This window comes from Pan troglodytes, chromosome 5, assembly GCF_028858775.2.
Source record: "Pan troglodytes isolate AG18354 chromosome 5, NHGRI_mPanTro3-v2.0_pri, whole genome shotgun sequence".
Classification (NCBI taxonomy): domain Eukaryota; kingdom Metazoa; phylum Chordata; class Mammalia; order Primates; family Hominidae; genus Pan; species Pan troglodytes.
In genome coordinates, this window is record NC_072403.2 from 35,813,415 (window position 1) to 36,098,920 (window position 285,506).

A 285,506-nucleotide genomic window follows, 5' to 3' on the forward strand; every position below is an offset into this window, starting at 1 on the left:
CTCTGATAAAGGGCATCTATAAAAAACCCACAGCTAAAATCAAACTTAATGAAGAAAGACTGAAGACTGAATGCTTTTCTCCTAAGATGGGGATCAATGCAAGGATGTCCAATCCCACCACTTTTATTTAATATTATACTGGAGATTGTAGCCAGTGCAATAAGGCAGAAAATTAAAAATTAAAGGCATCCAGATAAAAAGGAAAACATACAATTCTATTCACAGATAACATGACCCTGTCTGTAGAATTCACAAGCAGATAAAAACTGGCTAGCACTAATAAATGAATCCAGAAGGGCCCATAGGATATCAAATCAATATAAAAATTAATTATTAACATATTTCTCTATAGAAGCAATGAAAATCTCAACTTTCCTATCACAGTAGTTACCAGAAGAGCGAAATAGGAATAAATTTAGGAAGACAGCAGTGTTTGTTCACTGAAAATAAAAAAACATTCCTCAGAGAAATTAAAGGTCTAAATAAATGGAGAGATGCGAGTTGGAAAGCTCGATAATACTGTTAAGATGGCAATTCTCCCCCAGTAGATCTATAGGTTCAACACAATCCCTATCAAAATCCCAGCAGGGATTTTATAGAAAATTGACAAAATAGGCCGGGCGCGGTGGCTCATGCCGGTAATCCCAGCACTTTGGGAGGCTGAGGCGGGCGGATCATGAGGTCAGGAGATCCAGACCATCCTGGCTAACACGGTGAAACCCCGTCTCTACTAAAAATACAAAAAATTAGCCGGGCGTGGTGGCAGGCTCCTCGGGAGGCTGAGGCAGAAAAATGGCATGAACCCGGTAGGCGGAGGTTGCAGTGAGCGGAGATCATGCCACTGCACTCCAGCCTGGGTGACAGAGCGAGACTCCGTCTCAAAAAAAAAAAAAAAGAAAAAAAGGAAAGAAAATTGACAAAATAATCCTAAAAATGTATATTAAAATGCAGAGGATGCAGAAGGGCCAACACAAATTTGAAAAAAAAATGGAATGTCATATGAAACTACAATAATCCAGACAGTGTGAAACTGAGAGACATAGAGATCAATGAACAGAAGTGAGAATCTAGAAAGACATTCTTACTTTTTTTGTCAATTGATTTTCAACGAAGTTGCATAGGTAACACAATGTTACATTTAACACTATATAAAATATCAGCTCAAACAAATTAGAGACCTAAACAGCTAAAATTTATGAGTTAAAACTATGAAATTTCTAAAAGAAAATACAGGAGAAAATTTTTGTTACTTTGGGTAGTTAGGCAAAAGATTCTTAGATAAAATACCAAAAGCATGATCCAAATAAAAAAAAGAGAGAGAGAAATTGGGCTTAGTTAAAATTTAAAACTTGAGTGCTCCAAAAGACATTGAGAGAATGAGAAGACAAGCCATAGACAGGGAGAAAATATTTCACAATTTATCACAAATTACATTTGTGTTGAAGAACATGTTTCCAGAATAATGTGGCAAGTTCTTAAACTCAATATGTAAGAAGATGAGCAATTCAACTGAAAATGAGCAAAACACACTAATATGCTCAACTGACATTTACAAAAGCACAAAAACAATTCAATGAAGGAAGGAGAGCTTTCCCAACAAACGGTGCTGGAGCAACTGGACAACCACAGTGGAAAAAAAATAAGCTGAGCCCAAACCTCACGCTTTATACAAAAAAAAAAAAAAAAAAAAAAACTCAAAATGAATCACAGGCTTTAATGTAAAACACACAGTTAAAATTACAAACATTGAGCCAGGTGTGGTGTCACAGGCCTGTACTCTCACCTACTCAGGAGACTGAGGTGGGAGGATCCCTTGAGCCCAGGAGTTCAAGGCCAGCCTAGGCAAGATTTTTTTTAAATAAATAACAAATACATTAAAAAATTAAAATTACAAATCTTTTAACAAAAAGCCATCAGAACTAAGACTAGACAAAGAGTTCTTACACATAACACCAAAAGAAAAAGTTACTAAACTGGATCTTATCAAAATTAAAACTGTTGCTCTGTGAGAGACCTATGAAGAGCATAAAAAGACAAGCTACAGAATGAGAGAAGATATTTGCAAACCACATTTTCAATAAAGACTTGCATTCACAATATATGAAGAAATGTAAAAACTCAACAGTAAAAATGAAATCCAAATAAACAATAGGCAATGAGCAAGACATAAACAGACGTTTCACTGAAGAGGATAAACACCAGGCTAACAAGCAGATGAAAAGACACTCAACATCACTATCCAGTAGGAAAATACAAATTAAAACTGCAGTGATGAGAATGGCTGAAATACAAAATAAATGTAGCAACAGATGCTGGCCAGTTTGCAGAGAAACTGGATCATTCATATTGCTAGTAGGAATGGATTTTAAAATGGTACAGCCACTCTGGAAGTGGATATTGCAGTTTTCTTCAAACTGAACATGCAATTTACCATATGACTAGCAATTGCCCTCCTAGGCACTTATTTCAAACAAGGTAAAACTTTATGTTCATGAAAAACCTGTATACAAATACTCTTGCAGCTTTATTCATAATACTCCTGGAAGTAATTATTCATAATTACTTCCATAAACTGGAAATAATGCAATTGTCTTTCAGTGGGTGAGGGGGATCTGCTGGTTGAACTCATAACTGAGTCTACACAAGTGCCCTTTCTCAAGACTACTATCCTGCTTCTCTGTGCAGTAAGTGTTTTAGGCATATCTCCCATTTTCTCACAAAGAATATTAAAGACATGTACTCAAGGATCAAAATTTAATGAACATAAATATTTTACTGCTCCATCAAAGGCATTCTTAAATGGGACTGCAGTTTGGAGCCACTGCCTTGATTCTGCTAAGGTGCTGGGTGTGTTACCGACCTTGGCATTTGCAGCATTAATGGAAAAGTCAACATAATGAAACAGGCAAATGGCATCTTGGTATTACTGTGAAAACAGGTTTCCCTCCAGGACTCTCTGAAGGCAGCTCAGGGGGCCATACTTTCAAAATGGCAGAGATCAATTATGGTTCCTAGTGATACCCAACCCCTAGCCTATTCAGATTCAGCACTCTCTCTCGCTCTTTTTTTTCCCTCATTCTTCCAACTTATAATTGTATATATTTTCAAATGTGCAAAGAAGCTGAAAGAATAGTGCAGTAAAATTCAAGTTATCACTCTGATATATCTGATTAATATCTCTTTTTATGCATGAAAGCAGCATGTGGAATGATAGACAATAGAGACCCAGAAGGGTAAGAGTGGTTGGCAGTGGGTGTATCATAGAGGAGTTTCTTGTTGGGGTCAATGTATCTGTCTCCAGTGCTGGATGCACTGAAGGCCCTGACTTTACCACAACTCAATATAGCAATGTAGCAAAACTGCACCTGTGCCCCATGAATATATACGAATTTAAAAATTTAAAAATAAAATAACATCTCTCTTTGTAGATACAGGTAGACATGTTTGCATAGCATGTGTGTGAATGTGTGTGTATGTGTGTATGTGTGTGTAGAGAGGCAGCAGGAATGAAGACATTAAGATTTTGTGACTGAGCCATTCTAAAGTAACAAACATAAAACACGCATGGATAAATGTCTATGTGACAACAAACCTGAATATAAACATGAAAGAATATGTCTATAAACATATCTCTGGCTAGATAACCTATGAAAGAATTCCGTACCCCAGCTCCCTTACTGGTTACCCTGTGAACACAGGCAGGGAACAGGACCCAACTAGGTTCCCTCATCCTCTTGCTTCCAGGCAGGTCCTGCATCCACTCCTGCTGCACAGAGGGCTCCCATCCCTGCCTTGGTCGGTTTCACAGGTGCTCCCCTAACTCTCTCTGCCACCACTGCCTTACCTGGGTGGAGCTGAGGCTGCCCTGACCAAGAACAGCACCACCCATCTGTGCCCCAAGACCAGGAAGTTAGGGGGAACCACACAACAGAGTCAATAACTATCCCACCTCCCCAGTCAGTCTGAACTGATGGCGGGAGATGCTGATGCTTGCTTATCCTCATTCCCCGTTTATTTATTCTTCATTAATCCGATCCAATCTCCCCAGCAGTCACTTTACCCAGGAAGCAGACTGACCTCTGCTCTTCATAATCAGGAAACCCCAAAGCACTCTCCATCACCTCCCTGATATCACCCTTCAGCTCTACATCATCACATGTGGGCTCTAACTCTGAAGGCAGGTGTCCTCCCACAGGGTCAACCCCTGAACATTGGCCCCAGATGTCTCCCCATCTCTTCCCAGCCCTTTCAGTACTGCTGTGAATCTGTCCCTCACTGAGAACTGGCGGGGCGATGTGGGGGAGGAGGGGAAATTTCTTTGTGCTGTGTCAATGCATCGAGACAGACCTCTCCTTCTCTCCTGAATCTCACGCTCTATCTCTTCCCAGACACTTGAAATAAAACGCAGACCAGAAATGTTTATTTAAGAGTCAGCACAATTTCTTTTTCTAGACAAGTTTCTCTTATTCTCAGGGCTCAGCCATGACTGTGGGTGACCAAACAACTATTCACAAAGGACAGAGCTTGCTTCAATGCCAGCTTATGAATCCACACCTTGCCACCTGCAGAGGTGGAAAAAGGCACCTAAATCCACGATCCAATAGTTCTTCCTGCCCTTAACTCCTCATACACATCTGGACACTTGGAGAGTGTGGAGGGCACCCAGGGTGCATGGTGGCAGTGGAGGCCTTGGGAAAACTGGCCAGGAAGCCAAGATATGCACCTCAGGTGACTAAATTTTTTTACTGTTCTGCACTTGCTGGAGAATGACCCCAAAAGATAAGATCAATTTATTGACTACCAACTTATTTGGCTGAGCCATGGACATGGAGCAGATGAGCATTGCCTTTACCTACGACATGCATGAGGATTCTGAGACCTACCTGCAGCAGTTAAGCCCCACACCCAGAGGGACACCCACTCTCCCACCTCCTTACTTTCTGTATCTTTTCACACTTTACATCCTCATCCTTCCCTCTGAGAGTCTTCCCTCTTTGGGTCTTCTAGTCCTATCCTACCCTCTATCCCCTTCCAGGTGGCACAGGGCTTGACCATCACATTTGTGTCAGGTGACAATAATGCCAGGATCCTCAGTATGGGCAGCATCGCTTTGAGGTCAGTGATAGTGAGCTGCCTGATGAGACAGACATCTCCTCCACAGTGAGTGCTGATGTCATGAAGCCCTTTAGGTCTTCCTAGTTCCTTAATATGTTTGTCTTCTATCCTGTCATGGGCACCTGATGCATAATGGACACTTGGCTGCTTCATGCACCCTGGTCTTTGATGCCGTGTTGGGATGTTTTTCTGACCGTTATGTGGGGTATCTGTTTTCTTTCATCATATTACATCTCTTCCCCCACTCCCAAGTCTGTCCTCTGAACCCACACAGTACACCAGCATCTGCATGTGTGCCGTGTGTTCCTGCCTCACTTTTTCCTTTTCATGCCTTATTCTCACCATGCCACATTTTCCCCTCAGTTGAACAGACACAGTAGGGGACTAGCCCATTCTGGCATGTGACCATGCTTCAGGAGGAGACTGCAGGTTGGGGGTGAAGGAGACTCTACTGACCCCACCCCTGACATCCTCTTCCCCCACCCCCTGGCTTCCGTCTTCTGCCTCAGCACCACTCCTGAACCCCCATTCCTGATTGTCAGAATTTTTAACACAACTAAAAATGAAACACAAGTGCATCTGCATTATGTGTGGGTGCTCTCTCCTTTTATTTTATTTGGGGTGAGGTTATTTTAGGGCATGGCCCAGGGTAAATTCCTGCAAGGCCTTGGTGCCCTGCTGTGAGGTCAAAGAGGGATGGGACTAAGACTGCAAAGCCCTGGCTCCCCCACTACCTGCCAATTGCCAGCCCCTTTGTGGAGTCTCTTCTGCTTTCTCTGGCCTGGGAGATGCTGGGGTGTTTCTGATCCTGGGGTTCCTGGGGGGTGGTGCACAATAGTTCCAGGCATGGAGGGTGCTGTGGGCACTGCTGGGAAGCTTGGGTGTCCCCTCCCAGGCTTTCTCAGTGCCTCCTCATCTGTTTCTTTAGCTTTTGGATCTTGAGCACCAGGGCCCGGGCCCCCACCCACTCCTTCCCTTCCAGGAGGGCCTGGTCCAGCTCCAGCTGCTGTGCAAGCAACTCCTCAGCTTGGGCCAGCTCAGCTGTGTGGGGGGCTCAGGGCCCTGGTCAGAGGGAGTGGAGGAGGGAGCATCAGCCAGGGTAGAGGGGTTGAGGCCCTTAGAACCTGTGTTGCAAGATCTCATGGTAAGTGAGGAATTCGACGTCGTTTTCTCTTTTTCCAGCCCATTAGCTTAAGTCCACCTGTACTGAGAATCCCAGGGAGCAACCTGTCTTGGGCATAGGCCTCTGGAGGGCAGATACAGATCCCTGGCTCAGGGGCTATATCTGGATGCCTTGAATGAGGATATGGGGTCACTGGAAAGAGACGACCAGGTGTCTGTCCCCACTAATAAATGATTAACTGTTAGATGAGGGGGAATTCCTGTTCAAGGACTCTGGACTGTGCTGCTCTGGGCAGAGGGAGGGCTGGAGAGAGGGAGCCCTGAGGGCTGGGCTGGGGTGGGGATGGAAGGAGCTGAGAGTTGGAAATAGGCAAAAAGCTGCAGAGGTGAGGGTAGTGCAGGGTGGGATTGAGAGAATTTCCCCCGACTACTGTACTGATCCCTTCATCTCCTCCACCGAGCACTTGGAGCCACATAGGGGGTAGCCTCATCTTCCCACTGTCCCAGAAGCTGTTCTGCCCTTCCATACTTGCCTTGGAGTTTTGGGAGCAGCATGTTTATGAGCCCTGGGGTGCCAGGGACCAGGAGGGCAGGAGGAGGTGAAGAAAACAGCACCGAGAGAGCCAGGGGAGTGGGAGGACTGTGGCAGGTGAGGCAAGGAGCTGTCTGAGCCACTCAGCAGCTTTCAGGAGGCTCTCTCCAGGCCTGTCTTCACTCCAGTGCCTGGCCCTACACAGGCCCCCACTCCCACTCTGCTCTCAACCTGGCCCCAGACAGGATCCCAAACAACTCCTGTTCCTAATGTGAAAAATGTTTCTGCCGCTTTAGGCAGAACTTGCTTTAGAGCACTGGCGCAGCCTTCCGCAGGTCTTGTGTCTGATTCTCTTGGCACTGTGCCTTTTTTCGCTTATTCTTCTGCAAGGAAGGAATTATATCACTGGTTGGGTGAGGCAACTGGCTCAGAGGGGTTCATTGAGCACTCACCCACTGGGCAAGTGTCTGTTGGGGCCAGCTATGGCCCAGAAGTGCCCAAGGCTCTATAGCTAGCTGGTGGAAAGGCCTGGAGGGTTCATATTCAAGTCCACCTGACTTGAAAACTCATATTGACTTTACCTAAGTACTGATTCCACCTTTATAATCCATGCCTTAAACTTCATTGTCTTATTTTAAGAAGTTGCCATAAGAGCCTTTAGCAACCATCCTCCTGATCAGCCAGCAGTCATCAACATTGAGGCAAGACCCTGCCCCAGCAAAAAGATTAAGATTAGCTGAAGCCTCAGATGATCCTTAGCAGTTTTGAGCAATAGAGTAATTTTAAATTAAGGTATGTACATAGTTCTTTTATACATAATGCTATCATACACTTAATAGGCTACAGTAGAGTGTGAATATAACTTTTCTATGCACTGGAAAAACAAAAATTTGTGTGACTTGTTTGTTGCCATGGTCTGAAACCAAATCTGCAGTGTCTCTGAGGTATGTCTGTAGTTTCCCTTTCCCTCTTCCTGCTGGCCCAGAATGACCTTGTTTCTTGCCCCTGTCTAGCCCTGCATGCTGCAGGGGTTTGCCTTCTCTGGTAGGTCTGGGAACTTTGCATCCTTGTAACCTTGGCTCCTGGCATATGACACTGGTACCAAGCTCTGTTGGACTAGTGAGCCTCCTCCCCACACACCTCCTGAACTAGAACCAAAGCTCTGTGCACGCACCATGCATGTGTGAGCCAATGACAAGATGTTGTCTTCCTGCGGGTGTTCTGAAGGAGTGTTCTGTTGTGACTGGAGGACACAGCCACGGGCCCCCCAGGCAGAGGTGGCTCAGAAGGGAGTGGATGGCCCTGGTTTTGATCATCTGGGGACAAGAAGGTCCTGAGATAAAAACCCATGTTTTGGAAAACAAAACTGCCCAAGACTGAAAAGTGGCTAACCAATTCGCTATCTGGGACATCACTGCACACTGGGAGGGAAGATGGCTTCTGCCATGGTGTAGGGTCCCGGACCTAGACAAAGAGGCCTTCCTATGGCTCAGTGCTTCTGAAGCACCTTTAAATGAGGCCAAAGACCTCATGTTCATGATTAGCTGACTTGTTCCCACTCAGTGGGAAAAAAAACCCAGAACTTTTGCAAAATTTTAGGAGAGAGGGATTTCCCTCTTGTCTCTTAGTGCTACGGTTATGCACGACTCATACTTGAATTGCAATGTGGACACAGCTTAAGGACTTATCTATTAGAATACAAGAGGCCCAAACTACTGTTGTTATAGATATGTAAAACTATATGGTATAAGGTTAAACAACGCACAACTAATTAACAGTGAAGATAAATTAACTACATTGCAAATTTAAAACAAGATTAGCAGCCCTTTAGAAAATAAACAAAACACATGGGAGGTTGCAAAGGCAATCTAAATGATACTCTAATAAAAATCCTTCATGAAAATGACATTTCAACCATCTGAGTTTCTGCTTTAAGTTATGAACTCCAAAATGGACTAACACCCAGTAATTTACAGTAGGGAGGTCTAAGCCACAAAGAAAGGTGTCAGGGCAGACCTGAAACCTGGAATGAACACGCCCCCTCTCTCAGGGTAATGAGTAAATCCTCTAAGACCCGTTCTATCTCAGACAGATCATCCACTCATAAGGAGGTCAAAAAAAAGTTCCACACAGCACTGAGACCCAACCACCTCATTGTCCTCACCTCCATGGACAGAGCCCAGGTGAGAGCCACCCCTGCTCCTCCTCCCTCATCTCCCACAGCCTCAGCACCATTGTCTGCACCAAGTCCACCAGGACTCAGCTCATCATGTCCTTTCCCTGTTTGTGGCAGTGACACTGGGTCCCCCACATAATCTGCACTCACATCCCCACAAGGCTCTGCACACCACTATTCTGTCTCCCCAACCTCCCGAACCACAGAAATCTTCCCAGTGCACCCCCTGGAATCTCAGTCCTTGATCAGCAAAACCTCCACACCCTCTCTCAGGATGTTCCTGCACCTCACAGCTCCAGCAGCAACCTGGTCTCCCTGAGGACATGACCCCCTCCGAAGTCCTCCCACATAGGGGAGTTTCCCCCATGGACTTGTACCCCTGGGTTCAGAGGTGAGGTGGGGTCCTTGCTCCTCACTGTGGTTCTCAGAACTTTCTGCCTCCCTCCTCCCAAAAACCCCTAAGCTGTCATCAGATTAGACCCCCATTCCCCTCATTGTAGCCATTCCCTGTGGGCCCCTGGCCTTTCCTCTCAATCCTGACTCTTGTAGCTCTTGGTTCACTGTCACCCTCTCCAGCAGTCTCCTTGACTGTTGGTGACTTCAACATGTGGTGGGCTGAGTAATGGTCCCGAAAGAGGTCCAGTCTTAGTCCTTGGAACCTGTGAACAGGTCGCATTACATGGCAAAAGGGACTTTACTCATGTAATGATGATTAAGGACCTTAAAATAGGGAGATTCTCCTGGACAATCTGTGTGGCCCCAGTCAAATCAAATGAGCCACTAAAAGCAGAGAACCTGCCCTGGCTGGAGTCAGATTCTGCAGAGGAGGAAGGCAGAGGAGACATAGAAGAGGGGAGGTCAGACGTTCCAAGCAGGAGGATTGGATGTGCCTTAGGCACCATGTGTGAGTAGCTGAAAGAAGATTCTAGGAGCTAAGGGTGGCTCTTAACAAGGAAGTGGAAACCTCTGTTCTATGTGCAAGAAAGTGAATTCAGACAAGAACCTGAATGAGCTTGGAAGTGGATTCTTCCCCAGAGTCTCCAGGAAGGAACACAGACCTGCCCATACCTTGACCTTAGCCCCATAAGACTGTGCAGACTTGCAACCTACAGGACTGTAACATGATAATTAGGTGCTGTTTAAAGCCAGTTGGTTTGTGGTAATTTTTATGGCAGCAATAGACACCTATACAGCAGAGAAGATGCCCTTGCTCCCTGGACTCTCAGATCCTGGAACTCCTCTCCTCCATGACCTTCTCCTCTCTCTGCCTGAATCTCGTGCCCCTGTCATCCCCTAGGCCTCATCATGCCCAAGAACCCCAGCCCTTCCATACTTTCAATTTCACACTTCCCACTCTCTGGCTATCTTTCCACTCATCTCATGCAAGGTGGCCACAGGCTCTGAGGACACAGACTCTATCATTTTATCATATGCTGTGAGGTAATATCAGTGACTACTCATTGCATATGTGCCTGCATTCCAGGCTTGAAGTCCACCCTTTAGCACATCAATTCCAACAATCCTTCGACCCCCACCCTGGGAATACCAATCCAGTGATTCTGCCATCTACTCACTGTCCCTCATCGTTGGTGTCTTCTCTAACTTCATGACCCAAACCACATGGGGAGCCCCCACCAGGGCCAGCAATCACCCTCTCCCTGCATGGCTCACCCTCAGGCTCCTCCTGGCCTAGGTGACCCTTACACACCTTCTCTCTGTGCTCACACGTCCAACCCTCCTTCCCCATTCTTATCTCAGCTGACAACCTTGGTTCCTACCTCACTGAGAAAACTGAACACATTAGAAGACAGATTCCATCACCATCTGCTCATGCATTTGCAGCTGCAACACATGTCAGGTGTTTTACCATGTCGGGGACTGTTGTGGGTAAACCATTCTGCTCCCAGCCAGAGCCAATCCCTCTTCTGGTGCCCCAAACGTCATCCCTTATCATCTACTTAAAGGTGTCAGCTCATCAATTAATACCATTTTTTCTCTTTATCATCAATCTTTTTCCTCTCTCCCCACTGGATCATTGTGGCAGTCATGAGAATGCACATCCCAGCCCCTCAGCTAGAGTAAGCAGAATTGATAGTGGCCTCAACTTTTGAATCCTGAAACCTATTGCCACGTTTGCTCTGAGACCACACCTGCCCCCTGTCTTTTCCTGCCAATGACTGAGGAAAGCAGGGCAGAAACTAAGGCAGGAACATTTCTTCTCTGAAGGCTGACTGAAGCTCTAGGGCTTCCTGCCACCCTTACTGAACTTCTGTTAGCCTGCACAGGGTCTAGGATGCTTCCAGCTGACCTTCCTGCACTGTTTACCTCACTGGGGCTCAGAGTTGCTTTGTGGTCTGATGACATTCCCAGCATTTTCCGTCTGTGTCCTGAATTTCTCTCATAACTATTTCCTCTAATAAATCCTTGCACATTGAATACTGTATTGGGGTCTGCTCCTCAGAGGACCCTAACTAACACAAGTAGTATGAAGGGTGATCCATGAAAACAGGCAAAAATGAGAATTTGAAAAAAGCTTGCCCACTGCCTGGCAGGCCAAGAGGATGCCACCAGGGTTGTGGGAGACACAGAAATTCCATAGCACAAGATGCAGCTGAGCTGCTATGGGTCTCACCAGTGCTGAGCTGAGAGGATGCCCTGGTTAGGGGAAGCTATGGCAGGTGGGGTGATAGAATGCCCTGCACAATAATGACGGGGTTAGGGGGAAACCTACAAAGACAGTGGAGTTGGCTGGTTACTGCTCAGCTGCAATGATGCCCTATGAAAGTATCATGAGAATCTGCAGATTGTTAACAGCTGTCACTGGCTATATGTGACAGCCTCTGCAGTGTCTCATGCAGAGGTCTTTATCTCTTGTAGCGAAAGGGCAGATACCGTGGAATGGTAGCTGAAGACATCATTATGAGGGCCACAGTGCTCCAGAGAGGTTTGACACTCAGCCAAGGCAGGCCTGTTAGAGGAAAGTCAGGACCCTGGTGGGTGAACCTGAGATTCTGCAAACAGGAACAGGGTTATCCGATGGGTGCCCTCCAGGATCCTCTGGGCATGCATAGGAGGCTCACCCTTCTCTAGTAATGGTTCCCACTTCCTATGCTGGAAGATGCTACAGAAGTCTCACCCCCATGATACAGCAGGAATCCCACTGAAGAGCTTTGCAGGAACTAGCTGGCACGTCCCCATAGGAGGCCGAGGAGCACTTCTGGGATTGGAATTTGAGGGTGTTTGATCAAGGAACCAGAATTTCAAGCTGGAAGAATAAAAATCCTTTGGCTTGGAGGCACTTTCTCAAGGCATGGGTTTATCAAACACCCCAGGACTTTGATAAGGGGGGGCCAAACCCACTGCTGGGGTGAATCCATATAGACTAGGAAAAATGATGCCCAACTCTCAACAAGGTAGACATGACTTAGTTGCCCTGGAACTTGCACAGGATGGAATAACAAGGCTGAGGGAAGTGGGCATGGTGAAGGCCCACCAGTACTATGCTCCACAAGAGGGTCCAAAGGAAACACCTTCCACCAGAGCCTCAGAAACGTGATGGTGAGAGGGACCTGCATCACTAAGAAGTGTCGGGGTGTTGTCCTCTGCAGGCTGGATGTGATGGTAGTAAAGATGACCCAGAGTTGCATTTATTAATATCCCTGGGGAGAGTGTGGCCCTGAAGAGACAAAGACCAAATGGTGGCAGTGACCTGAAAAAGCCAGAGGGCACAGTTACTATGGCAAACTAAAAGGAGTAGCCAATAGGACTCAAGCTGCAGGGAATGTGGGGAAGGATAGTAGAGGGTGGTGTCCCAGGATTAGGACAGGCAGCCAACAAGGGCGCTGCTTGATATCATGATAAGAAAGCAAGAATTGAGAAGCAGGAGAGTGAAGGTGTTTGACCCAATACAAAGTCATGATCCCATCCTCAATGCCTAGACCTCAGCCAAAGTTCAGATTCAGATCCCAGTGACAGAGGAGGAGTCCATATCCCTAGGAGGAATACCCTGCAACCCCGTGGAAGTAAATGCTGGCACAATTCCCTCAGTCCTTCAGCAAAGGAACCTATAGCCATTTGCTCAGGAGATTGTACACTGGGGAAAGGAAAGATGCAGAACTGGTCAGATTATTGACACTGAGTGAGAGCTGACATTGATGCCCAGATGCCCACAGCACTATCATGTCTCCCATCACAGTGGGGCTTACGGAGGTCAGGGAGTAAACCTGGACACATTACGGCCCACAGTGGAACTACTGGATCCATAGACCCAGCCCTGGTTATCTTCCAATTCCCTGAGTGCATAATTGACACTGATGCACTGTTAAGTGGAGTCACCCCCACACTGGGTCCCTAGTCTGTGGAGTCAGGACTCTCATTGTGCTGAAAGCCAAAGGGAAACCTCTGACGCTGCCCACATCCTGGCAAAAAAAAAAAAAAAAAATCATAGTGTGTCCCAGGGTGCATCTTGAGGAAGAAACTGAAAGTATCGTGGGGGTCACACCACCATTAGAGAGCTGAAGGATGTGGGATGGTGTTGGGGTTGTCTATTGTCTCTACGTAATCCAGCAACCTGTCCCTGAGGAAGCCTGATGAGGACTAAAGAATGAATGAGATTACTCCAGGTCTGGCCAAGCAGGAATTATAATTGCAGCTTTTATGTTGTCTGGATATCACTGCAGAGCAGAATAATAAAGCCTCGGGCACACAGCGTGCAGCTATGGATTTGGTGAGTGCATTTCTTTCCACTCCAATTAGAAAGGGGATATAGAGCGATTCCCATTCATGTGGGATCCACAACACGTTTATTTATAGTTTTTTCTCAGGGCTATTGTAACTCCCCTGCCCTATATAATATGGTCTAAAGACAATACTAGACATACTGGATATCCTATAGGATATTAAATCAGCTCATTTCATTGACAACTTCATGTTGACTGCGGTGAATGAGCAGCAGGTAGAAAGTGCACTGGAGTCGTTGGCAAAACACATGCACTCCAGTATGTGAAGATAAACCTTACAGAGCTTCAAGAGTGGCCGCTGAAGTGAAGTTTTATGGGTTAACAAGTGCCAAGTGTTTAGGGGAATGCAGGTGTGTTCCCTCCAAGGTAAAAGACAAACTGTTTCATCTTGCATCCTCACCAGAAGGAAGGAAGCACACTGCCTGATGAGCCTCTTTGAGTTCTGACAACACCACATTCCACATCTAGGTACGTGCTTTGGCAAACACTCTAGGTGACATAGGAGGAGGCCAGATTCAAGAAGGGCCTACACAGGAAAGGACCCTGCAGCAGATCCAGGCCATGGTGCGAGCAGCCAGCATCCCTCAGACCCCCTGGGGCTGGTGGTGCCAGTGGTGGGGAAAGATGCAGGATGGAGCTGAACCAAGCACCAGTGGGAGAGTCACAATGGAGGGCCTGGGATTCTGGAGTAAGATCATATCATCCACAGCAGAGACATATGCCCCCTGTTAGAAGCAACTTTTAATGTTCCTTGTCCTGATTTGATAGAATGCTTGACCACAGGACACCAAGCAACTATGTGGTTCCAAGTGGCTGTGTGACCCACAACATCATAAATTGCACAGGCCCAACAGCATTCATCATGAAGTGAAAATGGTCCACCTGGGTTGAGCTTGAATCCCATGTTTACACCCACAGAAAACACCCAAGTCTGATGTGGCACTGAACAACCAAACAGACAAATGGAAGTTAGCCAGCCTTCACCTTGGGTCAGCCCAGGCCTGGTAGGATGAGTGCATGAATGGAGCAACCACAGTGGCAGGCATGAGTGCCAGCAGCACTGACTTCCCCCTACCAAGGCAGATCCAGCTGCTGCCACCTCTGAATGTCCAACTCATCAGCATTTTAGGCCCATGATGTGCCCTAGTGGGGCACTATTTCTTTAGGTGACTAGTTATTAACTAAGAAGTTGACTACATTTACCTACTTCCATCCTGGAAGGACCAGAGGTTCATCTTCACAGGGTTAGGTACCTATTCTAGGGGGGTTTTTCTGTCCCGCTCTCAGACACAGCCAGTACCACTCTCTGGGTGCTGTTGACATTCCTGGTCTGCAGGCTAGGCAGTGCTCCTAGCCCATTATCTGCCTGAAGGATCCACTTGGCAAGGGAAAGATTCAGTGTTTCCATGGCTGTTCCTTCCACTAACCCTATCACCAGCTACTCTCCCCAGGGGCTGCCAGCCACAAGAAATGCCCCATATGTAGCCTCACACCTGCCACTGTGGTTGTTCCATTCATGTGCCCATCCTATCATGCATGGGCTGACCCATAGTGAAGGCTGGCTAACTTCCATTTGTCTGTTTTGTTGTTTAATGACATTTCAGACTTGGCTGTTTTCTGTGGGTGTCAACATGGGATTCAAGCTCAACCCAGGTGGACCATTTTCACCTCATGAATGCTGTTTGGCCTGTGCAATCTATGACTTTCTGGGTCACACAGGTGCTTGGAACCACATAGTTGCTTGGAGTCCCGTGATCTTCCACAGGCACAACTCAGTGCCAGCCTGGAGGAAGCACTCTGAGGGTTGCATGCCATCTTTCAGGACATGGTACGTTGTTTAAATCAGAGACGTCTCTACAGTTCTGTGTTCGCAAGAGGAAGAACATGTGGGTCCAGAAATCAAACGGTGGAAGCAGGTATGGCTCCATGTCTAATCTCTTAGATTCACCTAATGGGGTATTTGACATGTTTTATCTCAGAACACAGGGTTGTGCAGGGTACGAGGTCCTGGTTTGCAAAGGAGGGTACCCTTAAAAGGAGACAAAAGACAGCCCACTGAACTACACATTAAGTTCGTCACCAGAGAAGTGTGGACAGTATATGCCCAGAGACCACCTGGTGAGAAGAGGAGTCTCCTCCTCTCCAGGCCCAGGTAATAGATCCTCATCCCCAGGAGGAGGCATGGCTACTTTCACACAATGAAGGCAGAAGTGTGGAAACCAGAGATCCACCTGGGGGCCTTCTGTTTTCCCTCACCCCATTGCAAGTGTGAGTAGAATTATCCAGCAATTCAGCCTGAGAGGATTTGATTTTCAAGGGCCCAGACCCATCAGGGCAGAAGGTTTGAGTCACACTTCTGGGTAATCCTCCAAGGCCGTGCTCCTGTGCTCTGACATCCTCAGTGGCATTGGTGCTGAGGCCCTGCTTCCCATGGACTATTCCCAACCAGTGATGGGTCACACCAGTGACACTAAGGCAGGACATTCCTGGAAGACAGGGGACTCCTCTGATTGCCAGCTGTGGGTGGAGGACTCCTCCATGGCCTTGCTCAACTCTCCTTAGATTGCCTGTGGTCTAGGACATGTTAAGTAATCCTTCCTTCCTTCTTTCCATCACTGGGGGTCACACTTGCATCTTATTCTATTGCCTTTCCCAGGGTAACCTACCTCCCTCGCCATATCGTCTGACAGGTGTGTCCCCTAATAAAATGCTGTAACTTTAATCCCATGATGGCACTTGCTTTTTGGAGCATTTGGACTACAAAATCATTTTCGTCTGCACACCAGTGACCTCTTACTTATTCCAATGTGTAAAATCTTTTTGTTTATTCAACTTCTTCTACCTGCATTGGCTCCATTTTGCTGGCATTTGTATTATGTTTTTGAGTTCACCAATGTTTGTTGCTGTAAGTCACTAAATTTGGGGGTAGTTTTTTACACAGCAACAGATAACTAATGAAGCCTTCTTACATTTCCATTATTCTATAGAGGTTAACTACGTCTATTTTATTTCCTCCTATTTTGATAATATTAGCCACACAGAGGGTTTCCAGTTCCCAACGCCTATTCTTCTCTTTATTTTAGTTTCTTTTCTCCTTTGTTCCTTCTTTTTCTCTTTCCTTCTGTCCCTCCTTCCCTCTTTATTTCCATTCAATCTCTCGCCCTCCCTCCTCCTCCCTTCCTCCTTTCCGTCCTTTTTCTTCCCCTTCCCCTTCCTTCTTTTCTTCTTTCACTCCTTCCTCAATTCCTCCTTCTTTCTCTCCCTTCCTCCATTTTTTCCTTTTTATTATGAAATTTTCCTAACATATAAAATAACCCCTACACGATTGTGCTATCAGTAAGCATTTTCTGAATCTATATGTCAAAAATATAATACCATGGTATATGAGAAACAAGTAAACAACAGGAAGTTATTAACAGAGTGAATAAAAATGCCTGCTATAATTCTGCAGCCAAGACAGTGGCTTTTAACTCAATTCCTTCAACTAGGTGTTTTCAGAACACATGAGTTTAAGTTGACACAATCACCTTGGAAATCATATTATCATTATCTAGTATGATTAAAGTCCATACAACATATCATCCAACCCTCCCGCTCCTAACCATACACTCTAGGGGGCTTTCTTGCCTATGTGCCCAGGAGACAGGCACACTAATGTTTATGGCAAAAACTGGAATCAGCCACATATACATCAATAGGAAACTAGTGAAATTGTGGCATAAAATGTAAACCTTCAGCAGTGAAAATGAATGAATGACAGCCTCCCACACCACAGATAACTCCTGTACGTAATGTGCACCATGGAAAAATAAATGCAGTAGGAATTTGCTGTACAAGAAGCTTAAAAACCAGCAAAAGTAAATTATATATTATATATATACTTATTGTGCAAATCTTTAAAGAAATAAGGAATAAGGATCACAAGACTGAGGATGGAGTCTCTCTCTGGGGGATGTGACTGGGCAGCAGCCCAGGGGAGCTTTACAGGTTCATGTTTTACATCAATGCTGGGCTTCTTGGTAGTTACATGATTATAATTTGTTAAACAGAGTTTTCAAATTAAAATATACCTGGTATTTATAGAAATGAAAGAGAAAAGAATACCAAAGTTCATTGCAAGAATCCTTAACAAGAACTACTTACATTGAAAGAAAACCACAGAGAAATGTAAGCAGCCATGTGACAGAGAGGACCAGGATGCCATGAAAATGGCCTTGGTTAATAATAGGTCATTTGATCCTTGGCTCACTGGCATCTCTCTAGATTTTCAACTATACAGTGTTAAATCTGATGTGCAAGGTAATTCCTTCTTGCAAAGGATTTGGTGTTACATTTTACCACACATACAACTGAATTAAACTTTCACAGAATTGGAAATGCACATCACTGATCAAAATAAATGAAACAAGAAAAGAGTAGAAAGGAACAACCAGTGATGGAATAGCAAATATGAATGGAAAGCAAAATAAGACAGCTAAAAAAAAAAAAAAAAAGAAAACTTCAGAAGCACATAATAGCAGTGCTATTTAGAACTGTAGTAGTGTCCAAATCACTTCTACCACAACTCATGCAATACCACACCAAAAAATGTTAAGTTTACAATAGAATGCCCCTGAATAGCCGTTTTTGGAAAAAATTTGATTCTCAATTCGAGTTCAGCATTTTGGGCTACTGCATCAAACCAAAGTTACTGGCATTATGCTAAGCTAGATGTGTTGACTGAAGTATGAGATTCCCATTTTTGTAAATGAGAAGCGATCTGATTATGCAATTTTTTCTAAGTGAAAGCAAGTTTATTAGAGAAGTAAAGAAACAAAAGAATGGCTACTCCATAGACAGAGCAGTGTGTGTGTATTTTTTTTTAAGTGTAGGCAAATGTTTTCTGAAGATGATATGTCAATAAGAAAATTGGCACTTGGAGCATACTTCCACTAAATTTGAGACATCTTAGACAAAACAAAGACTTATTTTCAAGGCATGATTTTTATGGCACTGAAGTCTTGGAACTATTTGATCTAGTTACTCTATGTTCTCAACTGTGTTAACTTATTGAAGAACATTGTTATTAAAGGTATTTACAAGAAAAACTCAGAGATACTGTTGTTTTCCTTTCTCTGTCTCAAACTGTTTTTCCTGCAGCACCCAAGGCTTTGTCATGTCTCAAACATTTAATCATTAATTTAAAAAGAGAAGCTTATCACAGAATTAGAAAAAAATTTGAAAATTCATATGGATCCAAAAAAGAGGTTGTATAGCCAGGAGAATGCTAAGCAAAAAGAATAAAGCTGGAGGCATCAGGCTATCCTACTTCAAACTATACTATAAGGCTAAAGTAACCAAAACAGCATGGTACTGGTAGAAAAACAAGCATATAGACCAACAGAACAGAATAGAAAACTCAGAAATAAGACCTCACATCTACAACCATGTGATCTTCAACAAACCTGACAAAAACAAGCAATGGGGAAAGGAAATGCTATTTAATAAATTGTGCTGGGAAAACTCGCTAGCCATATGCAGAAAATTGAAACTGGACCCCTTCTTTACACCTTACACAAAAATTAACTCAAGATGGATTAAAGACTTAAATGTAAAACCCAAAACTAGAAAAACCCTGAAAGAAAATCTAGGCAATACCATTCAGGACATAGGCATGGGCAAAGATTTTATGATGAAATTGCCAAAAGCAACTGCCACAGAAGCAAAAATTGACAAATGGGATCTAATTAAACAAAAGAGCTTCTGCACAGGAAAAGAAACTATCATCAGAGCGAAAAGGAGACATCCTACAGAATGGGAGAAAATTTATGCAATCTATCGATCTGACAAAGGTCTAATATTCACAATCTAAAAAGAACTTAAGCAAATTTACATGAAAAAAACAACTTCATTAAGAAGTGGACAAAGCACATGAACAGACACTTCTCAAAAGAAGACATACAGGTGGCCAAAAAACATATTTTAAAAAGCTCAATATCACTGATCGTTAGAGAAATGCAAATCAAAACCACAATGAGATACCATCTCATGCCAGTCAGAATGGCAATTATTAAAAAGTTAAGAAACAACAGATTCTGGCAAGGTTGTAAAGAAATAGGAATGCTTTTACACTGTTGGTGGAAATGTAAATTGGTTCAACCAATGAGGAAGGCAGTGTGGTGATTCCTCAAAGATTTAGAACCAGAAATACCATTTGACCCGGCAATCCCATTGCAGGGTATATACCCAAAGGAATATAAATCATTCTATTATAAAGATATGTGCATGTGTTTGTTCATTGCAGCACAATTCACAACAGCAAAGACATGGAATCAACCCAAATGCCCACCAATGAGGGACTAGATAAAGAAAATATGGTACATATATGCCATGGAATATTATGCAGCCATAAAAAGGAACGAGATCAAATCCTTTGCAGGGATATGGATGAAGCTGGAAGCCATTATCCTCAGCAAACTAACACAGGAACAGAAAACCAAACACCGCACGTTCTCACTTATAATTGTGAGCTGAGCAATGAGAACACATGGACACGGGGAGAGGAACAACACACACTGGGGCCTGTTGGGGGAGGGCGGTGGTGGTGGGAGCATCAGGAAAAATGGCTAATGCATGCAGCGGTTAATACCTAGGTTATGGGTTGATTGGTGCAGCAAACTGCCATGGAACCCGTTTACCTGTGTAACAAAACTGCACATCCTGCATATGTACCCTGGAACTTAAAATTAAACTAAATTAAATTAAAGGACAAGATTAAAATGTTAAGGAAAAATAATTAGATTAAAAGCCTTTAACTTAAAAATCCTGAAACAATAGTTTGAATTTTGCTTTTAACATATATGCAAATCCTTTAATACTGCTCCCTTCCAGAGGTGCAGCTTAATTCCCTCTCTTGAGTGTAGCTTGGACTTAATGATGCACTTCTGATATGGCCTGGTTCTGTGTTCCCACCCAAATCTCATCTTCAATTGTCATGGGAATTGTAATCCCCAGTATTGAAGGAGGGACCTCATGGGAGGTGATTGGATCATGCTGTTCTAATGATAGTGAGTGAATTCACATGAGATCTGATGGTTTTATAAGGGGCTTTTCCCTGCTTCATTGTGCATTTCTCTTTCCTGCCACCATGTGAAGAAGGATGGGTTTTCTTCCACTTCTGCCATGATTGTAAGTTTCCTGGGGCGGCCTCCTCAGCCATGCAGAACTGGGAGTCAGTTAAACCTCTTTCCTTTATAAATTACCCAGTCTCAGGTATTTCTTTATAACAGTGTGAGAACAGACTAATACAACTTCTAACTGATAGAGCAATGCCGACATAACAGCTTGTGACTCTGGGTGTAGAACCTAAAACTCCCTGCGGCTTCCACCTTCTCTCTCTCTGTCTCTGGGATCATGAGCTCTGCGGAAAGTCAGCTGCTGTGCCATGAGCAGCCCTGCAGGAAGGTCCATCTGGCTAAGAACTGAGGCCTTCTGGGACTCAATTACAATGAACTAGGCCTTTTCCAACAGCTATGTGACTGATCCATGTTTCATGTGAATCCTCAGCCCCAGTGAAGCCCTCAGATGATGCAGGCCTAGACTGACAACTGGACTGCAACCTTGTGAGAGGCCCTTAGCAAGAAGCACTCAGGGAAACCTCTCCTGGATTCCTGACAATTGGAAACTGTGGGAGATGATCAATATTTGTTGTTTTGAAATGGTACATTTTACATAATTTGTTATGCAATAGTAAATAACTAATACATTTTCACAAGACAGGATGTATTATTACATGTTAATTTGCATTTGCTCTAAATTTATCATCATCATTATTATTATTTTTGAGACAGGGTCTCACTCTGTCACCCAGGCTGGAGTGCAGTGGCATGATCACCATGCACTGCAGTGTAGACCTCCTGGGCTCAAGGGACCCTCTGACCTCAGCCTCTTGAGTAGCTGGGAGTATAATCATGAACCACCATGCCTGGTTAATTTTCTAATTTTTTTGTAGAGATGGGGGTTTCACCATGTTGCCCAGGCTGATCTTGAACTTCTGGAGTCAACAAATCTGCCTTCCTCTGCCTTCCACAATGCTAGGATTGCAGGTGCGAGCCACCAAATCTGGACTAAATTAATTAAAAGATATAAATATGTAACTTAGTTTTAAAAGGTAAGGAGAATTTCCGTGGCTGAAAAGGATGTATTTTATTACCGTTCACAATGATTACTTTACTTGAACTTCAATTTGCAACTGTGTCCCAAGTGAACACAAAAAGAAGATCCAGCCCTTGCTAGGCTGATTCTATGATGGCCTCAACAACAAGCTCCTGGTCATTCACCTTCCCCCAGTTATTCAACCAACTCTAATACAGGTGCTGCTGTGAAGGGATTTAGCAGATATAATTAAGGGCCTCAATTAGTTGACTTTAGGCTGGGTTTATGCTGATTGTACTGTCCTAATCAGGTGAGTCCTTGAAAAGACTGGGTTCTTCCTGATCATAGAGACTCACAGTGTGAGAGGGATTCAGCATGAGGGGTTTCCTCCACTGTGGGCTTTGAAAATGAAGGGGCTGTACAGGGAAGAACGCTGGTGGGCATCAGGAATTGAGCACAGCCCTCCCTGTTCTCTACATTGACAGCCAGCAAGGAACGCGGACCTCAGTCTTACAACTGCAAGAAACTGCATTCTGCCACCTCTGTATAAGCCTGAAGGAGGATTCAAAATGAAAACACAGCTTTGGGAAGCCCGGAACAGAGATTCCATCCACATCATGCCCAGATTTCTGACTAAGGTACTATAAACAGATAAATGGGTGTTGTTTGGCCAGGCATGGTAATGCACACCTGCAATCCTAACATCTGAGGAGCTGACATAGGAGGATCACTTGCATCCAGGAGTTTGAGACCAGCCAAGATCAAACAGTGAGACACTCATCTCTACAATTTCTTTTTAATTAGCTGGGCGTGGTGGCACTTGTCTGCAGTCCTATCTATTCTGAAGACTGAGGCAGGAAGATCCCTTGAGCCCAGGAGTTTGAGGCTGCAGTGAGCCATGATCATGTGACTGCACTTCACCCTGGTTGACAGAGGGAGACTCTGTCTCTAAAAACAAATAAATCGACAATAATTGGGTGTTGTTTAAAGTCAATGTTTGTGATAATTTGTTATGCAATCTTATAAAATTCATACACAGGCTCAACAGACTCGGAATGAATTGATATGCACACTAGTTACATAAAATAAAATATTTCTTAATTTTTCAGTGTTTTACATTTTATAACTTTCTGTGATGCAATTTAATACATTCATATTTCATTCATTCAGTCAACAAAAATTAATTTAGTGCCTAAGATGAACCAGGTATGCCCTCATATGCTCACGTGCCTGACATTCTAGAAGCTTCACAAGACCGAGGTGGAGCCACTGGAGTGTTTTAGGTGAGGAAATGACACACTCTGACTCACAGGAGCAGGACCACTGTGGAGAGAACAGTCACGTAGCAGGTAATGGGACAATGCTAGAGCCACAATTTAGAAGTGACAGGGTGGTGGGGACTAAGGGGAGAGGAGGGCCTGGGGGATGAAAGGGACAGAGGGAAGGGCTGGAGAAGCAGGAGGTTAGGAAAACGAGCAGAGGGAAGGAATTGGAAAGCAGTAGAATTCTTAGGTTTAAACACATTGTTTTATAGATTTTTATTACATCCATCTACAGAGCCTCGCTCAGTGTTCTTTGCAGTTGGCCTTTAATACCTAATGTAGGACTGCCTAAAAACTAATGTTTTTTATGTTAATAAGGTTTAAAAAATACTTAGTGTTCCTTCTTTGCAGTTGGCCTTTAATACTATATTTGGGACTGCCTAGAAACTAATTTTTTTTAATTAATCAGGTTTTAAAAATACTAAGTGTTCCTATAAGATATACACACCACTTAGATGTGAATACTTCCTAAAAACAGGCAGCGCATGAGCACTGCTGAGGGGCATTGTGACTGCATTGAACACTTGCAACTGTGAGGTGAATAAAGTCTGTACTGGCTCCCGGTTGCAACATATAGTAACACAGTGTGCTACTTTATATTGAGGAGATGTCTTGGACTCACCCAGTAACTCAGGGCTGTGGAATGAAGGTAAATGTAAAAAACAAGCAGGAGTCACAGATACATTGTCTGCGAAAGTCAAACTTAGTAGCTTTGTGAGTCCTGTTGTAATGCTTTCAGACACATTTATACATCAAGGGGCCAAAGTTACATTTTTTACCGATTAGATTCCTGATCATTCAGGGGTTGCCAAGATTCTGCTACCCACTGTAGTTAATAAACAAAGAGAAAACTTGTCTCTATTCTATCTCATGCACTCAGGCACAACTTTTCCGGATTTAAAGAAAAAAAAAAACCTGTCTCTACGCCTCCATTCCCAGGGCGACCTCCCTCTCTGGCACCAAGCTCCCTGGGGTGAGTTTTTTTCTAGAAGAGTTCAGGGAAATAGGTAAGGAGTGGGAGGCAGGGAGTCCAGTTCTGGGACGGGGATTCCGGGATGAAAAGTGAAGAGGGACGGGGCCCATGACGAGGGTTTCTCCCTGGTTTCTCGGACAGCTCTTGGGCCAAGACTCAGGGAGACATTGAGACAGAGCGTTTGGCACAGGAGGAGCGGGGTCAGGGCGAAGTCCTATGGCCCCAGGCGTGGCTCTCAGGGTTTCAGGCCCCGAAGGCGATGTATTGATTGGGGAGGCCCAGCGTTGGGGATTCCCCATCTCCGCAGTTTCTCTTCTCCCTCTCCCAACCTATGTAGGGTCCTTCTTCCTGGACACTCAGGATGTGGACTCAGTTCTCACTCCCATTTGGTGTCGGGTTTCTAGCGAAGCCAATCGGCGTCGCTGGGGTCCCTGTTCCAGAAGTCCCCGCGAACCCATTGGGACTCAGATTCTCCCCAGACGCCGAGGATGGGGTCATGGCGTCCCGAACCCTCCTCCTGCTGCTCTTGGGGGCCCTGGCCCTGACCGAGACCTGGGCGGGTGAGTGCGGGATCCGGAGGGAAATGGCCTCTGCGGGGAGGAGCTAGGGGCCCGCGCACTGGGGCGCAGGACCCGGGGAGCCGCGCAAGGAGGAGGGTCGGACGGGTCTCAGCCCCTCCTCGCCCCCAGGTTCCCACTCCATAAGGTATTTCAGCACCGCCGTGTCCCGGCCGGGTCGCGGGGAGCCCCGGTACATCGCAGTGGGCTACGTGGACGACACGCAGTTCGTGCGCTTCGACAGCGACGCGGCGACTCCGAGGATGTAGCCGCAGGCGCCGTGGTTGGAGCAGGAGGGACCGGAGTATTGGGACCGGAGCACACGGAACATCAAGGCCCGCGCACAGACTGACAAGAGTGAACCTGCCCATCCCGCGCCTTTACTACCACCAGAGCTAGGCCGGTGAATGACCCCGGCCTGGGGCGAAGGTCACGACCCCTCCTCATACCCCGCGGACGCCCCGGGTCCCCCCCCCCGCGAGTCTCCGGCTCCGAGATCCACCCCGAGGCTGCGGGACCCGCCAGATCCTCGACCCAGGAGAGGCCCAGGCGCCTTTACCAGGTTTCATTTTCAGTTTAGGCCAAAATCCCCGCGGGTTGGTCGGGGCGGGGGCGGGGCTCGGTGGGCGGGGCTGACCGCGGGGGCGGGGCCAGGGTCTAACACCCTCCAGATAATGTATGGCTGCGACTTGGGGCTGGAAGGGCGCCTCCTCCGCGGGTATGAACAGCACGCCAACGATGGCAAGGATTACATAGCCCGGAACTAGGACCTGCGCTCCTGGACCGCGGCGGACATGGCGGCTCAGATCACCAAGCGCAAGAGGGAGGCAGAAGAATTTGCAGAGCAGATCAGGGCCTACCTGGAGGGCACGTGCGTGGAGAGGCTCGCAGACACCTGGAGAACGGGAAGGAGACGCTGCAGCTCACGGGTACCAGGGAACACAAGACGCCTCCCTGATCGCCTGTAGATCTCCTGGGCTGGCCTCCCACAAAGAGAGAAGGAAAATGGGACCAACACTAGAATGTCGTCCTCTCTCTGGTCCTGAGGGAGAGGAATCCTCCTGGGTTTCCAGATCCTGTACAAGAGAGTGACTCTGAGGGTCCGCCCTGCTCTCTGATACAATTAAGGGATGAAATCTCTGAGGAAATGAAGGGAAGACAATCCTTGGAATACTGATGAGGGGTTCCCTTTGACACCAGCAGCAGCCTTGGGCCCCGTTACTTTTCCTCTCAGGCCTTGTTCTCTGCTTCACACTCAATGTGTGTGGGGTTCTGAGTCCAGCTCTTCTGAGTCCCTCAGCCTCCACTCAGGTCAGGACCAGAAGTCACTGTTCCCTCCTCAGGGACTAGAATTTTCCACGGACAGGAGATTATCCCAGGTACCTGTGTCCAGGTTGGTGTCTGGGTTCTGTGCTCCCTTCCCCACCCCAGGTGTCCTGTCCATTCTCAGGATGGCCACATGCGTGCTGCTGGAGTGTCTCATGAGAGATGCAAAGTGCCTGAATTTTCTGACTCTTCCTGTTAGACCCCCCCCCCCAAGACACATATGATCCACCATTCCGTCTCTGACTATAAGGCCACCCTGAGGTGCTGGGCCCTGGGCTTCTACCCTGTGGAGATCACACTGACCTGGCAGCAGGATGGAGAGGACCAGACTCGGGACATGGAGCTTGTAGAGACCAGGCCTGCAGGGGATGGAACCTTCCAGAAGTGGGCAGCTGTGGTGGTGCCTTCTGGAGAAGAGCACAGATACACATGCCATGTGCAGCATGAGGGGTTGCCCAAGCCCCTCACCCTGAGATAGGGTAAGGCAGGAGATGAGTGGAGGTGGGGGGGTCATGTCACTTAGGGAAAGCAGGAGCCTCTCTGGAGAACTTCAGCAGGGTCGGTGCTGGGGGCTGAGGGTCAGGGACGCTCACCTTCCCCTTTTTTCCCAGAGCAGTCTTCTCAGCCCACCATCCCCATCGTGGGCATCGTTGCTGGCCTGGTTCTCCTTGGAGCTGTAGTCACTGGAGCTGTGGTTTCTGCTGTGATGTGCAGGAAGAAGAACTCAGGTAAGGAATGGATGAGGAGTGGGGTCTGAGATTTCTTGTCCCACTGAGGGTTTCAAGCCCCAGTTAGAAGTGTGTCCTGCCTAGTTACTGGGAAGCACCATCCACACTCATGGGCCTACCCAGCCTGGGCCCTGTGTGCCAGCACTTACTCTTTTGTAAAGCACCTGTGACAATGAAGGACAGATTTATCACCTTGATGATTATGATGATGGGGACCTGATCCCAGCAGTCACAAGTCACAAGGGAAGGTCCCTGCTGAGGACAGACCTCAGGAGGGCAGTTTGTCCAGGACCCACACCTGCTTTCCTCATGTTTCCTGATCCTGTCCTGGATCAGCAGTTACACTTTCAGGAAACTTCTCTGGGATCAAAGGCTAGGGGTTTTGTTTAGGGCCCTATGGCCCTGACTCCTTTCTGGCCTCTAATAGGACATTTTCTTCCCACAGATAGAGTGAGCTACTCTGAAGCTGTAAGTAAGTATGAAGTGGGCTGATCCCTGAGATCCTTGGGATATTGTGGTCGGGAGCCCATGGGGGAGCTCACCCAGCCCCAGATTCCTCCTCTAGCTGCATCTCCTCTGGGCTCTGACCAAGTCCTGTTTTTGTTCTATCCCAGGCAGCGACCATGCGCAGGGTTCTGATGTGTCTCTCACAGCTTGTAAAGGTGAGACGCTGGGGGACCTGATGTGTGGGGGGTGTTGGGGGCAATAGTGGACGCAGCTGTGCTATGGGGTTTCTTTGAATTTGATGTATTGAACATGTGATGGGCTGTTTAAAGTGTCATCCCTCACTGTGACGGATATGAATTTGTTCATGAATATTTTATTTTATAGTGTGAGACAGTTGCCTTGTATGGGACTGAGAGGCAAGATTTGTTCACGCCTTCCCTTTGTGACTTCAAAAACCCTGACTCTCTTTCTGCAAAGGCACCTGAATGTGCCTGTGTTCCTGTAGGCATAATATGAGGAGGTGGGGAGACCAACCCACCCCCATGTCCACCATGACCCTCTTCCCTCATGCTGACTTGTGTTCCCTCTCCAATAATTAATCATTCCTGCTCCATAGAGGTGAGGCTGAGATGTCTCCATCTCTGTCTCAACTTTATGTGCACTGAGCTGTAACTTCTTACTTCCCTATTAAAATTAGAATCTGAGTATAAATTTACTTTTTCAAATTCTTGCCATGAGAGGTTGATGGGTTAATTAAAGGAGAAGATTCCTAAAATTTGAGAGACAAAATAAATGGAAGACATGAGAACCTTCCAGAGTCCACGTGTTTCTTATGCTGATTTGTTGCATGAGAGGAGAGTAGATGGGGCTGTGCCCAGTGGGTGCTCAGGCCACCGTGCGCTTTATGTGGTCACTGCTCAGCTGGGTCATCTTTGCTGCTCCATTGTCCTTGGCTGTATGATCCAGCCCTACGGGGCTTAGCGGGTTTTCTCCCCGTGTGCGGAGATGAGAGATTGTAATAAATAAAAGCACAAGACAAAGAGATAAAGAGAAAACAGCTGGGCCCGGGGGACCACTACCATCAAGATGCGGAGACCGGTAGTGGCCCCGAACAGCTGGGCTCGCTGATATTTATTGCATACAAGACAAGGGGCAGGGTAAGGAAGGTGAATCTTCTAACTGATTGACAAGGTGAAGCAAGTCACGTGATTACAGGATAGGGGGCCCTTCCCTTTTAGGTAGCATATGTCACCATTTTCTTTTCTGCACTTAAGATCAAAGACTTTAAGACTTTCACTATTTCTTCTACCATTATCTACTATGAAATTCAAAGAGGAACCAGGAGTACAGGAGGAGCATGAAAGTGGACAAGGAGCATGACCACTGAAGCACAGCACCACAGGGAGGGGTTTAGGCCTCTGGATGACTGCGGGTAGCTCTGGATAATATCCAGCCTTCTACAAGAAGCTGGTGGAGCAGAGTGTTCCCCGACTCCTCCAAGAAAAGGAGACTCCCTTTCGTGGTCTGCTAAGTAACAGGTGCCTTCCCAGACATTGGCATTGCCACTTGACCAAGGAGCCCTCAAGCGGCCCTTATGCGGGCGTGACAGAAGGCTCAACTCTTGCCTTCTAGGTCACTTCTCACAATGTCCCTTCAGCACCTGACCCTATGCCCGCCGGTTATTCCTAGGTTATCTTAGTAATGCAACAAAGGGTAATATTAAAAGCTAATGATTAATAATGTTTATAATAATGATTGATAATTTTTCATGATCATCTCTATATCTAATTTGTATTATGACTATTCTTATTCTAACTATTTTCTGTATTATACTGAAACAGTTTGTGCCTTCAGTCTCTTGCCTCTGTACCTGAGTAATCCTCCACCCACACTTGGCCCTTCAGTAGAACCTTGTCCCACCTTGACCTGTGATCACAGGGACTTGGATGTCACCTACGGCAGTCCCTGCATACCAGGGTCCTTGTGGTATCAAGAGACAAATTTTCAGATCTTTCAAGCTCTTGCCCTCTTCCCAGGGCTCTTTCCTCATTGTATTTTCCATCTTTTCTGCAATCTTTTTAAAGGAACCAGATTCTGAAATTTGCCAAGAGGCAGGGTCCCATAGTTTCTCATCATAGGTAACTTTCTGTTGGAACTCCTCTTCTGCACTCCTACTCTTCTTCCTTTCCTGAGTTGTAGTAATCCTAGTGCTGGCTCCAATAGAAACTCATCAATTTATAAAGCAGAGTCTAGTTTAGATTCATATGTGGTTGGAAAATTGGACCCATAAGCCTAGGGTTATCTTTCCTGAAGAGAAAAATATGGTTGTGTGCTGCAGTGTGCAGGAGAGTTGGTGTTGGGGGAGGAAGGGAGGGAGGGAGGACACACAAGCAGCCCTGGTGAGAAAAGCTCTGGTGGCACTGATGTCAGTGTGGGATGATGTTGTTCTGTAGCTGCCACAAAAATAAAGCATTTGTCCTGAGGCTACATTAATAAAGATATTGCCTCTAGAATAGAGTGGTTCTCTATGATCATTCCTTCAACTGACATTTGTTTCTGCTAGGTATATAACTGTTTTTGCATTTAGAAAGCATCATTAAAGTAAAAACAGAAACATTTCGGGCCTTGTGGTGCATATGTTCTAGATGCAAGCTTGTCCAACCCGCGGCTCGTGGGCTGCATGTGGCCCAGGACAATTTTGAATGTGAGGACTTTTTTGCTTATCTGTGGTGCACCTGAGTCCCGGAGTGAGTGCACCCACCTCCCTCAGGGTCAGGAGTGAATGCTTTAGGAACCCTCCTTTTCAGTGACCTGAAAAAGATAGAGGGCACACTTACTGTGATAACCCAGAGTATCAGTCAAGGGGGCTTGACCTTCAAGGAGTTATGGGAAAGCTTAATAAAGGGTGGTGTCCCAGGGTCAGAAAAGATGGGCAGACAGCAGGAGCACTGCTTGATATCTATGATAAGCATGTAAGAATTGAGGAGCAAGCTTCATATTCAGAATCCGGTGGCTGAGGAAGTATCCATATCCCTAAGAGAAAGAACCTTGGGACACCATGACTGTTACATGCTGGGACAATTCCATCAGCCCTTCTGCAAAGGAGCCTATAGCCATTTAATCGGGAGATGGGATAAGTGTTAACATTGGATGTGAGCTAACATTGCTGCCCAGATTCCCACAGCACCATTATGTCCCTATCACAGTGGGGCTTACAGAGGCCAGGGAATAAACCTGGACAAATTATGCCCCACGGTGGAATTACTGGGTCCATAAATCCTGTCCTGGTTATCTCCCCATTCTCTGTAAAAACGATTCTCTGTAAAAAGATTACATCGCCCTAAACGAGGACCTGAGCTCTTGGACCGCGGCGGCCATGGCGGCTCAGATTACCCAGCGCAAGTGGGAGGCGGCCCATGAGGCGGAGCAGCAGAGAGCCTACCTGGAGGGCACGTGCGTGGAGTGGCTCCGCAGATACCTGGAGAACGGGAAGGAGACGCTGCAGCGCACTGGTGCCAGGGGCCACGGGGCGCCTCCCTGATCGCCTGTAGATCTCCCGGGCTGGCCTCCCACAAGGAGAGGAGACAGATGGGACCAACACTAGAATATCACCCTCCCTCTGGTCCTGAGGGAGAAGAATCCTCCTGGGTTTCCAGATCCTGTACCAGAGAGTGACTCTGAGGTTCCACCCTGCTCTCTGACACAATCAAGGGATAAAATCTCTGAGGCAATGACGGGAAGACGCAATTAAGGGATAAAATCTCTGAGGGAATGACGGGAAGACGATCCCTCATTTAGTGATCCCAAGTCACTAAATTTGGGGGTAGTTTGTTACACAGCAATGGATAACTAATGAAGCCCTCTTACATTTCCATTATTCTCTAGAGGTTAACTACATCTGTTTTATTTTCTCCTATTTTGATAATATTAGCCACACATAGGGTTTCTAGTTTCTCAACACCTATTCTTTTCTTTATTTTAGTTTCTTTTCTCCTTTGTTCCATCCTCTTTTTTTCTTTTTTTTTTTTTTTCTTTTGAGACAAAGTCTCGTTCCGTCGCCCAGGCTGGAGTGCAGTGGCTCGATCTCTGCTCACTGCAAGCTCCGCCTCCCAGGTTCATGCCATTCTCCTGCCTCAGCTTTCTAAGTAGCTGGGACTACAGGCACCTACCACCATGCCCGGCTAATTTTTTGTATTTTTAGTAGAGGCAGGGTTTCACCATGTTAGCCAGGATGGTCTCTATCTCCTGACCTCGTGATCTGCCTGCCTCGGCCTCCAAAAGACTGGGATTACAGGCATGAGCCACCACACCTGGCCTCTTCCTTCCCTTTCTCCTTCCTTCTAGCCCTCCCTCCATCTCTTTCTTCTCTATTTCCATTCAAACTATCGCCTTCCCTCCTTCTTTCTCCCTTTCCTTCCCCTTCCCCTTCCTTCTTTTCTTCTGTTGCTTTTTCCTCCATTCCTCCTTCTTTCTCTCTCTTCCTCCATTTTTTCCTTTTTATTATGAAATTTTCCTAATATATAAAATAACTCTATGTGATTGGGCTGTAAGTAAGCATTTTCTGAATCTATATGTCAAAAATATAATGTCATGTATATGAGAAACAAGTAAACAGGAAGTTATTAACAGAGTCTGAATAAAAATGCCCGCTATAATTCTACAGCCAAGACAGTGGCTTTTAACTCAATTCCTTCAACGCAGTGTTTTCAGAACACATCATCAACATCAAGTATTACGCATTTATTGTAAAAGTTTAAGTAGCCACAATCACTTTGGAATTTGTATTATCATTATCTAGTATGGTTAAAGTCCACACGACGTATCATCCAACCAACCCATTCCTAATCATCCACTCTGGGGGGCTTTCTTGCCTATGTGCACAGGAGACATGCACACTAATATTTATGGCAAAAACTGGAATCAGCCACATATACATCAGTAGGAAACTAGTGAAATTGTGGTATAACCATATGTAAGCCTTCAGCAGTAAAAATGAATGAATGACAGCCTCCCACACCACAGATAACTCCTACGCATAATGTGCATCATGGGAAAATAAATGCAGTAGGAACTTGCTGTACAGGAAGCTTAAAAACCAGCAAAACCAACTGATATTTGTTTTGGGGACATATATATATATACATACATATATATGTGTGTGTGTATATATACACATACATATACACATATATACACAAATATATATATATATATACTTATTGCACAAATCTTTGAAGAAATACAAAGGAATAAGTATCACAAGACTCAGCATGGAGTCTTCTGCTGAGACCAGCTCGGTCAGGAAGATCCTAACCCAGCGGTGCTAGAGGAATTAAAGACACACACACAGAAATATAGAGGTGTGAAGTGGGAAATCAGGGGTCTCACAGCCTTCAGAGCTGAGAGCCCCGAACAGAGATTTACCCACATATTTATTACAGTCATTAGCATTGTTTCTATAGATATTAAATTAGTTAAAATATCCCTTATGGGAAACGAAGGGATGGGCCAAATTAAAGGAATAGGATGGGCTAGTTAACTGCAGCAGGAACATGCCCTTAAGACACAGATCACTCATGCTATTGTTTGTGGCTTAAGAATGCCTTTAAGTGGTTTTCCACCCTGGGCAGGCCAGGTGTTCCTTGCCCTCATTCCCATAAACCCACAACCTTCCAGCTTGGGTGCTAAGCCCATTATGAACATGTTATGGTGCTGCAGAGATTTTGTTTGTGGCCAGTCTCAGGGCCAGTTTATGACCAGATTTGGGGGGACTTGCTCCCAACAGTCTCCTTCTGGTGGATGACTGGGTAGCAGCCCAGGGTAGTTTTACAGTTTCATGTTTTACACCAGTGCTGGGCACCCTGGTAGTTACTTGATTATAATTCCTTAAACAGAGTTTTCCAAATTAAAATATACCTGTTTTTTATAGAAATGAAAAAGAAAAGAATTTCAAAGTTCATTGCAAAGATTCTTAACAAGAACTACTTACATTGGAAGAAAACCACAGAGAATTGTAAGGAGCCATGTGACAGAGAGGACCAGGATGCCATAAAAACGGCCTTGGCTACATATAGGTCATTCGATCCTTGGCTCACTGGCCTCTCTCTAGATTTTCAATAATACAATGTTCAATATGCTGTGCAAGGTAATTTCATCTTGCAAAGATTCGATGTTACATTTTACCACACATACAACTGAATTAAACTTTTACAGAATTGGAAATGCACATCATTGATCAAAATAAATGAAACATGAAAAGAGTAGGAAGGAATACCCAGTGATGGAATAGCAAATATGAATGGAAACAGAATAGGACTGCTAAAAAGAAAAAAAAATTCAGAAGCACGTAATAGCAGTGTTATTTAGAATCATAGTGGTGTCCAAATCACTTCTATCACATCTCATTCAATACCACAACAAAAGATGTTAAGTTTGTTATAGAATGCCCATCGAATAGCCAGTTTTTGAAAATAACTTGTCTCTCAATTCTAGCTAACCATTTCGGGCTACAGCATCAAGCCAAAATTATTGGCATCATGCTAAGCTAGATGTGTTTACTGAAGTATGAGATTCACATTTTTGTAAATGAAAAGCAATCAGATTAGGCAACTTTTTTCTGCACAGCAAAAGAAACTATCATCAATCAGAGTGAACAGACATGCTACAGAATGGGAGAAAAATTTTGCCATCTATCCATCTGACCAAAGTCTAGTATTCAGAATCCACAAAGAACTTAAGCAAATTTACATGAAAAAAAACTTCATTAAAAAGTGGACAAAGAACATGAACAGACACTTCTAAAGAAGACATACATGTGGCCAACAAAAATATGAAAAAAAAGCTCACCATCACTGATCATTAGAGAAATGCAAATCAAAACGACAAATGAGATACCATCTTATGCCAGTCAGAATGGCAATTATTAAATAGTCAAGAAACAACAGATGCTGGCGAGGTTGCGGAGAAATAGGAATGCTTTTACACTGTTGGTGGAAAAGTAAATCGGTTAATCCATTGTGGAAGACAGTGACAGTTTGGCGATTCCTCAAAGATTTAGAACCAGAAATACCATTTGACCCAGCAATCCCATTACAGAGTATATACCCAAAAGAATGTAAATCATTCTATTATAAAGATATATGCATGTTTACATTCATGGCAGCACTATTCACAATAGCAAAGACATGGAATCAGCCCAAATGCCCATCAATGATGGTCTGGATAAAGAAAATATGGTACATATACACCATGGAATATTATGCAGCCATAAAAAGGAATGAGATCAAGTCCTTTGCAGGGATATGGATGAAGCTGGAAGCCATTATCCTCAGCAAACTCACACAGGAACAGAAAACCAAACACCACATGTTCTCATATATAATTGGGAACTGAGCAATGAGAACACATGGACACAGGGAGAGGAACAACACACACTGGGGCCTATTGGGGGAGGGTGGTGATGGGAGGAACATTAGCAAAAATAGCTAATGCATGCCAGGGTTAATACCTAGGTGATGAGTTGACAGGTGCAGCAAACCAACATGGCACACATTTACCTATGTAACAAACCTGCACATCCTACACATGTACCCTGGAACTTAAAAAAAAATTAAATTAAAAGACAAGCTTAAAGAGTTAATGAAAAATAATTAGATACAAGAAGACTTTGATTTTCAGAAACCTGAAACAATAGTTATAATTTTGCTTTTAACGTATATTCAAATCCTTTGATACTGTTCCTTTCTAGAGGTGCAGCTTAATTCCCTCTCTTGAGTGTGGCTTGGACTTAATGAGGCACTTCTGAAATGGCCTGGTTCTGTGTTCCCACCCAAATCTCATCTTGAATTGTTATGCAAATTCTAATCCCTACCTATTGGGGGAGGGACCTCATGGGAGGTGATTGGATCATGGGGACGGTGCCCCCATGCTGTTCTCCTGATGCTGAGGGAATTCTCATGAGATCTGATGGTTTTATAAGGGGCTTTTCCCTGCTTCATTGTGCATTTCTCTCTCCTGTCACCACGTGAAGAAGGACGGGTTTGCTTCCACTTCTGCCATGACTGTAAGTTTCCTGGGGCAGCCTCCTCAGTCATGCAGAACTGTGAGTCAATTAAATCTCTTTCCTTTATAAATTACCCAGTCTCATGTATTTCTTTATAGCAGTGTGAGAATGGACTAATACAACTTCTAACTTATAGAATAGTGCCAACATAACAGTTTGTGACTCTGGGTGTAGAACATAAAACTAACTGTGGCTTCCACCTTCTCTCTCTCTGAATCTGGGATCATGAGCTCTAGGGGAAGCCAGCCGCTGTGCCATAAGCAGCCCTGCAGGAAGGTCCACATGACTGAGAACTGAGGCCTTCTGGGAACAGACAACAGGGAACCAGGCCTTTTCCAACAGCCATGTGACTGATCCATGTTTCTTGTGAATTCCCAGCCCCAGCGAAGCCCTCAGATGCTGTGGCGCCTGGCTGACAACTGGAGTGCAACCTTGTGAGAGGCCCTGAGCAGGAAGCACTCAGGGAAACCTCTCCTGGATTCCTGACGATTGGAAACTGTGGGAGATGAGAAATATTTGTTGTTTCGAGCTAAGTTTTATGTAATTTGTTATGCAATAGTAAATAATACATTTTCACAAGAGAAGATGTATTATTACACATCAAATTGCATTTGCTCTAAATGTGTCATCATCATCATTATTATTTTTCAGACAAGGTCTTGCTCTGTCACCCAGGCTGGAATGCAGTGGCATGATCACCATGCACTGCAGTGTCGAACTCCTGGGGTCAAGGGACTCTCTGACCTCAGCCTCCTGAGTAGCTGGGACTACCATCATGAACTACCATGCCTGGCTAATTTTCTAATTTTTTGTAGAGATGGAGGTTTTGCCCAGGTTGATCTTGAACTTCTGGAGTCAACAAATCTCCCTTCCTCTGCCTTCCACAGTGCTAGGATGACAGGCGTGAGCCACCACACCTGGCCTAAATTAATTATAAGATATTAAACATGTAACTTAGTTTTAAAAGGTAAGGACAATTTCCATGGCTGAAGAGGATGTATTTTATGACCGTTCACAATGATCACTTTACTTGAACTTCACTTTCCAACTGTGTCCCAATTAAACACAAAAGGAAGATCCAACCCTTGCTAGGCTGATTCTATGACGGCCTCAACAAGCAGCTCCTGGTCATTCACCTTCCTCCAGTTATTCAACCAACTCTAATATAGGTGCTGCTGTGAAGGGATTTAGCAGATATAATTAAGGGTCTCAATTAGTTGACTTTATGCTGGGTTTATCCTGCTTGAACTGTCCTAATCAGGTGAGCCCTTGAAAGGACTGGGTTCTTCATGAGCATAGAGACTTACAGTGTGAGAGGGACTCAGCATGAGGGGTTTCCTCCACCATGGGCTTTGAAAAGGAAGGGGCTATGGGCCGGGCGCGGTGGCTCACGCCTGTAATCCTGACACTTTGGGAGGCCGAGGCGAGTGGATCATGAGGTCAGGAGGTTGAGACAATCCTGGCTAACAAGGTGAAACCCTGTCTCTACTAAGAAAAAAAAAAAAATTAGCAGAGCGTAGTGGTGGGCACCTGTAGTCCCAGCTACTTGGGACTGAGACAGGAGAATGGTGTGAACCCAGGAGGTGGAGCTTGTAGTGAGCAGAGATCATTGGGCCACTGTACCCCAGCCTGGGCTACAGAGCCAGACTCTGTCTCAAAAAAAAAAAAAAAAAAAAAAAAATTAAGGGGCTGTGTAGGAAAGAACGCTGGTGAGCACCGAGAATTGAGCCCCTCCCAGTTCTCTACACTGACAGCTAGCCAGGAACAGGGACCTCAGTCTTACAACTGCAAGAAACTGCATTCTGCCATCTCTGTATAAACCTGAAGGAGGATTCAAAATGAAAACACAGCTTTTGGAAGCCCAGAACAGAGATTCTATCCACATCTTGCCCAGATTTCTGACCAAGGAACTATAAGCAGATAAATGGGTGTTGTTTCGCCAGGCGTGGTAGTGTGCGAATGAATTGATGAATTGATATACACACTAGTTGCATAAAATAAAATCTTTCTGAACTTTTTCAGTGTTTTACACTTTATAATTATCTGTGATGCAATTTAATACACTCATATTTCATTCATTAAGTCAACAAAAATTAACTTAGTCCCTACAATGAACGAGGTATCCCCTCATATGCTCAAGTGCCTGACACTCCAGAAGCTTCACAAGACCGAGGTGGAGACACTGGAGTGTTTTAAGTGGAGAAAGGACACACTCCGACTCACAGGAGCAGGACCACTGTGAAAAAAACAGTTACGTAGCAGGTCATGGGACAGTGCTAGTGTCACAATTCATGAGTGACAGTGTGGTGGGGACTAAGGGGAGAGGAGGGCCTGAAGGATGAGAAGGACGGAGGGAAGGGCTGGAGAAGCAGGAGGTGAGGAAAAGGAGCAGAGGAAAGAATTTGAAAGCAGCAGAATTCTTAGGTTTAAATACATTGTTTTATGGATTTTAATACATCCATCTACAGAGCCTAGCAGGGTGTCCTTGGCAGTTGTCTTTTAATACCTCACGTGGGTCTGCCTAAAAACTAATTTTTTATGTTAATCAGGTTTAAAAATTACTAAGTGTTCCTATAAAATATACACAACACTTAGAAGTGGATACTTCCTAAAAACAGACAGTGCATGAGCACTAGTCAGGGGCATTGTGACTACATTGAACAGTTGCAACTTTGAGGTGAATAAAGCCTGTAATGGCTTCTGGTTGCAACATATAGGAACACAGTCGCTACTTTGTATTGAGGAGATGTCCTGGACTCACACAGAAACTCAGAGCTATGGAATGATGGTAAATTTAAAATACTACAAGCAGGAGTCACAGATACATTGTCTGGGAAAGTGCAACTTAGTAGCTTTGTGAGTCCTGTTGTAAGGCTTTTGGATACATTTATACATCAAGGGGCCAAAGTCACATTTTTTACCTATTAGATTCCTGATCATTCAGGGGTTACCAAGATTCTGCTACCCACTGTAGTTAATAAACAAAGAGCAAATTGGTCTCTATTCTGTCTCAAGCACTCAGGCGCAACTCTTCCCGATTAAAAACAAAAACAACAACAACAAAAATCTACACCTCCATTCCCAGAGCAAGCTTACTCTCTGGCACCAAACTCCATGGGATGATTTTTCTTCTAGAAGAGTCCAGGTGGACAGGTAAGGAGTGGGAGTCAGGGAGTCCAGTTCAGGGACAGAGATTACGGGATGAAAAGTGAAAGGAGAGGGACGGGGCCCATGCCGAGGGTTTCTCCCTTGTTTCTCAGACAGCTCTTGGGCCAAGACTCAGGGAGACATTGAGATAGAGCCCTTGGCACAGAAGCAGAGGGGTCAGGGCGAAGTCCCAGGGCCCCAGGCGTGGTTCTCAGGGTCTCAGGCCCCGAAGGCGGTGTATGGATTGGGGAGTCCCAGCCTTGGGGATTCCCCAACTCCGCAGTTTCTTTTCTCCCTCTCCCAACCTATGTGGGGTCCTTCTTCCTGGATACTCACGACGCGGACTCAGTTCTCACTGCCATTGGGTGTCGGGTTTCCAGAGAAGCCAATCAGTGTCGTCGCGGTCGCGGTTCTAAAGTCCGCACGCACCCACCGGGACTCAGATTCTCCCCAGACGCCGAGGATGGCCGTCATGGCGCCCCGAACCCTCGTCCTGCTACTCTCGGGGGCCCTGGCCCTGACCCAGACCTGGGCGGGTGAGTGCGGGGTCGGGAGGGAAACGGCCTCTGCGGGGAGAAGCAAGGGGCCCGCCTGGCGGGGGCGCAGGACCGGGGGAGCCGCGCAGGGAGGAGGGTCGGGCTGGTCTCAGCCCCTCCTCGCCCCCAGGCTCCCACTCCATGAGGTATTTCTCCACATCGGTGTCCCGGCCCGGCCGCGGGGAGCCCCGCTTCATCGCCGTGGGCTACGTGGACGACACGCAGTTCGTGCGGTTCGACAGCGACGCCGCGAGCCAGAGGATGGAGCCGCGGGCGCCGTGGATAGAGCAGGAGGGTCCGGAGTATTGGGACGAGGAGACACGGAGTGTGAAGGCCTCCGCACAGACTGACCGAGTGGACCTGGGGACCCTGCGCGGCTACTACAACCAGAGCGAGGACGGTGAGTGACCCCGGCCCGGGGCGCAGGTCACGACCCCTCATCCTCCACCGACGGGCCGGGTCGCCCACAGTCTCCGGGTCCGAGATCCACCCCGAAGCCGCGGGACCCCGAGACCCTTGCCCCGGGAGAGGCCCAGGCGCCTTAATCCGGTTTCATTTTTCAGTTTAGGCCAAAAATCCCCCCGGGTTGGTCGGGGCCGGGCGGGGCTCGGGGAACAGGGCTGACCGCGGGGTCGGGGCCAGGTTCTCACACCATCCAGTTAATGTTTGGCTGCGACGTGGGGTCGGACGGGCGCTTCCTCCGCGGGTACCGGCAGGACGCCTACGACGGCAAGGATTACATCGCCCTGAACGAGGACCTGCGCTCTTGGACCGCGGCGGACATGGCGGCTCAGATCACCCAGCGCAAGTGGGAGGCGGCCCATGCGGCGGAGCAGCTGAGAGCCTACCTGGAGGGCACGTGCGTGGAGTGGCTCCGCAGATACCTGGAGAACGGGAAGGAGACGCTGCAGCGCACTGGTACCAGGGGCCACGGGACGCCTCCCTGATCGCCTGTAGATCTCCCGGGCTGTCCTCCCACAAGGAGGGGAGACAATTGGGACCAACACTAGAATATCACCCTCCCTCTGCTCCTGAGGGAGAGGAATCCTCCTGGGTTTCCAGATCCTGTACCAGAGAGTGACTCTGAGGTTCCTCCCTGCTCTCTGACACAATTAAGGGATAAAATCTCTGAAGGAATGACGGGAAGACGATCCCTCGAATACTGATGAGTGGTTCCCTTTGACACACACCGGCAGCAGCCTTGGGCCCGTGACTTTTCCTCTCAGGCCTTGTTCTCTGCTTCACACTCAATGTGTGTGGGGGTCTGAGGCCAGCACTTCTGAGTCCCTCAGCCTCCACTCAGTTCAGGACCAGAAGTCGCTGTTCCCTCCTCAGGGAATAGAAAATTATCCCAGGTGTCTGTGTCCAGGCTGGTGTCTGGATTCTGTGCTCTCTTCCCCATCCCGGGTGTCCTGTCCATTCTCAAGATGGCCACATGCATGCTGGTGGAGTGTCCCATGACAGATGCAAAATGCCTGAATTTTCTGACTCTTCCCGTCAGACCCCCCCAAGACACATATGACCCACCACCCCATCTCCGACCGTGAGGCCACCCTGAGGTGCTGGGCCCTGGGCTTCTACCCTGCGGAGATCACACTGACCTGGCAGCGGGATGGGGAGGACCAGACCCAGGACACGGAGCTCGTGGAGACCAGGCCTGCAGGGGATGGAACCTTCCAGAAGTGGGCAGCTGTGGTGGTACCTTCTGGAGAGGAGCAGAGATACACCTGCCATGTGCAGCATGAGGGTCTGCCCAAGCCCCTCACCCTGAGATGGGGTAAGGAGGGAGATGGGGGTGTCATGTCTCTTAGGGAAAGCAGGAGCCTCTCTGGAGACATTTAGCAGGGTCAGGGTCCCTCACCTTCCCCTTTTTTCCCAGAGCCGTCTTCCCAGCCCACCATCCCCATCGTGGGCATCATTGCTGGCCTGGTTCTCCTTGGAGCTGTGATCACTGGAGCTGTGGTCGCTGCCGTGATGTGGAGGAGGAAGAGCTCAGGTGGAGAAGGGGTGAAGGGTGGGGTCTGAGATTTCTTGTCTCACTGAGGTTTCCAAGCCCCAGCTAGAAATGTGCCCTGTCTCATTACTGGGAAGCACCATCCACAATCATGGGCCGACCCAGCCTGGGCCCTGTGTGCTAGCACTTACTCTTTTGTAAAGCACCTGTGACAATGAAGGACAGATTTATCACCTTGATTATGGTGGTGATGGGACCTGATCCCAGCAGTCACAAGTCACAGGGGAAGGTCCCTGAGGACAGACCTCAGGAGGGCGATTGGTCCAGGACCCACATCTGCTTTCTTCATGTTTCCTGATCCTGCCCTGGGTCTGCAGTCACACATTTCTGGAAACTTCTCTGGGGTCCAAGACTAGGAGGTTCCTCTAGGACCTTAAGGCCCTGGCTCCTTTCTGGTATCTCACAGGACATTTTCTTCCCACAGATAGAAAAGGAGGGAGCTACTCTCAGGCTGCAAGTAAGTATGAAGGAGGCTGATGCCTGAGGTCCTTGGGATATTGTGTTTGGGAGCCCATGGGGGAGCTCACCCACCCCACAATTCCTCCTCCAGCCACATCTTCTGTGGGATCTGACCAGGTTCTGTTTTTGTTCTACCCCAGGCAGTGACAGTGCCCAGGGCTCTGATGTGTCTCTCACAGCTTGTAAAGGTGAGAGCTTGGAGGGCCTGATGTGTGTTGGGTGTTGGGTGGAACAGTGGACACAGCTGTGCTATGGGGTTTCTTTGCATTGGATGTATTGAGCATGCGATGGGCTGTTTAAAGTGTGACCCCTCACTGTGACAGATATGAATTTGTTCATGAATATTTTTTTCTATAGTGTGAGACAGCTGCCTTGTGTGGGACTGAGAGGCAAGAGTTGTTCCTGCCCTTCCCTTTGTGACTTGAAGAACCCTGACTTTGTTTCTGCAAAGGCACCTGCATGTGTCTGTGTTCTTGTAGGCATAATGTGAGGAGGTGGGGAGACCACCCCACCCCCATGTCCACCATGACCCTCTTCCCACGCTGACCTGTGCTCCCTCCCCAATCATCTTTCCTGTTCCAGAGAGGTGGGGCTGAGGTGTCTCCATCTCTGTCTCAACTTCATGGTGCACTGAGCTGTAACTTCTTCCTTCCCTATTAAAATTAGAACCTGAGTATAAATTTACTTTCTCAAATTCTTGCCATGAGAGGTTGATGAGTTAATTAAAGGAGAAGATTCCTAAAATTTGAGAGACAAAATAAATGGAACACATGAGAACCTTCCAGAGTCCACGTGTTGCTTATGCTGATTTGTTGCAGGGGAGGAGACTAGATGGGGCTGTGCCCAGTTTTTGTTCCGGCCACCATGGGCTTTATGTGGTCACTGCTTGGCTGGGTCATCTTTGCTGCTCCATTGTCCTTGGCCCTTCAGTAGAACCTTGTCCCACCAAGACCTGTGATCACAGGGAGTTGGATGTCACCTAGGGTGGTCCCTGCATACAAATCTCCTTGTGGTATCAAGAGACAAATGTTCAGACCTGTCCAGGTCTTGCCTTCCTCCCAGGGCTTTTTCCTCAATTGTATTTTCGATTTTTCTCCAATCTTTTTAAAGGAACCAGATTGTGACATTTGCAGAGAGGAGGGGTCCCATAGTTTCTCATCATGATTAACTTTCTGTTGGAACTCCTCTTCTGCCCTCCTACTCTTCTTCCTGCTCTGAGTTGTAGTAATCCTAGTGCTGGCTCCAATCCAAACTCTTAGATTTATAAAGCAGAGTCTAATTTAGATTCATATGTGGTTGGAAAATTGTACCCATAAGGCTAGGGTTATTGTTCCTGAAGAGAAATATATGGTTTTGTGCTGAAGTGTGCAGGAGGGTTGGTGTGGGAGGAGGGAGGACACACAAGCAGCCCTGGTGAGAAAAGCACTGGCGGCATGGATGTCCATGTGAACTTATGTTCTTTAGCTGCCACAAAACAGCATTTGCCCTGTGGCTACATTAATAAAGGTATGGGCTTTAGAATAGGGAGGTGCTCTACAGTGATCATTCATTCAACTGACATTTGTTGTCTGCTAGGGATATGACTGCTTTTGCATTTAGAAAGCATCCTTAAAGTAAAAACAGAAAAATTTCTGGGGTTATGGTGCATACGTTCTAGATGCAGGCTTGTCCAACCCGTGGCTCGTGGGCTGCATGTGGCCCAGGACAATTTTGAATGTGAGGACTTTTTTGCTTATCTGTGGTGAACCTGAGTCCTGGAGTGAGTGCACCCACCTCCCTCAGGGTCAGGAGTGAATGCTTCAGGAACCCTCCTTTTCAGTGACCTGCAAAAGATAAAGGGCACATTTACTGTGATAACCCAGAGTATCAGCCAAGGGGGCTTGACTTTCAAGGAGTTGTGGGGAAGGTTAATAAAGGGTGGTGTCCCAGGGTCAGAAAAGATGGTCAGACAGCAAGGGCACTTCTTGATATCTATGATAAGCATGTGGAATTGAGGAGCAAGCTTCAGATTCAGAATCCAGTGACTAAGGACACATCTATATCCCTAAGAGAAAGAACCTTGGGACACGATGATGGTTACATGCTGGGACAATTCCATCAGCCCTTCTGCAAAGGAGCCTATAGCCATTTAATCAGGAGATGGGATAAGTATTAACATTGGGTGTGAGCTGACATTGCTGCCCAGATTCCCACAGCACCATTATGTCCCCCATCACACTGGGGCTTACAGAGGCCGGGGAATAAACCTAGACACATTATGCCCCATGGTGGAATCACCGGTTCCATAAATTCTGTCCTGATTATCTCCCCATTCTCTTAGTGCATAATTGGCCTTGATGCACTGGCAACTGGAGTCACCCCACACTGTGTCCCTAGTCTGGAGAGTAAGGGATCTCATTGTGCTGAAGCCCAAAGGGAAACATCCCTCATCCAAGCCAAACCAGAAGCAATATTGTGCCCCAGGGTGGGTCTTGTGGAGGGTACTGCAGGTATTATAGGGGTGGCACTGCCATTACAGACCTGAACGATGCGGGGTGGTGTTGGGATTGCCTGTTATCTCCATATAACTCAGCAATCTGTACCTGCAGAAGCCTGATATGGCTAAAGAATGAATGGAATTACTCCAGACTTGACCAAGTAGGAGTCCTGATTGCAGCCGCCATGCTGGCTGGATATCACTGCCTGCGGAGATTAATAAGGCCTCAGGCACATGGCATGCAGCTGTGGATTTGGTGAGTGCATTCCCTCCCATTTCATTTAGAAGATGGATATGGAATGATTCACATTCACATGGGATTTATAATACATTTATTGATAGCTTGCATCAGGGCTACCTTAACTCCTCAACCTTCTATAAATATCACCTTAAGAGACCTGGACGAATCAGACATCTCACAGAATACTAAATCTCTTCATTTCATTGGCAATATCACATAAATTGGGAAGGATGAACAAGAGCAGGAAAGTACGCTGAATTCCCTGGCAAAACATGTGCACTATAGAAGGTGAAGATAAACCTTACAGAGCTTCAAGAGTGGCCACTGCAGTGAAGTGTTATGGGTCCAGTGGTTAGGGGCATGCAGAGCTCCCCCCTCCCCACCCCACCAAAGTAAAAGACAAACTTGCATCTTGCATCCTTACCAGAAGGAAGGAAGCACACTACTTGGTGAGCCTCTCTGGGTTCTGGCAACAGCACATTCCACATCTAAGTTTATTGCTTTGGCTGACACTCTGGGTGATATAGGAGGAGGCCAGCTTTGAGTGGGGCCTGGACTGGAAAGGACACTGCAGCAGACCCAGGCTGTGGTGCAGTCAGTCACCATCCCTCAGACCTCTGGTGCTGGAGGTGGCGGTCTGGGGAAAGAAGCAGGATGGAGCTGAACCAAGCATCAGTGGGAAAGTCAGAATGCAGGGCCTGGGATCAGGAGTAAGGCCATGGAGTCCACAGCAGAGAAACATGCTCCATGTTAGAAGCAACTTTTAGCATGTTACTGGCCCTGATAAGATAGAATGCTTGAGCATAGGACACCAAGCAACCATGTGATTCCAAGTGCCCGTGTGTATTGGCTTCTATGTGACCCATAGAGTCATTCACTGGACAGGCCCAGCGGCATCTATCATGAGACGAAAATGGTCCATGTCGGTTGAGCCTCAATTCCATGTTAACACCCACAGAAAACACCCAGTCCTGATGTGGCCCTGAATAACCAAACAAATTGAAGACAAATTGAAGTTAGCCAGTCTGCATCATGGATCAGCCCAGGCCTGATAGGAAGGACCCGTGAGTGGAGCAACCACAGTGGCAGGGATGAAGCTACAAATGAGTCCAGCAGCACTGTCTCTCCACTACCAAGGCCCACCCAGCTACTGCTTCCTCTGAATACTCTGCTCGTGAGCATTGCAGGCCAATGATAGGCACCGATAGGGCACTATTTCTTAAAGTAACTGACTAGCCCCTAAGTGACAAGTTGAATAGCTTGAACACCATCCATCCTGGAAGGGGCAGAAGTTCATCCTCACAGGGATAGGATCACAGGGATTCGATGTGGTGTGGTTTTCCTCTCTGCTCTCAGACCCTCAGTCAACAACACTATTGGCATTCCTGATCCACTGGCTCAGAATTTCAGTACATTATCTGCCTGGGGGACACACCTCTTGGGGAAGGGGATGAAGTGTGGGCCCTGACCATGGGATCCCCTGGTCATATCACCACCTGCGCCTCTCAAGTGCTGCCAGGCACACAGAGTCATGGACAGGACTCTACAGGCACAACTCAGTACCAGCTTGGATGAAACCCTCTGAGGAATGGGTGCCATCTTTCAGGATGTGATGCATGTATTGAATCAAAGACGTCTCTAAGGCACTGTTTTCAGAAGGAAGAATACGTGGGTCCAAAAACCAAGAAGTCAAAGCAGGTGTGTCTCATTCCTTATATTCACCCCCAGGGTGATTTACTTATAAGTAAATAAATAAATACATAAATAACATGAATACATAAATAAATTTATTTATGCATGTATGTATGCATGTATGTATGTATTTATTTATTTATTTATTTTATTCATTATATTCACCCCCAGGGTGATTTTGCTCTTCTTACTTCCAAAATCTGGACTCTGCAGGGTAGGAGGTCCTGGTTTCCCAAAGAGGGCACCCTGGCAAGGAGACAAATGAGAGTCCATGGAACTACACATTGTGGTTGCACCCATGGATATTTGAATAGTATGTGCCCAGAGACAAGCAGGTGAGAAGAGGAGGAGGCAGGGCTGCTATCACACAATGAGGGCAGGAGAAGTATGTGTGGAAACCAGGAATCCACTTGGGGACGTCCTGGTTTCCCTTGTCCGTTGTGTGAGCAGAATCATCCAGCAACCCAGCCTGAGAGGGTTTGATATTCAAGAGCCCAGAACCCTCAGGAAGGAAGGATTGAGTGATACTCCTAGGTAATGTCCCACGTCTCTGCTTCTGTGCTCGGACATCCTCAGCAGGATTAGTGCAGAAGCCCTGCTTCCATGAGTTGTTCCCAGCCAGTGACCGGTCACAGCAAGCACACTAAGGCAGGCCATTACTGGGAGACATGGGACTCCTCTGATGGCCAAATGTGGCTCCAGGACTCCTCCATGCCCTTCCTCAACTCTCCTTAGACTGCCTCTGCTCTAGGATGAGTCGAACAGACCTTGTCTCCTTCTTTCCAGCACTTGGGGTCACAACTGCATCATTGTCTGCCGCCTTTTCCAGGGATTTCTGGCTCGCTTCTCATGTTCGCTTACAGGTGTGTCCCCTCATAAGATGCCGTAGACTTTAAGCTCATCTTGGCATCTGCTCCTTGGAGGACTTGGACTAAAAAGCATTGCCATGTGCACACCAATAACTCTTACTTATTCCAACCTGTAAAATCCATCTCTTTATCCAACTTCTGCCACCCCCATAAAATCTATTTTGCGCGCGTTTGTAGTATCTCTTTGAATTAACAGTTATTTGTTGTATTAAGCCACTAAATTTTGAGGTAGTTTGTGACACAGCAGTTAATAACTATTAAGGCTTTCTTAAGTTTCTGTTATTCCATGGATGTTATCTACATGTTTTAATTCCCTGCATTTTAATAATATTAGCCACACTTGCTGTTTCCAATCCTTTCCTCCTATTCTTTTTTGAAAATGTTCATTTTGTCTTTCTCTGTCCTTCCATCTTTCTTTCCTCCTTTCCTCCCTCAGAGCTTTCTCCCTCCCTCCACTTTTTCACAAACTCTATGTGGTTAGGCTAAAAAGAAGCATTATTTGAATCTTATGCTTAAAGTATAATGCCATAATTTACAGGATAAAAGTAAAGAAAAGGAAGTTATTAATGGAATATGAAAAAATGCCTGGGGTGATTCTGTAGCCAAGACAGTGGTTTTTCACATGTAATCTCCACCTTCAACTGAGTGTTTTCAGAACACATGAGCAACATAAGTTCTTTCCCATTCTTGGTACAAGCACTTGGGAAATCAAATTAGCCTTATCTTGTATGATTAATGTCCATACACTGTATAATCCCACCACCTGCTCCTGATCATACACTCTGGGGATATTTTTGGCTATGTGTCCCAGAGACGTGTACACCAATGTTTATGGCAAAAAAACTGGAAACAATCACATATGCATCAATGGGAATTAACAAAATTGTGATATAATCATGAAAAGTAAAACTTCAGCAGTAAAAATGAATGAACAGCACCCTCCCACATCAGAGATAACTCTCCTACACATAACGCGCATCACAGAAGAATACATATAGTGTGAGTTCTCTGAACAGGGAAGTTAAAAAAACAGGTCAGACTGTGATTTGGGTATATATATTTATTGTAAAAATCTTTAGAGACAGTGCAAAGGACTAGTAAATACAAGACTCAAGATAGAGGTTCCTTTTGGTGGATAGGATTGGGCAACAGTCTAGGGTGGCTTCATAGGTTCTGTTTCTTATGCCAGGAGAGGATGTCCAGGTAATTAGTTACTTGATCATAAATCTTTATTTATTTATTTATTCATTTATTTTTGAGATGGAGTCTCACTCTTGTTGCCCAAGCGGGAGTGCAGTGGTGTGATCTCGTCTCACTGCAACCTCCACCTCCCATGTTCAAGCGATTCTCCTACCTCAGCCTCTGAGTAGCTAGGATTACAGGCACCTGCCTTGATGCCTGGCTAATTTTTGTATTTTTCATACAGACTGTGCTTCACCATGTTAGCCAGGCTGGTCTCTAACTCCTGATCTCAGGTGATCCACCCACTTCGGCCTCCCAAAATGCTGGGATTAGAAGCATGAGCCACCACTCCCGGCCCACAAATATTTATAGTGGCAATTTTCAAAATGCACCTTGTGTGCCATTCCTGATTATTTGGAAATGAAAGAGAAAAGAAAACACAAAAGTTCATTGCAAGGAAACTTAGCGATAACTACATGAGTTAAAACAAAGCCACAGCCAATTGTAAGGAGCCATGTGACAGAGAGTACCAGGATGCCATGAAAAAATAGCCTTGGCTAGAAATAGGTCATTTGATTCTTGGCTAATTGGCAACTCTCTACATTCTCTGGTGTACAATGTTCAATCTGATGTGCAAGGCAATTGTATCTCGCAAAGAATTTGAGAATTTGATATGTTGCTCAATTTTACCACAGACACAAGTGAATTAAACTTTTACAGAATAGAAAAAAAGCACTGTCGAGCAAAATAAATTAAATGAAAACACATAAAGGAATAACTAGTGAAGAAATAGCAATAAGAATGGAAAACATGAAAGAGCTTCTTTTACAGCAACATTAGAAGCACAAAATAACTGTATTTTTCAGAATCATACTGGAGTCCAAATCACTTCTACCACATCTAATTAAAAAACACAGCGAAAGATGTTAAACTGATCAATGGATGCCCACTGAATACCCAGTTATTGAAAAATCTTGTTCCTAGATTGGAGTTAACCATTTCCGCCTACCACATCAAACCAAATCGTTGTCGTGATGCTAAGCTAGCTGTACAGACAAAGACGTGAGACACATTTTCTCTAACTGCAAAGCACCCTGATTAGGCAAATATTTTTGTAGAAGCTTGAGTAAGAAAATTGACATTTTCGTCATTCTTAAACGGAATTAGTAGCTTCTGAGGAAAAAGAAAGATAGTTATGATTGTAAAGGCATTATTATACGGCACCAGTCTTGGGACTCTTTGATCTAGCTACTGTATTTTCTCAACTTTCTTGCAACTCATCAAAGAGAACATTAATATTAAAGGCATTTGCAAAAAAAATCTGAGATATTGTTATGTCTCCATTCTCTGTCTCAAAGTTTTATTCATTACTTTACAAAAGATAATTTTAAAGTATTAAAGAAAATTAGTCAGATACAAGAAGTATTTGATTTACAAAATCCTGAAACAATAATGTTAATTGTGGTGCCAGCTACTTGGGAGGCTGAAGGAGGAGCATGGATGGCATGAGCCCAGGAGGTTGAGGCTTCAGTGAGTCATGAGCATGCCACTGCATTCCAGCCAGGGCAACACAGTGATACGTTGTCTAAAAATAACTAACTAACTAACTAACTAACTAACTAACTAAATAAATAAATAAATAAATAATGGAGGCAGTGCACGAGCCCTGGTGAAGGGCACTTTGGCTGCATTGAGCACTTGCAGATTTGAGGTGATTACATTCTGTACGTTACTTAACATGCATACCGTACATACTTAACATGCATATAAATTATCTGATACTCCTCCTTGCAGAGGTGCAGCTTCATTCCCTTCCTGTGAGTGTGGCCTGAACTTAATGACTCGCTTACAGACTGATAGAGTAATGCTGAGTTAATAGTTTGTGACTCTGGGTGTAGATCATAAGACTCAGTAAGTCTAGGAGCAGTCGCTCGCGCCTGTAATCCCAACACTTTGGGAGGTCAAGAGGGCGGATCATGAAGTCAGAAGTTCGAGACCAGCCTGGCCAAGATGGTGAAACCCCGTCTCTACTAAAAATACAAAAATTAGCCAGGTGTGGTGGTGCATGCCTGTAATCCCAGTTGCTCAGGAGGCTGAGGCAGGAGAATCACTTGAACCTGGAAGTCGGAGGTTGCAGTGAGCCAAGATCCAGCCACTGCATTCCAGCCTGGGTGACAGGGTGAGATTCTGTCTCAAAAAACAAACAAACAAAAAAACTCACTGCAGCTTCTACTTTGGTTCTGGTTTTCTCTTTCTCTGGGATCATGAGCCTTGGGGGAAGCCAGCTGCTGTGTCATAAGCAGGCCTGTGGAAAGCTCCAAGTGACTAGGAAGTGAGGCCTCCTGGGGCCAGACAATAAGAAGATGAAGCCTCTTCCAACAGCCACGTGGGATATTCTTGTGACTTGTGAATCCCCAGCCCCATTTGAGCCCTCAGATGTTAAAGCCCTGGATGACAACTAGACCACAATTTTGTGAGTGGCCCTGAGCCAGAAGAACTTTGAGAAACCTTTCCTGGATTCCTGACCACTAGAAACTGTGAGACATGATAAATATTTGTTGATTTGAGTTGCTAAGTTTTAAGTGACTTGTTATGCATCAGTAGATAACTAACACACCTTCACAAGAGAGGATGAATCACTGAATTTTTCATTTGCTCTAAATTGATTATAAGATATTAAACATGTCATTTGCTTTTAATATTTAACAAGAATTTTCATTGTTATATAAGATATATTTTATTATCACTAACAATGATCTATTTTTTTTTACCTTCAATTTGTATGTTCTATTCAAACACAAAAGGAAGATCCAGGCTATGCTAGGGTGATTCTATGATGACACCCCAATAACCACCCTTGGTTACTCACATTACCCCAGTTACTCTGTTGACACTAATGTAGGTGCTGCTGTGAAGGGATTTTGCAGATGTATTCCAGGTCTCCTGTCAGTTGGCTTTAAGATGAGGATTATTCTGCTTAGACGGTCCTAATCAGGTAAGCTCTGAAAAGGACTGGGTTCTTCCTGAGAATAGAGACTCACAGTGTGAGAGGGATTCAGTGTGAGGGGCTTCCTCCACTGTGGGCTTTGAAAATGGTGGGATCATGGGGAAAGAACACTGGTGGCCAATAGGAATTAGAAGCCCTCCCCACTGTCTACTCTGATAGCCTGAAGGAAACAGGGACCTTAGTCCTACAATTACCAGAAACCGAATTCTGCCAACGAGCTCTATATAAGCTTGGGGGAGAATCCCAATCTTAAGATGAGGATACAGCTTTGCGAAACCCTGAACAAAGAATCTCTGACACTAGGCCTGGATTTCTGATGAAGGAAATGCAGAAAAATAAATGAGTGCTCTTTTAAGCCACTAAGTTTGTGGTAATTGGTTATGTACTAATAGAAAATTCATAAACAGATTCAACAGCTAAGCATATGACATTTTCTCCAATAGAATGAATTTATGAACTGATATGCATAGTAGTTGCATAAAACCAAATGTTTCCTAACTTGCTTTGCATTTTTCGTTTTGTGATTTTTGTGTGATACAATTTTTAACACAATCATATTTCATTCATTCAAGAAAATTAACTTAGTGCCTACTATGTGCCAGATATGCTTTTATATGCTGCAGACACAACTTTGATCAAAACAACCCAAAGTCCCTGTGCTCATGTGCCTTCCATTCTAGAGGCTTCTTGAGAGTGAGATGGAGTCATTGGAGTGTTTTAAGTGAAGAAATGACACAATCTGACTCACATTAGCAGGATTTCTGACCATTGTGGGGAGAACAGTCATGGGCAGCAGGCGAGGGGACAGAGCTAGGGCCACAATTCAGTAGTGACAGAGTAGTAGAGACTAAGGGGAAAGGAGGGCCTGATGGGTGACAGGGACAGAGAGAAGGGCTGGAGAAGCAGGAGGTGAGGTAAAGGAACAGAGACAAAGAATTCTAAAGCAATAGAATTCTCGGACTTAAACACATGGTTTTATAGATTTTTAATCCATTTATCCTCAGAGCCTGGCACAGTGTTATTTGCACCTTGGTCTTTAATACATTCTGTGGGGCTGTCTAATAACTAATTGCCTCATTATGATAAACAGGTTAGAAAAGAATACCAAGTGTCCCAATAAAATATGCACATAGCTTAGATGTGAATAATTCCTAAATATAGGCAGGTGCATGAGATGGCCATTGTGGCTCATGCCTGTAATACCAGCATTTTGGGAGGCTGAGGCAGGAGGATCACTTGAGCTCAGGAGTTCAAGACTAGCCAGAGCAACATAGGGAGACCTCATTTCTACAAATTTTTTTTTTTAGAAAAATTAGCCAGGAGTGGTGGTACAAGCCTGTGGTACCAGATACTTGGAGGCTGAAGGAGGAGCATTGATCGCATGAGCCCAGGAGTTCGAGGCTTCAGTGAGTCATGAGCGTGCCACAGCACTCCAGCTAGGGCAACAGAGTGATACTCGCTTTAAAAATAACTAACTAACTAAATAAATAAATAAATGAATAATAAATAAAGACGGTGCATGAGCACTGGTGAAGGGCACTTTGGCTGCATTGAGCACTTGCAAATTTGAGGTGATTAAATTCTGTACAGGCTCCTGGTTGCAATACACGGTAACACATTGTGCTTTGTATTGAGATGTCCTGGACTCGCGCACACAAACTCAGGGCTATAAGATACAGATAATTTAAAAATACAACAGACCAGAGTCACAGATACACAGTCTGGGAAAGTAAAACTTAACTTTGTGAGTCTAACTGCAATGCGTTTAGACACATTTATATATAATGGGGCCAAAAATCACCTCTTTTACAAATTAGATTGGTGATCATTCAGGGGTTACCAAGACTGTGCTACCCACTGTACTGCGCTACCCACTGTTACTAAGATTGTGCTACTCCGCTGCGGGACCAGCGGAGATCCTCCACCCAATAAAAGCCCCAGGCGCCTATACGGGATTCCATTTTCAGGTCAGGCCCAAATTCCCGGGGATTGGTCGAGGCTGAGGCGGGGCTCAGCGGCCTGGGCTGACCGCGGTCGCTGGGAATGGGTCTCACACCCTCCAATGGGTACACAGCTGCGACGTGGACTCGGACTGCAGCCTCCTCAGTGGGTATGAACATACCCTTTGACGGCGCCAGTTACCTCGTCCTAAACCAGGAACTGCGCTCTCTGACTGCAGCGGACAAGGCGGCTCAGATGCCCTGGCGGAGGAACAGGCAGAGCTGCTCAAAACCTACCTGCAGGGAAGGTGAGCGGAGTGGCTCAGCAAAGTCCTTAAGAATGGGAAGGAGACGCTGCAGTGCCCAGGTACCAGTGGCCACGGGGCGTCTCCCTGATCTCCTGCAGATCTCCTTGAGTCACATTCCAAAAGAAGGGAAGGAAAATGGGACCAACGCTAAAACATCCCTCTCCCTCTTGTGAGGAGGAAGAGTCCTCCCGGGTTTTCAGGTCCTATACTAGAGAGTGACTGAGGGCCTGCCCTGCACTCTGGGACAATTAAAGGATGAAGTCTCTGAGGGAAAGGAGGGGAAGACAATCCCTGGAATACTGATCCGCGGTCCCCTTTGTCCCCACAGCAGCCTTGGGCACCAGGAATTTTCCTCTCAGGCCTTGTTCTCTGCCTCACACTCAATGTGTATTTGTGGGTCTGATTCCAGCTTTTTTGACCTCGGCCTCCGCTCAGGTCAGGACCAGAAATCTCTGTTCCGGCCTCAGACACTAAAACTTTCTAAGGAATAGAAGATTGCCCCAGGTGCCTGTGTCTAGACTGGTGTCTGAGTTGCTCCCTTCCCCACTTCAGGTGTCCCGTCAATTTTCAGGATGGTCCCATGAGGTGGAATGTCCCATGAGGAATGCAAAGTGCCTGAATTTTCTGACTCTTCCCCTCAGAACCCCAAAAGACTCACATGACCCACCACCCCATCTCTGACCATGAGGCCACCCTGAGGTGCTGGGCTCTGGGCTTCTACCCTGTGGAGATCACACTGACCCAGTAGTGGGATGGACAGGACCAAATGTAGGATGCAGAGGTTGTGGAGACCACACTTGCAGGGTACAGAACCTTCCAGAAGTGGGCAGCTGTGGTGGTGTCTTCTGGAGAGGAGCAGAGATACACATGCCATGTGCAGCACGATGGGCTGCCAGAGCCCCTCACCCTGAGATGGGTAAGGAAGGGGATGAGGGGTCATGTCTCTTCTCACGGGAACTAGGAGCCCTTCTGGAGCCCTTCAGCAAGGTCAGGGTTTGAGGCCTGATGGTCAGGGCCCCTCACGTTCCCCTCCTTTCTTACAGCTGTCTTCCCAGCCCACCATCCCCATCATGGGCATCGTTACTGTCCTGGTTGTTCTTGGTGCTGTTTTCACCAGAGCTGTGGTCACTGCTGTGATGTGAAAGAATAAGAGCCCAGGTAGGAAAGGGGTGAGCTCCGAGTTTTCTTCTTCCATTGGTGGATTCCCAGCCCCAGATGGGAGTTGGCTTGTATCCTGCCTAGTCGTGAGGCACCATCTCTGTCTATCAACACTTACTCTTTTGTAAAGAACTTGTGAAAATGAAGGACAAATTTATCACCTTCATTGGAGTCATGGGAACCTGGCTCCCAGCAGTCACAGGTCAGGGGAAGGTACCCGCAGAGGACAGACCTCACTAGGACGATTAGTCCAGTTTCAACACATCCTCTTACCTAGGGTTTCCTGATTCTGACCTGGGTCTGCAGTCACAGTTCTGGAAACTCCTCTGGGATCTCATGACCCTGCTTCCTCCCTGGCCTTTCACAGTTTGTTTTCTTTCCACAGATGGAAAAGGAGGCAGCTATGCTCAGGCTTCATGTAAGTGTGGTAGGGGTGGGAAGAGTGATCCCTGAGATCCTTGGGATAGTGTAGACAGGAGCCCATGGGGGAGCTCACCACCCCACAATTCCTCCTTTAGTCACATCATCTGTGGGCTCTGACCAGATTTTGTTTTTGTTCCACCCGAAACAGGGACAGTACCCAGGGCTCTGATGTGTCTCTCAAGGCTTGTAAAATGACAACTTAGGGGGCCTGAAGGGAAGGAGGAGTTGGGGCATAGGGGACACAACTAGGCTCTGGAGATTCTTTGATTTGGAATTTTTCAGGGTGTGGTGGGCTGTTCAGTGTCACCACTTACTATGACTGATCTGAATTCGTTCATGACTATTTTTTTTCTAAGACTGCCTTGTGAGGGACTGAGATGCAAGATTTATTCATGCCTCCCCTTTGTGACTTCAAGGGCCTCTGTCTTCTCTTTCTGCCAAGGTGTCTGAATGTGTCTACATCCCTGGTATCATGTGAGAAGTGGGGAGACCAGCCCACCCTCATGTCCACCATGACCCCTGATATTGTTTGGATCTGTGTCTCCACCCAAATCTCATGTTCACTTGTAATCACTAAGGTTGGAGGTGGCACCTCAGGGAGGTGATTGGCTCATGAGGATGGATCCTTCATGAATAGTTTAGGACCATCTCTTTGGTGCTGTTCTTGTGATAGTTCTCACAACGTCTGGTGTTTAAAAGTGTGTGGTACCTCCCTGCTCTCTCTCCCTCCTACTCCAGGCTTGTAAGTCATGCCTACTTCCCCTTAACCTTCCAGCATGATTGAAAATTTCCTGAGGTCCTCTCATAAGTTGAGCAGATGCCGGAATCATACTTTCATATAGCCTGCAGAACCATGAGCCAATTTAAACCTTCTGTCTTTATAAATTACCCAGTCTCAGGTATTTCTTTATAACAGTGGAGAATGAATAATTCAGAAAATTGGTACCAGAAGTTGGGTACTGCAATAAACGTAGCTGAAAATGTGAAAATGTCTTTGGAACTGGGTAACAGGTAGAGGTTGGAAGAGTTTGGAGAGTTTAGAAGACAAGAAAATGGGGGAAAACTTGGAACTTCCTAGAGGTTTGTTAAATTGTTGTGACCAAAATGCTGATAGTGATATAGACAATAGAGCCCAGGCTGATGAGGTCTCAGATGGAGATGAGGAACTTACTGGGACCTAGAGAAAAGGTCACTTTTGTTATGCATTGGCAAAGAACTTGGAGGCATTCTGCCCCCTCCTTAGGGATCTGTGGAACTTTGAACATGAGGGTGATGATTAAGGGTATCTGATAGAAGAAATTTCTAAGCAGCATAGCATTCAAGATTTGGCTTCCTGTTGTAATAGTCTATGCACATATGTGTGAGCAAAAAAATGATCTGAAACTGGAACTGATATTTAAAGGGGAAATTTAATATCCAGGACAATTCCCAGTGGAGCTGCAGGAGCAGGACCCCTGCCAGGACTACTAAATGGTAGAGCCACTGGCAATGTGCAAGCTCAGCTTGGAAAATCCATAGGTATTCAATTTTCACCCATGAGAGCAGCTATATGGGTTATGTTCAGCAAAGCCAAGGATGTGGGGCTGGAAATGGCATTGTGAGCCCACCACTTGCACCAGTGTGCTCAGGATTCAAGATATAGAGTCATAGGAGATTATTTCAGAGCTTTAAGTTTTAACATCTTCCATGATGAGTTTCAGCTTTGTGAGGACACTGCATTCATTTCTTTTGGCCCATTTATTCCTTTTAGAATGGAAATGTATAAGAAATGTCTCTTCCACTCTTGTCTTAATATTTTAGAAGTAAATAACCTTTTTAAAACTTTACAGGCTCACAGCTATAGGGACTTACCTTGAGTCTCAGATGAGACTTTGGAATTTTGAGTTGATGCTGGAACAACCTAGCACATTTGGGACAATTGGGAAATTATCATATTTTGCAATGGGAGAAAAAACGAGCTCTGGCTGGCTAGGGACAGAATGCAATGATATAAATATTTACCCCCGATACCTCATGTTAAAATCTGACCCCCATTGTTGGACGTGGGGCCTAATGGGTGCTGTTTGGGTCATGGGGGCCAATCTTTTATGAATAAAGAGATCCTGTCCTCTCTCGGAAGTGAATGAATTGTTACTCTTTTAGTTTCCAAGAGAGCCAGTTGTTAAAAAGAGCCTGGCAACTTCCTAAGCTCTCTGTTCCTCTCTTACCGTGTGATCTCTGCACATACCAGCTCCCCTTTGCCTTCTGCCATGAGTGGGAGCAGCCTGAGGCCCTCACCAAATGCTCAAACATTTCCAGACATCAGAATCCCAAGCCACATGAACCTTGTTTATATAAATTAGTCAGTCTCTGACATTTCTTTATAGCAACACAAAATGGTATAAGACAGCGCTCTCATCACAGGTATGTGTCTCTGGCAGCCAGCCCCCATTCTCAAGATATCCAGGGTCTGCTCAGCCATGAGTCCTCTCATTAATATTCTAACTCTTATCACTGAAGAGATTCTAAGGTTTTTAGGAGAAACCAGGGACAAAGACTAAATGTTTTTGTTATACCTCAGATTACCAGCTTTTCTTTGACCACATATCTTTTATAGGAAAAGGATTATAAAAGTAAAGAGGTATTGGCGTATTATCAGAGTCTCATTCAGTCATTCAAAATTAGAACAGTTTACCATCCTCTTGTATGAATATGTCTCCAAGAATGAAGTCACTCAGGTTTGCAGACACCACTCAACCTTACCAGGCTCCAAAAACAAGAATGGTCTCAAGGACATATGGCTTCACTCTTTTAGGCGCCCAGTATAATTGACCTAAGAGACAATATCTTCTCTTGCTCACAGCACTTTTGAGGAGTTAAGCTAATATTGAATTTTCCTCATTATATAACCCTTTGATTTATTCACTTACCCTCAGCCACTATTCCTCCTTCTGTCCCTTTATATCAGTCTTTTCCAGTTTTAGAGGTGACATCAGGTTTGTCTGCTGTGCTGACCTAGACTGCAGGCAGCAATAGTATTCTAGCATGCCTTCCCTCGGTCTACTCTTGGTCATAGAGGGTAGGTTATGTAGGTAAGGAACTAGTGGGGGCCATCTGACCACCAGGCTATATAGCTCTATTTACTGTTAATCCTGACTTTGCCAGATGAAATGAAGGCATAGCACCATCTTTGAGATGCTTGGGAATTCTTATATAAAGATGTAAATATATAGTTATGGTTTTTGGCTTAAAGATAATTCCTGTTTCTGGCACTTTGATTTTCATCCCTATTCCTGGTACCACTGCATCACATATGAAAAAAGAAATTTGAGGTGAAGCGTAGTCATTATTCCAGCATCCTCTCCCCTTCAGAAGAATTGTATGTATAGTCATAACAGCATCGTCCTGATCCATCAGGTAAAAGAGAGGAAGCTATCTAGAGGAGTCACTCTTGCAGCCCCACCCATGTGGACAGTGAGCACATTCATGAAGATGTAAAAGCCAGTCCTTCATGTTTATATTGCCCAACAACTATATTGCCAGTTTTTAGACAAACAATGCTTCAACTGACCATTTCAATTTTCTATCAAAGTTTTCTTCTGAGGAGGACATCTCCCTGTGCATTGTTAGCCATTTGAGGCTGTAAAGTGTGTTTTCTTGCATAAAGAAATGGGACTCAGCAGTCCACATTGGTGCAATCTCTTTTTTTCTGGTGATTTCATAGCCCTTGAAGCATTGACCTCTTCCTCTGGTTGAGCATAGCCCAATCCAGAGTCAGTGACTTTCCTGTCAAGATCCCTTGGCAGCTCCTTTGGGGTTGCTGGCATCACTCTGGCTTGCCAGCCATGTATGATCAAAGCCTTCCCACTAGAGAATCACATAGCCATCTGCTGCCTCTGTCTGTTTTCTTGACCAACAGTCAAAACAGAGATGATAAGAAATGAGATAAATTACCAAAATTGTGAACAAAAGAGAGATTATCACTAGTGACCCTTTAGAAATTCAAAAGCATTATAAGTGAAGACTCTGAAAAACCTGAAGTCAATAAGTTAGACCACTTAGATAAAATGGACAGATTCATACAAAGATAGAAATTGCCAAAACTGACTCAAAAATAACTAGAAAACCTGAAATAAGGAAAAACAAAAATTAATAATGTATTGCTGTTTTATCTGGCCTAAAAAGCCCATTTGTCAGCCTTCAGTCCTTTGGCCTAAGTTTAGCTCAAATAAGGACTGTATATGCCAAGCTTTAATTCTCTATGTGAATGATAAAACCCCATCTTCACAAGAGGAGATGGGTTATGCTGTTTGTTGGATTAGTGAAGTGAGCCCCGTGTTCCCCGTTAAAGAGAAATAAAAAGAGCATAGTAAAGAGCCCTCACCCAGTGAAAAGCTCTGGGATCCCCTAACACGCTTGCCCTATACCCTATACATCTCACAAAGTAGAGGACAGGGAGATCAGGGGGCAAAAGGAAGGTCGGAGGAAAAGGATTTGGGAGGTCATGAAGGAGCTAAACCCAATGCTCCCTTAAATCCTTATCCAAACTTGAGGAAAGAATTAGAACAATGTAAGGAAGGACAAACCTGATAAAAACAAGCAATGGGGAAAGGATTCCCTATTTAATAAATGGTGTTGGGAAAACTGGCTAGCCATATGCAGAAAACTGAAACTGGACCCCCTCCTTACACCTTATACAAAAATCAACTCAAGATGGATTAAAGACTTAAACATAAGACCTAAAACTGTAAAAACCCTAGAAGAAAACCTAGGCAATACCATTCAGGACCTAGGCATGGGCAAAGACTTCATGACTAAAACACAAAAAGCAATGGCAACGAAAGCCAGAATTGACTAATGGGATCTAATTAAACTAAAGAGCTTCTGCACAGCAAAAGAAACTATCATCAGAGTGAACAGGCCACCTACGGAATGGGAGAAATATTTTGCAATCTGTCCATCTGACAAAGGGCTAATATCCAGAATCTACAAAGAACTTAATTTACATGAAAAAAACAAACAACTCCATCAAAAAGTGGGCAACGGATATGAAAAGACACTTCTCAAAAGAAGACATTTATGTAGTCAACAAACATATGAAAAAAGGCCCATAGTCACTTATCATTAGAGAAATGCAAATCAAAACCACAATGAGATACTATCTCACACCAATTAGAATGGCGATCATTAAAAAGTCAGGAAACAACAGATGCTGGAGAGGATGTGGAGAAATAGGAACGCTTTTACACTGTTGGTGGGAGTGTAAATTAGTTCAACCATCGTGGAAGATAATGTGGCAATTCCTCAAGGATCTAGAACCAGAAATACCATTTGACCCAGCAATCCCACTACTGGATATATACCCAAAGGATTATAAACATTTTACTATAAAGATACATACACACATATGTTTATTGCGGCACTGTTCACAATAGCAAAGACTTGGAACCAATCCAAATGCCCATCAATGATAGACTGAATAAAGAAAATGTGGCACATATACACCATGGAATACTATGCAGCCATAAAAAGGATGAGTTCATGTCCTTTGCAGGGACATGGATGAAGCTGGAAACCATCATTCTCAGGAAACCATCAGCTACGTGTTCTCTGGGTCTCTCAGAGAAAGACCCACAAGAACAGAAAACCAAACGCTGCATGTTCTCACTCAAATGGGAGTTGAACAATGAGAACACATGGACACAGGGAGGGGAACATCACACACTGGGGCCTGTCTGAGGGTAGGGGGCTAGGGGAGGCATAGCATTAGGAGAAATACCTAATGTAGACGATGGGTTGATGGGTGCAGCAAACCACCATGGCACATGTATACCTATGTAACAAACCTGCATGTTCTGCACGTGTATCCCAGAGTTTAAAGTATAATAATGATAATAATAATAAATTGGATTTGTAAGTGTGCCTTTAACAAGTACTGAGGTTAGGAATTTTAAAAAGGAAATGAGGCCACTCTCGGAAGATCCCCTCAGTTTAGCAGAACAGCTAGATCAATTTTTAGAACCTAATTTTTATACTTGGGCTGAGATAATTCAATCATGAATATTCTGTTTACTGGGAAAAAGACGGGAATAATTAGAAGGGCAGCCATAATCATTTGGGAGAGACAGCAGCATCCTCCTGGGTAAGGAGTCCTGTCAGCTAAGCAGAAATTCCCAAATGCAGATCTTGGATGGGATAATAATGACCCCAGGGATCGGGTCCAAATGCAAGACCTTAGGGAGCTAATAATTAGGGGGATTATGCAGTCCACTCATAGGACACAAAATGTCCCCAAAGCATTCAAGATACAACAACAAGAAGAGGAGACTCCCTCTGCATTTCTGCAGAGGCTCAGGGATCAAGTGAAAAAATATTCAGGATTAAATCCAGAGGACCCAGTAGGGCAAGGCCTTTTAAAGGTTAATTTTGTAACTAAAAGCTGATGTAATATTACTAAGAAACTGCAAAAGATTAATGGATGGAATAAAAAACCAATTAAGGAAATACTGAGGGAAGCTCAGAAAGTTTGTGTGTGTGTGAGAGAGAAAGAGAGAGTTAAGCTGCTATACCTGAAGGAAGAGAGAGCCAGCGGCACAGCTGTGTGTGGCAGCTGGCTTCTAAAAGCTGTTGATAAAGGTTACTGCTGAGTCATTTCCGCAGAGCTGCCTGTTTTTGCAGACAGACAAGGGGAGCCAGGGCACAGCACGGCTCGGCTCATGCCCAGAGAGAGAAAGAGGAAGAAGCTGAGTGTGAGACAGAAAGGAAACAGGGGATGACAGAGAGAGAATAGAAGAGGAAAATTAGCGAGAGAGACTAAAAGAGACAGAGATCAAAGAGAAACACAGAAGGTAAAACTGGGGAGACAAATAATGTAAAAGGAAAAAAGAGTACAAGACGAAGTGAGAGAATGCTGAGAGATTGGCAGGGCTGGGGGAAGTTTCTGGGGACTTAAGCAACAAGGAGGTGCAGGGGAAGGGTGCATGCAGTGCGTGGCCACTGAGGAACAACAAAGCCCGGGAACTGGGGGATGGATGCAAGTGAGAAAGGGATGTGGAGGAGAGTTTAGGATCAGGCTGCTTGAGGTGTAACGGGTTGCCTACAGCAAAAACTAGATGGCTGTTTATCAGGAGGTGGTCAAAAGGATTCAAGTTACGGAAGAGTAAATGAATAAGATAACATTAAGGTTTTGTTGTTGTTTTAGTGAGAGGCTGGAAGGCCATCAGGGGCAGTTAGCTGTCAGTAAGGCAGCAGAAGGGCTGGGGGCGCTACATAAGGAAAATCAGAACTAGGGTTGTAAACTCAAATGACTACAGGGCCAGCAAATAATAAAAAGGAGGGCTGCAGGGCTGGGTGGGAACCGTGGCGGCTGCTCAGCTGTTCTTACAGAGCTGGCACTGTGTTGCCAGATTGTCTGCTTTGTCAGAGGACAAAATTCTGACTTTTTATGTAAAATATAATTTTAAAATGCTGATAATCAGTTCAAATAACTTAAAAACCCAATACAGGCAAAAGAGGATGCCAGTTTGCAATCCCTGAAGTAGAGAGAGCTCGTGCTGGGGAAAAGTCTGCCAAAATGCTTTAAGGTGGAATGTGTAAAAGTTCTGTTTCCCAGAGTCGGGCTGGGCCAGGGGAGGATCCTTGCAGCCCAGGAGGAGGAAAAGCCACTAAGTCCCCTCCCAGGGCTGGACAAACTGGAGACCCTTTACAGTTGCTGGGTCACCAGTGGGGGTTGCATGAAACACAAACAGTGCACCTCTAGGCCTGCCAGGGAGAGGAACGGTGCCTTTGAAGCACAAAAAAAAAAAAAAAAAAAAAAACAGGAAGGGAGGGCGGAGCCAGAAATGCCTTTGCTAATGAGAGTACCCATCAGGGAAGGCTCCACAGGCTGGCAGCTCTTCAAACCAGCAGTTCTTGGCCCAAAGCCAAACCCAGCAGGGCCCGGCCAAGGGCACTCTGGGATGCCAGCTGGTCAGTCCCTTGCCTCCCCAAGTTCCTCCTGGGCTCAATGGGCCCTGGGGAGGTGCCTAAACTAACACCAGCCAGTTTCTTATGAAAAGGAGAGGAGAATAAGAAGGCGTCAGAGTATAACTGTTTAGATATCACAGAGTATCAAACTAAAGTTAGTACCAAACCTTAAAGGAACTCTACTACATAATGGGATGAGGTTGTTTATGAATGAGTCATCCTGAGTAATAAATGGTAAAAGACATGATGGCTGTGCTGTCATGAACAAAAACAAACAATCCTTATGTGAAAAAGTTAAATTACTCAATAACTGGTCAGCCCAAATCTGTAAATTATATGCTTTTAACCAGACCCTAAAGCTCCTAGAAGATCAAGAAGACACTATATATACTAATTCCAAATATGCCTATAAAGTAGTACACACCTTCGAAAAAATCTGGACAGAGCAGGGCCTAGAAAATAGCAGGGAAAAATAATTGGTACATGGGGAACAAGTTTTAGAAAGCCTCCTGTTTCCAGCAGAGACAGCCATAGTTCATGTAAATGGCCATCAGAAAAGAAACACTATAGAAGCTGTAGGGAACAGGCTTGTGGCTAAGTCTGCTAAGCAAGTCTCCCTGGAGGAAAAATTTAAACTGTTTAGCCCAGATATCTCTAAGGTGATATTAAAACCCCAATTTTCAAAAGAGGAGGAAAAGCTAGGCAAGATAGGAGCCACTTAAACTAAGAATGGAAGGTGAGTGCTCCCTGATGGGAGAGAAATAATAAACAAACCCATAATAAAAAATCTAATGTTGGCCGGGTGCAGTGGCTCATGCCTGTAATCCCAGCACTTTGGGAGGCGGAGGCGGGTGGATCACAAGGTCAGGAGATCAAAACCATCCTGGCTAACACAGTGAAACCCCGTCTCTACTAAAAATACAAAAAAGTAGCCGGGGCGTGGTGGTGGGTGCCTGTAGTTCCAGCTACTCGGGAGGCTGAGGCAGGAGAATGGCATGAACCCAAGAGGTGGAGCTTGCAGTGAGCCGAGATCGTGCCACTGCACTCCAGCCTGGGTAACAGAGCGAGATTCTGTCTAAAAAAAGAAAAAAAAAATCTAATGTCTATATTGCATAAGGGAAGTCATTGGGGTCCCCAGGACATGTGTGATGAAATACTAAAGAATTATGGGTGTATAGAAATGTATGCCCTGGCTAAACAAGTGTGTGGGAATTGTGTGAACTCCCAGGAAACAACTTAAGGTTAAAAGAACTTGTAACACAAACCCCACCCCTTGAGTTCACAGTTCACCACTTCCAGCCTGGCAACTCAGTGCTAATTAAGACTTGGAAAGAAGACAAGCTCCACCCAAGCTGGGAAGGTCCCTATCAAGTGAGGCAGCTGTACAAACAGCTGATCAGGGGTGGACACATTACACTCGGGTCAAGAAACTGGTTAAAAAAAAAAAACGGAAGGTAAATTGGAAGTGTATAGATCACCTAAGAAACCCTTTAAGCTAATTCTAAGGAAAACCTAAAAGTAAGCCATAAGCAGGCTCCATCACTGGGGGCTGATATGGTTAGAATTAATCCTAACACAAGGGGTGAAAGGAAACCTAAGTATTGTATAAGAACCACACGCCACCTAACTGTAAAAATTTAAAGTGCAATCCTATATTAATTACTATAAACAACCCAGCTACTCTAAACCAGAAACCTTGAAGGTATAAATTAAAAATAAATATCTCAGAAAGGAATCCCGTGGGACAGTTAGCTTTTAGGTTAGTCACCAACTCTACCCCAAGCCCACCCAGAATTACTAGAACTCCTGGTCCCATTAACTTCCTCTAACCCACCAAACAATAAACCTAAGAGAGTAAAAATAATTAAAGTAACTGACTTAAGGCAGACTTTAAAAATTAAAACAGGATATAGAGACATAAATGCCTGTGTTAAATGGGTGAAATTTTCAGCACAAGCCCTCGATAAAAGTAACTGTTATGCATGTGCTGCTGGTCAACCTCAGGCACAGGTGGCTCCATTTCCCCTTGGATGGGATACTAATCCCAAAGGAATGTGTTGCGTGTTGGCTGTATACCAAGACAAGGTTGCATGGGGAAATAAGACTTGTAAAAGTCTGTCATTGCTCTTTCCCACTTTGCAGAGATCAGATCCTAAAGCAATCCCCTCATTCTCTATAGGGAATATAAATCACTCCTGTTGTCTCTCTAGACAGAAGGTGAGGTTCGATAAACCTGTGGGAAAACTCGCAACCTGCACCCACATCCTAAATGTCACTGGTAACCCAGACTGTGGCAACCACTCAGCTCTCCATATACCCCAGGCAAATGTCTGGTGGTATTTCGGGAAAGGGAACCTCCGTAACTTGTTACCGTCCAATTGGACCGGGACTTGTGCTTTAGTACAGTTGGCCATTCCGTTCACCCTGTCATTCCATGAAACAGCTAAAAATACACATGGTCATCGAGATCAGAGTAATTTAGCAATTTATTTTAACCCATATATAATGTGTGTGTATATATATATATACACACACACACAAACATATACATATACATATATATATACACACACATATATATACACACACACACATATATATATACACACACACACATACACACAAGGCTTCTGGAACAGTGGATGAAAGCTTTGTATATCTATCTATCCATCTATCTATCTATCTAAACTCCATAGGAGTACCTAGAGGAGTGCCTAATAAATTTAAAGCACGAAACCAAATACCTGCTAGATTTGAGTCAGCACTTTTCTGGTGGTCAACTATTAACAAGAATGTAAATTAGATTAATTACATGTCTTATAATCAGCAAAGATTCATCAATTACACGCAAAATGCCCTTAAGGGAGTAGCCAGACAACTAAATGCCACTAGCTAAATGGCTTGGGAAAACAGAATTACACTGGACATAATATTAGCAGAGAAAGGTGATATATGTGATATGCTGGGTGGAAAATGTGACAGTTTCAATCACAACAATGCTGCCCCAGATGGAACCATCATAAAGGGACTGCAGGGACTAACAACTCTAGTCAACGAGCTGGCAGAAAACACAGGAGTAAATGACCTTTTTACTAACTGGTTAGAAGGTTGGCTTGAAAAACGGAAAGGAATGGTACCTTCAATTCTTACATCTCTTGTGATTATGGCTGGAGTCTTAACAGCCATAGGATGTTGTATCATACCTTGTGTGAAGGGTTTAACACAAAGGTTAATTAAAGCAGCTATTAGTAAACAAATGCCCCTAATGTCCCAACAGAATGACTTACTATTATTAAAAGCCAAACTAAACTTCTCCTCCTATAATGAAGAAAGTAAAAAACTTCCAGAACAGTTAATAAACAAAGATATCTAAGTGAAAATAAGACCAAAAAGGGTAAAAAGAAAAAGAGGAGGTAAGTGTAAAAAATAACCTACATGTGAAGGTTCATTTTCATAAGTGCCTTACAATATGTTTAAGCAGGCCACATGGAAACAAAGAGATAAAGAAGCAAAATATACTAAGCCACAATCCCCTCCTTCCTGCTTTCCCTTTGACCCAGTGTCCAGGAGCCTATTGGTCGGGGGCCCCTCAATGACCCCCCTCCCCACCTCACCAAAGAATTTAGTTTGGGCTAGCTTGCCATCACCTAAGTACAGCCACTAGGGCCATAAGTCAAATGCTCAGAGTCTTGAGACAGTCGCCATGCATTATGGGTGGCTGCAACAAAATGCAGCAAAAAATGCAGCAAAAAGACCCTAAAGAACATACTTGAAGTCTTAATACAACTACCAATAGGCGATGCCCAGGAAGACTATAACCCCGTAGTACTCAGCTAATGAGGAATTGGGGGAGGGACTTGCACACTAGGGAAGAAATAGTTTGTTGAAACTGTCCCAGATGTACCTGCACTCCAGACACCTGATCTTGCAAGACTGTCATTAAAAGTCTCTCTTTCGCTGTTCTCTGGGTCTCTGAGTCTATTCTTTGGGTTTGAATGGGTGAGTTTCTTTCTCACAGGGATCTAGATGGCAACGTGGCTCTCATTCCCCTCCCAAATACCCCAACTTTCATCGCCTGCTCCAGAAGCCTTGTCACCTACAAGCCTATCTGCACAGAAGGTATGAGGGGACCCTACAGCCCAGACAGGGACCCTCCCATCTCTAGCAACTGTCCCCTTTTCTCACCTGGACCCTCTGCACCTGATGTTGTCTTCTTCTTGCATCAAAGGACACAGAGAATAATAATACTACTAATAATACTGATGATGATGAAAACAGCAACAGCAGCAACATATGGAATGGCTGGTCATCAACTCTGAAGCACCAGGGCCATCCCTGAAAAAAAGGGCCTGTTACACACTGGGCACCCACAGCCACAGCCGTTCCTGCTGCCCCCACCCTGGCCTGATCCTCCTTATGTTGGAACCCTCAAGGGTGGTCCCAGGTTCACTAGAGGACACAGGGTGAGTGCTGTGATTCCTGCTGTATCCCATGGAGCAGATGACCCTCTGCTCCTCTCCTTGGGGAATCCTGCAGGCCACCTCTGTCTGGTAGGTCCCATCCCATTGGACAGAACACCCCAAGACTGCCGGGCATCCTGGCTCAAAGACGCCCCATCCTGTCACCAGGTCAGAGAGATATTCTGGAGATACAAGCCAGAGCCCAGCATATCAGGGTGATGTTGCCCTCCAGGGCCTCACTGCAGGCCACACTCATGGTAGAGGAGCGGGGGACTGGAGAAGAAAGGGCAGAGACAATGAGGCACATGGCCAAACCCTGCTCCCCTCTAATGGAGATGCAGGGAACAGGGCTGGTCCGCTCCACTGCTCCGACTCTGGCAGAAGTCCTCACGGACCCCAGACCTTCTGCAAGTCTGTCCTCACCCTGGGGACCAATTCCTCAAGGCTGGCAGAAGGATGGGCCTCGAGACTGTGTCTTTATGCTCTGGGATCCCTGCATTGATGCTGAGGAGGGGAATGTCAGGGGTGGGCTCCTGGTACATGGGGCCAGAGGGAACTCTTTGGGATGGGCAGGCTGGGAGGCAGATGGGGCAGCCTTGGCCCTGGGGGCTTCCTCTCCTGCCTGACACCCACCCAGGTTCAGGCTTCTGTCAGAGGGCCCACTGCTTCCCCAGATTGTGACACTGGACCCTTCAATCCCTGACCCACTGTCTTTTTCCAGTGGCTCTGACAGGAGAGAAAAATCAGGATATAACACACCAACAGAAAACACATGCATCCATAGCACAAGGAGGGTTTCCCTGGACAGAGTTGGGGGTAGGGGTGACTCTAGTGGAATAGGGGAGAGGAAAGCCCCTACCCAGGCCCAGTACCTGCTCTCCTGACACCCACACAGGATTCCAGATACTGCTGTAGTTTCTGCCTGCAATCTACCCATATAGGGTGAGAGTGTGTCTCGGCCGGCATAGCATCTTCCTTCTAGAAATTTGTGATGTTCATAGCAAAGGTCTGAGTTCTGGAGGACAGGGATACTGTCCATTCCTGAGTCTCCAGGTTGAGAGAGAGGAAGAGCTACCCATAAGAGTAGGAATGCCTAGAGCCCCTGGTGCTGCTGGCTTCCTGATCTCACAACCCCTAATCTCCTGGAGGGAATGCAAGGCTACCCCCACCCAGCAGTTCCAAGTGAGGAACTCAGACCAGAGGGGACCCCTCCCTGGCCCTCCTCCATGCCTTTCTGTGTGGGCTGAGTGCCAGGTTACCTCCCCGCCGAGCCCTGCTGACCCCCATTCCTCACCCCTACCCCCAGCCAGATCCAGTGGGGACAGACAGGTCCCTGCTCTCTGCCCCCAGCTCTCCTGGAAAAGGCCTCCCATCACTCTTGCCTGCTGCCAACTCTCACCTCCCTTCTGTCCCTTGATATATGCCAGGGCCCTTCTGAGGTCCTGCCCATTCTCTGTCAAGTCCTCAGTCTCTGTGTCCCAGGTCTCAGCTCCCAGAACTGCTTCTGCCCATTGTCCCCGGGACCCAGCCCTGCCTTTCTGCCTGTTGAAGAGCAGGAAGGGCTGACCATCCAGATGTCCCTCAGCAAGAAACCCTGACTGCACAGATCCATCCCGGGACAGCACCGTGAGGTTGTAATGAAGACTGTGGGGCCCTGGGGAACAAGAAACCACAGATGAAACTTCTTCCTGGGAGTAACTTCAAATTGATGTTTAACACACAGGTCTGCTGTCTCAACCTTTCTGAGGAGGCAGGAAATATACATATGCAAAGGGACAAGAATGAGGATTTCAGATACAAGGAAAACTGGGAGGGCAGGAGGATGGAGGAGCAGACTGAGGAACAGAAGAAGGGGGAATGGAGATGGCAAACATGTAGGCCAGGTGCCAAGGCAGGGTGGCCACAGGCCACCTAAGGGTATAGGGAGGAGGCCAAGGAGAGAGGCTGCCCTGCAGTGGTGAGGGAGGAGCACGAAGGCAGTGGTGGAAGGAAGGTCTTGCCAGAGGGGAGGGTGGAAATGGGAAGGGACCCAGGCTCAGAGGGACCCATGACCAGCATGGCTGTGCTACACAGGTGAGGGTGAGATGGAGTCGCGGGCCGCTGCTTTTGAGGAAGGCTCATCATGTACAAGATGGGAGTAAGGGAGGATCAGTGCATCTTTTCAAGAAACAGTGCCAGGAAAACGACATTCACATGCAAAAAGAAATGAAGTTGGACTCCTGACTTACACCACATATACAAGTTAACTCTAAATAAATCAAAGACCTACACTCAGGAACTAAAACTGAAAAATTCTTAGAATGAAACATTGGGAATAATCTTCATGACATAGGTTTTGACAACACTTTTATGGATATAACACCAAAGCACAGACAACAAAGAAAAAATTGATAACTTGGACTCATCAAAATAAAAAAAATTGAGCATTAAAAAACACAATCTGCAGAGTGAAAAAGCAACCATTAGAATGGAAGAAAATATTTGCAAATCATTTATCTAATAAAAGATTAATATCCAGAATACATAAAGAATTCCTGTAACACAAACATAAGACTCAAAAAAACTATGTAGGCAAAGAATTTGAATAGCCAATTCTCTGAAGAAGACATACAAATGGCCAATAGACACATGAAAAGATGCTCAACATCAGTAGTTATTAGGGAAATGCAAATCAAAACTGCAATGGGCTACTACTTCACACCAATAAGGATGGCTATAATCAAACACACACACACACACACGCACAGAGAGAGAGAGAGAGAGAGAGAGAGAGAGAAAGCAAGTTTGGCAAAGAGGTAGAAAAACTGGAACGTTTGTGTAGTACATTGGGAAAGACAAAGTGGGGCACCTGCTATGGAAATCAGTGTGTTGCTTCCTCCAAAAACTAAAAAATTAATTACTATGTAATCCAGAAATTCTACATCTTGGTATTTACCCAAAAGAAATGAAAGCAGGAACATTAAAAATATATTTGAACACTCATGTTCATAGCAGCATAATTCCCAATAGCCAAATTCATAGAGACAGAAAGTAGAACCAGTGGTTCCAGGGGCCAGGGGGAAGGAGGAATGGGGAGCTACTGTTTAGTAGGCACAGAGTTTCAGGATGCACAAAAATGTGAATGTACTTAATGCCACTGAACTGTACACTTTTAAATGGTGAAAATAGTGAACTTTATATGTATATTTTACCACAATTAAACAACAAAAAAGAAATTGTCACAGTGTACCAAACAATAATACAGAATTAGAAAGAGGCTGGGGTCCTGGTCAGAGAGAAAAAAACCAAAGCAGAGGTGAGATTCACGCCTGAGGAAGGGCCTTCAGAGAGGAGTGGTGCTGGAGGCGGAGCAGTCACACTCCAAAAGAGGGTTCAGGTTAGAAAACCCTCACAGGAGGAAGGTGGTGCTGAGAGAAGGCCCAGAGGAGGGGATGACCACAGCCCACTATGTGGTAAGTGAAGATTTTGGATATGAAGTCTAGGAACTGACAGCCCACCGGGGTCAAGGAACCAAAAGAGGATGAGGGTCAAGGAGCCATTGGACTAGAGCCTGTGTTGGGTCTGGGTGGGGGTGAGGAGATGGGCAGGGCAAGGACTAAAGGGTGGCATGAGAAGGAAGGGGGGGTGACCCTGGGAGAACTTGGGGTAAAGTGAGAACAGGAAGGGAGGGGTTGTCTGGGGGAGGGTGGGGTTTGGGGAAGGTGAGAACTTGGTGAGGGCCCAAGGCAGCTGGTCAAGAGGTGGGAACAGCACAAGGTCCCAAGGCAGAGAGGGGCAGAGGGACCAGGGAGGGATGGTCCAGCACCTGAGGGTTTCAGGGTGGGGTCCTCAAGAGGGTGAGGCTGAGGATGAAGGAGTGGGGAACGGGTCACCTGAGGCAGGGCCCAGAGCAGGCATCTGCACTGGAGGGGAGGGAGCATCTGCGTTGCCCTGCACCCTGCCTAAGGCCCAACTTTCATTAGCACCAGGGCTCCCTTTAAGTGGCCTGGAGGGGAGTGGGATGGAGGGAAGACTCCCCCAACAAAAGGCAGCACCAGAAAGTTAGGGTCAGGGACAGCTGGGAATGGAGAGGCATAGGGGCAGCACTGGGTGAAGGCTGCTTGTAGGAAAGGCCCATAAGGGAGGCAGGAGGGACCTGCGGTGGTGGGAGCAGGGGATGAGGGCAGAGGACACCCTACAAATGGATCAGAGAACTGCAGATAGAAAGGGGTAGCAGGGAGCAGGGAGCAGGGAGGGCAACAGGACCCAGGGGGCCATGAGAAAGGAAGCTGAGGAAGTAGGAGGGAACTTGGTGTCCTTAGATCACTGGAGTCCACAGTAGCTGGGAGGGTTGACAGAGAGGAAAGAACCCTGGGAACGGGAGGCGAAGGGAGAATGAGCTGGGGATGGGAGCAGTCGCAGGAAGAATCCTCTGCCTGGAGCCGGCAGACTCCAACCCCCCAGCTTGAGAGTCAGGACCCCCATAGTCCCCACAGCAATAAGAAGCACCAGCTCCTGGTCCCGAAAAAAGGAGGACCCCAACTCCAGGGACTGCGGCCCGCCCTGGAGCTGAGAACACGCGGACTCCAGGGAGAGGACAGGGCTTCAGGGACCCGAGAGCCGCTCTGAGCATCGGGGGATGTGGCTGCCTCAGCGGCAGAGCTGGAAGGGCCCTCGAATGCCATTCACAGGAACAGCCCAGGAACCCAGGGACTTCAGAAGGGCTGGTTTGTCCGAAAAGTGAGAGGAGGCGGAGGAGAGGTGAGGAGAGCAAGTGCAAGAAGAGACCAGAAAGTGCAGTGGGGGTGCGGTGATGCGCGATCCCGAGGAGGACTGAAAAGAGACTGAAAAGCAGGGCTGAGGAGTGGCGGCAACCGGCAGCGTCCAGCTCCCGCACCTCGCTGCACATCGCACCTGAGCCCCGCCGCGACCACATCGCGCTCGCTGCGACCCATTCGGACCCCCCAGAAACGCCAAGCCGCTCCCGCTCTAGCCGAGGGCTAGAACAATCCTGCCACCTCAGCCTCCTGAGTAGTTGGGACTACAAGCGAGTGCCACCACGTCCAGCTGTCATTTACCATCTGGTACCAACCCCCATTAGACAATGAACCATCCATGATCACGAACTGTGTCCCTTCCATCTTCGTCAGCTTTACGAGCATTTTTTTTTTCCAATGGAACTCTACCTGTGATTACTAACCATTCCCCAGGACCACTAGCCTACACTTTTCTGTAGATGAAAATGTCATACACCACAGAGTTTTAACAATTACTTAGTTTTCCCATCCACATTCACTGATTATTTATTTCGAGCATTATCATTTATTGAGCACAACAGGGACTGGGGTCTTGTCCCCACCTTAGAGGGATTATTTACACTGCTAAAGGTCACAAGGGTAGTGAGGGGCAGAGAGGAAGATGGACCCAGCTCTCCTGACACTGGTCCCAAGCTCTTCCCTCCACAGTGTCTACACTCTCTCGAGGACTTTTTCTCCCTGTGCCAGTTCCAGCAAAGGATCTCATTCAGCTCACCCCCAAGAAGACTTTTAATACTTCAATGACGATGATACTAATAATAATAATATGCAAAGTTTGTTCCAACGCATTTAGAGGTGATCGCGACAAGACATGAAGCCAATCCCTCCCTTTCTGGGGTAGGGGAGGCAGTGATGATCTTGGACTTTGGATGAGTCGCTCCCTAGGGTCTAGGCCTGGCTGCCCCTCCCCAACCAAATCTCCCAGGTCTTTTCTGTCCAAAGCCCTCCCCCTCTACCCTACCTCCAGCCCCTTCTGCTCTGAGCCATCAACTACGTTTTCTCCCTCAGCACTCGCCTTAGATTCCTGGACTTACCAGCACAAATGTGATTTTCTCCTCGCAGACTGCAGGCGCCACTGCTGGGTCCGGAAAAGAAAGAGAAAAGGCCCAGCGCGGTCGCGTGTGTAACTCAGGACGCGGCTGCGCTGGGCGCCCGAGCGCGTTCTCAGGACTGCGGCCCGGAGTTCACTGCGAGGACTGGGATCACCCATCATCCCGCCCTGGTCTACGGAAAATGACAAGTGTTTACTGATATAGAAACAGAATAACGGCGCTGTGGGCTGGGGAGGGCTGAGCTGCCTTCAGGCTTCTGGTCTCCAGCTGCGGGGCACTCACACCTGCCGCTGTGAAAATGCAGACCCGCGGGGCAGGAATTCCGAGTCCGGGCTGGAGCGCGATCTGGAATCTGACTCGCTTGAAACAGCACCGCGGTGGATTCGGAGCCGGGTGAGTAGGGAAAGGCGCCTCAGCCCCTCCCACCGGCCGCCCACTGATTCCAGGATCCGAAAACGCTTCCAGCTGCTCCGTCACCCCTGGAAGGCAGCGCCGGCCTCTGGGCGGTTCTGGTGGAAACCGGCTCCGCCGCCCGCAGGAAAACTCACAACTAAGGGACCAGGAAAACGCCTTTCAGGGTCCCGCGCCTTCAGTGAGGATCCTAATTTACACCCCGAGTGTGGCCCCGTCAAAGACTAGAGCGAAGGTCACTGAAATGACACAAGATCAGCGAGTCCCAGGGCGCTGCCGCTCACAGAATGCGGAGACCAGGCTGCCTCGCGTCCCTTCCCTGACCTGCCCCAGGCGGACGCGGTGACGTGTGTTTGCCTCGAGGCTGGAATACATGGGGATCAAATGCAGAGAATGGAGAAAGGAGGGAAGGATGGGGGGACATTTCGAGGAAAGGAAAGGAGAGGGAGAAAAGGGGAGAGAAAAGGTGAAGGTGAGAATAATATCTGAAAGATGTAGTTTTATTATTTCTAATTTTATTTTTGCCCTTTATCTAGTTTTGTTATTTATGAACATTTTTACCAAAGCTTTTTTTTCTCTGTGTATGAATCTGTAAATATACGGCTTATTATTCTTATTTCAGAGCCTGCGAGGTCAAGCTGCAGAGAACATGAGCTTCTACCTCCAGATGTGCCAGGGTGCATCTCGTGGGTGCAAGAACAAGGGTTTTGTTTTGTTTTACAAAATCAAAGTACAAATCTCAAATAGAATAATATTTCTAAACCATTATTGGGACATGCTTTGCATAAATCAGTGTATCTATTTGAAATGTACAGCTCATTGAGTTGTACTGCTTGGCTGTTTTACACACCCACATATCCACTACCACAATGAAGATAAAGAAATAACATTTCCATAGTCCCCTAAAGAATAGCCACGCGATAAAATTCCATGCAGTCCTTAAAAAGAGGAGGATAAATTTTTAAGTATTGTTATGAGAAGATCTGTGCCCAGCCTACTTTTATCCATTTTTAAAAGGACGAGGATATATGGAATTATAATACCAGTAATACCACTTACATAATATATATTTTAAGTAGGGGAAAACATGGAGGATTATTCCCCAAAATTTTGACAGGGACCCCAGGGACTGGGATAACGTTGTGACTTTCACCTTCTCTGAAATGTTGGAATTTTATATTACAGAATAAACTTGGATTTTGGCCAGGCGCGGCGGCTCAGGCCTGTAATCCCAGCTCTGGAAGCTGAAGGATAGCTTGAGCCCAGGAGTTCGAGGCTGCAGTGAGCTATGATCTCACCACTACACTCCAGCCTGGGTGACAGCAAGAGATCTTGTCTCAGAAATAAATAAATAAAATTTAAAAATAAAAATAATAAACTTGGATTTGTGTGGTGGTTAAGAAAAAATATTTGTTTGAAAATATTATAAAGATAAGCCACACACCCAAATAGTTACAGGATTTTAAAAACCAAAGTGTTAATTAAAACCCAACTCCAGAAACTCTCTTTTAAGGGGACTTCATATTTTCATGTCATTAAATCTTTCTCAAAGTATCTTTGATAGAGCCGTTTTTAGTGCAGTAGAGAGATGTGTAACAATTTTACAAAAGGGGCGGGCTGTAATAAAAAGGGAAAGGCAAAATCCAGTGTGGACACACTGTCCCATTTATTTTCAAAGCACGTTTGAAAACTGCGCTGCTATAGCGTCTTTGGGTTGAGACAAAGTCAAGGAAAATCTTGTTCCTGGAGTACTGATTTCCTTTTTCCAAGGGCCAAAGTCTTTCGAAGCAAGTCTAAAAACTCAGGCTGACTTTCGGATCTGAAGAAATCTCAAGAATATTTGTGTGGAAGAACATTCCATGCTCATGGGTAGGAAGAATCAATATCGTGAAAATGGCCATACTGCCCAAGCTAATTTATAGATTCAATGCCATCCCCATCAAGCTACCAATGACTTTCTTCACAGAAATGGAAAAAAATACTTTAAAGTTCATATGGAACCAAAACAGAGCCTGCATCACCAAGTCAATCCTAAGCCAAAAGAACAAAGCTGGAGGCATCACGTTACCTGACTTCAAACTATACTACAAGGCCACAATAACCAAAACAACATGGTACTGGTACCAAAACAGAGATATAGATCAATGGAACAGAACAGAGCCCTCAGAAATAACACCGCATATCTACAACTATCTGATCTTTGACAAACCTGAGAAAAACAAGCAATGGGGAAAGGATTTCCTATTTAATAAATGGTGCTGGGAAAACTGGCTAGCCATGTGTAGAAAGCTGAAACTGGATCTCTTCCTTACACCTTATACAAAAATTAATTCAAGATGGATTAAAGACTTAAACGTCAGACCTAAAACCATAAAAACCCTAGAAGAAAACCTAGGCATTACCATTCAGGACATAGGCATGGGCAAGGACTTCATGTCTAAAACACCAAAAGCAATGGCAACAAAAGCCAAATTTGACAAATGGATCTAATTAAACTCAAGCGCTTCTGCACAGCAAAAGAAAATACCATCAGAGTGAACAGGCAACCTACAAAATGGGAGACAATTTTCACAACCTACTCATCTGACAAAGGGCTAATATCCAGAATCTACAATGAACTCCAGCAAATTTACAAGAAAAAAACAAACAACCCCATCAAAAAGTGGGCAAAGGACATGAACAGACGCTTCTCAAAAGAAGACATTTATGCAGCCAAAAAACACATGAAAAAATGCTCATGATCACTGGCCATCAGAGAAATGCAAATCAAAACCACAATGAGATACCATCTCACACCAGTTAGAATGGCCATCATTAAAAAGTCGGGAAACAACCGGTGCTGGAAAGGATGTGGAGAAATAGGAACACTTTTACACTGTTGATTGGACTGTAAACTAGTTCAACCATTGTGGAAGTCAGTGTGGCGATTCCTCAGGGATCTAGAACTAGAAATACCACTTGACCCAGCCATCCCATTACTGGGTATATACCCAAAGGACTATAAATCATGCTGCTATAAAGACACATGCACACGTATGTTTATTGCGGCACTATTCACAATAGCAAAGACTTGAAACCAACCCAAATGTCCAACAATGATAGACTGGATTAAGAAAATGTGGCACATATACACCATGGAATACTATGCAGCCATAAAAAATGATGAGTTCACGTCCTTTGTAGGGACATGGATGAAACTGGAAATCATCATTCTCAGTAAACTATCGCAAGGGCAAAAAACCAAACACCACATGTTCTCACTCATAGATGGGAACTGAACAATGAGAACACATGGACACAGGAAGGGGAACATCACACTCTGGGGCCTGTTGTGGGGTGGGGGGAGGGGGGAGGGATAGCATTAGGAGATATACCTAATGCTAAATGACCAGTTAATGGGTGCAGCACACCATCATGGCACATGTATACATATGTAACTAACCTGCACATTGTGCACATGTACCCTAAAACTTAAAGTATAATAATAATAATAATAATAATAATAAAGACCGAAAAAAAAAAAGAATGTTTGTGCGGACAGCTACGCTCTAAGAATCCAGCTCTCTTGGGCTCCAAGCTCAAGATCTCTGGGGCTTCACCCAGTGACAATGGCCGGAAGGACAGGACACAGTGAAATGGCACCAGTGAGTCAGAGGCCAAAGGAGGATTTCTGGCCCCAGCGCGCAGGATGTGCTTTGTCATAGTGGGGTTGGGATAGCGGAGCGGAGGCAAGGACACTCTGGGAATAAATGGCGAGAAAAAGCGCACTAGGGAGGATCCAAAGCCTTCAGACTTCTTCCTTTCCTTCCTGTTGGGTGGGAGGGGACCAACATGGTCCCTGGTGGGGAGGTCCGTGGAATGCAGAGAATGGGGTCGCTGCAAAGGGGCGTTGCGCGCCCCACGCAAGGCTTCTGGCACCCTTCTCCTAGCTACTACTGATGAGTTCAAACTAGCAGGAGACTAAGACGTGTCCTTTGCAATGTAGACTCCATATCTTGCACTTCGGCTGGTTTACTAAATCCATCTTAATAAAACACAAAAACAAAGAACCAAATTCTGTGTGTGATATTTCTGACCTCTAGAAGGTCCTCCCTCTCCCCATTCCTCGTGGGCTCCCTTCTTGCCCCGCCCCCTCCGCTTTGTCTCCACTTCTCCATCCCTGTCCATCTCTGGACCCCGCTCCTGAGTATCTCCCCCCTTCTTCAGAGGACTTCCCCTCATGGAGTACAGACTCCTCAACCTCCAGGAAAAAGAGACAAAGTCCACTGAGAAGGAACTGAGAGACTCCTTTTACTCCACCCCTGAAGTCAGCCTGTCCCACAATGCTCACTCAGGCTGCATGTGTGTGTGTGTGTGTGCCTGTGTGTGTGAATCTGTGTGTGAGTGTGTCTAAATATGTGTGTGAAGGTGTGTGCGACTGTGTGTGCCTGTGTGTATCAGTTAGCGTGTGTATCTGTATGTGAGAGAGAGAGAGTGTGTGTATGCGTGTGTGTGTGTGTGTGAATGAGAGTCAAAGTGCTAAACCTGGCATCCAGGAAACCTCCCCACCTTGGCACTGCATGCAGGAGTCAGTGTTATGTGCACCTGTGCTTTTATTTCAGGAGCTGGGACAATTGTATTAATCAGATGTGCAGAGAGCCAAGGGCCCCACACTGGAAAGCATCAGAGAGGAGGGTGAGATTGGAGGAGCCCCTGACTCCAAGTCTCTTGATCACTCTTACACACAGGGATCTTGAAAAAAAAGTGCAGGACACTCCGTTCTCTCCTGGGAGCAACAGGGAAGCCAGAGCCACCATGCGTGTCAAATTCCATCAAAGAAAAACCATTATAGCAAAACTTCCATGTCACAGTTTTAAGCCTGCACAATGACTCAAATAGAACCAATATCAAAAAAAACAAATTCCTAGCTCAGGTGAGGTCAGTGAAGTTGGCTGTCAGGTGTAAAGGAAACTGCAGGTATAAAGAAGGACACCTGTAGGTAGGGCTGCAGCCCAGTCGCCCCTGCATCTTAGGGCGCCTGGAAAGGACCGTCTCCATTCAATAGTGCAGGGTGAGGACATTTTGGGGGAGAAATATAGACTGTCCTTAGACCCCTGGGGTTTGTACATTTACTTTCTGACTTTTTAGCTGTTGACTTCATTTTTGAACAAATTACAGTTACATAAACTTGCTTTGACTTTAAGTGTAAAATAGGAAAATATTCCTGAAACAGGAAACAAGGGCCAAGTGACCTGCACTGTCACCCCCCTCTGTGGCTCCCTGATGCAACACATTTGTGAGCCAACAAATCCATGGCTAGGGAAACAGTCAACTCAATTTCTGCAAATGTTTCAGATGTTCCTTCTTGCTGAGTAATGTTCTAGCTTTACCCCAGCCTTAATATTTTAAGTCTATATTTTACCAGCGGTTTTTTGTTTGTTTGTTTGTTTTTTTGAGAAGGAGTCTCGTTCTGTCACCCAGGCTGGAGTGCACTGGCACAATCTCGGCTCACTGCAACCTCCGCCTCTCGGGTTCAAGCGATTCTCCTGCCTCAGCCTCCCCAGTAGCTGGGATTACAGGGGCCCGCCACCACACCTGGCTAATTTCTGTATTTTTAGTAGAGATGGGGTTTCACCGTGTTGGCCAGGATGGTCTCAATCTCCTGACCTCGTGATCTGCCCGCCTCGGCCTCCCAAAGTGCTGGGATTACAAGCATGAATCACTGCGCCGGGCCTTGTTGGTTTTTAAATAATGCATGTATATTTATTATTTGGTTTGTTGTAGTAAGCCATCTGGAATCAACTGTGGAAATAAATGAATGGTTCTCTATTAAATAACTGCTGAGACCATCTGAAAAATGTATTAACCCCAAAACCAATCACTTCACACTCGTCTACTGCCTCCTCCCCAGAGCCATTCTCTCTAGGATAGTAAATCCGACGGGCCTTCCAGCTGGGCTGCCTGCTGCATCTCATGCAGCTGTCCATCACCCACACAACAGGCAAAGTGAACCTTTCGAATGGGAATTAGAGCCCATCCTCACCACCACATCCCAGAGACACTCCAGCCTCTTCCCTTCCTCTCTCCATTTCCTATCAGCCCCTCAACACGGGGCCCCTCTGGCCATTCTGGCCTCATCTCACCACTCTCAGCCCAGCTCACTCATCTGCACTCGCACCAGTCTCTTGTCACTGCTCAATCCTGTCTCTGCCACCGGCCCCTGCTGGTACTCCCACATGCACTTGCTCCCCAGGGATCCACATGGCTCACTCCTCATGCCATTCAGTTCTCTGCTCAAATGTCCCTTAGTCAAGTTCTCAGGAACCTCTTATCCAACAAAATATATCTCCTGCCATCCTCACCACCACCAATCTTCTAACCCAAGTATATTTTCTCCATAACAATTATCACTGATATTAGAATAAATTTGAAAGTTGTCGTCTGTACCACTAAAACATATTCTTTGAGGCCAGGACCTTGTCCAGCCACCACTTGTATCCCTAGCATCTAGAACATACCAGTACAGAGGAGGGGCTTAACAAATAAGAGGTGAATGATGGGTGAATATAATTGGTATGCTGCTTTTGATAAGCAATTTTATAACATGTGTGTCCGAGGCGGGTGGATCACCTGAGGTCAGGAGTTCGAGACCAGCCTGACCAACATGGTAAAACCCCGTCTTTTCTAAAAATAAAAAAATTAGCCAGGTGTGGTGGTGCACGCCAGTAATCCTAGCTACTCGGGAGGCTGAGACACAAGAATGACTTGACCCTGGGAGGTGGAGGTTGCAGTGAACCGAGATTGTGCCACTGCACTCCAGCCTCAGTGACAGAGTGAGACTCCATCTCAAAAACAAAACAAAAAAAGTTCATGCAGTTTGACCAAATAATTTATATTTGAGAAATCTATAATTCTACAATGAAATGCAAAATATAGAAGAATCTTTAGGTATAAGGATATTAATCAGATATTATTTACAATAAGGAAGAAGAACTTGTAAAAGAAGAGTAGCTGGGTCATTTTTTGGAAATAGTATACAGCCAGGAAAAGTACTGTTTAAGAAGAGTTTATGATAACATATAAAGTTGCTTATTGATAATAATAAAGTTTGAAAAGCAAGATTCAAAATAACTCATACAGTGTGACTGCACTAAGTCATCCTGCACAGACACCACATGAACAGAAACCAGGGGTGGAAACTCAGGGGGCAGCTGCAAAGCACAGCTCCAGGGCCCCTTTTCACTGACGTCTCTGAGGCTCTGCCAGGCAGAGGTTCATCCAGATCCTCCCAGTGGGGACACAGGTGTTTTCCATCTTTCTGCTTCACTACATTTTTTATATTTTCTGTAATTGAGCAGATTCTACTTTCTAAAAGGGTAAAATGCTGATTATGAAGTTTTACAACATTTGAAATACAATTTTAATGAAAAAGTCCAAATGTCCTATCCCAACTCAGGTCACTTTCTCTTTTTTTAGAGATAGGGACTTGCTCTCTCACCTAGGTTGTAGTACAGTGAGTTGATCATAGTTCACTGCCGCCTTGAGCTCCTGGGTTCAAGTGATCCTGCTGCCTCAGTCTCCAGAGTAGCCAAGACTACAGGAAAGCCCCAAAATGACCATCTAATTTAAAAAAAAAAAATTGAACAGAATACATCTCACTGCTTCCCAGGCTGGTCTTGAACTCCTGGGCTCAAGTGATCCTCCTGCCTTAGCCTCCCCAGTGTTCTAGGATGACATGGGTGAGCCACTGTGCTCAGTCCTAACTTAGCTTGAAGCAAAGTCTCCTCTCCATGTCATAGGGCAAAAACTCCAGCTGATGGAGCCTTCAGAAAGAAGAAATAAACTCTTCCTCCACAATGCCTCATCCATCCCTGGGTTATAGGCGTCGGCTGAATGATAAAGTCAACATTGAGAATATGATCATTTTAGATTACTGATTATCATTTAATTTTAATTCCACCACACCTGAGAGAGTGGGATGGATTCTTTCTTTTATTATGATTTGAGCATCTGAGTCCCTTCCATCCTGAACATCTGACATGGGTGCTTCAAAAATGTAGGTCTTGAGACTTAAAGGGCACTTGGTCTCCTGAGCAGGCCCCCTGCATGCGCCACACCCACTAAGGCTCCATAACAGTGGGAAGAGCAGCCACAGTCAGAGCCCAGGTGGGTTCACACTGAGGGACCATCCACATCCAGGGTACACTGAGGAGGGGCTGAGGTGAGAATCCAGCCCCTGCCTAGGCTCTGGGTGAGAGGTGGGCAGGACAGTCAGCTACTGAGTATTACTGGAGCTTATTGCCTTTTTTCTCCTGAAGACCCCACCCCTGCACACACCAAAACTTTACATTCTTTGTGGAGCAATTTTCTTTTTAGAAATGTAAACACCCCCTAATCTTAAAGCCACCCAGTATCACTCATAGTGACACCGCAGTAGGATAAGCTCTTAACTCCCACCAAATTAGCCTCAGAGTTGTAGTTTTTGTTTGTTAGACATGGGATCTTACTCTGTCATCCAGGCTAGAATGCAGTGGCATGATCACGGCTTACTGCAGCCTTGAACTCCTCGGCCCCAGAGATCCTCCCACCTCAGACTCCTGAATAGCTGGCACTAGAGGTGAACGCCACAAGCCCCAGCTAATGTTTTGTGTTTTTTGTAGAGATGGGGTTGTGCCATGTTGCCCAGGCTGGTCTCTAAGGCCTGGGCTCAAGTGATCTGCTGCCCCGGCCTCCCAAAGTGCTAGGATTAGCATGAAGCCCCACACCAGGCCTGCAGCTGAGTATTTGGAGCTAAGGCAGGAAGTTGCTGTGGAGTTTGTACCCAGCTAATTTGAAAGGTGGTCCTGAAAGGTAAAGTGCGATTAGGTGGACCTTGGTGGGGAAGCATAGATGTTTCTGATGAGAAGAGCACAAGATAGATGGGAAGCTTCTAAAAGTGAACATCAGTGGGCCTTGTGCTCACACAGCACTGGGATTTGGAAGAACTTTTCCCACCCACTTTTGGCTTGTGAGCTTTTATTCCACCTTCTTGTCTCCTAGGTCATTGCAGGAAATCCCTTCATTTGGTAAACATTTATCAAACACCTACCATGTGCTAGGCATTGTGTTAAAGGAGCTGGGGCTGAGGTAAGAGGAACCAAACCCCCCTTGCCTTCAAGGTTAAGCCGTCTTGCTCAGGCAGAGATCAGTAAGGAAACTCTTTATTTATTTATTTATTTATTTATTCATTTATTTTTTTAGACAGAGTCTCACTCTGTTGCCAGTAAGGAAATTCTTACACAAATGGTTGGCAGAACATGCAACTTGCTTTGCGGATGCACATGTAGACCATCTGCTCTGACCAAGGAGTCACAGAAGCTTCATAAGACACAACATTTGAGCTGCGTTTTGAGGTATAAATAGGAGTCTGACAGGCATCCAGGACAGGAGAGCATTGCTCAGAACCCAGGACATGAATTTTTCTCCCCTAGGCCAGGCCAGGACTCAGACTAAGCTGACTGAGGAGCCAGGTGCTTCCTGGCAAGGAAGTGTGTCCCATATATGACTATCCAGAAGTCATAGCTGCTCAATATTGAGTCTTGAGACAGAGAGAGAGAGGCCTGATTTGAAATGCAGAATTCTGCTGGGGGCCTGTTAAAATGCAGTTTCTGATTCAGTAGGTCTGAGGCAGGGCCTGAAAATTGTATTTCTAACAAGTCCTCAGGTGATGCCAATGCTACTTGTCCCAGGAACACACTTTGAGAATCACCACCCTAAGGCAATCCATATTGATTTCTAATATCAGAAGAGGGCTGACAGGCAGAGGTATAGGATAAACTAGACCATGCATGGGCCATCTTGGAGAGCACCCCACCCAAGTCTGCAGCATTTGATTTCCTTGGGATCCCAGGAATGGCAGACACCCAGGAAGGAATCAAATGTGGGGTTACAGGGAAATCCAGAGGCTGAGCTTCACATAGCATCTGGGGTTCCCACTACTTCACAAGTGGCCCCCACACCCCCAATCCTTCCCACCCCTTATGAAACTGACCTACGGGTCTTGCTCTGCTGTCCTGGGCTGTTTGGGCCTGGGATGTGAGCTCTGACTATACCTTCTGATCCAAATACAGGGTGACCTCATATGACACATACTTAGAATGGGCTCATAATGAGAACCTTCCAAATTCAGCAAATGGATTCAATCGTGTGTTTTCCAAGAGAATTACCAAGTGTTCTCTTTTCTAAATATCACATACTTGAGCTCATATGGACAGTAGAGGAAGTTCTGAGCCCGCTGAAGCCACAATTGGTACATTGGACCCCGTAGAATTCCTTGTAGATTGGGCTTCACCATTTACATCAGGATTTGGTCAAAATTTCCTTCACCAAACCGGTTGCATTTGTTAAGTAACCATGCTCTCATTTTGACTTTTAATGAATGAAAGACAGACACACACATAAAGAAAGATAGTGCAATGAAAAAGAAAACAACATACTGAATTAAAGTGACAGGAAACATCCTTGTTTAAGGAGTGATATAATTTTTAGACAGTTTTTTTTTTAATTAAGGAAGGTAACAGAATTAATTCTGTTAGGCTCTTTTTTTAAGTTTTTTATTTTGAAGGATTTGATTTTGTTTGTTTTGTCTGCCTTGGAATTATCTTTTATTTTATGTTTTGACTTGGCTCAAAACTCAAAAAGTTAAAAGTCTCTCTCTTATGCTACCCCATCTTGACAGGCAGCTATTTATATCAGTTTCTTGCTTATTCTTTCAAAGGCATTTTATGCATATGCAAGTCAATCTAAATGTATATGTATATAATCTTTCTCCCATTTCACACAAATTTTAGCAAACTACATATGCTTTCCTGCACCTTGCCTTTTCCCTTCACATTGTATCACAAAGACCATCACATGAAGAAATACCAAGAGCTTAGCTACATCTTTGTTTGAAATTTTCATGATACACCATTGTATACATATGCAATATTTAAAAAAAAAATAGAGATTGCTTCTTTTGAGTGCGGTGCTTTTTAATCAGCCCCCTCTTGATAGGCATTTGGATTATTTCTTTCAGAGAACAATTTTGCATCATGTAACATCATATGGAAAAGCTGTAGTGACCCCACTCCTATATGCATATTCTAGGGAAACTCACATATCTCTGAGAGCAGGAGGCAATGTCCCAGGATGTTCATTGCAGTGAGGTCTACAATAGAGAAAACCTAAAGGTCAATGAAGAGGGAAAGAGAAAAATTGTAGTATATTCCTCCCATGGAATACTATCCACCAATGAAAGCAAATGAACTATTTGTATGAACATAGATTCATGTCATAGAACATGTTAACTGAAAAAGCAAGCAAATGAATGATAAAATTAGCAAGAAACAATTTATAAGAAGTCTAAAAGCAAAGCCAGGCAAGGTGGTGTACACTTGTAATCCTAGCACTTTGGGAGGTCATGGTGGGTGGATCGCTTGAGTTCAGGAGTTCAAGACCAGCCTGGGAAACATGGCAAAAACCCTCTCTCCAAGAAATACAAAAATTAGCCCAGCATGGTGGAGCATAGCTATACCCCCAGCTACTTGGGTGGCTGAGGTAGGTGTATCGCTTGAGCCTGGGAGGTTGAGGTACAGTGAGCTGTGTTTGTGCCACTGCACTCAAGCCTGGGTGACGGAGTGAGACCTGTTCTAAAAAAACAAGTCTAAAAGACTTCAAAGAGATTTCCTAAAACTTAGTAAAAATATAAAGGCACACACTAAATTCAAGTCACACATCCTCTTGGAATTCTTGATTTGCTCAGTACAGTACTGACTGAAACGTGCATATCAGAGCTGTGAAAAATCAAGGCTATCTACATATATTTCTATTATTTTTCTATGTATACTACATATAGCCAATAATATTAAAATGTCGCCAATTGACAAACCTGGGTGGTGCCTTCACAAAGATTTTTTATAATTTTCTATTCTTTCTTCCAGCTGGAACTACTTTGAATTAATGTTTGTGAAGTGAATCCACAGGAACTGAGCAAAATAAGAAAAGAGTTATTGAGTGTGAGGAAAGCTGCACAGAGGTACAGACAGATGGAGAGATGACAATACTGAGCATGTCAGTGACCTTCACAGTAACAGACTTCCTGGAGGAGTGTGAGCTTGAGCCAGAATGAAGAGGATAAAATATAAAAGAGGGATGAAGGAGTGGGGACTTTAGGGGGCAAATATGGGATTGATAGGCCAGACTGGGAAGTGTGGATGGATTCTAAACATTCCGCTTTAGGTCTAGCACTTAGAGAAAGAGAAATCATGTTTATTTAGCTCCTTCCACAATCTTTAGAGAAATCTTCTGAAACATTACAAAAAAGACACATGAATGGCCAATAGTCATCAGGGAAAAATGCAAAGTAAAACCACAGCGAGAAACCACTAAGCACTTATTAGAATGGCTGAAATTTAAGTGATTAATAAATATAAATGTTGTCAAGGATGTGAAACAGTCTCATCCACTGCCTATAAGAATATAAAACAGACACTCTGAAAATCACTTTTATATCATCTAATAAAGTTAAACAAGCTAGTACTCTATGGCTAGCATTTCCACTCCTAGGTATTTACTCAAGTGAAATAAAGATTATGTCCAAGAATCCCTGTACAATAATATCCATAGTTCCTTTATTTGTAACAATAAAAAACCGTGAATACCCCCACAATGTACAAAAAAATTGTGACTCAGTGATACAATGCAATACTACCAGCATTAAAAATGAATGAATTACTGATACATGCAACAAGCTGGGCAGACCACATAGATATTACACCAAGTGCAAAAAGCTAGGCACAAGGGAGGCCATATGGGATGAATGGATACGTATGAAGTTTTGAAACAGGAAGAGCTACTCTATCATGATAGTCATCAGATCAATGGCTGCTGGGGAAAGGGGGCTAATTTGAAGGCAGAAAAATAGAGAACTTTGTGTATCTTCATAGTGGCATGGGTGCTACGACTGTATTTGTCAAACTTCATTGATGAATTTGATACAGATCTGATCATTTCAGTATATGAAAATTTTACAAGTTTAAAATGCTTACAATAAAAATTTAAATGTTAGTAATAAAAAATAGTAATTGAAAATATTAGCAACAAAATCCAACAACAGATCAAAACAATACACCATAATCACGTGAGTTTTATACCCAGGATGCAAGGATTGTTTGACATATGTGAATCAAAATATGTCATATACTGCATCAACAGAATGAAGGACATAAACCATATTATCATCACAATAGATGCAGAAAAAGCATTTGGTGAAACTAAACATTGCTTCTTAATGAGAACTCTCAAAGGAGTTCCTCTGACAAAGGAGCCAAGAATATACAATGGGGAAAGAACAGTCTCTTAAATAAATGGTGCTGGGAAAATGCTACCAGATGCAGAAGAATGTAACCAGACCCCTGTCTCTCACCATATACAAAAAATCAACTCAAAAGGGATTGTAGACTTAAACGTAAGACCCAATACTGTAAAACTACTAGAAGAAAACTTATGGGAAACATTACAGGACATGAGTCTAGGCAAAGATTTTATGGCTAAGACCTCAAAAGCACAGGCAAAAAAAGTAAAAATAGACAAATGAGACTATATTAAGCTAAAAACTTCTGCACAGCAAAGGAAACATCCAGCAGAATGAAGCAATAACCTGTTGAATCGTGAAAATATTTACTAAGTATTCATCCAACCAGTATATTCATCCAATTAGTATATTCTAGACTAATATCTAGAATATACAAGGAACTTAAAAACTTGGCAGTAAAAAATACAAATAACCCAATTAAAAAGTGGACAAAGGATCTGAATAGACATTCCCCAAGAGGAGGCATATAAGTGGCCAGCAGGTGTGTGAAAAACACCCAACATCACTAAATACCAGGAAAATGAAAATCAAACTACAATGAGATATATCTTACCCTAACCCTAGTTAAGATGGCTATTATTAAAAAATAAAAAATAATAGATGTTGGTGAGCACGTGGAGAAAGGGGAACTGTTATACACTGTTGGTGGTCATGTAAATAAGTGCAGCCATTATGGGAAACAGTAGAGTGATTTCTCAAAAAAACTGAAACTATTAATAGAACTACTATCTGATGCAACAATTCTACTTCTGAGTATTTATCCAAAGGAAATGAAGTCAATATATCAAAAGAGTACCTGCACACCCATGTTTATTGAAGCACTATTCACAATAGCAAAGATGTGAAATCAATGGGTGAATTTATCAATGGGTGAATGAATAAAGTAACTGTAGTATATACACAATGGAATGCAATTCAGCCATAAAAAAAGAATGAAATCCTGTCAGTTGCAGCAACATGGATGGAACCAGAGGTCATGTTAGGTGAAATGAGCCAGGCAAGGAAACACAAATATCACATGTTGTCACTCATATGTGTGAGCTAAAGACATTAATCTCATGGAGGTAGAGAGTAGAATGAAAATTACCAGAGGTTGGGAAGAATGTAGGGGTGGGAAGATGTAGAGAGGTAGATTAATGGGTACAAATGTACAGTTATATAAAAAAAAAGTTTTAATGTTCTATAGCACAGCAGGCCAACTAAAGCTAACAATTATGTATATTTAAAACAGCTAGAAGAGTGGATTTTAAATGTTCCCAACACAAGGAAATGATACATGCTTGAGGTGATGGATTCCCTAAACACCCTGACTTGATTATTCCACATTCTGTGCATGTATCAAATGATCACATGTGCCCCATAAACATATAAAATGTTATGTATTACCTTTAAAAAATATTTTTAAAATAAACTCAACACAATATGGGACATTTTAAAAAGTACAAAAATATGACCATGATAAAAATTGGCAAATATTTCCTTTTTATTAAGATCCACTTTGTAAGTTCAAGCAGAATGAAGCCCATACAGCATCAGAAGAGGTGGCTCTCCTGAGAGAATCTTCTCCCCAGTTAGAAAGGCAGAAACAGAATTCCTGGAGAAAGTAAGACTCTGGAGAACTGCACAGCCCCTCTTCTTGGGGTCTGGGGTTACCCAGATGTAGGGAGGGTTCACCTTCTGGGAAAAACTAAACGTTGGTTCTTGTTCTTTTTTTTCTTATTGCAAGACCAAAAATTGAGAAAACCAAGAGAAAGCACCAAGCCAAAGGGGTATACTCTCTTTTATTTTTTAGAATATCCACTACCAAGGATGATCCACACTGTTATGAGATGAATTGTGTCCCTCCCCAACCGAAATTCATATGTTGAAGTCCTATGTTGAGAAGACAGAAGTGGCCATCTACAAGCCAAGGGGAGAGGCCTCAGGAAAAAGCAACCCTGCAGCACCTTGACCTGCACCTGTAGCCTCCAGAACTGTGAGACAATACATATTTATTATTTTACTCACCCAGCATGTGGTACTTTGTTATGGTAGCCCTAGCAAATTAAAACAGAAATATTACCTTTTCTACTCTGTCCTATGTATGAACATGAGACTTTTTAAGAATATGAATTACCTGGGATTCCAAAACACAGAGTGAGTCAATGGAAAATAGATGATACAGGGTCATTTCCAAGCCTTTGTGGGTCTCCTGGCCACCACACAAACATGTATGTGTTCCCATTTCTTTTCAGTTTCACACAGTGCAAAAGTTGTGGACATAGAATCACAAACTGTGTTTGATTTATTTGAGACATTGAGTGAGCTAGTTTTGCCCTAATTTTATAGAAAGATGAGGAACAATCATAATTACTAAACCAAAGAGGCTTTTTGGCAGGGGATGGCAGGTACTATGTTTTCTCCTCCTTTTAAAGTGCATTTTCCTAAAGAGTCTTGTCTAGGAGTAAATGTCATCACTTTGCTTTTTTCCTCCACATTGATCACTTGGTCCTCCCTGCATTTCAGTAAGGTTGCTAGAATGGAGGCATTTGTCCATGATTCACAGATGAATCAGAGGCCCTATGAGTAGAGAGCTTCTCCTGAAGTCACACAGCTCGTGAGTGGTGGAGCAATGACAGGCACATGACTCTCCAGGTCCCTAGTCCAGTTTTCTGGGTGCCATGAGAATTACAGCCTTTGGTTCCTTTTACATGTAGTTCATTTCTGAACCTGAGGAGAATGCACCTCAGGTGACTAACAGTTTTTGCTGTTCTGTACTTGTCTGAGAATGGCCCCAAAAGATTTTTAAAGGCCAATTCTTTGGCTACCAACCCTATTTTGCCCAGGCATGGACATGGAGCAGGTGAACACTGCCTTTACCTATGACATGCCTGAAGATTCTGAGACCTACGTGAATCAGGTAAGCTCCACACGCAGAGGGACACCCACTCTCCCACCCACTTATTTTCCGTATCTTTTCACACTTCACTTCTTCATTCCTCCCTCTGGCTGTCTTCCCTCTTTGGGGTCTTCTAGTCCTAACCTCTGTCTCCTTCCAGGTGACTAGAGCAGGCTGGTTTGGAACAGGGCTTGTGTCGGATGAGAATTGTGCCAGGATCCTCAGTGATGGGCAGCATCACTTTAAGTTCAGTGTTAGGAGCTACCTGCTGAGACAGACATCTCCTCCACAGTGAGTGCTGATTTCATGAAACCCTTAGTTCCTCCCTATTCCTTACTGTGTCTTCAATCCCATCATGTAGGTCATGGGCACTTAACGCATAATGAACAATTGACTGGTTCATGCCCCCTGGCCTTTGATGCTGTTTTGGGACATTTTGCTGCCGTCTATGTGGGGTCTCTGCCTTTTCTCATATTACATCTCTTCCACCACGCCCAAGTCCATCCTCTGAACCCAGGCAGTACACCAGCATCTGCATGTGTGCTGTGTGTTCCTGCCTTGCTTTGTCCTTTCATGCCTTATTCTCACTGTGCCATGTCTCCTTCTCAGTTGAACAGATGCAGTAGGAGACTCGCTCATTCTGGAATGTGACCATCTGCCCTTCAGGAGAGGACAGCAGGGTGTGGGTGAAGGAGACCCTGCTGCCCCCACACCTGACAGCCTCCACCACCCCCTGGCTTTCCTCTTCTGCATCAGCACCACTCCTGAACCATCATTCCTGATCGTCAGAATTTTTAATGTAACTAAACATGAAACACAAGTGCATCTGCATTATGTGTGGGTGCTCTCTCCCTTTATTGTATTTGGGGTAAGATTATTTTAGGGCATGGTCCAGGGTAAATTCCTGTAAGGCTTGGGTGCCCTGCTGTGAGGTCAAAGGGGGACGGACTGCAGAGCCCTGGCTCCCCAACTACCTGCCAATTTCCTGCCCTTTGTTGGGGTCTCTTCTGCTTTATCTGGCCTGACAGAGGCTGGGATGTTTCTGATCCTGGGGCTCCTGGTGGATGGTGCGCAGTATTTCCAGGGATGGAGCGTGCTGTGGGCACTGGTGGGAAGCTTGAGTGTCTCCACCCAGGCTTTCTTGGTGCCTCCTCATTTATCCCTTCAAATTCTAGACCTTGAGCACCAGGGCCTGGGCCCCTGACCCCCTCCTGCCCTTCCAGCAGGGCCTGGTCCAGCTCCAGCAACTCCTCAGCTTGCGCCAGCTCAGCTGTGTTGGGGGCTCATTGCCCTGGGGAGGGGGAGTGGTGGAGGGAGCATCAGCCAGGGCAGGGGGCTGAGGCCCTTGGAACCTGTATTGCAGGGTCTGGCTGTAAATGAGGAATTCTACCTCCCTTTCCCTTTTTCTAGCCCATTAGCTTAAGGCCCCCTGTAATGAGAAGCCCAGGGAGCCCCTTGTCTTGGGCATAGGCCTCTGGGGGGCAAATAGAGATCCCCGGCTCAGGGAGTATAACTGGATACCTTGAACAAGGATATGGGGTCACTGGAAAGAGAGGACTGGCTGTCCCTCTCCGCTAAGAAATAATTAACTGTTAGATGAGGGGGAATTTCTGTTCAAGGGCTCTGTGGACTGTGCTGCTCTGGAGGGGGTGGGGAGAGAGAGCCCTGAGGTCTGAGCTGGGGTGTGGTTGGGAAGGAGCTGAGAGCTGAGAGCTGGAACTACGCAAGGAGCTGCAGGGGTGAGGGTGGTGCAGGGTGGGATTTAGAGGATTTCCCCTGACTCCTGTGCTGATCCCCTTCACATCCTCCACCCCCACCCTTGGTGTCCGTCAACATGCGGGGGTGCCCTCATCTTCCCACTGCCCCTGGAGCTGTTCTGCTCTTCCACGCTTGCCTTGAGGTTTTCAGAGCAGCATCTTTGTGAGTCCTGGAGAGCTAGGGACCAGGAGGGCCGGAGGAGGTGAAGACAACAGCACCGAGAGATCCTGGAGAGAAAGGACCATGGTAGCTGAGGCAGGGAGCAGTCTGAGTTGCTTAGAAGACACCAAGAGTTCGCTCCCTCCAGGCCTTGGCTTTGCTTCAGCACCTGGCTCTGCATAGGCCCCACCCCTGCCCTGCTCTGCTGCCTCCACCTCCCTCTCAGCCTGGTCCCAGACAGAATCCAGACCAATTCCTGTTTCTGATGTGAAAAATGATCCTGCCAGTTTAGGCAGAGCTTGCTTTAGAGCACTGGTGCCCAGCCTTCCACAGGTCTTGTGTCTGTTTTTCTTGGCACTGGGTTTCTTCTCACTTATTCTTCTGAATTGGCAAGGCAGGAATTACATCACCAGTTTGCAGATGAGGAAACTGACTCATATGGGTTCATTCAGCACTCACTCACTGGGCAAGTGTCTGTCAGGGCCAACTGTGGGCCAGATGTGCCCAGGGCTCTACAGCTAGCTGGTGGAAAGGCCTGGAGGGTTCATATTCAGGTCCACCTGACTTGAAAACTCATATTGACCTTACTTAAGTACTGATTTCCGATTTACAATCCATGCCACAAACTTTACTGTCATATCTAAAGAAGTTGCCACAGCAGTCTTTAGCAACCACCCTCCTGATCAGCCAATAGTCAACACTGAGGCAAGACCCTCCCCCAGCAAAAAGATTAGCAAAACCTCCACACCCTCTCTCAGGATGTTCCTGCACCTCACAGCTCCAGCAGCAACCTGGTCTCCCTGAGGACATGACCCCCTCCAAAGTCCTCCCACATGGGGGAGTTTTCCCAGGGACTTGTACCCCTGGGTTCAGAGGTGAGGTGGGGTCCTTGCTCCTCGCTGTGGTTCTCACACCTTTCTCCCTCCCTCCTCCCTAAACCCCTAAGCTGTCAGCAGATTAGGGCCCCATTCCCCATATTGTAGCCATTCCCTTTGTGCCCCAAGCCATTCCTCTTAATCCTGACCCTTGTAGCTCCTGGTTCACTGTCACCCTCTCCAGCAGTGCTGTCTCCTTGACTCTTGGTGACTTCAACATACGCAGATGTGGTGGGCTGAGTAATGGTCCCCAAAGATGTCCAGGCTTAAGCCTTGGAACATGTGAATAGGTTGCATTGCATGGCAAAAGGGACATTAATCATGTAATGAAGATTAAGGACCTTAAAATAGGGAGAGTATCCTGGACTATCTGTGTGGGCCCAATCAAATCACATGAGCCATTAAAAGCAGAGAAACTGCCCTGGCTGGAGTCAGATTCTGCAGAAGAGGAAACAGAGGAGAAGCTGGAGAGAGGAGGTCAGACGTTCCAAGCAGGAGGACTGGATGTGCCTTAGGCGCCATGTGTGAGTACCTGAGAGAAAACTCTAGGAGCTAAGGGTGGCTCTTAACAAGGAAGTGGAAATCTCTGTTCTATCTGCAAGGAAGTGAATTCAGACAAGAACTTGAATGAGCTTGGAAGTGGATTCTTCCCCAGAGTCTCCAGGAAGGAATGCAGGCCTTCCCATACATTGATCTTAGCCTTATGAGACTGTGTGGACTTGCAACCCACATGACTGTGACATGATAATTAGGTGCTGTTTAAAGCCACTTGGTTTGTATTAATTTTTATGGCAGCAATAGACACCTATACAGCAGAGAAGATGCTCTTGCTCCCTGGACTCTCAGATCCTGGAACTCCTCTCCTCCATGACCTTCTCCTGTCTCTGCCTGAATCTCATGCCCTTGTCATCCCCTAGGCCTCATCACGGCCAAGAACCCCAGCCCTTCCATACTCTCAATCTCACACTTCCCCCTCTCTGGCCATCTTTCCACTCATCCCCTTGCAAGGTGGCCACAGGCTCTGAGGACACAGACACTATCATTTTATCATATGCTGTGATGTAATATCAGTGAACCACTCATTTCCTATGTGCCTGCATTCCAGGCTTGGAGTCCACCCTGTGGTACATCAATTCCAACAATCCTTCCAGCCCACTGGGATTCCCAATTGAGTGATCCTGCCATCTACTCCCTGTCACTCACCCTTGGTGTCCTCTCCTCCCTCTTCTCCCATTTTGAATTCTACAGTAAATAATTTCAATCCCTCCCTTGCCTCTCCCTTGCATTGTCATACTCACCTGGCAAAACTACACAGCTGGTGGGTTCCACCTCTGTCTATGCTGCACCTGCCCCATGAGCTGCAGGAGGCTGGACAGCAGCACACAACATGCTGACTGGTCTCTTTAAGATTCCAAACCTCATGGGGAGCCCCTACCATTGACATGGCCGGCAATCACCCTCTCCCTACGTGGTTCACCCTCAGCCTCCTCTTGGCCTGGGTGACTCCTAGACACCTTCTCTCTGTGCTCACACATCCAACCCTTCTTCCCCATTCTTACCTCAGCTGACAACCTTGCCTCCTACCTCACTGAGAAAACTGAACACATTAGAAGACAACTTCCCAGAGTCCACCACTGTCTGCTCATGCATTTGCAGCTGCACCATATGTCAGGCATTTTACCACGTGAGGGATTGCTGGGGGTTAACAATTCTGCTCCCAGTCAGAGCCAGTCCCTCTTCTGGTGCCCCAAACATCATCCCTTCTCATCTACTTAAAGTTGTCAGTTCATCAACTAGTATCTTTTTTTATCTTTATCATCAACTTTTTCCCTCTCTCCCCACTGGATCATTGTGGCAGTCATGAGAATGCACATCCCAGCCCCTCAGCTACAGGAAGCAGAATCGATGATGACCCCAGCTCTTGAAGCTTGAAATCTATTGCCACATTTGCTCTGATCCCACACCTGCCCCCTGATCTTTTCCAGCCAATGATTGAGGAAAGCAGGGCAGAAACTAAGGCAGGAATATTTCTCCTCTGAAGGCTGACTGCAGCCCCAGGGCTCCCTGCCTCCTTTACTAAATTTCCCTTAGCCTGCACAGGGTCTAGGATGCTTCCAGCTGAACTTCCTGCCCTCTCTCCTTCACTGGGGCTCAGAGTTGCAGTGTGGTCTGATGGCTCTCCCAGTGTTTTCTGTCTCTCTCCTGAATTTCTCTCACAAGTATTTCCCTGAATAAATCCTTGCACATTTACTACTGTATTGGGGTCTGCTCCTCAGGGGACCCTAACTAACCCAAGCGGTATGAAGGGTGACCCATGAAAACAGGCAAAAATGGGAATTTGAAATAATCTTGCCCACTGCCTGGCAGGCCAAGAGGATGCCACCCGGGTTGGTGGGGGACACAGAAAGTCCATGGCATAAGGTGCAGCTGAGGTGCTGTGGTCTCCTCAGTGCTGAGCTGAGAAGATGCCCTGGTTAGGGGAAGCTATGGCAGGTGAGGTGATAGAATGCCCTACACAATAATGATGAGGTTGGGGGAAACCTACAAAGACAGAGGAGTTGGGTGGTTACTGCTTGGCTGCGTTGATGCCCTATAAAAGGATCATGAGAATCTGCGGGTTGTTAACAGCTGTCACTGGCTACAGGTGACAGCCTCTGCAGTGTCTCATGGAGAGGTCTTTATCTCTTGTAGCGAAAGGGCAGATAGCGTGGAATGGCAGCTGAAGACATCATTATGAGGGCCACAGTGCTCCAGACATGTCTGACACTCAGTCAAAGCAGGCCTGTTACAGGAAAGTCAGGGTCCTGGTGGGGAAACCTGAGATTCTGGAAACTGGAACCGGGTTATCCGATGGGTGCCCTCCAGGACCCTCTGGGAATGCAGAGGAGGCTCACCATTATCTAATAATGGTTCCCACTTCCTACGCTGGAAGATGCTGCAAAAGCCTCACCCTCGTGATTCTGCGGGAATCCCACTCAGCAGCTTTGCAGGAATTAGCCGCCATTTCCCCACAGGAGCCCAAGGAGCACTCCTGGGATTGGAATTTGAGGGCGTTTGATCAAGAAACCAGAATTTCAGGCTGGATGAATACAAATCCTTTGGCTTGGAGGCACTTTCTCAAGGCATGGGTTTGTCAAACACCCCAGGACTTTGATAAGTGGAGCTAAACCCACCGCTGGGGTGAATCCATATAGATTGGAAAAGAAGATGCCCAACTCTCAACAAGGTAGACATGTCTTAGTTGCCCTGGAACATGTAAAGGAAGGAATAACGAGGCTGAGGGAAGTGGGCATGGTGAAGGCCCACCAGGGCCATGCTCCACAAGAGGGCCCAGAGGACACAACCTTCCACCAGAGCCTCAGGAACATGATGGTGAAAGGGACCTGCATCACTAAGTATAGGGGTGTTGTCCTCTGCAGGCTGCGGGTGATGGTAATAAAGATGGTCCCAGAGTTGCATTTATCCATATCCCTGGGGAGAGTGTGGCCCTGAAGAGACAGAGAAGAAGTGGTGGCAGTGACCTGAAAAAGCAGAGGGCATGGTTACTATGGCAACTTCAGAGTAGCAGCCAGGAGAACTCAAGTTGCAGGGAATGTGGGGAAGGTTAATAGAGGGTGGTGTCCCAGGGTTAGGACAGGCAGCCAACAAGGGCGCTGCTTGATATCTATGATAGGAATGAAAGAATTGAGGAGCAGGAGGGTGAAGGTGTTTGACCCAATACAAAGTCATGATCCCATCCTCAATGCCTAGACCTCAGCCAAGATTCAGATTCAGATCTCAGTGACAGAGAAGGAGTCCATATCCCTAGGAGGAAGACCCTGCAACCCTGTGGAAGTATATGCTGGCACAATTCCCTCAATCATTTGGCAAAGGAACCTATAGACATTTACTTGGGTGGTTGTACACTGGGGAAAGGAAACACGCAGAACTGGAGGGATTATTGACACTGGGTGTGAGCTGACATTGATGCCCAGATGCCCACAGCACTCATGTCTCCCATCACAGTGGGGCTTATGGAGGCCAGGGAGTAAACCTGGACAAATTATGGCCCACAATGGGACCACTGGGCCAACAGACCCAACGCTGGATATCTTTCAATTCCCTGAGTGCATAATTGACACTGCTGCACTGCTAAGTGGAGTCACCCCCACACTGGGTCCCTAGTCTGTGGAGTAAGGACTCTCATTGTGCTGAAAGCCAAAGGGAAACCTCTGACACTGCCCACATCCTGGCCAAATCAAAAATCATAGTGTGTCCCAGGGTGGGTCTTGTGGAAGACACTGAAAGTATTATGGGGTCGCACCAACATTAGAGAGCTGAAGGATGTGGGGTGGTGTTGGGGCTGTCTATTGTCTCTATGTAATCCAGCAACCTGTCCCTGAGGGAAAGTGGTAAGGCCTAAAGAATGAATGAGATTACTCCAGGTCTGGCCAAGTAGGAGTTATAATTGCAGCTTTTATGTTGTCTGGTTATCACTGGTAGAGCAGGTTAATAAAGCCCAGGGCACACAGTGTGCTGCTGTGGATTTGGTGAGTGCATTCCTTTCCACTCCAATTAGAAAGTGGATATGGGCTGGGCGCGGTAGCTCATGCCTGTAATCCCACCTTTGGGAGGCCGAGGCCGGTGGATCACCTGAGGTCAGGAGTTCTAGACCATCCTGGCCAACATGGCAAAACCCCATCTCTATTGAAAATACAAAAATTAGCCAGGCGTCATGTCAGGTGCCTGTAATCCCAGCTACTCGGGGGGCCAAGGCAGGAGAATCACTTGAACACAGAAGGCAGAGGTTGCAGTGAGCCGAGATCACGCCATTGCACTCCAGCCTAGGGGACAAGAGCAAGACTTTGTCAAAAAAGAAAGGAAGGAAGGAAGGAAGGAAGGAAGAGGATATGGAGTGATTCACATTCATGTGGAATCAACGACACATTTATTTATTGTTTGCCTCAGGGCTATTGTAACACCTGTGCCCTCTATAGTATAGGCTTAAGACTGTACTGGACATACTGCATATCCTTTAGGATATTAAATCAGCACATTTCATTGACAACTTCATGTTGACTGGAGTAGATGAGCAGCAGGAAGAAAGTGCACTGTAGCCCTTTGCAAAACACACGCACCCCACAAGGTGAAGATAAACCTTATACAGTTTCAAAGGTGGGCACTGAAGTGAAGTTTTATGGGTGAACAAGTGCCAAGTGTTTAGGGAAATGCAGGTGTGTCCCCTCCAAGGTAAAAGAAAAACTGTTGCATCTTGCACCCTCACCAGAAGCAAGGAAGCACGCTGCTTGGTGAGCCTCTTTGAATTATAACAACACCACATTCCACATCTAGACATTTTGCTTTGGCCCACAGTCTAGGTGACATAGGAGGATGCCAGCTTCAAGTGGGGCCTACACAGGAAAGGACCCTGCAGCAGATCCAGGCCATGGTACAAGCAGCCACCATCCCTCAGACCCCCTGGGGCTGGTGGTGCCAGTGGTGGGGAAAGACACAGGATGGAGCTGAACCAAGCACCAGTGGGAGAGTCACAGTGGAGGGCCTGGGATTCTGGAGTACGATCATGTCATCCACAGTAGAGACACATGCCCCCTGTTAGAAGCAACTTTTAGTGTTCCTTGTCCTGATTCAATAGAATGCTTGACCACGGGATACCAAGCAACTACGGGGTTCCAAGTGCCTGTGTGACCCACAAAGTCATAGATGGTACAGGCCCAACAGCATTCATCATCAGGTGAAAACAGTCCACCTGGGTTGAGCTTGAATCCCTTGCTGACACCCACAGAAAACACCAAGTCTGAAGTGGCACTGAACTACCAAACAGACAAATGGCAGTTAGCCAGCCTTCACCATGGGTCAGCCCAGGCCTGGTAGGATGAGTGCATGAATGGAGCAACCACAGTGGCAGGCATGAGGCTCCGTAAGGGGCCAGCAGCACTGACTTCCCCACACCAAGGCAGATCCAGCTGCTGCCACCTCTGAATGTCCAACTCATCAGCAATTGAGGCCCATGATGTGCCCTAGTGGGGCACTATTTCTTTACATGACTACCCACTAAGTAACAAGTTGACTACATTTAGCTACTTCCAACCTGGAAGGGCCAGAGTTTCATCTTCACAGGGTTAGGTACCGATTCTATGGGTGGGTTTTCCTGTCCTGCTCTCAGACACAGCCAGCACCACTCTCTGGGTGCTGTTGACATTCCTGGTCTGCAGGCTAGGCAGTGCTCCTAGCCCATTATCTGCCTGAAGGACCCACTTTGCAGGGAAAGTTTCAGTGTTTCCACGGCTGTGGGTTCCACTAATCCTATCACCATCTGCACTACCCAGGAGCTGCCAGCCACAAGGAAGGCTGGACAGGTCTTCTACAGGCACAACTCAGTGCCAGCCTGGAGGAAGCACTCTGAGGGGTGGGTGCCGTCTTTCAGGACACAGCGCATTGTTTGAATCAGAGACGTCTCTAGAGTTCTGTGTTATCAATAGGAAGAACATGTGTGTCCAGAAATCAAAAGGCGGAAGCAGGTTTGGCTCCATGTCCAATCTCCTAGATTCACTCAATGGGGTATTTCGCATATTTTATCTCCCAACACTGGGCTGTGCAGGATACGAGGTTCTGGTTTCCAAAGGAGTGTACCCCTAAAAGGAGACAAAAGACAGCCCACTGAACTACACATTACTTTAGTCACCAGAGAAGTTTGGACAGTGTGTGCCCAGAGACCACTTGGTGAGAAGAAGATTCTCCTCCTCTCCAGGCCCAGGTAATAAATAGATCCTCATCCCCAGGAGAAGGCATGGCTGTTTCACACAAGGGTAGAAGTGTGTGTGGAAACCAGAGATCCACCTGGGAGCCTTCTGGTTTCCCTTGCCCCATTGTAAGTGTGAGCAGAATCATCCAGCAAATCAGCCTGAGAGGATTTGATTTCCAAGGGCCCAGACCCGCCAGGGCAGAAGGTTTGAGTCACACTCGTGGGTAATCTCCCAAGGCCCTGCTCTTGTGCTCTGACATCCTCAGTACATTGGTGCTGAGGCCCTGCTTCCCATGGGCTGTTCCCAACGACTGATGGGTCATACCAGTGACACTAAGGCAGGACATTCCTAGGAGACAGGGGACTCCTCTGATGGCCAATTGTAGCTCGAGGACTCCTCTATGGCCTTGCTCAGTGAAGCCCTCAGATGATGCAGGCCTAGGCTGACAACTGGACTGCAACCTTGTGAGAGGCCCTGAGCCAGAAGCACTCAGGGAAACCTCTCCTGGATTTCTGATCATTGGAAACTGTGGGAGATGAGGAATATTTGTTGTTTTGAGCTGCTAAGTTTTACATAATTTGTTATGCAATAGTAAATAATTAATACATTTTCACAAGACAGGATGCATTATTACAGTTAATTTGCATTTGCTCTAAATTTATCATCATCATCATTATTATTTTTGAGACAGGGTCTCACTCTGTCACCCAGGCTGGAGTGCAGTGGCATGATCACCATGCACTGCAGTGTCGACCTCCTGGGCTCAAGGGATCCTCTGACCTCAGCCTCCTGAGTAGCTGGGACTATAGTCATGAACCACCATGCCAGGCTAATTTTCTAGTTTTTTTGTAGAGATGAGAGTTTCACCATGTTGCCCAGGCTGATCTTGAACTTCTGGAGTCAACAAGTCTGCCTTCCTCTGCCTTCCGCAGTGCTAGGATGGCAGGCGTGAGCCACCACCCCTGCCTAACTTAATTATAAGACATTAAACATGTAACTTAGTTTTAAAAGGAAAGGAGAAGTTCCATGGCTGAAGACGATGTATTTTATTATCGTTCACAATGATCACTTTACTTGCACTTCAATTTCCAACTGTGTCCCAATTAAACACAAAAGGAAGATTCATCCCTTGCTAGAGTGATTCTATGATGGCCCCAACAACCACCTCCTGGTCATTCACCTTCCCCCAGTTATTCGACCAACTCTAATGTAGGTGCTGCTGTGAAGGAATTTAGCAGACATAATAAAGGGGCTCAATTAGTTGACTTTAGGCTGGGTTTATGCTGCTTGGACTGTCCTAATCAGGAAAGTCCTTGAAAGGACTGGGTTCTTCCTGAGCATAGAGATTCACAGTGTGAGAGGGACTCAGCATGAGGGGTTTCCTCCACTGTGGGCTTTGAAAATGAAGGGGCTGTGTAGGAAACAACACTGGTGGGCACCAGGAATTGAGTACAGCCCTCCCTGTTCTCTACATTGACAGCCAGCAAGGAACAGGGACCTCAGTCTTAAAACTGCAAGAAAGCGCATTCTGCCACCTCTGTATAAGCCTAAAGGAGGATTCAAAATGAAGACTCAGATTTGGGAAGCCTGGAACAGAGATTCCATCTACATCATGCCCAGATTTCTGACTAAGGTACTATAAACAGATAAATGGGTGTTGTTTGGCCAGGCGTGGTGGTGCACTCCTGTAATCCTAACATTTGAGGAGCTGACACAGGAGGATCACTTGCAGCCAGGAGTGTGAGACCAGCCCAGGTAATACAGTGAGACACTCGTCTCTACACTTTTTTTTAAAATTAGCTAGGTGTGGTGGCACTTGTCTGCAGTCCTAGCTACTCTGAAGACTGAGGCAGGAGGATTCCTTGAGCCCAGGAGTTTGAGGCTGCAGTGAGCCATGATCATGTGACTGCACTTCACCCTGGATGACAGTTTTTAGAGACTCTGTCTCTAAAAACAAATGAATACAATAAATAAAAACAAATAAATAAATACAATAAATGGATGTTGTTTAAAGCCAATGTTTGTGATAATTTGTTACACAGTCTTATAAAATTCATACACAGGCTCAACAGACTAATGGAATGAACTGGTGAATTGATATATACACTAGTTACATAAAATAAAATCTTTCTGAACTTTTTCAGTGTTTTACATTTTATAATTATCTGTGATGCAATTTAATACACTCATATTTCATTCATTCAGTCAACAAAAATTAATTTAGTCCCTACAATGAACCCGGTATCCCCTCATATGCTCACGAGCCTGACATTCTAGAAGCTTCACAAGACCAAGGTGGAGCCACTGGAGTGTTTTAGGTGGAGAAATGACACACTTTGACTCACATTAGCAGGACCAGTCACGTAGCAGGTAATGGAAGAGTGCCAGTGTCACAATTCAGGAGTGACAGTGTGATGGGGACTAAGGGGAGAGGAGGGGCTGAGTGATAAGAGGGATGGAGGGAAGGGCTGGAGAAGCAGTAGGTGAGGAAAAGGAGCAGAGGAATAGAATTCAAAAGCAGCACAACTCTTAGGTTTGAACACTTTTTTTAATGGTATTTCAATAGATCCATCTACAGAGCCTCGCAGGGTGTTACTTGCAGTTGGCCTTTAATACCTTAAGTGGGTCTGCTTAAAAACTAATTGTTTTTATGTTAATCAGGTTTTAAAAATACTAAGTGTTCCTAAGAAATATACACACCACTTAGATGTGGATACTTCCTAAAAACAGGCAGTGCATGAGCACTGGTGATGGGCATTGTGACTGCATCGAGCGCTTGCAACTTTGAGGTGAATAAAGTCTGTACTGACTCCTGGTTGCAACACATAGGAACACAGTGGCTACTTTGTATTGAGGAGATGTCCTGGACTCACAGAAACTCAGGGCTATGGAATAAAGATAAATTTAAAATACCACAAGCGGGAGTCACAGATACCTTGTTTGCAAAAGTGAAACTTAGGAGCTTTGTGAGTCCTGTTGTAATGCTTTTAGACACTTTATATATCAAGGGGCCAAAGTCACATGTTTTTACCGATTAGATTCCTGATCATTCAGGGGTTACCAAGATTCTGCTACCCACTGTAGTTAATACACAAAAAGCAAACTGGTCTCTATACTATCTCATGCACCCAGGCACAACTTTTCCAGATTTAAAGAAAAAGAAAAAAGAAATAAAAGAAAAAAAGCTCTGTCTCTACACCTCCATTCCCAGGGAGAGCTCCCTCTCTGGCACCAAGCTCCCTGGGGTGAGTTTTCTTCTAGAAGAGTCCAGGGGAACAGGTAAGCAGTGGGGAAGCAGGGAGTCCATTTCAGGGACAGGAATTCCCGGATGAAAAGTGAAGGGAGAGGGACGGGGCCCATGACGAGGGTTTCTTCCTGGTTTCTCGGACAGCTCCTGGACCAAGACTCAGGGAACATTGAGACAGAGCGTTTGTCACAGGAGGAGCGGGGTCAGGGCGAAGTCCCAGAGCCCCAGGCATGGCTCTCAGGGTCTCAGGCCCCGAAGGCGGTGCATGGGCTGGGGAGGTGCAGCGTTGGGGATTCCCCATCTCCGCAGAGTTTCTCTTCTCCCTCTCCCAGCCTGCGACGGGTCCTTCTTCCTGGACACTCACGACGCGGACCCAGTTCTCTCTCCCACTGAGTGTCGGGTTTCTAGGGAAGCCAATCAGCGTCGCGCGGCCCCGGTTCTAAAGTCCCCACGCACCCACCGGGACTCGGAGTCTCCCCAGACGCCGACGATGGGGTCATGGCGCCCCGAACCCTCCTCCTGCTGCTCTCGGGGACCCTGGCCCTGGCCGAGACCTGGGCGGGTGAGTGCGGGGTCAGGAGGGAAACGGCTTCTGCCGTGAGGAGCGACAGGTCCGTCTGGCTGGGGCGCAGGACCCGGGGAGCCGCGCCGGGAGGAGGGTCGGGCGGGTCTCAGCCCCTCCTCGCCCCCAGGCTCCCACTCCATGAGGTATTTCAGCACCGCCGTTTCCCGGCCCGGCCGCGGGGAGCCCCGCTTCATTGCCGTGGGCTACGTGGACGACACGCAGTTCGTGCGGGTCGACAGTGACGCCGTGAGTCTGAAGATGAAGACGCGGGCGCGGTGGGTGGAGCAGGAGGGGCCGGAGTATTGGGACCTACAGACACTGGGCGCCAAGGCCCAGGCACAGACTGACCGAGTGAACCTGCGGACCCTGCTCCGCTACTACAACCAGGGCGAGGCGGGTGAGTGACCCCGGCCCGGGGCGCAGATCACTTACTCCCCGCTCCATGCCTCACGGACGGCCCTGGTCCCGAGTCTCCGGGTCCAAGATCGACCCCGAGGCTGCGGGACCTGCAGAGATCCTCGACCCGGGAGAGCCCCAGGCGCCTTTACCTGGTTTCATCTTCAGTTGAGGCCAAAATCTCCGCAGGTTGCTAGGGGCCGGGCCGGGGCTCGGTGGGCGGGGCTGACCGCGGGAACTGAGCCAGCGTATCACATCCTCCAGGGAATGTTTGGCTGTGACCTGGGGCCCGACGGGCGTCTCCTCCGCGGGTATGAGCAGTATGCCTACGACGGCAAGGATTACATCGCCCTGAACGAGGACCTGCGCTCCTGGACCGCCGCGGATACCGCGGCTCAGATCACCCAGCGCAAGTTATGAGGCGGCTAATGTGGCTGAGCAAAGGAGAGCCTACCTGGAGGGCACCTGCATGGAGTGGCTCCGCAGACACCTGGAGAACGGGAAGGAGACGCTGCAGCGCGCGGGTACCAGGGGCCATGGGGAGCCTGCTCGATCTCCTGTAGATCTCCCGGGCTCGCCTCGCACAAGGAGGGGAAGAAAATGGAAACACCACCAGAATATCGCCCTCCCTCCTGTCCTGACGGAGAGGAATCCTCCTGGGTTTCCAGATCCTGTATCAGAGATTGACTCTGAGGGCCCACCCTGCTCTTCCTGGGACAATTAAGGGATGAAGTCTCTGAGGGAGTGGAGGGGAAGACAATCCCTGGAAGACTGATCCGCGGTCCCCTTTCACCGCACAGCAACCTTGGGCACCTGGACTTTTCCTCTCGGGCCTTGTTCTCTGCCTCACACTCAATGTGTCGGAGTCTGACTCCAGCTCCTCTGAGTCCCTTGGCCTCCACTCAGATCAGGACCAGAAGTCCCTGCTACCCCGCTCAGAGACTAGAACTTTCAAAGGAATAGGAGATTATCCCAGGCGCCTGTGTCCAGGCTGGTGTCTGGGTTCTGTGCTCCCTTCCCCACCCCAGGTGTCCTATTCATCAGGATGGTCACATGGGCGCTGCTGGGGTGTCCCATGAGGAATGCAAAGTGCCTGAGTTTTCTGACTCTTCCTTTCAGACCCCCCCCCCCCCAGACACACGTGACCCACCACCCTGTCTCTGAACATGAGGCATAATGAGGTGCTGGGTTCTGGGCTTCTACCCTGCGGAGATCACATTGACCTGGCAGTGGAATGGGGAGGACCAGACCCAGGCCATGGAGCTCGTGGAGACCAGGCCCGCAGGGGATGGAACCTTCCAGAAGTGGGCGGTTGTGGTAGTGCCTTCTGGAGAGGAACAGAGATACACATGCCATGTGCAGCACAAGGGGCTGCCCAAGCCCCTCATCCTGAGATGGGGTAAGGAGAGAGATGGGGGCGGTCATGTCTCTTAGGGAAAGCAGGAGCCCCTCTGGAGACCTTTAGCAGGGTCGGGGCTGGGTCCTGGAGGTCAGAACCCTCACATTCCCCTCCTTTCCCAGAGCCCTCTCCCCAGCCCACCATCCCCATTGTGGGTATCATTGCTGGCCTGGTTCTCCTTGGAGCTGTGGTCACTGCTGTGATGTGGAGGAAGAAGAGCTCAGGTGGGGAAGGGGTGAGGAGTGGGGTTTGAGTTTTCTTGTCCCACTGGGGGTTTCAAGCTCCAGGCAGAAATGTGTTCTGCCTGGTTACCGGGAAGCACCATCCACACTCATGGGCCTACCCAGCCTTGGCCCTGTGTGCCAGCACTTACTCTTTTGTAAGCACCTGTGACAATGAAGGACACATTTATCACCTTGATGATTGTAGTGATGGGGATCTGACCCCAGTAATCACAGGTGAGGGGAAGGTCCCTGCTGAGGACAGACCTTAGGAGGGCAGTTGGTCCAGGACCCACATCTGCTTTCCTTGTTTTTCCTGATCCTGCCCTTGGTTTGCAGTCACACATTTCTGGAAACTTCTCGAGGGTCCAAGACTAGGAGGTTCCTCTAGGACCTCATGGCTCTGCTACCCTCCTGGCCTCTCACAGGACGTTTTCTTCCCGCAGATAGAAAAGGACGGAGCTACTCTCAGGCTGCAAGTAAGTATGAAGGAGGCTGATCCCTGAGACCCTTGGGATATTGTGTTTGGGAGCCCATGGGGGAGCTCACCCACCCCACAATTCCTCCTCTAGCCACATCTCCTGTGGGATCTGACCAGGTTCTGTTTTTGTTCTACCCCAGGCAGCCAAAGTGCCCAGGGCTCTGATGTGTCTCTCACGGCTTGTAAAGGTGAGACCCTGGGGAGGCTGATGTGTGTGGGTTGTTGGGGTAACAGTGGATATAGCTGTGCTATGGGGTTTCTTTGACTTGGATGTATTCAGCACATGATGGGCTGTTTAAGGTGTGACCCCTCACTGTGAGTGATATGAATTTGTTCATGAATATTTTTTCTATAGTGTGAGACAGCTGCCTTGTGTGGGACTGAGAGGCAAGATTTGTTCATGCCTTCCCTTTGTGACTTCAAGAACCCTGACTTCTCTTTCTGCAAAGGCATCGGAATGTGTCTGTGTCCCTATAGGCATAATGTGAGGTGGTGGGGAGACCAGCCCACACCCGTGTCCACCATGACCCTCTTCCCCACACTGACCTACATTCCTTCCCCAATCACCTTTCCTGTTCCAGAGAAGTGGTGCTGGGATGTCTCCATCTCTGTCTCAACTTCATGGTGCACTGAGCTGTAACTTCTTACTTCCCTATTAAAATTAGAATCTGAGTATAAATTTACTTTTTTCAAATTATTTCCATGACAGGTTGATGGGTTAATTAAAGGAGAAGATTCCTAAAATTTGAGAGACAAAATAAATTGAAGACATGAGAACCTTCCAGAGTCCACGTGTTTCTTGTGCTGATTTGTTGCAGGGGAGGAGAGTAGATGGGGCTGTGCCCAGTGTGTGCTCAGGCCACCATGGGCTTTATGTGGTCACAGCTCACCTGGGTCATCTTTGCTGCTCCATTGTCCTTGGCCCTTCAGTAGAACCTTGTCCCACCAGCACCTGTGATCACAGGGACTTGGATATCACCTAGGGTGGTCCCTACACATCGAAGTCCTTCCGGTATCAAGAGACAAATTTTCAGACCCCTGTATCTTTTGCCCTCCTTCCAGGTCTCTTTCCTGGATTGTATTTTCCATCTTTTTCCCCAACCTCCTTAAAGGAAGCAGATTCTGAAATTTGCAGAGAGGAAGGGTCCCATAGTTTCTCATTGTAGGTAACTTTCTGTTGGAACTCCTCTTCTGCTCCCCTACTCTTCTTCCTGCCTGAGTTGTAGTAATCCCAGTGCTGGCTCCAATCCAAACTCATGCATTTATAAAGCAGAGTCTAATTTAGATTTATATGGGGTTGGAAAATTGGACCCACAAGGCTAGGATTATCTTTCCTGAACAGAAAAATATGGCTGTGTGCTGCAGTGTGCAGGAGGGTTGGTGTGGGAGGAGGTGGGAAGGACACACAAGCAGCCCTGGTGAGAAAAGCACTGGCAGCACTGATGTTGGTGTGAGATGATGTTGTTCTTTCGCTACATTAATAAAGATATTGCCTTTAGAATACAGAGGTGCTCTACAGTGATCATGAGGTATATGACTGTTTTTGCATTTAGAAAACATAATTAAAGTAAAAACAGAAAAATTTCTGGCCTTGTGGTGTATACGTTCTAGATGCAAGCTTGTCCAACCCGCAGCTCTCGGGCTGCATGTGGCCCAGGACAGCTTTGAATGTAAGAAGTTTTTTTGCTTATCTGTGGTAGCAAATATCATGAAAATTATGCACGCACATTTTTTTCTTTTTTCTATTCTTTCTGCTCATCAGCTGTCATTAGTGTATTTTATGTGTGGCTCAAGACAATGCTTATTCTTCCCAAGTGGCCCAGGGAAGCCAAAAAATTGGACACCTCTGTAGGCAGATGATAGATATAGTATAAGCAGAGTAGGAACAGAAAATGCTTGAGTTAGAAGGTGGCAAGTGCTGTGTGGCAGGTGATCCAGAGGGTGGGCTGTGGGGACAGGAAGGTGGCTGTTGTGCTGGGTGGTCAGCATGGGCCTTGTTGCAAATGTGACCTTGGAGTAAAGATTTGAGGGATGTGAGGAGTTGTCTACAAGGATGTCTGGGAAAGTTCTTTTCAGGCAGGGGAACCTTCAGTGCAGATGCACTAGGGCAGGAAATTGTCTGTGTTCCTGGAAGGAGGAAGAGGCCAGAAGGGCTGGACACAGAGAAACTGAAGTGAGGTCAAAGGTGTGGCTAGAGCAGGTAGCCCTGAAGGGTGTGGGAAGGGTGTTGACTTTTGCTCTGAATGACATGGGGAGGACAGTTTTGAAAAGTGGGACATGGTAGGGCTCATCCTTTGAAAGCTTCTTTCTGGCTGCTGTGCTGAGAACAGAATTGAGAGGTGGGGAACCAGTGATGCAGTGGGGAAAATGGTGGGAAAGGAGTACAGTATTCTAGGATGGACACGTTGCTTACCTTGACTAGGGTGTGAGCAGAGGAAATAGTGAGAAGTGAAGGGATTCTGGATGAATTTGAAGATGGACTCACAGCACTTGCTAATGGATGTGAGAAGAAGAATCAAGGACACCCACAGTATTGGACTGAGTGAGCAGAAGGGTGGAGCTGCTGTCAGTGGAGATGGGGAGACTCTGGCAGGAGCATACAGAGGAGAGGGCATCGCAGGCATTCAATGGAGGAGACATCTATGAGGAATGCAGGTGAGGGGCCCAGATGCCTCTGCAGCTACAGATTCATCATCCAATCACTCTCCTACTCCCACCACCCCTGTGTCTCAGAGCCAGAGCACTGATTCTCCCCTGGGCTGTGTGCACAGGTAGGTGAAAGTCAGGGAAGTTATGGTCTGCTATTGGTTATAATAAGTCACAGATCATTATGCTTTCTCAGATAATTAAAGAAATAATAAGAGAATGTGTAATTAGGACACTTAGAAGACTACAATAATGCAAAGGTTTTTATTCATCTAAAGAAGGTAACACAAGAAAAACAGTTGAGCAAGAAAGAGATAATATTAAAAGGCAGCAAATGACAATGGACAGACTTAAACCCAATGAGGTCAATAATTACATTAAACATAATGGACTCAGACACTCCAATTACAAGACAAATAGTGCAGGGGGGTAAAAATAAATAACTAAATAAATAATCATGGGCTGTTTACAAAAGACATAATTTCAGTAGAAGGTAAAGAAAAGTTGAAAGTAAAAGGATAGAGAATAAATACCAGACAAACATTCATGAAAGACCACATGGAGATGCCATTTAGAAAAATTACAGGATATGAGTCTCCTGAGACATAGAGTACATGTAGACAGCTCACAAGGTCTTTTTCCCTTTTTTCAGAGACAGGGTCTGTTGCCCAGGTTGAAATGCAATGGTGATATCATACCTTACTGTAACCTCAAACTCCTGGGCTGGAGCAATTCTCCTGCCTCAGCCTTCCGAGTAGCTAGGACGAGAAGCCTGTGCCACCACACCTGGCTATAATGTCTCATTTTCTCATTTGCTGTGGTGTGAACAAGGAAACAATACCATGCCATGTATTTGACTTGCAGCAGGTACACAACAAATGTCAGGTGAATGAAGAAATAAAACCACTTAGTAATCCAAGCCATATCCACATTTACATCTTACAGATGAGGAGCAACATCCCAGACAAGTAAAGTAAAATAAATTGATTTACATCATCCAGAGCAGAATCGAGAACACATTCCCTGTGCTAAAGGAATCAGAGCTCTACTAGGGGTCATAGCAGATATCATGCAAGTCAGACATGCTAATTACTAGAACTGGAATTGATACATTTCAAGATATACTAAACAAAGGGTTTGGAAGGATTAACTGAATGCAGAAATAGAGGAAGAAAATGGATTTGTTTAAAAGATGGTTAGAGGTCTCCCTCTCCCTCTCCCGTCTCCCTCTCCCTCTCCCGTCTCCCTCTCCCTCTCCCGTCTCCCTCTCCCTCTCCCATCTCCCTCTCCCTCTCCCGTCTCCCTCTCCCTCTCCCGTCTCCCTCTCCCTCTCCCTCTCCCTCTCCCGTCTCCCTCTCCCTCTCCTTTCCATGGTCTCCCTCTCATACCGGGCCAAAGGTGGACTGTACTGCTGCCATCTCGGCTCGCTGCAGCCTCCCTGCCTGATTCTCCTGCCTCAGCCTGCTGAGTGCCTGCGATTGCAGGCGCGTGCCGCCACGCCTGACTGGTTTTCGTGTTTTTTTGATGGGGACGGGGTTTCGCTGTGTTGGCCGGACTGGTCTCCAGCTCCTAGCTGCGAGTGATCCGCCAGCCTCGGCCTCCCGAGGTGCCGGGATTGCAGACGGAGTCTCATTCACTCAGTGCTCAATGGTGCCCAGGCTGCAGTGCAGTGGCGTGATCTCGGCTCACTACGGCCTCCACCTCCCAGCCGCCTGCCTTGGCCCCCCAGAGTGCCGAGATTGCAGCCTCTGCTCGGCCGCCACCCCGTCTGGGAAGTGAGGAGCGTCTCTGCCTGGCTGCCCATCGTCTGGGATGTGAGGAGCCCCTCTGCCTGGCTGCCCAGTCTGGAAAGTGAGGAGCGTCTCTGCCCGGCCGCCATCCCACCTAGGAAGTGAGGAGCGCCTCTTCCCGGCCGCCATCCCATCTAGGAAGTGAGGAGCGTCTCTGCCTGGCCGCCCATCGTCTGGGATGTGAGGAGCCCCTCTGCCTGGCTGCCCAGTCTGGAAAGTGAGGAGCGTCTCTGCCCGGCCGCCATCCCACCTAGGAAGTGAGGAGCGCCTCGTCCCGGCCGCCATCTCATCTAGGAAGTGAGGAGCGTCTCTGCCTGGCAGCCCATCGTCTGAGATGTGGGGAGCGCCTCTGCCCCGCCGCCCCGTCTGGGATGTGAGGAGCGCCTCGGCCCGGCCGCGACCCCGTCTGGGAGGTGAGGAGCGTCTCTGCCCGGCCACCCCGTCTGAGAAGTGAGGAGACCCTCCGCCTGGCAACCGCCCCGTCTGAGAAGTGAGGAGCCCCTCTGCCTGGCTGCCACCCAGTCTGGGAAGTGAGGAGCGTCTCCGCCCGGCAGCCACCCCGTCCGGGAGGGAGGTGGGGGTCAGCCCCCCGCCCGGCCAGCCGCCCCATCCGGGAGGGAGGTGGGGGGCTCAGCCCCCCGCCCGGCCAGCCGCCCCATCCGGGAGGTGAGGGGCGCCTCTGCCCGGCCGCCCCTACTGGGAAGTGAGGAGCCCCTCTGCCCAGCCAGGAGCCCCTCTGCCCAGCCAGCCACCCCGTCCGGGAGGGAGGTGGGGGAGTCAGCCCCCCACCCGGCCAGCCGTCCCGTCTGGGAGGGAGGTGGGGGGGTCAGTCCCCCGCCCGGCCAGCCGCTCCGTCCGGGAGGGAGGTGGGGGGGGTCAGCCCCCCGCCCGGCCAGCCGTCCCGTCCGGGAGGGAGGTGGGGGGCTCAGCCCCCCGCCCAGCCAGCCGCCCCATCTGGGAGGGAGATGGGGGGGTCAGCCCCCCGCCTGGCCAGCCACCGGGTCTGGGAGCTGAGGGGCACCTCTGCCCGGCCGCCCCTACTGGGAAGTGAGGAGCCCCTCTGCCCAGCCAGGAGCCCCTCTGCCCAGCCAGCCGCCCCGTCCGGGAGGGAGGTGGGGGGGTCAGCCCCCCGCCCGGCCAGCCGCCCCGTCCGGGAGGGAGGTGGGGGGCTCAGCCCCCCGCCCGGCCAGCCGCTCCGTCCGGGAGGGAGGTGGGGGGGGTCAGCGCCCCCTCCCGGCCAGCCGCCCCATCCGGGAGGGAGGTGGGGGGGTCAGCCCCACGCCCGGCCAGCCGCCCCGTCCGGGAGGGAGGTGGGGGCGTCAGCCCCACGCCCGGCCAGTCGCCCCGTCCGGGAGGGAGATGGGGGGGTCAGCCCCCTGCCTGGCCAGCCACCCGGTCCGGGAGCTGAGGGGCGCCTCTGCCCGGCCACCCCTACTGGGAAGTGAGGAGCCCCTCTGCCCGGCCACCACCCCGTCTGGGAGGTGTACCCAACAGCTCATTGAGAATGGGCCATGATGACGATGGCAGTTTTCTGGAGTAGAAAGGGGGGCAAGGTGGGGAAAAGATTGAGAAATCGGATGGTTGCCGTGTCTGTGTAGAAATAAGTAGACATGGGAGACTTTTCATTTTGTTCTGTACTAAGAAAAATTCTTCTGCCTTGGGATCCTGTTGATCTATGACCTTACCCCCAACCCTGTGCTCTCTGAAACATGTGCTGTGTCCACTCAGGGTTAAATGGATTAAGGGCGGTGCAAGATGTGCTTTGTTAAACAGATGCTTGAAGGCAGCATGCTCATTAAGAGTCATCACCACTCCCTAATCTCAAGTACCCAGGGACACAAACACTCTGCCTAGGAAAACCAGAGACCTTTGTTCACTTGTTTGTCTGCTGACCTTCCCTCCACTAGTGTCCTATGACCCTGCCAAATCCCCCTCTGTGAGAAACACCCAAGAATGATCAATAAAAATAAAATAAAATTAAAAAAAAAAAAAAAAAAGATGGTTAGAATCTTTAAAGAAACAACATTTTTTTAAAGTGGCCTTATGTTGACCAAAGCAGAGATGAACTCAAGTGTCAGGTGGGAAAATGCCTAAGTGCAGCTTCTAGACCCAAGGGAGACCTAAAAATCCTGGGACATTTTCGGTTGTCACATGGGGATTGGTGGGAGGGGGTGAATGGGGTGCTGCTGGCAAACCTCCCACAATGCACAGGACAGACCACTCCACAAGATTCTCTGTCCCAAATTGTTAATAGTGCTGCTGTTGAGAAACCTGCCCCAGAGGTAAATGCTGTAATGTCCTCACCATTTCACAGATTAAGAAACTGAGGCACCAGGGGGAGAAGTGTCAGTAAGACCTGAGCTGCAGGTTGAATCCAGGCCACTTGGCTGCAGGGTCTTGGCTCCCCTGGTTAAGTCAGGGACCCAGTAGCCGACCACAAACAATCCCAGCTGCACGGTGCCTTCATGGTCTGTGGGCGCCTTCATGGTCTGTGGCGCCCCCTGGTGTTGACACTGGGCCTGTGGCCAAATGAGGCTTGAGGGAAAAGGAAAAAACAGGTTTGGGTAGGGGGATACTCTTTCAGGCTCTCCAGATTTCCAGCCACGACTCACGCTCAGAAAAAATAATGTCCACCTTAATTATCTCTCCAACCCTGTTTTTCCCTGTCCCGGCTAGTTCCCTCCCTCGACTCCATCAACATCGGCACCTGCCAGACGCCCACCACCCACCATGTAAGGAGTGAAAAGGCCCCAGGACTAAATGACAAGACGAGGTTCCACCCCAGCCATCCCTCCCCTCCTAGAGCTCTAGCTCTGTGCCTTTAGTGCTTAGGCTCTTAACCTGGGGTCCAGGAACCCACTTTCCTATGACACTGCATGAAGAAGTGATGTTACACGCACACATGACTTCACTACAGGACATTGGATATTAATATTCATCAGATCAGCTAGAGGCCCAAGATACCACTCTTCTCCCAACAGTTTGTGATCCTCTGAATTAAAGAAAGGGTAGGGATTGAGGGAGGCCCTAACTCCAAATCTTCTACCACTTCTAGCGAAGTGCTGAGAAGAAGTGCAAGGTACTCAACCTGCTCTGGGGATACAGCAGGAAAGCAGTGTTTGCGGATTTCACATTCCATCAAAGAAAATCCATTTTGACAAAATATCCAAGTCACTTTTCTAAGCCCCAGGCAGCAGTTCAAACAAATAACATCAAAAAACCCAAAATCTTGGCCCAGGTGAAATCATTGAAGCTATAAAACTTTGTGAGACCTGTAGTTAGAGAGAAGGACAATTCAGTTTAGGGCTGCAGCAGAAAATTCCTATATCATATTGTGTTCTTCATCATGAAGGTCCCCTGAAGGGACCTTCTCCCTTCAGCAGTGCATAGTGAGGCCATTTCCGTGTAAAAAGATAGAATCTCCTGGGATTCCTGATGTTTACACTTACTACTCACTCCTTCACTTTGTAGATGCCAACTTCACATTAGACATCTTTCAGTTAATTTCCTTACTCTGTCTAAGCAGAATATTTAAACTTCTTTCTGAAGCAGAAAACCAGAGACTGGTTATGTGAGCTATCACCCCACTCTGTGGCTCTCTTAAGCAATAAGCATAAGAGATTGTGGGCCAACAAAATTTGTAGCAAGGTAAACATAACCCTTCATTTCAGCCTATGTTTCAGCTTGTCTAGTGATGTTCCAGTCTTGCTCCAGTCTTAACATTTTAAAATTTATAATTTTACTTGAATATGATTTTATAAGAAGTCATATATATTCATTTCTGTTGAGTCTGTCAGTGAAAGCCTTCTCAAAACAACTGTGAAGTAAAGACAGGTAAATAAATGCATGGTGCTCCCATGTATTAATGCTCACTGCATCTTACAAATGTGTCAGCCCCACTGCAACAGATGGTGCATCAACAAATGGTGCTGGAAACCTGGATATCCACATGCAAAAGAATGATGCTGGACAAAATTCATGTCCTTCCATTACACCCTTTTCAAAAATTAAGTCAGAATGACTCAAAGAACTAATCTTAAGAATTGAACCTGTAAAACCCTCAAGAAAATACTGAGGAAAATCTATGGACATTAGAATTGGTAGTGGTTTCTTGGCGGGTGACCAATAGTACAAGTAATATAAGAAAAATGACAAATTAGAATGCATCAAAATTTAAAAACTTTTTTGCATCAAAGGACACTATTAAGAGAGTCAAAAGAAAATGCACAGACTAGGAGGAAATATTTGCCAATCACATATCTGATAAAGAATTAATATCCAGAATATGTAAAGAACTACAATTCAACAATAGCAAAACAATCTCATTCAAAAATGAGTAAAAGACATGAATAGACAATTCTCCAAAGAAGATATACAATAAGGACATAAAAATAAGGAATGCTGGTCAGGCATGGTGGCTCATGCCTGTAATCCCAGTACTTTGGGAGGCCGAGGTGGGCGGATCACGAGGTCAAGAGATCAAGACCATCCTGGCCAACATGGTGAAACCCCGTCTGTACCAAAAAAATACAAATATTAGTTGGGCATGGTGGCAGGTACCTGTAGTCCCAGCTACTCAGGAGGCTGAGGTAGGAGAATCACTTGAACCTGGGAAGTGGAGGTTACAGCGAGCCGAGATTGTGCCACTGCACTCCAGCCTGGCAACAGAGCAAGACTCTGTCACACACACAAAAAAAAGGAATGCCAATAAGGACATAAAAATATGGTGAACTTCACTAGACCAAGTGTTGGTGAAGATATGGAGAAACTGGAACACTTGTACACTGCTGGTGAGAGTATACAGTGGTGCAGCCACCATGGAAAACAGAATAGTGATTCCTCAAGAAAGTAAAAATAGAATTACTATATGAGCCAACAATTCCACTTTTGGGCATACCCAAAAGAACTGAAAGCAGGAACTCACCCAGATATGTGTGCACTCAGGCCCATAGCAGCACTATACCCAATATCCAAAAGGTGGAAGCAACCGAGTGTCCATCAGAGGATGACTGGATAAACAACCCACGGTGCACATAAGCATGGAATATTATTCAGCCTTAAAAGTGAATGAAATTCTAATTGGATGAGCCTTGAAAACACTATAAGTGAAATAAGCCAGAAATAAAAACAAATATGATATTTTACTTATATAAAGTAGCTAGAATAAGCAAATTCATAGAAACAGAAAATAGAATAGAGATTACCAGGGGCTGGGGGTAGGGAGAATGGGCAGTTATGGTTTAATGGGTACAGTTTCTGTTTGGGATGATGAAAATGTTCTGGAAATGGATATTGGCGGTGGTTACACAACACTGTAAATGTGCTTAATGCCACCAAATTGTACACTGAAAAAATGGTTAGAAGGTAAATTATATAGTATGCATGTTTTACCACAATTTACAAAAAATATATCAACACTAAATCCAATCACAGCTCTCATCGAGTTTTTTTATACTGGTGTTTCAACAAGCACATTGCCGCTGTGGAGGGGAGGGGGTCCTTGGAGTTCTTATGCCACCATGTTCTTTGGTGTCACTTCTCAGCACAACTTTGGTGGTCAGAGCACAACTTGGTTTTATACATTTTAAGGGGACATGAGACAGTGATCAACATATGTAAGCTAAAGATTGATTCCGTCTGGAAAGGCGGGACAACTCGAAGCAAGGAGGGGGCTTCCAGGTCACAGATAGATGAGAGACAAATGGTTGCATTCTTTTGAGTTTCCAATTAGCCTTTCCAAATGAGGCAATCAGACATGTGTTTATCTCAGTGAGCAGAGGGGCGACTTTGAACAGATGGGAGGCCTACGCAGTTCCCAGCTTGACTTTTCCCTTTAGCTTAGTAATTTTGGGGCCCCAAGATTTTATTTTCCTTTTACAGAACCATCAATACTTACAGAAAAAAAAAACCCTGTATGTACACAAACCTCTATACCAAACTACCAATTTATAGAAAATACAGGTAATAGAAATACATTAAACCACACCTTGGCGTGCAATCCACAAAATGCAAACAATAGGAAACCTTACCATACAATATAAATTTCAAGGAGAAACCTATGGAACAAATGAGAACAAAAAACATATTTTTAAAGGTAAAACTAAACTATAATTTTGGATGATGAAAATATAAAGTCCAGCATAGGGAAGCAGTTCCTTTAGAATTTTAGTCACAATTAATGGAAGGGTACTGAAACCTGCTATTTCCCAGTTGAATAACAGGTCCTGGGGATATAGAAGGTCTTGCCACAAGTTGAATTGATAACTGCTGCTTTCCTGGTACCAGGGAGAACAGGTCTCCTATCAAGGACTGGGTAGGAGTGTTTGCCAGGCCTGTATCAGCTATTGCCCAAGTTTCCACTTTACAAAAGTGCCATGCATACATGCAACAACATAGTGCCTTCTCCATGCATCCCTTACGAGATGAACTGCATGCTATCTTAGGGCCAGTACATTATGAGTCCAGTGCTGCCCCTATTGTGGAGCCCTCACAGGAGATGTCTCCAATGGTACATGAAGGCATGGCCCTCATTCCTGATAATGCTTGGTACTTAGATGCATTGAGCCAAGGTAACCCTGTGTATGGACAGTAGTAGCTGCACAACCACAGACAGTATCTGGTTTGAGATGGGAATGCAACAGAGCAGTCAATGGGCAGAACTCCAAGCTGCATGGTTGGTTTGTACCCGTGAGCCACCACCTATAGTTCTCTGTACAGACAGTCTGGCAGTACTTAAGGGTCTTACAATTTGGCTTGCCCAAAGGGCCGGAGATGATTGGTATATAATTTAAAAATCCTTATGGGGAGCTGATATGTGGAAAGACATTTGGAAAAGTCTACAGGAACCCACTGTGGACCTAATTGCTTCAGCACACTGGTCAGATTCACCTCCCAGAAACATGGAGGCAGACATCCTAGCAAAAATTAGAATACTGAGCTAGTTGATTAGGTACATATCACAGTGGGGATTTCAGTGCATGAATGGGCTGCCAAATAGCAAAGGGAGCAGGATTGGCTCTCTGCTATGCAGATTTAGTGGTGGCGGTAGCAAACTGCTTAATTTGTTCCCGTCTGTACCTCTGCCACATCCCACATACACCTGGACATATACATAAGACAGCCACCCCTGTGACAGACTGGTAGATAGACTACATCAGACCCCTGCCAGTAATCTTGAGACGAAAGTATGCACTAACATGTGTATACACTGCCATGGGATTGTTGCAAGCTTTCCCTTGTAAGAGCAAACCAAACAGCCACCATCAGGGGCTTGGAGCAACTCAGTGTCATGTATGGATACCCTCCACATATTGATAGCAATCGAGGCATGCATTTCACCAGACATGGTGTCCAAGACTGGATGCATGAAAGGGACATAGATTGGGTATTTCACTTACTGTATACTCCCCCAAGCAACAGGGTTGATTGAAAGGAAAAATGGTATTTTGAAGGCACAGTTTTGAGCACTCTCAAAATCCAATATCTTTCATAGACAAAGATTTTGCCTCAAGCCATTAGAAACCTTAATTTAGTTGAGACAAATATGGTGTTGGCACCACACCAATGACTCAGGACCACCACAGAGATGGATCCATTAACCATAGTAGTAAAGAAAGTCCAACCAGATGCATCTCTGACCTGAGCAGATAAAAGGCCAATGGCAAAGGTTATTTAGAACTCCTCAAGATCTTGAGCCAGGGAGGAGACACTTGAATGGGGGTTGGACTAGCAACTTCCCCTATGTTGGATAGAGCATTTCTTTCCAGACAGCAAGGAATACCCTACCAACTAAAGTGGTCTCCATTGATCCTGCTGAAGTCTGGGCCAAAACACTCCACGTACCAATAAACTGGAACACAGCCCCTTTTAAGAAGCACCCTGGCTGGCCATTTGACATGGTCCTTTGCTGCCCCTGTAACCTTACACAAAATACCAGCGCCTTTGCCCCTCAGGCAACATGTTTGGTGTGTACTCCCAGCCCACAATCCTATGTTCCTAATCAACAGAGATGGAGCTACCAGTCATTCTGTTTAATGGGGAAGAACTGCCCCACCAAATACCTATTAAACATTTTTAATTCCACCCATAGTCTTCTGTTCCTATTGCTGTTCTGCTCTATATCTCTTGGTTTGGTTCCTGAATAAACATGGTAAAGGGCATTTTTAATTCTGTGTCTTACACCTGGCATACATATCATCGCCTGTTGTTTGTGTTGTTGCTGTGGCCCCTGCTTAACAAGTAGAAAACAAATTGATAAAATGTGTCACTCACACCATCAAAATGTCACCCACAGCCCCCTCTGAAGGCTCAGGGACTATGGGGGAAATGTGAGTCCATGAGATTGTAAGAGCTGGATTAGAGGGCTGGGATGTGGAGAGAAAAGTGACTCCCTCTTGGATGCTAATTCTCTTTGCTGACTTCTGATTAGCCCCAGTCCCAGGACTGACTCCTGATTCCTACTTTATTTACCATCCCTATTGTAAGAACATGTCAACCTTGATGTTATACAAATTCTAGGCTATGACACATTAGCATTCTTACCTGTTCTGGAAAGTAGTAGCCTTTGTCTTGCACAGAGCATGTATACTCTTTCCCTGTGGTATATAAGCCCTGGGTGTGGGGGTAATAAGTGCAGAAACCTACCTGTCTTGCTGCCATCCAAGACCACGCTTCTGTCTGTAAGTTCCCCAATAAAACACTCTTTACTGACAAACTAGATTTGTCTGTCTTGTTCCTTGGTTTATTGGCTCCTTTGGCATTTGGGGGGCACTTTGCATAGATGGCCCTTTCATGGAACAGAGGGTCTGTGTGGGGCTGGGAGCCCAAGTCAGCACTTGCAGTCAGAGCCTAGAACATGTGCTGAGGAGACAGAGCTAGACCTGTTAGCAGAGACAGACCTGTTAGTGGAGTGGATAGCTGGGCCAGCAGGTCTGAAGTAACGCTATGGAAGAGCAGGCCAGTAACAGCTGAAGAGCTTCAGAAACTCCCACTTCTAACAAGGTCACTTCCTCTAAGAGGGACTACTGTTGTATCATAGTACACAGCTGTCTCTGCCTGGCTGTCCTAGTAAATATGCAGCATTTGGGGGCATCCACACTACTGGAACAGTAGCCATGAGAAGAGTCCATTGTGCCAGCTTAATTGCACCCAACTGTACAATGAGAACATGGGGATCAGTGTGTTCTGCTACTTCTCTGCTTAGCATTCCTGATATACCTGCTTTACATAGGCACCATGTGGCACCGTGGTGTGTGCCTGTGCCGCTTTGAATCACATTTGGGTATCTATTGGAAGGCTTCTTTGGGACTGTTGTGACACCAACTACACTATGGACTGATCCCTGTCAGAAGGTAACAAAGGGGCAAGGGACAGCATTTCCAGTCTAAGCCCTGGAATGTGCGTGGCATCAAACTGTTTTGCATTTGTGAGCAGGAATACAACTGCTGGACAACAGATATTCCATCAGCCAACAGAAACTGTGACTGGCTTTAAAGAAAATGGGCTTCCCTTGGTCTTGGGAACACAAGACTCAGCAGTATAGAAACAGAAATGGTTGCAGGTGGAGGAAGCACTTTCACCGGAGTCAGGAAAGCATGAATAACACAAAATCTTCAGCTTTTCCTCCCTTCTCTCTCCTGAGCTTTCTGCACCTCTGCTGTAGCATGATGGCAGCAGTGTGGAGAACACAGCCTCAGGGAACAACCAAGGTCCAGGATCACTAGCAAAGGTTATGAGAAACTATGACTTCCTTTAGAAAAAAAAAAAAAAGGGAAATGAGAGTGCCCAAGGTCTTAGGAGAGGGCTGGTGCAGGCCTGGGGCATAGTAAATTCTTTAGCTTGTCTAGATTCACCATGCCAAGTGCGGAGGTTGCTTGGGTCAGACTATATTAAAGGACAGCATCTCCACCCTCCCCTAGAGGTCTCAGAATGTCCACTGACTGTGGCTTTAGTGGTCCTTGAACAGAAATTTGGTAACATGAAGAGTAGCAGATGCTGGCATGGTAAGATTACAAATGTGTATCAGAAGAATTATTTTGTGGGTAACAGAAAAAACAACATATAAAGAAACAAGTTAATACCATGAGAATGTCATTAGCCAAACTCAGAATGTGGATCATTCTACAGGACAAGTAATCTGGCTTTTTTGGGGAAACAGAAGCATAGGAGAGCCAGGGTGACACCATTTTAAAGTCAACTCCATCTTTCAACTAGCAAGGCATATTCCTTGCCAGTCACAACCCATGGTCATAAGAGGTTTACAGCTGATCAAACAACTTAATAATGCCTGCAAGAACAAACGCCTATGACAGACAACAGAATGTCCACATGTCCTGACGTCACATTATAATATATGCTTTTAAGATTATTATAGTCATGCTTTGATATACTAACTAAAATGCCAAGGATAACTTTCTTTAAATCAATAGGTCCTAAATTTTGTCATGCTGTCAGAGCACCCACACATAGACATTTAACTTAGCTTTTATGTAGATTAAACCCCTACATTAGAAGAGTTTACAACAAAGATGGTGCATTCTTCCTTTTGCTTTCTGAGGACACTTACTCTGTATCTGAGTAACTTTCAATAAACGATCTCCTTCTCACTGTACTCTGTGACTCACCTTTAATTCCTTCCTGTGCAAGATCCAAGAATACTCTTTTGGGGTCGGGATCGGGACCTGTTTTTCTGGTAACAGTTTCTCCAACAAATCAAAGCCTTGAGAAAAAAAAAATAGGTAGGGTGGGTGGTATGTTATAGAAGAACAGAGAATAAAGAGACATAAGAAGCAATTGCAATGTGTGGACCTTCTCTAGCTTCTGTTTCAGACAGACCAATTGAAAAAGACAAGACAGATATTTGAATATGCATTGAGTGTTTAGCAAAATTAGAGAACTGTTGTTAATTTTGTTAGTGTGAGAATAGCATGGCTTTATGTTTTTTAAAAACCCTATTCTGTGAAAGATGCATGCTGAACTATTTAACTGTGAAATTGTATGTAAAGGATTTGCTTTTACAATTCTCCAGAGATGAGTTTATAATGATATAAATGATGTGATAAATAAATCAATGGAGGAGAGGAGGCAAAATCTCCCCTGCAGAAGAACTCCAAATAAGGTAGGTAGATACTTTGTCCTTAAAGGAACAGCATTAACTCCCTCTTCTGGAAGTGTGAATTCTTGATATGATGTAATGAAAATGGTACCTCACTTGTGGCTTTCCTCCCCCCGAATCCATAACCTCTACTTATTAAGAAAAAAAAAAAAAAAAACACCGAATTCCAATAGAGGAACATTCTATAAAATACCTAACTAGTATTCCTCAATAACGTCTAGGTCATCAAAAACAAGGAAAATCTGAGGAATTGTCACAGCCAAGAGGAGCCTAAGGAGGCATGACAACCCCATGTAATAGGGTATCTTGAATGGGACCTTGGAGTAGAAAAATATTATTAGGTAAAACTCAAGGACACCTGAGTAATGTACGACTTTTGGTTAAAAATAATGCATCAATATTGGTTCAATAATTGTAAGAAATGAACCATACTAATGTTAGATGTTAATAACAGGAGAAACAACTTCTCAATTTTCCTGTAGTTAAAACTGTTCTAGAACTGAAGTCTATTTTTTAAAATTCTCCTGGAAAAAAGTGGAAACATATGAAATATGATGGACAAATGTTAATAATTATTGAATGTGATGATGGATAATGAGAATTCATTATATAATTCTGTTTTTGTGTATTTGAAGTTTTCTATAATGGAAAGTTTGAGGCTGGGCACAGTGGCTCAAACCTATAATCCCAGCACTTTGGGAGGCCAAGAGTTCAAGACCAGCCTGGGCAATGTAGTGAGACCCCATTTCTACCAAAAAACAGAAAAGTTAGCCAGGTGTGGTGGGCTTGCACCTGTAGTCCTAGCTACTCAGTAGGCTGAGGTGAGAGGATCACTTGAGCCCAGAAGGCCAAGGCTGCAGTGAGCCATGATGTCATTGTACTCCAGTCTAGGTGACAGAGTGAAACCTTGTCTCCAAAAATAAAAAATAAAAAAAGTTTGAACAAGAAATAAAGAAATATGGAGATAAGGATAAGAAGAAGCTATTTAAAGCATTAGAGTAGCTGCTTTTTTAAATTATGGTTAAAAATATATAATAAAATTTACCATTTTGCCATTTTTAAGTGTATAGTTCTATGACATTAAGTATATTCATGCTGTGTAACCATCACCACCCTCCATCTCCAGAACTTTTTCATGTTCCCAAACTAAATGCTAGGTCTATTAAGCAACATCTCCTCACTCTCTCCTCCTCCCAGCCCCTGATAACCTCCATTCTACATTCTGTCTATGAATCTTACTAAACTAGGTGAATCATGTAAGTGGATTCATACAAAATTTTTCCTTTTCAGTCTGATTTATTTAATCTAGCTTCATGTCTTCAAGGTTCATACATAATACAGGAAAATAATTTCCTTCCTTCTTCTGAAAAATATTCCACTGTATGGATCTACCACACTTTGTTCATCCATCGATGGATGTATACTCTGTTGCTTCTACCTTTTGGCAGTTGTGAATAATGTTGTTATAAACATGATGTACAAATATCTGCTTGGTCTCTGCTTTAACTTCTTTTGGGTCTGTACCCAGAAGAGGAATTGCTGGATCATATGTCAATTCTATGTTTAATTTTTTGAAGAACAAAAAGTGGCCGCTTCTACAAAACAGAAATTTTCAGATTAGGAGATGTGGGACAGGGAAAAATTCCTGTCTCTGAAAAGTTAAGAGTTTTCACTATAAGCTTTGTAGAACCATTTTTAAATAATATATGATAAAAATGAAGTAAAGTATGCAATAAAACTCATCTTGTGCTAGGTACTGGAGATACATGAAGGGAGCCCTCAGTCCTCTGGGGGAAGAACCTGGTTATAGAACAGTGTGATCACAGGTGCAACACAGAGAAGACTCCAGGGGCAAGCACAGAAAATAGCCATCAAGGGAGATTCTTTGCACGCCATGCAGAAGTGCCCTACAGGAGGTGACGTGGGAGTGAAGGAGGAAAATATGACATTCTGAGTTGGAGAATTGGAAGATTAAACTTGGAATGATGTCAGCACTGAGATTCTGGGATCATATTGTACAACTGGCCCCATCTCAGCACTAACACTGTGAAATCTTACCTTTCTTATGTCTTCAAATTGTGGCCCTATATTTAGCTTCTATATCTTTCTTTGACTAAATCTCAAAACTAAAATTGGTCCTGATCCCAGGGGAGGTGTTTCTCTGACTCCTCTCTTTTGAATCTCATAGCCTGACATTTTCTCTTCATCTTGAAGACCATATTCAGGAGGGACCCTAGGAACTCTGTATCTTAGCATGTGAGGCTTCAGGCCAAGGGGTGCTAATTTGATTCTGAAAGATCTTATCTGCCTCCAGCGCCATAAGGTCCTGATGAAATGTCCAGCATCTTTGTGGAAATTCAAGTGTCTCCATACAGCATTATATGTCTTGGAGATTATGTATATGAAAAGCTTTACAGATAGGTGTCTCTCAGTGATGCTGTGCAGAGTAACCTGTGGCCTAAGTCAAGTCAGAAACTGCTTTTGACTCTATATTTCTCAAAAACATAAGTCTTAAAATTTGGCTATGGATGGGAAAATATTACATAATTGAAAGGATAAATATAAGTATGCCAATCAGCCAAAAACACTGCAAACGTTTAATGCAGATTTAAGTTTTCCCTCAAAAACTGTTAATAAATTAATAGTGCAGCTTACAAATGATGAAAAGAGCTGAGACGTTTAAAAAAACTTTCCAAGTGTCAGGTCCTGGTACTTTACATTTATTCTACCTCCTAATCCTTATACTAGGTCAAAGCTCATTTTATGTCTTCAAGATTCAGATGTAACACTGGGAATGAGAAAGGTTAATATAAGTGATATGTCCAAGACTATACTTCTAGTAATTATAGCTCACTGATGGAGAGAACATTAAAATCTGTTGGGCCTTCATTTAAAAACAAATAATATTTGTGTTATAGAAGCAAGACCTTTTTAGTCACAAGTTAATAATTTTAAAGAAAAGATTCAACATGTAAATTTATCTGGAAAGGCCAGGGGTGAGGCTGGCTAGAGACATGATTAGATTCAGAGACACATTTGTCATCAGATCTCTCTGTACTTCTAAAGAAGATAGCCAATATCAGCTTATCAGCTCCAACTCCTCTCATATTATTCTACCTTAACAGCTTCAGCAGAAAAATAGACATCTTTCTCACAATGTTCATAAATAAAGAACCAGAGAAGATGACCTTTGGACCAATACCTGTTGTTATGGAGATGTGGTACAGTGTGGGAAACTCTGATTGGTCAGGGCTGGGTCATGTTATTTCCTCATCCCCTGGTCCATTATATTATTTCTTAAGTTATTTAAAGTCATGGCTACTATTTTTATTTATTTTAATTGACATAATTATACATATTGATATAGTACAGTGTGATATTTTGATGCATGTATACAATGTGTAATAAGCAAATCAGGGTATTTAGCCTATGCATCACATCAAACGTTTATCATTTCTTTGTGATGGAAACATTCAAAATCATATCAAAAAGATAATTCACCACAATCAAGTGGGTTTCATACCAGGGAAGAAGGGATGGTTGAACACACTCAAGTCAATAAATGTGACACACCACATAAACAGAATTAAAAACAAAAATCATATGATCATCTCAATAGATGCAAAAAAAACATTCAACAAAATCTGGCATCCTTTATGATTAAAGCTCTCAGCAAAATCGGCATACAAGGAACATACCTCAATGTAATCAAAGCCATCTATGAGAAACCCACAGCCAACATAATACTGAGTGGGGAAAAGTTGAAAGCATTCCCTCTGAGAACTGGAACAAGACAATGATGCCCATTCTCACCACTTCTCTTCAACACAGTCCTGAAAGTCCTAGCCAGAGCAATCAGACAAGGGAAAGAAATAAAGGTCATCCAATTCGGTAAAGAGGAAGCCAAACTGTCACTGTTTGCTGATACTGTCACTGCTGATATGATTGTATACCTAGGAAACTCTAAAGACTCCTCCAAAAAGCTCCTAAAACTGATACAAAAATTCTGCAATATTTCTGGATACAAAATTAATGTACACAAATCAGTAGCTCTCCTATACTCCAACAGTGACCAGGCTGAGAATCAAATCAAGAACTCAATCCCTTTTACGACAGCTGTAAAAAAAAAAAAAACAAACAAACTTAGAAATATACCTAGCCTAAGGAGGTGAAAGATCTCTACAAGGAAAACTACAAAACACTGCTGAAAGAAATCACAGATGACACAAGCAAATGGAAACACATCCCATGCTCACGGATGGGTAGAATCAATATTGTGAAAATTACCATACTACCAAAAGAAATCTATAAATTCAATGCAATTCTCATCAAAATACCACGAACATTCTTCACAGAACTAGAAAAAAAATCCTAAAATTCATATAAAACCCAAAAAAAGCCTGCATAGCAAAAGCGAGACTAAGCAAAAAGAACAAATCTTGAGGCATCACATTACCTGATTTCAAACTATACTATAAGGCCAAAGTCACCAAAACAGCATGGTACTGGTATGAAAATGGGCCCATAGACCAATGGAACAAAATAGAGAACCCAGAAATAAACCCAAATACTTACGGCCAATTGTTCTTCGACAAAGCAAACAAAAACATAAAGTGGGGAAAGGACACCTTATTGAACAAATGGTGCTGGGATAATTGGCTAGCCACATGTAGGAGAATGAAACTGGATCCTCAACTCTCACCTTATACAAAAATCAACCAAGATGGATCAAGCACTTAAAACTAAGACCTGAAACTATACAAATTCTAGAAGATAATATTGAAAAAAACCTCTTAGACATTGGCTTAGGCAAGGATTTCATGACCAAGAGCCCAAAAGCAAAATGCAACAAGAACAAAGATAAATAGCTGGGACCCAATGAAACTAAAGAGCATTTGCCCGGCAAAAGAACAGTCAGCAGAGTAAACAGACAACCCACAGAGTGGGAGAAAATCTTCACAATCTATGCATCTGACAAAGGACTAATATCCAGAATCTACAACAAACTCATACAAATTAGCAAGAAAAAGAACAAACAATCTCATCAAAAAGTGGGCTAAGGACATGAGTAGACAATTCTCAAAAGAAGATATACAGCTGGCCAACAAACATATGAAAAAATGCTCAACATCACTAATGATCAGGGAAACGTAAATCAAAACGCCAATGTGATACCACCTTATATCTGCAAGAATGGCCATAATCAAAAAATCAAAAAATAATAGATGTTGGCATGGATGTGGTGAACAGGGAACACTTCTTTTTTTTTTTTTTTTTTTTTTTTTTTTGAGACGGAGTCTGGCTCTGTAGCCCAGGCTGGAGTGCAGTGGCGCAATCTCGGCTCGCTGCAAGCTCCGCCTCCCGGGTTCACACCATTCTCCTGCCTCAGCCTCCCGAGTAGCTGGGACTACAGGCGTCACTGTGTTAGCCAGGATGGTCTCGATCTCCTGACCTCGTGATCCACCCTCCTCGGCCTCCCAAAGTGCTGGGATTACAGGCTGGAGCCACCGTGCCTGGCCTGAACAGAGAACACTTCTACACTGCTGATAGGAATGTAAACTGGAACAACCACTATGGAAAACAAGGTGGAGATTTTTTTAGAGAACTAAAAGTTGAACTACCATTTGATCCAGCAATCCCACAATCCCACAATGGGTATCTGCCCAGAGGAAAAGAAGTCATTATATGAAAAAGATACTTGCACACACGTTTATAGCAGCACAATTCACAATTGCAAAAATCTGGAACCAACCCAAATGCCCATCAATCAATGAGTGGATAAAGAAACTACTCAGCCACAAAAAGGAATGAATTAATGGCATTCACAGCAACCTGGATGAGACTGAAGATTATTATTCCAAGTGAAGTTAACTCAGGAATGGAAAACCAAACATCGTATGTTCTCACTCTTAAGTGGGAGCAAAACTATGAGGATACAAAGGCATAAGAATGACACAATGGACTCTGGGGACAAGAAGGTGAGGGACAAAAAGCTACAATTTGGGTGCAGTGTGTACTGCGTGGGTGATGGGTGCACATTTGCTCCTTTTAAAATACTATTATTATTATTTTGCTGTTGTTTGAGTTTCTTGTAAATTCTAGCTATTAATCCCTTATCAGATGAATACTTTGCAAATACTTTCATTCTCTAAGTTGCTGTTTTATCTCTGTTGATTGTTTTCATTGCTGTACAGGAAATTTTTAGTTTGATGTAGTCCCATTCATACATTTTTGCTTCTCTTGCCTGTGCTTTCAAGGTCTTAATCACAAAATCTTTGCTGCGTCCAACACTCTAAAGTGTTTTCTGTATGTTTTCTCCCAGTAGGTTCATAGTTTTGGGTCTTGCATTTAAGTCCTTAACTCATTTTCAGTTGATTTTTGTGAATGGTGAGAGATAGCAGTCTAGTTTCATACTTCCTAATATGGATATCCAGTTTCCCCAGCATCATTTATTGAAGAAACTGCCCTTTCCTCAGTATATGTTCTTGGTGATTTTGTTAAAAATAAATTGAGTGGCTGGGCGCGGTGGCTCACGCCTGTAATCCCAGCACTTTGGGAGGCTGAGGCAGACGGATCACGAGGTCAGGAGTTTGAGACCAGCCTGACCAACATGGTGAAACCCCGTCTCTACTAAAATACAAAAATTAGCCAGGCGTGATGGCACACGACTGTCATTCCAGGCTGAGGCAGGAGAATCGCCTGAACTCAGTAGGTGGAGGTTGCAGTGAGCCGAGATCGCACCACTGCACTCCAGCCTGGGTGACAGAGCGAGACTCCATCACAAATAAAAAAAAAGAAAGAAAGAAAAGAAAAAAGAAATTAACTGTAAATATATGGATTTATTTCGGGGTTCTCTATTCTGTCTCATTGGTTTATGTGTCCGTTTTTATGCCAATACCTTGCTTGCCATTTTGGTTACTATAGCTGTATATTTTGAAGTCAGGTACTGTGATACTTCCAGCTTTGTTCTTTTTGCTCAAGATTGTTTTAGCTATTCAGGGTCTTTTGTGGTTCCATACAAATTTTAAGATTTCTTTTTCTATTTCTATAAAGAATGACATTGGTATTTTGATAGGTATTGCATTGAATCTGTAGATTGGTTTGGGTAGTATGGTCACTTTAACAATATTAATTCTCCCAATCCATGATAATGGAATATCTTTCAATTTTTTGTGTCCTTTTCTATTTGTTTCATTAGTATTTTATAGTTTTCATTACATACTTGGTTAAATTTATTCCCATGCTTTTTTATAGTTACTGTGAAAGAGATTTCTTTCTTGATTTTTCATCATTTTGAGTTTGCCTCTATGGCCTTTATTGTGTTTAGGTACATTCCATCTATACCTAATTGGTTGGAAGTTTTTATCATGAAGTGATATTGAATTTTATCAAATGCTTTTTCTGCAGCTATAGAGATGATAATATTATTTTTGTCTTTCATTCCACTAATATGCTCTATCATGTTTATTGATTTGTATGGAAAGTCTACAGTTTTTTTATGTTGATTTTATATTCTGTAAATTTACTAAATTTGTTTATCAGTTCTGAGAGTTTTTTGATGGAGTCTTTAGGTTTGTGTATAAATAAGATTATGTCATCTGCAAACAGCAACAATTTGACTTCCTCTTTTCCAATTTGGATGCCTTTTATTTCCTTCTCTTGCCTAATTGCTCTGGGTCGGACCAGTACTATGTGTTTTTGTTGTTGTCATTGCTGTAATCTTTTAAAATTTTCTATCCATTTCCATAGGAATCAGTCTAGTACTATGTTAAATTTGGTAAAAGCAGGCATCCTTATCTTGTTCCAATTCTTAGAGGGAAATCTTTCAACTTTTTTTCCATTATGTATGTTATCAACTATCGAATTGTCATATGCAGCCTTTATTGTATTTAGGTACGTTTCATCTATACCTAGTTGGTTGAGAGTTTTTAATCATGAAGTGATGTTGAATTTTATCAAATGCTTTTTCTGCATCTAGAGATGATCATTTTATTTTTGTCCTTCATTCTGTTGATATGATCTATCACGTTTATTGATTTGCAGATATGTAACCATTCTTGCATCCCTGGAACAAATCCCATTTGATCATGGCATATAATCTTTTTGATGTGTTGTGGATTTAGTTTGCTACTATTTTGTTAATTTTTGCATCTGTGTTTATCAGCGTGTAGTTTTTTGTTGTTGTATCCTTCCCTGGTTTTGATAGCAAGGTAATGCTTGCTTCCTAGAATAAATTTGAAAGAACTCCTTCCCCCTTCAATTTTTTGGAATAGTTTCAGATGAATTGGTGTCAGTCTCTCTTTAAATGTTTGGTGGAACTGAACAATGAAGGCATCCAGTACTGGGCTTTTCTTTGTTGGGAGACTTTTTATTCCTGATTCAAGCTCATTACTCATTATTGGTATGCTCAGGTTTTTAATTTCTTCTTGGTTCATTCTTGGTATATTTTATGTGTCCAGGTTAAACTTCAGTTGCCTTTATAATCTAATGAGAGCTATGGACCAAAATTTTGGGTAAAGCACTTTCCGTGGCAGTTAGATTTTTTTAAAAAACTTCTTTCATTGCCCCCACCTTTTTTGTTGTTGTTGTTTCAAGTGAGTTATGGGTTTCTTTTTAACTGAATTGTATAAGCAAAATATCTCCAAGTAGCCTTGAATTAGTAACAAATCAATCTTTTGTTTACCAGTCTTGTTTGCTTAATTAGCAAATGTGGGCAGGGAAGAATTTTAGCTGTTTTTTTTTTCTTCACCTTTTTCTTTTTGGCTTTTGCATGGCACAAAAAACAAAATTTTTCTGTTGAACAGGGATACCTTATATTATTGCTCTGAGATCAAGATTTTGACCTATTTGGTCTGAGAGCCTAACTTTTATAAACATTTTTTTTTCTTTTATGTTACTAATTTTTCAATTAAGTGTTTCATTATTGTACACAGTTGTTAGGGAAACCTAAATTTATATTTATAAAAGGTGTCAGCCAGGTGCGGTGGCTCACGCCTGTAATCCCAGCACTTTGGGAGGCCGAGGCAGGCAGATCACAAGGTCAGGAGATTGAGACCATCCTGGCTAACACGGTGAAACCCCGTCTCTATCAAAAATACAAAAAATTAGCCGGGTGTGGTGGCGGGCACCTGTAGTCCCAGCTACTCAGGAAGCTGAGGCAGGAGAATGGCGTGAAGCCGGGAGGCGGAGCTTGCAGTGAGCCCAGATCAGGCCACTGTACTCCAGCCTGGGTGACAGAGTGAGACCCCATCTCAAAAAAAAAAAAAAAGGTGTCTAGGTGGTTGATTACCATGGAGCTATTGTAATCTGTAAAGCCATTAATTTCAAAGCCTTTAAGACTGTTTTCTTTCCTTGACTGAAATGCCATAAGCAGTGAGTTTTATCTCAACACCTGAAGAAATGTCATCATGTTCAAAGTAGGCAGAAAAAAAATGAGAGAGAGAGAGAACTTCTACATGTTAACTCTATAATTGCTGGTTTTTAAAAATAATGACCATTTCAGTTCTGAATTTTCCTTCATTTGGCCTATCTACTTATAAATGTGCACAAGAAAAGAAAGTTAACATTGATTTTGAACATTTCAAACCAATTAATACGTCATTGTATTTGTGTGACAACAAATTCCATACAGAAGCTCTTACAGCACTACTTTCAGATGAAAGCAAGTCTGGATTCATTGTAATAGATGGTAGTGGTGCACTTTTTGGCACCCTCCAAGGAAACACAAGAGAAGTCCTGCAAAAACTCACTGTGGATCTCCCAAAGAAACACGGTAAAGGTCAGTCAGCCTTGCGTTTGCCTGTTTAAGAATGGAAAAGTGACCTAACAATGTTCAGAAAGTAGCAGAGACTGCTGTGCAGCTGTTTATTTCTGGGGACAAAGGGAAGGTGGCTGGTCTAGTTTTAGCTGGATCCGCTGACTTTAAAACTGAACTAAGTCAATCTGATACGTTTGATCAGCGGTTACAATCGAAAGTTTTAAAATTAGTTGATAGGCCGGGCGCGGTGGCTCATGCCTGTAATCCCAGCACTTTGGGAGGCCAAGGCGGGCGGATCACGAGGTCAGGAGATCGAGACCATCCTGGCTAACACGGTGAAACCCTGTCTCTACTAAAAATACAAAAACAAAATTAGCTGGGCGTGGTGGCGGGTGCCTGTGGTCCCAGCTACTTGGGAGGCTGAGGCAGGAGAATGGCGTGAACCTGGGAGGCGGAGCTTGCAGCGAGCCGAGATCACACCACTGCACTCCCGCCTGGGCAACACAGCAAGACTCAGTCTCAAAAAAAAGAAATTAGTTGATATATCCTATGGTGGTGAAAATGGATTCAACCAAGCTGTTGGGTTATCTACTGAAGTCCTCTCCAAAGTGAAATTTATTCAAAAGAAGAAATTAATAGGGATACATTGATTAAATCAGCCAGGACACAGGCAGGTACTGTTTTGGTGTTGAAGATACACTAAAGGCTTTGGAAATGGGAGCTGTAGAAATTCTAATAGCCTATGAAAATCTGAATATAATGAGATATGTTCTTCATTGCCAAGGCACAAAAGAGGAGAAAATTTTCTAACTCCAGAGCAAGAAAAGGATAAATCTCATTTCACAGACAAAGAGACCAGGCAGGAACATGCGCTTATCAAGAGCATGCCCCTGTTGAAATGGTTTGCTAACAACTATAAAAAAGTCACAGCTACATTGGAAATTGTCACATATAAATCACAAGAAGGGTCTCAGTTTGTGAAAGGATTTGGTAGAATTGGAGGTCTCTTGCGGTACCAAGTGGATTTCCAAAGAATGGAATACCAAGGAGGAGACGATGAATTTTTTTACCTTGATGACTACTAGGTAGTCGACATGGGTCCGGCAAAACATGCCTCACTCTCCAGCATCCAACCCAAGGAGCATACTCATGATGGAATCCAAACAGATCCCTGCCTTACAATTGGAACATTTCCAGAACTTAATCCATGAGCACTGGATATTGAAAAGAAAACAGAAACAAAACCAGACTCAACCCTACACTTTGGTTTGTCATGGTGTCAGCGTAGCAGCCTACAACTAAGTTCCTAAATGCCACTTTGGACTAATTTAAAAAAGAATCCCAGTTTTTACTTTTACTCGATGGTGAAATTGGCTGCTCTTGTATTTTATTTAAAAAATGATTTTTTTAACCTTTATACAAATAAGCAAAAATACTTTAACTGCTGTAAACCTTCAAAAGTTAATAGAAGTGAGATCATACTGGTTTCTTATTTTGATTGGAGAGAAATTAAATTGCTACATTTTGCAGTGACCCATTTACATGGCATTCTCAGCTTAGACTGCATAAGAAGAAATATATGTGGTGAAATGTTGGAACCATTTCTCTCTTGGTCTCTGTTTAATGATGAAAGAGTGAGCTAATAGGAGGCAATTTTAACTTCACTCCCTCACGCTACCCCTTCCCCCTCCAGACTGGCCGTTTCAAGGATGAAAATTGCATTGCAAAATCAAACTGACTCATGAAGCATTTGGGCCAGTGCACTGTTTACTTCCATCTGTTTGCAGACACATTTGTGCCCGGTGTTTGGGAGCTCTTTGTATCAATGTTCCGACAAGGGTCCCAATAACCTTAACCTACTTGAAACCAGTTTGGGATGGATATGATGGGGCTTCTGTGCTATTGCTGGGATTGGGAGAAATAAAACATGCAATTTAAGTGGAAGCAAAACAATTAAAAATAAAATAAATAAATCCATTGCCTGATTCCATGTCTCCCTCCAATTACCGCCCCATTTCTCTGACACTCCTTATAGAATAATTCCTTAGTCAATTGTCTCATGATGTTTTTAATATATCAAATGGATTTATGGACAGTGTTTCAAAAGCCAAATACTTCTACAAGGCTTGTTATGAACACAGATGTCCCCGATCTTTCATGTACACCATTTCCTGAATCCTAGAGGCAATCTACTTTATTTATTCTGCCTAATTTTTTGATCGTTACATCTGTGCCTCCAAATAGTGTGTTATAGTGCCATTTTGTTTTTCACTCTTATGTATCATCCTTAGTGTATAGCTCCCTTTCATATACCCCTCTCCTCTCAATATAGTTATTTTATAATTTTGGTTAGCTGGGTGTTCACTATTTATATTATTATGACCACAGAAATGCTATTCACAGCTAGACTAGGAAATGCTATTCACAATTAGATTAGGAAATGCTGTTCACAATTAGATTAGGAAATGCTATTCACAAGGATTATTTTCCTTCCTTGAATTGACTTTTTAATTTCCCTGGAATTAATAAATGTTTTATCCCTTCATGTGCTTAATTTCTGTTGTACTCATTATAAAATCTCTTCCAAATTTCCCTCCAAGGCCTCTGCTATAGTTTGAATGTGTTCCCCAAAGTTCATGTGTTGGAAACTTGATCCCCAATGCAGTGATATTGGAAAGTAAGGCCTAATAGAAGCTGTCTGAGTCATGAGCGCAGAGCCCTCATGAACAAATTAATATCATTATTATGGGAGTGAGCCCATAATAACAATATTGTCCTCTCTCTTGCCCTTGACCCACTTGCCATGTGAAGACACAGCAAGAAGGCTCTTGCCAAATGCTGGTGGCTTGATCTTGGATTCCTAGCCTCACAACTGAGAAAACAAATTTCTGTTCTTCATAACTGACCCAGACTATGGCATTCTGTTATAGCAGCATTAATGAACTAAGACAGTCTCCATGAATATATTCAACCATGCCCCGTGTTCTACCAACCTCATCTTTGTGAAGACACTTCCCTTGGTCCTGCCACACGTGGACTGGTGCATGCACATCTGGGCTGATTTCCAAGATTGTCTTCACCTCATCCTGGGCATCCCTCTGCCTCTCTCTTATGCTGGCTCTCCTATTGCCTGGATCCCATGTGTCCCCTTTTTTGGTTTTCTCCATCATTTTTGTTTCTCATTTCATCCGTGTTCCTAAGGGAACATGGAAAGTAAAATCTGAAAGCCTAAGCTTCTGAAAATGTCTTCAGGCTACCCTAGCACTTATTCCAACCTGGACTTGGTATGGAATTCTGTATTGAAAACATTTTTCCTAGGAATTTCCATGACATTCCATCAACATTTTTTAGCTTCTAATGTTGTTTTTCTTGCCTTTTGATGTTTTTGGGATTTCTTCTTTTCCACCCACCTTCTAAAATTTCATTGTGATGTGTCTTGGTGTGGGTCTGTTTTCATCTACTATAGTAAGAACTTGGTTGGGGCCATTACAAGTTAAATTTTTGTCTGTAAACTTGGAGAAATTTTTTTATTTTAAATAATTTCTATCTTTCCATTCTTTTAGAATTTGTATTATTAAGTTGCTGGAAATCCTTGACTGATAGCCTAGTATTCGTATAGTTCTTCTGTCTTTCTTGACATTGTTTTTCCATTTTTAATATTTAGTGGTAGTACAAATTTACTCTTCCAAGTGATCTATTGAAATACTTATTTAAATGATCACTTTTTGATTTCCAAGAGTGCTTTTTGGTTCTCTGATTGTATATAATTTTATAAAATCCTATTCATCATTTATAAATGCCATATCTTATTATTTCTTTTAGGTATTATTGAGAATAGTGGTAGTGGACCTGTTAGATCTCCTGGTTATCTGCTTTCATGGTACCATGAACTTTTCTTCACCACACTTAGCTCAGCAGTAATTTTATATTTCTCTTTGTAAGTTCTGCTAAATGTGCATCTCCTTCATGACAGTGCAAACATCAAATTGCCAGCATCTTACTTTTGCTCTTCACTGTATCTTCAGGGTCTAGTAGATCACATAATTCATCAGAGGACTTGAAATACATGCTGAATGAGGAAATATAAGTGTGGTTAGGCAGGGAAGTCAGACTTCCTTGATCAATTGCCCCTTGATGTTCTCCTGAGCACTGTATCTCATGACCTCCTGTCATAGAACATTCAGGGACATTGAAAGAGTTCACTGGCATGGGATACAGCGTCATATCCACCACCAGATGGACAGGGAATCAGTGAAAGATGATTCCATTAAGAGAAAATTCCCTGGGTCCACTCCACCCCCACCACCTGCTTAACCTCTCTGAGTCTCCCTTTCCCTGTCTATACAAAGATATCACATATTGGGCTTCTCATGGGTTTGCACTGAAGATCAAATTTGACTCTCTCAGTAAAACACATGGTATTATATCTTGAGGTATATTAAGTGTTCTGCTACTCATAGCTACTATCCCTATATTGATTACAGCATTTGGATTGTTTCCATCATTTTGCTTTTATAAACCAAAATTCAAGAAACATCCTTGAACATATATTTTTTAGAATGTGTGCAGTTATCTTAGGAAAAATTCTTGAAAGAGTAATATATGCATTGAAATGTAAGTCCATTTATATTGTTAACATGTTTCGCAAAAGTCCCCTCTAGAAATTTATACCCCAGTGTTTTTTGTTGTTGTTTTGTTTTGTTTTGTTTTTGAGACGGAGTCTTGCTCTGTTTCCCAGGCTGGAGTGCAGTGGCACGATCTCGGCTCACTGTAAGCTCCGCCTCCTGGGTTCACGCCATTCTCCTGCCTCAGCCTCCCGAGTAGCTGGGACTACAGGCGCCTGCCACCACGCCCGGCTAATTTTTTTTTAATATTTTTAGTAGAGACGGGTTTCACCGTGTTACCCAGGATGGTCTTGATCTCCTGACCTCGTGATTCACCTGCCTCGGCCTCCCAAAGTATACCCGTTTTTCATCAGCCTTCATGACAGTGTATTTTCCCTACCTCTGGATAATATGCTTATCATTTACTTTCACATATGCCAAACTGACAGATTTTAATTTTCATTCGCATTTCTAATGTCATGTTCTCATTTTTCCTCATATTCATTAATCATAGAGTATATTGTCTGATATTTGATTTATTCTTTCCCATATTGCTTTCTAATATCATTATTTTTCTATTGGGATGTAGGTACTTAAAAATGTTGAATTTGACTAAGAAAAAAAGCAGCTCTTGACTTCTGACACTGACAGTAGGTTTCAGTACTGTTAGAAGCTGTCCTACTGCTCAACACTAGGCCATATTATTCTTTTCTTGGACATAAACCATATTACACAACATCAGACAAGGACACTCTGGGAACATGATAAAACAAGACAAAACAGGGGCACTACATAATTTAGGATAAGCACAGACAAAAACCAAGGCACTGTGTACCTCACAAAATACCAAACCTCTCCCCCTGCTGGCTAATATGAGTGACGGCTGTTTCTTTACCAACCACAACTTTATCCTTGCTCTGCTCTGCATTTATTATGGGTAAGATTTATTGAGACAGTCATAGAAATGTTCCTGCTTTTTGACAACACCCCATCTACAGTCAACCCCTACCTCGTTAGCTCTCCCCAAAAACATCCACTAAAAGACCAAATCCTATATTGCATTTTTTCTAATATCCTCACGCTAAGATGGTGTGCATTCTCTCTTGTGACAATGAGTAATAAACCCCAGTTGTTCAGCTATAGATGTTCCTGGTGGTCTTTGGCTGAAAGACATTGAAATATGCTACCTTTTGTCTTTCCGATTATTTATGTGTCTTTGAATTTGATCACAGGCATATATTTGTATATTTGTGAGTCTGTGGTTGACATAGAGAAATTTTAGTTTTTTATTTATGGCTTTTCATATTTGGGTCATGCTTACAGAATCCTTTTCTACCTCACAATTGTAAAACTTAACATCTATTTTCATCTAGGTACAGATGATATGAAGAGAGGGAAGTCCCAGAGTGAAGACAAACACACAGATATGTTTGATTTGGGGAGAAAGCTGGGGGGAATGAGCAAGAAGCAAAGAGTTCTAAGGTGGAGTTTTAACATTTAAAACCTGGTCAGGTGTGGTGGCTCACGCCTGTAATCCTAACACTTTTGGAGGGCAAGGAAGGCAGATCACTCGAGGTCAGGAGTTCAAGACCAGCCTGGCCAACATGGTGTATTCACCAAAAAATATAAAAACTAGCCAGGTGTGGTGGTGCATGCCTGTAGGCCCAGCTACTTGGGAGGCTGAGGTGGAAGAATCACCTGAACCTGGGAGGCGGAGGTTGCAGTGAGCCATGATTGCCCAACTGCAATCCAGCCTGGGTGGCAGAATAAGACTCTGTCTCAAAAATGAAAAAGTTTAAATCATTTGCTTATAATTTTAAAATATGTCTACAAAGCCTATAAGATATTTTATATGGCACCTTCAATAAATACTTTCTCTTGGGCTAAGTAATGACTTATATACCTCCTTGTGTTCACCAGGTTATATAGAAAACAGTAACACCAAGAGTCTCAATGAAATATTGACAAGGATTAGCTCTGGTGATAGGCATTTTTGAAAATGTATGACCTTGAGTTGATAAATCATGTTTTGGTAATCTATACGCACACTCTAATTGTTAAAATACATATTGAACTTTCTTGGGCCTGCTGTATTTTAGGGATATGTCTAAGACCCACATAGCCAAATCCATGGGTTCCATGTGAAGGTAATTTTAATGTATTTCAATCTGGGAGTCATAAGGTATCTTTTTTTGTGGGGGAGATTGAAAACTAAGAGCACTCTAGATAAGCACTATCAAAAATGGTAACTACTAGCTACACATGGCTATTTATATTTCAATTAATTGAATAAAACTTTTAAAAAATCAACTCTTTATCACACTAGCCACATTCCAAGTGTTCAATAACCACATGTAACTAGTGGCTCCCATATTGGACAGTGCAGATATAGATCAATTTCATCATCACAGAATGTTCTATTGAACAGCACTACTGCTATAGAGATTTTTATGCTCCTCCCAAAATAAAACCTAATCCCCAGTGAGATGATATTTGGAAGTGGGTTTGTTTTAGAGGAAGTGATTATGTCATGAGGTCAGAACTCCCATGAATTGAACTTGTACCCTTATAAAAGAGATTCTAGAAAGCTGTCTTGGCCCTTCTGCCATGGGAGGATGCAGTGAGAGGACAGCTATGAAGAAGCAGGCCCTCACCAGACACAGAGTTAGCTGACACCTTGATATTGGACCTCCCAGCCTCCAGCACTGTGAGAAATATCTTTCTTTTGTTTATAAGACACCTAATCTAGGGTATTTTTGTTATAGCAGCCTGATGGATTAAGATAACTGCTCTTGGTGCTATGTGGGCCTCAAGTCAAGTGCATTAGACACATCTAAAATGAAAGGGTGACTGGTTGTGGTGACTTACGCCTGTAATCCCAGCACTTTGGGAGGCCAAAGCAGGAGGATCGCTTGAGCTCAGAAGTTTGAAACCAGCCTGGGGAACATAGCAAGATCCCATCTCTACAAAATATTTTTTTAAATTAGCTCTACAAAATATATAATTTTTTAAATTAGTTGGACATGCTGGCAAGTGCCTGTAGTTCCACCAGCTTAAGAGTCTGAGGCGGGAGGATGGCTTGAGCCCCCCGAGAGTTCGCCACTACAATGAGCCATTATCATGCCACTGCACTCTAGCTTGGGTGACACTGTGAGACCCCATCTTGGATAAAACAGAAATGAAAGGGCCAATATTATTTCTCATAGAGATTGCAAATTCAAAGTGGGTCAGGAGTGAAATCTCTATTTTGTGCTTTTAGGCGCAAACCATTCCCAGCTCCAAAATGGAAACACATTTGCCACCTCTGTTCCCAGACTAAGGACACTCTCTGCATCCAATTTACAGGTGATAGGTTCTCTTCTATAAGAGCCCAGGGCAAGGCAAACTTAGCGCTAGCTAAGTTTTGGGATGCAGGGAGTCCTGCTCGGGGAGAAAAATTTGGGAAAATGAAGAGGCAAAGGGGCCAGTCAAGAACTCTCCACAGCTTACCCAGAACAGGATTTCTCAAAGTGCAATCTGTGGAACCCTTGTGGGCTGCTGAAACCCCTTCATAGATCCACAAGGTTAAAAGTATTTTTATAATATAATGAAGACATTATTTGTACTAAAGTAAAACTTGACAAGAAGGGAGGCTATGGTACCAAACTGAAATAGTAGTTATTATATTCTTAACCACTTCTTAATTATAGAAGAAAAAACAGGTTTCACTTAAATATGTCCTGGTTGAAGTATCAAAGAATTATTAACTTTATTAAATCTCTATCCCAGAATCCACAGTTTAATATATCTTAAATGAGTAAGTGGGAAGTACGCATAAGGTATTTCTACTACATTACAAATTAGGATGTTTGAGGCCAGGCGCAGTGGCTCCCACCTGCAATTAATTCTAGCACTGTGGGAGGCCTAGGCAGGTGGATCATTTGAGGTCAGGAGTTCAAGACCAGCTTGGCCAACATGGTGAAACCCTGTCTCTACTAAAAATACAAAATTAGCCAGGCATGGTGGTGCGCACCTGTAGTCCCAGCTACTAGGGAAGCTGAGTCACAAGAATCACTTGAACCCGGGAGGTGGAGGTTTCAGTGAGCCAAAATCATGCCACTGCACTCCAGCCTGGGTAACAGAGCGAGACCCTGTCTTAAAACGAAAACAAAAACAAATTAAAATGTTTGTGTCCACAAAATCATTTTGTGAGTTGTACTAGTCTATTTTTTATGGAATATCCTTTTTACTTGAAAGAATGAATGACAGAAATGATTATCGTTTAGACTTGAATATTTGGCTGACACTCTCTCAAAAACGAACATAACCCTGTCCTTTCCACGTAATCAACTGATGGTATTATTCCCAATGATAAAAGGCAAGCTCTCAAGAGAAAATTAGAATCCTGGGGAACTTGTATCCACCATCATAAGCCTGATGGCTTCCCAATACTTAACAATCTTTTCTGGTAATATCTGTGGTAATATAAAAAATGTGATTTTTTGATAACTTGTAGTTAAATGTGTCAACGCTGGAAGACATAACGTGGTGAAATTGTGATTCTTTTTTTAAAAGTCATGTATTATACAAGAAGCATTCAATGTGGAAGTTGGACCTATATATTTTAATGTAACAGCATGTGAAATAGTTATTGATAGTTTCATGTTCCACATTACAAATAACCTTTAAGAAGCTAACACTTCTATCATTTTAGTGTAGTATCAAGGATGAATATCCAGTTTTCTAAAAATGTTATTAAAAACATTCCTGGCCTAGCGAGGTGACTTATACCTGTAATCCCAGCATTTTGGGAGGCCAAGGCAGGAGAATCATTTGAGCCTAGGAGTTCCACCCAGGAGTTCGAATGAGACCCCCATCTCTACAAAAAATAAACAAAATTAGCTGCGGTGGTGTTTCGTGCCTGTGGTCACAGCTGCTCATGAGGCTGAATTGGGAGGATCACTTGAGCCCAGGAATTCGAGGCTGCCGTGTGCTATGATCACACCACTACACTCAAGCCTGGGTGATAGCATGAGACCAAAAGAAACAAACAAACAAACAAAACCCCCCAACAAAACCCAAAACAAGAACAGCAACAAAAATATCATTGTGTGAGGATGGATTTTTTTTCATACACTTCAACCAAATATAACAGATTAACCAAAATAACAGATTAAATGAAGGAGAAGAAAATTCATTAATCTTCTAATGAGACACATAAGAAAAGGATTTACAAACATACAAAATGTAAAAAGATGCACTCTTCTCACTATACTGTTTACTTTGGGAAATACTGACTTTGCATAAAAATATTTCTAACATGCAATGCATTATTAATATTCTAAATGAATAAAATAATTTAAGTGATTTTAGTTTCTAATATGGTAAATATTAACGTATATAACTCACATAAAATTATCTTCAGAGTCCTCACTAATTCCTAAGAGCATGCAGAGATCCTGAAACCAAAACATTTGAGAAACGATGACGTAACTCCTAGCTCTGGATTAAGGGAGAATGTGTGACAAAGAGCATTTGGTATAGGAGGAGAAGGGCCAGGCCTTATCCTGTCTCTAGGACTGTGGCAAGGGCTTTGTGTGACCAGGTCAGCCTAGGCTCAGGCTTGGGTCTGGCCCTCAGCCCCCATCTTGTTCATTGTTTGTTTTGACAGAAGACTATGCCTGTTCTTGTTCTTCTATCTGAGTTCTGGTCTCCAAGTCTCCAATCTCCTCTAGGACAGCCGTAGGAGTTACTTTTTCTGTCATTGTCCTCACAAGCCCTGGGGTGGCCCCTGCACACAGGAGTCTCTGTGGTATCAAGAGACCAATTTTTAGACCCACCCAGCTCTTGTCCTTCCAGGGCTGTTTCCTGGACTGTTCTTCCCATCTTTTCCCCAATCTTTTTCAGGAAATCAAATTCTGGAATTAAAGATCATATCTCGGTTTCTCACCTTAGATAAACTCCTGTTAGGTTTCTAACAGGAATTTATTTTTGGCTCACCTACCCTCTCTCCCTGCCTTTGGCTGTAATAATCCTAGTGCTGGCTCAAATCCAAACTCTTGGATGTCTAGACTCTAATTTAATTCACAGTTGGTTGGAAAATAGGGTCCATAAGCCTAGGATCATTTTTTTTTTTTTCTGAAAAGGGAACTATAATTGTCTGCTGTGGTATATGAGGATTGGTGTGGGAGGGAGGCGAGAACAGCATTTGTGAGAAAAGTACAGGTGGCATTGATGTCAACATGAGCGGTTGTTTCACTGTAGCTGCCACAAAACAGCATGTGGTCTGCAGCTACATTAATAAAGATACTGTTTCTAGAATAGGGAGGTGCTGTACACTGGTCATTCATTTAGCCAATATTTGTTGAGTGCTGGCTGTATGAAATGCTAGTTTTACATCTGGAAACTAAAAACAGGCAAAAATTGCTGGCCTTGAGGGGCACATGTTTTAGTGGGAAAACACAGACTATGTACTATAAGCAGAGTAAATAAGGAAAGTGTTTCTGTCAAAAGGTGCTGAGGGGTGTGAGGCAGGTGATCCAGATTGTGGGTGTGTGGGGACAGGGAAGATGGCTGTTTTACTAGGGTGGTCTATGGTCTCACTGGGAATGTGACCTTAGAGAAAAGATGAATTATCTATGAGGACGTCTGGGGCAGGTTCTTTCCAGGCAGGGGAACCCCCAGTGCAAAGGCACCAGAACAGGAGCACATCTGGGTTGTGGGAGGAGTTGAGGGGGCTCAGATAGCTGCAGCAGTCATTGATATAAGGTCAGAGATTTGGGGAGATCATGTAGGCTTGAGGATACTGGAAGGGTTCTGACTGCTCTGAGTGAGATGGGGGAGACACAAACAGCTGTCAGCAGAGTAGAGACTTGGTACATCTTTTAAAAGGATCACCCTGGCTGCTATGCTGAGAACAGAATTGAGAGATGAGGGGTGAGTGAGAAAGTGGGAAAACTGTAGGAAACTAGTGCAGTATTTCAGATTAGAGACTCTGGTTGCTTTGCCTGGGGTGTGAGCAGAGAAAAGAGTGGGAAGTGATTGGATTTCAGACACATTCTCAATATGGACTTCACAGTACTTCCTAATAGATTAAGTCTGGGGTATGAAAAAGAGGAGTCAAAGAGGAACCCCAAAATTTCAGACTGTGCAAGTAGAAAAATGAAGTTGTTGTCAGCACAGATGGGGAAAATTCTGAAAGGGGCATATTTGAGGAGGGGGCACTATAGGCATTCAATTTAGGAAATGTTGAATCTCAGCTGTCAGACATTCAAGTGAGGTTGTTGTGTTGGCAGATGGATATGCAAGTTGGAAATGTAAGAGAAATGTCTGGGCTGGGAAAATAGATTTAGGAGTTAATGCCATATTAATGATATTTAAAGCATAGAGCATGCATGAGTCGCCAAGGGAAAGATGGCTATAGAAGAGAAAAAGGACATGGACTGAACCCTGGACCTTCAGTGCTAAGGGATTTCATCAGAACACACTCCGACAGCAGACTGCACAGTTCTAACACCACATCTAGAAAGTAAGTAAATCTGAGAATCTCAAATTTTAGTGTGCGTAGGAAACACCTGGACAACTTTCTAAGATTCAGGTGGTCTGGAGTTGAGAATGAGATTCTGTGTTTATAAAAAAGTTGAGGCAGACACTGATGGTCTTCAGATCACACTTTTAGTAGCAAGAATGTAGACCAGGATTCCCAGGTGGCTGTGCATCAGCCTCACCTGTGGCTTGTTATTCCTGGGATCCATGTTCCACTTCTGAGATGGTGGGTATGGGGAAAGGCCTGAGTATGTTTGTAACAAATCTACAAGGAATCCTGGTGATCAGCCAGATTGGGAACCACTGAGGTCAGTGATCAACAGTGCCTAGGGTGGGAAAGGGTCTTAAGTCCACATTTAAATGCTATTTTTTCTAATTTAAACATAAAGGACTTCTACCTGTCTATCTGTCTATCATCTATCTTCATTAGGTTGGTGTTTATTTTATTTTGGGAAGGTCTGTGAGAATAGGCTTAAAGCTACATAGCTAGAAGCAGCATCTATAATCCCATCCTAGGTGGAGTCTCACATAGGAATCACTGCCCCTGATGCTGGGCACAGATGTCACTGTTCATACCAATGACACTCTAAAGCTAGACACGACCTTGCAGATAGAACTGCTATCACGACTGCTCCTGGCAACTGGACATTTCTGCTGCAACTCACACCACACTTACTAAAATGTGTGCACAGTACCAGCTTGTGTCACCAGGCTGAGTCAGAATCCAGCAAGTGGTTATCTGCCTGGTGGAACCTAAGCCTCATCCCATATCCAGCTGCCAGAATATTTGGAAAAGTGAGTTTTTCTTTTGTGGAAGAAGTTGGTGTCTGCTCCCTACAATGACTCTTTAAGTATGAAATTCTTTAAGTATGAAATCATACTCTTTAAGTATGAAATTCTCCCTAACATGGAGAGGGTTCAGGTGCTGGGACACAGGAAGATAGAGTGGAAAAAGAATGAAAAAAAAAGTCAATTCCTAGAGCAGTAATCTGAGACTAGAACCTTATCTGGTATATCATAGACACTTGGGTTTTGCTGAATGACTCAGTGACTAATTAATTACATCTTTCAATTTATTTCCTTGATAGTCTGTTATGAAGTACAACTTTTTCCTGATCAGTTTATACTCAGATAAGTAGAGTGGCACTGTGGGATGGTGAAATGATTGCTCAAAACTTATCTCTTGTTAGGATTTTTTAAAATCTAGATGTCTAAGACTTCAGAGGACCTGTGTATACACTAAGATTTTATACTAATATTTATATTTCTTTGTATATGCACATATTTTCTGGAAAGAATATCTGTGACATTTATGTTTTTGTAACCCTATTTTAGGAAACCCTCTCTCAAACCACATTTTCCCTCTGCTCTCATACCACAACAATCATCAACACAGAAGACTTCTGTGACCAAAGGTGTGGGGGTTTTTCCCCACACACCAAGCAGTGGACACAGCTGGGTATCCTCCAGTTCAATGTCAACACTGTCTACCTGGAGATAGCATCATATCCCACAGATTGGGGGCTTATCCCCAAGACTACTCCACATCAGACACCAATCGCAGAAGTTCCCACCACCCACTCTGGGCTTCACTAATTTGCTGGAGTAGCTCACAGAATTCAGGGAAACATTTATGTTTACTAGTTTATTATAAAGGATATTACAAAGGATACAGATGAAAATACGTGTAGGGTGAGGTATCAGGGAAGGAGCATGGAGCTTCCATGCCCTTCCTGGGCACACCAACCTCCAAAAACCTCCACTTGTTCAGCTACCTGGAAGCTCCCTGAACCCAGTTCTCCTGGGTTTTTATGGAAGCTTCGTGACACCAGCATTCCTTCTCCCAATGTATAGTGTGGGACCCTCTCCAGAGAGGGTCTTAAGACCCATAATCAGAAAGGCAGAAGATTAGAGTCCTGCCTTGGGGCAGGTGAAATGAGGCCAGAAGAGAGATTCTAATTCCTGAGGCCTGCCGAGGCCAAACACACCCAATATTATTTAAAAAGACCGAAACAAGGGAATATAGGAGCTAGGAACCAGGAACTGTGGCCAAAAACCAATCTATAACACCACATACCCCCACTGTCTTAGTCCACTCAGGCTGCTATAACAGAATACCTTAGACTGGGTGGCTTATAAACAACATAAATGTATTTCTCACAGTTATGGAGGCTGGTAAGTCCAAGAGCAAGGTGTTGGTTAATTTCCTGTCTGATGAAGGCCCCTTTCCTGTTTCATAAACGTATATCTTCTCCAAGTGGCCTCACATGGCAGAAAGGTGAAGAGAACTGCCTGGGGTCTTTCTGATAAAGGCAGTGATCCCATTCATGGGGGCTCTGCATTCATAACCTAATCACCTCCAAAAGGCCCCACCTCTAAGTATCATCACACTGGGAATTAAGTTTTAAACATAGGAATTTGGGTGGGGGATTGGAGACACAAACATTCAGTCTAGAGCATCCATAAAAGTCTAAAAAATTATCCAAAGTTTGTCACCATGCTACTCAAACTCTGATCTATGAATAGCTGATATCAAACCATTTCTTCACAAACTCTCCCAAAAAGGAGAAAGGAACACCGCCCAACATATTCTATAAGGTATGTTCTATAAGGCTGGTACCAAAAGCAGACAAAACAATCACAAAAAAACTACAGATCGCTATTCATGAATATAGATGTGAAAATCTTCAAGAAAATACTAGCAAACAACCCAGCAATGTACAAAAATAATTATACACCATGACAAAGTGAGATTTATCCTAGGAATGCAAGATGGGTTTAATATCCAAAAATCAATGAATGTAATATATTATATCAATAGAATAAAAACCTACAATTATCTCAATAGATGCAGAAAAAGGTTTTGACCAAATTTGATACTCTTTCATAATAGAAACAGTCAACAGGTGGGCACATTGGCATGTGTCTATAGTCCCAGCTACTCAAGGAGACTGAGGAAAGAGAATCACTTGAGGCCAGAAGTTCGAGGGCATCTTGGGCGATGTGTTGAGACCATGTTACTTTAAAAAAAAAAAAAAAGTCAACAAACTGGGAATTGAAAGGAACTTTCTCAGCTGGATAAAGGGCATCTATAAAAAAGCTACAGCTAACATCATACTCGTATTAGTCCATTTATGCATTGCTTTAAAGAAATACATGAAACTGGATAATTTATAAAGAAAAGAGGTTTAATTGGCTAAAGGTTCTGCAGGCTATACAGGTTTCTGCTCCTGGGGAGGCCTCAGGAAACACAATAATGGTGGAAGGTGAACGGGAAGCTAGTACATCTTACATGGCTGAAGCAGGAAGAAGAGAGAAGGGGGAGGTGGCACACATGTTTAAAAAGCCAAATCTCACTACAAAATCTCAATGAAAATTCACTATCATGAGAACAGCAAGGGGGAAGTCCACCCCCATGACCCAATCACCTCCCACCACACCCTTCCTCCAACACTGGGGACTACAATTTGACATAAGATTTGGGCGGGTACACAAATCCAAACCACATCAATATTTAATGGTGAAAGACTGGTTGTTTTCCTCCTAAGATCAGCAATTAAAACAAGAATATCCACTCCCACTATGTCTATTCAACATTACCGAAGGTTCTAGCTAAGATAATTAGACAAGAAAAAAGCAATAAAGTATATTCAGATTGGAAAGAAAGAAGTGAAACTATATTCACAGATGACATGATCTTTTATATAAAAAAATGCTAATCCATTAAAGAGCTATTAGAACTACTAACTTCAGCAAGGATAAAGGATATAACACCAGTATACAAAAATCAATTGTATTTCTAAACCCTTGCAATGACAAATCCAGAAATGAAATTAAGAAAACAATTCCATTTGTAATAGCTTTAAAGGAACAAAATACTTAGAAGCAAATTTAACAAAATAAGTGCAACTCAAACATCAATGAAAGAAATTAAAAATCTAAATAAATGGGGTAAAGTTCATGGATTAGATTTAATATAACTCAATGATTATATTTCCAAACTGATAGATTCAGCACAATCCCTATCAGATTCCTAAATGACTTCTTCGTAGAAATTTGCAAACTAATTGTAAATTTATAAAGAAATTAAAGGGACGCAGACTATGCAAACAATCTTGAAAAAAAGAACAAAGGGCCAGGCACAGTGGCTCATGCCTGTAATCAATCGCAGCACTTTGGGAGGCCGAGGCAGGAGGATTGCTTGAGGCCAGAAGTTCAAGACCAGCCTGGGCAACACAGCAAGATCCTGTCTCTACAAAAAATAAAAATTAGCGGGGCATGGTGGTACACACCTGTCATCCCAGCTACTTGGGAGGCTGAGGCAGGGGGATTGCTTTAGCCTAGAAGGTTGAGGCTGCAGTGAGCCATGATTATGCCACTGCACTACAGTGTGGGTTACAGGGTAAGAAACTGTCTCTAAAAAATAAAAAGAAGGAAGAAAAGAACAAAGTAGAACTCATTCTTTCCAGTTTCAAAACATCGCATAAAGTAATGGTAATCAAGACAGTGTGGTACTTGCATAACATAGACATAGATCAATAGAATAGAACTGAAATTCAGAAATAAAACCACGTGTCTACGGTCAACTGATTTTCAGCAAGGGTGCTGAGCACATCCAATGGGGGAAAGCACAGTCTTTTCAACAAATGGTACTGGGGAAACTTGATAGCCACATACAAAATGATGGAGTGGACCTTATGGTGGTTGAAGTGTGTACTCCGAAAGGTTTGTCTAAGACCTGACCACCAGTACCTGTGAACGTGAACTTATTTAGAAATGGTGTCTTTGTATATGAAATTAAGTTCAGGTTCCCAAGAAAAGATCATCCTGGATTTAGGGTGGGACCTAAATCGAATGACTGGTGTCTTAATAAAAGAGAAGGAGATATGACATAAACAGAGAAGAGACACAGGCAAGAATGCCATGTGAAGATGAAGGCAAAGATTTCAGTGATGTATCTCCAAGCCAATGGAGCAACAACTACCAACAGCTACCAGAAGTTAGGAAAGTATCATGGAATGAACTTTCCCCCAGAGTCTCCAGAAGAAACTAATCCTGCCAACACCTGGATTTCAAACTTCTGGCCTCCAGAACTGTGACAGAATACATGTTTGCTGTTTTAAGCCATCAAATCTTGGCAATGTGTTACACAAGGTCTAAGAAACTAATACAGGCCTTTACTTCACACTATATACAAAAATAAGCTCAAAATGGAAGAAAGACCTAAATGTTAGTGGTGAAATTACAAAATTCTTGGAGGAAAACCTAGGCGATAAATCTTTATGAACTGGCCGGGTGCGGTGGCTCATGCCTATAATCCCAGCACTTTGGGAGGCCGAGGCAGGTGGATCACAAGGTCAGGAGTTTGAGACCAGCCTGACCAACATGGTGAAACTCCGTCTCTACTAAAAATATAAAAATTAGCCGGGTGTGGTGGTGCACACCTATAATCCCAGCTACTCAGAAGGCTGAGGCAGGAGAATGGCTTGAACCCAGGAGGCAGAGGTTGCAGTGAGCCGAGATCACGCCACTCCACTCCAGCCTGGGCAACAGAGTGAGACTCCGTCTCAAATATATATATACACACACACACATATATATAATGTGTGTGTGTGTATATATATATATTTATGAACTCAGGTTGGACAATGGATTCTTAGATATTATGCCAAAGCACAAACAAAAGATATTAGATAATATTCAGAAAAATTAGATGTCATCAAAATTAAAATGTTTATGCTTCAAAGGACACTATCAAGAAAGTGATCCACAATATATACATATATCAAAACATCACACTGTACCCCATATGTGTATTATTTACTAATTAACAGTAAACACTTAGATCAAAAAATTAAAATAGTTTTAAAAATTAAGAATTTTTTTAAAAGTGAAAAAAACCCGCAGGAAAGGAGAAAAGATTTGCAAATCATACATCTAACAAGAGATGTTTCTAGAATATATAACAATCTCCTACAACTTAATCGCAAAACACACATAATCCCAATTTTAAAATGAGCAAAGGAGGCCGAGCGCAGTGGCTCACGCCTGTAATCTCAGCACTTTGGGAGGCTGAAGTGGGTGGATCACTTGAGGTCAGGAGTTCAAGATCAGCCTCACCAACATGGTAAAACCCTGCCTCCACTAAAAATACAAAAATTAGCTGGGTGTGGTGGCACACACCTGTAGTCCCAGCTACTTGGGAGGCTGGGACACAAGAATCGCTTGAACCCAAGAGACGGAGGTTGCAGTGAGCCAAGATCGCACCACTCCACTCCAGCCTGGATGACAGAGCAAGACTCCGTCTCTAAATAAATAAATAAAAATAGAATGAGCAAAGGATATGAACAGTCATTTCTCTAAAGAAGATATACAAATAGCCAATAAGTTCATAAAAAAGATGATTGACATTATTAGGGAAATGCAATTTAAAACCACAGTGAAGGCTGGGCATGGTGGCTCACACCTGTAATTCCAGCACTTTGGGAGGCCAAGGTGGGTGGATCGCAAGGTCAGGAGTTCCAGACCAGCCTGGCCAACATGGTGAAACCCCATCTCTACTAAAAATAGAAAAAATTAGCTGGGCATGGTGGCAGGTACCTGTAATCCCAGCTACTTGGGAGGCTGAGGCAGGAGAATTGCTTGAACCTGGGAGGCAGAGGTTGCAGTGAGCCGAGACCACACCACTGCACTCCAGCCTGGGCAACAGAGCGAGACTCTGTCTAAAACACACACACACGCACGCACGCACACACACACACACACACACACGAGATACCACTTCCCAGCCAAAGAATGGCTAGAATCAAAACATCAGATAATAAGTATTGTTAAGGATATGCAGGAATGAGAACCCTCAGACACTGCTGGCAGGAATGTGTAATTATGTAGTCACTTTGGAAGGAGTCAGGCTGTGGCTCAACTGATTAAAAATGGAGATACCATACGACTCACCCATTCTTAGGTATATGTCCAAGAGAAATAAAAATGTGTCACACAAAAATTTGTAAATGAACATTCATAGACGCATTATTTGTATTAGCCAAAAGACAGAAACAATCCAGATGTCTATAAACTGATAAATAAACAAATGTGATACATCTATGGAATACAGTATTATTTGGCCATAAAAAGCAATGAAATACTGATAATGCTATAATATAAATGACGCTTGGAAACATTAAGTGAAAGAAACTAGTCACAAAAGACCATATATGATTATATTTACATATGAATTTTCCAAAATAGGCAAATCCATACAGGTAGAACATAGATTAACTCTTGCTTAGGGTTTGGGGTGATGGGGAAGGGGGAATAAGAGAGTAATAGCTATAGGGCATGGGGTTTCTTTTTCAGGCGATGATAATATTCTAAAATTGAATGCAGTGATGGTTGCACATATTTGGGAATATACTTTAAAACTTTGATTGTATACATACTTTATTTTTTCCAGATTTATTGAAGTATAATTGACAAATAAAAATTGTACAGTGTGACTTTTTATTTGTACATAATATTTGCACATATTTATGGGGTACATGTGATATTTTGATACACACATAGTATCTAATAATGAAGTTAGGGTACATAGGATATCCATCACCTCAAGCATTTATTTCTCTGTGTTGGGAACATTACAACTCTTCTAGCTATTTTGAAATACACAATATATTGTTGTTAATTATAGTCACCCTACTGTGCTATCAAACACTAGAACTTATTCCTTCTATCTGACTGTACGTTCGTACCCATTAACCTACCTCTCTTCATCACCCCACACACACACACACACACACACACACACACACACACACACACACCCTTCCCAGCCTCTGGATACTATCTTTCTGCTGTTTACCTCGATTAGATCAACCTTTTAAAGCTCGCACATGAGTGAGAACATGCAATATTTGTCTTTCTGTGCCTGGCTTATTTCATTTAATATCAGAACCTCCAGTTCTGTCCATGTTAGTGGAAATGACAAGATTCCATTCTTTTTATAGCTAAATAGCATTCCATTGTGTATATATGCCATATCTTTTTAATCCATTCATCCATTGATGGACAGTTAGGTTGATTCCCTGTCTTTGCTATTGTAAATAGTACCACAGTAAACATGAGGGTGCCAGTATCCCTTTGATGTATCGATTTCCTTACCTTTGGATAAATACCCAGTGGTGGTATTGCTGGATCACACAGATCTATTTTCAGTTTTCTAAGAAATCTCCATACTGTTTTCCATAGTGGCTGTACTAATTCACCTTCCCACCAACCGTGTATAAGAGTTTGTCTTTATATCCTAGCTACCATTTTTGTCTTTTTAATAATAGCTATTCTAGCTAGGGTAAGATGATATCTTATTGTGGTTTGCTTTAAATTTCCCTGATAATTAGTGATGTTGAGCATCTTTTTCACATACATGTTGGCCATTTGTATTTCTTAAGAAATTTCTATTCAGATCCCTTGACCATTTTTAAGGGGATTTTTTTTTTTTTTACTGTTGAATTGTGTTCCTTGTACACTCTGGATATTAGTCCCCTGTTGGATAATTTGAAAATATTGTTCCCATCTACAGTTGGTCTCTTCACTCTGTTGTTTTCTTTGCTGTGCAGATTTTTAGTTTAATATAGTCCCACCTGCTTACTTTTTTTTGTTGTTGCCTATGCTTTTGATGTCTTAACCATAAAATCTTTGCCTAGACCAATGTTCTTGAGCATTTCCCCTATATTCTCTTTTAGTAGTTTCATAGTTTCGGATCTATCATTTAAGCCTTTAATCCATTTTTGGTTGATTTTTTAATATGGTAAGAGATATGAGCCTAGCTGCAATCTTCTGCATATGGATATCCAGTTTTCCCAGCACCATTTATTGAAAAGGGTGTCCTTTCTTGGTGCCTTTGTTGAAAGTCAGTTGGCTGTAAGTACATGAAATTATTTCTGGGTTCTCTATTCTTTCCATTGGTCTATGTGTCTGTTTTAGGCCAATACCATGATGACTTGGTTTCTACTATAACAGTTACAAAGCTATTACTATAGCTTAACTATTGGATGGGGCTCTTTTGTGGTTCCATATGAATTTTTTTTATTTTTGAGATAGGGTCTCACTTTGTCACCCAGGCTGCAACACAGTGGCGCAATACCAGCTCACTGCAGCCTTAACCTCCTGAAGTTCAAGCGATCCTCCTGCCTCAGCCCCCTAAGTAGCTGGGACTACATGCACATGCCACCACACCCAGCTAATTTTTGTAATTTTTGTAGACGTTTCACCAGGAACAAATAGAAAACTTGAACAGACCAACAATGAGTAATAAGACTGAATCAGTAATTAAAAGTGTCTCAATAAAGAAAAGCCCAGGACCAGATGGCTTTCCTGTCAAATTCTACCATACATACAAAGAAAAATTAATACCAATACTTCTCAAAATATTTTTTAAAAACTGAAGAGGAAGGAATTATTCTTAACTCATTTTATGAAGCCTGCATTACCCTGATACCAAAAGCAGAGAAGAATACAAAAAAAAAGAAAATTACAGGCCAATCTTCCTAGTGAAAATATACACAAAAATCCTGAACAAAATTTTAGCAAACTGAATCCAACAACATATCAAAAATATACCACAATTAATTGGGATTCATCCCAGGGATACAAGAGTGGTTCAACACACACAAATCAACAGACATTAACATTTTTTAATCTTATTTGAAAAGGTGGATAAAACTGAATTTGGAATTGGGAGATTTGTTTTGGGTCCCCACTCTGCCATTTCCAAACTCAGTACTCTATCAGAACTAAGTAACAGGGTGCTTGAGGGCTCAGAAGCTTTTGTCCAGCAGACAAGAAGGAACTGTTATTACACAGCCTTTGACCCTCTAGGGACTCCAGCAACCTCGTACTGAAAGGAGACTCCTTGTCTCCTTCTCTGGGGACCCTTTTGTTCAGAAATAAAACTTTAGTGCTGCAGGTGCCTTGAGGAGACGACATGTGGGTGATCTTTTCTAGAAGGCAGTGGAGTGAAAGTTTTGGGAAAAGTGACAGAAAGAGACACAAATTCTGTACTGGAAGCTCACTGAAAACCAACTAAGTAAACAAATATTTTAGTACCTCAACTGAAATATAAGCATAAACAGAGGTTGACTATGATTGTACCTGGACAAGATGAGTAAAAAGGTAAAGTGGTCTGTTATCAGCTATTTCTGTATTTTGGTCCTGGCTCTGCCTGACACAGTTCTGTCTCCAGCAGTTAACAAATGTCCTTTCTTTCAACAAATATCTATTAAGAGGCTAACATGTGCCAGACTCTACAGAACAGGCTTACAGGCATAATGCCACAAAGGAACAGAAATCTAACAGGCTTCAAGATCAGGCCTGTCAAATAAATGTACCACAATTTATATATCATATATATATCTAGTACACAGGCACCAGAACATAAGATTAAACATGTTAAAGTAATGTTTATCTAAGTATCATTTTTAAAAGAAAAATAAAACAAAAACTGGAAACAACCAAATGACATCAACAGAATACATAATTAAGTTGTGGCATATTCATGTCATGGAAATGAACTACAGTGTCACATATCAACATGGATGAATCCAAAAATAATAATGAGCAAAAGTAGTCAGTCATATACAGTATAATTCTATTTATATAAAGGCTATAAATAAGCAATTGTTAGGGATACACAGACAGTAAAATCTATAAAAGCTAGGTGACAGTTATACAAAATTCAGGATAGTGGTTGCCTCTGGCTGCGGGGGAGAGAGATATGAATGAGAGCATACGAGGCTCCTGGGATGTAGTAATGTTCCATTTCTCAGTCTGAGCAACGGGCACCTGGACATTTATTATTGTTCTTCTAAATATACATTTTCATTTGTGTATTGTATATTCTATTTCACATTAAAAAGAAAAAAGACCAAAAAAAAAAAAACATTAAGTGTGACTCAAGATTTAAGCAGACACAGTGCAAAGAAATGAAAAGGTGGATATAATTTGAGGTAGATGATGGATGCAGGTTTGGACAAACTGAGTTCCTGAAACATAGACTTTTATTCTTAGCCATATTAGGTGTGAAATTGCCCTGAGAGCACCAGTTGCTTTTATGCTAGATTTGGAGGGGAAAGAGGGCAGCTGAACTCAGCAATTTGTGTGTCCAGCACTGAAAACCTTCATGGTAAACAATTACTAATAGGTTATATGTTAGGTTACTTTTCAGTCCCACTCAGCTCAAAGGGCTTGTCATTACCCTACTGATTTGCACTTCTAAGTCTTGTGCCTGTTGCATTCTGATGACCCATTTCTATGCAAAACATAGAATCTAAAGCTGAGACATAGCAATAGAGGACCAGAGAACAGACACAGCAACGAAGTTTCCATGAGGCAAATCAGGAGGGTAGGAATGAGATTTTGATGTGCATCCTGGCCAAATTCCAGAACTAGCAAAGAGAGGTCAGTTCCTAATTCCAATCAAAGCAAATTCAGTCATCTTATTTTCACACAGAAGTGGTCTACATTGATTTTTAAATCTCTTTAAGGGATTAGGGAGCCTCTGAAATGCAAAGGAAACTAAACTGATAGTAATGTAAAATGAACAGTGACCTATCATACCAGCAAACACTGTCAAAAACAGAAAGCTAATGGTGGGACTGGAATCTAGAACACAGAAGTTATTATTTATCCAGTGCTACACTGTGCAACAGGGTAGTCACTTGCCACATGTGGCAATTTAAATTTAAATGAAATTCAATTAAACATTCCATTCCACAGCTGCACCAGCCACATTTTAAATGCCTCAACAGCCACGTGTAGCAAGGGCTACTGTACTGAGGAGCACAGACACAGAACATTTGTATCAGTGGCTGACCTAGCAGTATCCAGGGTAAAGGGTGTTCTGCTAGTAAAGCAAGGTGGGCATCAGAATTATCACAACTTAAGCATAATATTCTTGAGGGCATCTATTTCCATTTATTTGCTTCTCTGCTTACCAACTCTGAACCCCTGCTTTCCCAACTTTCTGGTATCTGGGAAGAAAATAAACTGACTAGAAAACACAAATTTCATTCTGCTTGACAACTGTAATTCTCACTAAATTTATAAATTTGTTTTCTGATTTATCAATGAGTGCCAAAAACATGAGTTTGAGAAAGGCTGAGTTTGATTATCCCCGAGTGGATCCAAGCATTAGGAAGGTCTTGCTTAAGTGGGTGATAGGAAGTGACAAAAAAAGCTGGAAGAAACATGACAGACTATAATACTCCCTTCCCTAACCTTCCTCCTTTTCACCCTGCTCACCTGGGCCAGGTTAGAATCCGTCCTTTGTAAAGCACCCTGTACCTTTCTATTGTAACCTTTACTACATTATCTGTTTATAGAGTGATCTATGCCATTAGTTGAAAATTATTCAAGGGCAGAGACTTCTCTTTATTCACCTTCAGTAACTAACATAATGCCTAGCATGTAGGAGGCTCTCAAAATTAAGTTTCTCATTCAAATAAATTGCACAGAGCAAGTTACACTTTTAGGGGCTGGCTAGTAGTTATCTGATGAAGGTATGACATTAAAGACCATATACTAAACTATAGCAATCTCATCAAAATAACCTTGGAGGGCTGGGAGCAGGGAGAATAAGAGAAGTAGATTAGAATAATTCTTTATTCACCACCATTGCCCAACCCCGGTCTTTCCAAGTGGGGAAACTAACATTTATGAAACAACTAATACATACCTACACTTCACAAAAACAACAGTCCTTCCATAAATGCCATCAAATATTATTGCCATTTTAAAGATGAGGACACTGAACACTAGAAAGGATATGCAACTTGAACAAATGCAAGTCAACTAAAAATAGTTAAGCTAATTTTCAAGTCCAGAACTATCTATCTGTATCTGATACAAATGGGAATATTCACTGAACCCTGGAGAGAACGAGCATTTAAAAAAAAAAAGGGTTCACTTAAGAGATATGATTTTATCATAACAGCATTGAAACTTTAATCTCTTATTTTTCCTATTTGACTTCTTAAAAAGGGTGGCATTGCCAAGAATTTTCTTTGATATGGTTTCACAATTGTATTCACCTTCTCTCCATTCTGAGACTTATCCATAAGAATACTCACTTTAATCCGACTTCTACTGCATGGTTGGAAAAGAGGATATGCAATAACTCTTTCAAACTCCTTTATCTCTTTTACTCTCTCATGCTTCTCATATGTAAGTAGCTGGCTCTGGCTTCTTCTGAAGATTCTCTCCTTGAGTCTTTGTTCTGCAAGTTCTCTCCCTCGAATCATGCGTTCCTGGTGATCCTTAGTCTGCATCTGTTCCCTCTCATTTACCTGCTTTCTTCTCTGTGCGTTCTGGATGCCATGCCCTTCTGGCATAATTTTTGGTAATTTTGTTTCATTGGGGGGTTGTAGTACTTGTCTAAATGATTTGTTCTTAAATTCTCCAGCCTTTCCTGTTTGATGTATGTGCCTTTCTATGTGTTTCATCTCTCTCTCAGGTACCAAACAGTACTGTTTTAGTCCTTCTACGCTTTGGGTTGTTTTCTCCTCCATTTTTTTCTTGATTTCATTGCCTGTCTCTTCTTTCATCATTTCCACTATTATTTTATTATAATAAGACTCTGCTTTGGCAAGCCAGTAGTCAAGAGAAACAGCTTGTCCCTACAGAGTATTTCACACTCCTCCTGATATTTCTGAATTATCAACTGTCTTGCTGCTGTTGTATGCACACCACCTAGATTCTGTCAAAGTGAAGTCAGAAATTTATAATGTGATCATCTTTTTCCTTTGAACACATTTAAACAGGAGCCAAGCCCACCCTCCCAAATGACACCAGGAAAAGCTACATGCTTTTTAGCTTAGTTGTTATTTTATTCCCATCACTCCCAGGTGAGCCTGGGAGCTCTGAAAGTATTAAGTACTCACCACCACAAATCAGTAACTAGGTTTAAAAATGTATGGTGTTGGAAGTTTCCAAAAATGATACTTTGTCTTGCAACTGTGGATATAGCTGGGTAACATTTGCCAGTGTAGACATACTACCTGAATGTGTCACTTGGGCAGAAGGATTTTAAACCTAAGATTCCTTGTCTGTGTAGTTCCAAACTGTATGATGTGAAGATAATTTACTTACCAAGATCTTTTTTTCCAGTGGAGACTGCTGACCTGCAGCAATCCTAGGATCTTTAGATGATGTACCCCAGGCCAATCTGGAAGATAAAAAAGCCAAGGTAGATTCAAATGTAGGAGGTGTCAGAACAAATCTGCTAATAGGGAGGACTACAGCAGGGCCACTTCCCCTATGGGAAACCACTGTATTCCTATGGTAGAAAATAATGAATGCTCTTTTAATACGAGGATCTTTCCTTTCATATGAACAAGCATACTTTTCCTGTGGACTCAGCGTGAACCACTGTGAATCTTGTATTGGGGATTGTGAGTGGGAAGAGACATGCTCCTTGGTGAGGTGTTGTCCAAGTACATCTATGTCAGTCTGCTCAGTCCTCAAGCTTCCTTTGTGTTCTGAGACGATTGTAGGTTCTAGTTTTCTAGACGATTCTAGGTTTCTAGTTTTCTCTTCCTGCAGTTTCTTGATCCGGGCCCTCTCTGACTCTATCAGCACATACAGCATTTCTGCCCTCTAATCCTTTGTTCTGAAATTCTGTTCTTATTTGACTGCTCAGCCCTCTGCTTGCCTGACTAACAATGCCAATCATCCTTCACTCTAAATCCATTATGAGACTATTCCCTGTTGAACCCCTCAGGATGGCAATTTGTGGTTACTCTGGGTTTATTTATAGAGGAGGCTGATGGCAACACAAATGAAAACTATCAACTTTTATGTGTCATCCCTGGTCTAGCCTGAGTTTACTGTGATGTCGTATTTAAGCCACTGAGGATGCCTGGCATTTCCTCTGTATGCCTTTTATACCATTTACAGTTCAAAGGATGGTCTTTACAGTCTGACAGAGCTAGATCTGAAATCTAATTCTACCACTTCCTAGGTGTGTGACTCAGGGCAAGTAACTTCTGTCAGCTTTCTCATCTATAAAATGGAGATGTAAGACAAAAATCTGCCTCTCAGGGTTATAAAGAACAAATATGAATTAGATGTAAACAGCTTGGTAAGTTCTCAATAAATTCTATCTATCTGTCCTTCACAGGTCAAGCTCCTGATTATAAAGTCTTTCCAGTCTACTCTGTCAGTGATCTTCCCTTCCTCTAAATACTTGACATATTTTAATTCTACAACTCATTTGAAAATTAATCGTGGTTTACACTGTGATATCTGTATTCACATATCACTTTTAACATTTTGATGCTGAAATTTAGGCTCATAAGGAATGAAAACTGTAATTTATATCTACAAATATGATGCCTCTATATTGTTGGAAAGGATCTGATATCAAATATTTGGTCTCACTGACCTCTTAGGAACATTCTTATTTGTCTACGTAAGCTTATTTTGAGATTGTAAACGTATGATCATCTTACTTTTACTTCTCTGTACATGGCTTCTAGCACAATACTTAACATTAGAGTCTGTGATCCCAAGTTCTCAAAATTAATGATTTGCTGATTGCTGATGATCCTTGACACATAATATCTGAGCGTCTTTTTAAATATCTGCCATAACATTGTATCTATTTTTATTAAACCATTTCCCAGTCTTCCTTGAAGTTTACAGATATGTTTGCTTTATATGCATGTTCTGGGCTCTCACATTTTGTACCCACTAGCACAGTTTTATTATATTCTAATTATTCATTCATGTTCCTTGAGGTCAGAGAACACAGATTTCAACTTTGCAGGCTCAGCCTCAGCTCAAAACCTGGCATAGTTGCTCAATAAATACTTTACTGATTAGACTGTGAGCTTTTGTTGGGAAAAGGATATGCCTTTTAATGCTTTGTTCCTTTACTGCAATTCACAGGGGATGTTGGCTGTTTTTCAAATTAAAAACAGAAAACTGAGGAGGGTAGAATTTCAAGTTCCATTTTCAAAGGAGACACACAGATAAGTGAGAATAAAAACTGTCTACAACAATCAGCTCAACAACACGTCTCCCTTTGTAAGACAGAATAACAAGCAATTTCACAGTTAAGTGATAGGGCTTGTCACTCTTCAGCAGTTTGCTGAGTTTTAACCCTTTCACTATGGCGTTCTCTCCATTATTACAGAGAAAGGCAGATGGGAGCCTCTCCCAGCGAAAAGACTACAGCTTGTGTCCTTCACAGGAGAAAACAGTGATGGCTCCAGAACTTTTATATGAAGGAACTTAGCACAGCTATCAGAGTGGATGGTGGTGGGAGGGCTAGCAGGAAACTAGTAAACAACTACAAGCTGCCCCTTCAGGGAAAGTTTCTACTTGGAATATAAGTTACAGATTAATGAAAATAGAAAGATTTCCCAAAGATACTTATTCTCATGTTTTATAAAAGATCAGGGAAATGTCAGCTGTCCACTTAACGGATGACGATAATGAATTAAGAGTTCGATAGGCGGCAGGCACAACTAAAAGCCAAACTCGACCTAAGTCTTATGAAATCCCACTTAATGAGCTTTCTTGACTACTGCTAGCCTCACTTATCTGGCAGGAGTCGAAGGAGAGGCAGCCCCAAGCTCTTCTGTTCCACCACCTCCAAAGTCCTGAACCCCTTCTCAAGTGTCCCACTTCATCCCTGCTTCCTTTCGTCCCGTGGGACTAAGCATTCCTCCTGCCTTCACTCTCACCACTTGCTGTCCCTCAAAAAGCCGACTCACCCCTTTCCAAGCGCAGTGAACCGTCCGCAAAGCACGAGGCCGGTTGCCAGCTGCAGAAAGCCCACGCTCGCCAGCGGGACCCAAGGAACGCTAGAACTATACGTCCCAGAACACGTAGCTTTGTTTTTAACTACGGTGCAGCCGCAAGAGGGAAATACCGGCTCAGGACCCAGGGGAGTTGTAGTTCTCTAATCCAAAGAAATCATTATTTGGCAACGTACGGTTTTCAGGGGGATATACCCCGCGACTGCGTTCCTGTAGGATGTGAGACAAAGAGAATAAATCTCCCAGGATTGGGTGCTGGTGGGAAAATTTGCTGGAAGCGCAGCATTGGTTACCAATTTTGTGCCTCTCAGTACCAGGGTGAAAGTGAAGACGCAATCTCCCTTGGAAGACGTTAGTCTCCATCTCTAACGCTCCCGAGACACGGTTCGCAATTAATTATGACGTCACAGCCAATCGTCAGCGCGAAAGCCTGACGCTCTAGCCGGCTCTATCTCGCTGCCCCGCCGCGGGCGCAGAGCTGGCGCTCTAGCCCACGGAGTTGGTTAACTCCTCTCACCGGCCCCTGGAAAGGGTTCCAAGTCCTTTAGTACCCGAAGCTGTCTGGGAATTCCGGGCGTTTCGGCTCCTTGGTCGCAGAGGCAGGAGGCGTGCGTGGCAGGAGGGTTCGGGTTATATACTCCTAGGTCCTAGGACAGAATAGTTACGACCTCTGGGACAGGAACTCTTCTTTTGTTAATAAACTTCCAACTCCCTCCTCAGACCCGACCGCATGTCTGTCATGGACCTCGCCAATACTTGCTCCAGCTTTCAGTCGGACCTGGATTTCTGTTCAGATTGCGGCTCGGTCCTGCCTCTGCCCGGGGCTCAGGATACGGTCACCTGTATTCGCTGTGGCTTCAACATCAACGTTCGGGGTGAGAGGCTTGTACGCAGGGGTCCTGGCGGAGGGCGCAGGGTCGGAAGCTTAGGGAACTCAAGATCGGTTGGGTTGAGGAGGGGATCCTAGAGCAGGACATCAGGCGGTTGTACATTTGGTCTAGCGACGAAAACTGAGGGAAAGGATGTAGGGCCTCCTGGCCTAACCAGCCAGGGGAAAGGGGAGGTTTCCGATGTCAGCTCTCTCTGGTTGTCTCCATAACCAGTTCTTACTTGCCTGTGCAGACTTTGAGGGGAAGGTTGTGAAGACTTCGGTTGTGTTCCACCAACTGGGGACAGCCATGCCTATGTCGGTGGAGGAAGGGCCTGAGTGCCAGGGACCTGTGGTAAGCTAATGAGATCAAGAACTGGCTCCATAAGGTGGGTAGGAAAGAAATTGAGGAGTGATTGCAAAGCGCTGGAGAGTTTTGTGCCCAATTCCAAGAGGGAAAAGAGATGTAAACCATCGACGTTTGAGAGGCGTGATCGCCTGATTCCTGTGGGAAGTAAGGGGATATGACCAGGCCTCCCTAACCCACCAGTTTCTTCCCAGGTTGACAGGCGCTGCCCTCGATGTGGTCATGAAGGAATGGCATACCACACCAGACAGATGCGTTCAGCCGATGAAGGGCAAACTGTCTTCTACACCTGTACCAACTGCAAGTGGGTATTCTTTCCCCTCCCTCTGCTCAGTCTGTTTGCTAACTAAACAAATCCAGTGATTTATTTTTTTGTACTAAATGGCCGTTTCCCTTGGTCCCATCCCTTATTTCTGTGCAGTTCTGGTAATAGGGAGATTTGTAGTTGTTTTTTATTTTTTTAAGTTACACTTTTTTAAACCTTTTTATAACCAGTGAAATAAACCTTTTAGGATTTTTTTTTTTTTTTTTTTTTTTTTTTTTTTGACAGGGTGTCGCTCTGTCACCTAGCCTGGAGTACAGTGAGGCAATCTTGGCTCACTGCAACCTCCGCCTCCTGGGCTCAGGTAATCCTCCCACCTCAGCCTCCAAAGTAGCTGGGACCACAGACACATGCCACCACGCCTGGCTTTTTTTTTTTTTTTTTTTTTTCTGTATTTTTAGTAGAGATGGGGTTTCTCTATGTTTCCCAGGCTGGTCTTGAACTTCTGAGCTCAAGTGATCCACCCACCTCAGCATCCCAAAGTGCTGGGATTACAGGCATGAGCCACCCCGCCTGACCTACTTTTAGGATATTTAAAAGGAAATGAAGAAAAAAAAAAAACAACATAAGAAGCAGGTATTGTTTAGTGGTCAGCATCTTATACTGCAGTCTTCAACCGCAGTCAAGGTAGCTTTCTTTGGAGAGACTTAGTCACACATGATTTAGAGAACATGGGCTTTCTGAATGCTTTTAAGACCTCATTTTTGTCTTTGGTGTTCTGCAGTCACTATAGTATATCAAAATACGATTTTCTTTTATTCTGTTTGGGATTTGTTGGACTTTCTGAAACTGAGAGTGGATTTTTTTTTCATCAACCTTGGAAAATTATCAGCCATCATCTCTTTTAATATTCTCTTTCCCCCGTGTTCTCAGTCCTCACATTCTGGACCTCGAATTAGTTACTAGAAAGAGGTTTCTCTCTTCTGTCCTCCATTTCTCTCACCTTTTCATATTTTCAATCGCTTTTCTCTTTATGCCACCTTCTCAGTAATTTCTTCAGGTCCCTCTTCCATGTCACTAATTCTGTCTTCAGTTTATTTCAAGTATTATTATTTTTTACTATTGTTATTATTTAGAGTTCTATTTAATTACTTTTCAAATCTCAATTTTTAAATAATTATCAGTTCTTTAATCATATTTTAAATTGTTCCTTTTATTATTCTTTATATATTTAAAATATTAAATATGGTTATTATATTCTATGTCTCATAATTCTGATATCTGTGGATTTTGTGTGTCTGATGCTGCTGTCTTTTGTTTCTGCTGTCTCTCTCATAGTGCTTTTTTTCTTTGTTTTGTGATTTTTGACTATAAATTCGAGTTTTTTAGAACTTGAACTGTAGGAATTCTTTGAGGCCTTGGGCGAGTGCTGTATTCTCAGCATTTGTGTTTCTTTTCTAGGTGCCTTGAAGCACTATCAAGCTGGAATTACTTTAAATAAATTCTTGGCTTCATGTTTTTTGGAGCAGACAGATAGTATGAATTTGAGCTGCAAATCCATGTAAGGGCTAGCTTATGGTTAGAAATTCTCAGGAGAGAGTTTTCTCTCTTTCTACCTACTGAGACAGTCAAATTCCCCTTCTATAGAGTTGAATTTTTTCTTTTCTTGTTCACTTTTACAAGAAAGGGCAGCCTTTTGCAGTTCCCAAATTTATGCACGGGATCTCCTATCAGACCTTATACATTTTGTCCCTCATTTCCTATGCTTCCAGTGACTGTCACAACAGTATAAAGGGCACCATAGTGTCACTGTCACGTTTCATAGGGACATTAGTTTTAACTTCCCTGTCTCGATTTCTGGTTTTACAGAACTTTTAACCAGTGTGCAGATTGCCTTTACTTTCTTGCCATCTCATCAAAGGATTAAAAATATTCATAGTCAGATATATCTTTTAAAAGTATTTTTTTCCTATCACTGGTTGTCATTTTACCAAAAAAAAAAAATTTAAAAATAAAAAGATTTTTTTTCCCAGCGTGTGGCTTGCCTATTTTCTTAACCCTCTTTAAATGAGCAGAAGTTTTAAGTTTTTATAAGGTTCAGCTTATCCTTTTTTTTTTCTTTTACAGCTAGTGCTTTCTGTGTCCTAAGAAATCTTTGCTTTGAGGTTATAATTCATTGGATATATTTTTAATCCCAGAATTTTTAGTTGTCTTGGAATTAGAATTCGAAGTTTGTTTAGGGGAGCCAGTCCTCAATGATGTCATAAATAAAAGTCCTTCCTTGATTATTTGATTGCATATCTTATCTTATACTACTAGAAACTCATCTTTTGGTGAATATAACAAGTCCTTTCTTTCCTCATAGGTTCCAGGAGAAGGAAGACTCTTGACCTTTTTCCTGGGCAACTCTACAGTCCCTCCCTCCTTTCGGAAGGTGAAAGATACTGGGTTTTTAGATGCCTTGTCCATCCTGTCTGGTTGCAATGTTTTGCTCCCAGAAGAGAATCAGATCATCATGTGGGGATTACCATTGTTCCTGGAGTACTCCTACCCTTAGTTGAATTTCCTTATTAAAGTTATATTTTTCTATAAGACCCTGACATATGTATGTTACTTATAATCTGTCTTATTCCAAAAGGAATTTAAATGAGTTTACAGAGATATATTTATATGAAAAAGAAAAGGGGGAAAAATTAGGACAAAAAAGTAGAGTCAGGAATGAGGCTAATATAAACAAAAAGCAATTGTAAGTATTGCCATACTATTTAAATCTATTTGGTTCCTGAGTTTAGGTTAAGAAAAACTAGGAATTTGGATAGTGAGACATTTAACAGAAATTTTAACCAGATCTCTTTAGCATATAAATTTGGACAACAAAAAATCTGATACTAAGTAATGCCACTAAGTGATCACTATAGGTGAGTATTTTATTAGTACTGAGATAAATACAATACACAGTTGACCCTTGAACAACACAGGTTTGAACTGCTTGAGTCTACATATATGTGGATTTTCTTCTACTTCTGAGACCCATAAGATAGCAGCACATTTAAGCCCTCCTTTTCCTCCTCCTGAGCCTACTCAACATGAAAATGTGATCCACTTCTACTTAATGAATAGTAAATATATTTTCTTTTCCTTATGATTTTCTTAATAATGTTTTCTCTAGCTTACTTGATTGTAAGATTATATGTATTATAAGTATATAATACATATACAAAATGTGTTAATCAACGGTTTATGTTATTGGTAAGGCATCTGGTCAACAGTAGTTAAGTTTTGGGGGAGTCAAAAGTTATATATGGATTTTTGGCTGTTCAGAGGGTCAGCACCCCTTACCCCTATGTTGTTCAAGGATGAATTGTATATCTATTATAATAGATTCTTATATAGAAAGAAAGAAAAAAGTAAAGTCACAAGGAATCCTACTCCACAGAGATAACCAAATTATACTGTATATCTGTGCTTGTGTATATGTGTGTGGCTCTGTATATGTGTGTTGCTATATATGTGTTTGGTTTTTTTAATGGACTAGACATGCTGAACTATATCTTGCTTTTTTCTGTTTGAACTAAAAACTTTCAAGGGGAACAAATGCATACTCAGGTCCCGCATTCCTTGGCTCAAATAGTGATCAAGGGGTTACTGTAATAATTATCATATAATTGTGTGGCCCTTTATATATATTCAGAGCTCTCAAACATAGCTATCTTGTTTGACCCCCCACAGCAACCTGGAGAATGGGCAGGGCAGTCTTCCCCACTGTACGTTTGAACTGTTCTGGCAGTTGACTTTCCTGACCCACTCCTGAAATCTGAAACAAACCTGTTCATGTTTCTACCCTACTTTAAGCCTTTCTCTGGCCCATAACAGTGATTGGATTCAGCTTAATTTCTTAGCAAAGCATAGAGGTTCTTCCATATAACCACTGCCTACCTGTCAAGCTTCATCTGGCACTCCCTCAGATCCAAGCGGTACAAAACTCCATTTCCTGTAGTGCACACATCTACAACTTTTTAAGCTGCTCTTCTAAAAAAACCTACTTGTCGGCCTTCCTGGTTCTTGTTTTACCACTTTCTTTTGCTCTCTAAGAAACGTGCATATATTTTTATAAAATAGCCTATACTGTAATTTACGACCATTTCTCTGCTTCATCCTACTCATCACCCCAGAGAGAACGAATATGTTGGCAGTATGTAACTACATTCAGATTTACAAATCAGACATGGCATTTGTTAATGCCCCAGTGTTTCATATTTTTGTTAGTTTTCAGCATGCCTGTCTTTCCTACTAGAGCTAAAAGGCAGGGTCTGAGCGTCTTACGCGCCTCCATCTTCAAGGCGTAGCACAGTGACTGAAAAAAACCCACGTTGAACGTGCACTAAACTGAACTGCTCAAACACCTACAGGCACAGGGCGAGGGGTAGAACCACATCGCTTGACTCTTAAGTGTGTTTCCAACTGCTCCCACTTCCCGTTTTCTTTAGAGAAACCCAGACCAAACAAGGAAAGGGAAATAGGCCACGGTAGGGTCATTACTATTGCTCCTTAAGCTTCCTCGCCGGTCCACCTACCCAGACAAGGCAAACGGAAATCTGCAGCAGGACTCAGCTTGGTGCACACAACTCCGCCCTCGCCACACCCACTCTGCAGCGTCTGGCCCGGCAATACCCATCTGGGCGCCCCTCCTGCTTCCTCTAGGCTGTGAGTACGCGTGCTGCCCCAGACTCTCCCTCCTCCACCCACACCCGCAGTGACACCCCTTCCGCCAAATTTGTTTCTCTTCCTTTCAGCGCCTGCGCGCTGTCACGTTACGGCGGAACTAATCCAGCGACGCCTGCGCTTTGACGCATTTGGTGCCGTGGAAGGGGAAAAGGGGGACTGCAGTATGCGTCACACCCGGAAGCGGCGAGCCGGAAGTGGGGTTGGCCAGGTTATCCCCAGGGGTGGAGAAGCGGAGGCCCAGGAGGAGGGGGAATAAAGAAGGTGCAGGATCCTGGCTACCACTCTGAATCCGATACCGCTTCTCTTAGACCTCAGCGACAGAAAAAGGGAAGGGTGTCTCATCCCCCTTCCTCCTCTCCTCCCTGTCCTGAGCCTTAGCCATGGCCGAGGCAGGGGCTGGGCTGAGCGAGACCGTCACTGAGACAACGGTTACCGTGACAACCGAGCCCGTGAGAAAGGCGGGGGGGCGGTGCTGTTTAGGGGTCTGGGAGATACTGGGAGGGAGGGGACAGGGATTAGAAGAGTTGTTGGAGGAGCTGGGCCTGGGGATATGGGAGGTGTGGGGTTGAATATCTAGGGCTGGGAGAATCGGAAGGTATTGGAGCTATTTGGAGTGGCAGAGATGGTGCAGGAGGCAGGTCAAGGAACTTGTAATAGGGAGGTACAGTTAGGATATAGGTGTTGCTGCTTGGGGTGGGTGGTTATGTGTGTAAGTAATAAACGAAAGGGAAAGTGAGGATTAAGGAGCCAGGAAGATGTTGGGAGGAAATCAAAGGTAGTGTAAGAAAGCATGGTTGGAGGCCAACTTATCAATATTATCAATATTGATATTCGAATAAATATTTATTGAATGGATGAATGTAAAAGGAAGTGGCAGGAATGAGGAAACAAGAAAAGGAGATGAAAAGAGGTATTTTGAGAAATCAGAGAGCAAAGATGTAAATGGAGAAACAAGAAGTATTTATCCAAAAACATGTTAAGTTGCCTTCAAAGGGAGAAGGTTGCATTGGGCTTAATACTCTTGGATTAAAGGAAGTTTAGTAATTAATAGATTAGTAATACTTGCTACTAGAGATGCCAGGATGCCAGAGAATAGGTGGATAAGAGGTAGAGAGGCCTGGAGCTTGAGAATGAGAGAGGTTTTGTTTGTTTTTTTAAGAGAAAAAGAATAGGGGATCTGGAAAAAGGAAGGGAGATCAAAGATTAGGTGCTGGGGACTGAAAAATAATTTTCATGTATTAATACTACCAAGGATGATTTGGGGAGGAAGACGGAGAAACAGCAAGGATTATATTTTCCTTTGAAGAGTTGCTGGGACCTTTCCTAGGTTAGGAATTGTGTCTTCTCTTATACTGGTGGTATAAGAACAGGAAATAATACTTATTCCTCAAGGGACTATCTGAGGTAAAAGACCTGTTCTGTTTTTTCTTCTGTCAGCTCCTCTGGTGCTATGTCTATGGTACTGATTGAGCTAAAGAAGAAAAGAGAGGAGGTTCCCTGGGAGGGAGTGGGAAAGGTTAGTAAGAGGGGACTAGATAGGTATGCTCATCCTTAACCTTCTAGGAGAACCGGAGCCTTACCATCAAACTTCGGAAACGGAAGCCAGAGAAAAAGGTAGAATGGACAAGTGACACTGTGGACAATGAACACATGGGCCGCCGCTCATCAAAATGTGAGTAATTGTTGGCCCGCAGTAGCCCTGGAGTTCTGGCTCCCTTCAGCATATCTTGTATCTACTCATATCCACTGGCTTTCCAGAAGCCCCCAGATGTTCATAGTTCTGTCACTTTTTTGGTGGTGCTGTGGTATCAGGGAAAGAGGTAGGGAAGGGCTAGAACTGGAATTGCCTAGGTCTGACAGCAAGAAGTGTCAGAGGTGGGAGAAGTGGGGCTTTGAATTCGTGGCTCTCTAAGAGGACAAGAGGGGTGGGGCCTGAGTCCCAGAGGGTGGGCCTGGGGAAGCTGGATCCTGGAAGGTAGGAGAAAATAGGAATTTTCACTGAGTTTGAGTGGGAATGGAACTGACTATATATCTTACCCTTCCTCCTCTTTAACTGGGCTCCTCCCTCTAAATCTAGGCTGCTGTATTTATGAGAAACCTCGGGCCTTTGGCGAGAGCTCCACGGAAAGTGATGAGGAGGAAGAAGAGGGCTGTGGTCATACACACTGTGTACGTGGCCACCGCAAAGGACGGCGTCGTGCAACCCTAGGACCGACCCCCACCACCCCTCCCCAGCCTCCTGACCCTTCCCAGCCCCCTCCAGGGCCAATGCAGCACTAAATCCCTCTCTCCTCCACCATTCCTATGTCTGTCTGGCCCTAAATGTATCCATGTGGCTACTTCTCCAGCCCCCTCCTTCCCTCTCTTCTGCCTGATAGAGGGAAGAGAAAGAGGAGGACGAACAGAGATCCTGGAATTCTGACTTGCTGCTATTCCAGAACCCAGCCTCCTGGGTTTCCCCAGTCCTCATTTTTCCTCCCAATACCCACCCTTCTCTCTCGAGGGATCTAGGCACCTTGGTCCCAGTGTCTTCCTTTTGTTCTCACTGCCAAACTGCCTGTCCTGGGATCTAGTTATCTTGGCCCTGCACTCTCAACATGAGTAGCGAACACTTAAATTGGGTTTTCAACAGTCCCAGCTTTCACTGCCAGGGTCCCAGTCAGATTCCAGGAATTTGCGCCCTAACTTTGCTTGCTAATCCTGGTTTAGAGCTATCCCACTAAAATATTTAATCCTAATTCTTAGTCCTTGCCTGTGAGATATGAGGTCTTACAGGAGACCTCAGAGCTCCCAGCCCTTCTCCTCCTGCTAACCCTTCTCACACCCTCAAGAGGAGTTAGAAAAGAGGTCCTTGTCATTCTCACCTCTTATGGAAAATGGAACAAGAAATAATCATATCCTTTCTTCCCACCCTTCTCCTGTGATTTAGGATTTCTGACAAAGCTGGCTTGAGATTGGTCACTTAGAGCCAACTGTCTCCTCCGCCTTTTGTTTTTCAGCTTCAGAGACAGATCCAATATAGTCCCAGGGACCTGGGTCTCTGGGAGAGGAAGGAAGAGGGAGGGAGCAAAGAGATTGGGGTATGTCCCCTGTAGTACACTCTTACCTCTTACTTCCTAGACTTTGATTTCTCCGGCAGCCCAGATGTTCAGTTCTCTTGGCCCCTCTCTACCCCTTACTGAGATCTGGTTTTCATTTTCCGGTCCTTTTGCCATACACAGTTACAGAGATCAGTCAAATCCATACCACCACTGAGATCTCATTTATTGCCACAGATGCACAAAATAAATAACCCAAAATCACAAAATGTGTTAAATATGGGCCCATTTATACTTATGGGGAAGGGTGTGAGACTATACACAAGGATGAGTTTGGAGATGTCTGAAGTATTCCCAGGTTGAGGAGGAGAGAGGGGAAATAGCACCATTGGTTCCTTTCTGTGAGTATGTGCGGGGAGAAGTTTCAAGAAGGTTCTTATGGAAAAAAGGCTGTGAGCATAGAAAGCAGTCATAGGAAGTTGGGGAACTAGCTTGTCCCTCCCCACCCCCAGATCCCGCAAAAGAGGTACAAAGCTTCCCAGAGGGCCACAGGGCCCAGACCAGAGTCAAGCCTCTTGTTTTAGGAGAAACCTCAGTGGACAGACAGGGTAGCCCAGTCCTTAGATCTGTGGGGAAGTCCCTGAGCCCTTCTGGAGCTAGGAGAGGCAAGAGTGGGAGTCAAGTATTTGACCAGCAGAGCCTCTATGTAGGAAACATGGTCACTTTACCAATACTGATGGGGAGGGCCTGTTCCCCATTGCAGGCCTAGAATGGTTTGAATGGGAGAAGTCAGGAAGTACTGTAGTAGCTGTAGGGGAGAGAAGATTCTGAGAGCCAGAAGGCAGGAATGGATTTGGTTTTGAGCAGGGATGTGGAAACGTGGAGACCAGGTGAGGTCTCATTATTTTGGGGGGAAAATGTGGGTTGCTATTAATACTCCTGCAATGGGCATGTGAATGTGTTCCCAGAAATGAGTGGGGAATTCCACGCCCAAAAAGCAGCTGCAGGGCCAGTGGCCGGGCCAAACTTCTAGTTGGAGACGAGACTCAGCTTTCCGCTGGTACAATGCGGAGCGGAGCACGAGGGTCGCAGGTGCAGAACAGCGGGAAGATGCGCTCCCCCAGGGGGCCAGGCGCCTGGAAGGCGTAAAGCAGGTCGAGTGAGCGGCCGTCGTAGAAGGCCACGCGGCCCCGCTCCCAGTCCAGGTCCACGCGAATGCGCCGCGGCGGGGGCTCAACACCGCCCAGCAGGGTGGGCTCGGGTGCCGTGAGGGCCCACAGGCGGCCGCCGCGGCCCTCCACGGCCCACACGGCCCCCGCAGGGCACAGCCTTACGCAGCCCTTGCGTTGCACTGATTCCCCGGCCGCGCCCACTGCATAGTGGCTCTCCTCGTCGTCCTCATCCTCCCCAGAAGAGTCTCTGCAGGAGGCGGCGTCCGCAGTCTCCACCTCCCAGCAGTGGCGGCCGGCCCCGAAGCCCTGCGCACCCAGCACAGCTGGGAGCTGATCGAAGCGCTTGGGGCCGTCAGGGGGCGCGGGCGTCCCTGGTGGGGCCAGTTGTACGCTGCGGCGGTCGGCGGAGATGAGCAGGCGGCGGTGTGCGGTCCCAGGGTCCAGGGTCAGGTCGGCTGGAGACGGGGAGGCAGGGAGAGGACCTCATGAGAGAGTTTTCTAAATCACAGGCGGGGTAGGGTGGAGAATAGTCAACGAAGATCACGTAAAAGACTGAGAGCTAGTGACCCCACAACAGCTCAAAAGGTGACTGCAGGACCAAAAAGAAGGAAGGCATATGAAGAGCAGGCCTGGGCAATATCAGACCTTGTACTGATGCACCACTTCTGTAGAACTGGACCTGGGGAAGGATCGTACTGGCCCAGTGCAGGGAGCACAGCAGGAAGATCAAATGAGAGGTTGTCTCGTTTGTGGGGTTGGGGGAGGAAGAGTGAGGCTGATCTGACTTCGAGGGAGGAGTAAGGACTGATACCTCAATCTGCATCATCTGGGGTGGGGCATGGGAGCTGGGTCAGCAAAATGGGGAAGGTTCATCTAAAGAGAAAGTCATACTGATACTGGAACCTCAAGTAATGGGAGGGGCACAGGGAGGAATCCAAGGTATCCTGAGAAACCAGCCCACCCACCCACAGGAATGGGGGGGTGGGGTGGACAGGCCTATTTCTGTAGGGGTTGTGGGGCAGAGGAGGAGAGCAGGTGGTGATAGCCAGAGACCAGAAAAAGAACCATTGGCCTTATATGTATGGGGTGCTTTGAAGAAAAATTTCTGGATTAGGGGTGTCAGAAGCAATCTGGACTGGGCAAGATGGTGGATGACCAAGATGGTGGACCATCTTCTCTAGGCAGTTTAAAGAAGGGTAGAGGCACCCTTCTTCTTGGGAGTGAGTGAGGAAAGAAGGGTCAAGGAGATGCTGGGGTCCCCTTCCAGGGAGGAGTGACGAGAGGTGGTGGAAGCAGAGATTTTTGAGAGGCACCTAACCTTCAGGGATCTGTTGTTTGAATGTATGAAAAAGGAAGAGGGAAAATGGCTGGAATATGAGGAATCGAGGATAGACATTGTTATAGGCTGAACTGTGCCCTCCCCCACTCCACACACACACACAAAGATAGGTTGAAGTCCTCCAAACCTCAGAATGTTACCTTGTTTTGAAACAGGATCTTTACATAGGTAATCAAGTTAAAATGAAGGTCATTAGGGTGGGCTCTAATCCAGATTGCTGACTTACAAAAAGAGGAAATTTGGACACAGAGACAGATGCATACAAAAGAAAATGTGCAGACCTATCACCCAAAGAACATGTGAGGCTACCAGAGGCTAGGAGACAGGCATGGAACAGATTCTGTCTCATGGCCCTCAGAAGGAACCAACACTGCTGACACCTTGATTTCAGACTTCTACCTCCTGAACTTTGAGATAAATGTCTGTTGTTTCAGCCACCTACTTTGCGGTGCTTCATTAGAGCAGTACTAGGAAACTAATGCAGACATCAAAAAGGACCTGATCACTTTTTAGGGCTAAAAGGAAGAAAATCTAACACAGACTCTCATTCAATTCCCTTCCCTCCCTTCTTCTTTCCTTACCTGTCAGTCTATGAAGCATGTTTTTGACCACTGGATAATCTTCAGGGAGATCATCCTCTGAATTAGATGACTTGGGTGTTGGGACTTCAAATCTACACAGATGAGGGGAAGGGTCAGGAAATCAGCCCTCTGATCCTAATGCCCCCACGCATACCCCACTCACATCTCTGGAGGAAGAAGGGATGAGGCTATACCCCAGAAAACCTGCCTATTAATGGGAACAAAGGTGTGGGCCGGCCCAGTGAGAACGTGATGGCTGTGGCAGCTGGTGAGAAAAGGAAGGAACAGAAAAGTGGAACTCACCGTCTCCATGTCTTCCTCATATCCTAGGATGGGCAGAAACAAACATGGATGTGAGCTCTGGGCTTCATTCCCTGGGGCATCCTTCCCTATCTCTCCCCTCCTCAGGTGAGTTCTGTCTGAGTTAGCAGTGTCCCTCCTCACCTTTCAGAGTGATCTCACCTCTTTACACCCTGTGCTCCTTTCCCTCTCATTCTCCTCCTTCACCTTTCATGATCCCTCCTTCCTCTCACCCCATCACTTTTCCCTCATCCTCCTAACTCCATCCCCACTGTCCTCCCCCTTTCCACTCCCCAAGGGTTCTCAATTCTCTTTTCCCAGGCTCGTCCATGACTGTTTCTTGTCCTCAGAGCCCTTGCCTTCCTTGCTGCCTCCTCAGTCCCATTCTCTGTCTCTTTCAGCGGCCCCATCCTTATCTACCTTCCCCAGTGCATCCCAGAAAAACATCTGTCCCTTCCTCCCTCCATCACACAGACCAAACACACACCCAGAGCCCTCGGGCTAAGAGTTGGTATATAAAAGCCTTACAATAAAGCTGCTTCCCCTCTTGCAATAAAAGCCCAGTGGCATTTATTGGGCCCTTTGCTTTGTGTCTCTGGACCCTGGCCAGGGAGGCAGCTAGACTTGAATGTGTCCCAAAAGGCCCAGCAGATCCACGGAGTACTATGGGAGCCAGGAGAGGGCACTGGATGCTCCCCTCCAAACACTGGGATACCGACCCCTCCACTTCACTGTCTAGTGCTGATGGCTGGAGCAGGCCGATATGGTGGAGCGGGGGAGAGAGAAACAATTTGCCTAATTGTGCCAATTACTCTCAGACTAATTAGGTCTATGAAGACTTCAAAGGGCAGAAGCAAGACCCAAGACCAGCTTGGCTGCTGGGAAGAAGCCAGTCAGGAGTCCCAGACGCCCAGGGGTCGGTCGGGCAAGGGAATGGGCTGGTTAGTGGCCAAGGAGCCGGGGCCCAGGAGAGGCGCGGGGGGTAGATGGGTGGTAAGACTGGGATGTGGAGAGGAGCCAGAGGCCCCAGCGGCTGTTCTCCCGCACCTCGCCTCCACCCCTGGCCGCTCCTGCCTGGGGCCTTGGGAGGAGCCGAAATAACAATAACAAACAACACAGAGCTTAGCTTGAGCCAGAGTCCGAGACCAACCCCCACGACGCTACGGGGAGGTTTGGATATGCCCCAACCCCTTGCTCCCTTCCTCCATCCTCTTGTCAGTCCCCTCCTCCCCAGCTTTTTCTCCGCCCCCAACCCACCAGCCCAGCCTCCTGCTCCCGCTCCTCTAAGCAGGTTCTGCCCTCGCCCACCATCCTCCCAGGACCCCTCCTCACCCTCAGCTGGGTCGGCTCTCCCTTCCGCCCGCCTCTCCCTCCCCTCCGCCAGCTCTCCTCCTCCCGGGCGCCTGCGGCTGCCCTGCCAAAACTTCTGCAGTTCCCGTGCCCTTCGCGGCGACTCCAGGGCTCTCCGCGTTCTATCCGGTACCCCTTCTCTGCCTCCCCAGTCTCTTCTCTCCAGCCCCTCTCACAAGGTCCAGCCTCCTCCCCTGTGGACCAAGTGTCAACTCCATCCATCGTCCTTCCGGGCGCCTCTCACCTTGAGGACCCAGGGTCCTCGCCCCCTCATCCTTTGCTTTTCTCTCCCCACCCCATCCTTTGCCTAAACTTCCACAGGGCCTCCGGCTCCAGCCGTGCCATTCCCGGCTTCCCCGGGAACCTCCCGCTTCCACCAACAACTCCGCGACGCGCGCCCAGCCTCACCTCTCCGGGCAGGTCCAGGCAGCCCATGGTGGGGATGCGCCCCCCTCGGCGTCTCCCCGCACGGGCCCCAGGCTCAGCCAGTTTCTCTCGCAGCTCGCGGCTGATTCGCACCTCCACCGCCAGCCGCACATTAGACCTCAGGCTGCGGCGGGGGCACGGCAGGCCGCAGCAGGGACAGGCGGTGGGGGACGCCTCGGTGCCGGTCGCCGGCGGAGTCCCCCAGCGGCGGGCCAGACACGCGCGGCAGAAGCTGTGCTCGCACGCCAGAAGCACCGGGTCCTCGAAGGAGCCCCCGCACAGAGGACACGTCGCCAGCTGCTCCAGACGCTCCACCAGCCCCGGGCCCAGCTCGGGCGCATCCATGGAAAGCCAGGATCTGGACGCCGCCCCTTCCGCGACCACCGTGACCGCCTTCGAGCGCGCAGATGGCGGGCCGCCCCTGCTGCTTGCTGTGTAGATGCCCTTCTCTCCAACTCCCGCATTAACTTTTGCCGCTTTCCGCCCCTCTCCTGGGATTGCCTCTCTCTTCAACCAGAGTCTCAGTCTCGTCAAATCTCTCCACCACATCAGGCTTTATAGGGAGGGAGGAGGCTCCCACGGGAGGTAAACACCAGGCCTTGCGTAACGCCTCATCTGGTTCTCCTGCTTCCCGGGTAAGGTTTGGGGGAGCAGGGAGGGGAGAATAGCACACCTGGTTCCCAGAGCCTAGAAGGCGGTCACTAGAGGGCGCTCTGGGGCGGGGTAGCCCTGTGTGGGGAGGGTAGCCCCCTGTGACCCCCTGAAGAGCCCCAATTTTACCTTCCCCTCCGCCTGTGGTACGCGCATGGGCCGGGTGCCCAGGCTCACTCTTGGCATGTGCGCCCACATTGCCAAGGTGTGAGTCATTCCAGGTGGCTGGCACACCTACATCTGGGGGCTGGGGGCCGGAAGCACAGATCCTGGTTTGTGTGGCTTTGGCAAGCCTCTGAGTGTTGATGTGTGGTTTTCACTCCCGGTGCCTCTCGCCTTTCCATCTTCCTTCCTTACCTATTAAGGGCTTAAGGGCATTCTGCAGCTCTGGGGTAAGGGGTGGGGAGCAGGCGCCCATACTCCGGCCTCAGGGAGTCGGGGCAGAGCTCTTTCAGCTCTACTTCTGGCCAGCTCCCAGGGCCTCTCCTTACTTTCTTCGTAAGTCTCTCTTTCTGGTTCTTTCTCTCTGTTTTTCCCCGTGTGTGATTTTATTACCAGTTTTCTCTTTCCTTCCTTCTTTGGAATGTACCCGGTATTATCTATTTCAACTCTGGTAGTTCACAGAGGCCCAGAGAACTGGAATAGCCAAGGTCACATAGCAAGGGAATGACCAGAAGTGGAGCCCTACCCTGGTCTTCTGACTTGTGTTCTTGCTGTGACTCAACCCTGCCTTTTTCAGTTGCAGATCCCTGGGACCCCCTCCTGCTTCCTGATTTTTTTCTGGTGTTCCTTTGTGCCTTCATTCCTCACCTCCATCTCTCTCTTTTTCTCCTTACCTGCTCCTCTCCCCACCTCTCCTCTTCCTCCCTGCTCCCTCCTCTTCCTAGCTTCTCTACCCTTCCAATGCCAGGCCTAGCTAACTGGATACTCATGGGGGTTTGTGCATAAGTAAACATCCAGATGTCTACAACTATGATCACCCACACTGTTATATAACATGTGTCTGCATCCATCAGTGTCCAAATGCCCAAATGTGCACAAACTTGCAGACAGAAGCATTCATGTAATACAAACATCACAGCTAAATATAATGTGTATGAATAGCCTCATATGCATTGAATATCACTGGGATAAATGTCCAGTATTATTTAGAAACAGATGGACATGCTCAAAGAAAACAGGCAAAGAGACAGATACTCTATCATCAGTTTTATTATTAATAAGAACAACAGTATAACAGCAGTAAGTCTTTATGCAGCAGCAGGACTTTATTAGGCACCCCCTCCAGGCACTCTTCTTCTGCCTCCCCCATACTTATCAGGGAGACACTCAAATATGACACCCTGATAAACAAACCTACACAAACAAACACACGTACATTCATCTTGGAACAACCCTCCCAGCTCAGTGCTCATAAAACACACAGATACCCAAGCATAAGACTACAGTTGTGACTGAAATCTATTTTGTAAAAGATGCACTTCTATGCTCTGATAGGTAGCATAGAGAGATAGCAGCATGAGAAGTGATCGGCCTGACATTGCTGGCTTTGGAGACTGAGGCAGGAAGCCGCAAGCTAAGGAAGTGGGTAACCTCTGGAAGCTGCAAAAGACGAGGGAATGGATTCTCTAGCAGACCATTCAGAAGGAACCTAGCACTGCTGACACCTTAATTTTTGCCCGGTAAGACCCATTTCAGACTCTGAACTACAGAATAATAAAGTAACAAATGTGTATTGTTTCAAGCCCCTAAGTTTGTGGTAATTTGTTACAGTATCAATAGGAAACTAATACACAAGATTGCCTTTTCTCCTCCAGTCTCTGGCTCTCTGAGTCTGTTTGCACTTCTGTGTTGTTGCACCTTCCAGTTTGTCATATTTTCTGGATGTCTCTGCCTCTCTTGACCTTCTTTTCAGTCTCCTGTTATCTCTTTTCCTTCATTGTCCTGGCTTATCCCCAACTCCAAGGCCTCTCAGGATCTTTTTGGATCTGGGCTTGAAGTACTGGAGAAATGTCTCTGAGACTCCTCAAGAACCTCAATTGTCACCAATCCAAGTGCCTTGCCATGGCCCTCATGGGCTTGTCAGCGGTTAACAGCTTCAGTTGCACATTAGAATTATCTGGGAAACTTTAAAACTCCTGATGCCCAAGTGACACCTCAGACCAATTAAACGGACACTCTGGGGATGGGTCCCAGGTGTCAGTACTTTCAAAAGCTTTCCAGATGATTCCAGTGTTTAGCTAACAGGAGAACCATGGTCTTGAATGACGGCTGTTCATGTGGGCTGGTCGATCCATTTTGCTCCTTGTGCTCTGGCTGCAGTGCCTTCTACTTCTCGTTCCCCGAGCCACTGCTGGTGCGGCTGCACCGCCTTTGCACTCGCTGTTCCCTCTGCCTGGGCCCCTGCTCCTCCAGAGCTTCACATGGCTTTCTCCATTTTCTCACTCATGTCTCAACCCAAAGGTAACATTCAGAGAGGACTTCTTTTACCACTTGTATCTCAAGTGGTCTTTCTCAAAGGTATTCACTATCTCTTTACCCATATTTATTATCTTCATGCTATTCATTACTGTCTGCAATGATCTATTTATGGACTTTTGATCTGTCTCTGTCCAATAGAAGGTAAGTGAACAGGGACCTAACCTTCATGTTCGCTGCTGCTTTCCCTGCACCTAGAATAGCACCTGGCACACAGTGAGCCTTAATAAACTTAGGTCCAGTTGTTGAATTGCTCATTACACTGATTGGACAATCTGAGAGGGTCATTTGATTGACTCTGCTTAGACCTTGTTATCCTTCTCAACCAATAGTCATGCCTCACTGGCAGATGCCAGGCATAGTGCTGGGAAACGCTCATGTGTTGTAAGACATATGGTGCTCAGTCTGGCTAGGAAGCTCATGACTAGCTGTCATTTGCCTTCCATAACCAGATGGTGAGGATTCCTGCTAACAAAGCATCAGCTCAACCTTTACGTCCAGGTTACAATGAGTTCATACCTAATGGTTCCAGGACACCAGTAAGGGAAAAGGCATTTGGAGACAGACTCTGCCTGGAAACATCTCACTTCTCAAGACCTTCTCCCTCCCTTTCCAGAACAACTCTATACTTGATGCTCTAATCACCACTGAGTTCATTCTATTTCCAGAGAGCCAGAAGGGTGGATGTGATTTTACGTGTGTCAGCTTGGCTTGGCTTGATCCAGTTGACCATGACGGGATCCTGTCTCTCTGCTAGGATCCACATCTTCCTTCCTTAATGTAGGTATCTCCTAAATAACTGTTCCCACCCCTTTCCAACTCCTTCCAGGATTCCTACTTGTGGTGTTGTGAAGTGTGACAGCTTGATACCCATGCATGGCACTAGGGAATGTCAGAGGTGGGACAGGCCTTGACCCATCCCTTCTTTTCCTTCTCTTCATTTTTTTCTTCTATCCTTTCATTTATCCTTCAGTCTCTCGCCTCCATATTAGCAACATCTTCATGCTTTTAAAAGCCGCACGAGTCTTTAGAAGCTTTCCAGAGGGAGAGATAAGTATGATAGAGGAGTTTGGGAGACTGATCACAGGAGAGTCATGGTCCCTGCCCGTAGGAAGTGTGATAAGGCAGGTAAAGTGTATCCATCATCAACAAAATTTAGCATTACTGAATTAGGGTGTGTAAGAAGGCAGATAAAGTGTATCCATCATCAACCTAAATCTGTCATTACCAAATTTTAAAGGTGCAGTGACGGGGGAAGAGTGAGGGAGGATTCTGTTGACAGATTGAAGGACAAGTGGGAATCATTTCAGGAAGTCTTCCAGGAGGAGGTGACCTGTAAAAGAAGTGAAGGTTGTGTTGACTGGAAGAGAAGTGAAAAGGCCTGAACAAAGAATGTGAAGCATCTCTGGGGAGAAAACTGGATTGGGAAAAGAAGGGCTAGGAGGTAAGAAATCAAAATGAAGGAGACCATAATTCTTTCTCAATTCCCACTCACTATGCCCTTCCCAAAGATTTTCTTCAATCTTGGTTGTTTCTATAATGACTCATTTTTTTAAGGACTTGGATGTTTACACTGTGCTTTAACATAGCTGGAAATTCTATTAGACCGGAGCAGTTTTCCTATGCAACTACTCCAAGGACTCTGAGTAAAACTTGCCCTGAATGGGGGAGGCAGTTTTAGGAGGGGTGGCTTGAGGCAGGGATAGAGGAAGAATATCCAGCCAGATTAATCCAATCAATCTTGATACTCAAATACATGACTATGTTATAGAAATGTCACCTTCATAGTCCATTCTCTCATTTAACCCTATAACAGCTGTGAGGCCAAGTCCAGCCATGTTACACTGAGGCCCCTGGGATTCTGGCATGGTAAGGGATTTGACTAGGCTCAAACAGCCGGCAGGAGGCAGAGCCAGGACTGAAATTCAAACCTGCTGGCTCCAAAGTCTATATTCTTTTCCTTAAATATTAATTTCTTTCTTTTGAGACTTTACTTTCTCTTTTCTGTCCCTCCTGGAAGCCTCCTTCCTTTCTCTCCCTTTAAATCCCTGCTTAGGGCTAACAGTTTCTCTGAAATGTTGCCCATCCTTCAAGTTCATCCTAGGTGCTCACTTATTCTCTTTCCTTCCAACAACCCACCTATCAATGTCACTAATATTTCTATCCATCATTTAAATTCTCCCCTAAATGTTCACTATTTGTCTTCTCAGTTTTCTTATTTATTTATTTATTTATTTATTATTATTATACTTTAAGTTTTAGGGTACATGTGCACAATGTGCAGGTTAGTTACATATGTATACATGTGCCATGCTGGTGCGCTGCACCCACTAACTCGTCATCTAGCATTAGGTATATCTCCCAATGCTATCCCTCCCCCCTCCCCTCACCCCACAACAGTCCCCAGAGTGTGATGTTCCCCTTCCTGTGTCCATGTGTTCTCATTGTTCAATTCCCACCTATGAGTGAGAATATGTGGTGTTTGGTTTTTTGTTCTTGCGATAGTTTACTGAGAATGATGATTTCCAATTTCATTCATGTCCCTACGAAGGACATGAACTCATCATTTTTTGTGGCTGCATAGTATTCCATGGTGTATATGTGCCACATTTTCTTAATCCAGTCTATCATTGTTGGACATTTGGGTTGGTTCCAAGTCTTTGCTATTGTGAGTAATGCCACAATAAACATACGTGTGCATGTGTCTTTATAGCAGCATGATTTATAGTCCTTTGGGTATATACCCAGTAATGGGATGGCTGGGTCAAATGGTATTTCTAGTTCTAGATCCCTAAGGAATCGCCACACTGACTTCCACAATGGTTGAACTAGTTTACAGTCCCACCAACAGTGTAAAAGTGCTCCTATTTCTCCACATCCTCTCCAGCACCTGTTGTTTCCTGACTTTTTAATGATTGCCATTCTAACTGGTGTGAGATGGTATCTCATTGTGGTTTTGATTTGCATTTCTCTGATGGCCAGTGATGGTGAGCATTTTTTCATGTGTTTTTTGGCTGCATAAATGTCTTCTTTTGAGAAGTGTCTGTTCATGTCCTTCGCCCATTTTTTGATGGGGTTGTTTGTTTTTTTCTTGTAAATTTGTTGGAGTTCATTGTAGATTCTGGATATGAGCCCTTTGTCAGATGAGTAGGTTGTGAAAATTTTCTCCCGTGTTGTAGGTTGCCTGTTCACTCTGATGGTAGTTTCTTTTGCTGTGCAGAAGCTCTTGAGTTTAATTAGATCCCATTTGTCAATTTTGGCTTTTGTTGCCATTGCTTTTGGTGTTTTAGACATGAAGTCCTTGCCCATGCCTATGTCCTGAATGGTAATGCCTAGGTTTTCTTCTAGGGTTTTTATGGTTTTAGGTCTAACATGTAAGTCTTTAATCCATCTTGAATTAATTTTTGTATAAGGTGTAAGGAAGGGATCCAGTTTCAGCTTTCTACATATGGCTAGCCAGTTTTCCCAGCACCATTTATTAAATAGGGAATCCTTTCCCCATTGCTTGTTTTTCTCAGGTTTGTCAAAGATCAGATAGTTGTAGATATGTGGCCTTATTTCTGAGGGCTCTGTTCTGTTCCATTGATCTATATCTCTGTTTTGGCATCAGTACCATGCTGTTTTGGTTACTGTAGCCTTGTAGTATAGTTTGAAGTCAGGTAGTGTGATGCCTCCAGCTTTGTTCTTTTGGCTTGGGATTGACTTGGCGATGCGGGCTCTTTTTTGGTTCCATATGAACTTTAAAGTAGTTTTTTCCAATTCTGTGAAGAAAGTCATTGGTAGATTGATGGGGATAGCATTGAATCTGTAAATTACCTTGGGCAGTATGGCTATTTTCATGATATTGATTCTTCCTACCCATGAGCATGGAATGCTCTTCCATTTGTTTGTATCCTGTTTTATTTCCTTGAGCAGTGGTTTGTAGTTCTCCTTGAAGAGGTCCTTCACATCCCTTGTAAGTTGGATTCCTAGGTATTTGATTCTCTTTGAAGCAATTGTGAATGGGAGTTCACTCATGATTTGGCTCTGTGTTTGTCTGTTGTTGGTGTATAAGAATGCTTGTGATTTTTGTACATTGATTTTGTATCCTGAGACTTTGCTGAAGTTGCTTATCAGCTTAAGGAGATTTTGGGCTGAGACAATGGGGTTTTCTAGATATACAATCATGTCGTCTGCAAACAGGAACAATTTGACTTCCTCTTTTCCTAATTGAATACCCTTTATTTCCTTCTCCTGCCTAATTGCCCTGGCCAGAACTTCCAACACTATGTTGAATAGGAGTGGTGAGAGAGGTCATCCCTGTCTTGTGCCCGTTTTCAAAGGGAATGCTTCCAGTTTTTGCCCATTCAGTATGATATTGGCTGTGGGTTTGTCATAGATAGCTCTTATTATTTTGAAATACATCCCATCAATACCTAATTTATTGAGAGTTTTTAGCATGAAGTGTTGTTGAATTTTGTCAGAGGCCTTTTCTGCATCTATTGAGATAATCATGTGGTTTTTGTCTTTGATTCTGTTTATATGCTGGATTACATTTATTGATTTGTGTATATTGAACCAGCCTTGCATCCCAGGGATGAAGCCCACTTGATCATGGTGGATAAGCTTTTTGATGTGCTGCTGGATTCAGTTTGCCAGTATTTTATTGAGGATTTTTGCATCAATGTTCATCAAGGATATTGGTCTAAAATTCTCTTTTTTGGTTGTGTCTCTGCCCAGCTTTGGTATCAGGATGATGCTGGCCTCATAAAATGAGTTAGGGAAGATTCCCTCTTTTTCTATTGATTGGAATAGTTTTGGAAGGAATGGTACCAGTTCCTCTTTGTACCTCTGGTAGAATTTGGCTGTGAATCCATCTGGTCCTGGACTCTTTTTGGTTGGTAAGCTATTGATTATTGCCACAATTTCAGCTCCTGTTATTGGTCTATTCAGAGATTCAACTTCTTCCTGGTTTAGTCTTGGGAGAGTGTATGTGTCGAGGAATTTATCCATTTCTTCTAGATTTTCTAGTTTATTTGCGTAGAGGTGTTTGTAGTATTCTCTGATGCTAGTTTCTGTTTCTGTGGGATCGGTGGTGATATCCCCTTTATCATTTTTTATTGTGTCTATTTGATTCTTCTCTCTTTTTTTCTTTATTAGTCTTGCTAGCGGTTTATCAATTTTGTTGATTCTTTCAAAAAACCAGCTCCTGGATTCATTAATTTTTTGAAGGGTTTTTTGTGTCTCTATTTCCTTCAGTTCTGCTCTGATTTTAGTTATTTCTTGCCTTCTGCTAGCTTTTGAATGTGTTTGCTCTTGCTTTTCTAGTTCTTTTAATTGTGATTATAAGGTGTCAATTTTGGATCTTTCCTGCTTTCTCTTGTGGGCATTTAGTGCTATAAATTTCCCTCTACACACTGCTTTGAATGCGTCCCAGAGATTCTGGTATGTTGTGTCTTTGTTCTCGTTGGTTTCAAAGAACATCTTTATTTCTGCCTTCATTTCGTTATGTACCCAGTAGTCATTCAGGAGCAGGTTGTTCAGTTTCCATGTAGTTGAGCGGTTTTGAGTGAGATTCTTAATCCTGAGTTCTAGTTTGATTGCACTGTGGTCTGAGAGATAGTTTGTTATAATTTCTGTTCTTTTACATTTGCTGAGGAGAGCTTTACTTTCAAGTATGTGGTCAATTTTGGAATAGGTGTGGTGTGGTGCTGAAAAAAATGTATATTCTGTTGATTTGGGGTAGAGAGTTCTGTAGATGTCTAATAGTCTGCTTGGCGCAGAGCTGAGTTCAATTCCTGGGTATCCTTGTTGACTTTCTGTCTCGTTGATCTGTCTAATGTTGACAGTGGGGTGTTAAAGTCTCCCATTATTAATGTGTGGGAATCTAAGTCTCTTTGTAGGTCACTCAGGACTTGCTTTATGAATCTGGGTGCTCCTGTATTGGGTGCATATATATTTGGGATAGTTAGCTCTTCTTGTTGAATTGATCCCTTTACCATTATGTAATGGCCTTCTTTGTCTCTTTTGATCTTTGTTGGTTTAAAGTCTGTTTTATCAGAGACTAGGATTGCAACCCCTGCCTTTTTTTGTTTTCCATTTGCTTGGTAGATCTTCCTCCATCCTTTTATTTTGAGCCTATGTGTGTCTCTGCACGTGAGATGGGTTTCCTGAATACAGCACACTGATGGGTCTTGACTCTTTATCCAATTTGCCAGTCTGTGTCTTTTAATTGGAGCATTTAGTCCATTTACATTTAAAGTTAATATTGTTATGTGTGAATTTGATCCTGTCATTATGATGTTAGCTGGTTATTTTGCTCGTTAGTTGATGCAGTTTCTTCCTAGTCTCAATGGTCTTTACATTTTGGCATGATTTTGCAGCAGCTGGTACTGGTTGTTCCTTTCCATGTTTAGTGCTTCCTTCAGGAGCTCTTTTAGGGCAGGCCTGGTGGTGACAAAATCTCTCAGCATTTGCTTGTCTGTAAAGGATTTTATTTCTCCTTCACTTATGAAGCTTAGTTTCGCTGGATATCAAATTCTGGGTTGAAAATTCTTTTCTTTAAGAATGTTGAATATTGACCCCCACTCTCTTCTGGCTTGTAGAGTTTCTGCCGAGAGATCCGCTGTTAGTCTGATGGGCTTCCCTTTGAGGGTAACCCGACCTTTCTCTCTGGCCGCTCTTAACATTTTTTCCTTCATTTCAACTTTGGTGAATCTGACAATTATGCGTCTTGGAGTTGCTCTTCTGGAGGAGTATCTTTGTGGCATTCTCTGTATTTCCTGAATCTGAATGTTGGCCTGCCTTGCTAGATTGGGGAAGTTCTCCTGGATAATATCCTGCAGAGTGTTTTCCAACTTGGTTCCATTCTCCCCGTCACTTTCAGGTACACCAATCAGATGTAGATTTGGTCTTTTCACATAGTCCCATATTTCTTGGAGGCTTTGCTCGTTTCTTTTTATACCTTTTTCTCTAAACTTCCCTTCTCACTTCATTTCATTCATTTCATCTTCCATCGCTGATACGCTTTCTTCTAGTTGATTGCATCGGCTCCTGAGGCTTCTGCATTCTTCACGTAGTTCTCGAGCCTTGGTTTTCAGCTCCATCAGCTCCTTTAAGCACTTCTCTGTATTGGTTATTCTAGTTATTCATTCTTCTAAATTCTTTTCAAAGTTTTCAACTTCTTTGCCTTTGGTTTGAATGTCCTCCCATAGCTTGGAGTAATTTGATCGTCTGAAGCCTTCTTCTCTCAGCTCGTCAAAGTCATTCTCCGTCCAGCTTTGTTCCGTTCCTGGTGAGGAACTGCGTTCCTTTGGAGGAGGAGAGGCACTCTGCTTTTTAGAGTTTCCAGTTTTTCTGCTCTGTTTTTTCCCCATCTTTGTGGTTTTATCTACTTTTGGTCTTTGACAATGGTGATGTACAGATGGGTTTTTGGTGTGGATGTCCTTTCTGTTTGTTAGTTTTCCTTCTAACAGACAGGACCCTCAGCTGCAGGTCTGTTAGAGTACCCCGCTGTGTGAGGTGTCAGTCTGCCCCTGCTGGGGGGTGCCTCCCAGTTAGGCTGCTCGGGGGTCAGGGGTCAGGGACCCACTTGAGGAGGCAGTCTGCCCATTCTCAGATCTCCAGCTGCGTTCTGGGAGAATCACTGCTCTCTTCAGAGCTGTCAGACAGGGACATTTAAGTCTGCAGAGGTTACTGTTGTCTTTTTGTTTGTCTGTGCCCTGCCCCCAGAGGTGGAGCCTACAGAGGCAGGCAGGCCTCCTTGAGCTGTGGTGGGCTCCACCCAGTTTGAGCTTCCCGGCTGCTTTGTTTACCTCAGCAAGCCTGGGCAATGGCGGGCGCCCCTCCCCCAGCCTCGCTGCCACCTTGCAGTTTGATCTCAGACTGCTGTGCTAGCAATCAGCGAGACTCCGTGGGCGTAGGACCCTCTGAGCCATGTGCGGGATATAATCTCCTGGTGCGCCGTTTTTTAAGCCCGTCGGAAAAGTGCAGTATTCGGGTGGGAGTGACCCGATTTTCCAGGTGCCCTCTGTCACCCCTTTCTTTGACTAGGAAAGGGAACTCCCTGACCCCTTGCGCTTCCCGAGTGAGGCAATGCCTCGCCCTGCTTCGGCTCACGCACGGTGCACGCACCCACTGACCTGTGCCCACTGTCTGGCACTCCCTAGTGAGATGAACCCGGTACCTCAGATGGAAATGCAGAAATCACCTGTCTTCTGCGTTGCTCATGCTGGGAGCTGTAGACCGGAGCTGTTCCTATTTGGCCATCTTGGCTCCTCCCCCCATCTTCTCAGTTTTCTCAAGGCCTTCTTGTTCTCCAAGCCCTTAGCAGTTTCCGTTTTTTTGTTTGCTTGTTTGTTTGTTTATTTGTGATGGAGTCTCGCTCTGTCACCAGGCTGGAGTGCAGTGGCATGAGCTCAGTTCACTACAACCTCTGCCTCCTGGGTTCAAGCGATTCTCCTAGCTTAGCCTTCCAAGTAGCTGGGACTACAGGCACATGCCACCACACCCAGCTAATTTTTGTATTTTTAGTAGAGATGGGGTTTTGTCATGTTTGCCAGGCTGGTCTTTAACTCCTTATCTCAGGTGATCTGCCTGCTTCAGCCTACCAAAGTGCTAGGATTACAGGTGTGAGCCACCGCACCTGGCCAGCAGTTTCCTTTTGAGAGCTGTGCATTCATTCATCCATTCATTTAATCATTCAACAACTATTTACTAAGCACCTACTATGTACCATGCATTGTTCTAGGAGTTAGGAAGAGTGGAGAGCAAGCCAGCCATAGTCCCTTGTCCTCTGGTAATTTAGATTCCATTGAAAAAGCCCAACAATAAGCAAGTAAACAAATAAATTAACAAGATAATTATAGATTGTGATCAGTGCTTTGAAGAATACAAAGTGGGTAATATAAGAGGAATTAACTGGAGGAGGTGTGCACTACTTTTAATAGGATGTTAGAAAAAGCTCTTCTGAGAAGGTGAAGAGAGGGAGCTAACAGTGAGAAAAGTTGGGAGAGAGCAACAACAGCAGATGCAAAGGCCCTGAAGTGGGAAAGATCTTGAACGTATGAAGTGGGATGACAATGGTTTGATGTGAGATTGGAGTGGTACTAAGAGCCAAGCTGTGTAGGACCTTAGGGACCAGGATAAGGAGTTGATCTTTGTTCTAAGAGCAGTGGAATGCCACTGAGTAGCTGTAAGTGTGATATTTACGTGGTCTAATGGATTGATTGATTGATTGATTGATTGTGGAGATGGGATCTGGCTGTGTTGCCCAGGCTGGTCTCAAGCTCCTGGCTTCAATCAATCCTCCCACTTTGGCCTCATCTCCCAAAGAGCTGAGATTATAGGCATAAGCTACCACACTCAGCATGATTTATGTATTTTGAAGCTCATTTTGTCCTAGTAGTCTTTTCTCTCAGTTTTCTTTTTCTAATTCCTATTCCCCTTCACATTATTTACATTCAAGACGATCATCTCATTTCCATGTCCACTTCCCCATTGGGGAGAATAGGTCTTCCAAACAAGTTATTTATTAACCTGTACAAGGATCGCTAGTAAGTGCACCAAATATAGCTAATTTGATTCTGGCTCCCACCTCTATTAAAGACTTCAAAGAATCGTAGATTTGTAGAATGCTAGAGTTGTAGGGAACATTAACAATGTGTAGTCTAGCCTTTACAATATGGATAAGAAAATTGATTCCCAGAGAGATGATCTTGCTGGTGTGTAAGTAGGGAAAATTTTCGGATCCTCATCTGTCAAGAATGCAGGAGCAGGTTCCTTCCTGTCTTTTAGGCGCCTATTTCAATTAAGAAAAAAAAATATTGGCTGGGCACGGTGGCTCATGCCTGTAATCCCAACACTTTGGGAGGCTGAGTCAGGCAGATCACAAGGTCAAGAGATCGAGACCATCCTGGCCAACATGGTGAAACCCCGTCTCTACTAAAAATACAAAAGTTAGCTGGGCATGGTGGCACATGATGTAGTCCCAGCTACTTAGGAGGCTGAGGCAGGAGAATTGCTTGAACTCAGGAGGCAGAGGTTGCAGTGAGCAAGATCACTCCACTGCACTCCAGCCTGGCGACAGAGCGAGACTCTGTCTCAAAAAAAAAAAAAAAAAAAAAAAAAAAAAAAAAAAGTCAGGATGTCCTAACTGGTTTATTGGCTTCAAGGTCAATCACCATAGGTCAGTAGTGCTGCAGCTACTGCTAGCATAGCAGCCACGGGCCCAGCTGCCCTACCCCCATGCACATTTCATGTTTATTGGGGCTCATCCATGCTCTTCTATAGGAAAATAGCCTCTACCTCACTTCTGCATTTCAAATCTCATAGAAATACATTTAGTTGGAAGGACTTAATTCATGTCCAGAATCCTAGCTCCAAAAATTCTGAGAAATAGAGTTTTTTACTTTTCAATCTCTTCAATAGAAAGGAAATGAGGTCATTCCATATATGTAGGGTTGGCAGATAAAATGCAGAACATCCAGTTAAATTTGAATTTCAGATAAACAATGATTTTTTAGTATAAGTATCTCCCAAATACTGCATGGGGCATACTTACACAAAATAATTGTTTATTATTTATCTAAAATTCAGATTTAAATGGACACCCTGTACTTTTATTTGATAAATCTGACATTTTGACAAATATCCAGCACAGAGACTGAGAGCAGAAGTCCTTAATTTAGATGGGGGACATTGAGGAAGGCCCATCTTCCGAGGTGATATTTAAGGGGAGACCTGAGAGATGAATAAGAGATCATCATGCTCAGAGAGGAGAGAAGGGCATTGCAGGCACAGGTAGCAGCTTTGCAACAGCCTAGAGGCAAGAGCAATTTGGGCTAATTTAAGCAAAGTTGACACATGATGAGTTAGGAGTAAAGATGGCACAAGATAATAATGAAGACGTAGGCAGAGACTAGAGCAAGTGAAATCTTAAGTTTTAGTAGTGGAATAAACAAGAGTGGAATGGGGGAGACCCAGTGTCACTACCTGCTAATGGCATTCCCAGAGTTGTATACGGCAGTCATCCCAAAGAGAGAAAACTATGCCAGTAATTTAGGTGAGAAAGGATGATGGCTTGAGATAGTGGGATCCAGTGGAGCTGAAAATGAGCAGGCCAATTTGAAGTGTATTTTGTAGATAGAATTGACAAAAACATTGAAGTGGCCTTTGGGTGATGAGGGAGGGGAAAATCAATGATGAATTTCTAATTTCTGGAATGGATGACTGTGTAATTGCAAGGCTGTTACAGAAATGGGCTACATACTTAATGAGCTTTGGATGTTGAGATGGGATCACAAGAGAGGGGGTAAAGACAAAGTGATGAGATATTTTGTTTCAGTTGGACCACAGTCCACAATAACTGCTTCTCCTCTCTGCAGAATATTCACTAACATGCACGAGACCTGTTTGCTCTGTCCTTCTCTCCTTCCTCCCTGCCTTCCCCTTCATCATTTTCTCCTTTTTATTCTCTGTCCTTTCTTTCTGCTCAGTAGTCATCCTATTTCCTCGACAGAATCGAAGCCTCAGCCAGTGAGATAGATGGAGTGTAGGCAGCTAGAAATGGAAAGGATTCCTGTGCTTCTGTGATTCACAGTCTCCCAGTGGGCCTTTAAACCATTTAACCTCTGTTGTCCAGACCCCAGGAAGAAGTGAGGCTGGAAGAGGGAAAAGAACTTGGACTGGAGCAGCAGGGGAGGCCCTGGAGGAAGGAGCAGGCATCATCCTCCAGCAAATGGGCAATCCATTAGTCCAAACTCATTTTAAAATTGAAAAAAACTGAAGCCTTTGCCCATTTTGACTAAACCACATAAGAAATTATACAGTATGAAGGAACATTGACACCACTTAGAAACAGTAGGGTGTCAAGATTTGACTTGACTCTTGTTAGTTTTGTGACTATAAAGTGAAAACAATTATACTTATATCAAAAAAATTGTTTTAGGGATGATAAAAGTAATTTATATTTATTCGTTCAAAAGTACTTATTAAGGACCTACTATGTGCAGATACAGTGTTGAAAGCTAGGGACTCAGTGGAGATCAACACAGACAGGAACCTGCCCTCATGGGAATTCTAAACTCTAGCGGGGAGAACAGCTCATTAACAAATAAATAAGTGGAATGTATGGTAGGTACCACGAAGCAACATAAAGCTGGGAAGAAAGACACAAATGCTAGCATAGTTTTCTGTCTTTGGGATGACTGCCTTATACAACTCTGGGGAATGCCATTAGCAAGTAGTGGCCCTGGATCTTCCCCCATTGCACTCTTGCCTATTCCACTACTAAAACCTAAGTTTTTGCTTGCTCTAGTCTCTAAGTCTTCATTATTATCTTGTGCCATCTTTACTCCCAACTCATCGTGCGTCAACTTTGCTTAAATTAGCCCGAACTGTTCTTGCCTCTAGGTTGTGTTACCTGTGCCTGGAATGCCCTTCTCTCCTCTCTGAGCATGATGATCTCTTATTCATCTCTCAGGTCTGCCCTTAAATATCACCTAGAGAGATGGGCCTTCTCAATGCTGGATGGAGTGCTGGATGGAGTAGATAGAGTTACAATCTCAATAGATTCTATTTGAGCAAAGATTTGAAGGTGGTAAGAGAAGTCGTCAAGTGCTTATCTGAAGGAAGGATCATCCAGATGAAAGGAAAGGCAGAGGCAAAGGCTGTGATGCTGAAGCTACTGATGTGTTTGAGATTTAACATGAGGCCATGTGGCTGGAGCAGAGGGAGCAGCGGGTGTGGAGTAGGAAGTCAGAGAGGGGACTGGCCGACTGTGCAGGGCTTTGTCATTGTCAGGACTTCATTCAGTACTGGGTGAGGTGAGCCTGCCAGGGGTTGGAGTTGGTGGGAAGGGGCTGATTTCTGGACGTGAGTTACTCATTGGTTGTGGAGTGTGAGAGCAAAGGAGGAGGCAGGAAGCTCTAACGAATTTGGCTCCACCATGGGAAGGATGGAGCTGCCAGTGACTGCAGTGGGAAGAACTGTGAGGAGCTGGCCTGGGCAGAAAGATCAGGGGTGGCATGTTGGACATGTGAAGCCAGGAGGCCTGTGGGCCATCCAACAGCGCTGTGAACTGTGCAGCCCAATGTAAGCATATCTGACATTAGGAGTGGTGGAGAAACAAAAAGAACAAGGATAGTTCATTTTAACACAGTAATAATTTTATAATTTTATAATTTTCAAATCATCAAAGATTTTACTACTTTCTTAACTACTCCGGGAGCCTGTGTCACATTCCAGTCACAGGGAGGAAACTGGGGGCCATGCAGGATAAAGGTCAAAGCCTGCATGCTGGGACTCAAGTGCTTCCTCCCCAACAGTATTAGAACACCAACTCCCAGGAACACAGAGACTTGAAGAGAGTGTCCGGGTCGTGGACTATGAGTCAGAGAAACCAAGCCAGGGGCATGCAAGGCAGCACGAGGCAGAGCAGGGGAACCCAGCAAGGGAGGTGGCAACGCAGAGTGACCTAGAAAAGCCTGATGAGCTGAGAGCCAGCCGACAACAGGCCCCATGTGCCTCTGTGTCTTGGTCCACATGATAGACTCTCCCTCCCTCCCTTCCTTCCTCTCCTCTGGTGACCAGTAGCTAAAACATCACTGGCACGCTGCTGGCATCCAGCTTGCCAATTAGTTCAGGAGCCACTCCCTCTGACTGCCTCCTGAGCCTCAGATGTTACCTCCCCCATCTCCCAAACACACCCCTCCAGCTCTGTCCTGCCTGCCCTGAATCTCTGGAAGGAAAACTGGCCCTGGGACCTGCCTTGGACTCTCTGGTTCCCCTCATCCAGCCCCTCCCTGCGCAGAGCACGGCATCTCGCACCCTTTTATCTGCCATTTCTGGGCACCTTTGCAAGCATCCTTGAAACCAGCGCTTGGTAGAGTTATCCATGCCCATATGAGGCTCCCCTGCCCCCTGGGTGGCGTATGTGGCAGGAGGATCAGGGAGGAGCTTCAAGGAAGCAGAGGGAAAGGAACCAATAAGAGTTCTTGGGATGGCTTCCAGGAAGCTGTGAGGACAGAGCTATGCTGAAAGGAGAAAGGCAAAGCTACAGAAGAGTGAACACTGAAGAGGAATTAGGCAAGAACAAAGCCTACCAAGTTAGAAGAAGGGAATGAGAGGGCGAAACAACAGCACCAGAAAGGAATGAGGGGGCCAGGCGCGGTGGCTCATACCTGTAATCCCAGCACTTTGGGAGGCCGAGGCAGGCGAACCACCTGAGGTCGGGAGTTCGAGCCCAGCCTGGCCAACATGGAGAAACCCTGTCTCTACTAAAAATACAAAATTAGCTGGGCATGGTGGTGCATGTCTGTAATCCCAGCTACTCAGTGAGGCTGAGGCAGGAGAATCGCTTGAACCCAGGAGGCGGAGGTTGTGGTGAGCCGATGCGCCATTGCACTCCAGCCTGGGCAACAAGAGCAAAACTGCATCTCAAAAAAAAAAAAAAAAAAAAAAAAAAAGAAAGAAAGAAAGAAAAAGAAAAAGAAAGGAATGAGGATCAGGAGTCGGGGGGAGAGACATGATCTTACAGAACGGGCTGGACCTGGGGAGAGGATTTTGTCAGAACTATGGAAAGTTTGAAATGAGGTTGAAGAAGGAGTGATAGTAATACTTTTTACATTTTTAGAACATCTTCTTATATTTTATTTCATCATTCATTCCTCACAGATATCATTACCCCCATTTTACAGATCAAGAAACTGAGGCTTAGAGAGGTGATGTGAGTTGTCCAAGATCACACAGCTAATAAGAAGGTACATTCTCCTCTATACCACAGAGCACCTCTTCTGTGTGTGGCATATTACATAGAAAAATGAGATTAGACATTTAGAAGTTGAGGATTCTCATCCAGCAAACACTTATGGGGCACTTTTTATGTGCCAGGCAATATGCTAAGCACTGAAGATACTAAGACACCCTGCTTTCAAAAGACTGACCTTCTGGTTAAGGAGTGATATGAGTGGTGCAAACCAGGTGGGGGGCGGGGCTGCCCATAGGCTGAGGGCTCCTCTGGGAGAGGGCAGCTTAGGGAAGCTTTTACAGGGGTTGTCTGGGAAGAAGGGAACCACTTCCCCAGTGGATGGCGGAAGGGGATAGCAGAGGGCATTTCAGGGAAAAGCAAGCAAGCAGAGTGTGTGGGAGAGCTCCAAGGAGTTGAGATCCACAAAAGAGGGATGTGTAGGGAGCTGGATGGAAAAGCTAAAGAAATAATGGGGAGAATAGTGATATTAATTAAATTCGTGATCTGTTTAAAACCATTGCATAGGGCAAGGCACAGTGGCTCATGCCTATAATCCCAGCACTTTGGGAGGCTGAGGCAGGAGGATCACTTAGCCCAGGAGTGAGAGACCAGCCTGGGCAACATAGCAAGATTTGTCTCAATGAAAAAAATACTAAATGTTTTTAAAAGGCACAATGCATAGCTGTAATAAGAGTTGAGGAGGAATCTTACAACTACAGTGTTAAAGGAGACAAAGGGTGTTTCTTCATTATGTTGCGGTGATGGAAACTTAAATGAGATAAGGATATATTTGAGTCTTCGTATATGCCAGATGGCATGCAAAATGTTTTTATATACATTATGTGATTGAATTCTTGTAACAGTTAAAAATAGTGAAGATGACCTATTTGGGTTGACATGAGAAGATCTATAAGATCGTGGTTAAAAGAAAAAGTCAGTGCAGAACATTATGTACTATAAATTATGACCCATAGTAAAGAAACACATACAGGGGAAGGATTTTGGTCAGAGGGAGTACAGAGCCAGGGCAGCCAAGAGAAGGAGGTGTGTCTGAGCCTGGCGCAGGCTGCGTGCCTGGGGCTGGCGCTGAGAGGGACATGGAGCTTGTCATATTGAGGGCATAACTCAATCCTGTCACACTAGGCAAGTCTCAGAGAATTTTCAAGTGGAAGTGAAACACACTCTGGTGACACAGGTGGTAGAGATTGTTCTGTCTGCAGGTGGATAGATTGGAGGCAGGAGGAGAGCAGTCAGGTAGGAGAGATCCCGAGGGGTGGACAAGGCTGGCCCCTGGAGACAGAGTCGGGGGAGAGGAAGCAAGGGTGAGAAACTGGGCTGAGGAAATGAGTGGGTGACAGATCTTCACATGGCTGGTAGGGGAAAAAAAAGGAACACAGAACACAATTAGATTATTTTCAGGATTTTCATCGCAGTTGTATATGCAAATAAAAAGTTAAACAAGTTGAGTTAATTTTTTAAAATGGCAGCCCTCACCCCCATCTCCACTACTTTCAACTCTTTTAGCTGTTTTGGTGTTCACCTTCACATCTGTAAATACAAGGATTATATTATTACTGTTTGCTCTTCTAATTTTAGGCATTATCTATTATTGATTTGCTGTTATCAAAGATATAGCTTTTTCTTGTAACCACAACCTCACTTGATCCCACAAACACATATCCTCACTATTCCCACTGTCCCTGGTTTATAGCTATTTCAAAAATACACACACACACACACACACACATTTCTATGTGTATAAAACACAGATGTGTAAATACACACAAACATGTCCTGAAGGATCAAATCAAACTAGGATTCAGGAAGATCATAGCTAAAGAAGACTTTTGGCTTGCACGGTGGCTCACGCCTGTAATCCCAGCATTTTGGGAGGCCAAGGTGGGCGGATCACCCAAGGTCAGGAGTTCGAGACCAGCCAGACCAACATGGCAAAACCCCATCTCTACTAAAAGTACAAAAAATTAGCCGGGTATGGTGGTGGGCACCTGTAATCCCAGCAACTTAAGAGACTGAGGCAGGAGAAGCCCTTGAACCTGGGAGGCTGAGGTTGCAGTGAGCTGAGATGTGCCACTGCACTCCAGCCTGGGTGACAGAGCAAGGCTTCATAAAAAAAAAAAAAGAAGAAGAAGAAGAAGAAGAAGAAGAAGAAGAAGAAGAAGAAGAAGAAGAAGAAGAAGAAGGAGAAGAATTGAACGAAAACGTAGAGAAGCACAAGACAAGAGGCCGTGAAAAAGCAAGCCATGCATTGATGAGTATGTGTGTGGAGGGCAGGGATGAGGAAAATTTCAGAACAGAATCAATTCAGCCTTGTGCAGAAAGGAATAATGAAGGCAGGAGGCAACAACTTCAGGGCTGTCTGATTTGAAGGAAATATTAACGCCTTTATCAGGAAAGGGTAATCACTAACAGTCAGACAGAAGCACCAGACTGAAGGAAAAAAGATCACAGACCCATATCCTTAGAGAGTGGCAGAGACCTCAGGTGCCAGGCATCTGCCATGCTGTTGATTTATTCTGCAGTGAGTCACTGGATCCCTGAAACTGGGGGCAAGGGTGAGATGATTACCCCAGAAGGCAGGGAGCAGAGACAACAAGGTCCTTGGGGTCCAGGCAGCTGAACCCGTCTGGTCAGAGGCCACTGTCACAAAACCAACAAAGAATTCATATCTAATAGGTTTTCCTCAGGGCTCAGATGAGTAGGTTTGGGAGTCACTGGGAGGCTGTGATACCAGGCAGGATGACAAACAAAAACAGTCAGCCAAGAAAACAAGCTTCAGAGTGTTTGCCCTGGGAGAACAAGGGATGTCCAGGTAGAGCCAAAGCCACTGGCTCCTCCCTCCCCACAACTCAGAGCCACCAGGGACCTGGGCCATGTGTCCCCTTCATGACCATGGGGTGTGTGACTGCAGGAGGCTGAAAGTGTCAGCACTGTGACCTGGAAATATATGCCTGGATTGGGGAGGTGGACACCTTGGAAATAAACTCCAGACTTCCTCTATTTGAAAAATTTTGTGGCCGGGAGTGTTGGCTCAAGCCTGTAATCTTAGCACTTTGGGAGGCCGAGGCAGGTGGATCACGAGGTCAGGAGATCGAGACCATCTGGCTACGGTGAAACCCTGTCTCTACTAAACAAAATACAAAAAATTAGCCGGGCATGGTGGCAGGCACCTGTAGTCCCAGCTACTGTGGAGGCTGAGGCAGAAGAATGGCGTGAACCCGGGAGGCGGAGCTTGCAGTGAGCCGAGATCGCACCACTGCCCTCTAGCCTGGGCAACAGAGCAAGAGTCTGTCTCAAAAAAAAAAAAAAAAGAAAAGTTTTTTGCATTGAACTGGATTCTGCACACATCTATACACATGCCCCAATCCCACTAATTCATCTTTTTCCCAATTCCCCACCTAAACACTGAGAGAGAAAAAAAGAGCAGCCTCTGACGTTCAGAAGTTGGCCTAACACAGCTAAACCACGTTATTCACCTATTAGGCATAAACTATATTACAGAATACCAATCTCAGACAAGTTTACTCCTAGACCTTGATAAAGTGAGACAATGCAAGATTGCTTCATAAGTTTTTCTGAGCACAGACCCAAAAAAAGACACTGTGCCACCCACAAAATACCAAACACCCCTTCTCTTGGTTAACAGAAATGTTTGCTACTTCTTTACCAATTATAGCTTTCCCCTCATTCTAGTCTTCCCTCCCTATAGAAAATACTTATTTGGGTATTCATTCACAGGATCTGCTCTGCTTTCTAACAGCATTAATCCAGAGCAAACCCCCACTTCCTTAGACCTTTCCCCAAATCACCTAACCAAAACCCAAATCCTATCATAGGTTTTTTCCTAACACTCTTATTAAAATGCCCCACACTCCCCATGGGGTGCATTCTCCATTGCTGCAAGGAGTAATAAACCCAGCATGTTTAATGACAGTTATGTTCCTGGGGGGTCTTTGGCTGGAAAACACGGATAACACTCAGTGTTCTTTGCTTCCTTCTTAACTCTCTGGTATCTACATTGAAGACCTGGCCCCATGTTGTGTGGGAGAAGCTGGTACAAAGGCAGGAGGTGCTCTTAGAAAGGACAAAACCAGTAATGCATTCACTCAACAAATATTTATGGAGCACCCACACATGCCACAGACTGTTCTAGGTACCAAGGACAATAGACAAATAAAGCAGGATCCCTGAATTTTTAGGAAGCTCTCAGTTGGGGTAGAGGTGAGAAACACACATAAACAGATTGTCTTGATTGTGGAGATTAGTGCAGTGATCAAGGTATGCCCTGGGGACTGCTATGTGCTTATAGAGGTGGTGCCTAAACCAGTGTCGGAGAGGAGTGGGGGATCAAGAAAGGCTTTCAGGGAAGGAGGCGTTTGAGGCCTTGGAAGGCTGAGGACAAGCTAAGAAGAAGGAACAATGAAAGCGGGTCAGGGAGATGTAAACAATGTGGTAAGTGGGGAATTTTAGGCAATTTGGCCTTTCTAGAGTGAAAAATGGGAAGCAGGTAGGGGCAGGGGTTAGGCTGAAGGCAGGCCAACGTGGAGTTCAGGCTTTATCCTTTAGAGAAGGGAGGCATTATTGAAAGTCCAACAAGTTCTAACATGACCAGATTATATTTTTAGAAATCATTTGAATATCTGCAACTTACTTTAAAATGCATAAAATTATAAGATGGATAGAAGGATGAAGGAATGGGTCGATGGAAACATATTTGATAAAGCAAGTACAGTAAAATGCTAATGGGAAAATGTAGGTGGTAATATTTGGATGGTCACTGTAAAATTCATTCAACTCTTCTGTCAGAAGATTTTCAAAATAAAATTTTAGAAAAGCATAGACTTTGGCCTGGGTAATGGAGGATGGATTGGGCAGAATAAGTCTGGAGGCAGGGAAATGAGAAAGGCAGCTGTCATAATCCAGGTGAGGGCTGATCTAGACAGTGCTAGGAGGAAGATGGGTGGAGTCCTGTGGTAGGCGCTAACATCAGGGAGGTTGGGGCCTCAAGGACTGTAAGAATGAGGAAGAAGAAAGAGTTGAGGATAACACCTAGGTTGGGTGACTGTGTGGGGCTGGTAGCAACAATGAGTATAAAACAGGCAGCAGGATCAGGTCTGGGAAGGGGGACAAGATGACTTCATGACCCCAGAGTTTCTGTGGGAATATGCTTTGGGAGCTTGCAGACCCCTGGCTCCTCAAGGGGGCCACTCTGGTAGGGGAAGGGGCTCAGTACTGTGGATCTCCATCTCTTGACACTTGCCCCAGTTTTCACTGGATTTCCCCAGGAGTGGAGTGGCTCTTACTCTCCCTCCCTAGGGAGCAGCTCTTCCACCCTCCTAATGACTTCTCCACTCCTGCCATGCTTTTTCCTCTTTTAGCTTTTGAAAACCATCTTTCTCCTTTCTTTGGTTTTCCAAGCCAGATACTCAAATTTGACCCTCCCTGGAGAGTACACCCTCTATGCCCACTATCTCTTTTCCCTTCTGCTCATCTTAGCATCCCCCAAGTGTTGCCCTTGGCTCTCTTTTCCAATACCATTGTTTCTTTTTTATGTTCTCGCTTTCCTGTGGGTGACAGATTATGGAGTCGTGGGTTGAATTTTATCTGCCAAAGACATATTGAAGTCCTAGCCCCAGGTACCTACATATGTGGCTTTATTCAAAAATAGGGTCTTGGCCAGATGAGGTGGCTCACCCCTGTAATCCCAGCACTTTGGGAGACCAAGGTGGGCAGATTGCTTGAGCTCAAGAGTTGGAGACCAGACTGACCAACATAGCAAAACCCTGTCTCTACAAAAAATACAAAAATTAGCCAGGCATGGTGCTGTGTGCCTGTAGTCCCACCTACTCGGGAGGCTGATGTGGGAAGATCACTTGAGCCAGTGAGGTGGAGGTTGCAGTAAGCCGAGATCATGCCACTGCACTGCAGCCTGGGTGATAGAGCCAGACTTTGTCTCAAAAAAGAAAGAAAGAAAGAGAGAGAGAGAGAGAGAAGGAAAGAAAGAAAGAAGAAGGAAAGAAAAAAGAAAAAGAAAGAAAGAGAAAGAAAGAGGGAAAGAAGGAAGGAGGGAGGGAGGGAGGGAAGGAAAGAAGGAAAGAAAGAGAGAGAGAAAAAGAAAATAGGGTCTTTTCATCAAGTTCAAATGAGGTCATATTGGATCAGGGTGGGCCATTATAAGAGGAGGGAAATTTTGACACAGACACATGGGAGACGGCCATGGGAAAATGCTGTCAGAGATTGGAGTGAGGCATCTACAAGCCAAAGAATGCCACGGATTGCCAGCAAACACCAGGAGCTAGAAGAGGCAATGAAGCATTGTTTCCTAGAGCCTTTGGAGAGAGCATGGCTCTGCTGACACCTTGATTTCAGACTTCTTGCTTCCAGAACTGTAAGAGAATGTGTCATTGTTTCAAGCCACACAGTCTATGGTGATGTGTTATGGAAGCCCTAGGAAACTAATATAGCAGATAAGTGTGTGTGTGTGTGTATGTGCATGTATACGTGTGTGTGTGTGTGTGTCCATCTGTCTGTGTAGGGAAATATCGTGGAAAGTTACTATTTGTTATAGCCATTTTATCATATATTTTATGAGATTTTATCTCTTCAAGACAACTTTGCATGTGCTTTGTGTTGAAACACCTGAGTTTGAACATTCATACCATATTTGGAATATGGGAATGTAACGATACCTAATTTAAGCAGTTGTGAGAAGCAAATGGAATAATGTATCTGAATCCATTTAATAAACTGTTCAACATTGTAAACATGCTGTTAGTAGTATCATAACTGTGTGAAGAGGCAGAAAACACTTTGGACTGGGGGATGGAAATCTTGGCCAGGGTTCAGTATTCACTTGACTTCCCGGCCATAACATCGAATGAATGGCCAGGACTCTCTTTGAGTAAATGAGCTTCTGAGAGGCTCCTAAAGAGGCGACCCCCATCCCTCACGGCTGAGAAGAGTGTGATCATCGTTCAAGGTTAAGGTCCAGGTTGGAAGACCTCCCCAAATTTAAACCTTGCTACAAAGTATTCTTTCATTTACTTTGAACCCTTCCTTCATTTACATCCCTTTAGGAACCAGGACCTGTAGTGCTCAAGGAGGGTGGGAGAGTGAAACGAAAAGGAGTGAGATGCTGCTTCCGTTCTCGAGGACTTCACAGTCAACTTGCGGTAAGTGCTGCAGGGAGATGGCTGTAGTGGCTTTGGGAGTGTGCACACTTTTCCAACAGAAAGTACCAGGAACCCTGCCTGGGGAGGGCTTCCTGGAGGAGGTGAGGTGGAGCTGGTCCACGAAAATTGAGTGGGATTTCCAAGACATCAGTCTTTCGCGGGAAAAGAGAAATTAGGGCATGGTTTTAATTTAGTAAATATTTATTAATCAAGTACCCCATTCTAGGGTCCGTGCTAAGTGTCTGGGGTTGGTAGAGTCAGGAAGTATAAAATCAACTTAAGACATTTGGGAAAGATCTCCCTTTGTAGTAAGGAAGTTGAATCTGTACACAATGAAAGGAAACAAGGTAAAAGGCGCGAAGTCCATGACCATGACGAGGGCTGTGAGAACTGTAAATAGGGAATTTGGGCAGTCCCGGCTGATTCTGAATAAAAGTTCGGAGGGGCGTTACTTTCGGGCCTCGGCCTGTGTGCCCCCAACCCTTTGTTGTCCCCTCCGCAGGAAGGTGAAGGCTGTTTATGTAATCGGCGGCGCCTCGCGGGCGACTGGGGGAACTGGATGGGGGAGCCTGGCCAGGGCTGACTGAGCGCCCCTGGAATCCGCGCTCCGGGCGTTGGCTCACTCCCGCCCCGACACCTGGGCCCGCCCTCCCGCTGCGCAGCCACGCGCCGGGCAGCAGCGTGGTCTGGCGGGCGACTCCCCACGCCTCCTGCAACACCGCCCTCTCCCTACCGGAGCGAGGCGGCAGGAAAAGCCTAGAGACGCCTGGTCCCATCCGCCTACCCAGTCCCCAGCCGGCCTGCAGGGAGGAAGAGGAAGGAACCCATAATCATCCCAAACTGGCGCAAATGGTGGGTTTTACTGTCCAGAGGTCATTTCGTCTCTGCGTTTCCAACCTCCTCGCCCTTTTACTTTTTTTGGGCTCATTCAGGAAACTGGAGCAGTCCTTCTCTGGGTTTAACTTCAGTCCCTCACACGGCAACACTAGGAATGATCAAGACTTCTGTTGCGGGTAGTGGTGATGTGGGTTTGAGAGGAGGATGCATCTGGTCGTGGGATTAATGTTGGTTTCTGAGTATTATGAAGAACTAGAAAAGTTTTGCGTATGTCGGTTTTCAGGATGGGGTTCAGATGGGTCAAAGCCCTGTGCAGGGCCACGGGGGCTGCAGGAGGTAAAATGCAGGAGGAGACAGGCGGACAAGCTGGGGTCAGTGGTCCACTCCCCTGTGTCTGTCTTAACCGAGATGCAGCTGGATGCTTGCACGTGGCAGCTTTTTCAACCACCTGTTGATAGACGTTCGTTTCCAGTCTTATCCTGTTACCAACTGTGCTGCAATGAACAGCCTTGTGTATAGCCTTTTAGTGTATTTGAGCCTTTCTTTTCGACCCAGGCATATTGTAAGGAGAGAGGAACTGAGATAGAAGGAATATTTAAAGCAGGGTCAGAGAAATCAGGACTGGATCAGGAGGAAGCCCGAAGGGTGTAACCTTCCCATAGGGCTGCTGGAAGCCTAGCTTCAACCCTTCCAGCTGCAGCACATCCCAAAGTGGGGCGAGAAGCGAGTGAGGAGATGCAGAGGAAGGCAAAGAACAACTCTAGCGACCCAGGGTGATCCGGGTGCCGGAAAACAGAAGCTGGAAAAAGGAGATCTGCCCCGGAAAGGAGGCATGGAAAGTGTAGATGTGGGTCCTCGAGGTGGCGTCGTAGAAGACTACCTCTCCGCCCTAGTAATCCACGCGGACGCCCACTTTGTTCGGACAGACCGGGAGATCCTCCCGGGAACCGCTCTCGATGAGCGCCTGGCACTGGGAGCCGGTGCTGTGCAGCTCCACGAAGCCGGTCAAGGGCTCCACCTCGAGGAAGCCCCGCCTGGGAACCAGCTCCAAGGCCAAGCCCGGCACGCAGGCCCCGCCCCCGGGCCCTTGGAGCTCCGCCTCCCAGGCGCCGCGGCCGGAGCAAAGGCCCAGCGAGCCCAGCACTCAGCAGAACCTGTAGAAGCGTCGGGGGTTGCCCCGCTTCTGCGAACCGTCCTGGGATGCGAGGTTCAGCGTCACTATCTCATCCTGGGAAAGGATGAGATCCGGGTGGGCCGAGGCTGCGTCCAGTGTCACAGGGGCTGTGTGAAGATGAGGAGAAAGAGGTGGCCAACCCCGGGTCAAGTTGTCCAAACCCCCTACCTTCCTCTGATACCCCCGTCCCACCACCCGCCCCGCTCGATGCCGCCAGAGAGGCTTTCTCTTCCCAGTCACAGCCTTTGTGGTCCCCAGAGAAGTCTTAGGCCCGGCCCCGCCTCCTCCTCCTCAAAGTTAATCCCTAAATTTCACAATGTGTTGTTCTGTGGGCGCAGAGAGAAGTTCTTCATTGGTGGTGGTGGTGAGATCATTTCAACACCCGAAGATGAGACCATCTCTTCCTTGTCCATTTCCCGCGGCCCCTAATTCCCATGTCTAAGACAAGAATTGAGTCTAGTATAAGAGGTGTCAAGGCTCAGACTTTCTGAGGGCCAGTAATTTTCTAAAGTGGAGTTCCTCAAACACAGGGATGAGTGAAGTGTTGGAATACAAAAGGAGGAATAGTCACCCCCGCCACACACACACACTTTTACTAGGATTCCACGTTCAGTCACAGTTTATTAAAGTTAGAAGTGTCTCCATCCACCCCCTACAGAGGCTTGCGTGGTGGTTCCAGTCTGCTAAATATTTCAGAATGGGGACCTCATTCTATCTACTGATTTATCAAATCTCATTAATTAATTTCCCTTGCTGATATGAGGGGTTGGGAGAGAAGGGGGACGTGGGAATGTAAAGAAGAGCGAGAGTGGTCGGGCTCATGGGGTTTGATGGACTGTGACCCAGGCTGGCGTTGCTCATCTCTGGATTTCACTCCTGGCTGAACTGGTGCCTTCGGTAAACAGCTGCTTAAAGAGTGCGGGGACTGCTGCAGGGACTTCCTTTTTCCACTAGGCGGCACCACAGCCAAAGTGATAAGAAGTCAAGCGTGGGGCGGGTGGCTGGAGATTGTCTTTTCCCCTCCTTTTGCTCAAGAACTCGTCCATTCCTTCGCCAACTCTCTTTACCACCACCCCCGCCCCCATCTCCACTCTCAGTAGCCCGAGCCCTCCCATTCTCCACTCCTTCGACCCAATTCCACTAAGTCAAGAACCGTGGTCGGTCTCAGCCACTCACTCAGCGCCACTCTATGCTCCGAAGTCCGTGTAGCACCACCGCTCCTCGTGTTCTCTGAGCTGGCTTGGCTTGAAGGAACCTCACGAAACCAAGCCCGGATCGCTGTCAGCCACTCACTCAGTGCCGCATGGAGCTCCTCGGACAGCGCAGCGTCGAATGTCTTCGTATCCTGAGAGCTGGCTCCTTGACCAGAAATCTCATCATAAGAGGCCAGGAGACATACTGGAAAAGTGACTTTCCCAGCAGACGAGGCCCGAAACAGGGAGTGGGATGGGGCTAAAGAGTGGTGATTTGGTGGCCCCGATGTAGTTCTGCCGCCTTTGCGGGAGAAGGAAAGGAGAAAAGAGGTCAGCGGGAGCACCTCGGCAGCAATCCTCCATTGCCAGACAGCACAGCTGAGCTCTACATACAGCAGGAGGGATGGAGGTGAAACTCAAGAAAGTACACCTGAACAAGTCGGAGCGCCCTCTGTTTCCTGGCAGAGGTGTAATTTGGGGAGGAACTGAGGAAATGGAATAAATGAATTCATTCATTTATTCATTTATTCCATTTAGTGGAATTGGGTGGATACAGCATTTTGACCACCTGTAGACTTAGAGGTCCCTTAGTATTCAGAGACAGGACTCTTACCTGCAGAAGATGACCTGGGCTCTGAGGTTTTGTTCATTTTATGATTATTTTTCTGTAACAAGCCCCCTAAAAATTGGGGAGAGAAAACCAATTTGGTCTTGATAACCAGAAGCTGCAAATTAAAAACAAAAACAAGCACCCTGCCATCATCAATCAGAACAGTCAATGGTTCTCAGTGGGACCCATTCCCCACCCAGGGGGAAGTGTGGAAACCTTTCAGGTTGACTCAGTGACAGCAAGAGTGTGGTTCTCTACTGGCTTATAGGGCTTTCTGGGGCCTGGGATACTAAGCATTTAACAGGGCAAAAGTCATGGAGCATAACAAAGATGGCCTTTCTAAACACCAGTAGCTCCTTTTGTGGAGAAATGCTGGTGGAATAGGATCCCTAAATCCTGCTCTCTGGCTTTGGAATGCATTCTGTAGTTTCTGGCTTTGGAGAAAGGAGTTCTGATTCTCTCTCTTTCACTTAATAATCATATGACCTGGGTAACTTACCTCCCCTCCCGGAAGCTACATGGACCTCACTGTAAGTTGCAGATAATAACACCTATCTTGGAGGATAGTTGTGGGGTTTTGAAATATTAGATGCGGACATAGTGGTCCTTTAAGAAATGGTACTTCTGTTATTATCTTAGGTGGCAGAACCATATCTAATGACTTTAGCACAGGCTGTTATTACAGTGGGTCTCCATCCCCTGAGCTGTACTGACCTCACACCCAGAGGAGTTTGCCTCGAAACCTGGTGCCCTGTAGGGGCAGCAAATACTACAGAGGTGGAGCTGCCTCCTTCTTGTCCCACTTTTTCCTCCCTGTCTCTAGGAGTGAAGAAATACATTTGTAACTTTCTATTACTTCTGAATACTTCAAAGTTTGGGATTAGTGACTGTTTTGTGAGTTACCTGAGTTTAAAATAATAAAACAACCATATGCCTGTTCTCTCAATTGGCTGAGGAATGGGCATTCACTTATATCTGGCCTTCATGTAATCATAGAGACACAATTCTTCCCCTTTTCTCACTTTCCCCAAATGGCAGAAGCAACCAACCATCATTTCTCACTTACAGCTCTTCATGTCATTTTTATTCATGCTTTTGAAGAATCTGTTTTCATCTTTTTTCCTATCAGCCTGGAGTTGGTCTGGGGAATAAAGAATGGGATGAAATGGTGAGAGTCCAGAGGGGTTGAGCAAAGAACTCACTATCACACAGCGAGGCACTAATTTGAAATGCCTGGGAGAAGTAGAAGCTGCATTTGTCTCTCATATTCTTATTGGACCAGGAAGGTATGCAACCCTTGAGAGATGCCCTTTCTGCTTTCCTGTGGTGGCTGCCTAGCCCAGCACTGTCCAGTATGAATGATGAATGTAATCTGAGTCACAAATGTGAGCCACTTATATATTTTTAAATTTTCTAGTAGTCACATTTAAAAAGTAGAAAGAAACTAGTAAAATTAACTTTAATTATATATTTTATTTAACTCAATATTCTCAAAATGTTATTTCAACATGTATTATAAAAATTATTGCTATCTTTTACAGTCTCTTTTTACACTCAATCTTGTGAAATTAATGATTCTTCACATATAGCATGTTTAAATTTGGACTAGCTACATTTCAAGTGCCTGTCGGCACATGTGGCTAGCAGCTACTAAATTGGACAGTGCAGAGCTAGCCCCTTTCTCACTGCCTGACAAAGGTAGGTGCTCAGGACAAAGAGTGCCTTGAGGCTTCACCCTTTAGCTTCAGAAGGCCTCCTGTAGGGCTAACCACCCAGGAGCCAGGTGGGGTAAGGGGGGGCCCCACTCTCCTAAAGCCTGGATGGCAGTCCTGCCCTCTTTCCCATGAAAGAGGGCTTGAGAGGGGGAACGAAGACAGAGCTCCTGCAAGGGGAGGCCGAGTGCCTTCATCTCCCAGTTCACCCCTGCCAGAAGAGACCCCTTTTGCAGGTAGAGGATGAGCCCAGAAGTTGGGGACAATGGCCCATTCCTGGCCTAGATTTCCTGTAGGGGTGCTGGACTGAGTGGAGAACTATAGGGTGGAGCCCCTAGATGGGGAGCTACTTCTGGCCCCAGCACCCTTCCCCCAGTGTCCTGCAGCCCCAAGACAGCACAAGACAGCCTGGGGCTAGGTAGTGGGACAAGCGTGGGCAGCTTCCCTGAGAGCCACCAGCCCAGTCATGGGGACTGCTCAGGGGAGACGCGGGGGCCCTCTTAGGAGGGGTCTGCAAACCTAGAGCATAGGAAACACTGCCTGGGAGCACTTCACCTACAAGGGCCTTTAGCGGCTTCAGGGCCCAGCCACACCCTTCTCCATGTACGTGTTCCAGACCCAGTCACCCCGAGCAGGGAGAACCAACCCTCATAATAAGAACTGTGGAGATTGGACCTGTGGTATAAGTAGACTCCCTACCACCTCCTGTATTTCCTAGGCTTTAATAGGGCCAGGTGGCCATTGTGCCTTCTTCTTTGGGGTAAAAATAAAATAAAAATAAGAGAGAGAAAAAAAAAGAAGGAAATAGGGCCAGGTGGTAGTTGGGGGACTGTGTGTGTGTGAGTTTGTGTATGTGAAAGAGGGAAAGAAAAGGGGGATACAGAGTAGAGCACACCAGTCTCCCCAACTCCAAACCTGATGAAGTGGAAAGGGCTGGGCTCCTTTATTGAAATTCCAAACTAGAACCAAACTATTCTTGACCTGAAGAGCCTATAAAGGTGCTGGATCGGGCTGGACGTGGTGGCTCACGCCTGTAATCCCAGCACTGTGGGAGGCTGAGATGGGTGGATCACAAGTCAGCAGTTCGAGACCAGCTTGACCAACACGGTGAAACCCCATCTCTACTAAAAATACAAAAAACTAGCTGGGCGTGGTGGTGTGCGCCTGTAACACCAGCGACTTGGGAAGCTGAGGCAGGAGAATCGCTTGAAACCAGAAGGCGGAGGTTGCAGTGAGCCGAGATTGCGCCACTGCACTCTATCCTGGGCAATAAGAGCAAAACTCCGTCAAAAATAAATAAATAAATAAACAAATAAAGTTGCTAGATCGGCTGAGATCATGCCCAGTGGGATGGGAGGAGCTAGACAAAGCAGAGCAGTTAGTGGACAAAAGAAAAGCTCAGACAACAAAATTAAGAATAGAACAAAACATGCTTTCCTGTTTATGTCTGCCGAGTGGAGATTCCCGGCTGAATGGGTGGAGATCTTGGGGCATTGCCCTGGTCCTCCTTTTCCGTAGTCCCAAGGGGAAGTGTTTGTGTATGGGGGGCTGGGGGTTGGGGTGGGGGAGGTGGGTGTGGAACTCCAGGTGATAATTTCAGAAGATTCCATCTAGCCGTCTTTATGCCCACCTTAGACCAACACAGTCTTCACATTAAGGGGAGTCCTTACAAATACTAACCCTTCTTCCTAGTTGCAAACACAGACAGGTTTATGAAAAATATCTGGCCGAACATCTAAAACCCAAGTCATCCACTACTGTTCTGCTGATTTCTGTTTCCCTGTAAGGCTGGAAGAGGTTTCTCCCCAGAATGTCACTGATTTTGAATTTATTTTCTCTTCTGTAGGCAGGAGGAGACACCAGTGTGCACCAGAGAAGGAGAAGTCAGAGATGACAGTCCCTGCCTGAGGCCATCTCTGGTCCACCAGACAACTCATCACCAACTTCCCAACAGCCACTGCTCTAGGCCAGGTGTCCACATGGGGAATAGGTCCAGGCCCTCTATGGCTCTCGCAGGAGTCAGGGAGGCAGATAAATAACATATCACGAAGACAGAATGTAAGAAATGCCTGGGAGGAGGCATACTGATGCGTGGAAAGTACTCAGCCAGAAGTCTGGCACTAGAAGGGCCCAGGGATTGTTGGCATGTATGAGTCACAGTTCCATTTCAGTGGAGTGAGCAGGGAGAGAATCTCCTGGAAGTAGGTGAATAGAGAAAATACAGCCTCTTCCTTACCTTTGAATTTTTTCAGGCTCCCTGTGATGGAGTCATGTCTTGATTTTGCTTCACTGAGTTTTTTCTCCAGTTCCAGGGGAACAGGGGTTGGGTTGAGAAACTGAAACTCTTCACTTCTAGGAAGATGTGGTTGAGCTGGTTGGTGAGATCAGGGGATGAGGTGTGGGAGAAGGAGGATCTGAGACATGGGGTTGAGAAATGAGGGGATGAAGACCTGGGGGTAGAACTGAGAGCGGTGGCTCACACCTGTAATCCCAGCACTTTGGGAGGCTGAGGCGGGTGGATCACCTGAGGTCAGGAGTTCGAGACTAGCCTGGCCAACATGGTAAAACCCGGTCTCTACTAAAAATATGAAAATTAGCCAGGCTTGGTGGCAAGCGCCTGTAGTCTCAGCTACTTGGGAGGCTGAGGCAGGAGAATCACTTGAACCTGGGAGACAAAGGTTGCAGTGAGCTGAGATTGCACCACTGCACTCCAGCCTGAGCAACAAGAACAAAGCTCCATCTCAAAAAAAAAAAAAAAAAAAAGAAGACCTGGCGGTTAAGGGATAGTGAGCTGGGAGTCAGAAAGTCAGGGCTAGGGATATGGGGCAGGAGTGAGGTAGGGCATAGGGAGATATGGAAATGAAGATGGGAGATGGAGACAGAGAGGAGGGAAAAAAACAGGGTCAGGGAGACAGAGTAGGGGACCCAGGAGCTATTCAGTTGAGCAAGGGGGCATTCAGGAAATAGTAGAATCTGTGCTGAAGAAGGAGGAAGCCTGAGAAAACAGCTGGTTTCTTTAACAACCGACCACATGCTAATATGGTTGGCATAGGCATTCCCCGGCTGCAGCCTAAATGTATGAATGCAAAGTTAGAGGTGGGTGGGTATTTCTGAGAGAGGAATGTTGACTGCATTTGGATATACGCTGAGAATTGTATGTGGATGAATCAGTAGGCAAAATACATTTGGGGTGGCCCATCATACCTGCACAAGACGACTTTGATATCCTAGAAGAGAAAGAGAAATAGCACAGCCTCAGCGCTTGGCTGATTCCCAGGAGCCAAGGAGGAGATACAGAGCCTGCTGGGTGTGGGGCAGAGCAGGAGGAGTAAGAACCCCTCCAAGTCTCTCTTACCCCATCCTCCTCCCCTCTCCCCACCACGAAGGGCTTCTCCAAGAAGCACTGCTCTGCCAGTAAGCAGAAAAGTGTTTTGACCTCAAGAAGAACTGAGTGAAGAAGAGAAGAGTGAGATTTAGAAGATGAATTTGGCTCTGAGACTGAACAAGGGAGCCCTGCTAGCCAGGGCAGGAGAAAGGCTAGAATGGCTTTGCATGATCTTTCTTAAAACAAATAAATAGGTTTTTGAACCTGTGGGAGAATAGATGACTTGAGGAGGAATCATCTCAGCTTGTTTTAAGCACCAGCTAGACCTGCACTGTCCAATATGGTAGCCACCAACCACATGTGGCTACTGAACATTGGAAATTGTGGCTAGTGTGACAAAGAACTGAATTTTTAATTTGATTTTTACTAATTCAAATTTAAATTAAAAATAGAGGCCAGGCATGGTGGTTCACGCCTGTAATCCCAGCACTTTGGGAGGCTGAGGTGGGCAGATCACTTGAGGTCAGGAGTTCGAGACCAGCCTGGCCAACATGGTAAAACCCCATGTCTGCTAAGAATACAAAAATTAGCTGGGCGTGGTGGTGGGGACCTGTAATCCCAGCTACTCGGGACTTGGGCCTAGGAGGCGGAAGTTGTAATGAGCCAAAATCGCGCCACTGTACTCCAGCCTGGGCAACAGAGCAAGATTCCATCTCAAAAAATAAAATAAAATAAATAGAAGAAGGGTAAAGTACTTTTTCCATTAAACACAACTTTATTGATTTGGTAAGACTATATTTTACTTTAACAATTGACAATTTAGCATCTGAATTGAGATGTGCCAAAGTGAAAAATATACACACAATTTCAAAGACTCAGTGTAAAAAAAAACAAAAAAAAAAAAAAAACACCAAAAACCCAGAATGTGAAATATCTCATTAATACTTTTAAAATATTCATTACAGGCTGAAAGGATAATATTTCAGATATATTGAGTTAAAATATTTTATTAAAATTAATTTCACTTTTATCATTTTAATGTGACTAGAAAAATTTGTAATTCCATATGTGGCTGAAACTACATTTCTAAATCATACATGTGGCCAGAATTATATTTATGAATTACATATGTGGCTCACATTTTCATTCTAATACTTGCGGCTCACATATTTCTATTGGACAGCACTGGGCTAGAGGTAGGATGGTTGGGGCAATCTCAGGTATTCTGCCAGTGGTCCATGCTCTGACCTGAGACTAGGGATGGGCTGCTACCTCTCTGCAATTCTGCCCCCAAGGGACTCACCTCCAGCAGCTGCCTGGGTGGCATGTTCTGCTTGGTCTTCAGGGAATCAATGAGCTTCTTGAGATCGTTCAACTGTGGCTCAGTGGAGGCAACATAGTGTTTCCCCGCTTCCGTTCCCTCATGACCCAGCCAGTAAATCCGTGATAGCAGGAAATTCTTCTCCTCCTCTAGGACTTGATGCAGGAGTTCAAATTCTGTGAGGATCCTTTGCTTCTCATGTTCTACCTGGTCCTAAGAAACAGGGACAGGCAGAGGGTGAGAGGATGGCCTCGAAGGTCCTTCTAGCCCACTTTATTCAGCCATTAATTTTATTAAGTTTATGTGGAATTCCCAAGCAGAGCAATGTGCCAGGGCAGACCTGGAAGAAAGGAAAGGAGAGGAGAACAAACTTCTAAAAGCACCTACTACGTGCTCAGCTTTAAGCGAAATTATTAATTTATGGTTTACCACTTGCCTCAAAGAACTGTCTAATACAATTCCAGAAGGCTTTTCAGTTTATAATCTTTCATATAGATTTTATTCCTTTCACGCACACAGGAAAATAGGTAAGTGGGGTCACAATGTCTTCATTTTCCTTCTGTCTTTTTTTTTTTTTTTTTTTTTTTTTTTTTTTTTTTGAGACAGGATCTCACTCTGTCACTCAGGCTGGAGTGCAGTGCACGATCACGGCTCACTGCAGCCTCATCCTCCCAGGCTCAAACAATACTTTCACCTCCCAGCCTCTCTAGTAGCTGGGACTACAGGCGTGTGCTACCACGCCCGGCTAGTTTTCTTTCTTTTTTTTTTAATCAAGAGGAGAGTCTCGCTATGTTGCCCAGGCTGGTCTCAAACTCCTGGGCTCAAGCGATCCTCAGCCTCCCAGAGTGCTGTGATTACTGGCGTGAGCCACCGCGCCCTGCCAATGTCTTCATTTTCTAATTGGGGAATCCGTTGAGGGCGCAGCTCGGCCTTAAAAACCTGTACTTGCGATTCTAAGACCAGCGCGGGTTTTCCGTGCCCCACCTTGTCTGCCGGTGGAGACTGAGCAGTCAGCCCGCTGTAATAGCGAGGCCGACGCGGGAGGAGATGCCGCCTGGCGGGTCAGGTGCTGAGGCGCAGAGGAGAGGACATGGCTCACTGGATCTTTTTCTGAGGGGTCAGTGTAATAGGGGATTCCAGGAGCTTTGGCAGAGATGTTTCTGCTTCCAGAGATCGTGGGATGGAGTTTTTCTTACCGTGAAGACATCGACCCTGTGTACACCTTGTGCCTTCACTTGTACTGTCTCCTTCTCCTTTTGCTGCAAGACTTGGATCTGCTCTTGAATCTGCCCCTGCGGAAAGAGGGCCGTTTGGACAGGCTGTGCCTGGAGATTTCTGGCCTCATAAAATCCTCCTGGTCTCTTAGGAGAGCTGGTGACACTCTCCAGGTGAGTCCTTGTGTAATTATTAAGGACTCGCCTTTCTCAAGCTGGCGGGGAAAGGGGTTGCTGAGAAGGGAGAAATCTGGAGCCTTAAGTGACCTAAATGACCAGAACATAGTTATTTATGACTAACTAGGACTATGGATGGTGCTTTGGAATTATCAAAGAACTACAAACTTCCCTTCATCTGTCCTACCAACAACTTTAAGAGAGTTGTTTTGTTTTTGCCATTTGAAAGGTGAGGTACCTGAGGCTCAGAGAGGTAAAGTGATTCCTTGCAGGTTGTACAGTAAACTCACAAGACTGGGCTTGAGCCCAAACCTTCTGAGTCAAATTTTCACATCCTTTCCATTCTCCATTGCACCTTGATTTAGAGAGTCAGCAGTTCCCCAGACTCAGCTCTTTGAACCCACTGTGCCTGACTGCGAGCTGCCCACTCAAGCCCTAGGGGTGGGGGCAATGGGGTGCAAACCCTCAGTGGGAAGGTAGCAGTTTCCAGGGCCTCACTGAACTCCTGGGCTGATGGGGGAACAGGGAAGAAACCTCAAATGCCTACCTGATAATTCTGGGCAGCTTCTTCGATCAAGCTGACATTATGGGATTTGTGGTCCTTGGATTCACGACACACAAAACAGAGGAACTTCCCATCATCCTCGCAGAAATAATGGAACATCTCCTGGTGCCTCGGGCATGTAGCCTCTTTCCTTTTGGACTGCACCTCAGAGGCTTGTAGAGCTTGGATTTTCTCCACCAGATTCCACAACAGTGAGTTGAACCTGATTGCGTTCTTCCTTACGGAAGTTTTGCAGAGGGGACATTTGAAAAATCCACATGATGTTTCCCCAATCTGAGTGATGCATTTGAGGCAGAAATTGTGCCCACAGTCGATGGTGACAGGTTTCTGCAGAATGTCCAGGCAGATGGGGCAGATCACTTCCTCTTGCAGTTTGTTCACAAACTGCCCACTGGCCATGACAGAACAACAGGGCTGTTTCAAGACTGTAGGAAGCTGTGCCAAGTCTGTAGGAGCCCCGGAGTCCACTGTGGATACTGTTTCTAGGAAGGGAGAAGGGAGTCAGAGAAAGTGGAGGTCAGAGATTCTGCCAATTAGTTAGAAGAGCAGAGAGAGAGGAAAAGAAGAGGGAGAAAAAAATAAAGAAATGATAGAAAAGAGTAAAATTTAGGATCTAGAAAATATTATAAAGAGAGGAAAACAGATGGGCAGTCCTACCTTGCTACCTCTTGAGAACAAATGGATACTTTGAATGTGTAATAGGCTGCTTATAAAGTGAAATAAGTTGTCCTGAACTTTGGACTAAAGGTATGTTTGTATGGTGGTTGACTAAGATCAGAATGACCGGGGCACCAAACACCACTTATGGGGGATTTCCCAATCAGCTCTGAGTAGGGAGTGGAGGGGTGGGTGGTGATGCCTACTGAAAGGTCACAGCCAGTTCACTGCAATGCTTTGGGCATCTTGTATGCAAAGTTCAAGCCTTGGTAGAGCATCTGGAAAGTAGGGGAAGGACAATTCTCTACCTCAGGTGCTTTGGCTCCTCACAGAATTTTGTGAAAATGTGGAGGTTATCATCACCTACCTTGGGGAATTTCCAGTCACAGGGTCAACCAACCACTCCCTAGCTCAGTAGGATAGGCAAGGAACTTCCTTTCTAAAAAGTTGTTCTTTGTTTTTGCACTTTGCTCTTGCCCCTGGTGATCTTCTGCCTCCCCACAACACCTGTAGTAGTCTGTCCTCTGTTGATTTTTTCTCTGTATGTCTCCAGTATGCTGGTGTCTCCGTGCCCATTCTTTGCTTTGCCAATTCTGTCTATATGTTCTTCTTCTTCCTTCTTGGTGCTTCTCTGATCCCTGACTTGCCTTCTATGGCTTTTGTTATGACTAGGAATATATCAACCAGTGTTACATACATTCCCTTCTGTACATTCATGTCCTAACCTTCCCTCCTTGCCTCTTGTCTTAAGGGAAAGGGTGCTTCCTCCCTACCCCTTCTCTTGGTACAGCTTCCACCCTCACCTCCTCACTCTCCATTATCAGCCGTCTGTCCCCAGCAAGAAGTACACCATTAATTTTTGTCTGATCTTAATCTTAGGTCAAACAGGGCTTGTGGATGATTATTATAATAATAGCCAGAGTGATCATACACTCTGCTTTGCCTGGAAACATCCTGGGTTTCACTTTGTCCTTGTGTAATTATTAATAGCACCTCCTTTCACTTTCAGAAATGTCCAGTTTGGACTATAAATTATGTGGCTCCCCTTATAGCAACTGCTGTAAACCAAAGACTTTCAGAAATGTTATACCTCCAGACCTTTCTTTTTGTTTGTTTTAGGGTTAAATTAAAACAGTCTAACATCTGTAAATTGTTTTACTTATACTCCTAAACTGCTGGCCCCTAGAAGCAGAATTTAACTTTTGACAGGTTTTGTTTGACTGGCATGATGATTTAGAAAATAATGATAATGTAGATGCCTTTAGAGAGGGTGGCTATGTTCCCCACCGCTCTGCTACCTCACGTCTCCTTGGCCCTTGAAGGCGTTTGACATTATGACTCTGATTTATAGATTTATTTTGCTTATATTACCTCATTTAAGTCTCACCTGTAAGAAATTATCTTTATCCTTTCTCAAAAAAGGAACTCAGTATTCTTCAGAATCACTTGGAAAACTTGTTAAAATTCAGATTTGCTGAACTCCAGTAGAGACTTTCTCTTTCAACAGGTCCTTGGTGGAGTCTGATGATTGACATCTTAAGCAAATTCTCCGGAGAAGTCGATGCTCCTGATGGAGGCTCACACATTGATAACCCCTGGTTTAGAGACACTACTAATTGTTCCAGCTCATCCAGCTAATAAATGACAGATCTCAGACTTAATTCCAGGTTTCCTATTCCACATTAAGTCTTCTTTATTCTTTCTTGTTTCAGCATTAATGAAAACAAATAGTAATCTTTAAAAATGATAAACAAATATTTTAAAAGAACATTGGTATTTCAATGAAGCTGGGCAACCCAGCAGAGAGAATGAAAATACTCATATGAACACCAGTGGAGAGTTTCAAACAACTGTCACCAAACAGGTACTGATGGCTTCATGAGGAAGGAAATTTAGACATAAAAAATGAGAATCTACAGTGTTTCAAAGGTGCTTTACTCTCTCAGAATTATTATTGTTATCCTGGGTCATCCATCCACTGGACTGAATGGAGATATATATATACATATATTTTTTTCTTTCTTCTTTTTTTTTTTTTGAGACAGAGTTTCACTATTATTGCCCAGACTGGAGTGCAATGGCGTGATCTCGGTTCACTACAACCTCTGAATCCCCGGTTCAAGCGATTCTCCTGCCTCAGCCTCCCAAGTAGCTGGGATTACAGGCACCTGCCACCAAATCCAGCTAATTTTTTGTATTTTTAATAGAGACAGGGTTTCACCACGTTGGCCGGGCTGGTCTTGAACTCCTGACCTCAGATGACCCACCTGCCTCAGCCTCCCAAAGTGCTGGGATTACAGGTGTGAGCCACTGTGCCCAGCCCTTGAATGGATATCTTAAACTCTTAGTAGGCTCAGTAGTCTGAAACCAAATGCCTCCAGTTTGCAAGGGCTAGGGTCTTGAGATAGTTGGTATTGTGTTAGTTCCAAAGGACTTCCAAGCCAATTCTGAGGCATAGAGTTTATAAAAATTAGCCATAGAACAGGAAATGATGCAGAGCCTCATGCACATGAGACAGCTGTCACACACAAGAAAGCAGACACAGAGCCACGCAGCAGTGAGTGCACAGATCTGGAGGGGACCTGCCAAGACTAATGGGATGAGACACCTTATCAGAGGCCAGTGAAGGCTAGAGGCAGCTCAGTTGTCAGACTAGACAGCCCCACAATGTTACATAAGCCTCCCTGCATCACGATTCCAGCTACAGAAGCTTCCCCTGCCTCAGGATTCACATTTCCGGGCCTATGTGAATTGGTAGAATGTCTATGGAGGAAAATAATGTGATATGTTTCAAAACTACAAATGCTCATTCCCTTTATCCCAGAAACTCCACCTCTGGGAATTTAGTCTACAGATATACTCACACATATAAATTTATTTTGGACTTTGTGGTAATGTTTGCATTAGCAAAATATTAGAAAACAACCTAAATGTACATCAGTATGGAAATGTTTAAATAAATTATAGCCCAGCTTTATAACAGAATAGAAATAAAAAAGAATCAGGGAGTTCCTTATTTACATATGGAAAATATGGCCAAGATATGTTGTTATGTGAAGAAAGGAAAAAACAAATAATGCAGAAAAATGTATGTACTATGCTACCATTTGGGTAGAAAAAAATATACTTATTTTCTTGAATATCCAAATAAGTTCTTTCTGGAAGGATAAGAATCTAATAACTAACAATGATTGTCTCTAAGGAGAGGGACTGACTAGCCAGGGAACAGGGGTGGAAGAGAGGCTTTTCTTTGTATGACATATTACATTTTGTGAATTTTTAATTGTATAAATACATTGTTTTTTTCTTTTTTAGTACTTTTTACATTATGTTTTACAACATTAAATAGTAAATCAAAAAATGGACAGAGAATGAAATGGACATTTGCAGAGCAATAAAACCAATTAACCAATAAATACTTGAAAACAGTAATCTTGAAAATGCACGCTCAACTCATTGGCTCATGCCTGTAATTCCAGCACTTTGTGAGGCCAAGGCAGGCAGATTTCTTGAGCATAGGAGTTCAAGAGCAGCCTGGACAACATGGTGAAACCCTGTCTCTACAAAAAATACAAAAGTTAGCTGGGCATGGTGGCACGCACCTATAGTCCCAGCTTCTTGGAAGGCTGATGTGGGAGGATTGCATGAACCTGCGAGATCGAGGCTGCAGTGAGCCGTGATCATGCCACTGCACTTTAGCCGCCCTACTGCACTCCAGCTTGGGTAACAGAGCAAGACGTTTCCTTAAAAAAAAAAAAAAAGAAAGAAAGAAAAAGAAAAAAGAAAATGCCAATTAAAATAAAAGAAGATATCATTTTATATCTTAAGTTTAAGTCTGGAATATCAAATATAGCCAAGGACATGGAGAAATAGGTACTCCTATACCCTACTGGTGAGAGTATAAATTACAATAATTTAAAAATATTTAGTAGAATTTAAACGGTGTACTTTCATTTCAAGGTTCTGTAACAATAATGATGATGATGAAAATACTACTACCAGTAAATAAAAGCTAACATTTCTTGAATGCTTACCATGTGCCAGGCACAGTCCCAAGCATTTTGCGTATTAACTCATTTATATAGAGAAGTATTATTATTCCCATTTTGAGGACAAGTCAACGGAGATCAAGAGAGATTAAGTAATTTGTCCCAAAGGTCATTCAGTAAGTAAATAGTGGAATGGGGACTTGAACCCAGGTAGCCTCTAGAGCCTTCTTACACCCTGTATGATTCTGCCCCTCTAGAGAAAACCTTGCACATGTGCACTCAGAGATGCATGTAACAGTATTAATATTGGCTGGGCGCGGTGGCTCACGCCTGTAATCCCAGCACTTTGGGAGGCTGAGGCGGGCGGATCACGAGGTCAGGAGATCAAGACCATCCTGGCTAACCCGGTGAAACCCTGTCTCCACTAAAAATACAAAAAATTAGCCAGGCGTAGTGGCCGGCGCCTGTAGTCCCAGCTACTCGGGAGGCTGAGGCAGGAGAATGGCGGGAACCTGGGAGGCGGAGCTTGCAGTGAGCCGAGATCGCGCCACTGCCCTCCAGCCTGGGCGACAGGGTGAGACTCCGTCTCAAAAAAAAATAAAATAAAATAAATAAATCAATCCTATATCAGGATTTTTCAATGATAGCACTGTTGACATTTTAGGCTGGATAATTCTTTGGTGTGTGGTGGCCCTGTGCACTGTAGGATGTTTACCAGCATCCCTGGCCTCTACCACTAGATTCCAGTAGCACTCCTATCCCCTAGTTGTGACAAACAAAAATGTCTCCAAGCATGAGCAAATGTCCCTGGGGGACAAAACCTCTGATGGAAAACCAGTGCTCTGTATGTAGTCATATGGCTAGGTCTCAAAACAGTAATGAATATGTGGTGATTTATATACACTTAGAAACACACAACACTTCATATAGTTTGCAGTTTCCATATATGTGATAGAAGTTTAAACACAAGGCCTGAAAGGATACATACTAAATTTATGGCAGTGTTTGCTTCCGGGAGGAGAGAGAGAAAGAGAGAGAGAGGAATGGAACTAAGAAGAGAACTCAATGGACAGAGGGAATCTTAAATTTTTTTGAGATTAAAATTTAAAAAATTAAATCTGTAATATTTAATTTTTAAAAATCTGAGGCAAACATAGCAAAATGTTTGTATTTGTTAATTCTAGGTTGTGGTTATAAGGTGCTTGTTATATGATTTTCTATTATTTTCTATATTAAGTTTTTCCAAAGTAAAATATTTTAGTTAAAATAGGAAAACTGTGGAAAATGAACAATGGATAGAAATAAAAATAGAAATTCAAAGGAATTCTAAAATAAATTCTAAAATTAAGAAAAAGTTCAACTCCTTCCCTACTACTCAGGAAAATACAAATAATGCGATACAAATACAAAAATGAGATAAACTTTGTACTCATCAGATTGGCAAAATTTTTCAAAAATGTCCAGAGCTGATGAGGACGTGGAAAAATGGGACTCTTCATATGTGGCTGGTTTCAGTGTGAATAGGCACTATCTTTTTCGAAAGCCTCAAGGCAAATGACTTAAAATGCATTTGAACGGTGACTAGAAAGAATATTATAAGAAAAGTAAAATGCACACAGGATTTCAAAAGGGTTTTTAGGCTTCAAGATAAGTCAGGGACGGTGGGGTCGAAATGAAGTCAAGGGACAGCTTACACAGAGATACCCTATAACCAGTCTCCCAACAAGAGAGCTAGATTTTATTTAGTTAAAAATAGAAATTAGAAACAGGAGGTAGTAAAAACAGGGTTTTCTTCCTTTCTTTCTTTTTTTCTTTCTTTCTTTCTTTATCTCTTTCTTTCCTCCTTCCTTCCTTCCTTCCTTTGTTTCTTTCTTTCTTTTTCTTTCTTTCTTTTTCTTTTTCTTTTTCTTTTCTTTTCTTTTCGAGACAGAGTTTTGCTTTGGTTGCCCAGGCTGGAGTGCAATGGTGCGATCTCAGCTCACTGCAACCTCCGCCTCCCAGGTTCAAGCGATTCTCCTGCCTCAGCCTCCCAAGTAGCTGGGATTACAGGGCTGTGCCACCATGCCTGGCTAATTTTTGTATTTTTAGTAGAGACAGGGTTTCACCATGTTGATCAGGCCGGTGTTGAACTCCTGACCTCCAGTGATCAGCCCTTCTCGGCCTCCCAAAGTGCTGGGATTACAGGCATGAGTCACAGCACTTAGCCATAAAAAAGGTTCTGTTTAAAATACCAGAATGATTAAAATGTTTGCTTTCTGTTTGCATGTATATCATCCCATTAAAAATGAGTTTAAAGTTTTCTATAGAGATTATATACATGCAAACAGAAAGAAAAAAAAATAGGAGGGCCATCAAAATAAATGGAGCAACAAAGGTCAGTTTATATATAGCAGTCAATATAACATTGGGCCGAATTGCTCAACCAAAGGATCAGTCATGAGATTAAAAACCCCAACAAAATGTAAAGCTCCCTTTCTTCCTTAGAGAAACCCATTAAAACATAGAAGCATAAATCCAGAGATAGTTTAAGGGCTGCTGCGCCTGTGCAAATGGGAGAGCCTCATGGTGGTCTCACTCCTCTCCCTCTGCCAGGAGAAACTGCAGTCTCCTAACACCGCGACTCCAACTTAGGAGCAAGGGCAGGGGGAAGAAGCTGAAAAGGCCTGGCCTTCACTTGACTCAGTTATCTAGATTATTTAAATTATTGGATTGGCCGGTGGAATGGTTAATTTTATATGTCAACTTGGCTAGGCCGCGCTACCCAGTTATTTGCTATGGTTATGCTGCTTCTACAATAAATGACATCAGAGAAAAGTGGTTGAGAGAAAAGTGGCAAGAAGAAATAAAAATATGCTTGGGTTTGAGGATCTAAATGCCCCTATCAGAACACATCAGACTATGTAATATTCTTGTACCACAGAAGTACCGTGTCCAGAGCCTAACACAGAGCTCTTGGTAACTCACTCTGGGAAGCGCATTTTAATAAAGGTAACCACAAACCGGACTGCCTTGAGAGGAGGTCACTTGGATGGCAAGCAGTTTTGAAATCTCATTTCAGGAGGCATGAGGAGGATCTGGTTGGCCCTGAGAGACTCAGGAGTACAGAGTGCTGCCTTCCAGATGCGGGGAGGTTTGTGGTGGATGTCTGTCTCTCCCATGGTCTCAACACTTCTATGCAGATTTCCGCGGGCTGAATTGTGTCCCTCTCACCCACTGCTCCAAACTTGTATGATGAAGCCCTAACTCCAAGAACCTCAAAATGTGACTATATTTGGAAATAGGGCCTTTGAAAGTTGATTAAATTGTTGACAAAGAGTCAAACTCTATAAAATATTCAAAGAGATGTATTTTGAGCCAAATATGGGTGGCCATGGCCCATGACACATCCCTCAGGAGATCCTGAGAACACGTGCCTGAGGTGGTTAGGGCACAGCCTAGTTTCATACATACATTTTTTGGAGACATGATACTTCAATCAAGTACATTTAAGATGTACATTGGTTAGGTTCAGAAAGGCAGGATGACTCAAAGTAGGGGGCTTCCAGGTTATAAGTAGATTTAAACATTTTCTGGTTGACAGTTGGTTGAGTTTATCTGAAGACCTGGGATCAATGGAAAGGAAATGTCTGGGTTGAGATAAAGAACTGTGGAGAGAAAAGTTCCTTTTTTTTTTTTTTTTTTGAGACAAGGTCTCACTCTGTCACCCAGACTGCAGTGCAATGGCATGATCTCGACTCACTGCAACCTCCGCCTCCCAGGTTCCAGCCATTCTCCTGCCTCAGCCTCCCAAATAGCTGGCATTAAGGCATGCACCACCTCGCCTGGCTAATTTTTTGTATTTTTAGTAGAGATGGGATTTCTCCATGTTGGTCAGGCTGGTCTCGAACTCCCGACCTCAGGTGATCTGTCTGCCTCGGCCTCCCAAAGTGCTGGGATTACAGGAGTGAGCCACCGCACCCGGCACAAAGTTCTTAATGTGCAGAGGAAGTCTTCAGGTAGCAGGCTTCAGAGAGAATAGATTATAAATGTTTTTTATTAGACTCAAAAAGGGTGCCAGACTCTTGATTATCTCCTGGACCTGAAAAAAAGGGAAAAGGGGATTATCTATAGAATGTAGATTTTTCCCCCTCAAGAGACAACTTTGCAGGGCAATTTCAAGATATGGCAAGGAAATACATTTGGGGTTAAAATATTTTGATTTCTTTCCTTATTTGTTATATAATGTTACGCCAGAGCCAGTTTGGAAAGTAGGCCACATTAGGGTTAAATAAAACCCCTCTGATGAGACTTTACAGTTTGTAGGGCATGACTCCCCAGGCCCCTTAGGTAGAAATTTGGGCAAGAGAAGGAAAAAGGTCAGAGTTTAGTCCTCAGAGTTAAAATAAGCCCATCAGAGCGGACCTTTGTCTAATCTGACTGGCGTCTTCATAAGAAGAGGAGATTTGGACACACAGAAGGGCACCAGGGATGCTCCACGTGAGGAAAGACCTTGTGAGGACTCACTGAGTAGACGGCCATCTGTAAGCCAAGGAGAGCGGCCTCAGAAGCAACAACCTTGATCTTGGACTTTCAGCCTCCAGAACTTTGAGAAAATAAATTGCTGTTGCTAGAGCCACCCAGCCTGTGGTACTTTGTTATGGAGGTCCTGGCAAAAGAATACACAGATGAACTCCCATATCACCGCAGAGCCCACCTTCCATCCCCACAACCCCAGATCTGAGTTTCCAGCTCTTCGCAAGGGATCTCCCAACCCTTACACCTCCTACTGGATGGAGCAGTGCTCATCTCCTCTTCCCTCTATTGCAAACTTCAGTGCAGGCACTCCACAATCCTGCAGCTGCAATGCGAGCCAGTTTAGCCCCTCTGGACTGTGTGTGGGCAATATATACGAAAATTATTTTAAAATGCACCTAAGACTGTTTGGCCCAGTAGTTTCATGTCTAAAAATTTTCCCTAAGTGAAGCCATCCTCACAGGGTTAACGATAATTCTGGACAGAAATATAATTATAATTAAGCCTTAATCAGACTGCACTTTGACTCACTTCCTTGAAACCAAAAGTCATGTAACACTAGATACTGACCAGTCATATCCCCATTGTTGCTCTAGGTAGGATTTCTGACATAAGAATCAGCCAAGACAGGAGGATTGCTTGAAGCCAGGAGTTCGAGACCAGCCTGGGCAACAAAGCAAGATCCCATCTCTACAAAAAAAAATTATTAATTAAAAAAAATTTTTTTAAAGAATTGCTGAAGCAGATCCTGCATTTTAGCAGAACAGCTGATAACAACTAGTTTAAGACCTCCACAAAGGAACTGTTTTCTCAACTCGTTAATACAGCTTCTTCATCTCCTTGTCCCATGACTTCACCCTGCACTCTTCAGCCAATCACTTTGGCCCACTCCAAAATCTTTAAAATCTCTAGCTCCAAATTATTTGGGGAGATGGATTTGAAGTTCCCTTCCATGTCTTCATTTGGCGGCCCTACGATTAAACCTCTTTCTCTGCTGCAACCAGGTTTCAGCTTACTGACTTTCTGTGCCTGTTGGGCAACAAATCTATTATGGTTACATAAGGAAGTAATCAAAAGCATATATAGTCAGAGAAAAGAAACCAGAAGGATAACTTATTTGTTCATTACAATGGATACTTATTACTATGTGTCAGGCATAATTCTAGGCACTTTTATTACAGTGAATAAAGTAGACAGAAGCCCCACCCACTGAGAGCCAGGCAGTAAATCAGCTAACCAAATGAATCATACATTAGGAGGAAATTTTTTTTTTCACATTAAGGTTCTAAGGAGGAAATAAATATTATGGAGGAAAAAATAAAGCAGAAAGGGGGTATGAAGAGCAGTCGATATGGTTCCAGTTTTCAATAGAGCTGTCAAAATAGGCTTGAGAAGGTGAAAACTGGCATCAACTTGCAGGCAGTTAACAGTAAGGTGCCAATAGTTGTTATTGCTGGTTGGTGAAATTATGGGTAATTATATTCTTTTATACTTTTCTGTACTTTCCAAATGCAGCACAATTAACATATTTGCTTTTACAATGAAAAAAAATCCCACAATAAATGTTACTTTAAAAAAAAACTGACACCTTCAATTGTTCCCCATTTTCTACAGAATAAAGTCCAACTCGTCCTCCATTGGCCTCTTCCCTTTCATCTAAACTTATCTTTCATTCCTTAACTGTCTTTTCCAGTTGGCCTGATACCCTGTGACCCAGATTTGCCAAACAGGGATGTCAGATTTAGCAAATAAAAGTACAGGACACCCAGTTAAATATGAACGTCAGATAAACAATGAATAATGCAGTATTTGAGACATACTAAAATACTACTTGTACATCTGAAATTCAAGTTTAACTGAGCATCATATGTTTTTGCTGACAATGTGACAAGTGTTCTTCCTTCCCCTGTGCTGGAATAATCTCTTTTCCATCTTTCCAAATTTTTCCAGCTAATCAGAGGGTGGGGAGGAGGGATGGATGTGGGTGGGAATGAGAGATAAGCCTGCCTATCAACTCCTGTATTTAATATAAGATATTCCTGGGGGCCAGGTGTGGTGGCTCATGCCTGTAATCCCAGCACTTTGGGAGGCCAAGGTGGGTGGATCACCTGAGGTCAGGGGTTCAAGACTAGCCTGGCCAACATGGTGAAATCTTGTCTCTACTAAAATACAAAAATTAGCTGGATGTGGTGGCGCATGCCTGTAGTCCCAGTTACTCGGGAAGCTGAGGCAGGAGAATCACTTGAACCCAGGAGGCAGAGGTTGCAGTGAGCCGAGATTGCACCACTGCACGCCAGCCTGGTGACAGAGTGAGACTCCTCACCAAAAAAAAAAAAAAAGATATTCCTGGGGAGTAGTTGGGTGGTGGAGGGCGGGGGAACAAGGATGGGGTATTGTAAAAACATCGTAAAAGGGCTCCTTTTTTGATCTTGAATTATGACTTTCCTATAGATAAAAATTGAACCTTTAATCGGAGAACAATGGCCCAGGTGTCAGGTATAGGTGAAAGTCCAAAGTTCTCTTCAGAAAAGAAACTCTATTTTAGTTATACAGAACATTTATTCAAATCTTCCACTATTTAATTTATGTAAAATATCCTAGTCAATGTTTTTAACGCGAGTGTTTTTAAACATTGCTTTTTAAAAAATAAAAAACTTTTAAAATATTGAACCATTTACGGGGGCTTTAAAAACAGACAGCTTTTGTTCCAAATGAGGATGCCTCTCCTTCCATTTGTCTGACCTACCCTTTGCCCCCATGGTCCCCTACTCAATTTATTAGCTCCACAGAGACCTGACAGAACCTTAAAGTTGATCCCTGAGTCAGACTGGGCCTGTCTCAAGGTCAGCTCACATCTGAAATCAAGCCTCTGCTGAGTCTGTGGAGTAAAAGGCTGATACTCCCTTCTCTCCTGCAAGACAGCAGTGTGCTCTGGCCCAGAGTGGGCACAGAACTGCTGGGCCCAGGCTGTCAGAAACTTCTGGGCTGGCATCCAGCTGCTCCAATGCACAAAGCCAGCTAACGCAGGCCAACCATGCCAGTGAGTCCACATTACAGAAGGACGGGAAGCAGTGGGATGCGGTACCCAGGGGTAGCAGTCTAATCCCTCCCAAAGCCAAATTCTAGAAAAATTTTCCAAATTTAAAAAATGGAAAATGGAAAAAATTTTAAATTTAATTTTCCAAATTTAAAAAATGGTAAAACTCTTACCCATGACCATAGTTTTTCATCTTGACATCCTCAGCACTTACCATGGTACCTGGCACAAAACAGCTAATTTTTCAGTTGCCATACTGAACAGCCATTTTATACAGGCTGTCTATATTCCAATGACAACAATCTTTAGGCAACATTGTTAAGTGACAGAACAGTGTTTAGTATGCAAAACTTTGCTTAATAAAGGGGAGAAATACCAATATATATAGTTGTATTTAACTTCTATTTACATAAAGAAACATTGAAAGGATACGCAGAAAACTAATAAAAGTGTGTACCGGTGGGCCAGGGATGGGGGTAGTGGTAGGTGGAATGAATGAAGAAGGGCAAGGTGGTCACAGTCCTACTTAATCTATACCTTTTAATATATTATTTTTTGAGCCAAGTGTATGTATAACCCTTTAAGTTACATAGTTAAAATCATCTATTTTTGGTTATATAATTTTGTAGTAGCAAAAAACTCAACTGAAAAATAGGAAGCTATTCTCTCCGTTTCTCTCTGTGGTCACATAGCCGCTCATGTTTAATTCTTTCTAAGCTCACTGATTGACCAACACAGCCACCATACTTGAGTTTCCATGACTTTATAACTCTAGTGCCCATCACTGTCTCAATCTAGATTTCCTTTCCCCCCAAAAAAATCTGCTATGTCACTTGCTATAATTTCTAGCTCTCTGCCAAATGTTTCACACATAGCTTTTATCCTTTTGAAGATAGCATATACATTGTTATACAGTCTATGCCCAATAACCCCAGAGTCTGGAAGCCCCATTGGTCTGATTCTGTTGTCTGTTTTGTTTTTGTTTTTTTTTTTCTTTTCTTTTCTTTTTGAGACATGGTCTGGCTCTACAGCCCAGGCTGGAGTACAGTGGCATGATCTCAGCTCATTGCAACCTCTGCTTCCCAAGCGCAAGCCGTCCATCCACTTCAGCCACCCTAGTAGCTGGGACTACAGGTGTGCACCACCACACCCAACTAACTTTTGCATTTTTTGTAGAAACGGAGTTTCACCATGTTGTGCAGGTTGGTCTTGAACTCATGAGCTCAAGTAATTCCCCAGCCTCAGCCTCCCAAAGTGCTGGTATGACAAGCATGAGCCACTGCACCTGGCCTGTTTCTGCTTTTCTTATGGCAATCTCGCCTCTCTGGGGCTTGATTATTTTTGCTTGTTTGCTAGATGCATTTGAGGCCTAGGACGCTATTATCTTCTTCCCAGAATGATTGTTTTGGACACTAGCAGTTTAGAGTCACTTTGAACAAGTTCAATGGTTACTTCAGATTCTCTGGGCTGGGACACCGTTTCTACTCCCTTTAAGGCTTTAAAGGCTGCCAAAAATGCAGCTTGGATTCTTAAACTCTCTTCAGCAAATGCTCCCAGAACAGAAGCGACCCCAGTTGCAGGCTCACCTCCATGTTCCTTTCCTTTCCCAAATTTTGGCCCAGCAATTCCTCACTAACCTTTGAATATTTAAGTAAGATACTTAAAAATACTTTACCCAGCATTTTTAGTTGTCTTCAAATGGAGGCTTGGTCTGAATTACTCAGTCCATTAATGGAAGCAGAAGCCCTTCTGATGCAGGCCTTAGTTTTTCAGTAGTTTGCTCTTCTCTGGGCCTTAGCTTTCAGAAAGATTCTCTTGTCTGTAGTAGTAAAGTCTGTATAAAGTCTGCATGGACTTTTCTTGCATACACACATTGCCGCATCACCTCCAGTCAGGGCTGGAAGAGAACCTTGCATTTTACACATCTAATATTTCAGAAGAGCTGGAGTCACAGCAGTCCTCTTCACTGAGCTCAGAAACAAAAACCCTGCTTGTGCATATATTCAGGCTGGGACCTCTAAAATGCAGACACCTAAGTGCTCCAGCTTTGAGAATTCTAGCTTCAGTGTGACAACGGCATAAGGAGTTGCCCTACGGTGTAAACGCCCCTGTGAGGTCTCAGTTTGCAGACCAGGATGTGACAAGGAGATTGGAGCTGCACTCAGCTCTAGAGGCCGAAAGAGGAGCCAAACAGCAAACAGAGGTGCCAAATGCTGCCTTAGAAATCTGTAAGCCAGCTAAGAGTTCTGCAGTCTCAACTAAACAAAACTTTTTTATTCCATTGGTTTGGGGTGTACTGTTCTTAGGGCTTTTGCCAACTGAATTGGTCTGTGGTGTCTTGAAAGATTGGGGGTCTGCACGGAAAAGGCTTGGAGGCCAGTTCTCTGAGGCTGCCTTTGTTGCAGGAAATAAAATGTGAATCTTTCCAGAGCCACAGTACTAGCATTTGGAGACCACTCTCAGGGGCCTTTGGGCGTACGACTTTCGGGGCTCTGGTCCTCTGTTTCCGTATCCGTAGAATGGAGACGGCTACTCTGCGAGAAGCCCGAGGTGCGCAGGACCCAAGTGAGGAGCCGGCAACCTGAAGTCCGCAGGATGAGGAGGGATCCGAAGGAGGCGGTGTGGAGCCTCAAGAGGACTGCCTTGGGGTGGGAAGAGGACAGCCCGGCACTGGCTGCGGGCCCAGGTGCTGTGATGGGTTTCGTGCGCGGTGAGGACTGACAGCCTCTGCATCAGTGACCGGGCGAAGAGTGGGGCAGCTCGGACGGCGGTTGGGGAACGTTAGGGAGGTTGGGGCGCGGACCACGGGGTGAGCGCCCAGGAACGCCGGACGCGCGCCTTCACGCCCGGGTGACTGGCGGCGTTTTAGAAAAGCTGTATTTGAAAAGTAACCGATTGGGGTGAAGGTGGGGGGAGCGGAATCCTGATTATACTGTCCCAGTTTCAGTTGAGGTGGGCTTTTAAAAGAAATCCCAACTCACACATTCGATCAGGTTAGTTACAAGAAAGGCTGGGAGGAGGTGGGGCTGGAAACACCAGAGGGCCCAGATGTCAGTTGGCAACGGTCTTCTGCAAACGACAGAGCGCAAGCCTTGCCCCTGGAATTCTGGAGCCGCCGCAAAGATAGGAACTCAAAACGACCCGAGCCCCGGAGCCGCAGCCCCTCGGGACGGTCACGAGCAGAGCTTCCAAGGGGACCGCTGGGGACTGGGCGGGGGCTCTGCTTCTCACCTGTTCCTTCTCTATCCACTGAGCCCTGACACGTAGGACCAGCGCTACTAACAGACTTGTTTTCCGGTTCAGCTCCCCTTAGGGCTCCTGTTGGAAACCGGGCCTATCTGGGGAGCATGTCTGGGCCACTCCCACTGTCGGAGAACTCTCCTGGGGCGGGGAGATGGCCCAGGTTTGCGGGGCTTGAAAGCTTACACAGTGTTGTGCCTTTTCAAGAAAAAGGATACAGCCGGGCGCGGTGGCTCACGCCTGTAATCCCAGCACTTTGGGTGGCCGAGGTGGGTGGATCACGAGGTCAGGATATCGAGACCATCCTGGCCAACATGGTGAAACCCCGTCTCTACTAAAAATACAAAAAATTAGCTGGGCGTGGTGGCGTGTGCCTGCAATCCCAGCTACTCGGGCGGCTGAGGCGGGAGAATCCCTTGAACCAGGGAGGCGGAGGGTGCAGTGAGGCAGTGAGCCGAGATCGTGCCACTGCACTCCGGTCTGGCGACAGAGCAAGACTCCGTCTCAAAAAAAAAAAAAAAAAAAAAAATACAAAATTTGACAAAATTAAGAATAAAAGCAAATATGACTTAGAATGAGGAAAAGCAGTGACAGCAAATGATAAATGTTTAAAAACTGACGTATCACAAACATCAAAAAATCCAAAAAAAAGTTCTAATAATTGCTTGAACCACCCCTATATTTTCCCCTTTATATTTTTTGATTCCCTCTTTATTTGACAACACTTTTGTAATGTATTTTCCTGGGTGAGAATGAATAATTTGGTATTTCGTCTAGCAGAGTTAAGCAAAAAAAGTTTTCATTGAAAGTTTAGAAAAGTTAATGTCCGTTTCACAATCGTTATTGGTAATAATATGCAAATTTTTAGTGCTATTAATTTTGGAGAAGCCTCTGTGAAGAGTTTCCTATGTAAGCCTGAGATTTCAGGGCATTTCAAGTTTTCTTGGGCAGTGACTAATCTTAAATACTTTTTTAAGTTGCTAAAAGTCACTGGCCTGTTTTTTGTTAAGTCCTTGTTGTAAAGGTGTAGCATGAAATTGTTTGTAGATGTCAATATTTTATGCCAAAACAACAATTTTTTAAAGTTTTAATGTGTTTATGCGGTTCATTCTTCATCAAGTGATTGTCAAACAATCTAGGCATCTATTCTATCTAAAATGTATCCCTTCCCTTCAATAAATTGCTGGTTTTGGCTGGAACCAAACTTTTTTTTCTTCTTCCAATTCCGTTTTTGATGTCAGAATAACTTCTATTAATTTCACATGCAAATATGTAAGAGATCATTTTATTTCATGATGTATGTATAATTGTATATGTATAATTAATAAGTATATTCCTAAAGAAGAGAACTTCCATTTTGACTAGACTTTGATGAGACTGAGTACTACGCTTATAATTTTCTACATCTAGGGGTTAAAAGGATTTATTGGCTTCACTGCCCACAGACTTCTGGTGCCTCATGTCACAGCACACATTCTTATTGTGACAGATCTCTGACCTTTCAGTCTCTGATGTCAGGTGAGTTATCTCAGTGGGTGGTGGTTCCTGTAAGCCACTTCTACACTGAGACGGGTAGCAATAACTTGACCATACATGGAAGTGCTTATGAACCACATGTCCTAGTAAGCTCAAACAATGTAATCCCAACTTAATTTCCCCTTAGCTAGATCCCCCAAATGCTACCTGATACAAGAGAAACTGTGACAGAGGGAAGTTGGCATGGAAGGAGACAGTAATCCTAACCGTGGTTAAAATATGTTACTTTTGCAAATTTTACAAAACACTTGGCATGACCATATTGAACACACTGCTTGGAATTCCACGATCTTGCAAAGGGCCAGTGCAAGGGATGAACTTAATGGCAGAGTTTCCTCTGCACACTTCACTACTGCAACAGGATTGTCCCTGAAGTTTCTCCGCTGGGGTCCCACTTCAGGCTGACTCTTACTGTCTGTCTCACCGAACATCACTCTCTGCATTTACTTACCCTTTTTGATTCTTCCCTGTGCCTCAGTTTGGAGTTGGAAGCTCATAAATTCCCCTATTATAGGGAAGTGGCTGATTGTGTAACCCTATCCTTTTGTTGAAATAGGTGTGTCCAGTTAAGTATTTACTGTAAGCCAGCCCCTCATATGCATTCCACTTGGGATGGATTCGTTGCTTTCTACAACCTCGCCGTCTATAATGTCCACACTGGTCCATCTGGCTGTGCTTCTCAGGAGCAGCTGTTTTGTAGGACTTGAAATAAGGATTTCTTAACAACCTGGGGAATGCCTAATAGCCTCAATACATTTCAGGCTGTTTTAGTTTTGTTTATTTGGTTTTCATGTTTTGTGGTGAGAACACTTAAAATCTACTCTCTTAGCAATTTTCAAGAACACAGTGTATCATTACTAACAAGTCACCAGAAGGTACAATAGATCTCTTGAAGTATTCCTCCTTGAAGTAACTGAAACTTTGTATCCTTTGACCAACCCATCCCCGTGCCCCCCACACCCAGACTTTGGTAACCACCATTGTATTAATACTGTCTGCTTCTACGAGTTAACTTCTTTACACTCCGAGTATAAGTGAGGTCATGCTGTACTGGAGGTTGTTTCCTCCACGCGATTGGGTGGAATTCAGAGGTTTCTACCAATAACTCGTTGCTTTCACCAGCAGCTCCCAAGGGCTCTGCTGAGTCCCCCATGCCTCCTGAATCTCAGATCTTGAACCCCTGCTCCTCCCCAACCCTGTTTTTCTGAGAACTGCATCATCAAACATAGAGCATAGCATCTTTCCTGAGATTTCTCTAAATTTCCTCTTATTCAAGTCACTGTGCATGACAGATTGACTGCTTGATTCCTGGAAGGCTAGGGATTAAAAATATTGAGTGCTGGGCTAGAGGACAGGTTTCAGCAGAGGACACAATCTCAGAGCAGACAACTTAAGGTTCAATATTAGGCATTTCCGTTCTTAAACATTCCTTCACTATTTCTGCCCAAGACATTTCTCACTGGTAAACTTTCCTCCTTGGTCGCCTGCCTTCTGCAGCCCTGCAGGCTGTCTCTCTCCTGGGCCACCCCTCTTCCTCTTAACACAGTTTTATGCTCCCCTTCCCTTCTCTCTCCTTCCATCTCCAATCTACATATTTCACGGCTGGCTTTCCACAGCCAGATGTTTCTTGCCCTGAGGAATTACGCTACCAGTTTTTAAGCCACCATTTAAAAAACGAAATATCCCAGTGCCCTGGAGTCTTGGCAACAACGCTCCACCTTCCGGAGGTGAAGAGAAGCGGTGTCCTGTCTTGAAAGACAGCGCCACCTACTGCCCACCAAGAGACAGCTGCCGAAAACAGCTGAATGACTCTGTCCATTTCCTGTTCTGGGGAGGGTGGCAGATAATCCAGGTAAGAATAATTCGAAGGTACATTGAACTTGAGGTGGTGATGGAACATTTAAGAATGCACAGAAGTTTAAACTCAATAGGGATAGTAATACCAAGCTGGCATCGGGCCTCAGGGAGATTACAGGATCTGCATAGTGCTAACAACTGTGCATCGGTAGAATGGGAATCTGAATCCGGCCACTTCTGTTGAAGTCCACGTAGCTCCACCTCCCTGCACTAAGATAGAGTAGATCTCCTTTTATGGATGACCAAATAAGTGAGAGGGAACCCAGGAGCCAGTGGAGAGGAGAATTTTAAGGAGGGGACTGCTGATGATCTAACGTTTGAGTCATCAGTTTGGATGTGAACTGAGAACATATCGCTGGGATTTGAGTTTAGGACTTAGTTGGAGACCCTTAGAGAGTGGTTTAAGGTGCCGAGCCCTGGGCTAGGCATAGGAGAGTATGGAAAGACAGAAAGACATAGTCCTATCCCTCATGAAGCTAAATATGAGCCAAAGCCAGGGAAGTTGGCAAAAATCACATGGTAATAAATGAGACGGTGATTTAGGAAAGAGAGATCCATGTAGAACCTGCAGGCCCCTCTGACACCTTTGTGCAAATTAGGATGGATCAGTTCACTTCCTTGGGGCCACTGCTGCCCTGAGCCAGAGCCCACAGCTTGGCAAGCAACCTGTGGACTAGGTCTCAGCCCCCATTCATCAGAATGAAGACTGGCTTGTTAGGAAAGTTTCATTCAGGAAACTGGGACTTGAGCTGGGCTTCCACTGATGTGAAGGGTTTGGAGCAGCTGTGTGAAAGAGGTAGGAGGCAGGTGTTTTCTGCTGGGAAATGTCAAAACAGAGGCAATCAAGAGTCATAAAGGAGAGGGAGAAGACAAAAATCACCTGACTCTTGGCTCCAGTATTTTTAAAGCAGGAGAAATTAGATAAGATCACTCCTTTAAAACAGTTACTGAGCACCTAATATATTCAAGGAGCTATGCTGAATAGGCTGACTCAGGGAAATAAGGACCCTGACAATTGCGCATTAGTTTGTAGTTTATGAAGCACATCCATTTCCAGCTATGACATTTCGTCCACTTTCTTGTAAAGGAGGCTGAAGTTGTGGCTGCCCCTGAACATGAAGCTACAAATCTCCACAATTAGGACCATAATCCAGATTCTTTGACTAGTCCAGAATTCCTTTCATTCTGACCATCCTCTTCTTAAACATTTTAAAATTTAGGTAATTGTTTAGATAGATGGCACATTTGCTGGCTCAAAATTTTAAAAACACAGGGAAAAGTCTCCCTCTTGCCCCTGGTTTCCACACATCTAGTTTCTCTCTCCAGAAGCAACCTTTACTAGTTCATTGACGTAGTCTTCCAGAGATGTTCTTTGCATAAAAAGCAAATAAGAATGTATTTATTCTTCCCCGATTTGTGCAAATAATAGCATATTACACACACTGTTCTGTACCTTGCTTTTAAATTTAATTTATTTTTATTTTTTAAAATCAGTAATCTATGTGTCCAAAGCATAAACCAGGCATGGGCATAGACCAGAAACCAAGCTGGGATAAACAGGGGGTTGCTTTGTTCCTGGTTGATGTGAGATGGGCACCATCAAGCTTTTTTTTTTTTTTTCTCCGAGACAGAGTCTGGCTCTGTCATCCAGGCTGGAGTACAGTGGCGCGATCTCGGCTCACTGCAAGCCCCATCTCCCGGGTTCATGCCATTCTCCTACTTCAGCCTCCCGAGTAGCTGGGACTATAGGCACCCACCACCACGGCCAGCTAATGAGACGGGGTTTCACCACATTAGCCAGGATGGTCTCCATCTCCTGACCTCGTGATCCACCTGTCTCAGCCTCCCAAAGTGTTGGGATTATAGGCGTGAGCCACCATGCCTGGCCAAGCTTTTTTTTTTTTAATGTATCAATTTATGTTGGAGATTATTCGAATAGCAAAAGTTCCCTTCCACACCCCACCCCCTACTAATGGCTGAACAGTGTTCTGTTATATGAATGTAGCTAGTTTATTTAGCTTAACTTCCGTTGATGAACATTTGGTTTTTTTCTAAAATTTGAATCAAATGTTTCTAAAACATTGATGCAATAGGTATATGCATATATTATTTCATATATGCATGAGTATATATGTAAAATTTCTAACATCAGAATTGCTGGCTCAAAGAGAATGTACATTTGTAATCTTGGAGGAAATTCTCAAATTCCTACTCCCCTAAAGGAGGAGTACTAATTGGCATTCCCATCAGCAGTGTATGGGAGTGCCAATTTCCTCACACACTTACCAACACTGTGTCACCAAATGTTTGGATTTCTGTCAATCTGATAGGAAAAATAGTATGTCAGTGTTATTTTAATTTGTATTTTCTTCATGAGATTGAGATTATCTTTTAATATGCTTTAGAGACATTTGGTATTTCTTTTTCTATGAAATGTCTGCTGAGATACCTCTGCCCAATTTTCTTCTTGGTAGTTGATAAATTCTTATTTGTAAGAGCTGTATATAAAGGGTAATTAGCCCTCTGATTTTGATGGCAGTTGTAAATATTTTTCTTCTTCCATTGATATTTCATCATTTGTCTCTTGACATTGTACTTATGGTTTTTTTCCCCCGTGCAGGTCTTTTTTAATGTGGCTGAATTTATCTTTCTTTCCTTTTATGGTTTCTACATTTGAAACATTCTCAAGCTACTGCTAGTTAAATACAGTGGATTTCTGCCTTCAAGTTGCTCAATAAACCAGTAGGAGAATCAAGAAAAGTACCTAAGTAACTAGTAGAAGTAACTATATAATCAATACTATAAGTTGGTACAGAGTGCTGTTTCTTTATCTGTCTATCCATACATCTAATTATCAATCTATCTGTCCATCTGTCCATTAACCCATCCATTTATCAAGCTTTTACTGAATTCTTTCTAAGAGCGAGAAAAGGTATGTATAGAGAGATGACATTTTATGGTAATGAAGCCTGTGGGCTGGGATGAGAGACACCCGGATCTGAATCCCAGCTCTATGTTTACACCACTGTGGCCTTGGGCAGGTTACTTAATCTGTCCACATTTTTGTTTCTTATACTATTGCATGAGCTATGACAGGAACGTAGATTGTGGAGGGGTCAAGGATTGAAGGTTAAAAAACAGAAGTTGTTGGAAATGGCTTAGGAAGAAAACTATAAGTGAGTAAAATGCCTAGATTTGTAATTTCAGGTGGTGAAATCTGAATCCTGATAAGGTCAAGAGAGTGGCCACTAGGGTGGGTGGCAAAAGCAAAGGTCATTGGATGTGAGCAGGACAAGGAACTGAAAGGCCTTGGTGTTAAATGATCATGTACATAGTCTTTGAAATCACCAGGATCATGGTGATTTCACACCCAGATGAAGGGCAAGTTCTGGGAGGATCCTGAGCACAGGAGCTTCTGTCCCCGGTGGAGTGTGGGATGTGCCACCCTCCCAGTGTGTGGATGCACTTACCAACCTGGAATCTCTCCAAACCTCTTTGTTCAGGATCTTACAGAGGTTCCACTATGTAGGTACAATTGATCAAATCACTGGCTGTTGGTGATTAACTCAGTCCCCGGGCTCCTCTCCCCTCCCCAGAGGTCAGAGGTGGGACTGAAAGTTCCAACCGGCCAGGCGTGGTGGCTCACGCCTGTAATCCCAGCATTTTGGGAGGCCAAGGCAGGCAGATAACCTGAAGTCAGGAGTTCAAGACCAGCCTGGCCAACATGGTGAAACCCCGTCTCTACTAAAAATACAAAATATTAGCTGGGCATGGTGGTGTGCACCTGTAATCCCAGCTACTCGGGAGGCTGAGGCAGGAGATTCACTGGAACCTGGGAGGCAGAGGTTGCAGTGAGCTGAGATAGTGCCATTGCACTCCAGCTTGGGCAACAAGAGTGAAACTCTGTCTCAAAAAAAAAAAGAAAGAAAGAAAGAAAGAAAGTTCCCACCGTCTAATCACATGGTTCTTCTGCCAACCAGCCCCCATTCTTCCTCCAAGAGTCACCTCATTAGCATAAACCCTGGTATGGTTGAAAAGGGCTTATTATGAATAATAAAAGATACACTCATCAGAACATAACCATGTGGTAAGTTGAGGTGCATCTGGAATTAAAATGATTCAACTTAAAATTTTTGACTTTATGATGGGTTTACTGGGGTATTGAGTACGCTTTCACCTTGCAATATTTCTGACTTCAGTGAATTCACTGGGACGTAACCCCATCATAAGTTAAGGATCATCTGTTCAAGGGTTTTAGGAGCTCTGTGCCAAGACTAATTGTATACATATCTCACAATATCACACAACCCACAGCAAACAGTGGCAAAGTGGGATTGAGGGAGGAGGCTCTGAAATGAGGTTTCAACAAGCGTCTTGGACCCTTAAAAGTTTCAAGTGACAGCCCTTATTAGTGGCACCCCTTGGGGGCTCCCTCAAACTCAATGCCAAGACTAGCCTGACTGGAGGGAACTTAGACAATGGGGTGGGCAGTTGATGTTCCAGCATCTTGAGTGGGTGCCATTGTTCTGTGACACCTGGATCCTGGGGTTCCACAAGCTGGGGTTCTAGGATGTCCATTCTTAGTTGAGTCTCATTTCCTGTCATATCGACGTCAAAGGCCCAAGACCTTCCTCCTCCCCTTGAGCAAACAAGCCACGCCCTGCACCAAAGTCCATCTCACCTTCCAGCTACCCTAGGTAATTTTCCTGGTAATTCAGTGTTTCTAGGAAAGCATGAGTCTTTCCACCCCCCGCCCTGAGATTTACTGACATATGAACACATATGATTGGCATGATATAAGAACCACTCATCTGCTGGCCATCTCTCCAGGTCTGGAGCCAGAGAAAATGATCTGAAATTGTAGCAGGAGAAATTGAGGTAGGATACTAAGAAAGCTTTTCAGGAGTGGGGCTAGGCAAGAGGTGCAGCATGAGAGAATAAGAGTGAATCCTCAGCATCTAAGGGAGGTGGCAGGTGGCAGGGGACTTCCTTCTTTGGGTCATCTTTGGTGGTGATTTGACAGGAAGGAACAAAGTGGCTTCAAACATTATACAAGTCTCTGGTCTGTTCTGTGTCCTGTTTTCTTTCTCATTCTTTCAGTGTGGAATCTATATGACCCTGGGAGGGATGTTGGTTGGAAGAATGACCAGCTGATGGAGATGCTGCTGTAATTATTGGTGGTAATAATGGGCAGCAGTGAGCCACCCGGTGTGACAGTGTAGGAGAAAACAGTCCAAACTCCTGCCAAACTCTCTCTACTGATGGCAAATCAGAGGAGACTCAAATTGTAAGTTTATAGTGGTCTGGCTTTTGGCCATGACAATGACACCTTGCCCTTTTAATTTGGGGCCCGTGCAAATATTCACTGAAAGCTGTCAAGAGGAAAACAGAATTGGTTATTGAATCACTTGCTTCCTCTAGGTGTATGAAAAATAATTTCAAGTTTAACAAATACAAGGAAACCGCAGGGTCCATGTCAAAGTTGATGAGCTATTTCTGAAACTCGTGCAGAATTGTGGTTTGTGTGGTCTATGTCACGGCACCCTTGAGGGAGAGTGGGCAATTGCCTGAACTTGGAGGCTGTGTCCTGTCCCCAGGCTGCTCCAGGGCTGCCTCCTTCCGACTGGGCCTTCTTATCTGGGACTGTTGAGGGCAACAGGCCTTCCGAAGACCAGTGAAGAAGGAGGCCCTGCAGACAGGAGGCTGACAGGGTAGGAACGAGGCCATGATCCCTTTGAAGAAGGACAACCAGGAGGAGGGTGTCTGCCCCATCTGCCAGGAGAGCCTGAAGGAGGCCGTGAGCACCAACTGCGGACATCTCTTCTGTCGAGTGTGCCTGACACAGCATGTGGAGAAGGCCTCAGCCTCTGGGGTCTTCTGCTGCCCCCTCTGCCGGAAGCCCTGTTCCGAGGAGGTGCTAGGGACAGGCTATATCTGCCCCAACCACCAGAAGAGGGTGTGCAGGTTCTGTGAGGAGAGCAGACTTCTTCTATGTGTGGAATGCCTGGTGTCCCCTGAACACATGTCTCATCATGAACTGACCATTGAAAATGCCCTCAGCCACTACAAGGTAAGCCTGGGTCACCGCAGCCAGGCCCTGCCTCCACCTCGCTGAGGTGCTGCATCCTACATGTTTATCATGCCTGGCACCTCAGAGTAGCTCAACAATGGACATCTCTCTTTGTTTCTTCTGCTTCATCCTGTTTTGGACCCTTGTCTTGCTTTTCTGTGTATATTTTGAGGCTGATGTTTCCATGCATTAATGTGAGTCTGTCTAAAAGAGGATATTGTCAGTGTGATGTCAGAGTCCCAGTCTGCTCATCTGTAGAATAGAGTAATTGGACTAACTAATGCAAAACCCTTTCAGGACTAAAACTGTGTGAACTCCTGGTTGATAGTACTAGAAACTTGGCTAGAAATGTAATCAGGTTTTATATACACTAGTAATTATCCTGCAAATATATTAAAACCTGAAAGTTACTACATAATTTTTTCTCTCTTTTTCTTCCTTCTGCGTTTGTCTTATCTTTCCTTTTCCTTTCTTTGCTATGGCAATTATTTTATCTTATTCTGTTAAATTTTCTATCACAAAAGTTACATGCTGTAGGTAATAAATTCAGAAAACACTGAAAGGTATAAAGTCAAGACTAAAAACTTGTCTTCCTTTCTCCCTCCATTCATAGTCCTCAGAGGTAACCATTGTTTGATTTTTGTACATCCTTCCAAAAAATGTGTGTGCTTATGAATGCACTCTTACACACACACACACACACACACCCTCAAAGGATTCTCTCTATATTTTTTTCTGTAACTCATTTTTGTTATCTAAAAGTATGGCTTGAACATTTTCTCATCAGCATGTATAGATCTTCTGAATTATTTTCAACAACTGTGTGGTATTAAATTCTATGAATGTACCATAAATTGGCAGACATTGGGTTATTTCCAAGCTATTGTTTTGTTTTAAGATTACACAGAATGTTCTAATGAATATCCTTCAACATATATATTGGAGGACCTAGAATACCCAAGATATATTTTGGTGAGAGCATAAGGTAGAAATCTAACTTTAGTTTTTCCAAGTTATAATCAATTTGTCCTATCACCATTTATTGAATGATTCATATAGTTTCCCCATTGATTTGAATGCCAATGTCATAATACATCATATATGCATATTTTCTTGCATATTGCCTTAATTCTTTGTGCTGTTCTATTCTGTCTATGCTTGCCTATAAGCCAAGATATTTTAGAGATTTTATCCTTACCATATATTTTAATGTCAGGTATTTTGATAGAATCCTCACAATATTCTTATTTTTCAGAATTTGTGCAGATATTTGTATATCTTTATTTTGCCAATTAGCTTTGGAATTATTTTTATCAACCTTTCCCCTGACCCCAATCCAGTTAGTATTTGACTGGACAATTGACAATATTTTCACGTGGCATCCTTCTATCCAATAGTGAAGGCTGAACTTCCAAAGCTGAGGTAGCTTTGAGATACTTGACTTTTGGAGAACATGTTATGATACAGAATGAGAAAGTGGGGAGTCCAGATTAAAAGTGACTACAGAAAGGTAGAGAAATAATTGAAAAAGCCAGAGGCAAAGTTCTATTTGGTTCTAACATCATTCCCTCTAGGTGCAATGTCCACAGGAGAGTGGGGAGGGATTCCTCACCTGCCGATGAAGCAGCATAAGATGGAGAAATTTATTTCCTCACTAAATGATTTTTTCAGGTCTGTCCTTTGTGTTAGATGTCATGCTAGGCATTGTAGAAAGTACAAAGATGATTCATAATTCTTGTTTCAAATCTGTCTTTAAATAATGACAAGAAAGCTAAAACAAATAAATAACGATGACACTTGTTCATTAAGTAAAAACTTAGTAAGTTCCTGCTGTGTGTGAGAAACTGCAGCATGTGCTAGGAATCAATGAAGACAGATGCCATTCCTTCTGCCAGGAGTTTGCAGTGTAGTAAGGGAGACACAAATAAGTAATCAAAGAACTGTAACTTTTTTTTCTTTTTTTTTTTTTTTGAGATGGAGTCTCACTCTGTCACCCAGGCTGGAGAGCAGTGGCGTGATCTCGGCTCACTGCAACGTCCGTCTCCCAGGTTCAAGCAATTCTTTGCCTCAGCCTCCCGAGTAGCTGGGATTACAGGCACCCACCACCAGGCCTAGCTAATTTTTGTATTTTTAGTAGAAACGGGGTTTCACCATCTTGGCCAGGCTGGTCTTGAACTCCTGACCTCATGATCCATCTGCGCTGGCCTCCCAAAAGAACTATAACTTTTTATTAGTTAGGAAGAAAATAAACAAGGGTCTGGGATGAACAGTAATGGGTGGCCCATGTCCATTTGGTCAGTGAGGGCCTCATAGAGGAAGTGACCTTGAAGCTGAGGGCTGGCAGAAGAGAAATCAACCTGCAAAGACAGGGGGTAGGGAGTGCATACAGATGCCCACACCTGAGAAGTCTTGTTATATTTGAAGAATTTATCATTAGAGTTTGAATCAACAGGACTTACTGAGAGATTAGAAGTGGGTTCTTTGTAAGAAAAAAACAACCCCATCAAAAAGTGGGCAAAGGATATGAACAGACGCTTCTCAAAAGAAGACATTTATGCAACCAACAGACATATGAAAAAATGCTCATCATCACTGGTCTTTAGAGAAATGCAAATCAAAACCACAATGAGATACCATCTCTGCCAGTTAGAATGGCAATCATTAAAAAGTCAGTAAACAACAGATTCTGGAGACGAAGTGGAGAAATAGGAACGCTTTTACACTGTTGGTGGGAGTGTAAATTAGTTCAACCATTGTGGAAGACAGTGTGGTGATTCCTCAAGGATCTAAAACCAGAAATACCATTTGACCCAGCAATCCTATTACTGGGTATATACCCAAAGGATTATAAATCATTCTACTATAAAGACACATGCACACGTATGTTTATTGTGGCATGGTTCACAATAGCAAAGACTTGGAACCAACCCAAATGCCCATCAACGATAGACTGGATAAAGAAAATATGGCACATATACACCATGGAATACTATGCAGCCATAAAAACAGATGAGTTCACGTCCTTTACAGGGACGTGGATGAAGATGGAAACCATCATTCTCAGCAAACTAACACAAGATCAGAAAACCAAACACCACATGTTCTCACTCGTAAGTGAGAGTTGAACAATGAGAACACGTGGACACAGGGAGGGGAATATCACACACCGGGGCCTGTGAGGGGGTGGAGGGGAGGGGAGGGATAGCATTAGGAGAAATACCTAACGTGGATGACGGTTTGATGGGTGCAGCAAACCACCATGGCACGTGTATACCTATGTAACAAACCTGCATGTTCTGTACATGTGCCCCAGAACTTAAAGTATATATATTTTTAAAAGTGGGTTGAAAGAAGGAGGAAGGTCAAAGATGACTTCATGAGTTTCTGGTTTGAGAAACTGAATAGATGATGTGAAAGATAATAACTTGGTAGAACAGGTTTGAATGCAACACCAAGAGTTTCATTTAAAACAAGTTGAGTCCAAGTTGAGACACATCAAAATAGGATCTTACATATGCAGCTGGATCACAAATTTAGATCTCCAGAGTCTTATTCCTAGAACCTAGAACAAAGATCCATCCAGACAAAGACAATATTTAAATCCAAGAAAAGTGGGCACGGTGGCTCACACCTGTAGTCCCAGCACTTTGGGAGGCCAAAGTGGGAGGATCGCTTGAGCCCAGGAGTTCAAGACCAGCTTAGGCAACACAGTGAGATACTATCTCTAGAACAACAACAGCAACAACAAAGTGAAATTAACAGGATTTAAAAAAAAGAACGTGACAATTTGGGGCTGGGTGCAGTGGCTCACGCCTGTGGTCCCAGCTACTTGGAAGGTTGAGGTGGGAGGATTGCTTGAGCCCAAGAGAGTGAGGCTGGAGTGAGCTGTGATTGTACCACTGCACTGCAGCCAGGAAGACAGAGCAAGACCCTGTCTCAAACAAAGAAACAAACAACCAAGAAACCAAGGAAACTGATGTAATTGCCTCGAAAGAGGCTAGACAGAAAAGAAGTTTTGGGGTAAGGTTCTGGGAAAGGCCGTCATTTAGATGTAGGCAGAGAAGGACCCAGCAAAGGAGACAGGATGAGTTGCCAGAAAGGCAGGAGAAAAACAAGGGGAATGGTGCCCCAGCTGCTAAGAGAGAAGGGTATTTTAAGAGATTATAATAGATTGCATTGAACGATGCTAACACTTCAGTAAGATGGTGGCAGAGGCATGAGAGCTGAGTTGGGAGGAGGCACACTTCTTCCATAGTAATAACAGGGAACAAGGGAAGGTGTCTGCAAGCCTACATAGTTTTGCAGTTTTCGAAATCCAGGTTTTGTTCTGGTTTTTATTTTCTCATAATATTTGAGGAAGGAACATCAGCAGTATGGGTGGGATCAGGATGGATGTGAAAGGTTTGAAAAGAAACAAGATGGTGTGATGCAGTGTGGGAGAGCGCTTACGAGAGAAACTATGTAGGGTTGGCAGACAGTATGTAGCACCAATTTGAGGTCTGAAATGTTTAACATGTTTCAGGAGGCTGCCTAAGGACAGACAGCAAACAAGAAGGTGATGGTACATTTTACCATGGATAAGGAGTTGTCTGAAAAATAACACAGAGAGGGAGGGTAAGGGAGTTGAGTATATTTCTGAAGAAGTGATTATAATGGTGCACCCTATGTGTTCTCATGGATATTGACAGCGTACTTTTGAAATTAAGGAGGGTTTTTTTTTTACTGATTTTTTCACCATATCTCTATTTATTTGAATTAAACTTTGCAGGTTAAGTATTGTAAATTATGTTCTTTTAAAAGAATCATATAATCCCTGACTGTACTCTAAAAAGACCGAAAAATTTATAAAATCTACAAATTCTTATTTGTATACCTGTTTCCTCACTGACCAATCAATGTCAGTGTCAATCACTTTAATGTATTTTGCTGGTTTAGTAAGTGTGTGACAGTGATGTACATTGTTTTACTTTGCTTGATTATGAATGCTAGTAGTGGTGAGGCTTTTATCCATGAAGACTCGCTGTCTGCATTTTCCCCTAGAATCAGGGCATAAATTCTACATGATTGCATCAAAGTAGTTTATCTTTTGGATAATGAGCTCCATTAGTTGTGTTTAACCTACGTTTTTTTATTCTGTTATTTCTTCTTAATTATATTTTTGGGCAACTTTTTAGAAATTTGTATTTAAATTGGCTCTATTCTTTTTTATAATATAATCTCCATGTCTTAAATACACAGAAATTTGTTTAATATGAGTGTGCTGCTCTGTTTTATTTTTAAAGGTTTATTTATTCCTGGCTTACTTGGAATTTCATATAGTATGTTGTGTGAAGGATGACTCCACGTTAATTTTTCTTTATTCTGGTATCCAGTTGTTCCCAAAATATTTATATAACAGTGAGTCCTTTCCACATTTATGTGTTGTTTCTCGCTTGACATCAATTAAGTTCTCATGATGGGCTGTTTTTTTTTTACTCTAGTCCATTGATTATTCTTTCTATTATTATTATTATAGTTTTGACAACATGTTACTTTATGGTTTATTTTTAAATCTAGCAGCATTTTTGCCATTTAATAATTTTATTACCTGATATTTTTGCTGTCTTTTAAGATGAGTGCTTTTTTACAATGTTTCTAAATTTCATAGATCATTCCATAAGATTTTAATGGTTATTGCATTAAATTTGTTGATTACTTTAAGAATCATGACTTTTGGGGGTTTAGTTAGTCTTCTCAACCACTACCGAGATACATCACTAACAGCTTTCCATTATGTATCTGAATCAGATATTAAATTGTCTTTACTTAAACCTCATGTGCCCTGACTCTATTGAGGGTAGCTATGTATTTTATAACACTATTTTTTTGACAATTTTTACTTGTAGATTCAAATGAGATTCTTTGCTGAGCTCATGTATTTACTCATATATTTTTTTAAATTTTCTGACATTTTCTAGATCATAATTGTGTGAGTGATGTTGTTTTTAATTCATATTTTTGGACACAGTTCTGTAAGGAGCATGCATTTTGAAAGCTGTTAATTTTTCTTTTTTTTTTTTTTTCAGTGTCAGGGATAGGTACTTTTTGTCTGTTAACCACTTTTCTTTTGTACATTGTGTTAGCAAGTTGTTTAAGAACAAATTTAACGCCCTTTTTTGTCAGATTTTAAAAATTTAATATGATTTAATCTGAATGACAGAATTTTAAAATATTCATTTAGACAAGACAGGTCTTCGACTATTTTCTAGATTTCAACTTGTCTTTTTTTCTCTGAGGAATATTTTGGTAGGCGAAAGTGTATAGAATTTAGCTTTTCAATTCTAATGAGTGTCTTATTTATATTATATGCACCCATTAAATACTTTTATGCAAAAATTGGTGAAAAAGTACTTTTTAGAAACAGAGGACTTTACCTTACTCATTTTGAATATTGTAAACAATATGACTGTATTATCTTCAGTCATTCTATGCCTTTATCTTTATTGCTGTTATCTTTGCCTTCTTTTTTTCATTTACACAGTGTCTGTAGTTGGCTTTATTAAATTTTAAACTGCCAGATGATAGGACTGTGGCTTTTTGAACTGGACCTTAATAGGCCTGACTTTGACAGGCAGAGAAATAAAGCACTCCTGACAGAGAGAAGTAAAAGGCCATGAGGAGGTGTGGCTGCACGGGTGTGTTTGGGAAGCAGAGAGCAATGTTGTGTGCTGGTGAAGAGAGTTCAGAGTGAGCAGAGAGAGAATCCCAGACAATGTCAGATGGGGCTGGGTCCTGGGGCACCTTGGATGCTGGGTGAAGGAGTTTGGGCTTATCTTTGTTGCTGAGAAGCCATTTTGAAGGGAGGACTAACATCAACAAAGGTGAAATGTGACAGATTTCAAGCTGAATGGCAGGCAGAATGGCAGTCCCAATGTCAGAAACATGAAGGTCAAGAGGAGTGGACTGCAGAAGAGCTTGGGGAACTGGGCAGCATGTTTGATTCTACCATATTGATTTTGAGCTGCCAACAGGGCAGTAGGCAGCACTTAGCTCTCACTTGGAAGCATGAGATGGATTGCTAGGAAAAAAGATTTGGTTTTGGAATTCTAAGATCTGAAGGCTCCAGAAAGGAAAGCTAAGGACATAGTCTGAGGTAGAAAAGGGTTGAGAAGCCAACTTCAAGGCTCCTTTTTACAGAAAAAAATGAAGAGGCAAAGAAGCAGTGGCAGAAGGCACAGGTCTAGGAAGGATGGGGTGGAGAGGAGGTGCAGAAAGGCACCTGCGGATTTCATGGCTGGAGATCTCAGGTGACTTTGGAGAGAGAGGCTTTAAAGGAGTGATGAGAAACAAGGCGGCTGGCTGAGGAATGACGACAGTGAGGAGGTGAAGACAGCAACACCAAACAACTTGACTGTGAGGGCAGCAAGTGAGTAGATGCAAGGGGTGAAGGCTGTGTGTGCTTTTCAGGACCTGAACTCTTGTGCTCACACAAACAATTCCACACCAGCCTGCCACCTTCTTCAGCGAGACTCATGAGCGACATCCATGATGCCCATTTATTACCTCCCACTCCTATGACTTTTTTATTTCATCTCTGCTGGGAAATGCCTGCAGAAAACACCCAGTGACGTGACATGTTTTTAGTAACTTTGTGGTGACATCACTGTCTTCTCTGCTTACTGCAGCTTTCTGTTCACCAAATGCCCTTGCTGACCCCTCACACACACAGTCCTTTGACCTTGATTTCACCAGGAAATTCTCAGGCCGGAAAGAACTTTCAGTTGTCTTCACCATCCCCTGACTTCTACCTGTACATCTCCAAAATATCCTCAAAAAAGATTTAAAAAAAAAATCTGAAGTGGGAAAGATTTAGTGAAACACACACTTTTCAGCTAATAGCACATCCTGATCTTTAGTTCACAAATCTCTTCTCGTTTTGTTTTCTATTTTATCATTCACCCTCCAACTGCCCCCCTGAACCATGGGCAGCCATTTAAAGCATTTGTTGCTATTTTTGCTTCTCTTATAGGTCATCAAAAACCTGAAAGCAAAATTTTTTTAGAAACTCAAATCATTCTTTAACTCCATAGCTTCAAGGACACAGCGACACATCCAGATGCTGATTTAAGATTGAGAGAGAAGGCACTGCCTACCTGGGCTATGAGTTTGCACCTAGTAAAGGGCTCTATCTTGTCACTCATCCTAGTGAGGACCAGGCAGCAGAGGTAGCAGAGGGTTGCCATCTCCTCTTTAAGGCAATTCCCTCCAGACTGGCTTCATGTGTTAATGTAAAATAGTAAGAAGTGCTAGAAGACTGTCATATATCTTTTATATGTTGAGAGAAAGCACCCTGAAGTCAAGTAGAAATGGTTCTGATGCTATCTATTATTTTTTCTGTACTTCTAAGACTGTAAAAAAAATTACCCATTACTATTTCCCCCCATCATTATCCAATAAATAAACTCTCAAGTCCCTTACTCCAACCATGATGCTCTAAAAGCATTTCTTTGTAGGCAGAATTTTACATTAGTTGCATTCTGGGATCAGGCCCCCTACCGTGTTCCATTGACTCCTCCCAGTGGGTGCCCCCCTCACTCCCAGTCTGACAAGCAGGTGTGTCTGTCTCTTTAGGAACGACTCAATCGCCGGAGCAGGAAGCTCAGAAAGGACATTGCAGAACTTCAGCGGCTCAAGGCTCAGCAGGAGAAGAAACTGCAGGCTCTGCAGGTGGGTTTTCCAGGTTCCTGGGAAGGAATCCCTGGAGTGTTCTCAGGAGCCCTTACTTAACTATTCTGGACATCTGTCTGTTCCTGGAGCAGCCTGATGTGGGCAGATGGTCGTGGAGGCTGAAAACCTGGGTGTTGGCCTTGGCATCAAAGTTTGCTGGTTGAGTGACCTACGCAAGTTAAGCCCTCTGATCTTTATGTGACTTACATGTTAAATGAGAACCAGTCCTGCTCTACCTGGATCACAGTAAGGATCAAAGGAGACCAGTGTCTCATCAACTGAAAACTACTACACAAGCCATAGGCCTCTGTTTCTTTTTATTTTATTATTTTTTTTTTTGAGATGGAGTCTTGCTCTGTTGCCCAGGCTGGAGTGCAGTAGCACGAACTCCGCTCACTGCAAGCTCCGCCTCCCGGGTTCACGCCATTCTCCTGCCTCAGCCTCCCAAGTAGCTGGGACTACAGGCACTTGCCACCAAGCCCAGCTAATTTTTTTCTATTTTTTAGTAAAGATGGGGTTTCACCATGTTAGCCAGGATGGTCTCGATCTCCTGACCTCGTGATCCGCCCGCCTTGGCCTCCCAAAGTGCTGGGATTACAGGTGTGAGCCACCGTGCCCGGCCGCCATAGGCCTCCATTTCTGTCTCTGACAGTCTACCTTTCTATTCCTCTTGGTCACATGGCATCTGTAGATATTCAAAGAGTGAGGTGGAATGGTGAGGTGTCCCTGCCTTTATGAGAATCAAAGCTGCTTCTGCAATACCTGTGACACACAGAGGCAACACCATGAGGGCAAGAGGATTGAGGAATCAGCATTCCTGCTCAGACATTCAGAGACTGTGAAGGGCCAGGAGGGAGCCACCTGACACTGAGTCTTAGGGAGCCCCTTTCCTGTAGTTTCAGGTAGACCATGGGAACCACAGGCTGGAGGCTGGGCTGGAGAGCCAGCACCAAACCAGGGAACAGCTGGGTGCCCTCCCTCAGCAGTGGCTGGGCCAGCTGGAGCACATGCCAGCAGAAGCGGCCAGAATCCTTGACATCTCCAGGGCAGTAACACAGCTCAGCAGCCTGGTCATTGATCTGGAGAGGACGGCCAAGGAATTAGACACCAACACACTGAAGGTGCATACCCTGAGGCCTTCCCCAAGGGCTGGGATTCTCCCCGATAGGAGGCAGCCCATCTGCATCACCCTTCTGGGAGGTGTAAGAGGGAGGGGCCTGTGTGATATGTGGTGACTTGTGGTAGATGTGGCTTGTTCCAGGCTACAGAGTGCTGCTGCAGCAGAATGGGCACAGAAGAGGGGTGTTGCTATGTTCCCCCAGTTCTCAAGGTGGCACCCCAGAGTGGCCTCCAAGAGCGAATTGGGAAAGGAATTTGGAGGTGATAGGAACCTGAGAACCAATTATGATTCTCACTTTTTCTCTCTCCTAGAATGCTGGTGACTTACTGAACAGGTACGAGCTGTCCCTTCTTCTTTCCCACATGTGCATATAAACCCACACAACACAGACATGCACAGAGGTCAAGGAGACCCACTGCTCCGTTAGCTTTTGTATCTTGATGCTACATGGCCAATGGAAGAGCCAATGGAATATATGAATACATATTAATCTATGAAGGATTTCTTTGTTTCTAGGAGTGCTCCACAGAAATTAGAGGTTATTTATCCCCAGTTGGAGAAAGGAGTCAGTGAATTGCTTCTTCAGCCCCCTCAGAAGCTCTGACCTGTTCATCCCTGGGACACCTCACTTCAGGCTCACCTCAGCCTCCTCTCTCTCCTTCCTCCAACCTGTCCAGGCCCCCACTGGGTCTACCCAGTGCATCTTCGGGCCTGCCAGCTCCTGAACATGTCACCATTTCTTCATGTCCACAGTCATCACCTGATGCCTGACCGTCTGACTCTTGGATGATAGCCAGCCTCCTTCCAGGACAGGCTCATGCTTGGGGCTGCCACTGTGGAGGTCGGGGCCCATGGTCTCCAGGAGCATTTGTGAAATCTCCATTTTGCCTGTAAACTGATGGTAGTGCCCATCTCTCACAATCTCATTCAAATAGGAACCTCCAGGCCTCTGAATGGCCCGAGCTCATCAGCAGTGACACCACCTCACATGTGGAGCCCAACTGAGTTCCTGCGGTACTTGTTGTCTGTACCACTCACCTGGCACTTATTTATTATTGTTGTGGAAGACAGACTCAAAGACAGCCTCCCTTCGTGATCCTCACCTCTTGGAATTCATGCCCTTGTTTGGTCCCCTCCCCTTGAGTGTAAGTGGGATCTGTGACTTGCTTCTAATCAATGGAATAAGGCAAAGGTGATAGGGTGTCACTCTGGCAACTGTGTTGCATTGTATAGAACTCCTCCTTGCTGGCCCACCCTTTTAGAGCCCCTCCTAGGAGCCAAGAGCAGCTTCCAACCAACAACAAGCAGAGGCCCTCAGTCTTGTGGCTGCAAGAACCTGAATTCTGCCAACAACCTGAGTGAGCTTGGAAGCAGATTCTTCCCCAACTGAGCCGGATAAGAACCTAGTCCAGCCAACACCTTGATTATAGTCTTGTGAGTACCTAAGCTGAGGACCCAGTGAAGCTGTGCCAAAATTTCCCACCCACAGAAACGGTGTGACAATAAATGTGTGTGTGTTTTTTTGTTTTTTGTTTTCGTTTTTGAGATGGAGTCTCACTCTGTTGCCCAGGCTGGAGTGCGGTGGTGTGATGTCGGCTCACTGTAACCTCTGTCTCCTAGGTTCAAGCAATTCTCCTGCCTCAGCCTCCCTAATAGCTGGGATTATAGGCGCCCGCCACCACACCCAGCTAATTTTTTGTGTTTTTAGTAGAGACAGGGTTTAACCATGTTGGCCAGGCTGGCCTTGAACTTCTGACCTCAGGTGATCAGCCCACCTTGGCCTCCCAAAATGCTGGGATTACAGGTGTGAGCCACCGTGCCTGGCCATGGTTGTTTTAAGGCAGTAAATTTGTGGTAATTTTTGTGGAGTAATGGATAATGAATACAATTGTATATTAGTCATTTTTGTATAAGCCTTACTTCATTGGGTGAGCAGGGATCATACTCTGTCTGTGTCCTCATGTCTAGAACAGTGTCTGGCTCATAGCTGGTGTCAAATAAAATTTTAAATGTATGTATAAGTGAATTAATAAGAAAGCATAAGGAAAGGCTCTTCTCAATCCTCTGATTAAAAGGAGCCATCAATTACCTTATAATCAGTATTTATTGAGCCCTTGCCAAAGTAGTCAATACCATACTGAGAGGTATAAGGAATAAAACATGGCCACAATTATAAAACAAGCCACGTGGTGGTGCAAAGAGTGAAAACTACAGGGTCAGACTTGAGTTTAGGTCTCGGTCCTGACACCTAATGCCTCTGTAACCTTGGGCAAATTACTTAGCCTCTCTGAACCTCTGTACTCCCCCCTCTAAAATAAGGGTTATGGTACCTGTGGCCTGGGATTGTTGTCAAAATTAAATACATGCTGAGTGTCTGCTAAAGTGTCTAAAACGTAAACATTCAGATATGTTCATTTTATCTTTTTTTTTTTTTTTTTGGTGTATTCTGGCTTTATTGTTTTTTTTTTTAAATTATACTTTAAGTTCTAGGGTACATGTGCACAATGTGCAGGTTTGTTACATATGTATACATGTGCCATGTTGGTGTGCTGCACCCATTAACTTGTCATTTACATTGGGTATTTCTCCTAATGCTATCCCTCCCCCCTCCCCCCACCCCAAAACAGGCCCTGGTGTGTGATGTTCCCCACCCTGTGTCCAAGTGTTCTCATTGTTCAATTCCCACCAATGAGTGAGAACATGCGGTGTTTGGTTTTCTGTCCTTGCGATAGTTTGCTGAGAATGATGGTTTCCAGCTTCAACCATGTCCCTACAAAGGACATGAACTCATCCTTTTTCATTTCATCTTTTTTTAAAAAAACCACTTCCCCTTTTGAAATGAAATATGGAATGATAAAAAAAATTTTAAATAAATTCCACTTCACCATCCAGAAGTTTATAATTTAGCTGTGGAACTGCGACTAGACAGATACAGAATAAGAAGAGAGTGTGTAACTGCACTGAATTAGGTATCACAGAGGCTAAGTGCCCTGGGAATTCAGAGGAAAGAAACAGCGAGCCTGGGAAAGTCAGGGTAGGTTTTGTGGGGGAGGTGGGGATTGGACAAGTGGGAGGGGAAGGTGAGAACATTCTAGGTCACAATAACCACATGAATGAAAGCATAGAGGTAGGAAAAAGCCACGGCACCTTTGTAGGAGTGTGAGGAAACCAACCTGGTTAGGCTGGAATGTTCAGGAATGGGGAAGACGAGAAGTCAACAGGCTAAATGGATGACACCAAGACATAGTGAGGTTTCTGAGTCAGGAATGAAGGGAGAAGTGGTGTTTAATGAAAGCCAGTCTGGATCGTTTGCACAAGAAGGACTGGGACAGAGAGTTGGGGGCTGGAAGGAGAGGGGAGGAGAAAGAGCCTAGTGTAGATGTTCAGAAAAAAGGTATAGTTATTTGGCAAGAAGCTGCAGATCTCAGAGAAACATAAGATCCCAAATCTAAGAGCAAGACATTAGCCAAGGAAAGAACACCCCTGAAAGTGACAGCTAGCAATTCCTGCATCCCAGATGGAGTTAATGTCACCAAGAGAACTTGTACTAGGAGTAGGAGGAGACTGACAGCCCCCAGGGTCTCTCCTCAGGAGAGAAGTCAGTTATACTGCAGATGCCTTCCAGGCCCCCCTTGGTCCCTTCTGACGTCACCGCAGATGATCGGGCCAGGGGTGGGAGTCTGAACAGCAGATAATTGGCCAAACAAGTCTATGAGGTCACCTGTCAAGGAAGACCTTATCAAAGAGGGACAATAGTAATTAACTGAAACCATCAGGTCCTCTCGGAGATTCAGAAGGGATCCATGATGAATGTGTCATTAGTTGGCAAGAAGAGCAGACACAGAGAGAATCAGAGATGCATGTGCAGCCACGATGTATTGGAACAGGTGTCCACGACCCATGCTGCTGAGAGGCCGCAGGAATATCCAGTCTTCACGCTTCTTTGGACTTCGAGCCCACTTCTTACCGGTAGGTCCTGGGCATACAACATACCACTGCATAATGGTCATGAGCACAGACTCGGGAGCCAAACCACAAGACTTCAAATGCTGTCTCTGCGACTTACTATCAGCTGATTTGAGACCAGCTGCTCGGCCTCCACATGTCTCAGTTCTCTTATGTACAAGATGGGCACCTACCTCCTGAGGTTGTTGTGAGGATTACATGAGTTAATATATACAAATATTTATTATGGTGTTTGGCCAAAATAAGTTCTATGTGTGCGATTGTTATCAGCATTTTTGGAATCTCTAGTTCTTCCTACAGGAACGAGTGGTGACCCCACCAACTCACTCACCCCTGACATAGCTTCTCACGGGGCCTGGCTCATGGTGGAAAATCGCATTTTCCTTATTTCTGCTTTTATAATAAACTTACCTATCATTTGAACTAACTTGAGTGGGTCTCAATTCTTTGCAATAGAAAGGGTTGCTACCATGTAAGCTGTGAAAAATGAGGTGTAAACTGTGGATGTTACAAATGTGCAACAGTCCTTCAGAGTCGGAAAGGGTAGCTGGGACTCTGGGGCCTCTAGACTTGAGCACTTCCTGGGGAGGGAACCCAGAGTCCCACTTCTGGCCAGCAGAGCAAGGAGGTTCATTAAGCTGCCTTATCTTGAAGTTACCAGGTTTTAGGATCTATCCACTCCCCCTGTGCTGACTCCATACTCCGAAAGCAAGTAAACTTCAAGTAAAATTACCCTAGGGGAGAAGCAGGTACTGACAGACCAACATGAGAGTTTTCACTTATGAGCAGTTTTATTTCTCAGTGTAAGACATATAAATTGTTCTCACTGACATATAACTATTAAAAGAAAAATAAAATAAAACAATTTAAAAAGAAGAAATATAAATTGTATTTCTGAATCCAAGTCACCTGTGGGGGTGTAGCCAGCATTAAAATAATCGCCAGGACCCATGCAGGCATCTATCTCTGAATGAGGCAGTGCAGCATAGCAGTTAAGAGCTCTTGGGTCAGACACGGATGAACTGGTTGCATGATCTTGGCTTGTTACCAAGATAAAGTGACACAAGATGTGTAAAGCTCCCGAGCTGCAAGCCAGGATCTTCATACACATACATTTTAGAGGATAATAGTCCTTTCAAAAGACACAGCTAAAGCCAATAAAAATAAACAGAAAAATAGGATCTACTTTTTAGTGGAATCACAGGTTTGGGTGCTTTGGATATGTTTTATCATTATATAGGCACTTGTGTGTGTCTGTATTTTTTTGAATATACAACATTTTAATGAGATACTGCACACTCCCAGGGAAAGCAATTCAATCTCTAATCCCTGGCTTCTGATCTCCACCTCTTTTCTACCTGCTGAGCTAAGGATGAACAACAGAACTTCTCAATTGAATTCTAAGCTTGGGCCTAAGCACGCTGTGCCCTCTGCCTTTGAGTTTGCACCCTGGATGGCTCCCCTCCTCCCAGGAGACCCAGTAGGGAGATGACAGAGCATTGTAGTTTACATCTGAGCAGAGTAAACAGATGATGTTAAGGAGACTGTCAGTGAAGGGCATGATTATGCAAAATAAAATACAGTAGTGACAAGAACAAGAAAATAAAACATGGTCACTCTTCCATCCCATTTCTCAGATATCACTACAGTAGTCTCAATTACGGTAGTCTCAATTTTTTAGGCTAAAGGTCATAGGTCATCCAACTTATGCCCTGGCCTCCTTCTGGAATTCTTTTACCTAGCAGTTTCTGAGCCCACAGCTGAGCTATTTGTGACCCATTTGCTTCCACTATCTCATTTCTTGACCTCAGATGGTAATCAACTGATCAGGAAGACGATTTCCGCAGGGTTGAGTGTGGTCCCTGGGTTATGATTTGTGGCTATACCTTATGTCCTCCTGCCCCCAGGCCCTGCACCTTAATCTCACCCAGAAGTGGCAACACCAAGAGGAAGGAGGCAGTGAGTGGTGTCGGCTGGGGATGGCACACATCTGCCCATGAGGACAATGGAGACAACCCAGTGCTCCATGAGTCACAGGTCATCCAGCCAGTTCTCTGCTGTTTCCTCTTCTTAAGATGCTTCTTCCCCTCTTTTCCCTATTGACCGTAGGCATCCTTTAGACCACCCTTTTCAGAAAGCCATCCCCCACTCACCCTCTCCTTCCAGGCTGGGCTATGCCCCTTCCCCTGAACTCCCATAATGCTGGGGTTGGACTTCCCATAACACCCACCACACTGTGCTGTAATTTCCTCTTTATGTTTCTCTGTCTTCTTAAGAGCTCTTTCAGATATAGAGCAGGGTTTTTTTTCTCTATATTTTCAAGTCACCAGTGGCCACCACACTGCTTGGTTCATAGTTAACACAAACTAAATGGTTCTAGAGAATGTGATTACATGAACTCTAACACTATTGGAAGAAAACAAGATGAAAAGAGGTGAGATGCCTTGTTTAAAGTCATACAACTGGTTGCCAGGCTGGTTCAAGAACCCAGGTCTTCTGACTTCAAATCCAGTGCTCTTTCTATGCAGCTACTTCTGTGCCAAGCAAGGATGGTGGTGAGCAGAACTGGCAGCAGCTTGAGTCCCCAGGTACCCTGGCCATCCACTGGGCATTGGGGAAAGGACTTGATCAGTAGATTGAGTGTCCTCTCCTCTATCCCTTACCACCTGGCCCCATCCCATCTTCTAAAGCAGTCATTTCTATTCCAAGTCGTCCAGGTGATTCAGCCAGGGATCAAGTCCACATGGTACTTGGGTTGATATGAGTCCTGTACTTAGAGGAGAGTAGGTAACTGCTCCTTCTCAGGAGCTCAGGAAGAAACTGGACCCTCGGCCCCAGAGCCCAAAGAAGGGAATGACCTTCCTAGTGAAGGAGGCAGTGAAGGTGTAGATGGGCTCTCGGGTGACAGCGTTGGTGAAGGTCACCCAGCCCACCTCATAGTCAAGAGACACCCTCACCTGCCAGGGCTGCTCCTTCAGGGTCAGCCGTGTGGGGAAGGAGCCCAGAGCCGAGACGAAGCCCCAAGCCAGCCTCACAGCCCACACCCCCTCCTCTGGCCGCAGCCGAAGCTCCCCCTTCCGCTGCACATCCTCGCTCACCACACCCACGGTGCAGCTGCCCCCATGGGCCAGGTCTATACTCACCACCCACGTGTGTCTCCCCCCTGTGATGCCAGTGTGGGCCAGAACACAGGTGGCCCGGTCAAAACGCTGGGGGTTGTCTGGTGAGTTCTGCCATTTGTAGGAGAACTGAGCCCGCTGGTGGTCCTCAGACAAGAGGAGCTTGGGGTGGGAAGTCTGAGGGTCTAGAGAAATGTGAGCTGTGGGGATAACCAAAAGGGACATATTGAGAAGCTTCCATAAATTTAGGTCCATCCGTGGGTTAGAGAACCCCCTCCAACAACTCCGTGACTCCCAGGGTCTTAGGCTGGTTGATTGAGAAATGACAGCCTTGAAGGGGTCCATTCTGTTCATTTTTTTCCCACCCACAGGCCGCCCTCCTTCTGTCATCTGTGAAATGACATCTGAGAGGAATCAGGGGTTCCTCACCGTTCTAAAGAGGTGATTATAAACCCAGATCAAAGTCCCCTTTATCCAGAAAGCATTCCCAGATGGACTTTATCCCATTCTGCATTAATCTTTCTATCTACTCAACATGTGCAGATCAGGATGTGAGCTTCATACCACGAATGTAGTATGTGTATGTGCTTGTCCTTTCTTCATGCTTCTCCTGAGAGCCTTACAAACAATGTGACACACACACACACACACACATGTATATATACACACATGTATTATATACACACACATATGTGTATATATAATATATATGATGTGTATATGTATCCATGGGTGTTTGTTATGACTATTGTAGTGCTCAGTATAGAATCCTGCAAAATTGCCTCTCCTTTCCGAGGACTTCTCATTCTCTCCCATCCTGACACAGGCTGCTTACCTGGCTCATAGTCCAACTCAAAGCATAGTTTTTCTGTAAAGAAAATAAACCAGGATGAGATTTTATTAGTCTTACAAAACCATCAGACACTTAATGATGAGAAAACTGAGGCCAAGAAGAGGGAAGGGACAAGAAGAAGAATGGAAGCTGGAATCCTCTAGACCAGTGGTTCCAAGCTTGCATCAGAATCATCTGGAGCGCTTGTTAAAACACATGTTTCAGATTCAGGTGCTCTGGGGTGGAGCTGAACATCTGTATTTCTAACAAGTTCCTGGGCAATGCAGCTGCTGCTGCTGATGGGAGCCCCACTGCCCTAGCCCTGAGCAAACAGGGACCATGTCTGCCTTGCTCACCTCTGTACCCGCAGAGCCCAGGACATAGTAAATGCTCAAGAAATATCTGCTTAATGAATAGAGAAATGGGTTCATTTATTTATTATTCCACTTGGAAATAATTTGGGGGAGAGTCAAAGGTCAGCCTTTGATTAGAGTGAAATTTCCTTCACTGACAGGTCACTGGAAGTATTTGCAGGAAATGGAATTATGGGAAAAGTCCTTCTAGGGTGACATAACTGTGGGTGGGTCATTTAAAAATTGGTGTCATCATTCATTCTGTCATGGTTAGTGAGGAGGTGGTTGGCAGAGAGCCATGTCCCATTCCTGACTCTCATTCCAAACCCTCCCCCACACCCTACCACCACTCCCTGTTCCGGAAAAGGAAGTGGAGCACAGTCCCCACAGGACCGTCTAACTCTGAGCCAGACTAAGAGAAAGAGAGAAGGAAGGAGGGACGAGCCAGATACCACAGGGTCAAGATAAACTGTTGTTGGCTGTTAATTAACAATGTTCATCATCAAAAACTTATCATATATTACAAATGTTGCTGTGGGATTTTTTAACTTATTAAGAATGATATATTGTTAATCATTATCTTTCATATTGCTTAATGACCACTGATCAGATTTGTTGAATTATTTTAAAATCAGTTTAACTTTTTCACCAGAAATATTCACCTTTATTCTCTTTCTTCATTGTCACAATATCCTAATAGGCAGATTTTGTAAAAATCTGCAAATAAGGAAATCAAGGCACAGGAAGGAATAAGGCTTGCCAAAGTCACACCTTTCAGCAGTGGAGCGTGGAGGCCACTCCTAAACCTGGGCTTCATGGCCACCTGTGCTCTGTGGAGGCCTGGGGTTCTCTTACCCAGAAACATCTTCATCTCCCTCTGCAGCGGGAGGGCCTGCTGGGGAAAGTCCCGAATCCTCTGGCCCAGCTCTGGCGACACAGCCACCGGTTTCCGGCACTTTCTGGTTTCACATCTAGGGGCACAGAAATGGCTGGGTCTGGGAATTATCATCCTTAATAATGTCTCCAGACTCAGTCGGTCATCTTCTAATAGGGCATGAAGGTGCTAGTTCCTGCAGGCAGACGTACTTCCTCTAGGATGAATCCCACTGCCCATTTTTGGGCATCTATGGATATACCTGAGAAGGCATTTGGGTATATAGAGGTTTATATGTAAATTTGTATCCTTAAGTGAGAATGTTATATACTTGTGTGGCAATAACTAGGCATGAGGTACATGTATGTATATTTATATGGAAAAAGAAAAGAGAGAAACTATATTGCTTACCTTATTAGAGTGCTTCTGATGTCCTAGGAGAAAGAGATACCAGGGATTCAGTTTCCAGCTTCTCCTTTCCATTTTTCTTTCCTTTCTTTTTTTACTTTTATTTTATTTATTTTTTGTTTGTTTGTTTGTTTGAGAAAGGGTCTCACTCTGGTGCCCAGGCTGGAATATAGTGGTGTGATCACGGCTCACTGCAGCCTCAACCTCCTGGGCTCAAGGGATCCTCCCACCTCAGCATCCTGAGTAGCTGGGACTACAGGTGTTTGTCACCATGCCTGGCTAATTTTCTTTCTTTTTTTTTTTTTTTGTTTTGTAGAGATGGGGTTTTGTTATGTTGCCCAGGTTCCTCCCACTTTTCTTATGACTGGAAAAGACAAAATATATTTCTAGCCCTGGACAGGAAAAGGATACCAGATGCATAGAGTCACAGAGCATTAGGACTCACCCACCTCTGTGGATCAGAGCCCAAAGCCTTTATTTTTTAGATCAAGATGGTGAAGTGACCTTCCCCTGCTCATTAGAGGCAAAGTAAGTCTCATACCAAGGTCTCCTGTTTCTCAGTCCTAAGAGCATCATTCTAAGTCATGCTGCCTTTCCAATACCTTGTGGGGACCCCAATATCTCTCCTCCAGTGTGAGGAAGTGAAATAGACCAGGACAAACTTCCTGACTGGTGGTTGGTGACATTTAGGTTATAGAGAATGGTTTGCAACGTACTTAATACTTTTCAAAGTGCTACTTTCACTTCCATCTTACTGTTGGATCCTCACAAAAGCCCTACGAAATATTTAAGGAAAGTATCCTCCCTATTTGGCAGATGGTGGGACGGAGAGGTGGAGACCAGAGAGCAAAAAGTGACCAGGGAACTCTTGGAAAAGCATGAACTAGAATTGAGACCTTCTGGTCCTCTGACCCATCTCCCATCTGGGATACAGAGATGTGTGAGTCAGGGAGACATGGCTTAGGCAAGACAAAGATGCAAGAGTCACAGGACAGCACAGGTGGGGCAGGGTTCTGGTTCAGGCCTCACCGTCAGGAGCTCCCTTGCTGGCCTCTCATTCTTCTCCTCCAGTTCTTCAATAAGAGCACTAAACCGGCAGCTCTCCCCAGCAATCAGCAAATCAAATTCATCCCGTTGCTTCAAGATGTCCCCATCCAGGCTCTCCAATTGTGCTAAGAGGATGCTCTGCTGTTCCTCTAGAAACTTCCTCAGGTGTGCGAACTCAGAAATCACCTGTTGTCTCTTGGTGGACACCTGAGTCTGAGGGGGCAGGAGGCGAGCCCAAGAGAAAGTTTGCTTTCTCCTTCTCCCTCTGCTCCTCTTCCTCCCCTGTCCCCAGGTAGATCTGGAACTGTGTCATGGTTTCCTTTTCACTTGTCATCCCATTTCGGGAAGCAAGACTCACAGTGTTGTCTCAGCACCATCTGCTGCAGCTTCTAAAAGGGGTAGGGCTTACAGGAGGTGTAGGAGGAGGTGGTAGGGACACCCTACCTCCTGTCTTGTACGAAAAGCACATTATGTGCACAGCCCTGAGCTACTTTACAGTCACAATCTCATTTAATGCTTACAGTAATTCAATGAGGTCATGATGATTTTTACTCTCCATTTTACAGATAAGTAAACTGAAGTTGGAGAGTTGCTTGAGGTCATAGAGTTAGTGTCAGAGTCAGGATTTAAACTCATAATAACTTCAAAGCCCTATAATCTATGTTGCCTCAGTTTCAGGAAGACACTGGACCCTGAGGAAGGGGAGGAACCTGGGGAAGGGGTGATGACTTACCAGGAGGACTTGCATCCTTTTATTTTCTCTTGACTGGATTTCTTGAGTCTCCTCTCTCTCTTTTCTTAGACGTTTAAGACACTTATGGATTTGTTCCTGGGGAGAAGGAACATAAAATACTCAAGATGGAAAATGATTTGTTCAGGTTTGTCTGGTCATCTGACCCTCTGCCTCCAGGAATGAAATGGCCCCAGGAGAGGAGTCCCTTCCTTAGCTGACAATCCCTGAGCCTTCACCACCCTGACAGCTTACTCCCTTTGGGTCTTGTTCCTCTTGATTTGTCTCCAAGACTTTGGGTCAGGACTTTTCCCCTTTATCCTGTGCCATTAGAGGCGGTGACTTGGTTTTCCCACTTGAGTCTTCCTTCAGGTTTAACATTCTATTGTGTTTTGCTTCGGGTAAGTGGTATCTGGGGTCTGTACTGAGTTTGATATGCCCCGCACTGAAATCATTCTGAGTTTCCGACTCATCCCAAAGGAACATGTGTAAATAACAACCCTCCCTTGTTACTGAAATCAATTATCTGTGTATGACTCCAGAGGGGAGAAAAAACTTGGGTAATGTAAAAATAATTGATAAATTGTTTTCAAAATTATTTGCTCCAGAATAGAGTTAGGAACAGGTACACACACGTGATAAATATGTGTGTTCAAAGATATATTAGAATTCTCACTATCAACTGCTAATTAACTAATTAAGACATCCACACACAGACTTGTACTAAAACATAATTCATAAGCACAATGCATAAACAACTAAAACCAGCACACATTCATTTAATGACAGATAAAATGGCATGCCACATACATTTACCCAGCCTGAATATATGTAAACATGAATTTATTCACAAACAGGAGCTCTCAGTTACACTTACACACTCAAATATATACATACTCAGACTCCCATCCAAACACACCAGACACACTTCTAAACATGCAAACATTAACACATATACACACTGTTTGTACAATCATTCCCTCAAATGCAAACTTCAGACACACCTGATCCATGGCACAGACACACACACTCATGTTTGGTCACTCATTCATTCAACAAGTACTTGTTGAACTCCTGTTATCTGTTGGCCACAAGTGAACACAGAACACACTCAAAAAAACATAAAACATAAACACAATTTTCCATGCCTGGGTCTATTGCCTGGGTGATCATTTAAGTAAGGAGAAAGAATTTGGCCTCCGGGTGGCCTAAATAATCCACAATTCTCCTGTTTCTCTTAGTCCAGTCCAGTCCACCCTGGGATCCCCCAGTTCCCCTTTCCTACCCTATAGGGAGCCGCCGCATCCTCCAGGAAGCGCATGGTGTGGGTAGCGTGCTCCCCAGCCTCCCGGCACACCACGCACAACTGCATCTCATCATCCTCACAGAAGAAGTAGATCTTCTCTCCGTGCTCTTGGCAGACATCCTCCTCTCCCAAACCCAGTGTGGACACCAGCTGGAGGCGCTCAATGTTCTCCACCACGTTAGCCAGCTGCCAGTTGGGCCGGAAGCTCCCAGGGCGGAAGGGTTCTTTGCAGAGTGGGCAAGTAGGGGACTCCTCCAGGTCTGGGCCTGGTATCTCACAGTAGCGAGTAAGGCAGGCCCGGCAGAAGTTGTGGCCGCAGTCGATAGTGACCGGCTCCCTCAGGGTACCCTGGCAGATGGGGCAGTTGACTTCATCTGCCAGGCTGGTCACAGAGGCGGCAGAGGCCATGCTGGTACTGCTGCTATGGCTTCCTCTAGGCCACTCTCTCTGCTTGGCCACGGGGGAAGGGCTGGGTCACACACTCACACACCCACACATGCACATGGCTGGACACAGGCACATACTAAATATGCACCAGCACCCATATCGTCACACACTTGCATCTCTGGCAGCCAGGGTTCTATTCTCCTGCCAACAGCAGAGATGGGAAATAGCAGAGGAGAGGAAGGAAGAGGGGCTCACAGCATTTCAGAGGTGACCTTAGATGACCATAACCAGGGGCTGGCCATTCCTTTCTGCCCATCCAGAGACACTCACAGTAGAAGGAAAGTGGTGATATGTCAGCTGTCCACTGTCAAAAGAAATATTCTTTTGGGGGCAAGTGGGAGACTGGGTCACAGAGTGGAGATGCCACTCCAGCCTTTCTGCCATATGGCCAGCTGTCTCCAAAGAGATTGGAGGTATCAGCCAGCCCAGGGCTTGCCCATCAGCAAGCAGGAGAATGTGGGGACTCAGATAAGGTCCTTGTGCCAGGGTGTACACTGCACCAGCAACTTCAATGGTGATGCCTCAACTGGCCTGCTGCAGGCCTCAAAAGAGGCTGGAATATTTCCTATGATGGGGAGGAGAAAGAAAACTAGTAATGGCCAGAATTTATTTACAATGACGGTACAACTTACATTGATACAAGCAATTTAAAAGTATGATCTTATTTCTGTGTCTGCTCTGCAACATCAGTGCTATTAGGATCTCCATTTCATAAATGAGAAAGCTGAGGCCCAGCCAGGCTATTCAGCTTGCCCTAGGCACACAAGTAAGAAGGTGAGTGACCATAAATAATTTGCTGTCAGATCTGTCTTCCGAACAATGCTATTCAACATAAACGCAAAGTGAGCCACATATGCAATTTAAAATTTCCTAGTGGCCATATAAAAATAGTCTAAACAGGTGAAAGTAATTTTAATGATGTTATTTTATTTAGTCCTATATTTCCAAAATATTATCATTTCAATATGTGATCCATATAAAAAGTCATTAATAAGATATTTTACATTTTTAAATTTGTGAAAAGTCTTTGAAATCCGGTGTGTTGGCCGGGCGCGATGGCTCACGCCTGTAATCCCAGCACTTTGGGAGGCCTAGGCGGGCGGATCACGAGGTCAGGAGATCTAGACCATCCTGGTTAACACGGTGAAACCCCGTCTCTACTAAAAATACAAAAAAATTAGCCTGGCGTGCTGGCCGGCGCCTGTAGTCCCAGCTACTCGGGAGGCTGAGGCAGGAGAATGGTGTGAACCCGGGAGGAGGAGCTTGCAGTGAGCCGAGATCGCGCTACTGCACTCCATCCTGGGAGACAGAGCGAGACTCCGTCTCAAAAAAAAAAAAAAGAAAGAAAAAGAAAAAAAAGAAATCCGGTATGTATTTTACATATACAGCATGCCGCCATTCAGACCGGCCACATTTCAGTGCTCAGTAGACACATGTGGCTGGTGGCTCCTGTATTGGACAAACTAGTTCCTGGGCTGCACTCGTGGCAGGAAGAGCAGAGATTGGATGGGAAGGGGAGGTAATAAAGTGATTAGAGTAAAAAGGGAGCAACCACAAGGGGCTAGGCTGATCACCCAGTGGGAGAATGGGGGAAGGCCCGGTTTTATCCACAGATGTGTGCATGGGTGAAGGACCGTGGCTGCAGATCTTGGTCTTGGCGTGAGGTGTGGGAGGAGCGTAGGGCTTTAAGCCAGGAGACTGGGATCGTCCCTGACGTGATACTTTCTAGCTTTGTGACCTTTGGAAAGTCACTTTACATTTGGAAAGTCAGTTTACATTTCTTTCTCTGTAAAAGGAAGGTAATAATGTTTGCCTAGAGGGTTATTAAAATTGAATGTAGTAATATAAGAATACTAAACCCTAGATAAATGTGGTTGAAACTGATTATCTTTCTGACTAATCGTTTTCTAATGTGTATCAACATAAATCATTTGCATTATGGTTTCTTGCCTTCTCCCCGCTACAGTAAAAATAAATAAATAAATAAATAAATAAATAAATAAATAAATAAATAAAATAGTCCAGTGTTACCCGAACCCCAAAGGGGACTGTTGTGCCAGGTGGGGGATTTGGGACCGTAGGAGGGGCCACCATGGGCAGATGTGGTGAGGGAGGAAAGGAGAGCAGAAGAGGGGACCCGATGAGCAATCCTTACACCCTACCTGCAGTGTCGAAACTGCGTCCCGCCCACACACTTCCCGCAGAATCTCCCGAAGTCCACACCTCTCACTCCAGCCTGGACTTTGATGCTGTGGGCACGCCTCAGAGCCAGAAGTTTATGGCTCCCACCTGCTCAATCTGACAGGAAGCTTCTGCTCCCCAGTTCTCCCCAGCCACTGTGGTCTACAGATTCCAGGAAACCCATCCCCCTGTGACCTCATGGTGTGCTCTGTTCTCCACCCTAGGGACCAGAAGGAGCCAGGAGTAAAGAACTGGCTTACTTGGCCGCCACTGGGAAATTCTGGGTAATTCGAGACGCCCTGGAATTTGGACCCACTCCGCTGATAGGTGGTGGCCAGGGTTCTAGGGAACACAAGAGGCGGAGCCAGGTGGCTTCCCTGTGCTGGCATTCTTGCCTCTCTCTCTCTCTTTCTCTCTCTCTGTCTCTCTCTCTCTCTCTCTGTCTCTCAGCCTTGCAGCCGTTTCCCTCTGCGATTCATGTAAGTGTGACTCGATTTCAGGGAAAGGGAACTCGCGTGGGCTGAGGAGACCGGAGTGGACGGGCTGGGGAAGGCACCGTGATGCCCGCAACCCCGTCCCTGAAGGTGGTCCATGAGCTGCCCGCCTGTACCCTCTGTGCGGGGCCGCTGGAGGATGCGGTGACCGTTCCCTGTGGACACACCTTCTGCCGGCTCTGCCTCCCCGCGCTCTCCCAGATGGGGGCCCAATCCTCGGGCAAGATCCTGCTCTGCCCGCTCTGCCAAGAGGAGGAGCAGGCAGAGACTCCCATGGCCCCTGTGCCCCTGGGCCCGCTGGGAGAGACTTACTGCGAGGAGCATGGCGAGAAGATCTACTTCTTCTGCGAGAACGATGCCGAGTTCCTCTGTGTGTTCTGCAGGGAGGGTCCCACGCACCAGGCGCACACCGTGGGGTTCCTGGACGAGGCCATTCAGCCCTACCGGGTAAGAAGTGTAGCTTTACCTAGGGCCTGTTTGGGGCAGGATGATGTCCTGTTATGAGGGGAGGAAATCGGGCGGGGATCTGGATGAAAGGCTTCCACATCAGGGAACCCTAAGGTTATAGGGACTTTCGAGGCATTCCCAGACTGAAGGCAGATAGGGCTCCACTTGGATGTGTGGTAGTTCCTGGTCTGGGGGGAACTTCAGCTCCAGCTCTCAGAGGATCCCACAGAGGTGGAGTGCAAAGAACTGTAGCCTTGGCTTCACTCACTATGGAAAGAAAGCTCCAATGCCGAGTGGGATCTTCTGCAGATTATGGGCAGGGTAAACTTGTTCTCCCAGGATCCAGACTGGAAATGGGATTTATAGGGCCCTGACTGCCAGGGCGCAGAGGGGAGGGAGGAGCTGGGAAGGGGAACCTGCTAGCACTGCTCTTCTTCTTGAGAAAGGGAGGGTGGCAGTAGTCCAGAATTGTGAGAATTCCCCATCTGGCCTTGGGGCACTTTCCTGTCAGCCTCTCAGATCTCTCTCTTGTCATCCAGTCACCAGGTCTGGAAGTGGTTACCTTAGAAACATCTCCCAAATCTTTAATTCTGCCTTATCCTCACAGCCAGGTTCTCCCTATCTCTTGCGCAGACTTTGCAGTCTCCATGGCATTTCCTGTCTCCATTCTCACCCTTTCCAGTCACCTTCCAATCTGCTGGGAGACAGATCCTCTTAAAACACAAAGTCACTCATCTGTGCAAAATCCTCCCATGTATACCTAGTGCCCAAAGAAAGTCCAAGGTCTTTAGCAAGACATTCAAGGCCCTTTGCTGTCGGGATCCTTCCTCCCTGTCCGGCCTCATCGCTCAGCCTCCCTCCTCAAGGCACCACGTGTCTGGCCAGACTGAGCTGCGCTTGCTGTTTTTTCCTGAGTTGTCTTATTCATTCCTGCTTCCGATACTTTTTGCACATAGTCTCTTCCTCCTAGAATACTCTTCTCCCCTCCTCCCACCTCTCTCTCTCTTTTTAAGTATACAATTCAGGGGCACTAAGTCCTTTTCTCTTTTTTTATTATACATGTTCTGGGATACATATGCAGAACGTGCAGGTTTGTTACATAGGTATATACGTGCCATGGTGGTTTGCTGCACCCATCAATCTGTCATCTACACTAGGTATTTCTCCTAATGCTATCCCTCCCCTAGTCCCCCAAGCCCTGACAGGCCCCAATGTGTGATGTCCCCCTCCCTGTGTCCATGTGTTCTCATTGTTCAACTCCCACTTATGAGTAAGAACATGTGGTGTTTGGTTTTCTGTTCTTGTGTTAGTTTGCTGAGAATGATGGTTTCCAGCTTCATCCATATCCCTGCAAAGGACATGAACTCATCTTTTTTATGCCTGCATAGTATTCCATGGTATATATGTGCCATATTTTCTTTATCCAGTCTATCATTGATGGACATTTGGGTTGGTTCCAAGTCTTTGCTATTGTGAACAGTGCTGCAATAAACATATGTGTGCATGTGTCTTTACAGTAGAATAATTTATAATCCTCTGGGTATATACCCAGTAATGGGATTGCCAGGTCAAATGGTATTTCTCGTTCTAGATTCTTGAGGAGTCGCCACACTGTCTTCCACAATGGTTGAACTAATCTACACTCCCACCAACATTGTAAAAGCATTCCTATTTCTCCACATCATCTCCAGCATCTATTATTTCCTGACTTTTTAATGATCACCATTCTAACTGGTGTGAGATGGTATCTCATTGTGGTTTTGATTTGCATTTCTCTAATGACCAGTGATGACGAGCTTCTTTTCATAGGTTTGGCCACATAAATGTCTTCTTTTGAGAAGTGTCTGTTCATATCCTTCACCTACTTTTTGATGGGGCTGTTTGTTTTTTTCTTGTAAATTTGTTTAAGTTCTTTGTAGATTTTGGATATTAGCCCTTTGTCAGATGGATAGATTGCAAAATGTTTCTCCCATTCTGTAGGTTGCCTGTTCACTCTGATGATAGTTTCTTTTGCTGTGCAGAAGCTCTTTCATTTAATTAGATCCCATTTGTCAATTTAGGCTTTTGTTGCCATTGCTTTTGGTGTTCTAGTCATGAAGTCTTTGCCCATGCCTATGTCCTGAATGGTATTGCCTAGGTTTTCTTCTAGGGTTTTTATGGTTTTAGGTCTTACATTTAAGTCTTTAATCCATCTTGAGTTAATTTTTATTTCAGGTGTAAGGAAGGGGTCCAGTTTCAGTTTTCTGCATATGGCTAGCCAGTTTTCCCAACACCATTTATTAAATAGGGAATCCTTTCCCCGTTGCTTGTTTTTGTCAGGTTTGTCAAAGATCAGATGGTTGTAGATGTGTGGTGTTATTTCTGAGGCCCTTCTTCTGTTCTGTTTGTCTATATGTCTGTTTTGATACCAGTACCATGCTGTTTTGGTTACTGTAGCCTTGTAGTATAGTTTGAAGTCAGGTAGCATGATGCCTCCAGCTTCATTCTTTTTGCTTAAGATTGTATTGGCTATGTGGGCTCTTTTTTGGTTCCATATGAAATATAAAGTAGTTTTTTTCTAATTCTGTGAAGAAAGTCAATGGTAGCTTGATAGGGATAACACTGAATCTATAAATTACTTTGGGCAGTATGGCCATTTTCACAATATTGATTCTTCCTATCCATGAGCATGGAATGTTTTTCCATTTGTTTGTGTTCTCTCTGATTTCCTTGAGCAGTGGTTTGTAGTTCTCCTTAAAGAGGTCCTTCACATCTGTGGGCACTAAGTCCTTTTCTCTCCCTCTCTATTCAACTGGAAATTTATCTTTCAAGGCACATTGTAAATGTTTTCTGCTTTCCAAACCTTCCCTTAGGCCTACAGGCAGAGCTGACCTCTGTGTTCCCATCTCACTGTGTGTACCCCTGGACTATTGCATTTATCTATCTGTATTTTAATCACTTGACATTGACTTCTTCCTGAGATGGTGGTCTCTTTAGGGCAAGGACTGGGCCTTTTCCACCTTTGAACCCCTCAGCACTCAACAGTGTGCCCAGGATGTGATAGTTAATAATTGTGAGTTGAATTATTAATTCAGTCACCTCTATCCACCCATTCTTCTCCCCACAGGATCGTCTCAGGAGTCGATTGGAAGCTCTGAGCATGGAGAGAGATGAGATTGAGGATGTAAAGTGTCGAGAAGACCAGAAGCTTCAAGTGCTGCTGGTACAGGCCACGTCACTGGCTACCTTTTCCTTTGAAGGTTTTCTTAAGAGACTCTGGGGAAACCCGTTGGCTGGTATCTGTTTCCTGGCTGAAAAGAACTGACAAACTGTTCTCATTCACCTTCCTGTGGCTGCACAAAGGCATTTGGGATCTCAGACCATGAGCACTAGAAGTGGTTCTGATGTCTTGCAATCCAAGATCCATCTTGTATATCACATTTTACAGAGCAGAAAACTTAGGACCAGAAAAGCAATGCTGCCAAGGCCACATAGCAAAGCTGAAGTTCATGAGGAACCTGGATTTCTTGACCCTTAATTCATTTTTCTTTCCATCCTAGTCTGTTTGCCTGAACACACCACCTTCAGATGGGAAGCTTGGGGTCAAAAATATATGTTAGTGTCGGGATTCTAGTCCTGACTACAGGCTGACCTTGAGGACAGTAGGCTGATGGTGTGGCTACATCTGGATCCCTCACGCCTCTTTTTTCATGCTATAAAGTTATGGAGGAATCACAGTGTGAGGATTTCTGGTACCTTGACCAAGGAGAGAGTGTGGGGACAAAGCAACCTATCCACCATCCCTCAGCTCTCATCAAAGTATGCCCTGTAGTTGGCGATTTCCACGGCTAAAACCAAAATTACACACTCTCCCACTAAGTTGTGTTGACTCCAATCACAACTTCCTTTTGCCTCTAAGAAATTATTACAGTCTTCCCCACCTAACTCTAAGAAGGCATAGTAGGGTTACGATGGTATTGTAGTTGTGGAAATATTTTTGAAAAGTTCAACATCATTCTGAGAGCATAATGTAGCATTATTATTAGAGTATCTAGCTAAGACAGTAGCACAGCCCTCATCATTGGTAAGTTCATCCTGAGACCTAACTACTTCTAGGCATATTAGTAAATGGAATGAGTCTTGGAACCAGTTACTCCCTATCCCTGTTAATCAATAATAAGTATATAGATGATCATCCTGGAAGCTATCTCTGAGCCCCTTCCTAACCATGTCTGCCTTTTATCCCTTGAAGACTCAGATCGAAAGTAAGAAGCATCAGGTGGAAACAGCTTTTGAGAGGCTGCAGCAGGAGCTGGAGCAGCAGCGATGTCTCCTGCTGGCCAGGCTGAGGGAGCTGGAGCAGCAGATTTGGAAGGAGAGGGATGAATATATCACAAAGGTCTCTGAGGAAGTCACCCGGCTTGGAGCCCAGGTCAAGGAGCTGGAGGAGAAGTGTCAGCAGCCAGCAAGTGAGCTTCTACAAGTGAGAGACACTTCACCACTTTGTAGGATAAGAGAGGGACTCCACGGGGAAGGGGGTGGGCACCATGCTTTGGGCTGGAGAGAGGCAGGAAAGGGAAGTGGAGAGAGGTTAAGGGGGTGCAGATCCAGAGGGGCTGGAGACTTGCCCAAGTCATACGCTGTGGTCATGTTAAGGGCTTTAGGGTTAGACAGTCTTGGATTTGAATGTTGGCTCTTCCAATTGTGTGACTTGAGTGAGTCTCTTAGCCTCTCTAAACATGGGGACAGCAATAGCACCTCCCTCATAAAGTTATTGCAAAATTATAAGAAACAATCCATAAAAAATGCTTGGCATGATTCCTGATATACAGAAAGAACTCAATAACCGGTGTCTGCTATGGTTATGAATATGTGATCCTGGCTCACATCAGGTCCAGCTGATAACTGAAGGCAGGCCCCTGCTCTCTACCACCTCCTAATCATTGCAGACACAACCCACCCCCACGATAAGGCTGAAACAGGGAAACCAGCACAAATGAACTGACTACAGAAACCCAAATTAGTAAGAAAACATGATGTAAAAGAACAATCTAATGAGTAGGTAATTAAACAGGACAACTCTCTGCAGAAGGAGAGTTTTGAGCTCATATTTTAAGGGAAAAGTGATGTACAGAATCCCTGACAGGAAGGACTTATGGAAACTAAATGTATGTTCTTGTCTTTCTTTTGCAGGATGTCAGAGTCAACCAGAGCAGGTAGGGCCCACTCCCTGGTCCTGCCTCCTTTTACTCAACATCAAGACTGAATGGGAAGGGGCAGGGGCACTTACTGCCACCCACTTTGCCAGGAAAGCAAAGGCACTCTGGCAGACACACTGTCTCATTCAACTGTGCACAAACAGTCCAAACTCACTAAAGATTTGCGTTCTAAAGGTTCATTTTTAAATTGATTGGTTGGTATTGGGGACACATTTTTTCCCCTAGAAGTGAAGTTATAAATAATAATCATGTTTTTAGGTTGATCCAGGAACATTTATTTAATCTATGAAATTATTAGTACTTGAGTCAGTATCTAACACCATTTAAAATGTAATTTAAAGGGGGAATACTTTCTGTAGACTATGATAAGCATGGAAACCAGGAATACCAGCCTGTTCTTTCATTCATTCATTTTTTACACACATCTCTGGTTTCCTTCAGAATTTTCTAATGCTACTGTAAAAGGACAGCCACCAGGAGCCAGAGGCATTGTAAATGCATGGCCCTTTCCTTCCCTGTCTGCTATAAGCATTAGCAGTCTGCACTGAGATGAGGAGAGGTGTAGTGACTACGGAACACTTGTCATGTGCTTTGTGCCTATTCCCGTGCAGGGAGGATAAACCCAGGGTCCATGAATCAGGAAGTGTCTCCAAACATGCTTTTCAAAGCACATTAGAAGTTTAGATCTAGAAGGGCTTGGAGGTCTTCCAGTCTGATGAAGAAACTGAGACCCAGGGGGTGAAGAGTCTTCAAGGTAATGCAGCAAGTGTCTAATGAGGACTGAGCTGGGACCAGAATCAGGAGTTTTTTTCATTGCAATATTTTCATTGCAAATAACAGCATACACAAGGGTAATTTAAGGCTGTTTTCAAATGGTACCCTGTTGCCCTCTAGAGACCAAAAGGGGTAATGATCTCTGTCCCTCAGCCCCTACAGAACTAAACATTCTCCTAAAGGGGCTTACCTCCAATTCTTGAGAAGTGATTATCCTTAGTTCCTCTGAGGTTTAACTGAAATGCCTCCTATTTTAGTAACTACACATTTCCAGCAAAAGTAAAGAAATGATACTAAATTTGATTATTCACCACAGACGCCAAGATCATTCTTTAGTCTGATTTCAGCCTCACTTGGTCTCACCCGAACATTTGTTTTTGGAATTTGGACCTAACTGGTTACCAAACCTGTCTGCAGGTGTGAGATGAAGACTTTTGTGAGTCCTGAGGCCATTTCTCCTGACCTTGTCAAGAAGATCCGTGATTTCCACAGGAAAATACTCACCCTCCCAGAGATGATGAGGATGTTCTCAGGTAAAGGGGAAGGCGCCACAGTTTTCCCCAGTCCCATTAGCTGCCCTCCTGTCTTCCACCCATCTCCATCCTTCTCTGCCCTTGAAACCTGGCTCGAGACATCTTCCCTCCCCAGAGCCTTCCCTTAGTGATCTCAATTTATTCAGGGGCACGATTCCCAGAGCATCTCCTCCACTCCCTAAGGACAGGTGCAGGACTGAGAGTCCAGGAGGGTGATGACCCTTCTCCTCCACTAGACCGCAGCAGAAGCCGAGTCTTCTGTCCTCATCTTCACATTGTACTCAAGACACCTTGCCCCTGGGGGTGCCTATAAGAAGTAATAAGTCACAGATCTCTCTTTCTATTTCTGCTTCCCTCAGAAAACTTGGCGCATCATCTGGAAATAGATTCAGGTAAACAGCTTGGGATTTGGGGAGTCATTCTTCCATTCATCCATTCAATCCATGGCAGCAAACAGAGCAATAAAATGCATGAATTCTGGAGCTTGATTGCTTGAGTTCTCGATTCCAGTTCTTGCTAGCTCTGAGACACTGGGCAAGTTATTAAGCCTCTGTCCCACAATATTTTCTTCATCAGTAAAATGAAAATAAAAGTACTGTACCTGTCCCATAAGTAGCTGTGAGGACAAAATAAATTAATACATGCAAAGAGCTTAGTATATTACCTGACTCATAGTAAGTGCTCAATTAATGTCATCTAATTGTATAGATATTACTCGTTGAAAAATACTTATCAAGCCCTAGTTTTTTGAGCAGCATTGTGCTGGGCTCTCCACTGATTTGAGCAAAAAATGTGCAATTTTTTAAAAATCACATTTATTTTTAAATTGGTGCTTAATTTAGAAGTTGTTTCCATAAGCATCACCTCACTCACTCTGGTATAGGTAAGTGCTTTTCAAACTTAATATGCAGAAACGTCTCCTAGGGATCCTGTTAAAATGCAGATTCTGATTTAGTAGGGTGGGATCGGGCCCAATATTCTGCATTTCTAACAAACTCCCAGGTAGTGGGGATGCTGCTGGTCCCTCCCGCCGCACTTTGAGAAGCAAATCCTTAACAGCACCACTTGCTGATTAGGTAGAAGGGCGGTTCAGAGAAGTGGCCCAATGGCATGCTGCCCAAGTCCAGTACTCCTTCTGCCTCCCACGTGCGTTGCCTGCTCTAGGAACATCTGTGGTTGCCGCCCGCTGTTGATGTCTGCGCGCTCCTCCCTCTAGGGGTCATCACTCTGGACCCTCAGACCGCCAGCCGGAGCCTGGTTCTCTCGGAAGACAGGAAGTCAGTGAGGTACACCCGGCAGAAGAAGAACCTGCCAGACAGCCCCCTGCGCTTCGACGGCCTCCCGGCGGTTCTGGGCTTCCCGGGATTCTCCTCCGGGCGCCACCGCTGGCAGGTTGACGTGCAGCTGGGCGACGGCGGCGGCTGCACGGTGGGGGTGGCCGGGGAGGGGGTGAGGAGGAAGGGAGAGATGGGACTTAGCGCCGAGGACGGCGTCTGGGCCGTGATCATCTCGCACCAGCAGTGCTGGGCCAGCACCTCCCCGGGCACCGACCTGCCGCTGAGCGAGATCCCGCGCGGCGTGAGAGTCGCCCTGGACTACGAGGCGGGGCAGGTGACCCTCCACAACGCCCAGACCCAGGAGCCCATCTTCACCTTCACTGCCTCTTTCTCCGGCAAAGTCTTCCCTTTCTTTGCCGTCTGGAAAAAAGGTTCCTACCTTACGCTGAAAGGCTGAAGTGGGGCGCGCGAAGGGCGGCGAAGCGGAGACGGCGGCTCTCCGGGATCCAGCGGCTCTCCGGGATCCAGCTCCGCCCCTGGCCAGTGTGCAGCCCGGGGGCTCCCTGTGCCCGCGTGAGGTGAGAGAACAGGGGACTTGAGTCTCGAACAGCGGTTGTTTTTACTTTATTTATCTTAGGCCCTCAGCTCCCTGACGTCCTGAGCCTCCCTGTGACGCTCCGGCCTTCTCTGCACCTCAGAGTGCAGAACCACAGGCGGCTTCGGCTGTGCCTAGGGCAACAGCCAACCTAGGAGCCAGCGGGCTTTCGGGGAAAAAAAAGAAAAAGACATCTAAAATAAAATGTTTAAACGGGTTCAAAATAATTATCTTGGGAAAATCAGGGTTTTGCTGGACTTGCACTAATTTATACAGTTAACTTCGTACTTTGACACACACCTGAAGATGCCTCCACCTTTGTAGGGCTTAGGGCCTTTTCATCAGCCCTGGGTGGACCCCAGGGCCCCTTCCTTTCCCTTCCCTTCTGGTCATTTCTCTGGACTTGTAGAGAATGTCCTAAGAAAGTGTGACTCACAGACCTCTGGATTCCATGTGTCCAATTAGCGCTGATGGGACTGGAGAAAGGCTTAAATCCAATGGAATCTGCCTGTGTCAGCAATTTAGGGCCGAGATGGCTCGAGGGAGTAGATGCAGAGAGGAAGGGTGATGATCCCTCTGTGACCAAGGCACAATCCTGTCCCTTCTTTTAGTCAGGATACCCCTGATGACAGACAGTGGGACAATCACCAGGCCCCGTTGTTTAATAAAACGAGGCTTTTGCTCAGGTCTAACTAACCTCTCAAATATTTGTTATTATTGCAGTTATTATTTGGACACAGAAACAGACCACAGTTTAAAATAACTTTAAAAAGCAAAGTATTAATCCCTATACAAGTGACGGTTCCTTCCACCCCTACCCTTTCTCCTCTCAAGTTGAACACTCACATTCTCACCCTTCCACCCCAACTGAAAAAAATCTGCCTTCAACTCCAATCCAGGTTCCCTGTAGTGTAAGACAATACCCTGTGTACAAGAACACCTTAGGGTCGGCACGGTGGCTTGTGCCAGTAATCCCAACACTTTGGGAGGCTGAGGCAGGTAGATCACTTAAGGTCAGGAGTTTAAGACCAGCCTGGACAGCATGGTGAAACCCTGTCTCTATTAAAAATATAAAAATTAGCTGGGCGAGATGGCAGGCGCCTGTAATCCCAGCTGCTCAGGAGGCTGAGGCAGGAGAATCACTTAAACCAGGGAGGCGGAGGTTGCAGTGAGCCAAGATCAAGCCACTGCATTCCAGCCCGAGTGACAGAGTGAGACTCCATCTCAAAAAAACAAAAAACAAAAAACAAAAAACAGGCGAGGCGCGGTGGCTCACGCTGGTAGGCCGAGGCAGGTGGGTCACCTGAGGTCAGGAGTTTGAGACCAGCCTGGCCAACATGGTGAAACCCCATCTCTACTACATATACAAAAATTAGTGGGGTGTGGTGGCAGACCAGCTACTTGGGAGGCTGAAGCAGGGGAATCACTTGAACCCAGGAGGCAGAGGTTGCAGTGAGCTGAGATTGTACCACTGCACTGCAGCCTGGGTGACAGAGTGAGACTCTGTCTCCAAGAAACAAACAAACAAATAAAACAAAGAACATCATTATTGCGTAAGCCCTGCTCCTAAAGCATGGGTCAGATGTTTTAAAGGCACTCAAAGATTTTGGGCCATATGTGAATTTTATTTAAAAATTGTAACATGAATCAATGTGATGTGAATAATTAACCCTAACTTGACTGTTGGGGAAATAGAGGTTCTTGATATAAAAGAAACCAGACAATGTGAGGTTTCTTCTGCCCCCCAGTGTGGTGAGCAGAGCCATCCTTATCTGACCCAAGTGGCTTGGTAGTCCAACCTAGTAGCAGTAGTAGTGGTAGTAGTAGTAGTATTGCCCAGTGCTTATTATAAAAGTTGTATATGCTCATGGTTAAGAAAATTCAAACATTTTCAAAGTGTATAAATAAAAACCTCTTTCCCCACCCACTCAACACTTCCCCTTGCCACTCCCCATAGTTAATCATTGATATCAATTTTTTGTATATCCTGCAAGTTTCGAATACAAATATATATTGCTTTCTCTTTTTTTACATAAATTAGATTATGCCATAAGTATTCTTTGCAACCCCTCCAAAAGAAAAACTATGTGCAGCACATGCTAATTGTACCATTGGTCAAACGTTACACGAGGCTATAAAGTTAAAAAATTTGTTTTAATTATATCTTCATTTGAACCTTACAACAAGCCTGTGAAATACATAAGACCTATTTTGTTTTTCTCATGTGGTGGTTGAGAAAACTGGCACACAGTTAAATGAATTTGTCTAACAATTTTCACAGCTGGTCCTTGTGACCTGCTGAAGTAGAATCTACCTGTCCTGGAGCTCAGTGCAGTCACATTTCCACCACACTCAGACTTCTAGAACAGACACATCCCAATGGGGCTTTGTTTCATTTGCTACCCATTGAATTCATGTTTTAGACAGGGCATTTTTGGTTTCATATGAAACAGAAAAAAAAAAAAAGAACCAATGAACCATAAGCACACTGTATTTCCAAGTCTCTGGTACTTCTAATTTTAGAGTGGTCCAGATAATTTAAAAGTGTGGATATGCACATTTGGAGGCTTTGTGCCTACATTAATAAATTGTTCTGCATAAGAAAGGAAAGAGAAATTTAGAAGCCAAAAGAAATTTGGGAGTGGCTAAGACCTCAGGGTGAGGACTGAGAGCTGCCTGAAGGAAAAGCAGAGGAAAACGATTCATTTGGTGGTCCAGCTGGAGCCGCAGGATGGCTGTGTTCCTGTGTTTGTGATGTAAAACTGTCCTCTATCTCCCCTACAGGATCCTCTGCACAACCTGTCTTGCCCCTAAAGCTTTTTGTAGGTGTTCCTGAATTCCAAGTGCTGAGTTCTGTCCACTACTGGGCAGGAGGCAAAGAGATCCCACAAAAGAATTGCTGGGCTGCTGGACTATGTGAGGAGCAGTCACACTGATGTGCCTCAGAGAACCAGAGGGGTTATTGTAAGGACCAAGGTGGGACCTATAAGGGAATCTCTCTGGAGCCCAGGAACCGTGATGACAGTGAGCTGGTTGTAATGGGAACTAGAGCCTAGGCAGATGCATTGTCTCTCTGGTCGGCTTACTTTGCTCTGGATGTGGGGCCCATTCTCCTGTCTATAAGGAAGCTTCCTAGCTCTACTCATGGCCTTTATTTTCTCTTTCATTTTCAGTTCTTTCCTTCTTTCAGACTTCCAGTGTAGAGTGTTGACTCAGTCATACCTCTCAGTTCTTGGAACACTATCATTATCAGCCCATGCAAGGTCTTCTGGTTTTATTTGTATTTTCTCCTCTCTCCCCAATGTTTATTCTCATTCTCCTCACTCCCATAGGCAGCTACTCCCTAATGTTTTTCCTTTATAAAAAATTTTTCAACTTTTAAGTTCAGGGGTACATGTGCAAGATGTGCAGGTTTGTTACATAGGTAAATGTGTGCCATAGTAGTCAGCTACACAGATCATCCTATCACCCAGGAATTAAGCCCAGCACCCATTAGCTATTCTTCCTGATCCTCTCCCTCCTCCCACCCCCGCCCTCCAACAGGGCCCAGTGTGTGTTGTTCCCCCCGCCTCCTGCCATGTGTCCATATGTTCTCATTATTTAGATCCTACTTATAAGTGAAAACATGCTGTATTTGGTTTTCTGTTCCTACTTTAGTTTGCTAAGGATAACAACCTCCACTTCCATTCATGTCCCTGCAAAGGACATGATCTCATTCCTTTTTATGGCTGTAAAATATTCCATGGTATATGTGTACCACATTTTCTTTATCCAGTCTATCATTGATGGGCATTTAGTTTGATTTCATATCTTTGCTATTGTGAATACTACCGCAATGAACATACACATGCATGTATCTTTATAGAGAACGATTTCTATTCCTTTGGGTATATACCCAGTAATGAGATTGCTGGGTTGAATGGTATTTCTGCCTCTAGGTTTTTGAGGAATTGCCACACAGTCTTCCACAATGGTTGAACTAATTTACACTCACACCAACAGTGTTAAAAGCATTCGTTTTTCTTCACAACCTTGCCAGCATCTGTTGCTTTTTGACTTTTTAGTAATAGCCATTTTGACTGGTGCGAGATAGTATCTCATTGTAGTTTTGATTTGATTTTCACCTATAACCATCTGATATTTGACAAACCTGACAAAAATGTCTCTAGTAGCAAGTATTACTAATCTATTAATTACTAAACTCCCTTTAATCCAGGAGTATTTGTTCTTTGTGCTCAGGATTTCTTTGGCCATTTGGGCTTTTTTGGGGAGGGGGGGGTTGGTCCATATGAATTTTAGGATTTTTTTTTTAATTCTGTGAAGAATGATGTTGACATTTTGTTAGGGATTGCATTTAATCTGCAGATTACTTTGAACAATATGGTCATTTTAATGATGTTGATATTCCTTCCAATCCATGAGCATAAGGTGTTTTTCCATTTGTGTTGTTTTGAATTTCTGTCAACAATATTTTGTAGTTTTCCTTGTAAAGGTTTTTCGCCTCCTTGGTTAAATTCAATCCTAAATTGTTTTTGGTAGCAAAAATTTCTAAATGAGATTGCCTTCTTGATTTCTTTGTTGGCTAAATCATTACTGATGTAAAGAAATGCTACTGATTTTTGCATATTAATTTTGTAGACTGAAACTGTACTGAATTCATTTATCAAATCTAAGAGTTTTTTGGTGAAATCACACATTGTGTTTCTTTCTTTTGCCTGATTCTTATAGCTAGGATTTTAGTACTATGTTGAGTAAGAGTATTGAGAGTAGACATCCTTGCCTTGTTCCAGTGCTTAGAGGAAAAGCTTTCCACTTTTCCTCATTCAGCATGTTAGCTATGGGTTTGTCACATATGGCTCATTTGAATTTAAGGTATGTTCCATCTATGCCTAGTGTGTTGTATGTTTTTATCTTAAAAGAATGTTAAATTTTATCAAATGCTTTTTCTGCATCTATTAAGATGATCATATGGTTTTTGTTCTACATTCTATTGATAATATGTATCATGCTTATTTATTCGTATTGAAACATCTTTGCATCTCTACTATAAATCCCACTTGATTTTGATGTAGTATTTTTCGATGTGCTGTTGGATTTGGTTTGCTAGTATTTTGTTGAGGATTTCTGTATCTATCTATGATTTTGTATCTATGTTCATTAGGGATATTGACCTATAATTTTCTTTGTGTTGGTGTTGTGGTGTATCTGTCTGGTTTTGGTATTAGGGTGATGCTGACCTCATATAATTAGTTAGGGAAAATTCCTTCCTCTTTGACTTGTTTGAACAGTTTCAGGAGGATCGGTATTAGTTCTTTGTATGTTTAGTAGAATTCAGCTGTTAATCCCTCCAGTCCTAGGCTTTTCTTCTTTGAGAGACTTTTAATTACTGATTCAATCTTGCTATTAATTATTGGTCTGCTCAGGTTTTCTATTTTTTTCTGATTCAGTCTTGGTAGGTTGTGTGTTTCCAGGAATTTATCCACTTCCTCTAGATTTTCCAATTTTATCTAGTTGTTTATAACAGTCTCTGATGATCTTTAATATTTGTGTGATGTCAGTTGTAATGTCTCCTTTTTCAATTCTGATTTTGTTCATATGGGTCTTCTGTCTTCTTGGTTAGTCTAGCTAGTAGCTTATCAATTCTGTATATCTTTTCAAAGAACCAATTTTTCGTCTCATTGATCCTTTGTATTTCTTTAACTCTCTACTTTCTTTTCTGATCTTTATCATTTCTTTTCTTCTGCTAATTTGGGGTTTGGTTTGTTCTTGCTTTTCTAGCTCCTTCAGGTACATTGTTGGATTGTTAATTTGTAATCTTTCTACTTTTTTAATGTAAGCATTTATTGCTGTAAACTTTCCTCTTAGCACTGCCTTTGCTGAATCCCACAGGTTTTGTTTATGTTTCCATTTTCATTTGTTTTTAGATTTTTTTAAATTTTCATCTTAATTTCTTTTTTTTTTTTTTCAGATGGAGTTTTGCTCTTGTCTCCCAGGCTGGAGTTCAATGGTGTAAACTCGGCTAACTGCAACCTCCACCTCCCGAGTTCAAGCGGTTCTCCTGCCTCAGCCTCCCAAGTAGCTGGGATTACAGGCGCCTGCCACCATGCCCAGCTAATTTTTTTGTATTTTTCACAGAGACTGGGTTTCACCATGCTGGCCAGGCTGGTCTCGAACTTCTGACCTCAGGTGATCCACCCGCCTCAGCCACCCAAAGTGCTGGGATTACAGGTGTGAGCCACCATGCCTGGCCTTCTATCTTAATTTGTTCATTGACCCAATGGTCATTCAGGACCATGTGGTTTAATGTCTGTGTATTTGTATAGTTTCCAAAGTTCCTCTTGGTATTGATTTCTCATTTTATTCTATTGCGGTCTGAGAAAATACTTGATATGATTTTAATTTTTAAAAATTTATTGAGACTTGTTTTATCGCCTAATATATGGTCTATGTTGGAGAAGTTTCCATGTTCTGATGAAAAGAATATATATTCTGCAGTTGTTGAATAGAATGTTCCGTAAATGTTAGGTTCATTTGGTCTAAAGTCCAGTTTAAATCCAATGTTTCTCTGTTGATTTTCTGTCTAGATAATCTGTCTAATGCTGAGCATGAGGTGCTAAAGTCCCCCACTATTATTGTATTCCAATCTATCTCTCTCTTTAGAGCTAGTAATATTTGCTTTATGAATGTGGGTGCTCTGGTGTTTGGTGTATATATATTTAGAACTGTTGAATCTTCTTGCTGGATTGATCCCTTTATCATTATATAATGACATTCTTGGCTTTTTTTTTTTCCACAATTCTTGACTTAAAGTCTGTTGTATCTGATATAAGTATAGCTACTCCTTCTCACTTTTTGTCTCCATTTGTATGGAATATCTTTTTCCATCCCTTTACTTTGTCTATATTTGTCTTTACTGGTAAGAAACTTTACTGAGTTTCTTGAAACAGCTTACAGGTGTATTATCTTTTTAAATAAATCCAGCCATTCTACATCTTTCAAGTAAAGAATTTATTCCATTTACATTCAAGATTATTATTGATATATGAGACTTTGTTCCTGTCATATTGTTGTTTTCTGATTGTTTTATATATTCTTTGTTCCTTTCTTCTTGTTTGTCATTGTGGTTTGGTGGATTTCTGTAGAGGCACCATTTGAGTCCTTTCTCTTCTTCCTTTGTGTGATTGCTTTACTAGCGAGTTTTATACTTTTGTGTGTTTTTATGATGGTAAATGTCATCCTATCACTTCCAGGTTTAGGACTCCCTTGAGCATTTCTTGTAGGACTGATCTAGTGGTAACAAATTCCCTCAGTATTTGCCTGTCTGGGAAAGACTTTATTTCTCTTTCCTTTATACTTTAATTTGGCTGGATCTAATATTCTTGGCTGGCAGTTATTTTCTTTCATCATTTTGAATATACCATCCCATTATCTTTTGGCCTGTAGGGTTTCTGCAGAGAAATCCACTGTTAGTCTGATGAGTTTTCCTTTTAGGTGACTAGGCACTATTCTGTTGCTATTTTTAGAATTTGCTCTTTATTTTGACTTTAGACAGTCTAATTATAACGTGCTATGGAGAAGACCCTTTGCATTGCATCTGCCTGGGAAACATTGAGCCTCCTATACCTGCATGTCCAAATCCCTTGCTAGGCTTGGAAAGTTTTCATCTATTATTTCATTAAATAGATTTTCAAATCCTTTCATTTCTTCGTCATCCTCAGGGATACTAACAATTCATATATTCAGTTGCTTTATGCTGTCCCAAATATCATGAAGGCTTTGCTAATTTTTTTATCTAGGCAAAGTAAATTGAATTTTTTAAAATTAATTTTTCTTTATTTTTGTCTGACTAGGTTATTTCAAAAGAGCTGCCTTCAAGCTCTGAGACTCTTTCTTCTCCCCAATCTAGTTCTATTGTTGAAGCTTTCAAAGGTATTTTGTATTTCCTTTAATAAATTCTTCATATCCAGATTTTCTATTTTTCTTTTAAAAAACAATCTATTGCTTTAGTAAATTCCTCATTCATATCCTACATTATTATCTTTTTTCTTTCTATTGTTTTTCAGAATTCTCTTATATATCACTGAGTTTCTTTTTTTTTTTTTTTTTGAGATGGAGTCTCACTCTGTCACCCAGGCTGCAGTGCAGTGGCACGATCTCGGCTCACTGCAAGCTCCGCCTCCCGGGTTCACGCCATTCTCCTGCCTCAGCCTCCCGAGTAGCTGGGACTACAGGCACCCACCACCACACCCGGCTAATTTTTTGTATTTTTAGTAGAGAGGGGGTTTCACCGTGTTAGCCAGGATGGTCTCGATCTCCTGACCTCGTGATCTACCCACCTCGGCCTTCCAAAGTGCTGGGATTACAGGCATGAGCCACCGTGCCCCGCCTACTGAGTTTCTTTAAAATCAGTACTTTGAATTCTTTATCTAGAATTTCATGAATTTCTTTCTGATTGATAACTGTAGCTGGAGAGGTATTGTGTTCCTTTGTTGGTGTCATATTTCTTTGTTCTTTAGTTTCCTGTGTCCTTACGTTGATATCTGCACATTTAGTGCAACAGTCACTTCTTCCATTTTTGAAATTGCTTTCATAGGGGAGGATTTTTTTTTCTGAAGATTTTACATGTTGTTTGTTGAGGAGGGTGCTTTGGCTTTGATTTTGAGTGCCTATAGTAGTGTGATCCCTGTATGATTTATTTGGCAGCATACAACATCAGTGGTATCTGTGACTTCCTCATTGACTTAAGGTGCACTTATTAGTGAAGGCTGTGGTGAAGTTTGGCTGGGAACTAAGATGCTAGGTGGGCCAGTCTTCAGGCCCTAGTGATGGCAGCAGTGGGTTGAATGAGCCTGTGCTTGGGCCCACAGAGTGGCTTAAACTGACAACAGTATTAGTGGGTCTTGGAGGGCCAATTCTTGGGCCTTCAGGTGACTTGCTCAGATGCTAGCAGTGGCAGCAGTGGGCCAGGCATGTGGGCAACTTCTCAGGCTCCTGGGCAACTGGTGTGAAATGGGTAATGGCAGTAGCAGTGGTGGAACAACCTGCTAGGACCCAAGCAGTCTGTGCTGGTGTTGGTGGTGGCTGTGACAAGTTGGGCAGGCTAGTACCCTGACCCACTGGTAGCATGTGTGGGTGGGTGTCAGTTGTGGTGGTATTGGTAGATTGAGTTGGACTGACCTCAGATCCTGACAGGAATGATTCAGATGCCAGTGGTGGTAGATTGGGCTGGGCAATTTCCGGGCCCCTGGATGATGTGCTTGTGTACTGGGGCGATGGGATCAGGCCAGCAGACCTGTCCTCAGGGCCCCCTGCAATGCATTCAGGTGCTAGCTGTGATAGACAGAGATGGGGAGGTCCCCAGACCACTGGCAGAATGCTCAGGTGTGGGCTGGCTGTGGTGGCTGCACTGTAGTCCTGCAACCAGGGAAGGCAGGGCCACTCTCAGCTGGCGCATAATGAGCAAGTAGCTGTGGGGAGTGTCATCTGCTCACACCTTTGTCCACACCAGCCCATAGCAGCAGTGATGGGATTTGTCCTAGGAACGTGCGGAAGTGCCCCGTCTCTACTCTCCCTCCTCAACTTAGCCTTGGCTTGGCGGCAGCAGCCCCAGCCAGGCCCAGGGGCAGAATGCAGACCCAGGTGGTTGAGCTCTCAGAATAATGACTACAGGTTTGCCACCGGGAGGGCAGGACCCCTCTCAGGTGGAAGAGCAAGGACAAGTAGCCACAGGGAGTGCAGTCTTCTCAAGCCCTGGTCTCACAGCAGCCTGTAGCAGTGGCGATGGGTTTTGTCCGGGGGGTGGTGCATGGGAGTGCTCAGTCTCCCATCTCTTTTTTGCCAGGTGGCAGCAGTAGCAGCAGCAACAGCAGCGCTACATCAGTCCGGCCTCAGGTCAAGACTTAGGTGATAGGCATTATTCTGGGTACTTGGGATGCATCAGTTTTTAAAAAGTTCCTTTTTAAAGCTCATGCCTGTAATCCCAGCACTTTGGGAGGCCAAGACAGGTGGATCACCTGAGGTCAGGAGTTCATGAACAGCCTGGTCAATATGGCAAAACCCCATCTCTTCTAAAAACACAAAAAAATTAGCCAGACATGGTGGTGTGCGCCTGTAGTCCCAGGTACTTGGGAGGCTGAGGCAAGAGAATCGCTTGAACCTGGGCAGCGGAGGTTGCCAGTAAGCCGAGATCACACCACCGCACTCCAGCCTGCGCAACAGAGTGAGACTCCATCTCTATTAAAAAAAAGAGAAAATCTATGGCTCTTTCTGTTCTCCCATAACCATACTCTAAATGCACTCTTTCTGTACCCAGTTTGTCCCTGCTTTAGGACTTTGCTGTTCCCTCTAGCTGATGTGATCTTAGACCTTCCCTCTCACCATTCAGATTTCAGCTCTCATGCCATCTTCTCAGGGAACTCCCTTCTGATCACACATTATAAAATAGATACTAGGTCACTATCTATCAGACTTATTTCACTTCCTTGCATAGTGCTAATTACTTTTTTTTTTCAATTTTAACATACTGCCTGTCACCATTTGCTGGAATATAACCTCCAAGAGTGCAGAACTTTGTTAACCTTATCACTGTTGTAACCTAGAAACATCCTGGCACATCACGGGTACTTAATAAATGAATTCAGGAGACATATGAAGCCTGGAGATAACAGATTTGAGAGAATACAGAAAATAGGAGGAAAAGTCAACAAGAAATAATTCAGGCAGGGCACAGTGGCTCACGCCTGTAATCCCAGTACTTTGGGAGGCTGAGGTGGGAGGATCACTTGAGCCCCGGAGTTCAAGGCCACAGTAAGCTACGAGTGCATCATCACTAGAGCCTAGGTGACAGAGTAAGACCATGTCTCTAAAATAATAAAAATTCAGCCAGTTGTGGTGGCTCACACCTGTAATCCCAGCTAGTCAGGAGGCTGAGGCAGGAGGATCACTTGAGCCCAGGAGTTCCAAGGCGGCAGTGAGCTATGACCCCACCACTGCACTCCCGCCTGGACAAAAGAGCAAGACTCCATCTCTAAAAATAATAATAATAATTCAATAAAATTTCCCAGAACTGAAAAGCTATAAGTTTCTAGAATGCAAGAGCCCACTGATTTAACCAGCACAACGGAGGGAAAAGCTCATACAAAGTCACATCAAGAAATCTAAGAGTAAAGGCATGGAGTCTCATGCCTCTAATCCCAATGCATTGGGAGGCTGAGCATCACTTGAGACCAGCCTGGGCAATATAAGAAGACCCCGTCTCTACAAAAAAATAAACAAATTAGCCAGGTGTGGTGGCATGCTCCTGTAGTCCTAGCTACTCAGGAAGTTCAGGTGGGAGGAATACTGGAGCCCAGGAGTTTTGAGGCCACAGTGAGCTATGATGCACCACTGCCCTCAAGCCTGGATGACAGAGTGAAACCCTGTCTCTAAAAGAAGAAAGGAGGGGGACCACGGAAGGAGGAGAAAGGAGGAAAGGGAGGAGGAGAAGAAAACTTTAAGAGTAAGAACATAGATAAGACCCAAAACTTCCGGTAAAAAACAAAAACAAAAAACAGGCCATATACAAAGGATCAGAAATCAGGGTGTCACAAGAATTCTCAACAACAAAGGATGCCAGAGGGCAGTGGAGCAATGCTTTTGAAATTCTGAAGGAAAATTATTTCCAACCATGAATCCTAAACTTAAGGAACCTACTTAAGTATAAAAGTGGGATAAAGATATTTCCAGATATTCGAGATTTTAAAAATTCAACTTCCATGCACCATTTCTCAGAAAACTCCTAGAAAATGTTCCACCAAAATGAAGTAAATTAAGAGAGAAAACACAGGATAAAGAAATAGAAGCAATCCAGGACCCCCAGTATGATGGTGAAGGAATATCCAGGAAGCCACGCACAGGTGAGGAAGCAGCTATTCCAGATTCAAGGCCAGGAGGCTTCAGAGATGCATCAAGACAAAACTGGTAAGAGCACCTGGTGAAAGAGGACCTGGAGATTTTGACAACCAGTAAAGGAATTTGGAGTCCAATAAGTAATAAAGACATAGGAAATGATGCAAAAAGGGAAAAGGAACTCCAGGAAGACAAATGGTTCTGCAGGAAGGAAAAATGATCGTGGCCACATGCACAGCTCAGGTGTGAATAGCTTTTACACAGATGTAATAACAAGCACACTGAATACTTGTTTAACCAGTTAGTACCACACTGAAGGGATGGTGATGGATGGAAGAGAATGTCTGTGTGTGTGATAAAGGAGAGAGAGAGTAGAGGGCTGCATCTTCCTGCTCCACAGTGGGAAATGAGAGGATAAGGCCCCAAACACGAGTTATTTAGAAAAAATTAAGGCAAACACAAAATAGTTTGCTGAAAGGTATGAACTGGGTCTTTGGAGGGAGGAATGGGGCAGGGAAATGTTCCTATTTGTAAGAAGCACTGTAGAAAGTTTACCATATGTGCAAGTAGAGTTATACAAAACGAAAAACTATGAATATAAAAAATAAAAAGGGAAAATTTACATGAGCCCACAACTTAGAGAACAGAGGAAATATGCTCTTTGCCACTAGCGTAATTTTACAGGTAGTTTCGTATAATCCTCCCTTTTCCATCTTTAAGATGGCAATTTAAAAAATCAGAAAGGACTGCTGGGCGCGATGGCTCACGCCTGTAATCCCAGCACTTTGGGAGGCCGAGGTGGGTGGATCATGAGGTCAGGAGATCAAGACCAACCTGGCTAACATGGTGAAACCCCGTCTCTACTAAAAATACAAAAAAATTAGCCGGGCGTGATGGCGGGCGCCTGTAGTTCCAGCTACTCGGGAGGCTGAGGCAGGAGAATGGCATGAACCTGGGAGGCAGAGCTTGCAGTGAGCCAAGATGGCGCCACTGCACTCCAAACTGGGAGACAGAGTGAGACTCCATCTCAAAAAAAAAAAAAAAAAAAAAATCAGAAAGGACAAGAAAAACAGTTGACTGTGTTAGGATGCAAGGCTGAATCTCTGCACATTCTATTTCCTCTGAGGCAGTGCTTATTTTCCAAGGAAGAATTTTTGGGTGTGCTATACTGGAGGTCTCCCTTCTCAGGGAGAGTCACCACTTGCTCCAAAACGCTGGACCTCAGCTCAAGGACACCACTGCAGGAGGAATAACAAGGTGGAGCCACGTGACAACTTGTCTGTGTTCCGCAGTAGGCTCTTTTTGAGGGACTTCCAGAAATGACAGCATGTGTGCAGAGAACAGAAAGCAAAGTTACACTGTTACAGAAGGCACAGAAGGAAAACCTTCGGCTACTGCTATCAATGGAATTTCTCTGTAGCCAGACTGAGGTCTGGTGGCATTTGAGATATAATATAGATATAGACCTACAAATACAGAACTCCAGGCTGTTCATTCAACAAGTCTTTATTGAGCACCTACTCTGTGCCCAGCACTGCACTAGGTGCCATGAGAATACAAGAGTAGTATAAGATGTTATCCGCCCTCCAGGAGCTTACAAAACTAGAGGCAGAAATAAGATGTACATGTGACTCAGGCAGCATGTGACACACACAAAGTGGGCAGCTCTGAGACAATGGTGGTCAAGAGACCACTGAGGCCCAGAGCCGTTGGAACAGTCTCTTAGAACAGGGTGGAGCACTTAAAACTTGGATGAACAGGGGCTGGCAGAGCACTTGGAATGGGTAAGGACAAGACTGGGAGATCAATTTGGCTGGAGCAGGGGAGCTTGTGTTAAACTGTGATGATGAGGGGCACCTGGACAGAGGTTGGGTCGGTGGGCAATGAGAAGACATGTTACTCCCTCTCTTGACATGAAGACCTGGTGGGCTTGTGGCCTCCTGCTGCCTTCCTTTCCCTGTCTTCCCATCTCCACTCTCTCCTAGGAAAGTGGAACCTGGATACTGGTAGGACTAGAGACAGAGGCTTAACACCCTGCTGGGGAACCCGGTCAGCACTCCCGAGGCAGGAGAGGTTCTGCTCCACCGGATGTTTGTCTTGGTGTTTTTGGATGTGCTGATCAAGAGCAAGATGTTCTGGATTCTTAAAAACTCCCCTCACAAGGACCAATCCAGAGATAATTTATTGATCAGTGATCACAGCTTGTACCCCAAAGCCGTGTATGTCTGGATCCTTCCCTAAGACCACAGATAGCTCCAGGGAGTCCCACCTCCTTGGCTATGGAAATATGCTCAGCCCTGGTTTCAGAGAAGCCTGGACTCCACTCTAGACCCCATGAGATGATATGCACTGGTACTCCAGGCCTTAAATGGCCTGGGAAGCCTCAGTGGATTTTCATTGTTTATTTTCAGCATTGCCATGTATGCTTAACTCTGAGTTGGGGTGGGGTAGGTCTGTTTAAAATGCCAGGGAAGGTGGGCAGCAGAGTGGATTTGTGCAAGAAGGAACCTGGGGGGGTTTAAGGACAGCAAAATGATCTTAGGCGTAATTGACTGGTTTTTCTGAGGTCTTGCCACACTGGGCAAGAAAATGCTGCATCAGGCCCTTATTCCACAGAGAGTGCAGAGCTGGGGCCAAGGTCGTGGTCAAAAAGGAAAGGAGCCCTCATGGACTCCAGGGCCAGAAGTTCCCTTGGGAAACCAGCAGGAGGTGGGAAAAGATCCCCATTAGGGCAGTAGATGGAGCAATAGCACTGAGTGAGATTTTAGGGGGCCACAGCAATGGGGAGGTGGCTGCCAGTGGATATGGGGTCCCCTGCTCCAGGTGCTTAGGCCAGGCATCCCGTCCCCCCATTGAGAGTCCTGGAATTCCAAAGAAGTGAAGCATCTGAGGGTTGGGGCCGGGGGCAGATGTCAGGGCTCAGGGTCTTAGCAGGAGGCGTGTTCCTGGCCACTTGAGCCACAGGAAGGGGACCAGGCGCCGGGTGAAGGTGGCAGTGAAGGTGTAGATGAGTTCCTGTGACTCTG

At 44.6% G+C, this 285,506-nt stretch overlaps 10 protein-coding genes, 3 long non-coding RNA genes, 1 other non-coding gene and 3 pseudogenes across 96 annotated transcripts in view; 10 read left to right on the forward strand and 7 right to left on the reverse strand.

Annotated features, from left to right (window-relative positions):
* Positions 1 to 23,009: 23,009 nt before the first annotated feature.
* On the forward strand, positions 23,010 to 27,575 carry LOC100608371 (HLA class I histocompatibility antigen, A alpha chain-like; annotated as a pseudogene).
* A 9,956-nt stretch (positions 27,576 to 37,531) lies between these two features.
* On the forward strand, positions 37,532 to 42,165 carry PATR-A (patr class I histocompatibility antigen, A-126 alpha chain). Of its 4 annotated transcripts, none has more exons than XM_054685551.2 (10): positions 37,532 to 37,607; positions 38,248 to 38,385; positions 38,760 to 38,915; positions 39,046 to 39,315; positions 39,558 to 39,833; positions 40,417 to 40,692; positions 40,795 to 40,911; positions 41,354 to 41,386; positions 41,529 to 41,576; positions 41,746 to 42,165. In XM_054685551.2, exons 1-10 carry the CDS (start codon positions 37,571 to 37,573, stop codon positions 41,748 to 41,750), a joined length of 1,356 nt encoding a protein of 451 aa, XP_054541526.2. In that variant the 5' UTR covers positions 37,532 to 37,570; the 3' UTR covers positions 41,751 to 42,165.
* A 663-nt stretch (positions 42,166 to 42,828) lies between these two features.
* LOC104006775 (uncharacterized) lies at positions 42,829 to 165,898 on the reverse strand. 50 transcript variants are annotated; one of them, XR_010157648.1, is made up of 10 exons: positions 160,004 to 160,101; positions 159,645 to 159,899; positions 157,015 to 157,090; positions 134,749 to 134,816; positions 133,741 to 133,943; positions 120,500 to 120,594; positions 105,988 to 106,093; positions 103,795 to 104,011; positions 103,493 to 103,666; positions 101,662 to 103,253 (listed from the first exon to the last, which is right to left on the reverse strand). XR_010157648.1 is itself a non-coding variant. In XM_063812293.1 (8 exons), exons 5-8 carry the CDS (start codon positions 134,813 to 134,815, stop codon positions 73,584 to 73,586), a joined length of 357 nt encoding a protein of 118 aa, XP_063668363.1. In that variant the 5' UTR covers position 134,816; positions 155,997 to 156,622; positions 157,015 to 157,090; positions 159,645 to 159,899; positions 159,983 to 160,121; the 3' UTR covers positions 73,472 to 73,583. The 50 variants fall into 50 exon arrangements, 2 of the variants coding, with proteins under 2 accessions (XP_063668363.1, XP_063668364.1); XR_010157624.1 differs by having other exon boundaries at positions 101,662 to 103,262; positions 159,983 to 160,088; XR_010157620.1 differs by having other exon boundaries at positions 103,795 to 104,667; positions 159,983 to 160,088.
* On the forward strand, positions 43,977 to 45,907 carry LOC134810185 (uncharacterized). Its single transcript, XR_010157664.1, has 2 exons — positions 43,977 to 44,120; positions 44,207 to 45,907. It is a non-coding gene; the product is annotated as an uncharacterized LOC134810185 (long non-coding RNA).
* Positions 73,709 to 74,725, forward strand: LOC134810186 (uncharacterized). The gene is made up of 2 exons (XR_010157666.1): positions 73,709 to 73,819; positions 73,970 to 74,725. It is a non-coding gene; the product is annotated as an uncharacterized LOC134810186 (long non-coding RNA).
* Positions 102,645 to 105,887, forward strand: LOC100611422 (patr class I histocompatibility antigen, A-126 alpha chain-like; annotated as a pseudogene).
* Positions 126,940 to 131,832, forward strand: LOC107974998 (eukaryotic peptide chain release factor subunit 1-like; annotated as a pseudogene).
* POLR1H (RNA polymerase I subunit H) lies at positions 160,420 to 163,576 on the forward strand. The gene is made up of 4 exons (NM_001071808.1): positions 160,420 to 160,564; positions 160,812 to 160,912; positions 161,119 to 161,228; positions 163,552 to 163,576. Exons 1-4 carry the CDS (start codon positions 160,420 to 160,422, stop codon positions 163,574 to 163,576), a joined length of 381 nt encoding a protein of 126 aa, NP_001065276.1.
* Positions 165,800 to 169,218, forward strand: PPP1R11 (protein phosphatase 1 regulatory inhibitor subunit 11). Of its 2 annotated transcripts, XM_054685539.2 has the most exons (4): positions 165,800 to 165,890; positions 165,980 to 166,360; positions 167,475 to 167,583; positions 167,989 to 169,218. In XM_054685539.2, the coding sequence occupies exons 2-4, from the start codon at positions 166,292 to 166,294 to the stop codon at positions 168,189 to 168,191; spliced, it is 381 nt and encodes a 126-aa protein (XP_054541514.1). In that variant the 5' UTR covers positions 165,800 to 165,890; positions 165,980 to 166,291; the 3' UTR covers positions 168,192 to 169,218. The 2 variants fall into 2 exon arrangements, with proteins under 2 accessions (XP_054541514.1, NP_001065285.1); NM_001071817.1 differs by lacking the exon at positions 165,800 to 165,890 and having other exon boundaries at positions 166,292 to 166,360; positions 167,989 to 168,191.
* Positions 169,219 to 169,995: 777 nt separating this feature from the next.
* Positions 169,996 to 174,666, reverse strand: RNF39 (ring finger protein 39). The gene is given in 4 exon segments (NM_001114168.1): positions 169,996 to 170,576; positions 172,042 to 172,133; positions 172,345 to 172,367; positions 174,100 to 174,666. Coding segments are annotated over 4 exon segments (1,263 nt in total).
* A 27,107-nt stretch (positions 174,667 to 201,773) lies between these two features.
* Positions 201,774 to 226,609, reverse strand: TRIM31 (tripartite motif containing 31). 17 transcript variants are annotated; one of them, XM_063812851.1, is made up of 11 exons: positions 225,160 to 226,554; positions 213,334 to 213,541; positions 211,272 to 211,771; positions 210,530 to 210,625; positions 209,316 to 209,546; positions 207,892 to 207,914; positions 206,924 to 207,036; positions 204,042 to 204,116; positions 202,979 to 203,044; positions 202,349 to 202,531; positions 201,774 to 202,122 (listed from the first exon to the last, which is right to left on the reverse strand). In XM_063812851.1, the coding sequence occupies exons 3-11, from the start codon at positions 211,686 to 211,688 to the stop codon at positions 202,082 to 202,084; spliced, it is 1,245 nt and encodes a 414-aa protein (XP_063668921.1). In that variant the 5' UTR covers positions 211,689 to 211,771; positions 213,334 to 213,541; positions 225,160 to 226,554; the 3' UTR covers positions 201,774 to 202,081. The 17 variants fall into 17 exon arrangements, with proteins under 17 accessions (XP_063668921.1, XP_063668918.1, XP_063668920.1 ...); XM_063812848.1 differs by having other exon boundaries at positions 202,349 to 202,666; positions 206,924 to 207,039; positions 225,160 to 226,253; XM_063812850.1 differs by having other exon boundaries at positions 206,924 to 207,039; positions 225,160 to 226,236.
* On the reverse strand, positions 219,951 to 220,580 carry LOC134810285 (uncharacterized). The gene is made up of 2 exons (XR_010157954.1): positions 220,439 to 220,580; positions 219,951 to 220,013 (listed from the first exon to the last, which is right to left on the reverse strand). It is a non-coding gene; the product is annotated as an uncharacterized LOC134810285 (long non-coding RNA).
* On the forward strand, positions 226,282 to 248,027 carry TRIM40 (tripartite motif containing 40). 6 transcript variants are annotated; one of them, XM_054685540.1, is made up of 8 exons: positions 226,611 to 226,993; positions 228,135 to 228,242; positions 235,218 to 235,404; positions 235,539 to 236,187; positions 244,798 to 244,893; positions 245,790 to 246,014; positions 246,325 to 246,347; positions 246,530 to 248,027. In XM_054685540.1, exons 4-8 carry the CDS (start codon positions 235,843 to 235,845, stop codon positions 246,615 to 246,617), a joined length of 777 nt encoding a protein of 258 aa, XP_054541515.1. In that variant the 5' UTR covers positions 226,611 to 226,993; positions 228,135 to 228,242; positions 235,218 to 235,404; positions 235,539 to 235,842; the 3' UTR covers positions 246,618 to 248,027. The 6 variants fall into 6 exon arrangements, with proteins under 6 accessions (XP_054541518.1, XP_054541515.1, XP_054541516.1 ...); XM_054685543.1 differs by lacking the exons at positions 226,611 to 226,993; positions 246,325 to 246,347 and adding an exon at positions 226,282 to 226,477; XM_054685541.1 differs by lacking the exon at positions 228,135 to 228,242 and having other exon boundaries at positions 226,612 to 226,993.
* On the reverse strand, positions 231,616 to 231,747 carry LOC112209669 (small nucleolar RNA SNORA48). Its single transcript, XR_002944492.2, has one exon. It is a non-coding gene; the product is annotated as a small nucleolar RNA SNORA48 (small nucleolar RNA).
* A 2,720-nt stretch (positions 248,028 to 250,747) lies between the features above and the next one.
* Positions 250,748 to 270,617, reverse strand: TRIM10 (tripartite motif containing 10). Of its 3 annotated transcripts, none has more exons than XM_009450868.5 (9): positions 261,319 to 261,433; positions 258,628 to 259,660; positions 257,346 to 257,441; positions 256,595 to 256,825; positions 255,569 to 255,591; positions 255,139 to 255,254; positions 253,934 to 253,966; positions 253,123 to 253,298; positions 250,748 to 252,583 (listed from the first exon to the last, which is right to left on the reverse strand). In XM_009450868.5, the coding sequence occupies exons 2-9, from the start codon at positions 259,054 to 259,056 to the stop codon at positions 252,500 to 252,502; spliced, it is 1,188 nt and encodes a 395-aa protein (XP_009449143.4). In that variant the 5' UTR covers positions 259,057 to 259,660; positions 261,319 to 261,433; the 3' UTR covers positions 250,748 to 252,499. The 3 variants fall into 3 exon arrangements, with proteins under 3 accessions (XP_009449143.4, XP_054541520.1, NP_001065287.1); XM_054685545.2 differs by lacking the exons at positions 250,748 to 252,583; positions 261,319 to 261,433 and adding exons at positions 262,083 to 262,210; positions 270,439 to 270,617 and having other exon boundaries at positions 252,693 to 253,298; NM_001071819.1 differs by lacking the exons at positions 250,748 to 252,583; positions 261,319 to 261,433 and having other exon boundaries at positions 252,781 to 253,298; positions 258,628 to 259,056.
* TRIM15 (tripartite motif containing 15) lies at positions 261,837 to 270,456 on the forward strand. Its single transcript, NM_001045508.1, has 7 exons — positions 261,837 to 262,217; positions 265,324 to 265,419; positions 266,449 to 266,679; positions 267,390 to 267,412; positions 268,607 to 268,722; positions 269,082 to 269,114; positions 269,939 to 270,456. Exons 1-7 carry the CDS (start codon positions 261,837 to 261,839, stop codon positions 270,454 to 270,456), a joined length of 1,398 nt encoding a protein of 465 aa, NP_001038973.1.
* A 13,353-nt stretch (positions 270,618 to 283,970) lies between the features above and the next one.
* Positions 283,971 to 285,506, reverse strand: part of TRIM26 (tripartite motif containing 26) — a 28,748-nt gene continuing 27,212 nt past the window's right edge. For 6 of the 7 annotated variants that reach the window (XM_016954633.4, XM_009450806.5, XM_009450810.4 and 3 more), the window contains one exon: positions 283,971 to 285,506. This exon is cut by the window's right edge and continues 576 nt beyond it. In XM_016954633.4, coding sequence (XP_016810122.1) covers positions 285,400 to 285,506 — 107 coding nt within the window. In that variant the 3' untranslated portion in view covers positions 283,971 to 285,399. The other variant, NM_001044376.1, reaches the window with a different exon arrangement.

Coding starts and splice junctions, on each gene's coding strand:
- TRIM40 (XM_054685540.1), top strand. CDS start 235,843: ATGATCCCTTTGAAGAAGGACAACCAGGAGGAGGGTGTCTGCCCCATC. Junction 236,188..244,797: donor ATGCCCTCAGCCACTACAAG/GTAAGCCTGGGT, acceptor CTGTCTCTTTAG/GAACGACTCAATCGCCGGAG. Junction 246,348..246,529: donor GCTGGTGACTTACTGAACAG/GTACGAGCTGTC, acceptor CTTTGTTTCTAG/GAGTGCTCCACAGAAATTAG.
- PATR-A (XM_054685551.2), top strand. CDS start 37,571: ATGAGAAGGACGGAGGGAAGGGCTGGAGAAGCAGGAG. Junction 38,916..39,045: donor CCTGACCCAGACCTGGGCGG/GTGAGTGCGGGG, acceptor CCTCGCCCCCAG/GCTCCCACTCCATGAGGTAT. Junction 40,693..40,794: donor GCCCCTCACCCTGAGATGGG/GTAAGGAGGGAG, acceptor CTTTTTTCCCAG/AGCCGTCTTCCCAGCCCACC.
- TRIM10 (XM_054685545.2), bottom strand. CDS start 259,056: ATGGCCTCTGCCGCCTCTGTGACCAGCCTGGCAGATGAAGTCAACTGC. Junction 255,255..255,568: donor ATCAGAAGCACTCTAATAAG/GTAAGCAATATA, acceptor CTGTGCCCCTAG/ATGTGAAACCAGAAAGTGCC. Junction 253,299..253,933: donor TGAGTTGGACTATGAGCCAG/GTAAGCAGCCTG, acceptor TTATCCCCACAG/CTCACATTTCTCTAGACCCT.
- POLR1H (NM_001071808.1), top strand. CDS start 160,420: ATGTCTGTCATGGACCTCGCCAATACTTGCTCCAGCTTTCAGTCGGAC. Junction 160,565..160,811: donor CTTCAACATCAACGTTCGGG/GTGAGAGGCTTG, acceptor TTGCCTGTGCAG/ACTTTGAGGGGAAGGTTGTG. Junction 160,913..161,118: donor CTGAGTGCCAGGGACCTGTG/GTAAGCTAATGA, acceptor GTTTCTTCCCAG/GTTGACAGGCGCTGCCCTCG.
- LOC104006775 (XM_063812293.1), bottom strand. CDS start 134,815: ATGTATTTCAAGTCCTCTGATGAATTATGTGATCTACTAGACCCTGAA. Junction 120,595..134,748: donor AGATACAGTGAAGAGCAAAA/GTAAGATGCTGG, acceptor TTTTTTCTCAAG/GCTTTGATTTGTTGGAGAAA. Junction 84,531..120,499: donor TGCACAGGAAGGAATTAAAG/GTGAGTCACAGA, acceptor ATTGACCTTTAG/GTTTTCTCTATTGTAGACCT.
- TRIM31 (XM_009450886.5), bottom strand. Junction 207,040..207,891: donor ATCAAAGTCGTCTTGTGCAG/GTATGATGGGCC, acceptor ACATCTTCCTAG/AAGTGAAGAGTTTCAGTTTC. Junction 204,117..206,923: donor GAGCCTGAAAAAATTCAAAG/GTAAGGAAGAGG, acceptor TTTATTCCCCAG/ACCAACTCCAGGCTGATAGG.
- TRIM15 (NM_001045508.1), top strand. CDS start 261,837: ATGCCCGCAACCCCGTCCCTGAAGGTGGTCCATGAGCTGCCCGCCTGT. Junction 265,420..266,448: donor AGAAGCTTCAAGTGCTGCTG/GTACAGGCCACG, acceptor TATCCCTTGAAG/ACTCAGATCGAAAGTAAGAA. Junction 269,115..269,938: donor TCATCTGGAAATAGATTCAG/GTAAACAGCTTG, acceptor TCCTCCCTCTAG/GGGTCATCACTCTGGACCCT.
- PPP1R11 (XM_054685539.2), top strand. CDS start 166,292: ATGGCCGAGGCAGGGGCTGGGCTGAGCGAGACCGTCACTGAGACAACG. Junction 166,361..167,474: donor TTACCGTGACAACCGAGCCC/GTGAGAAAGGCG, acceptor TTAACCTTCTAG/GAGAACCGGAGCCTTACCAT. Junction 167,584..167,988: donor GGGCCGCCGCTCATCAAAAT/GTGAGTAATTGT, acceptor CTCTAAATCTAG/GCTGCTGTATTTATGAGAAA.